The sequence below is a fragment of the Drosophila innubila genome, assembly GCF_004354385.1.
Source record: "Drosophila innubila isolate TH190305 chromosome 3L unlocalized genomic scaffold, UK_Dinn_1.0 0_D_3L, whole genome shotgun sequence".
NCBI lineage: Eukaryota > Metazoa > Arthropoda > Insecta > Diptera > Drosophilidae > Drosophila > Drosophila innubila.
This window is the reverse complement of record NW_022995376.1, coordinates 18,539,499-18,783,291: the sequence shown is the minus strand read 5'-3', so window position 1 is coordinate 18,783,291 and position 243,793 is coordinate 18,539,499. Positions and strand designations below refer to the sequence as shown.

The window sequence follows — 243,793 nt, the reverse complement described above, 5'->3', positions numbered from 1 at the left end:
ACTTGCACAAAATGTATAACTATTAAATTAAAATGCAAACAAACACTTAACATTTTTCTTATATCTTACAGAATAACTGTTAAAATTAATATTTAATTAGAAATTCAACACCACATTATTGCTGTTTCACATTTTGAATTTAAAAGCTGCGCGCAATATCTCACTTGACATTTTACAGCACTATTTGCTGTGCGGCGCAAGCTGGCTGCTATAAGACACGTTCGTTTTGTTATATAACGATCTGGCAGCATTGTCCGTACTGAAAATAAAGCTGCATGGTATGGAACTTTAACAATATGTCGTTGTGTTTAAATCGAAAATTTAAATTGCATAGCGATTGTTATTATTATATTTTATTAGATTGAATTATTTCAGCAAAAGTCTTATAATTATAAATTTAACGCTGCTGGCCTTAAACTGCAGGCTGATCAACTGAATAAATAAGTGCAATTTTGTTGGATTCCAAGTACCAAATTATAAGAATACGTGAGATACATTTCGGTTTTTATTCACGCAAACAAGCATTAATATCAAATTTATTTTCACTTGACTATTGGGGCAGAGATAATTGCAGTGGCAGCAGCTGGTTCTTGTTTCAGCCTCTGACTGAGTGATGGGCTAGCTGTCCAAAGAAATCAGCGCAAATTGGCATCAAAACAAATATTTGCCCGAGGTGGCAGCCAACAAAGCTCAGGCAGCCAAATGCCTAATGACAGGATGAACACTGTGATCCTCGGCAGCAGACATATTGGACACGACTGCGGGCTTCTTTTCACACCATCAACAGAGACAGAAAGATACGTGCCAAGCAGGGTGCAAAGTGGCACACCTCGTTGACTGTGTCAATTCTGGGAATGTCAGTTGCCTGACAGAGGTAACAGAGAGAGTGAGAGAGAGAGAGAGGAGAGTCTGACGAGGAGCCAAGCAATAAAATGTAGCACCAAATTAGCGCTTTATTGCATGTTTGTTTGTGAAGCGGATCCAACCGGAAAAGGGATCACATCAACGCCCTGCTGATTTTTGGCACCTAAGCGAATGCCGTTAAGTTCTTGTTAAGTCTGCCAATTATAGCCCAGGTATAAACCGAAAAAAAAATATATATAATAAACAACAGTTGCAATTTTCTCTTATAATCATATAATCTGTAAGCTTTTATTGACATTTCAAGCACCTGCAGAACGTGGTATTCAATTTTATATTTATCACAACTATTTACACATCGTTTTCCTTAGAGATTCGATAGCTCAGCTATCTTGTCCAGGTGTCAACCATTTATGGCTTGGCTATTTTGGCGCCACTAGCACCTTATCACATTTGTTCGGCATTTGGCGTACCAGAGTTCCAGGTACCAGGTTCCAGTTTCCAGTCACCAGTTTCCAGAGTCCGGTTGGGGGTAAGGCCAGCGTTAAGCATATGAAGCAGCTAAAGCAATTCGTTTAAGCCAACACATTGCGCAGGCATTGCGGCGTATAGACATTGGCAACTGAATCCCAGCCACAATCGGCCAGTTGATGTGTTCTCTGTGGATTCCAGTCCAGACCGCAGACAAACTCAGTGTGATGGGCATTTATCTCCTGTGCTGATTCCCCTCGCTCAAGATCCCAAATGCTAAACATAAGAAATAAGAAATGTAGAGCTCATCTTTTAAGTAGAATTTCACGTCGACTTACCGCGTTGTAAAATCATAATTGGCCGATGCCAGCACCGTCGCTGAATGTGGGGAACAGGCCAAACGCCTAACCGCAAATTCTCCCGAGTACAGCTCAAAGATGTGTGTCCGCATCTTGCGTAAGTCCCAGCCTCGGATTAGACCATCCGATCCTCCCGTCAGTAGGACATTGCGATCGAAATGACTCCAGTCACAGGATAAGGCTTCACTTGCATGTGCCTCGATGCTCATCAGGGGTTTACCTGTAAAATCAAGAGAATTCCATAAGTTCAAATGTCCATCGGTACTTACGCTGGCAAAGAGATTCGCAATCAGGGGCGAAAACTTTGCGCAATATATCAAATCATTGTGTCCCACAAACGTCGTGATGGAGTTCTGCCTGTTGCAATCCCACAGCTTGAGGGTACAGTCCCAACTGGCCGAGAGGAGTGTGTGATAATTCCACTTCTCGCCCCAATCCAGACTGTAGATCTCGTTCTTGTGTTCCTGCAGACAAATCAGCGGCTGTTTGGGCGTTTGCTCTGTCATCGCCGACTCCACATCCAATCCCGACCAGATCTGCAGCGAGCCATCGCCAGAGGCTGTTGCCGCAATATCGGCGGCATATGGACACCAGGCGACGTCGAACAACCCATCGGACCACTCCAGACGACATAGTTCTGTGAGATTTTGTGAATTGACATCATCCAGAGAGCTCTGGGCAAGCAGGAATAGAGAACCACCTCCAGCAAGACCGTACAATTGACTGAAAATTCAAATTAAATATATTTTAGTCATATATAAATTTTGTAGGCTAAAGTCAAGTGAGCGCCTAGCCCTAATAATGCTAAAAAAAAATACCCTGATACAATTTTTTCTTTCCTTTTCACGTATTTTAAATATTAATTAATTAGTTATATAATATTATTAATTATATTATTAAATTAATATTTATAATCCTAAGAAATACTCTGATAAATATTAATAAATTAATATTAATATTATTAATTATATTATTAAATTAATATTTATAATCCCAAGAAATACTCTGATAAACTTAATTTTCTAGTCGATACGTTTTTAGATGAAAATGTATAGTTATGCTATCTGACCTAGATTCTTAAAATTAGAGAAACCATCTTGATTGTCAGATTGTGAATAATTAATTTTTTTTTAAGTTTTATTATCTTAAAAAGATTGACAATATTCTTGGATTTAAAAACCTTCATTAAATCGATATAAAAAAAAAGGTTTAGAACCCGGTTTTTCTTCATCAATGTATTCTCACAAATATAGATTTTTAATCACACTTAAGATTGACTTGGCTATTGATACTGATTAGAATATATGCACATGTATGTCTTCTTCTGTCTGTCACATAAATTAGCACAAGGCTATAATGACCACTAAAGACGATATTAATAGACGTAGATTAAATTTAAAAGTCGGATTACAATTATATAGAAACTCACCTGGTAGCTAGCAGCATATGATTTGCCTCGAAAGGTGAAAAGCGCAGGCTATAGCCATGTCGGTCGGTTGTGGTGTGGGTCTGTGCCTCCATTGCAAATTATAAAGCTGAAAAATAAGAAGAAGAAAACTTTAAAATTCAACTTTCATAGTTTTTATGGAAGCGTTTAAGAAAATCGATATATTGACATTTAATCTGCAACACGTTGCTCCAGAAACTTGTTGGGCTTCCCCCGGGAAGTTTCTAACCACATGTAGAACTGCGTGAACTGAGCTAGGGGATGTGGTAATAGCTAATCAAACGCCTAATCCTCGACAGAGCGACCCATGGAAGCGACACAATAATTGACTGACCTCGCACGAGGTCGCGAACGCTACTTGACATTAGCCAATTTGGTCAAACAGTGTGGAAAATGCGGAATGGGAAAATGGATGGGAAAACACTGCGCAGAAAAACATTTATACAAGCAACTGCATAACGAGCAAATCCATTTAGTGGACGCAGAGAAACCCCACGGACAGGGCCAAGCCAAAGGTATATAAGCAGGTTGGACAGGTGAATCGTCTTGCATTTTCCGTTATCAACGAAGAGCTGTTAAACGTTCTTATAGAGCTCCGGGCGCGACAATAGAATTATAACTAGTATACCCAAGTGAAGCATCAGCTGTCAGGATGGTTGTCTCCGTGAAGGTCTTCAAGAAGGCCACTCCCAACGGAAAGGTTACCTTCTATTTGGGCCGTCGCGACTTTATTGATCATTTGGATTATATTGATCCCGTTGACGGCGTCATTGTTGTGGAGCCGGATTATCTTAAGAATCGTAAAGTATTTGGCCAATTGGCCACCACTTATCGCTATGGTCGCGAGGAGGACGAGGTCATGGGTGTTAAGTTCTCCAAGGAGCTGATACTCTCGCGGGAACAGATTGTGCCCATGACCAATTCGAATATGGAGATGACACCCATGCAGGAGAAACTGGTGCGCAAGCTGGGCGGCAATGCTCATCCCTTCACCTTCCACTTTCCACCCAACTCTCCCAGCTCCGTCACGCTGCAGCAGGAGGGCGATGATCTTGGCAAGCCTCTAGGGGTGGAGTACACCATTCGGGCCTATGTCGCTGACTCCGAGGATGATCGTCAGCACAAGCGCAGCATGGTCAGTCTGGTGATCAAGAAGTTGCAGTATGCTCCCTTGAATCGCGGCCAGCGTTTGCCCAGCTCGCTGGTCAGCAAGGGTTTCACCTTCTCGAACGGCAAGATCAGTCTGGAGGTTACGCTGGATCGGGAGATCTACTACCATGGCGAGAAGGTCGCTGCAACGGTGCAAGTGTCGAACAACTCGAAAAAGTCGGTAAAGAGCATCAAGTGCTTCATTGTGCAGCACACCGAGATCACCATGGTGAATGCACAGTTCAGCAAGCATGTGGCACAGCTGGAGACCAAGGAGGGTTGCCCCATTACACCGGGTGCCAATCTGACAAAGACTTTCTATCTCATTCCGCTGGCAGCCAACAACAAGGATCGTCATGGTGAGAGAGCAGCCGAAAAGGCTTATCTTGGATGAGCTGAGGATTAATCCCCATGTATTCCTTAGGTATTGCACTCGATGGTCATTTGAAGGATGAGGATTGCAATTTGGCTTCCTCGACCATGGTGCAGGAGGGCAAGTCCACAGGCGATGCTTGTGGTATTGTCATTTCTTACTCGGTTCGCATCAAGTTGAACTGCGGCACACTCGGAGGAGAAATGCAAACGGATGTGCCCTTCAAGCTATTGCAGCCGGCACCTGGTGAGTTTCATCTCCAATCCATAGTAGTCCAATTCTAAGGTAGTTGCTTCTCTTCCAAATCAGGCACCATTGAGAAGAAGCGTTCGAATGCCATGAAGAAGATGAAGTCCATTGAGCAGCATCGCAATGTCAAGGGTTACTACCAGGATGATGACGATAACATTGTATTCGAGGACTTTGCCAAGATGCGCATGAATAATGTTAACATGGCCGATTAATCGATCGAATCGATACCCAACCTTGGCAGAATTTAATCGAAACGTATCGAAAGCACTGAAAACTGATAAAAACTTTGTTGCAGCAGTCTCAAGTCTCATCGGGGGCAACCATCTTTGTATTATACTCGTAAAAAACGTAACCGTAATCTATAACGCGCTCTCTCCTGATCTAAACAAACTTTAGTAGATCTGGAGTTTATATCTATTATGTTGAAATGCTGTCCTTCTATTATGTAATTATAAATGTGTTATGAGAAACAAACTTACAGTGTTTATAATCCAAGTTAGATATAGGAATCTTTATTTTTGTTTTTTTCTGGTAAAGAGATCTCAGAGATTTCTTGGTAATGTTTGGAGTGTTGTTTAGGCTTTCAACTTCAGAAGTCGAATGAGCTGATGAAGTAAACAGCTCACCGAGGAAGACATGGATAGATATAGAAAGCAGCTTTAAGGGTTGCTCACAAGGGGGTTGCTAAGGAGTTCCCTTAATGCCATAGGACAACGAACAACCCCTAAAAACCTACAGGCAACAGGCAGCCTCAAATGTTTCAGCCAATCAGCGAAAAGTGTCTCTTCCGGTTGCTTCTAACGGTCATTTAAAGCTTATGAAAGTGCAAATATATTTTTGTATGCTAAATAGTTAAGCTTTGAACTTGACAGGCAGCAGTTGTTGTTGCTGACCTTGATAATGGCTAAGGCCAGCTGGCATGTCATCAGATCTCTGGGTATCTCAGCTCTATACAGGCAGAGCAAAGTTTATATAATACAACATACTCGTAATGGCCACAACTTCAGCTGGATCGTTGGAGCATTGCACAATTGAGGGACTGGGGCAGCATTCGATCGATTTCACACACCGCTGACTCCTGGGCAACAATACAATAACTTCCGGCATTGGCGTGGCCTGATCAAGCCAAGCCTCAAAATCCAAAAGCAACCTATAAATGCCAATGTTGTTGTCAAAATCCAGCCACAAATTTGACGAGCTTGCAACGTGATGGAGCTGCCAACGTACAACGGAAATTATTTGCATATTGCACTTGTAACTCTACTGCAACTGTTTTTGTTGCTGCCAGTGTTGCCAGTGCAATCCCAACATTACTATCCACATAGTCATCCACAGCGCCAGCTTTACTTTGATGCTCCGGCCAGGCTGCGTCGCTTTGAGTATGTGCCTGCCCCCTTTGTGGCAGGCTATGTGGCGCCTCCCGCCGCCCACTATCAACAGCAGGCGCCCAACTTTCAATTGATCAACTATCGTCCCAGCTATCAACCACTCGCCTTGGAGTATCAGCAACAACAGCCACCTGCACCACAGCCAGCACCACCGCTACCCTCCCTTTATCCGCAGCAGACTGTGCAGTATCAACAACGTGCCGCACCGCAAACTGAACTCGCCAAGTACCGTTATGAGGGCAACTATATTCCAATCCAGCACCGTGTGGCAGTTGCCCCTCAGTTGCCCCCGCGTCGGGTGGAGGAACAGCTCTATAATGTGCCGCCAGCTCTCTTCACCAGCGACGTGTTGCATGTGGTGCCTTCGCGTGCAGCACAACACCAGCAACTACAACACCAGCAACAACAGCAGCAACAGCAACAACAGGAGTTGCAGGCAGAGCGTCCTCGTCGCTTTGCAGCTAATCAGGATGCAACACAGGATGCTGTGGCCGCCGAGTCAAGATCAGAAAGTAATAGACCAACAAAGGAAACCAAATACTTTCAGTAAGCAGAGCTACCTGATTAATCACAGTGATATCACAGTCTATTATCATATATAGTCATACTCAGCATTCATTCTCTGGCAACTTATTCAAAGAATTCTCCTTAAACTAAGCGCTTGTTTATTTGTTAAGTCATATTTTCATTATGCAAAATATTCAGTGAAAATTCAGCTAATTAATTTCAGTAAAATATATCATACATTTTAATCCTACACATCTTCTTTACCTTCTTTACTCCCAATCTAAAATTTTAAATTTAGACTAATCAACAATTCACATATATAAGTCCCGCACTCAAAAATGCTTATACTTTAAGAAGTCGAGATACTTTGTGTATCCAAGCTTATTATTATCGTTATAACTAATATTCTCTTCAATTTAGTGACATTTTTATGAGATTTGATGGACCGAATACTCGCAGTCATGGTCATGTCTTAGAGCATCCGAAGGCGCAGGAACGACGTTTTGAATTGCAGCGTGGCACAAATCGTTACAAGGGCGAGGTGGGTTGACTATATTTACATGATTATGATCCTGCCCAGCAATTAAGACTCTCTTTTCTGCCAGGTGATCTGGACGGATCGTCGGGGAGGACACGGCGAGCATCGTTGGGATTTGGCGCAAGGAAAACTCTGAAGCAATCAAAACATTTGCATAATTTACTTACTTTAACCTACCTCTTACTCCTTCTCTGTCTCTCTCTCTCTCTCTCCCGTTTCTACTTAGCGTGTACATATAAAAAACGTGACTTTTCATAATTTTGGCATATTATTTATTTAAAGACAATGATTTAGCGTGAAATTTGAAAAGCCCTGCAAAAGATTTGCATAAGAAAGCGGAAAGCAATCTCATTCTTGTCGTAGGTCATCTGAGCCTGGGAATTCTTAAATAATTTTCTCACGGACCCATTCCAAAAAGTGGACAGTCCGGTTACACGACTTTAGGTGGCCCATCATCGACATAAGAGTTACTGGTCCATTGGAAAAAGGTCAACTCGGGTCTTGGCTGTCCTTTAGTCAAAAACTGGTTCTAGTCAATGACCCGAAATGTCCTGCAGTTACTTAGTTGCAACACAGACAGACAGATAGACAGACAGACAGAAAGACAGTCCATCAGACAGCAAATGCGGGTCATATGCAAATGTAAAGACAGTCCGGGCTAAAGGGGTTGATCATGTCAGATCTGAGATGCAACGGGCTTATCGGCTGCCGTTGTCGCTGTCTTGTAAGTCGGTGACCTCAAGGGTTGCACCTCATTTGCATAGACCGAAACACAGCCGTAAAGTGACACAAATGCCCCCTCCAGGCGAGTAATGTCCAGTTCTTATTTGTTATACTCGTATGGCATTTACACTATCCATATGAAACGCAGCTGACCAAGTCACATGTGACCAAGGCGAACTGAGGATCAACAGCAGATCAATATTGAGTTGAGAGCATATGTAAATGCGTCTGGTTTCTCGACAGGGCAATGCGGGTCTTCATCATATTCTCCTTCTCCTTCTCCTGCTACGGCTTCGGCTTTCTCAGTCGTTTGCTGTCCAGAACCGGTTCGTTCTTATGGCCGATAAGGTCATCATGGTTGGTTGTATCGTCGTTAGTGATAACCCTTGGCTCGCTTGGTTCTCACACTGTTTACTAATTTATGCAAGGACATTGCAAAAGGACACTGCGACTGCGATTGCGATTGATGTGGCGTGAGTTCCAGTTTCTTCCCGACACACAACCGGTTTGACCGGCCCAAAAGTTTTGCTTGGCGAGCATCTTGGGTGACCACGCGATCGTTTGTGAGAACTTCCACATTAGGTGGCCTTTGTCAGCACCCAACAACCAACAACTGGCCGAACGGGTTGTCATTCACTAGACTCTCTTTCTCTCGGTTTTGCCAATTGCCTAAGGGGTTAGGACATTGATTTATGCGCAAATAAATTTGTTTACTCGTAAACCGAGTGCACCTAATATGATAAAAATGGCCACGGAAACTTAGGATTGATGTGAAGAGAAAGGCGATTATAAGTTCCAGACAGAGCAGAACTCTATTTGATCATACTACCTGGGTGAGATAGAGATGCAAGGGAATAATCGATTTAGAATTGATTTGAAGCGTAATACCTGTCAGAATTTAAGTCAACAACAAGGAAATTTCAGTAGAAATCGGCAGATATAGGAATAAAATAGTCACAGAGACTTAGGACTGATTCTAGTTAATTAAGAAACCTGAAAGAGGAGAGTAACACTCAATGTCGTCTCTCTCTCTCTCCCCACAAAATCAAACTCATTTGTTTATAAATTTTTAATTAAATATTCTAAGCCAGAAAGTCATACAAAGAATTTCGGTCGCAATCATAATTTTTATACTACAAACTAAGGAAAGTCGTTAGTTTTAATGCCATGTACGAAATGATGAACGGAATGTACAAGCTTACATGGACTTGGCGGAACTTTCAAGAAGAAACGATGAGAATTTCTTGTATGATCTGTAAGCCTCCTGCTTACTGGTACTGATGGTACTGTGGCTGATGTTGTTGCTGCTGAGGCTGATGTTGGTACTGCTGCTTGGCCTGGCTATATTCCTGGGGTGCCTTGTGACCGCCGGCACGGAGCAGTTGCGTTGGTGGTGGTGGTGTGGGAATCTTAACCACAATATCGGTGGGTTCACGAATAACCTCGGCCTTGAAGCCCTCCTTGGGGTCGGCAGTATACTTAACTGTACGAATGAAACCATCCGAATCAACGACGGAGTAGCTACCCTTGATCACGGAACCATCTCGGACTTCCTTGCGATTTTGATAGTTGGTGAACTCGTCGTCTTTCACATCGAAGCCAAACTGATACGAAGAGTTTGCCTGAAATCAACATGAGAAACATGTGTGTACCAATTGCAACAGATATTTCGATTGCGATCATTTCAAATGCGTAGCACAGTCTGACCTAGTTTTGTTTCCACGCAAGCCGATTACATCATATTGCCTGATCCGAATGCGTGGGGTGTATCAGTCCCAGTCTCAGTCTCAGTACCCAGGCCCAATCCCAATTCACCCAAAAGCCTGAACACGCACAAGTGAAAGTAATTTAGACTTGCTTGCATATTTTTAATGGCTCGAGCACATGAAATTAAGGTGCAACTGCCGCCGATCGTTGAAGTGATCGCATGAATGAGACTTATGCAATTGGGCGGCGGTAGAAGCGACTCGAATTCCCGGGGAGATCTCTCCTCGCTTTTTGCACGTAATGGGCAATGAGGCCTGACCAGGTTCGTTTTTTTCAATTTTTTGGCCCCTCAGGTAATGCATAAATTATGCACAAGGTTGTTGTGAATAGCGAGGAAGTTACGATCGTCAGTTACTCTGGCAATCCCACAGTTCTAACTGGGTTAAGGTAAGGCTTAGATTTGGCCTGGGGCGTGACCAAGTCTGCAGCATTTGTTCTTTTGGCTGACGTGGCCCAAAAACCAATAAACTTTACTGCATTGCAACGTGCAGCTGAAAATTGGAAAGGCAATTGGTCAAGCTTGTTTGAGAGCCGGTTCTAATGCGTGCACTGTCCATTTGGTCTCGTATTGGGGTCTTATGGATACGAGTAGGTATATGGGTCGTATTTGAAAGTGATTGTAGCTTGAATCTACAAGCTCGTGACATGCAGCGTTACATTTAATAGGACCACTTTTGGATACTTGTGGGATGAGGGTGCTCATAAAGATAGCAATTCAATGATCCAGTTATTTTTGAAGCCATAAGTCTTTCACTTAATTGTATTGATTTAAAGGCAGTTGAAGTCTTTATGTGCAGAACTAGATCTATCTTATGTTATCTGATCTTTTCAAGGATTCATTCGACATTCTTTACAGATATATGTTCTATGATCCGTTTGCGTTTTTTATTAATACAAAACATGTCTCAATTTTGAGCTCAGACACATAAATTGAACTGTTTAAATTAATTATCCCAATCTTTTTTGATATTGATATTTTGAAGAATTCATCTGGCAAGATAAATAGATCTGAGCATCCTTTCATATATCTACATATTAGACACCAAAATTGACTAAATTCACAGATCAGTATAAGGTTCAACTGAAAAGATCATCTATCAAACGAATACAGATTTACCAGACACTTCTAAGATCTTCAGTCAATTTCCTTTTGGTAATGCTCCTTGAAATCAGCAACCCATTGACCCCCAATCAACTCTAATGAACCCGTCTTTTCCTTAAAGTTGTGAATTAATGTGCTGTCTATATAGTAATGGCCAACGGATAACGACAAGCTGCAGCTTCCGCATGCAAAGCCCATAAAACAAACTGTCGACAGACTGCAAGCCACATGCATGATACATGGTAGATACTTATGGTCATGGCTATTTGCCAACGTCAAGTAGTTGCTTTGGGGCTCTGCATTGGAAGGTGGTTAATGAACTCTATGTGAAAATCTCACTCACTCCCCCCGCCCCCTCTGCTGCATCCGTTGCATGCTTCAATTGTAATTATGCACTAGCAAGCTGGCAGCATTGTTTGCTGGTCACATCGCTGCTGGCTGGCGAAGCGAAAAGGAAAGTGTGCGAAAGCTGTGTGCGAGCTCGAACCCGTTATAGTCCACTTACATCATCGTATTGCTCCTCCTCCTCCGCCTGCTGTTGCTGCTGTTGCTGATGTGTCTGCAATTTGTGTTGTCCTTTGCCGAGCAGCGGCGAAGAGGACGCCTGGTAGGAGGGTTGAACGCGACGTGGCGGCGCTGGGGCAGCCTGAGGTTGAGGACGATAGACACTCTGCTGGGGCTGCGATTGGTACTGCAAAAAACAGAGCAAGACATGGGATTAATTGGGTATCAATTCAGTTACCTTCTTTTGGGGGGCATGCACCCACCTGTGGCTGTTGCAGATAATCTCTAACCGCCGGCGCCACATATCCCTGCTGCTGTTGCTGATGCTGGGCGCGTATTTGCTCCGACACTGTATCCTTCAGTCTGATCTGTTGTCCCGCATTCACATACTGCTGCGTCTGCTCGGAGTTCTGCTCGTAGATGGGCGTGCCGTCGGATGGTTGCTGCTGCTGTTGCTGTTGCAACTGCTGGTAATATTGACGCAAATAGGCGGGATCGACGCCCTGCTGCGCTTGAGCGACGCCACAGATCGCGACCGTGGCCACCACGAGCAAGAGTTGCATTGTTATACGAGTTGTTGGCGTTGCCTTTTTGCTATTGCGAGTCAATTACACTTCACTTCTTTTATTTTCGATTCGACAAAAAACGCGCACGTCCCACTCCAAGCCACAATTGTATCTGCGATTGCTGCCAGTCCAAATTGCACTTTTATATCGAATAGCGCGACGTTTGCTGAGCGCCAACTACCAACTAGTTGTGGGGGCCTCTCTGCCTCGGTGGCAGCAACTCTCTAACGGCCAAGTTAACGTTTGCTGGTAGCCTCTTTTTTGATTTACAACAGCTGTTGGCCCGTTGGCCGTTTGGAAGTTTGGCTGCAAGCTGTGAGCTGTTGGCTTTCGAGTAGTTGTCATTTCCGTTGCCATTATATCATGGGCAACATTGTCTCTTCCCTCAACCACTGCCTCCCCCGCCTTGCTACCCCTCATGTGTCTGTCTCTCAGCTGATTTTTCACCTCACCTCGACCTGTGTGTCATTGTTGTTTTAGTGAAAATTGTTGCTCCAGTTACAGTTGCCATCATTTACGTACAAAAACATTACGTGGCATTCAATGATTCTTTAAAAATGCAGTCAACAGTGCTCTCAAATGTTATTTAACATTGTTCTCATACACATTTGTAGTTAACTTGCTAGAAAATGTTAATAATTGAATATAGTAACATATGTTATTTCCTCGTACATTAGATCCTTTTTTCCGAATGAAACACTATGCTAAATAAAGTTAACAGAAGATGAAAAACTCTAATTATATGGTTGGTACACAGTAATAAAAAATGGCTATTATTTATATGAAATATAGGATATATTTTCAAAAGAAACAACACAACTTTTAAATGCTGAAATAAATTGGAAGAAAACAAAAATTAACTAAGCTAACAAGGTTTAAAGGCAGAATCAATTAAGAGTTCATGCAATGATCAAAATTGGTTAAGATTTTAAAAAGTTATGATACCTAAAAAATAAAAAAAAATTTTTTAAGGGTAATTTTTTATACCCGTTAATTTAAAAATAAGTAAAAGTGTATATTGTGTTAGTTGTTTTCATTGAGGAGTAAGTATGAATAAATAAGTATAAATTTAAACTCAAACTGTAGGCATTAATCCTTGCTGCTAACTTACATTTTGTAAACATTTCTCTGTAAATAGCAGCATATTAATTTTCGACTATTTTTAAAACTTTCACAAATTCCCCATTTAAAAATTAAGAGTTGATGTTTCAGTTTATTTAATTATAGTTAATGCAACAACACGCAATCGCAAAAATAATGTATATTTATTTTTTAATGCATTTTTGTTGGCTTTTACATATTACGAGTATGTTTTTACGCAATTTTTTGTGGGTTTCGCTTAGCTTCACTTGGCATTAGATCATCTGCTGCGCATCTGCATGATCTTTTAGCCAGGCTAATTAACATTAACGGAGTTCACATGCTTGAGGTCAATGCGATTGAAAGAGACTTCGCCCTATCGATATTTATTAAATTTAACCCGACAAGTGCAAAACGCTATTGTCTATAAGGTTTGACCCAAATCGTTAAATCACTGCAAAGTCGAATTCAAAAAACATTTCTATGCCGTTGTCGTCGCTTTGTTTTACAGCCCATACTCGAAAATGTATCTATAAATGTATCTGTATCTTTATCTGTATCTGTTGCGACCACGTTGCGGTTGAATAGCTTCAAGTATGCCAACGATCTTTGATGTGATTTGTTGGTACTCTGATTGCCAAATCTTTGCATTTAAGCCCTTTACACCAGATGCAAGTGCCTCAAGCTGTTGCCAAGCGATCGCACAACAACCACGCAGTCATTAAACCTCAATAAAGCAACGCACCCATAACACACCGTACACCCCTCGTAATGCCCACCCACAGCACATACACATACATTGATCAAATTCGATATTCGTCTCTGATGCGATTACTTAAGAGGCACATACTCGTATTGTATTGCATATTTGGCGATCTTTATCAATGTACTCGCTGGTCTGTTACGCCCCAAACTTACATTTAAGCAATTGTCATGGAAGATTTAAGTCTTGTGCTCCATTGATGTCACACATTTGAAAGAAGGTTGTTCGCCAAGGTCACCGGAATCTCTCCATCTCTATCTTAATAAAGCTATGCGATTTTTGACAGCCGTTGACCGTTTAATGGGGGCGTCTAGCGGATCACGGGTTACTTAGCCGTAAAGTGAAAGTATCTGTACATTATAGCATGTGTAACAAACAGTTGTTATGGTTGCTTTGCAGATTAAAGATTACATGCTCTACACGTACAGAGTACGAGTACACACAAGTGTTTTATTTTAATCAAATTATAGTCAAATAAATACCTGGGCTATGTTTGCATATAATTTCAATATAAATGCGTTTAATTACCGCCATGATTGATGGATTTGAAATGAAATTTGTATTTGCAGCGTCATGTTATGCAAAGTATTTTGGGGTTGGGCACGCACTACAGATCAAACAATTGAATGCAATCCCTAATTTGATAGTCATTATGCCGAAATTGAAATCTTTTATAAATTGATTCTTGCCATTGTCTTGTGAATTTCAGGAAAACTCTTTCATCGCCTCAACTTTGCTATTGTGTATTATAATTTTATTGTTTATTGCATTAAAAAATTAAAGTTTTTTTTTTTTTATTTTATACAATAGGATGACTAGAACCACTCTCTGTTAACAACTCGCATAGTCGCTGTTATCTTAAAATCAACATAAATGGTAAAATCTTCAACAAAAATTTTGTATGTTTTTGGAGACTATTGAAAACAATTAACTCAGCTATGACAGTTTTTTTTTTTAAATATATTAAATTTATTTCATCTCCAATCAATTTCTGAGCCGATTCGTAATATTTTAGGGTTTTGTTAGTTGCATATTTTGTCGTTCTTTATATAAATTATTCAATAAGTTAAACAGAATTTCATAAAAATCCACTAAATTGGTTAAGTAACTCTTAACTAGCAACTGATGTTATTGTTGGTATTCGCTGGCTGCTCGCTTCCTGCTGTTACTGTTGATGTTGTTGTTGTTGCTGCTGCTGTTGTTGTTGCTAATTTTTTAATAGTCAGTTGCACCAATAACGCTGTACATTAGACGATTGAAAGAGCCGCTCTGGCGAATGTTTTCATCGTGGGTGTTTACCACCTGTGGAGTAAACAAATCGATTAACATTGGCATTAACAGTGATATTTGTAAAGCTCTGTTACTAACATTGTACGGCGGCCGGGATACTGGCGCTGATACTGGTTTCTGTAAGAGTATATCGAGGAAAGTGTAGAGAAAAAATGCTTGCTTAGTAAATATATTTTTGTAAATTGCAACAATTTCGATATAGTCCATTTTTATCGCAAAACTTTAATGTTATGAGCGTGCTTCCTGTTAGTAGCCCATTATGTTAAAATGCTAAAATGCTTTAAAAATATTGCTGGTGATTTGGAAAATATACATAGAAATGGGATTAATGATGCTGTACGACTTGCAAATTCCATGACAAGTTATCAAAAACCAAATTAGTATTCACTTTGGCCTGTTAGTAATCATTACACTGCCTAACAGTACATTAAAATTCGACTTAAAGCGGCGCTTAACATTCTGATAGGCATAGCGTAGACATGGACACAAATTAAGGACACAAATATGCTGTGACTGTACTACAATTTTTGGTATGTTCGACTGTACGTGAGACGGCGATACATTTAGAGAGATAGAGAGTGCGATAAAGAGAAAGAGATAGAGCGCAAATGAACTTGACAATCGAGCGATCTTGTCTGATATTTAAGTACAAATCTCACATATAGTTTTGAGCTAAGTGTATTTTTTGTTTGTTTTTTTTTTTGATTTGATATCGATAACGTTTTGAGTTGACGATTTGACAGTTGACGCGATCTTACCTTTCCTGGAACCAATCTATTTGGTTGATAGACCTTAGTCTGCACAGGTATGGTTACTTCCTGTGGCGAAGATTGACCATAGCTGCTGTAGCCGCCCTCTTCTTGAATGGCTCTGTAGGTGTCGCTATTCCTTGGATCGTAAACAACAGTTTTCTTATAACTGTACGAGTCCGTGCATGTCGTTTTTATAATTATTTATCGAGATTTTTTTTGAGATCGTTGAAAGCGCCATAGTTTTGAATTATATGTCAAAATATTTTGATGTTATGAAATTTTAGAATCATTTTAAATTTAATTGTTTGGTTTTTTTGTTTTGGTTAAGTTAATTATACATTCATATATATTGTGTTAACATATATGAATATTTAGAGGTTTTTTTACATCGGTTGAGTAGCGTGAAACAGAGTAGTGAGAGAATAGAAAGAAAAAACAGGATGTGCACAAAATACGTTAGAATTATTTTGATTTTTGTTGTTATCTTCTAATCAAATAGGCATAGTGTCCTCATTGTCTTCGACCTCGACACTTTTCAAACAAGTTTAATATATAAAAAGTCAACAAATTACTTAAAATTAATTATTAAAAGTAATTTTTAACAAAACTGCATAACAAAATTTAAACATTAATAAAACTATTAATTTTAAAATATTATTAAAAATAAAGTGAGTATTTAGTTGGCTCAGTATAGCCAAGTTTTTTGTTAGTTTGGTCTTCATGTATTACAGTTAATAAGTATTTAGGTTGAGGTTGCATTAAAATAGGAACTTAATGTGTTGTCTTTGACACGTTTCAGGGGTAAAATTCAGCAAACGTCTTTTAAAGTTATGTTAATAATATAGGAACTTGTTAAAGGATTGTTTAAGGACTGGGTATCTTATCAGTGGGCGGGACAAGGGCTGGTATAATTTTCTAGTAAGAATTTTTGCTAATTTTGCTATTGCTTTATAAAAAAATATTGTGATCATTTATTTTTGTTGATAGAGCTGCTGCAGTTGTTGTTGACGGTGTTGACGTTGTTGCTCTGCAAGTTGTTCTTTTTGCTTTTGTTGCTCCAGTATTTTACGTTTTTGTTCCAGGAAAGATAGATCGATGAAAATTCTAACATTAATCGTGCAGCTATGTTCTAAACATTATGTCTATTATTGTATATTGGCTAGAGTTTTGTGTTGTAGGTATACTGGTAGATTGGTTTGGTGGTTTGTTAGGCATCTTATCCATATTATATCAAATTATTTCCACTGCTTCTTACAAGTAAAGGTACTTTGTATTATACGAATATCAAAATAAATATATGGAGGGGCTGCCCTAATTATTTCCATTACCTTTCAATTAAATTGCGCCACCCTTTCTTGGATCAACAAAAGCCCTTATAATTATAAATATAATATCTTGTTTCTAGAGTGATTCAGGAGTACACCTTGTCGCAAACCAGATCATTCGGAGTTTGTACTTGCGAGAGGAATAAATATGCTTATGTACATACATAAATATAATAGGAGCACATGCAAAGTGTACTGAGTATTGTGTCTTTATGTCTGTGGGCACACTGAGTATTTGTTACATCAAGTTTCGATTTGAGTTTAACAGATATTGGATTTGATATATATAGGATTTAGACTTTACACAGGTTACGATTGTTGTGGTAGGGTATTCAACAATTCAGTTAGGTTTGATTGACAGGCAGGATAACGGAAAACATATGGGAGTACATAATCGCATACACATGTTATGTACAGTGTACATATGGGAATATGGAAATTTGTATATTAAATTTTCATTCAAGTTTTCAATAAGCCTGCAATTTCTAGAGAAACCGAATGCTTCGTTTCTTTTTATACGATTTCCAAGTGATGCAAAAATCAATCAATCCATAAAAAAAAATTATATATAGATAGTATCAGGCTGTGCTCTAAATATGATTACTTTTACCCGTCAAGTTTTGTTGGCATAGGACGATGCAAAGGACTTTCCTTCAAGCGATAGCTATCGCTTGTGGCAAAGCTACAACAATATACATAGAATATATATATATACGAGTATATAAAAATATGTTTGTGGTGTATATAGAGAGAAGAGCATATAAGTATGTGTATGTGTATAAATTAACATTGAGCAAGTAGTAGACATACAACATCTATGGGCTCATTTGTCTTGTGTGTGGGGTGTGTGTGCCTTCCTTTAGTAAATTTGATATTCGATTTTGCCTAATGTTAGTGGATTAGGACTGCAGTTTAACTAAGAATCGATCCGCATGGAATTTGGACTACTCAAAATCATGTCTCGCTTTTTAATTAGTTTCAAGCTAAATAAACTAGGCGCACTTTAGAGCTGCATAAAAATTTGACAAAGAACTACGCAAATCAATATATTTTATTCAATTTTAAAATATCTCAATTTGTTTGTTAACAGCGAAATCCAAAAAATTTTTAAATTGTTAGTGTATTGTATCGGTACTAAGCATTTGATATTTTGTCAGTTCAATAGCATAAGGATATCCAAGTGAGTGGTAAACTTACGGAACTGTAGTTCTGATGGTGTCCTCAATGTTGTGGTTTGAGTACAGACCAATTGGCGAGTTGAATTGCTTGTGGAAAACCTAAAGTGATAAAGTAATTATGTTTATGGGAATTATACGCTCGTTCTTTTTAATACGTACTCTGCCAGTATCGGCATCCTGTCCAACAACCTTGTGCAACATGGTATCGGCCACGCGTTGCTTCATGATACTGTCATGGTAGTCGTGTCCGGGATGGGCGCGCACAGCAGGATTTGGGTAGTGTCTCAAGTAGGACTCTGTGGTGGGCGCATCCTTTTTCACTTTGGCACCGGGCAGCACCAGTGGAGTTGTTCGGTATGGCTATGAAACGAGCAAAATTTGTATGATTAGTCAAATTGTGGCTAATTTATGACTTTGTTTATGCCAAAAATCAATGTGCAAACATTTGGCAAGCTTACAAACTACGAGCAGTACAATCTAAATAAATAAAATAAAATTATGTACAAAGTCCGATGGGGCATTAACATTATACAAACATTAAAGCAACCGCAGCTTTCCAATGTTTCTAGAACATTTTCGTTATGCTTTATTTCACACAGACAGTAATCATTCAATGTATGTGTGTTTGAATATTGAATAAACTTTATTTACCAAAATTCCATCTCAGGCACGAGAGTGAGCGCGAACGTTTGTCTATATACTTTAAAAATATCTCAGCGTAGCAAGACTAATATTTTTAGACGCTTACGTAAGTGTTCTTGGCTTCGTCCAGCAATTTTCATTTGTTGCTTGCTGTTTTATTTTGGCCAACAAACGCTATCTGGCCACACGCAGTCGCACGAGCGCGTAAGTAATTTAATATTCGTTGCGACAATTTAAATTTGTGCGCCCACTTATCGAATGCAGCGCTGCGCAGAGTTGCCAGACTGCATTTCAGTCAGCTGATTGAGGCGCGCAGCTGACAAAGATTTCGCGCCTTTTGCTTACTTTTTGCTTTGCCACTAAGCCACACACACACCGTGCTTCATTTAAAACTCAAAACTAAAACAAATTAACAAAAACTTAAATTAAAAAGTGGTTTAACTAACGAAAAAAGCTGACTAATGGCCGCCGTTCGCCGTTCAACGCGCTTAAGCAGTATTAACAAGCCTGCAGCAGCGACGACGACAGCGCTGCCGCAGTCGCCGATGACCACAACGCCACGACGCTCAGAAGTTTGGCGTAGACGACAAACCAAGCAGCTAATTGAGAGTGACGACGAAGATAAGGATGACATTCTTAGTATAATTTTAGAGAATAACGAAAACAGCAACCTGTTGAATAAAATGGACAAGGTGAGCAGATGCAAAGTGGCCACTGCAACAACAAAACAACAACACGCAGAACAGCCAAAGACGCCACGCAGCAGTAAGCAACAGAAAACTGCAGCGAAACCAACAGTGGGATCTCTGAACAGCATGGCCAAACGGATTGAGGCCAACATACGTGCAGCCAAACTTATGGACGGTAGCAGCAGCTCGGAGGAGGATCATGACGATGATAATGCGGCACATGTGTCACCGCCAAAGCAGCGCAAGTTGCAGCCGCTGCCGCAGCATTTAATCAGTCCTACCAGGCTGCTAGACAGACTGAGCATAGACGAACGTGAGCAGCAGCAGGAAGAGCCCAAGGAGACGGAAACGAAGGTTAAACAAAAACAGGAGCCGAAGAAGAAGCAGGAGCCGAAGAAGAAGCAGGAACAGGAGCCTGAGCCTGAGCAGCCAGCACAGCCACCTTCGCCACCGAGGAACAAGTATCAAAATGCACGACGTGTACTGAACAGTGCAGAGACGCTAAATCTTCCCGGTCGGGAGCCACAGTTGCAAGAGCTGCGGGAATTCTTCACCAGCCATTTAGAGACTCAGACCTCTGGCAGTCTCTATGTGTCAGGTCAACCCGGAACAGGGAAAACCGCCTGTCTGTCCATGTTGCTGAGGGCGCCAGAGTTTGTCCAGCGCCTGCAACGTGTGTACATCAATTGTACGAGCATAGCCAGCGTGGGCGCTGTCTACAAAAAACTGTGCACGGAGCTGCAACTGAAGCCAACGGGACGCACAGAACGTGACCATCTGGAGGCTATACAAAGGCATCTGCGCAAAGCGAAGCGCATGTTGTTGCTAGTGCTGGACGAGATCGATCAGCTGAGCACAACGCGGCAAGAGGTTTTGTACACCATCTTTGAGTGGCCTGCGCTGCCTGGAGCTCGCATCCTGCTAGTTGGCATTGCCAATAGCTTGGATCTGACAGATCGAGCACTGATGCGACTGAATGCACGTTGCGAACTGAAACCAAGACTGATGCACTTTCCGCCCTACACTAAGCCACAAATCGTTGAGATATTCAAGTCCCGTCTGGCCGAGGCACAAGTCTTAGATGTCTTTCCGCCCGTCACACTGCAGCTGCTGGCGGCTAAAGTGAGCGCGGTGAGCGGAGATGTGCGACGTGCTCTAGATATTGGACGACGCGTGGTCGAGATTGCCGAGCAGCAGAAATGTGCAGGAGAAAAAGAATTTAACATGAAGGCGCTTGAATTGGATGGTCAAACAGCGCCAGCTGAGGGTAAGTTAATGCTCATTTAACTAAATGCAATCCTTGACCCCTTGTTCATTTATAGACACACTCAAGCCAGTTCAAGTCAGCCAAGTGGCAGCAGTGCTCAACAAGGTCTATGGCGCCTCACAGAATCTCGAGGAGGATATTGAGGCTGCTTTTCCGCTACAACAGAAGCTAATGTTGTGCTCATTGGTGCTAATGCTGCGTAACGAACGCAACAAGGACATCAGCGTGGGACGACTACATGAGGTTTACCGTCGAGTGTGCACCAAACGCAACATATTAGCCCTTGATCAGGCGGAATTTGCAGGCACTGTTGATCTCGTGGAGACGCGAGGAATCTTGCGTATTATGCGTAAGAAGGAGCCACGTCTCAATAAAGTACTGCTGCAGTGGGACGAGGAAGAAGTCCACGCGGCATTAAGCGACAAGCAGTTAATTGCTTCTATCTTGAGCGACACCGCCTGTCTGGCCAAGTGACAAACAAACCCAACAACTTGAATAATAATAACCTTTACAAAATTATTAGCTAAGTATAAATATTTTTGTGCTCTTTGGCTAATTGCGCATTTCTCACAATTTTTTGTTCACCTTGGCCATAGAACGAAACGGACGACGTACGTACAATATTTAGATATACGAAAATAAATTGAAAACGTTCATTTTTTGATGCTAAATTTAAATTTCGTGGCTGGCGCAAGTACAAAAATATGTTGAAATATCATTTGAGGGTCACTTTCGAAATATTTAATTGAATTTAATCTTTTTGATTTTTTTGTCCTATCATAAATTTTGAATATTGTTGCGTTCCAAAGTATCTTTTATATATTACAACAAATTATGACAACTAAATCATGTTAACTCTTATTAATAGCATATAGGTCCTAGGAACATTGTGTAAATGTAATACCTAATAAATTAAAGCATATCTATATTGTATGAAATTTGTAGCATAAGTTTATTTCTAAAAGTGACAACAATTGTTCACTTTCACTGCGCCACAGTATTTGAGACAATGCCAAAATGCTCCCACATGTCAAAACTAAGCGGAAATTTTTTCATTTCTTTTAAATTTAATTTCCCAAAATGCCTAATTATCGCCAGTGTTGCTTTCATTTTGAAATTAATTTCATTTATAATCATTTTGTATATTTGTTTTGTTGCCTTTTGCAAACTGTTGTTGTTGTTGCGTCTTGGCTATTCGCTCAGCGCTTTTTCTAAAAATACCCAACGAGGTGGTATGAATTACATTGAGCACCAAAAGAAAGAGCAATGAATATGTTTCAACAAAATCTATTCAAAAATGTTTTCTGCTTTCGACGCATATTGACGAAAAGCGAACAAATATTTTTTGAATAATAAGCTAAATAGCTGTTGTATATAAGAAGCAGACTTTGCGAGAGAGAAAAATGAGTGAGCAACACCTACATATATAAACTGATCTATATACCGTAAAAAAAAGAATGAAAAATAAATAACCTAATTGGTAAAACGTTTTCCAACTGTCGTTTGTCGCTCTGATTTGTATTTGAACTTGATTTTAGGCAAACAGTTTTGACATTAAAGGTGAAGTTCACTTTCACATTACAAAATATAAATAGAATTATCTAAATAATTATTTGTTAAGCATGGATTAAATCATCACGATTTGCAATTTTATTTAACCTTTTTATTTGTATCGAATATGCTTACTTGATATTGAATGCACTCATTGAGGTCTGGTTGCTCCTTGTAATAGACGGGGGATCCATTTTTGAACTGAACGTACTCCATTTTGAATTTATGTGTTTTGTGTATTTGTGGGATTTGAATTTAAACTCCTTTATGTGCAAAATTTAAACAGATTAGAAACGAAAGTATTACAGAAAAGCTCTTACGTAATAACGTAATGATATAAATCAATTTTAAATGTCACAATTAATGCTTCAATATTTATATTCTTCTTTTTTTTTGACTTTTGCTTAATATTTTCTTGTTATTATTATTATTTTTTTCTTGAATTGGGAAACTTGCTTTTATGGCACGTTTAATCAACGCTGCTATGCTAATTCTTCTTCTTCACCACTTTCGGAGATCGCTTCACTGGGATTCGGAGGGATGTGTTTCGTCTAGACTTCTTTCTAGTTGTTTATTTTTCAATATTCCGAACGCAACTGATTTGAAAATTTTCAAATGCTGGCGAATTATTGCTATTTCGGCTGCGCGGAATTCCAATCCGTCTATATAGGAGATCTATATATGAGTTGTTGATATCAATGTATGTATCTGTGTGGCCATATAGAACAACATCACATATGAGTACCAGTGCTGACGGTCAGAGGCCGTCCAAACCCACGCACACCACCACAAAAGTTTCCCTCATTCTCTCTCAATTTGTTAAACACGCTCGTATACTCGTACATAGTCTAAATGTTTTGTGCAAATGGATTATTTAGAGAGCGTAAAACCAAAAAATACAACAACTACTTACATATAAACTTGGACTTGGATGTTTCGATGTTGTCGTGAGAATTTTTCATTTTCGCCCACGCGCCTTTCACCAAAGACCGCCCCCAATCCCTCCTTATAACGACACTTATGTGTATCTGTATGAGTTTATCTCTGTGCTGTCAGTTTTTTGTCCTGCCTATTTGTTATACATATAGAATATACATTATATAAATCTCATATATATATATTTTAATTGCTCTTTTTGGAACGCTTTGAGTTTTTCTCGCTATTTTCATTTGTTCGCTTGTAAATTAGGTACAAAATAAAAAGCGCCGAGGTTATTGTTTTTGCCCGAATGCAAAAATATTAAATAGACATAAAGAATGCATGGAAGAACTTTCGACATTTTCCGAACAGCATTATTGATGTATTCAGTTAGCTTTGCTTGATTTGTGCTGACATTGAGAATTGAAAATGTCCAACTTACTTGTACAAACACTGACAGATTCTTTACTATATTAATAGAGCTAACATTGACACGATGTCAAAACCAATTGACACTGGAATAGGCATTGGGACAGGTGTAATTAACCTTCATAAGATAGGCACACACCCACATTCGAATCCCCAAATTCACATAAACAAAGGCAATGGGCGTCAAAGAACTCTCAAGCTCGACGGAAAAATCCAAGGAGCCCATAATTTACGTTTGAATATGTTTGTTTTTACCATTGTGAAGGTTGTTTATATAGCTCAGGCGTTTTTACAAAGTAACATCATTTGCTTAGAATTCTTTGAATGGGTTGATCCAAAAGTTATTCAATAATATAGTTCTATTTTGAGCAAATGCTTTAAAAATAAAATCTATTTACTTTTATGTATTTCCAATTTTAAAATATTCAAACAAAATTAAAACAAGTGATGATCCTATAGATGCTTAAAACTATTTTAATACCTTTCGAGAAGACAACTTTGGAAAATCGAAATATTAAAATGGTATTGTGTAAAAGGTGACAAATCATTCAAACAATAAATAAAAACATATCATAATCATATCATAAACTTTGGAAAATCGAAATATTAAAAGAGTGTTGTGTAAAAGGTGACAAATCATATCAAGCAATAAAAGAAACATATCATAGCCTTGATATATATTTTTGTGCTGCATTGACAAATAAAATGGCGACCTTGGCAAGTGGCAATTTGGTTGTCTTGATTCATTAGCAGCGTCATCAAGCGCAAGGTGTCAGGTAAGGGGAACTAGGCAAAGCACTTTCATTGGCATTGCCTGAAGATCACAAGGTAGCGTCCGACAACGCCCTCAGTAGCAGACAATATACATACAAACACATAGACAAATATGTATTTGTGAATAAGTAATTACACTCACAATTTACCTGCATGCAGGCAGCCAAAGTGGCCGAGAAAATATTTTTAAAAATGTTTTTGTGTATTTGCGTCGTTGTTGTGTTATTTTTTGAAGAGGGCATCATCATCTCTTCTTTGGGCTGCAAGAGCTGTTTGTGTTTTTGTTTATATTCTCGCAAGTTTTCCACCTGCAGACTGCGTCACAAGACTTTCCTGCTTAACGCCTACGCTTTCGCAGCTAATACTTATACTTATATAGAGTTATATTTAGATCGTGTAAACAGCAGAGCCTTGACCACAAAATATCTATCGTCTGATGTCAGCGGATGGCGCACAAAAAAATCTTTACAGAATCCATATCTATTTCATAACATAAACTATTGCCTACTTCTCGGCATAAGTTCATATTGTAAAATATTAATTTTCGTTGCATACCTTGTAGCGCAACAAGAATTGAGAATTATTCAATTATTTATTTAAAAGATATTTTAGTTAAAATTCAATAAATATTTAATTTTTTCAAATCTCACAAAATTCTTTTAGACATTTGAAAGCAATGTTTTCTTTTTTTTCGGGACACCAAAAATTGCTTTTGGGTTGCTTTAGCGCTGGTATAAAATTGTAGAAAAAACCTGATGGAGACTCCTTATTTAAGGATATTGAAAGATATGACAACAGCCAACGTGGAAAAGTAATCAAGCAGATCAAGTAATTCTCTTGACAAAATAAAAAATGGACACGGTTTTTTGCTGACGGTTTATAGAAAAAGGGATTCTTGTAAGATATATATATATATATTTTTTATTATAATAACAAATGTGTTTATTTTTCCTTCTTGCCAAAACAAATGCATGATACGCTGTATATTTATTGTATTTCATAAATGGACTGTATCACTCACCTGATTAATAATAGCTGCATATTCCTCGGCAACATCCTGTTGATGATCACGCGTCGCTTTTGGGGCAAAGACATCCGATGATGCCACATAACCGCCCGATGCATTTAGTTGCGGAAACACGGTTTGCGGCAAAGTGTCAACAGGCAACTGCAAGGCACGCTCAAAATGACTGGGTCCGGGTAGGAAAGGAGTGGGACCGCGATGCGGATGATGAGATGGCTCCGGACTGGCCGGCGGCAAGGTTGAATTGCAGCGCGAATTGCCCTCCTGGTTAACGCCCTGCGTATACGCGATATTGTTGTCCCTTTAATAGATAGCACATCTGTATTTTGCCATTCGCTTTTGTATGATAATGAGCTCACCTATGCACCACCAGTGAAATCTCGTTGCCAGCTCCGCGAAACAGCTGCTGAGCATCGGCGTGACTCAAGTCGCGTGCATCGTATTCGCCGATCTTGGCTATGATATCGCCACGCAACAGCTCCCCATACGATGGGCTGCCAAGTTGCACCTGTGGGCGAAGGTCGACAAAATGAAATGTTTGCTAAACTTTCGACAGGCCTAGGACTGCTGGCGACCTTGACATAGATGCACAGACACTTTTATTACAAGTATGAGTGGCCCATTCCCATTTTCTATTGTTTACATGCGTTGCTTCGTCTCTTGTTTGTTTTGCCTCACTTAGTTTTACTGGCGTCGCAGAAATTGCAAATCTTTGGCACCGTTGCAATTGCAACATTCTAATACGTATGTGTGCGTGTGCTAGATTCGCTATTATTACCCTACACTAACTAAGTAGGGTGTGCTAGATTGATTAGTTTGCTTAAGTGACCCATTGAAAGAAGGAGTCTTTCCATTGACAAATTGAGCTTCTATTTGCATGTTAGAGTATTTAGTTAGTCGCTTTCGTTCGACTATTGAACTCTTACTGTTTTGATTTGTGGCTTCTGTTTAGTTTGCCACAAAGTAGTGCAAAACACAAAGGCCAACACAGTTTGGCAAATTGCTGGCAAGATAATGGACAGTTCCCTGTCGCATCTGAGCGACAATTGTGATGAATGGGCGCGACATTAGCCACAAAGCGACGGGCGACAAGAAGGAAACTGTTGCCAAGCTCTTTGGCTCTTTAGCTGCAGATTCAGCTGCTCTAGTTACATAATGCAGCGTATGTGTTTAACAATCCAACATTACCCTGGTTATGATTAACGGTGTATCCAAATCGTTGCCACCAACCAAACGTATGCCCCATGGGGTGCCCTGACCATCACGCTGAAGCACCACAGCGAACTCATGTAACTTTGGGCTCATGTTTGAGAATTTTTATTAAAGTCACTTTGTTATAACAGCGTCTCAATTAAACATATTCAACAGGCTTTTTGTATACTGCTACAGTCTTTGCTTATTCCACTCTTCATTCGCGAATTTTCAATTGTTTATTGGCCAAGTTCTCAGCCCGAGGCGGAGGTAGCGCGTGCAGCGCAATTTTCGCGTATTATTCTATTCGATCGCAATGCTGCTCAAGTACTAATTTTAAAACACAATTTGTATTCCTTTTTGCAGCATCGGCAACGGATCGTGGTATACTACGAATACGAGTACACTGCGCTACAATCATGTAGTCAGCAACTGAGAATCATGAACTCAATCCAAATGCCAATAATTTTCATTATACACTTTCTCTTGAGCATTACAGTTTTTATATAGCTTTTATCTTGATTGTGGGAGTGAAATCTACACATTTGGTCAAGATATCTATTCAAAAATATGTACATTTCTCAATAAAATAATGTTGAAATTATAGACAGTGTATTAACTTACGAACTATAAACACTTGATCCAGTTGCATAGTCCAAATGACCATGAATTTAAACGCCACATGTCATCGTCTGGTGGCATAGAGTTTGATCATCTTTTCAGCCGCCGATTGACGACCAAGACGATGATTGTGGGGCATATGTTTTACAAAATTTTCATCAGTTTTATTAGTTTTTCTCTGCCTTTTGCAGCGAAGCAAATGAGAGGCTGTAATTAATTTATTTACTGGCACTCTTCAAATAGCCAGCAATGGCAACAATAACAGTCCCCCATTTTAAATAAACAAATCAAATGTTTGTGGCATTAGTCAATCAAATGTTCAACGCGTCGTATGCGCAATGTGCAGAGTATATCGGTCCGAAGAAGGCCTTGCCTGGGACATTTTCCCTTTACCAAACAGATGCTACCTTGGACTATTCCCAGTATGGAAATTTTAGCTTACAAAGTCGAGAAATCGGCAACAACGTCAAAAGAAATCGAGTCGCAATTGTTTGCTTTTGTTTTTGGCAACATTTTTATTTCTTACAACGGAAAAATCTTGTTCACTTCCCGTCGGTTTTCGTATTGCGGGCATTTGTCTATATACGTACTTTAATATACAATATATAAATTTATTTATTTGGTTTTCTATGGCGCAGGTTTGAAATGTTTTTCGTATTTGAACTTTTTCAACCTAAAAATCTGATTAAATGATGTAGAAATATTCAACAGTCTCCAATGTTTTAACCTATTTAGACACTGTCTGCTTAAATTAGATAAATCATTATTGCTTATTAATATTTCAAAGCTTGCAATTAATGAATATTTTCCAAAATATTGGCGCATCAATTTAGCCATTGCATTTTGGCAAATGCAGCAAATGCGATTACGTCAATAAATTTTGAAATACTTTTGCTGTTTGGGAATTTTAAAAGCCGCATAATGTTAAGTAAAACTGCAGCAGTGGCCAATTAATTAAATTGTGCCCGACAAATTTACGAGCCGCCAAGTGCAGAATGTTATTGAACTGATTTTTGATGTGGTGGCAGAGAGTATTGGGGCCATACCAGCGACGATTGACAAGCCATATGCATGACACAGTCTTCACTTACCCCACTGTACAGTTCGTCGGCAAAATGGACACGCTTCTTGATACCATTGCTGCTGCGACGTCTCTGCGTCAGTCGCGAAGGTGGCGATGGGGCCGAGGAAGTGGGCGTTGGGACACAATGTTGAGGTGCCACGGGATTCACATAACTAGGCACTTTCCAAAAAGCCGGTCGATTGTATGACGATCTGCTGGTCGTCATATCTGGCCAAAGACTAGAGTAAACAAATGGAATACGCTACGAAAACCATATAAACAATTCAAAGCGCTCTCTTTTCTATTTTGCAGCCGCACAGACGTCGTTGCGTCTGCTCACGTCAACGTGTATGAGTAATATAAATGGGTCGAAGCAACAAACAAAAAGAACAGCACGCACAAAAAGCGCACAGCAACATGTAAAATATGCGAATAGCGGGTGAATAGCAGAGAACCAATTGCATGCGGATTATGAATGAATCGCATGTGGTCATTGATTAAAAATAACAGCCATATTTGAACAATTTCAAATACAATCGCAGCTCACTTCAAGCGAGTCAAAAATTGCGCGCTGCTAACCTAGCGCCAGTGGCGGCGCTGCCGCACCTAATTGAAACTATTTGCAAACGCGCGCTATTTAAATTTGATTAGATTTTTAGCAATAATATCGTAAAACACTAACCATTTTGTGAAAATTTTTAATTTGAAATTAGATAAAAAGAAGCGAACTCTTTTGTGAGGACAGAGAGTTCTGTTTGTCTCAACAGGGGAAGTTGTGTAACAAAGTTTAATTTAATTAAATCTAGAAATACTAATAAATATTTTAAAAATTCTAGATAGCATATATATAATAAAAAAATGCAAATACTCAAAATTCCTTTTTTTTAATTTTACCTATTTATTTGGATTAAAAAAAAGTCGAGCCAGATCGAAAATTTTTAGTAGATGGGCAGCCCTCGCAGCAGCTGTGCCGTCTCGGCATTGGCAGACAACAAAGCAATAATAATACAAAGAGAGCGAGAGAAAGTGCATTTAAATTATTAATTACTCTATGGACGAAGTAAGGATTCATTGAAATCATGTCGATTTTTAAAGCCCGGTAAGTAATATATGTGTGCTTGGTAAAGCGAAAATAGTCAAGACAATGTTTCTTTTTGTTACCAACGCAGAGTAAAGGAATTCAAGGACATATTTGCACAGGATGTGATTGACCTTAAACAACTGCGTCGCCAGACGTTTAATGGTAAGCTGGATTTCCTTCCAAAAACAGCTCTTACAATAATTTACAATGTAATCCACAGGTGTGCCAGATGTGCTCAGCTTTCGTGCGCTGAGTTGGAAAATGTTGTTGGGCTATTTGGGACCAAAGCGCAGCAATTGGCAAACAACATTGGCAAAGAAACGTGCGCTTTATAAACAGTTCATTGTGGAGCTTGTGCTTCCGCCTGGACACAAAGAGAATGGCGAAGGAGATTGTGAAGGCGATAACGAATCGAGGGGCGTTGGCCTGCAAGATCATCCGCTCAGCGAGGGGCCGGAGAGTGCGTGGAATACATTCTTCAGTGACAACGAATTTCTACTGCAAATCGACAAAGATGTGAGACGTTTATGCCCAGACATATCATTCTTTCAACAGCCCACAGATTATCCCTGTGAGATTGTTGTGCACAGCAAAGGGGAGCAGGGAAGAAGGCTGCATGAACGTGTTGTTCCCTCTGTGCTCAGCTCGGCGAATGTGGAACGCAAGGGATTGGGTATGACAAAGGTGAGTCAGATGTGTCGGTTATAGGATTAAGAGCTCAAAAAAAATCACATTCCAATATGCAATCCATGTGGAATCTAACAGCAAGTAAGTTAGTGTAACATTCAATATTGTAATACTAATAGAATTTATGCAGATCAACTTGATTACAAAACGATCGGCAGAGAACTATGCCGCTATGGAAGAGGGCCAGGAAGCGCATTGGGAAGTTGTTCAACGAATCCTGTTCATCTATGCAAAGTTAAATCCTGGACAGGGTTATGTGCAGGGAATGAACGAAATTGTTGGCCCTATTTACTATGTTATGGCATCAGATCCTGATCTCTCAAGTCGTATGCATGCCGAGGCCGATTGTTTCTTTTGTTTCACCGCCCTAATGAGTGAAATACGCGACTTCTTCATAAAGACTCTGGACGACTCGGAAGGCGGCATAAAATGCATGATGTCCAAGCTATCAAATATGCTGAAATCAAAAGATATTAACATATACGATCACCTTAAGAGCCAGGAGTTACATCCGCAATACTATAGCTTTAGATGGATCAACCTGCTGCTCTCACAAGAATTTCCGCTGCCCGATGTGCTGCGTATATGGGATTCCGTCTTCTCGGATGAGCAGCGTTTTGATTTCCTCATTAAAATTTGCTGTTCAATGATATTGTGAGTATTAGCAATTCTTTAAAATTTTAATGATTACTATGTCATACTGCAGAATTCAACGAGAAGCAATACTGGAGAACGACTTTGCCTCTAATGTAAAGCTGCTACAAAACTATCCACCAATTGATATTAATGTTGTGCTAACTCATGCAGTCTCCTTGGAGTAGCAGCATCAGTTTATCGAATTTAAGCCCTGGCTTGCCTATCCTTAAGATGCGACACTTGAGAGTTCCATAGTCTGATAAGTAATCCGTAAAGCAATCAACGACATAATCCCAATGCCAAATCAATTAAAACGCACGTTATGTTAACTCAAAACTTTATTATCTGTATTTATACATATGCTTTTGATAACTTTTAATTTTATAAATATTTTTCATCAATAAACCAATGATTTTAAACGTTCTCTTATCCAAATCATAAAAATAATTGGGCACAAATTTAAAATTCATACGTCTGTCTCTTAAAACTTCATTTGCGATGTGTGGCATCGTCCAAAGATCGCTGAAGAAAACAAAAGTGTTTAACTATACCGACCTTCCTACTTGTTCAACTTTGGTGCAGTGTCCTTGCAAATCGTCTGTGCGATAAATTCTATTAGCGTGCGGGTCGGACGACCGGCCATTCCACGTCGCAGATACTCGTACTCGACACCCTCTGTTACCATTACATTGGTGGCATCCTTTAAAGCAAACACATAACCATCAGCCAATATAAATTCAAGCATGGGCGGCAAAAAATATACTTACAATATGCATCCACTGTCCACATGGCACAAACTCACGGAGGAAGGCAGCGGCCTTGCAGGGGCGTCCACCACGTCCAATGCCGTAGTTCTGGACATCACTGCGGCCTCCGGAGCGGACAGCCTTGCTGTAGTAGTTCCACAGAGGGAAACGCCACACGCGATCTCCAGTATGCATGCTGGCGTGCTTAATTTGCTGCCATAGGATCTCGGAATTCGTAAAGACACCACAGGCAGCCTCGTCCAAGGCCTGTCGCATGTATCCAGAGCAAGTGCCAATATCAATGATGCACTTCGGACAGAAGTTCTGTCCGTACAAGAGAGCATCGGCTAGGACGAGAACATCCTCGTGGTCGGTACACTGAACCTCAATGGTCTTTCCATTCATCGATTTGACCATATCGCCAGGACGGAAGGAGTTGCATCCCACAACATTCTCGCAAAGCGGGATTAGACCACGAATGTTGACCTACAGTGCAAATATAAATCATTTGTCATCGAAAATGCTGTTTTAGCTCACCGGTAATCTCAGTCCAGCCACGGCACGACAGGTGGCCACCACAACAGCGGCTCCGGTCATGTCACCACGCATATGGAAGAGCTCATCACGCTCCTTGAGGCACAAACCGCCAGCATCAAAGGTCACGCCCTGTCCCACAAGCACAATAGGGCGTTCCTCAGCGCAAGTTCCATAGTAGCTCAGCTCCAAGAAGATGGGCGGCTCACAGGAAGCCTTGCCAACTGCCAGGAAGGCATGCATGGACTGACTCTCAGCCCAACCCTCTACTTTGACCTCTACGTTGACACCGGATTTACACAGAACCTCCACGACATTTTGGGCAAATGCTGTGGGGGTCAGCAAGTTGGAAGGCATCTCCTGGAGCTGACGGGTCAAGTTCTGTGCGGCTGCTTTCTGCAATCCAATTCGCCAGCCTTCAATGTCGCAAATCTCATCCTTGGTGGCATATAAATCTATAGAGGGAACTGACATTCGTTTCTTAGGATCACGTAGTTCCTGGTAAACCCAGATGCCCAATGCTGCGCCTTCGGCTGCCGACTCCGCATGGCCACAGTTCTCGACTTCAATTCGATCCGTGTCGAGTTCGGCTAGGATTCTACAAGCATCGGCCACAGATCGACGTATAGCCTCCTTCTGCTCATCAAGGACCTCATAGGGATTGTAGCCCAGGCATTCCTTACCCAATCCAACCACAGCTACAGCCGAGTAATATGGCACACGTTCTGGCTCAATGGCGAAGAGTAATCGCGTTTCTCCTCGCTTGGGCATGGGCCCCGACATACGTAGAACCTCCAGCAACCGTCCATGTGTCTTCTGGACATTGTAGCGCCAGCCAGCCTGCGTTAGAATTCCTGCATCATTCTTGTCTTCCTCATCGGCATAGACTCCAATGATAAGACCACGCGAGGGAGGATCAGCACATATTTCCATTTGTTGAATTTGGAGCATCTGATTGATCATCTGCGAGTAATTCCTCTTTATCACCGGAACTCTCTGTTTCAGAGCCCGGCAAGCAAGTCGTCCCGTTAAACGCAGCATTTTTTTATTTTACAAATATCACATAAACTTTTTTCAAAAATAATAAAGAAAAAATAAAAAAATATGTATAGATATTTTTAAAGCACGAAATTATAAGATTTTTTTCCGGAATACTTAAAATTGTTGCGTGTTCTGTCGCCAAACGAATGAAATGAGACTGATAAATATTGTTAAACATACGTAGTTTGTAGTAGCGAGACCTTATATTCGAGTACTACTAGATCCAAAACATTTTTTAATCAGGGGTGTTTCAGAAATACAAACCAATTGAAAACCAGACAAAACTCAAATACGTTTTTTTGTTTAAATTTCTGGAACACTCCTCATTATTTCAAAATAAGTTGAAAAGTTTGAGTATTCCAAGCGAAAATACTCTGCCAAGAAATATCCAATGTATATACACTACCAATCATTGTTAAACGTATAGCTTTCAGAAGTGTAATATACGACATTATTTCCAATATACCAATCCAAGCCGAATTAGTCTTTCTGACTGGTCGGATGTCACTTTCCATTCACCAGAATTGCAAAAATCCGATTACAACTAGATTTGTAATACAAAATTTGAAATAAATAAAGGTACCACTTGCAGACGCTTAAAAGAAGCTATAAAAAACATTCTTTGACAAAAGTAAACTATTAACACATTTGATATAGAATTAATAAATTTTTTATTCAAAGTATTTCTATAAATTTATATAAATTTTATGTACATTTTTATCTCATAGAAAACAATTCTATTTTTATTTAACTAAACTTATTTTTATTTATTTAACGTATGATCGTAAAAACGAAAGTTATGTCTTCCACAAAAGATTTAGAACATAGCGGCATAAACGACGTATAACACGACATCAACCAGATTGGTTTTGATTAGGGTTTCTCTGGTTTCTCAATTTTATCTGATGGTCTATGGCAAATATGGTTGCTTGTCTTATTTTCCCATCTTGGGTGCAGTGTCCTTGCAGATGGTTTGGGCAATGAATTCGATCAATGTTCGGGTAGGACGTCCAGCCATTCCACGTCGTAAATATTCGAAATCAATGCCATTTGTTGTCATCACATTTGTTGCATCCTAAAGGGTTTCATTTAGTTTCTTAATTTAATGGTTTCAATAAATATACTTACAATATGCATCCACTGTCCACATGGCACAAACTCACGGAGGAAGGCAGCCGCCTTGCAGGGGCGTCCACCACGTCCAATGCCGTAGTTCTGGACATCACTGCGGCCTCCGGAGCGGACAGCCTTGCTGTAGTAGTTCCACAGAGGGAAACGCCACACGCGATCTCCAGTATGCATGCTGGCGTGCTTAATTTGCTGCCAGAGAATCTCGGAATTCGTAAAGACACCACAAGCAGCCTCATCCAAGGCCTGTCGCATGTATCCAGAGCAAGTGCCTATATCAATGATGCACTTGGGACAGAAGTTCTGTCCGTACAACAGAGCATCGGCTAGGACGAGAACATCCTCGTGGTCGGTACACTGAACCTCAATGGTTTTTCCATTCATCGATTTGACCATATCGCCAGGACGGAAGGAGTTGCATCCCACAACATTCTCGCAAAGCGGGATCAGACCACGGATGTTGACCTACAGTGTAAATATAAATCATTTGTCATCGAAAATGCTGTTTTAACTCACCGGTAATCTCAGTCCAGCCACGGCACGACAGGTGGCCACCACAACAGCGGCTCCGGTCATGTCACCACGCATGTGGTAGAGTTCCTTGCGCTTCTTTAAGCACAAACCACCAGCATCGAAGGTTATTCCTTGTCCGACCAGAACAATGGGGCGTTCCTCGGCACAAGTTCCATAGTAGCTCAGCTCTAAAAAGATGGGCGGCTCACAGGAAGCCTTGCCCACTGCCAGGAAGGCATGCATGGACTGACTCTCAGCCCAACCCTCTACTTTGACCTCTACGTTGACACCGGATTTACACAGAACCTCCACGACATTTTGGGCAAATGCTGTGGGGGTCAGCAGGTTGGAAGGCATCTCTTGGAGCTGACGGGTCAAGTTCTGTGCGGCTGCTTTCTGCAATCCAATTCGCCAGCCTTCAATGTCGCAGACCTCGTCCTTGACGGCATACAGATCTATGGAAGGAATCGAAATGCGAGTTTTGGGGTCACGCATTTCTTGGTAGGCCCAGATTCCTAGGGCAGCTCCTTCAGCAGCAGATTCAGCATGCCCGCAGTTTTCAACTTCAATACGGTCGGTGTCCAGTTCGGCCAGAATTTGGCAAGCCTTGGCTACCGAGCGACGGATGGCCTCCTTCTGTTCATCGAGAACCTCATAGGGATTGTAGCCCAGACATTCCTTGCCCAAGCCAACAACGGCCACAACGGAATAGTAGGGAACACGTTCCGGCTCAATGGCAAACAGGAGACGGGCCTCGCCACGTTTGGGCATTGGTCCCGACATACGCAGCACTTCGATCAGGCGGCCATTGGTCTTCTGGACATTGTAACGCCAGCCGGCGTGCGTCAGGATGCCCGCATCGTTTTTGTCCTCCTCATCTGCATAGACTCCGATAATCAGGCCACGTGATGGCTGGTCCGCACAGATGTCCATCTGCTGCAGCATCAACATCTGGTTGATGGCCTGTGAGGCAAACTTGCGACATAGTTGACGTTGACTTGTCACACGGAACACCACACGACGCGTTAGACCGAACATGGTTTCTGTCGTACTCTTCACGACTCAATCAACTCGAATATTTGCCAACTTAAATTTGTACTTGAATTTCACTTTGAATTTTTGGTTTGTATTAATTTGCTAAAAGAATTTTTATATTCTCGAAAAATATAATATACAATTTTTTGGATACTTTAAATTTTTCCGATGTTTACTTTACGACACATTTACGAGAACTGATGAACTTATAGCATTGGGTTCAGCACATGGGCCGGAGGTTGAGAAAAGCCTACTTGGGTTGTTTTTCATGGCCAACCTCTTGGAGATATTCAAATATGTTTTTCGAACCTAAATCAACTGAGTGTTGAGAGTGGAAAACTTATGTCGAGAACTTTTAGCTTCTCTATTCAATGATTTTAAAACATATTTTCATACTTCATACTTAAAACATGTTCCACCAATTTTCGAAAATTAATGGGGCTTATCGAAATTTTATTTTCATAATATTCTGTATGAAATAGTAAAACTTTATTAAGAATTTTTATGTAATTTGCGTTTATTATTATCATTAGATACGTAATTAGGTACAATGCTTTATATATATATTTATTTTAATATAATACTGTTTTAAATTTGAGGAAAACTACAGATTGATACGACCAACAATGAGCATTTATATTTTATATACATATAATATTAGATAAATATATTTTAATAGTTGTTTCATATTGTACAATGTACATGTGTAAATAACAGTAGCTTAAGTTTTATATTCTTTTTAACAAGCGTCTTGTATTTTAGAGTTTATATTACGAGTATAAATAAATGTCGAAAAAATATCGATCGTGGGTTTAGCTTGGGATATGTTTCTGATTCTATAGCATCAATTACTACATCATTTATTTTATCTTGCAGGTGGGGTGAGTTCTTCTTACGATTTATGTATGTCTTTGATAATAAAATATGTTTGAATTTGAATAAACTATTTAATATCTTCATATTACAACAAGTAGAGTTCTAATCAACAAAGAAACTAATTAACTTTAAAAGTGTGCAATATTCTAAGAACATCAAGAATAGGCACATTTTTGATTTTTTTTTTCCATGAATATCATATATGTATATGTATATTATATGTATGTATTTAGATAAAAGCTTTATTTACGTTGTCTGAGTTCTAAAGATCGTATTTTGGCACTTGTTTCTTAGAGCTCTCATAAAGCAATATAAGAGACTTTGGAAAACATAACTGAAGCGTCTCGTTCATGGATATCCTCAACAAACAATATTGATTTAACAAGTAATAATTTGCTAGTCAAGCGTGCTCGACTAGGAAATACCCTGTACCTAGAATAGAGGGACGGATAGGTAGACCAACTCGACTATTGATGTGATTAAGGATACTTTATAGGATCAGAGTTGTCTTCTACTGCATATTACTCATATCTTAGGTATAGAGTGAAAAGAGCGCAAACTCAACAAGAAAACATAGGAATGTCTAAGATTAGATACCCATGGTAATTAGCTACCCTTTGTAGAGATCCATCTTCGTTAAACAAATGTAGAAAAAATCGAGCCAGCTCATCAACCCCATTTAAAATATAACTACTTAGAGAATTCATTTAATGCGTTGTATATCGCATAACATATGGATAATACCAATTGCTAGGGTATTCAGGAGAGCGAGCTACAAAAAAGCTTAAGATTTCAATCACAATATTGTAGTAACGGTTACGGACATTCCCTCGGCATTCACAGATCTCTCGGTCGCGATTTGGACGCGGTTATTAAAACTCTCCACGCTGTTGACCTTGCTGAGACCCGGAATATCCTCATCATAGTCGGATGCGAGCTCCTCTTCCGCCAGGTAACTGCATTTAGGCGGCTGCTTTCGTTGAGGCTCATCCTCATCCATGTCTAGAGCATGTGGTGCGGCATGGAAATAGTGGGTCTTGGCTTTGGTGCACAGTTGACCCGCCAAGTAAATAACGCCATCATCCGTATCCTCATCATCGATGTGACGTACTCCATAGTTGCCATAGCCCGCCTCACATTGATAAGGATTCGACTTGACGTGGACGTTTCGACAGCTTCCGCCACAATTGTGATGACTCTCAGCTTGCCCGCCGTCGGCTCCATAGCAGTGACCTCGGTGGAGGTTGTGCGACTGACTATTCGAATGTGAATGCTGTTGTTGACCCACTCCAGCTACTCCGCTGCTAGTGTGGGCCACTGACTGCTATATATGGGAATTGGAACGCGCTATCGACAGCGAATAGGGACTTGAATCCTTGTGCAACTGCATCGTATCATAAATAGGAAACTCGCAGCAAAGGATAAACTTCAAAGCACCCGGCACCTCCTCGTAAACAGCCGGAGGAATGGGTATTAGGGGTGACGTTGACGCCTTGTACTTGCGGTACTCCACTTGACTGCAAAATAAAAGTTATATTTAATATGGCTATTATATTGGCTTATACTCAACTAACTTTTTGTACTTTTCATCCGAGCTGCGCTCTCGCATCGGGATTCCAGACAAGAATAGTATAATCAGCGTTGTGAAAATGGGGGAGGCAATCGCTATCCACTCCAGTCCTCGGATCACATTCAATGATATGACAAAAATGCCCCACCAAACGATGACCTCGCCAAAGTAATTGGGATGTCGTGAGAGACCCCAAAGGCCTGAAAAATCAGAAGAATTTGTAAATAAATATCTAAAAGTAAATTATGTAAATCTAAATTGAGTTTTACAATTTTGGTACAGAATCAAGTTAGAGGTCAAGTAACGATAGATTTAATATGCCGTAAGGAAATCGGTTCAGATTTAAAAAAAATTATGACAGTTTGAAGTTTTTGAAGAAGCGTTAAGAGCAAAGTATTGGAAAATCATGCAACTTAAATTTGGATTTAAAAGTAACAATTAAAATAAAATACATACAATTCGAAAGTTAAAAGTTTCAAAAATATATCGTTATTTTTAAGCTGAAATTAATGGCAGCACATTTCTCATATATTTTAAACACACCTTTATCAAATTTATAGCAAAACTTACCGTCATTACAAAACTTGCCATGATTTGCCGGGTCCTGGCGAAAGGAGAACTTTTGCAAATCCGCATAAGTCTCGGCCAGTAATCCAACAATAAACATGCCAGTGCCAGTGGAGTCCAAAGTGGTCATACCTTTGGTTGACTGCGGCAGCGAGTGACGTGAGTTGATAATTATAACTGGCAACGAGACGACATACACCCAAACGGCCTGCAATACATAGAGAGCGAATTTCATTTAAATTAAAGGTGGACAATCAAATCAAGGTGATAGAAGCTAAAACATCTATTTGTCCCTTGGCATTTAGCAGATGTCACTCAAGTGTGTCACGGTTTAATTGTTGCCTCTGTCCAGTCCCTTAGCTGTCGACATGTTTTGAATTATGCAAAATACCTTGGCAAATGTCAGACATTGGCAGATTCATTGATTATGAAACGTGATCAACATTGTTTGCAGATGACTGGCATACATAATGAGATTGTATTAATTTCACCCACGTGCAAACTCACCTGAAAGGTCCAGAACACAGCATAGCGAATGACATTCCTTCGTGTGTCCTCAAACTGCTTGTCCCGTCCCAACTTAATAATGCGATAGAGGAGGTAGCCTGTCAGCCTTACGCCCCAAAGGCAGACGAATACGGTGACCATCAGCTGTCGACTCTCGTAGGCCTTAGGAAGACATAGATGGAAATAGATGAGGTACAGGTAATATCTTAAGTGAAAGCTATTCATGCGAATATTAAAATACGACATGTTCAAATCTCCTGTGACTTTATTGTGGCTAATTGAATGTACACATTTCAATGAATATTTTATCCATTTATGCGCAATAAAGTTCAACCATCCGACTCTAAAGCTGTCTACATATTTATTTTTTCGGTTCACTGTTATTTACTGTGGTGCATTCCAAATAAACCTACGCAAGCTAATCTGGTAACTTGCTGCAACATGCATTTATACTGACTGCAATTCCCTAAGGTAAGGCAGAACACGACATTTTTATACCCGTAGCTTAAATAATAAGTTAAAGGGTATATTGTATTCGTTGGAATGCATCTCCGACCCTATAAAGTATAATACATTCTTGATTAGTATCAACAGTCGAATTTCATATTTTTGACTTGCCTCCCACATTTGATAATATAACACCTTTTTTTGGTCTAATTTATATATATACATACATATATCTATTTATATTATTTATTATCGTAGTAAATTGCAAGAAGATTAGGATAATAGAGTGGCAGTAATGGCTGATTTAAGTCGTTACAGCATGTAAGCGCCTAAAAGTATGTAACGGGTATTCTATAGTCGGTTCTTGACCATAGTCTTTCCCGCTTGTGTTTATTTAAATCTAGTATAACAAAAATGCAGTTGGCACTTTAAACGAGACGAAGTCAAATAATGTGTTTATTCAAATTGTATAACTATTTTAAATTAGCATAATTTATCAAGGGAGATATTTAACCACAGAGGTTTAACTACAGAGATTTTGAGCTTAAAATTAAATAGAGATGAAAGGATGTATCGAAACATTATTTCATTTCTTTATAATTTATTATAAATCGAAATATCCAATCTTGATCAGAAAAAAATTATTGGTGTTGGAAAATAGAAAAGAGAGATGAAAAAGAGTTGACCAAAGAAAAAAATGGAACATTTCGCAAATTGATTTTCTTTAATGTACCTGCAGAAAAACAACGAATGATAGATTGTCGCACTTACAAGAAGAGCCGTAAACAATTGGGCGGCCAATGTGACAAACAACTGGCTGAAGGGCCTTGGCCGTTGTCTGCCAGACAAGGTCATGCAGCTACAATACAACAACAAAGGAAACGAGAAAATGTGGGCCAATTGGGCGTATACTTTTGTTGTTCGCCATTAAGCTCTGTTACTGCAGTTTCTCCCTTTTTTCTCTCTCAGCCAACATGTGCGTGTGTGTGTGCATGAAATTCACTTTTCAATGTCAGCAACTTAAGCCGACCAGTCCCCACTGTCCACACACCGCACTACATGACCTGGACAACTGTCAGCTGCAGGTGGGATTTGTTGGGCCTCGCATTTAATAGTAAACAGCGTTTAATTTATAGTACATTTAGGAGCATTAAATATTTATTCACTTACCTTGGATGGCCGATCAACTTGTCCCAAAAAAAAGGTCAGCAACGCGATGACTATAAAATTAACGCCGCCGGCAAAGTCCGACAGTTTATCCATGTGCAGCATGGAGTTGAATACAAAGAACAACAACTGCATGCTGACAATCACAATGGCGCTAATTGCAAAATGATCCAGGCCCAAAATGTTAATAGCCATTGTAATGAAACCTAGGTCTATTTTTCCTTTAACAAACGACAGTCGATCAGTTCCAGCTTCTTTGAGATTTCAACACGTTTTTCGCTAACATAATTCTTCTCTTTTTCCGCTCAACAATTTATTGTTGCTTACATGTCGTGAAATGTCGCCAATCGTAACTGTTTCTGAAGTGATTTAACATTTTCTGACATTTATTTATTTAATATAATTTTATGTCGTTTCTGCAAGATAAAAAAACATAATGAAACTTTTTAACTGTTTTAACTTATGTGGTATAAAAAGTTAATTCTGCGCTTAAACCGTAGTGTAGCCTGTGTATGGAGATTAAGATTGATTGTGTTTGGGAAAGATTTATCGCTCCGGGTTGGATACCGCGCAGTTTAAATGAAGCAGTTCAAGTGCAGTGTGAATTTCGGGAAGGTTAGTGAAATTCATTTGTCTTATATCTTTATATATTTATTTAATTTATAATTTATAAAAAATTAAAGTTTAAAATTAACAACTAAAATAATATATTTAATTAAAAATGACAGAAAATATACAAAAAATGTATCAAGCTGTAAGGTCCGGGGACATTCTAATAATTTAAATGATCCTACATTCATTGCAAGGATTGGGAAACACGCAGAAAAACTCAATCAGATCAATAAGTATGAGTATAATTATTAGTATTGGTAAAAGTATTATTATAAATTTTGGTATAGACAGGGTAGAATGAAGTAATATACAATAAACTGAAGAAAAGCCTATTAAATTAAAGTTTTCATATGCAAAACACTGTCAATTGAAACAATAACCAAGAATAACTGTCTCTACATTTAATTACTGTTCGCTCTGCCCCAATAAGCGTGCTACATGCAGCAGTTGTGGTTGCGTGCAACGAGGCATTTGTTTTCGCATTCATTAAAATAACACCTGCGGCGAATTAAGGTCAACTTAAGACACTTTTAAACCAAAGAAGCCAACATGTTATACACCGTGACATTTAACATGTGTTTAGTTGTTTTGCTGCAGTATTGTGGCATGGTGTCCTGCCGCATATCTCCGCCGAAATTGTTTTTCCGACTTTTGGCGCCTTTCAAAGGTACTTTCGCATAGTTTGCTTTGGTGTCGTTGTCACCTCTTTGGCATCTGCATTAGTTGGCACCGCTCATGAACAAGAAAAACTTTTCAAGGATATTTTGACTTTCGACTTTTGCCAACATGTACTTAAAATGAATTAAATGTTTTCAAAGCATGTACCTTATTTATATGTAATTTGTATTTGTATTTATTGTTCTATATTTCTAACAAGTGTTTAAAGCGAAAGGAAAAATTTTACTTGGAATTTTGTAGCGCTTAAATTGTTGACAAATAAAATGGTTGTCACTTACAATCAATCTTATGAATTATTAATTGCAAAACCCATCAGGACTGTCCGAATTAAACTTTTGGAAGGATTTAAGTAATGAACCCGTGTTCTTTTCTAAAAGGTATTTTGGAGGAGGACCTTTTATGGTTTGGGCTGATTTCTAAGAATCTTCTTAACAGTGAGTGAGTCAGGACAAGGAGCTTAATAACTATAGATGATTTGGCATATATTGATATACGAATGTACAAAAAGATTGAAAAAGACAACAGAATAATTACTTTTTCGATATTCAGCGTTTCATTGAAAGAGCTAGTCACGTTATAAGCTACCCAAAATTGCTTTTCCGGCTTCAGGTATAAATTTGTGGAGAACCTCATATAGATACCTCACAATACAATTTGCACAGTTGAGTTGGAGGAAATAGACCGTTGTCCAGCTATGTTTGTGATAGTTATCAATGAGTATTTCTATTTGTATTGGCATCGTTTATAGGGACGACGCCAAGTTTACCATTCAGTTAGCTTCAATTGCAAGACAAACAAATATATACATACATACATACAAACATATGTGAGCCTGTGTAAATAATGTAACCGAAACTTTTCTTGCGTTGGCAGTTACATTGTTACTTCAAGTGATAAATAAATTGCAAAACCCACGCAGAGAAAAAGAAATGTTTTTTTTTCTTTGAGCTTTACTTTACTTCGCTCTGCCCTTAGACACCTGCTTAGCATTCTTACATATTGCTTGCTGAAGGTCCTTACACACACACGCACACACGTGTGACGGTCTCGCGTTTGAAAACACAAAGCGATTAAAATCCCTAGAAACATTTAAAAGACAACAAATGACCCACACTAATTAATGACAGCATTCACTGCCAAGCGACTATCTTTTATTAGTCGTTATTTTGTTAATTTTGTTAATAGCACGAAGGAAAACAAATGTTGTAATTTGGTAAAGAACCGTGCACATAACTGACGCCACGCACTTCTCCGGGTAAACTGAAGAGAGAAATCAAAAAAAGCATGGATAACAACAATTCAAGGTAGTACAATGCGCAGGTTCGCATTCAGGTGCTCTCTGACGTCATGCTGGCTTTGGCTTTGTTATTAAGGCTTAATTTTATGATGAGCTTTTTAATTATGCTTGTTGTTAATTAATAAATTACTTTATAATTAATTTTTGCTAGGAGTAAGTCCATTTCACAAAACTTCCTTCATTCAGTAAATATTCTTACAAACGGTGGAAACTAGGGCTGGCAAACATGGTTTTACAATAGTGCGGTAGATCAATGTTTTTCGTAGGTAAAAAACATGTAAATATTTTGTAAAAAAAATTCATTATTCATGAAGTGTTCTATTTGATTTATTCTTTTTAAATACTTTCGATTACTTTAACGTCAGCTTCGATGTTTTTGCAGCCCTAACGGCACTGACTGTGGTATGCCAGCAACATGCTGCGCAACACTTACAACAACATTACTTACTTAACAACATGCTGTCTACTGTTGTCAGCTTGGCTATATTATAGCTAGTTTTGTCTATTTTCAAAGCTCGACTGCTAGAAATATTTAAAAATTGCTATTTGCTGGAAATATGGCCACTTTAAATATATATTAAGCTATATTTTGCTATTATTATATCTGCTTAAACTTTGCATGAAAAACTATTTCCCACTAAAGTTGCCAACACTGTGCGTGAAGTTGGCAGCGGCCGCTAATTTCAAGAAGAAGCAAAGTTAAAGATTAAAATAATTAAGCGAAACATTGTTGTGGGCTGGCTCCTGCATCGGAGTTGCAGTCGTTGCGTAATTACGCGCACTTGTGTGCGTCTAAGGTTGGAATTGTCGTAGAATGGCGTTGGCGTTGCGCGTGGCATGTTTAGGTCAGGTTGGTGGCCGTTGGAGCAGGTGGCCGCAGGAGCACCCGCGACTGTTGCAACTCTGTGCCATCTCCAGTTCCAGTTGCAGTTCCAGCTGGAAAGCGAAGGGCAGGTAAAATGAAGCACATGACCGCTTTTAACAATCAAGCGGCATTAAAATCTCATTTCCCATTTACAAAAACAGTGTTATCATGCAGAAATCGAATTACACCACACAACACCCGAGACAACCACAACAACAAACACAGCCAACTCAACCAACTGAGCCAATTCCAACGAGTCCACCACAAATCAAGCGCAATGTGGCCTCTGAGATCACCAGCGTGGGCAAGGCCATCTACGATGCCAGGTGGGATGCCAAGCAGGGCAGAGCACAGTCGTTAACTGGACGCTCTGATGACACCATAAATCAGTCAGTGGGAACAAAGGAAAGTGTTGTCCAGGACAAGAAGGAACTGGAGACGGTCAAGTCGAAGCGGGATCAGATGCGGGACAACATGCAGGATTACATCTTTACGCGCTACTTTAACTATGTGAAGAACTACGACAAAGTGCTGGAGAAGAACTTCCCAAAGGCCATGCAGCTCTATCGAGTATTTTTCGATGGAGTCAAAGACTTCTTTGCGGACATGAAGCGGTTTCTTAAGGTTGCACGCATCGCCAACGATTCGCCACGAGGAATCCGGGCATTGAATCGCCAGGAGTTGGAGCTGTACATGCAAATGCCGCGGGACATGATGAAGGTAGCGCCGGCGTTGATTGGATGCTCGCTGCCCATGGTAGGATACGCATTCTTTCCACTCGTGTAAGTGTGACTCAAATTTGCTAATTCCAAATTCAATTGACAAATTGTACGTAATCCTGCTTAGGTTTTGGTATCCACGCATCTTTCTTACGCCGCATTTCTGGACGGAACAGCAGCGTAGTGAATTCCAGAGTTACTACATGAAGCGCAGGCTGCAGTGCAACAAGTCCGTGTTCCGTTGCCTGCAGGCCAAGTTAAAGTCCCTCAAGGGTCATCACAAACACGCCGAGTTCAAGAGCATTCTGGGCCAGTTGGGTAGCGGAACGCATCCCTCGGCAGAGGCTCTGATCGCCGTCAAGGATATATTCGCCGAGGGACCTTACTCACTGCTGGGCATGTCGCGCAAACACGTCGTATGTTCCACCAATTCCAGCTGAGATTTTTATTTAATTCTTGTGGTTTTCCCAGAAATGTCTAGTCAAATTGCATGGCCTTCAGAATAGCCTGTTCAAGCGACATCGTCTGCATGAGCACGCATTCCTGGTGCACTACATGGATCTGGCCATCACACGGGAAGGTGGTGTCCACAATTTGAGAACGGAGGCACTGCGTTACTCTTGCTATCTGCGCGGCCTCAATCCCGACGACTTAAGCAGGGAGGAGATGATCGAATGGCTGCGCACTTGGGTCAAGGTCTCCACGTCAATACAGGGCGAGCATATTACTCTGTTCTTGCATCTGCCGATTCTACTGGGCTACAATCATCCCCACAACTGGAAGACTATCTACTGCAAGACAGAAGAGGCCGCCTAAGCAAATTGGTGCTAGTTTACGTTTACAAATTTTAGTTTGAAACTGTTTTTGTTTTTAAAAAGCAAATAAAATTGTTAAATTCTCTTAACAATGTGTACAGTTATAAATGTCTATATATAGAACCCCGATTCATTATTCCACAGAAAGTAAACAACAGTGTTCATGTGTTTTTCCTAAAAATAACACTTCTTTTATTTGCTCCTTTTTTGTTTGGATGTTGGTTCAGGATCAAGCAGTTACTTTCGTTAATTGTTTATTGTTTACTTCTTGGCCGCAACCTTCTTGCCACCCTTGGCCTTCTCGGCACGCAGACGCTCGCGACGATCCTTCTTGAGGATACGTGGTGTGCCATCGGACTTGGTGCGCTTCTTCAGTGTGTTGAAGGCGATGGTCAGCAGCTTGTTGCGCTGACGCTTGGCATAACGCAGCTTGAAGCGGTCAAAGTCATTCAATTGCGAGCGCTGTAAAGGGAAATTAAGAAGTCTATTAGATAAACAAACTCAGACAATATTTAAAGAGTTAATATTGTTGTTTTCAGTTAAAAAAAGATAGCTTCATATATGTGTCAGTTGGCACTTCCTATCAAGAAGACAAATTATCATCATGTGCAACACTCCAGGGAGTGATGCAATTGTTTACTCCTAGTCTGATCCTTTGTGATCCTTATACACACCTTGCAAATGTTTTGTGCCTTGACGGACCAGGGGCTGACCTTCCACTGAGCCTTCAGGTCACTGTCCACCCAAGCCTTGCGCACAATGCGTGTGGGCGCCGTGTAGGGGAACTTGATGCGGTATTTGGTCAGATGCAGATTGTTCAATCTGTATTCCTGACGTGTAACACCAGTCAGAGGACCATCAACCAAAACCTGCAATTAGTAATTATGTTAATTGTCTTTCCCTTCAATAAATGATGGAACAACAAGATTTATGTTTTGTTTGTATGCAAATTGCTTTCAGTTGAGTTAAATTAGCTTCATTTATGTGTCAGTTGGCACTTCCTATCAAGAAGACAAATTATCATCATGTGCAACAGCCTCAAACCAACACACAAACTTGTTGCTCCTGTTAATCCGCCGTTTCCTTTTGGATGCACTTACTCTGTTTTGGTCAATGACATCGACAATAGCCACCAGGCGTCCCTTCAGGGGACCTGCGGAGGCCTTGGCAATACGACCAGTTTGTACGAATCTCTCGAAAGGCTGCAAGCAGAATAAGGTAAAAACTTGTATAAGAATTAATTCATCTAGATTCTAGACACTTTGTACGCATGGACAGCGTGTTAAGTTTCCTGCCGACTGCGCTGCTTATTACCACGTGAAATATTTTCAATGTATTTTATGCAGACATTTGTGCAGGTGTTTTGTTTTCTTCTATTGCCGACAACTCAACACGCTGGTCTCACATATTTTATGCCATATTTAATTCAGCACGCTCACTTTAAACCTTTTAATTTTCACATTTTTCATCCAAATGCGAAAAATACTTTGTGATCTCTTACCATGACGCTAACCGGAAAGAAAGAGAAGGAACGAAAATTTTTTGACAGTTCAGCGTCAACATGGCGAAAAGTCAATCTGACACAGGGTTGCAATTGTACAGTATCCCTGGTGTAGTTTTAACAGACCCTTTTGAGTTTAACAGTATTAATATGAGTTTATTGCGAAAATGAGTTTAATTTTAATCTTCAAGCAGATTATTGTTAAGCATAACAGATTAATTAAATTTTTAACGTTAATTGACGTCACAAAAATAAATTTTCTTAGATGTGTTAAAAAACGACAACCAATTTAAATGGAATTAACATTAATCAATTAACATTTGTGGTGATGCCATAATTTTAAAATTTACCATGATCTGGTAGCTCTGCTGTGGACCAAACTGATCTAATAATCAACGAACCAAGCCTGCCAGCCCGTTTTTTGTTGCGGCATGGTTATTAAAACAAGTTTGCAGCACTTCTACTGCTACTAAAAAGTTGGCAGCACTAAAACCAACGAAGGCAACTAAAATTAATATTTATTTACATTCTTTAAGCAAAATTAATATAATAAGAAGGGCGAACTGTTTAAAATGGTTTACATACACTTTCCAAATAACCTGACGGAGGAGGAGCAAATGCTGCAAGCGAAATATCAAAAATTGAAGAAAAAGGTTTGTAACCAGCAATGCCTCTTTGTTGACCTTTATTTACTTTAACTTTTCGAATTGTCTTATTTCATAAAGAAAAAGGCATTGCAAGCCCACAAAGCGCCAAAACAGGAGCCCGAGAGCGCCTTGACATTAAAGCGCCCAACAGACGCGCGTGATGCACGGGAAGTAGCACGCAAGCTAATCAAAAGTGGCGCCATTCCCGCAATACAAAAACAACAAACCAAACAGGACCAAACCTCATTTAAGCGTCCCAAGGGTCAAGAGCGTGCCAAGCGGTCCACATCGGAAACGAGCGTAGCTGCCTACCAACCCTTTTCATCGACACAAAACGATGTGGCGCAGGAGACAATAATCAGCGAAATAATAAAAGAAGAGCCACGCCGTCAGAATTTATATCAACACTTTGCAACGGAACGGGATCGCGAGGAGCGCGGGTTGACGGAAAAGGCGACGCTGGATACGGCACAACCGGAAAAACCGCGAGCTGGTAATACAATCTTCGTGTCGGGCAACAAGGTTACGGAAGAATTCCTTAAGAAAACGTTCAATGACTACGGCACCATTGTCAACGTTTCCATGGAAATTGAGAAGAGGTAAACTTGCTGATTTTAAGTGCAGATGCAGATAAATATCTTTTTTAATTATTTGTAATTGCTTACAGTCGTGGATTTGTTTCATTTGCAAAACCGGAATCTGCAGATCGTGCAATTGCCGAAATGCACGGCAAAAGCGTCAATGGCATCGTCCTCCAGGTTCAGTTGGCGCGTCGTCAGCCGCAAATTGAGCCCATTAACGATGCATCCTCCTCAGCAGTTTGGTCCTCCATCGGTAAACAATCGATTTGTTATTATTTTACAATTTCTGTTATAATATTCCGTTTAATTGCAGCGGCGAGTAAATCACAAAAAGGAAGTCACAAGGATCAGCGACAAATGGTTCAATATAATGAAGATTTCTTTATGTAAACAACTTAGCATAGTCACACCTGTAGTTAGATATATTACCTCATTTCCTTTCCAATTTGCACTTTATTGTCCACTCTTTCCACATTTTAAATATTGTAAGTTTATTTTTATTTCATATTCCCTTTTATAACAAAAACAGAAATCATCATAAATAGATTTTTGCTTTATTGAAAATACGCTTCTATAAGTATATATGTTATATAATGTACTTACATACGCTCACCATCTTGCAAAGTACTTGCATTTCAATTGAATTAAGTCTAATAAAAGAAAATTAAACGATTCCATCAATTCTTGTGAAGTTAAACAAATATATTGTACCTACTTTGGGTCTTAAATAAACAACAATCGGATCTCTTAACAATTGATTTTCTTCACTTTATCATTTTGTGTCAAAATTATTACGCGTATGCAATATAGAAAAATGAGCAAACATATTTGTAACATTATAATAAATTCATAAATAAGTAGACTGTGTGTCGATCGCCAACAAACTTGAGCCTTTTTGGGGCAAATAAATGATTTACACTTAGTTTAAGTACATATTTAATACAGAATCGTTGCTGCTGCTGTTCTTATTGTTGTAGGTAATGATGTACAAAAAAAATGATGTACTTTGGTTAGTTAGTACTAAGAGATATTGTTGGTATATTGATGACTGAACTGGGATTTGTTGTTCGATTGAATTGTTGTGACTCTGTGGATCTGTGACTAGTATCAATGGCAACTCCCCTTTAGCCTTCCGCCCACTTCATATCCTTCCTAAAGTATATATTTTGTGTGTTAGTTAGTATGTAGTTATATCATTAAGGTTAAGGCCTTTGGTTTCGAGCGGTCACTTCTGGCCGCTTTTAAATTCGTTTCATGCTCCAAAATGCAAAACTGCCCAAGCATCATTTGGCATCCCTCAAAAACTCATCAACTGATGTCCAAAGATTGGGGAGCTCTTTTCACGTTTGCCTGCCCTCATTGCCAGGCGGATTGAAGTAATCCCAGTGATGTGTGTGCACCTGGTGACCCGTCAACAAAAAGATGAGCACACCAAAGGTTATCAATATGAAGAGCATCATGAGTGCGGATATGTTTCTGGGCTGTTGAGCCGCCTCCAAGACAACATCGCCGCGCACAAAGTGCGTCAACTGATTGATTATGTTGACCAACTCCAGACTGCAAGCGGAGATGAACTGTCGACCAGCCTGCGCCACCGTCTTAGGCTGATCCTCATCATACTCTTCCAGCGGTTGTGTGGCGCTGCGCGTGCGTGATCGACGGGATCGAGAACGAGGACGTTCCACCAACTGCTCCTCAAGCTCTGAGTCGGAGTCGTGTTCCTGATGATGAAGCTGCTCCTGCACATGGCGACGTCGGCACTTGTGTGGTGCCTTCCGTTCCGAGGCGGGAGCTGCAGCCTCTGCCTGCTCAGCTTCGGCGCTGCGCTGCAAATTGTAAAAGGCCAGAGGTGCCAGGGATTGCAAGTACTCTACGCTAGGATACACAGCTGGTGGTGGTGGCAATGGCAGCATGCCGGCTTCTGTCTGAGTCTGTTCATCGAGATTGCTTTGACCCGTTGACTCGACGCCCTTGACCTGACGTGGTGGTTTGATGGGTGCCTCCACATCGTCAGCGGCGGGTTCACTGCTCGGTTGTCGGCTCGTCTGTGTCTCTGTGGTCAGCAGCGATGGACGCTGCTCCTTCACGCGCTCCACAATGTCATCAATGAATCCAGGCGGCAGCTCAATGTTTTGCACCACAAGTTGACCCGATTTGCAGGCCAATTCATCTGCACTTACTTGACCGCCGTGCAACTGGGAGACTTGGATCTGTCCAGCCTGCAGTGCATGTACTCGCAACCGCTCCACCTCCAACTCCGTGAGGAGACTGGGCAATTGGGGTGATGGTGATGGTGGGGATTGCAGGGATTGCACGGGCGTAACCTCACGTATGGTCTGCTCTGCAATGGTCAACGTGGTGCTGGTGGTTGGCTCCAGCACAGTAGTGGATTTGCGACGTGGTGGCGGTAGAGGAATCGGAACTTCCTCGTCCTCCTCTTCCTCTTCCTCCACTTCCTGGCTGTAGTCGGTAGCGGGTTCGGTGGGTAATGTAGCTACGAACTTAAAACTGACTTCGGCCTCAGTGGGTTCACTGGTGACGGCCTTGATTACGATGGGCTCCTCGACTTTAGTCTGTTGCTTCTCCAAGGGCAGTGTATGTTCATCCTCAGATGTAGGCTGCTCCACTTCAGATAGCGCCTGCTCCACTTCAGATGGCGTCTGCTCCACTTCGGATAGCGCTTGCTCTCCCTCGGATTGAGGCTGCTCAGCCTCCGAGAGTGTCTTCTCCTGGATTGGCTCTGTTTTTCTGTACTCAGCCAGCATTTTTTCCATTTCCTCTTGTAGTTCCTTTTCCAGGGCTTCATCCAGCTCCTGGTCGATGCGTTGCTGGTTCTCTTGTGTGTCTTCTTCTTCATCGTAGTGATCCGAGTACTTCTCACCAGCATCCTCATCCTCCTCATCGTATTCGCTGTCTCGCAATGTACGCTCCACTTCATCATCCTCCAGCTTGCTGTCATAGTCACTCTCCAGGTGAGCCTGTTGCAACTGTTCCACAGCTGCATCCAAGTCCGCTGAACTAGCTGCATAATCGCTTAGCGCAATCTCGCCGTGTTCCTCCTCCTCGCCAGCTGTTTCCACATCCGATTTGCTCTGCACGGAGCTATCTGAGAGCAGACCCTCACGTCGCAGTTCTTCTTCCTCGCGACGTAGTTCGTCATCCTCCAGATCCGCGGCGCTAATGGGACGCACAATAAGCGATGCTTGCACCATTTCATCGGCTTCTCCTGCACTGAGACTTGGCGTTGGGACGCGTCTCTCGATGATCACCGCTGAGGACGGCGTCTGTGGGCGACTCAGCGACTTGGAGCGATCCGCTTGAGAGGATGCACGTGAGCGTTCCGATAAGCTGCGTTGGTTTGCATCGCGGAAACGCTGCAATCCTCTGGCCAGCTGTTCATCCTCGCTAAGGACACGTGAGCCATCCACTTCATCCTGCTCTTGTGCCTGCACACTGCGCATCACATCTTCCAAGGTCATTTTACCGGTTGAGCCAGTGGATCGTCTAGGTTCAATGACCTTCATGTCCTCCGTTATCTCAAACTCCTCGCACACAAAATCATCTGGCAGGGGATCCGTTTGTGTGGACACCTCCACCTCGAACTCGCCCTGCTCACAACTGTCCGCCGTGGATGAACTGGCTATACGTTCGCTGTCCTCGTAGCTGTCCAAGGCGCTTCCGCCTCGTGTCGACCGCCTTTCGCGGGGTGGACGTGGCGGCGGCGGCAATGGTCGGAACTTCATCTTGTTGATGACTTCGCCGGACTGCAAATTGGAACGTGGAGAATCGGGTCGTTGTAGTGCTCCCGGCTCCTCGTAATCATCCTCCTCCGGTTGCTGGTGTCGATCTGGCATTGCGGCCGGCAATGTCGCGTAACTAGGGAATAGGGTTTAAGGTGCATTAGATACTTGGGCTTGGTCTTGGTCTGGGCAAGCGGCAAATAATTCTTGTACAAGAGGAATAAAAAGCTGTGCGTGTTTCAGGTTCAGGTTTTATTTGTGTGTGTGTGTATTGAATGTATATCAGGTATTTTGTTTAGTTAGCAGTAGTATCTGGGTCTTAACTTATGGCGTCTTAAGCCTACAACTTAACAACGAAAAGAAAAAACTTAACAAAAATGCATTCGAGACAGTTGAAAAGGTCGCAAATCAAAATCAAAATTGAAATCAAATCAAAATTACAATGCAAGCGACGCAGCGTTTGGCGATTCTTACTTTGACTTGAGTAGTATTGTGGTGGTTGGTATCTCCTCCAGACTGCCAACCGATCTGCGACGTGGCACCAGTGGTGAATCCTCACTGGGCGTATACTGTTCCGGCGGCGGCGGACGTGCCGGCGGCGGGGAACCCCGAGATCCCCGAATGCTGGGCAACGTCGCAAAACGTTCCCCAGGCGAGCGGGCGAATTTCTTGCGACGTGCCGGCGGTGTTGGCTTCGGTACCTGCTCCTTGCGCACCACGGCATAGCTAAATGATTGAAAGCAGAGCGCAACACTAAGCAACATTTAGCTGGAGAGACTGAATGCGACCCTCGACTCACCCATCACTTTCCAGCATATCGATGACAAACTTCTCCTTATCGTCTGCTCTCGGCACTGGTCTGTGTGCATCCAAGCTCAGCGATTCGGCACCACGTGAGGTGCGCTCATCCTCGGAACGCTGAGTGCGGGCCGAGGCTCCGTCCGTGAAGCTATCGGGCGTGGCTAGCGGTATATGATGATGATATTCGTGCTCAGTGCGATAAACAATTACCTGAAAAGAAACATGTATTATTATACCCGTTACTTAAAAAGTCAGTAAAAGGGTCGTTGGAATGTATGTAACAGGGAGAAGGAGGCATCTCCGACCCTATAAAGTACATATATTCTTTATCAGCATCAACAGCCCAGTCGATATAGCCATGTGTGTGTCTGTCCGTTTGTCTGTCCGTCTGTCTGTCTGTCCGTCCGTGTGAGCGCCTAGATCTCAGAGACTATAAGAGATAGAGATACCAAACTTCCACACACAGATTTCTATAAACCCTACGCAGGTGAAGTTTGTTTTAAATTTTTTTTATGATAACACTTTTTTTTTTTTGGTAATTAACGTTATCTATTAGTATTATCTATTATCCCACTGAATCGCATCAAGATCGGACAAGTAGAACGGCAGTTATGGCGATTTAATTTATTCCAAGTTATACAAGTAATTTCTTTAAAGTACTTTTATATATATTGAAATAAGTAAGGGGTATCCTATGTTCGGGATCTCGACGATAGCCTTTCTGACTTGTTTTTTTTATAGAATTAATTTAAAAGGGAAGATGAGCTAACGTGTCACGAAGCTAAAGTAGCTGAAGTTCATGTTTGTCCTATTATCACTAGTAATATCTAGGAGATATTGGTCATCTACTTACATCTTCCTGTGGCTGCAAAAAGGTGTTCGATACTGATCTACCACCAAAGCCATTTATGAACGAGTCCGCATCCTTTTCCACCGATGGCTCGTCGCGTGTGCGTTTCTTCTGGCGTCGTGGTGCCTGGGGGCGTGGCTGTGGGATTGGTACTTCAGACGCTGGGATACCGCTAGCTAGATTATTGAGTGCCTGTTGGGGCTCCGTGGGTTGCTCGTGCGTGGGAGGTCTGAGATAATCCTCATCATCGTCAAAGTACTGAATGCTGCTGCTGCCATCGGCAATGGGGATGTCCTGGCTACCCTCGATGGAGTACTTGCTCCGACTGCGAGCCTTGCGGAGTGGACGCTTTGGCAGAAAATCGCTGCCATTTTGGGACATGGACAGATCATCGCCATAATCACTGCGTTGAAACTCTTGTGAATCCTCAAAGTCTGGACGATAGTTGCGATGCAAACGCCGTGGTTTTGGTGGCGGTACATCATAATCGCCATACTCTTCGGGTTGTTCCTGCTCCCGTTGGACCTGACCAACGTGCTGCAGTGCGTTGGGTAGATCGTAGCCTTCCCTAATGGCATCGCTAATGTATTGACGCAACTGGATGTTGTCCTCGGATATGCCGCGTTTGCGTAAGAAGAACTCATCGTCATCGATCTGCTCCATTACGACCTTCTTGCCCGAGCTGGCCGTGGATTGAGCATCCTGCAAATCTTGGTATTTATAGTAACTTGCCTCTGCATCCAATTCGGCTTTACGCAGCAGTTTATTCTTCTGTATGTCTTTCTCCGTCCAACCTTCGGCATCGTGACTGTCTTCCGAACGTAGATCCGAGTCCTGGTGCACCATCGGACGACGCTTAAACTCCCTTGTTCTCTGACTGGAGATCTCATGTATGGCACGATTCTCTTCGTTGAATTCGGCAAACTGTTTGCTATCGGCGACACCTCCCAGAATTCCCATATCGGTTTGGGGCACAGCTTCGCTTGCTGTGTCCTCTTCCAGGTCATCCTTCATGCGTCGCTCCAGGGAGGATTCCCTATCGAAGCTTTCCAATTCGCTGCCGTAGCGTCTATAACGCGATCCTTCACTGTCATTATAACTGACATCGGAGAACTTATCTGCCCAGCGAGAGCGCACTGGACCAGGACCTCGATCACCCTGAGGTGAGCTCGTCGAGGTCTGAGATGGTTGCGTCTCCGTGCTGGGAATAACACTGAGACTCTGACGTTCCGTGCCTAACGAGGACTCCATGGGTGGGACAGGCTCCTCAACTGTCTTCTTCTTGCGAAAAGCCCTTGGATAAGTGCCAAAGTTGAACTCAAACTTCTTTTTCTGAGGAGCGGGAGGTGCATCCGCCGTTGTGGTTGGTGATTCCGGGGACACATCCTGCATCTCCGCTTCATTCTCCTTAAAGCTTTTGCTGCGTCGCAGCTTCAGCGTGGAGAACTTTTCTGGTAGCTTGAACTTTGACATGTCGGGCTTGCTAAACTTGGTAAACTCCGGTCGCTTGATATCCTTTAGCTTGGACATATCGGGACGCTTGATTTCGGGCATTTTAATCTTAGAGAATTCGGGTGCAAAGCGTCTGCGTTCTTTTGCCTTAGCTTTCGGACTTCCCGAGACGGGTTTGGGCTTCGGCTGGGTACGCAGCTTAGTGCGCAGTTTTCCCGCTTGATTGCGTAGGCCATCTTGCATCTTCCGAGTGCGATCTTGGGCAGAAGCCATGAAACTCTTCTTACGATTCTCCGGCTGTAGGGGTAGCTCCTCAAGAGCGCTCGAATCCACCTGGCTAGTATGTATTTCATAGTCTGTGCGAGATTCGGTACGTGGCGTTGTTCCAGCCGAGCTCAGTTCGAAATCAATGTCCATGGGTTGTGGCTGTGGCTGTTGCTGGAGGCTGCTGCCATTTTGGGCGGATACCGGCTGTGGTTCGATCTCGCGTGCCGGCGATACGCCCACGGGCTCATAGTCATGATCACTGCAAGGGAACAAGAGTAAAGTGTTATTAAGAAAGAAAGTCTCAAGCGATCTCTGACAGATAATGAGCTGATCTAATGTATAATGTTGTTTTGCTGTTGTTGCAAGCCAAGGTTAGAGAAGCCGTCACCCTACTATTCGTAGCTATTCGGAATGTCGGGAAAAATGTATGTTCGGGGGGATCGGCTGAGGCCGATTGTTTTGGGGGTAGCCATTGCTTACCGAGAGAAATATGTCCGCTCGAGGAAATCTCTGTGTTCGTTTTGCTTTTGGGTTAGGGGCGTATTGGACTCAAAATCCGCGAGGCGCGATTTACGCTCATCAAAATTAAAACTAACCGTCTTTGTCATGCGAGCCGGCGACCCAAAGAGCTGATCTTGGGACCCGGTCAAGTGGCTACTGCGATCATGCGACTGTGTGCGTGGCTCCCTAAACGCCGATTTCCCCTGCAAACCATATCGTTGCTCCGACGGCGCACGAAGAGGACGATACACTTGGCTGCCACTGTCCGAGATGTGTATAGGCACGGATATCAGGGGACGACTACCATGGCTAATAACCGAGGGATCCTTGCTCGAACTGCGAAACTCGGATTCGCTCTGCGACCAACCCGCACCAGGCATCTCAATCTCGCTGGAATAGAGATTTCGGTTGCCCGCCATGAAACTGACTCCGCCAATGCTACTGATAGTTCCTCTTGGCACTGCGGAAACGACCACAGGAGCAAATGCCTCACTGATATCCACTGAGACTCGCTCAGAGGCGGCAAAATCCTCCCTGCTGCTATACATCGTCTGTGCATGTGGTGGAGGTGCTGCTGGCTTCGCCGGACGAGCGCTGTACTGATCCATGTCATCCACTTTCAGGGAGAAGGTTTCAGTCACCCGCACGGAAAGCGGCTCCGCCTCTTGACGCTTCATAGCATTCGCTGTGCTGCTCACAATGGACATGGCCTGAGGCTTTCCCTTGGTGAACACGGAAAGGAGCTTGCTGGGTGAAGGAGATTTCTCCCGATAGGGTGAGGAAGATCTTTCCATTAAGGGAGAGGGTGTGCGAGAGTGTTGAGGCGTCGGTGACTTTTGTCGTGCCTCTTGACCCTTCGAGCTGAACATGTTCTTGAAACGCGAGGTGTAGGAACTCTTCACTTCAGGAGATGCTTCCTGCATGGTGATGTTGCCTACAATTGTGGCAGGCTGAGAGACGGTCATGGGCTGCCACTTGGTAGGACGTTCCGGGGAGAGCTGACGCTCGGGTGTGTGTTGTCGCTTAAGCATTTGAGAGGGGGAGGTTGTAGGGGGAAGTGTTTGACTTGGACTAGAAGGGCGGCTGGAGGGTAGCTGCAGTGTGGACATCGCTACAGGCGGCGCTGGCGGCGATTTGGGACGTCTAGCAGGTCTTGGACTACGACTGCGATGTTCCACCGCTTTTAGCTCCTCGCCATGCACGAGGGCATCGATGTCTATAACGGGTATATCGCTGACAATTTCAATCTTGGTCAGCTCGGCCACCTGCAGCGGCTTCGCACTCAGCTCGCTGGCAATCGAAGGCGGACGTCTTGTCTGCGTCTGTATATTATCCCTGATATTGACAATATTATGCTCCTGGGCAATCTGCTCCAGTTCTGCGACAGTCTCAGCCAAGGGATCTATGGGCGTAACCGTCGGCTGATAAGGACTTTGCAGTGGTTTCAAATCCGATTCATATAGCGAGGTGGGACGCACTGCATCGCCAGCAAAGCGTGAGACGTCAATTGGCTTATTCTGTGGCAGCGTATCACCAGGATGCTGATTCTCCTTGTTGGCCGAGCTGGGACGCATGTAATCCGGAGACAAAGGCGGTTTGGCATTGCGAAAGTCCTGATTCGATGGCGCTGGCGAAGGCTGATGTGGACTAAACTGTGGAGGAAGATCTCCCATGCCAGGGGTAGGCGTGGCTGCGATTAGATTCAGCTGTGGCGGTTGAAGCGAACCCGGCAGGATGCTCGCCTGAAACAGATCCGCATTAGAAGTTCGGCGACTGACGCTAGCCGAGCGTTGTCCACCTGCCGAGCGACCCATTGTTGTGGGTATGTTGATGTCGGCGCAGTAGAGATCCGTCTTGGAATTCCCTGCCGAGATGCGACGCAAGGAGGTGCCACTGCGCATGGACAAGTTGTCGCCAAACCGTCCAACGCTACCCGAGGACAACCCACCCATGGACAGCTGACGACGTCGACCGGCAACAAAGCCACCTTGACTGCCCAGCATTTCCGGCTCAGTGGCATCCGAGATGCTGCGTACGACCAGACCACGTGATTTCGCCGTTTGTTCCAGCTCCGGATAGCGTTCCATGAAACTCAGATCCACAGAGGGGGCCACATCAGCATGGCTAACCACCTCAAAGCTATGATTTGACATATCATCCTGCTGCAGATTGAAGGGATGAAACTGATCGTCACTGTGCTGTCCCTGACGGGAGCAAGGTCGCGAGTCCACGGGATTGACACGCTCCGGCAGCAGAGAGTCGCACTGAAAGAACTGACAGGCACAACGAACGTCCAGGGAGGCTCCACTCGCACTCTCGACCCGCGACACAAAGTGCTTCTTCTCCGCGGGCAACGCACCCACCGAGGCCGAGCGACGTGAATTGAGCATGGTCCGAAGATAATCGAATGAATCAAAATTAATCAGACGAGTGCCAGCAGCTGATGATGCCTATTTACTTGGCCCTGGTAATCCGTTATCCGTCTCCGACTGCCTCGTTGTTGTTATTATTTTTGTTGTTGTTGTTGTTGTTGTCTTTTCGCTTTTGTTCGTTTTAGTTTCGTTGTCGTTTTGTGGTTCGAGATCGTTGGCTATTTTTAAGCATCACCAAAGCAGCCGCCGCCGCTGCGATTGGACATTGAATTTTCTATTTATTATTTTTTTTTTCGCACAACTGAAAATTCTTCTAGAGCTTTTCCCTTTACTAGGGGCTGCATTCAGTTTTGCCCTCCAGCTAAGAGCTGCTGCTTAGTTTAAGCCAATTCAATTTAAACCTATCTTGCTATATATTGACTTAGTTCTGTCTTTATTTTTTTGAAATTAACTTTGAGACCGCCGTTTGTCGTAGCGCGAACGTGTCTACATCGTTGCGATTTTCGGCCAGGACTGAGAGCTTTTTCATTTTGCGCGACACAAATTTTACGAAATTTTTCGAAAGATGAAAATGTTGTTCTTTTAAAATTAGCAAAAGACACACATAAACACATGTACATGTATGTACATGTACAATGGCGACATGAATTAGTTTTGCATTTGTCTTGGTTTCCTTGTTGTTTCTATATATTCTGCATAGTCGAGATCCCAATTCTGCGCCAACGTTGACTGCGACTGCGACTGCGACGGCGACGGCAACTACGAAATCGCTGCTTGTTCATAATTGGGATCTGTTTAAAGCAGAGCAGGAGTAACAATTGCTTGGCCTGCACTTTGTGTTTCTATTTTGAGCAATGCGTCGCTGCCTGCCGGAAATCTTCTTGTCATTCGTTGACCTTTAAAGCGTTTCATTTCAGATCAGTTGAGTTCATGCCACAGTGGCAGCACTTAAACTAGACAACAAACGAATTTTGTTTTATATGCAAACACCATACCGAGCTAATTTTTGTACTTAAGCAAAGAATAAAGTCGTTTACTAATCATGACTTACGAGATTGATATACAATGTAAATAAAAATGTAATTATAATCGAGGCTGCAAACCGGGTCTGAGCCGTACCTCGTAGAACCGGTTCGGTTCGGGTTTTTTAATCAGCCTGAACCGGATCAAGAACCGAACCCTTGAAATTATTTACTTTACTAAGCCGAACCGCTTTCTAAAATATAAGGTTCGGTTCGTAAAAAATTAAGTACATAAATTGAGACTTTGGATTGAAAAAAGTCATATTTAAATGTGTTACATGTAGAGAAAAATTTATAGCAATAAAAATATTTTTTTGTATGAAATTGAACCAAGGTTCCAACCCAAACCCTGGGTTTAGGGGGTATATAAGCCAATTCGCGAACCGAACTGATGTCTTTCTCTATGGCTCGAACCGCCGAACCGAACTTTTAAAATTTTTTTTGAGGTTTGCAGCCTTGATTATAACTTTATAAATCGAATAATTTAACGTTAGTCTTCAGTTTAGAATTAGAATAAGAATTTTGAAGCAAGTAATAATTAAAATTATTTCTTTTGGTTTAATTTGAATTCTTTGTCAACTAGTGTAATTACACTACTTAGCTTAAAACTAAGTAAATGTAATAGCAAACATGACAGAATTTGTTTATTCTGTTATTTAAATTGTCTTTACTTAAAAGAATGAATTTTAAACTTGGCAGTAATTGTAATTCTACAATGTTTAATTTTTAAGCTATATATAAAGGAACAAGGATATAACTTTCCTTTGACGTTCACCAATGAATTCGTGAGTTACCAACACCGCATTGTATTAGAGGGACAATTACAGACGAGCACAGTTCCCATTTATGTAGGTCTTACCTTGGGTCTATATCATGTTAGATCACCTAAAGAGCCGTCTCCAGTTCAATACCCCTTCACCAATAATGGTTAGTGGCGCCTCTGCTGCGGCAGCAACAAAGCGTCCAAGTGGTGACTGTGTGCTTACTCTGAGTGCTTTTGTGTGTTGTGGTGTCTGTGTAGTGGTAATCTTGGTAGTATGGCTTTCGGTGCGTGTGACGGAAGGTGCGAGGACGCCGTCGCTTGCCGCCGGAACCCGCACCACGATCTCCCGGCAAGAGGGTTAGTAACAATTTCAAAAGCAAGTCAATTAGGTTAGGGTTTCTGCAAGACGGATGAGGCAACAGCCGCGTCAATCGGCAGCGTTGTTTTGTGCTGTATGTTAGTGTTATGCCTAGGATACTTTTAGATACTCTTCCCTTTACACTTACCTATCGCCTTTCGATTTGGCCGCATTCGAGGCTGCTTCCAGGACATCTTCGGGTAGTTCAATGTCCTCACGGTGTGGCTCGGCCTCATCTTCGACGTGAGAGAAGGTCACCTTCTTATCGGAGGGTGCAGGAGATGCTTCCTTTTTCAGTGCGGGTCGCAATTCGACAACCTCCACAGGCTCATCGCTTTCCTCAGCCAAGGGGGGCAACTGCGCCAGGCGCGCACGATCCTCATCCGAGGAAGTGGAGTCTATGGATGAAAGTGGAGCTAACAGTGCTCCCGATTTCTCTGCAGCTGCGGCAGCCACCTGATCCTCCTCGCTGCTGCCCATTCTGTCCAAAGGCACAGGTTTGGCAGCTTCAATATCATCCACGGTCAAATGATCTTGACGCGTTAACGATTTCTTGAGTGCATCAAGCTCCATAATGGGTTGGTCCAACGGAAGTTGAGGCTCACCCTGTCCGATCTCCTCGTAGACATGTTCACGACGCAGGCGAGGAGTTTTCTTGGGTGGAGATTCAAACTCGACCGACTGATCAGTCGACTTCTCGATCGACTTCTCGACCGACTCTTCTACAGTCTCTGCGACAGGCTCGGTGACTTCTAGAGTGGGTGCTTCAGTCTTGGTTTGTTCCACAGGCAACTCAATAATTTCATCCGGCTTTGGGACGCTCGCTGCACTTGTGCTGGGCAGCTCCTCTTGATCCTCTTCCTTGTTGCGCTTCCGGCAGGGTGACTCATCATACTCAACCAGCTCTAGAATATCATCTGAATCCTGCTTCTCTATAAAGTGCGCAATCTCGCCACGAGTCGATTTTGGCGAGGCCTTAAGCTTCATAATCTTTTGCTGCTCGCCCAGGACAATCTTATCTTCCTTCTTGAGCGTGATGCGTTTGATGTTCAAACGTTTCTTTTGGCGTTCCGCCAAGCTCTTAAGCTTCTTCATAATGTCGTAGCTTTTCTTGGGCTTCTTCTGGGGCTTCTCTGTGCTTGTGGTCGGGATTAATGGACCCGGAGGTGGGGCTAATTCGTGTAGGCTGTTTTGTCTGCTAGGATTGGCCGAGTTACCCGGCAGAGATTGTGCGTCGTCCTGAGTGCGTCCACTGCGCCTGCGTCTGATAAGATCACGGATGTGGGCCAACCGATTGGTTTTCCTTGGCTTAGCCCGTCCTCCGACTGCAAGTACCGAATCGGAGACGCAGGAAATGCACTCGCTTAGAGCGTCTTCGTTGTGTGGTTCGCGCTCTGATTCGCTGTCCGAATCCTCAGACTCCTCGCTGCTGTCGTCTGTGTGTGTTGGCACCTCGTCCTCCGACAGATCCTGTATATAGCGCTCAGTCTCTTTGACTAATACCTGTTCGTCGTAGCGCACCTTCTTCAATGACTTGGGTGACTCGGACTTGAAGCGAAGCTCCTGTGATTTACGCAGTAGGAGGACAATCTCCGGCTCCTCATCAGGTCCCAAGGGGCGCTTGTAAAGATGCGTCCAGGGATAGCCACCCTACCAAAAGAGAAATACATTTGTTTAAAGGGGTAGCCCAATAAAAAAATAAATAGATAAAGACATACCCGATCTTTGGCTCTTCTAAGATCCTCCCAGCGATAGGTTTGCAGAGGCACAGGTGGTCTATCCTGGCTGTTCTGGAGCAGATACTTCTTCAACGACTGGTAATACTCTCGTTTACAGTCCGCCGAGAGACGCTTGGCATCCGCATCCGAGTGAGTATTAAGGCGATCTTGCTCAATTTGTGGCAGGGAGTCAATGAACTCCTTGCGTTGTTGCTCCTCTGCCTCCGACTTGGGTGTGGGCACTTCAACCAATTTCAGTTCGTTGGCAGCGACTTTTGTTGTCTTTGGCTCTCCGGCCAGCTGCTCCAATACAATCTCCGGCTGTGGTTTGCTCTTGAGAATGCTGGTCAGCTCATTCAGTTGGGCATCCACCTGTTTGGAGAGCGAGTTCAGTTCCGAGAGTTCTCCCTTGAGCTGCTTGTCCTGCTCAACTTTGGACTGCTCTACATTTTTGCTAAGACTTTCGATAAGTTCGCGTTCAATGTCATTCACCAATTGCTCGGCGGTCTGACGCACTTCCTCCGCTACTTCTACTGTGACTGCTCCTGGTCCTGCCGTTGTCGTTGCCGTTGTCGTTGCCGTTGCCGTCTCGTCTACCTCGGCTATTTGATGCGATGGTGCGAGAGTTTCTATTGGTTGCTTCGTTTTGGCACCCGCCGGTTCCACTTCAATTACATGCGATGCTCCGTCAGCTTCAACTTTGGATGATCCTTGCTGCAATTCCTGATCAATGGGTGTTAGCTCATTAATGCCCACGCCGTCTTGCTCTGCATTGACGTCCTCGATCAGATGAGATTCCAAGTCCAGCAAATGTGATCCTCCTGGTGTGGTGGGCACGTGAGTCTGTGTAGGATTTGGCAGACTATTCCCAGGCTCGTTGTTATTCTCCAACTCAAGTTTCAGTCCTGCTTTGCTGCACTGCTTCTGCTTCTCCTGAGAGTCCTCGGTGATGCCGTTGATCAGTAGTATGGTCGGCTGCTCAGTGGGGCCAGTTCCAGCGCCAGGTAGCGACACTGCAAGTTGCAAATCACACACAAAAACATTAACTTACAATGCCAAGAGAACAGGTGCTAAAAATAACGAGACATTTTCGCAGAAAACAGACAACATTCGGCGACAATGACAATTACATAAGACGCGTCACAAACACAAAGAGAAATGTGAGAGAAATTTAAACAAAGTGCGACATTGTGAGAAAGCTAGAGAGATATGTGAGTAGCTGATAGTTTTCCGATATGAATTGCAAATGTTGCAAATGTATTGGTACGAGTAATTTCGAAAACGTTTCAGGTCGTTTTCGAAAGTATTTCAATTACGAAATCCGTAGTATTCCTTTTTCCTTGCGAATATTTACCACAATTGTTCAACCTGCAGTTTGTGAAAGTTTCGTTTTTAGTTCGTTTTCGTTTTACAAATTTTATATACAAATAAAATTTGATCGAACTTATATTTATTTAATATTATTTAAATTTTTTTTTTTTTGCACTATTTTGTCGAAATGTATTCAGAACTCGCGCGTTGTTCGCGTTGTCGAGCCGTGCACTGAAATTGTCCGGGGCCAACTGGCGTCAAGTGAAAAGCCCCAGAGAGACCCCAACCTAGCAGACAACTGAACAGTTTTTGATTTTCTCAACTCTTTGCTTGGGTTTCTAAAATACGAGTACATAACAATACTTAACAAATTTGCTTTTGAAAATGCTGCTCTTTGCCATAGTTTTTATTTTGCGCTCATTTCGAATTTGGCTTTTTGCCTGTTTCGCTTTTGCTTCACTTTGCTTTTGTTTTGGTTTTGGCCGCGTTAAAGAACTTGCTGCAGACAAAACAATTACAGCAGCAACTAGTATAACAACTGGAAAAATCAGCAACAAGACCTGCTCGTAAACAAATTTGTGTTTAATTTTTAAACTCACATTATAGTTAATTTAGCGCTGCGCTGCAAATACAAATAAAAACAAGTGTTCAACTTACTGACCATGCTCTACTTTCATATACCCTATGAGAACATTTTTTTAATTTCGAAAAACAAAAAGAATTTTGGTTTTATGATGGAAATCAAATATTATTGGCACTGATTCAAAAACTTTATTAATTTGTTTTTTTTTTTTTTGGTATGCAAAATATTTGCAATAAAACTCAAGAGTGGCTAGTTTTTTTTAATATATCTATTCGATTCATATCTACCCTACAAATCCCTAGGGTACTGAGTGCATTTGAAGTGCCTAATTTTGGCTGTCTAAGGAAATATCATGTTTGATTTTTTGTGCCTCAAAATACAAACAAATTAGACGGTTGATGCTCTTACTGCACTCGTCGTTACACTCTACGTGTATGTAATCGCGTCTGTTTGTAATTATGTCTAACGTAATCACGTAAAATTAGAGATCCACGAAATGAAATTGTTTCGTTACGCCTTTCGATTCTCTCTGTGCTTCTGCTTTTCTATGAATGGGGCCACACACAAGAGGCGATGAGTTGTGTTCATAAAGTACATATTTCTATATTGGGTGGTGGGCGCTACAGTGACGTATAGAGTGAGTAATTATTTCAAATGATTCGTTGCATATACAATATACTATAAATATGCTAATGATTTGTGGGCAATGATAGAAATTTAAGCAATTCTATGGCATCAGCTTTATTTTGCTTACAACAATTGTTAAGCTACCTTAAGTCAAGTAGCAATGATTTACTTCATATATCTATGATATCATAATTAAGAATATTCAAGAAAATTTTGCAATATTTCTAATAATATTTTGCATATAGTTAACTGCAATTTTCAATGGGTTTATGCTCTTTATAATATTTAATTTAAATTAATTTGTTATGTTGTTTGTCTGCCTATCAGTCAAATTTGTTCTTCTAGATAAATTTCTTGAGCATATGTCATATCAACAACCTGCATGAGAGTTAAATCTTTGCCCCTCCAAACATATCAGTTTGTTATTATTCGTTCTCTATAAATCCACAAATAAGTTTTCAACACAATTCGAGCGAAACTGACATGCTTGGCTTACATGGTCGTCACATACACTTATTTGCAGTTAAATAGATTGTTGACTTGCTTTTCTGTTAGAAAAACTTTTCAAGCATGAAAATTGACATTTTTCTCAGGGCAAAAACGAGTGATTCGTTCCCCTTGTTATACAGAAATCAACATGTAAATTCTAAAGACAAGTTCAAGAGTCAATTTAAAGCTGAAAAAGAGCCCAAAAAAGGCAAACGTTTAATTCGCGTGTAGTTCAACGTGTCGTATACGTAACACGTGCGCATAAAATAAACTCTAAAAATAGTCGAGTCGTTGTAATTACATTCGCAAACGCAAAGGGCAGCTGCCCAAATGATTGTCCAATTGATTGCGAGTTCTGAATTTTGCCGGAGCTTGTCACCAAATTGCGTAACATGCGAATGAATGAAAATGCCGGCTTTTCACTCACCATAATTGCCAATAACGCTGAGGAAAATGTAAACCATACTCAGCGTAAAGTTGCAAAGATGATTTAAGAAATTAACGGAATAAAAAACAAAACCAAATAAATTAAATTAAAAATAAAATAATAAATTTGTTAGGCGTTTCAGCGACCGCCTCTCGAGCTTCACATGTTCGACGTCTAATCGCGCTTGGAATACTACGGCAGAGAAAAAAAACTAAAAACTAATAACAAAACAAGCAATGCGACGATGTCGAACAACGACGAAGCAAACGACAACAGCGACGTTTGACGTTTTCATTAACATTGCTGCTTCTCTCAGTGATGCGCAAGTGATGGCAGAGCAGTTCCATTGGCCAGAAAGAGATGACGACCAGGCCAAGCCGAACGCACTTTGCATTTTGCATTTTGAGGCAATGTGACTGACGCTAGGGCACTTTCGCCACTGGTTGCATGTGCCGGTGAGCCAATATCCAAGGTCGTTTGGCTCAGCTCGTTAGGGGCGTCTTTATATTTAGAACCATTTAATCGGAACGCATAGGGCGCTATCAAGGCTTTAAATCGACTCGATTTATTTTATTTAAAATGCCAAAAACTCAAATAAGTTCTTCGAATTATTCATTTGCCTGTTAAAACGCTCTAATATTTATTATTCAACAGGAATTAAAGCAATGTGTAAGAGGCAGCGCGCAATTTTGTTCGTGTTCAGAAACTGGCACACATTGCGTATGCGTTATGTTGATTTTATGCCTGCTGTCCGAGCTGCTGCCCGGTGCGGCCCGGCGAACAAAATCTGTTTGTCTGTTTTCTTTTTTGCTTGTTTGAAAATAAATTTTGTGACACAATTGCAATTACAATTTGGTTGTTGTTCAACCGAGTCTCTAGTCTTTATTGTTCTCGAATGCCGCTTAATTATTGCAATTTTCGTTCGGGTTTTTGAGTGAAACTTGCACTTTGTATTTCAGCACAAGTTTCGTATAAACTTAGACAATTCTTAAATAATATTTTAGTACATTTTAATGGCCGCTTTATGTCTAAACAAATACAACAACGAATACTTGAACAATATGATGACCTTGACTGGACTTGTTGGCATTTTTAATTTATGTACCTATAAATATAGTTCAGGGCAACATTGCCAGCAAAGAACACACACATGCACAAATATATGTATGTGTGCATGTAAATTTGTAGATATGCATGTTCTCTTCTATTTACGTCAGATTTGACGATTAGTTCCAAACAAAAACAACAAGAGCACACGACGACAATTGACAGAAGACGACGACGACAAGAAAACGGAACAGAAGAGGAAACAGACGCAGTATGAAAATCAAAAATCAAACAAGCACAAAATATAACGTATACGCTCAGTATTCAACACATATGGTAGATGAAAATCACGACGAATACTAAAAGTAAAGGCAAAGGCAACTTTGGCCACAAGACAATAACACACACACACACACCGAAATGTGTATAAATAAAGTATGTGTATACATGTGAACAGATATAGATATATGTATGTATGTATATAATGCATTCAATGACAAGACAACGTAGCACATAAATACAGTTCTTTATGCCATGGAACATAAGCAGAAGATAATCTTCTCGCCGTGAAATGTTTGTAAACACACCACACGCATGTTGCCAGCAACATTTTGTGTATGAGTAGTTCATGAATGAATGTGAATAAACAGCGAGACAACAACATAGTCCAAATAATCCCAAAGATAAAGTAGAGTCTGTTCGATTACCAATCACAGGAGCCATGCAAACCAGAAATCGGGTTAAAGTTGTCATTGTTGGTACAGTTGTTGCTCCTCCTGATGCCGTTGTTCTGCTGCCTGTAATTAGGTCAATAGTTTTTGTTAACATTGGGCTCATGTGATGCTGCTGCCCTGTTGCAATTTGATGCTAATTGCAAATCAATCAAATGTCCATTAGTAAAGTCTTTTATTGATTGAACAAGTTCTCGTTTTCGGTTCCGTAACCGTACTTTATATACAGCCCACCTGAGTCATATTTCGTTGGATGCTAATCAATGGAGAGTTTGAACAGAGTGGCAAATTGATTAGAAGCATAACGTTGCCCCAAGATTTTAGCACATTCTGTTAGTGTTGAGAGCGTACTCTAACATAAATAACAGGAATGTGAATTTTAATATTTGTCGTCTCATTTGTATGAGTTAAAGAGTAAATTTCAGCATTATAATTAGAACTGCGAATTCCATATTAATTATACTTTAAAGAATATTTTTAGTTTGAGAAGAGTTTTTTAAATAAAAACAATAGGAATTTTGTATTTAAATTTCTTTATTTGGTGACCTGATATTACAGGAATAAGTAATAATAATGTGAATTTATATTCAGAATAAGAAGGCTTTTTACAATAATATTTTTAGTTGTTTTTAATCAGGAGAGTCAATTTTGCATTCAATCCTCCAGTTTTTAAAATTGTCAACGAATATATTGGAATATAGGAATTAGAAAGTTAAAATTCCAACAAGTTATACCCATATTAAAAATTCTTTCTGTAGCAATATTTATGGAAAGAAAATTTGAATATAAGTACTAAGAATATTAATCTGTACTCATATTTGAAATTCTTTGAAACGTATTTATAGTTTTGCATAATCAAATTGCACTTCTCTTTAATCTTTGAACTTTGGTTTATTGCGGCATATAAATAATATTAAATGCAATACTTTTCGATCTAATCAGTAATCAATATTATAAATAATTTAAAATGCAATACTTTTCGATCTAATCAGTAATCAGTAATCAATATTATTAAACAATCCAAGGAACTTTTTTGCTAATTATCAATGCAAATCTGATAGTTATAAGCTTATGAGTTATAAGCTTGTGGTTTTTATATTTCTTTAGCTTTCTTTAATGAATTGAAAAAGTGAGCATTGGTATTAAACGACTTCGCGAGGCTTTCCCTTGTCAGAAACGTCACAACCATAAATAGCTCAAATAGAATTGCGCAACTAAAACCAAAAAATTTCTATAGACATGCCGCTAATTGCGTCAAATCTTATCTCAAAGTCAAGCCAACAGATAGACGTTATTTGTACTGGCGATAAGATAAGAGTTACAGCCTGGTCATATGCTTTTTTGTGTTGGCTTATATGACGCTCTCAGCTGGTCTACGTGCCTTGCTTTTGGTCTGCCAGTGCAATTTGACATGGATCCGGATTCCACTCATACTAAAATCAACATACAGCTGTTTTTCTATCTTCTCAAGTGGCAATCAGAACGCTGCAGTTTTGTGAGGCTTTTCTCAAGTGAAAATGCTTTTTTATTAGCCCTGATTGTGGCAGACACAGGCTTTTCACTTTCGTTAGAGAATGGTGCAACCATAGATCACATTAATTTTCTAGCTCATTTGAATTTTGATTGATGTAACGGCAAAATTCAGCAACACCCAAGACAAAAAAAAATAAACACAGACAATAAAACCCGTTTGTCAGTTCCCATACGAGTCGAGACGATGCTGTCGTTCCCCCTTAACCTTCTAACACTTTAGCTGTGTCTAAACAGTTGCCAAGTTATTCATAAAAGCTAAAAACCTGAAAGGGAAATCATATTCAAGACACCACAGCATGCATTCTCTTTGTCAGCTATCGAAAACAAATTGCAGCTATAATAATAAACAATCTCTCAGCTGATAGTAGCGACTGCAACTAAGAATTTGAAAATCTTCTGAGCAGTCAAATAAGTTGAATATATTCATAGTTTAAACACACAGTAATCCATGGTTGTTTCAACATTCCCGCTGAATTTTTAACTAAGAACTCGATTGTACTTGTATATGCATAATCGACGCCAACTTTGATCTGAAATATTTTGGCCGCAATTCAAAATGAGAAGAAGATAGACCATTCACATTATAATTAGTAATATTTTAAATAAGTATCTAAGTGATACTTTTATTTAGTGCAGTTCTTCAGTACTTTTACTCGCCCACGCGGCGTATGCGCAATGTCTACACAAACTAATCATTCATTTTTGGCCAATTTTTAAGGCCGCTGCCTACCTTCGTCCCATGGATGATGTTGTGTTGGCTCTGAGGATGCGTTACGCGATTTGCGTCCTTTTTTGCCACGTTTACCGCATCCGCCGCCGCTATTGTTATTGTTGTTGCTGGACTCCATTTGTTGGCTGACTGTATATTAACTTGAGCTACAAAAGACACGCGCGTTGAAGTAAAATAAATATATATCATTTATCTATGTTTTATGTTCTCACAAACACACACACATTCATACATTCACACACACATGCGTTGAATGACGCACAGTCGCCACAAGTGACATTTGGCAAAAAGCTAACACACACACACACTCGTACACTCGCACACCCGCACAGTCTTAGCGTTTTAATTTTTTTTATTTTTTTTGTCGCTTTGATTACTTGGCGCGCTGAAATCACAGATATAGGTATATATATCTATATCTATCCACAATATATGTAGTATCTGCACACACAAAATAAATACGTTTATATATATATATATATTTAAATTTAAGATTTTCTCAAGTTATTTTTAATGCGGTGATTTAATTTTTTTGACACCAGCACAGACACTTTTATTTTACTTGCGTTTGACAAAAGGTTTTTTCAAAAAAACTTTTCAAGTTTTTACGTATACTTGCGTTTGACAAAAGGTTTTTTCAAAAAAACTTTTCAAGTTTTTACGTATACTTGATATGTTTGATTTGAATTATTATTATAGTTAATTTGCATTACGTGACACCGCGACATAATACTTTCAACGATTTTCAGTTAGTAACTAACTTTTTGCTTGTGATTTTATCGAGCTGCTGCTGCCGCCGTCAGCTGCTGCTGCTGCTGCTGCTGCTGCTGTTGCTGCTGCTGCTGTTGGTGCTTCAACTGTTGCTGTTGCTTGTCAACTGCTGTTTTGGCAGCTCCGTTGAAAAGTTGCCGGCGCTGTGTCGTTATTTTTTTAATATATATATATATTGGGTTCGTTTTGCGTTTGTAGTTGTAAAGTATTTAGAACTCAAATGAGTTGAAAACTGAATGAAAAGCGCGCACGGAAGTCCGACGCGTTCCGTCCATGCGTCGTCGTCGTCGTCGTGGTCGTCGATTGTCGTCGATCGTTTGCCGTGCCGAGCGCGACTAATGGCTAAATCACTAAATGGCTGAGTGGCGACTCTGGCGACACTGTCCGCTGTCTATAGAGGAGAGCTTTTACTTTTTGGACTGTCACTGCTGGGTCACACGCTCGTTGGATATTTTCATGCGAACGCTCGCTCGTCCGCTCGCTCAGTCTTCGCATTGTAATTGGCTTTTATTTCTATTTATTGTCCGAGTCGTGTGCGCATTTTGCCATTTTATTATTGCTTTTTTGGAAAAGAGCGCAAATGCATTTGTCTTATCACATTCAGCCTTTAACGTTATATATATATTTAGCCATTGTACGAGTATCTGCTGAGATGGAATCGCGTCTCATTTGGTTGGCTGCCAACTAAATGATTAATTAAAGCAGCCGTAAAAGTTTTGTGAACACAACTTCAACTAAAATATCTTCTTACATATGAAAGTTCATCATAAGTTTTTTATGCTTATAATGCGACTCGACAAGTTCAAGTCTGGAAAGTGCATGTTTTGCATGTCAGACATGTTTAAAGGAAGGAAAGGGGGATACAACCTGCCCCCTAAAGACAAAGTTCAATTGTCGGCACTACAGCAGCTCTGGGTGGAGGAAAACAGCCTGTGGTGCCTCATCAGCCTCCCATTGTGCTGAAGTGGTAGGTCAAGTTGTTGCTGCTGCTGCGGTTGCTACTGTGTTGCTTCTGTGATTGCTGCCGCTGTTCATCAAGTTCATTCCACTTGGCATTAAGGCAGCGCCAAAGAAACAATTTCAAGAATGCAGCGACTCGGCACTGACAGTGAGTTGTGGATCTGTTTATAGCTAGTCGGCATTTAAGTGCTTCTCTACATAGTTGTGTCTGCCAGGTCTGTGCCTACCAGCTAATTAATTGTTGTATACTATCTCAGGTTACGCATACGCCATGCATATCAATCATACGGCCCGTGGTACGAGGTGACCTTGGAAAAACTGCAGCCAAAGTCTAATAATTTCAATAAATTCTTCAACTATTATTCTAATAATAAATACATAATTAAGCTGCCAGGGAACATTGATATTTGACCTTTGATGATTGTGTGCGTGACTGTGTTTGTAGCGGGATGAGGGCGGAGTTATGAGTGCTGAGCCAGTAATTACAGCAACATGGCAACACATACAAAAGCGTGCTAGACAATAACAATAACAACAACAACAACAACACCAACAACAACATGTACAACAGCAACTGGATAACAATAGCTCCAGTTGAAGGAACATAACACATAAAAAAATCGAAACAACAACGAATATTGTTATCACGAGCAGAAGAGGGAATGTACCTACAATACGAACTGCGTCCTTATTAAAGTTGATTGACAGGATATAGACGAGGCAAGGAACGACTTATGCAGCAAAGTGGGAGGGGAACGGCAATGCTGGTGGCACTGTGCATGCCATTAATCGAACGCACACACGTGTGGCACGTTGGCAAACCTAATCATTACATTTATTACTCTATACACCCGTTAGGCGTTTATCGATTTGACTGCCGAATTGTCTAAAATGGTTTATGCATATTTTATAGACTCAGCTCACTTCTTATTGATTGTATGCTCCCAGTCGCTGCACAGTTGGGCGCACAATAAAATTGCATCAACATTTATGTACACTTCACAAGGGGGCAACCAACAGTATTTATAACAAAAAAAAAAACAATTTGTGGCAAGCAGCTGGCAATCCAAAAATCTTTTTCCACTTGTACATATCAACAAGGACACGCACACGCTCCGCGGGCAACGCGCAACGAATAGCGCCAACAACAGGACTGATTTGATGGGTCTGTCTGCCCTTTTTTAATTCCCATTACAGGAGCCCATGGCACTGACGCTGTTTTTGTTTATCGCTGCGCTGACTTCTCATACCATTTGTTGTTCTTGTTCTTGTTGTTGATGTCGGCATTTTTCGTCGTCAGGATGCGGACACCGCAACCCACTGCATTGCCACTCCAGCGGTTGACATTGTAGAGTCATGCGCAATGTCCAAGTGGTTGCTGTACTCGCTAGCTAACGGTTTTTTATTTTAAACGTATAAATTCATAATTTTTACGCTGAATGTTTCAAATTTAAATTCAACTTTCAATTCTGTGCAATTAATTCGATATTAGCGCCAATATGCTTATCGATATGTGTGTAACGGAAATTTTGATCGCGCCGGCGTTGCCACTAAGTCAACACCTGTTGCGCTTTCGGTGGGGCAATACAATTTAACAGCTGCTCGATCGAAAGTTAGGTAATTTGTATTCTTTGTCTTTAACTTTGAGATAGCAATGGCTTTTCGTTTTGTGGGTAAAACTTGCAGCAGTTTGCTGCAACGAAGTGCATGTGGCACAACAACTGCCGGAGTGCAATGTAGTCGCACTCTGGCGCATTATCCAATCAACGATGCCATGTTTGGCATGGACGAAGAACGCCAAAAGTTAAGAGAGATCGCCTTCAATTTCTTTCAAAAGGAACTTGCCCCACATGCTTACGAGATTGACAAGTTGGATAAGTTCAAGTGAGTATTTTTAAATGCTATGTCCGGTAAAGATTTAAATAAGATTTGAAATTATAACAGGGATTTGCGTTCGTTCTGGCGTAAAATGGGTGAACTGGGATTCCTTGGCATCACGGCGGAACCGGAATACGGCGGCACAGGTGGCAGTTACTTGGACCATTGCATAATTATGGAGGAGATTTCAAGGTGAAAGAACCTATGGAATAGAGATAAAAGTTCTAAAACTACTATTAATTATCTATGCATACATATAGAGCGGCTGGTGGCGTAGCACTTTCTTACGGCGCACATTCAAATCTGTGCATCAATCAGCTAACCAAGAACGGCACACCTGAGCAAAAGGCAAAGTATCTGCCCAAACTGTGCAGCGGCGAGCACGTGGGTGGATTGGCTATGTCAGAGCCTAGCGCTGGCTCCGATGTCGTCTCAATGAAGATGCGGGCGGAGCGTAAAGGAGATTACTATGTGCTTAATGGTTCGAAATTCTGGATTACCAATGGCTCCGATGCCCAAACCCTGATCGTGTATGCCAAAACGGGTGCCAGTGGTGTCCCTGATAGACACGGAATTACCGCCTTCATTATTGAAACCGATTGGGAGGGCTTCAGCGTGGCCCAAAAGCTAGATAAATTGGGCATGCGTGGCAGCAGCACTTGTGAGCTTGTCTTCCAGGACGTTAAAGTGCCCGCCAAGAATATTCTAGGCCAGGAGAACAAGGGTGTCTACGTCTTGATGTCAGGTTTGGACTACGAACGTCTGGTTCTGGCTGCCGGACCAGTGGGTCTCATGCAGGCAGCTTGTGATGTCGCATTTGACTACGCCCATCAGCGTAAACAAATGAATAGCCTGATTGGCGAGTTTCAGCTTATCCAGGGCAAGATGGCCGATATGTACACCACTCTGAGCGCTTGCCGCAGTTACCTGTACTCTGTAGCAAGATCCTGCGAGGCAGGAGTACGTAGCAGCAAAGACTGTGCCGGTGTCATATTGTACAACGCTGAAAAAGCAACCCAAGTGGCTTTGGATGCCATTCAAATCCTTGGCGGCAACGGCTACATCAATGATAATCCCACAGGACGCATTTTGCGTGATGCCAAACTGTATGAGATTGGTGCTGGAACTTCAGAGATTAGACGCTGGCTTATTGGACGCGAATTGAATAAGGAGTACAAGTAATCCACATTCTAATGGAAGAACGATCGTGGCAATATTATGATATGGATTTTGAACTATATTTACTCTCTAACAGACTATTTGTTGCATTTATTTTTTTAACGATCTTTTCGTAAAATATATATATATATATATACACTGTACTATGTTTAACTGATAGCTTTTCCCCCCAACTCAATTGATATTTAAATTTTTTAGCTCAATCCTTCCACAAACTTCCGACCAAGTTATAAATATTGTTAAGATATTGTTTTTATTAATTTACAAAAAAATACACAATTCATGAATGCAAATACGTATACACGACGATTCACTTATGTACTCGTATGTATATACAAAACGAAATCAGAAATTATGATTACATTGAAAGGGGAAATCCATAAAACAATGTTTACGTACAAAGATTATTTAAGAACTTAAATCTAAGTTATGTGAACAACAAAATGTTTATGCGCACTTAACTATGAATTGGCGCTGATTTAACTAAAAATGTCATTAACTTTTAGTTTATAGGTGCGCAGTAATAAATTGCATTGATCTAACAACAAATCGAATGAATCCAATTTGTAATTTATACGGTTTTGTGTTACGTTTAAAGGTTACGAATATTTTTTGTTGATTTGCTTAGGTTTCGTTTGATTAGTACAATGTTTAATTATGTATGTGTGTGTGTATGGCTTAATCGTGCATTAGGCGGCGATTCCGACGGATATTAATGTGAATAATATATTGGCAATAAATTGGCAGATAAACACATACACAAAACTAACAACAAATTACAAGATTACAATTAAAAACATAGAAAAAGAAAAGCAGAAATCGTAAGCGATTATTACGTTAAAGTTAGAGCGTGTGTGTATATAAGGTATGTGGGTAAATATATTTATATATATAGACATAGTTTTGCTAGTGGCTAATTATAATTAAATGTTAAATTATTACTATTAGTATGTATGTAAATGTTAAAAGCACATTTGGCAAACATCATCGTTTCGTTTCGATTACATTCTTAGCTCCAACTTATTCAAGGCGAAAACTGTGCTTCTCCGTCTTCGTCTCGGATCGCGATTCCGTTGTTGTTGTAAACGATTTGCGCTCCATGACGCGCTGTGTCATCGAGGTCAGACGCTCGGAGCCCTGTTGATCGACAATGCTCAACTTGCCGCCATCCGTGTTGAGAGTCATCTGTGAGAAGCTCGACTCCAGAGGCTGGGCGAGGGCCATTTCACTGCTGCTGATGTTGCTGCTGTTGTTGGCCGACTTGTCAAAGTTGCGCGTCTCGTATCTGCTGAAGAAAAAATTAGTTTGAGGAGAAAGTCTAGTAATAGCTTAGTGGGTTGACTTACCTAGATGTGTAACCCTCGTAGTTCTGGCCAGGATAGGCATTGCCTGCAGCTAGTTGCACTACACCGCCCTGGCCAAAGGTTTTCTCATGTAGATCCTTCACACACGCCTCCAGATTACGATTCACCGTGGGCTTCTGTGGTGGTGGCGGTGGAACAACAGGCGCGGATGTTGAGGAGTTTTGCGTTTTAGTGCTGGACGTTTCAAAGCTATGCTGGTAGTTGGTATTAGTGGGTGTTGTGGATGCGAAACCATTGCTGCCACCTGCACCACCTGCCACTGGACTGCCAGGATAGGGGCGTGGCACAGCATTGGCGGTTAATTTGGGATTAGAGCGAAAACTGTGGCCCGACGTTGCCGTTTGCATGTTAGAAATGGTAGTTGACAACGGCGGCGGTGGTGGTGGAAAATCTCCATTGACCTCATCTAATGGCGCATAATTGGCTGGCGGCGGTGAAACAGCGCCCGGATGATGGAAATGCTGTGGCTGCGGGCTGGCATAATTGTAATGATGCTTCTGCTGGCCACCACTGGCACCGGAGTAGTAGCTCGGTGAACTAGGCACATCACCCGACTGGGAGCCATAGTAAGCACCTCCGCGACCCAAAGTCTGTTAGGGTTAGCGTTAGAAAAAATAGAAGAAATTTTGTGGGTTAGACAAATTAGGGTTAGATCATTAGATCAGTTATAACTACAGTTACATCGAAACCGACACCGACACCAGGTGATAAATTCCGTCAGCTAATCAATGCCAATTTGTTGGTGCAGTCAAAAAATGCAACTAAAAACGAAATTGAGTAGAAAATCTGTTCATACATTGTTCTGGCTCTTGTTGAGCGTGCCATAGGCGTATTCCGTATCGCTTTCATCTGTGGTGAATCCCTGGGTATTCTTAGCATAACGTTGCGCCTGTCGCACATGCTTCAAACGTTGACGCGCCTCCTCCAATTCCTTCTCCTTGCGCAGGACAGCGGAGCGTGCATTAATCTCCTGCGCCATGCCATCCACCATCGATGTGTTGATCTTCAGTGAATGCTCCTCCTCGGCTTCTAGTCCTTGTTGAGCGGCATGTACCAGATTATCAGTGGACTTGATGACCGCATTACCAGCTGCCTGCAGGCGACGTCCAGCCTCCGAATTGGGATTCGATTTCACCTTGCAGGCAATCAGCAGTTGGGCTGTCGAGGCAGCCACCTGCTTGGCAGTGGAGATGAGCATCTCCTCAGTGCCAACACCACGCACCAGATTCTGTGCAGCTTCCACCAAACTATGTGTGGCTGCAGCCACAAGTCTTGCTGCCGAAATGAGACCCTCCGACCATTGGCCATCATCAGAGCTGGTCAGTGGTCGACGTGCCACCTTGCCCTGGTCAATTAACTCACGTTGAGCGGCATTTGCAGCCCGGACCAAAGCAGCTGAAGCAGCCATAATGCCCTTGGCAGCCTCCAAAATCATCTCATCGAACTTCATGTTCTCATCCAGCTCGATCTGTGTGAAAGATATTTAACAATTAGTAATTGCAAAGTAATTTGTTTGAATTAAATTGAGAAACAGCATAGCAAACACCATTTAATTTTAGTTTAGTTATTCGAAATTGATTTGATTTTTGGATTGTTTAGTAGAGTTTCAACAATCACAGTAATAATATGTTTGATTCCTGGGTGAACTTTTGAATGTAACAACCAAGAATATCAAACATATCTCACTGGAATCATTAGATGAGTAGGTAGTTGGTTGGTTGGGGTTGATTCGAATCTTTAATAGCTTACAAACTAAATGAGTTAAATATGTGACAACTGAGTGCGATTCGTGCAATTTCAAGTTGATTCATTTCGAGTTTAGTTAGTTTCATTTCACCATTCACATTCACCATTAAAAACAGATTACTTATACATATGTATTATTATATATCTGATCAGTTCTAACTAAACACACCTTAACATCAGCCTGACGACGTGGTCGTAACGATGCCAGCTTCTTGGCAGCCGCATCAATGGAAGCCGCCGCTCCCAACAGCTCGTTCTCAGCAATCACCGTGGGATCCTCGGGATCTATCCAGTCGGAGCCCTTCAACAAACGCGCCATAGCCACCAGATCCGTAACACATTTGGCCACACGACGCGATAAATGCATGCGATCATCTGCACTGCAATTGTGCAGAATGCCATTGAGTAGCTCCCTATAGGACTCCCCTACAGCGGTGCCTGCCTCCAAGGTGCGCACACGCAGCTCCTCTGTCTCGGCACAATTCCAGGCCACGGAGCGGCAGACAATCAACATGTCCGAGATGGCACGACGACCCAAATTGGCAGCGGCCACTATATCCGCCTGCAAATTGGAGGTGCCAGCGGCCACAGCCTTTGCGGTGGCAGCTGTAACGTTCATGGTGACACGGATCAGATCCTCGGGTCCCACCTGTTGGCTGCCAACGGGAGGAGGTGTCTGCATGGCCTGCAAAGAAGGAAAGATAATGTTAAAATCAATAAATACAAAATTCTTACTTTCGAAATGATGAAAAAATAATTACATTTTTATTTAAAATAATACAATAGCTATGTTTTCAATTAATATTATAAAAATATAAAAAACATTTATCCTTTTCCAGGTATCTCTGGAGTTTAAAAAAAAGAAGAATATTTTTCAACTCCTATCTCAAATTTGCGATCTCTGAAATTAACTTACGCGTATCTCCTGCGAAATGGCCTCCACAGTGGCTTCCATGGCACGTGTGCCACGTGTGTGCTCATCCTCCACAGCCTTGACGGTCTTCAACAGCGAGGAAACATTCAACACCATGACCTAAATTCAATTACAAAGTGTTTTGTATTTTTGGAAAGGGAGTAAAATGTTTGTGATTAATGCTTGATTTTTTTTTAATAGAAAGGATGATGATAAAGTATAGCTTAGCAGTAAAAACTACAAAACTACAGTGGCTACAAATTAAAAACTACAACTACATTTCGATGGCTTTGGCACTATTTACTTTATCCAATGTAACTTCTATAATAAATAAGGTATATAATTGAAACAAATCGGTGTACAACAATTTGCTGTCGATTACAATATGAATTTTATTCGAGAGAAATTGGACAAAGATAATGCATTCTAGACAACATTCATTAAAATGGGGAACTTGTAGATGTTATGGAGAGCAAATATAGATACGTATACATATATATATATATCGTATTTAAGCTTGTGTGATCCCGAAAAACACTACTAAAAAAAACCGTGGACTTTTGCAGTATGACAAAAATTTAAGTAATAAATACTATTTATTGGGAAGAGTTGGGATTTAATATCTGTATAATAATTTTATAATTTTAAAAAATTTGAATGCACATTTAGCGTTTTCTAATAACCCTTAACTGCTATAGAAGTTTGCTACACCAACGCATCCACAAGTTTTACAAAGTTTTCCTTAATTGAATTCAAAGTGTCATAATGTATTGAATTAATATTTTGATTATTTAGGTTTTTTTTTCTATGCATTGATTAATGTAATGTTAAATAAGAATTTCGTCAAAGTTTCCAAATAGCCCCCCTAATGACTCATGATTCCATTGCTGACTGAGGCTGTCGCTGCCGCTGCTGCCGTCGCTACTGCGGGGGGCGTTTGTCTGTGTGTGTTAGTTTCTGTATTGGCGCTGGCAGCCGATTGGCAAACGTCTTGAAGCGTCTGCTTTATGTTGTTGTTGTTGTTGTTGTTGAGATGTGGGTGTGCATGGTATTTTTGATTTTGAGAGTTTATCGAGTTCGACAAACGACAATGATATCGATTGATTGATTTTAATGCATGTTCATTTCGATAGGCAGTTTTGTTCGTTGCATAATTCCACAGCGAGCGCAGCGCATGAAGAGAGTGTGGAGAGCGTTTGTTTTTTGTACAATTTATGAGAGTATTTTTATTGTTTATATGTGTATGTGTGTGTATGGGAAGAGATAAGAGCAGAGACGTCGAACGCACACAAATTAGCAAAAACGAAAACGAAAATATACAAAAATTTATGGATTTTTTCTTTTTACAAATGTTGCTTATCTTCAGGAGGGTGGTTCAGTGATTTTGGGTGGTGGTGGATCGACAAAGAGAACGAGTGGGAGAGAGTGGGACAGCGGGCGCAGCGAATGCATGCAGAGCGGCGAATAGGGTGGGTGGATGATTGACCAAAGAGTTGGAGAGAGCTGACAAACTGTATGAATGTGTGTTTGGGGGCTGTTTATACAAAATGTACACATTTATATGCATTTGTGTGTGTGTGTGTTTTTGTGGGTTCGTTTATTTGTGTTGGTTAAACATTGAAAACATTAATAACATTTAAAACAAACATCAGCAGCAGCAACAGCAACGAGGAGAAGAGAGCAAGAGAGTGAGAGAGATGAAAATGAGCAACTGCAGCAGTCGAGATGAGTTTTTTGGGGCTCGTTTTTTGTGCAACAACAGCAACAGCAAAAGGGAAATTTTAAATCAGTTTTTTTTTTTCTTAAAAGTAAATATTAAATGAGTGCCAAAGCCATTTTACGATTATTGTATTTACGAAATGTTTCATAACGCCACAAACAACATTTATGTATGCGTATGAGTCTGGGTTTATTTTTTAAGTTGTTTTTAATAATAGATAAAATACACAAAAAAAATTAAGTAATAAAAAATATCCTAACTATTCTCTGTACTTTCGAAATTGGTTAAAAATATACAAAAGCTTTAATTAAAATGTTGCAAAACAGGCAGCATTACATTTTCATCGGGAAATTCATTTGCATAAATTATCCTCTATTATACTTCCTAATTTCCTATTTTGCTAATCTCAAAAAAGTAACCTCAACCACAATTAAGGTAAGTTACAATTTTGTGAGTGAGGTGGGAAAAAAAAATACCATAAATAAATGCCTAAAAATATTATACACTAAATTAAAAAGCCACAACAACGAAAGCTTCACAGCAAAAAGATTTTTGAGAGTGTATCAAAGAACTAAAGAGAGAGTTTAAGAGACGTAAGGAAAAAGTACAAGAATTTGAGACTTACCCTGGCACTCTCCTTAAGATCCTGCATGGAGGGATCATGGATGGGTTTGCCCGAGGCCAACTTGGTGCAATTGATCAAATCGCCCAGAGCAGAGGCCACATCCTTGACAGCGTTGATGACCATGACCTGTGAGTCAGGTTGCGAGGAGCCCAAGGAGCAGGCGCCACGTTTAACGGCCTCAGCAAGTTGAGCTAAGGATTAAAGAGAATATGGATGAGTATCTTGATAGAACATCTAAAGGGGTATATATCAATATCAAAAATATATAACCACATAGAATTGATTGATATATAAATATTTTATCAACAATTGCAATAAGCTAACCCTTAAGAATACTCACTTATGGTGGAGACGGCATTCTGTGCCGCATTCGCCAGCTGATCCTGTGTGCCGGCAGCTCCAGTTACCAGCACCTTGGTGTCCTCCACCAGAGCCTTGGCCGTCTGCAAGATGTGCTCTCGATGATCGGCAAAGCTGCCATCGCCATCGGAGTGAAGTGTGCCGGCGGTGGCAAACATAATGGTCGTGTCCAGATCTCCAATGATGCCGGATACGGTGTGGGCAGCATTAATGCAGGCCTGGGTGCCGCGAGAGCCAGCCTGGAGGGCGGCCAGCACTTGGGCCACCTTCTCGGATACATCGCGAGCATTGCGAGCAATCTCCTTCTGGGCACTGGCATCGTTGGGACTGGCGCCTCCAGCCGAGGACTGTATCATGGCACTGACAGAACGTCCCAAATCAATAACAGTGCTGCGAATGCGCATGGCAACATCTGGCGATGTGGTTGTGGTGCTCGCACCCACCGAATCCTGGGTGAGCTGCTGATAATGTTGGGTCATATCCACGGCCAGCTGAGGAAGAGCTGCGGGTTCAACGCTGCTCTTGGCATTGATCTCGTTGCCCAGACGGGCAATCTCCTTGGCGGTGGCCACCATCCTGGTCTGATAGCCCACAAACGTGTCCGAGTAGGAGGCGTTCAACAGAGATTGCCTCTTGTCGGTCAATCTGGTGATGGCACGATTCACTTGCTCCATGAGACCCGTGACGATGCCCGTCTCGGCATTGATCTTCTCCACGGTTTGCTGCAACTCCTGAATGGCCTCCCGAGTGCCATCGATGGACTCGTCGAGGCGTGGATGGGCGTGGGTGGCTCGGGGATTACCAGCTGAATCCTTGGCGGATTGCACCAATGTAATCGCACTCTCCACAACGGACTTGGTCTGATTGATCAACGACATCTGCTGCTGGCTGTGCACAATGTGGGTGCAGGCACCGATAGCACCATTCACCATGGGCACCACATACCGGGAGATCTCCCCCACAGTGTGTCCCAGTTGCTCGGCATTGTTCTTTCCCGCAACACGTATGGGTTCCAACTTGTCCAGAAGTTCCGCTGCAGAGTTCAATGTCTGCCCACTGAATCCATGTAGATTGTTATCCCGACGGCGGCTCAATCCCTGAGCATTGACGGCCAAGGCGCAGCTGTCCAACTCCCGGGTGCAGGTGCCCAGAGTGTGGAGCACCTGTTCACACTGTGCCTGTCCAGGCGCTTTGTCGCGTATGTTGTCCACCAGACGCTTCACGGACTCGGAAACTGGTGTGGAGTGCATGGAGAGCTGTTGCCAGACAGGCGGATTATCTGGTTGCAGGGCCAGAGATTTGGCAGCCTTGACCATCTCGACAACGCCATCGATGACGCCACGTCCAGCCTGAATCACGGGCTCCTGAGCCTTGCGGCCCTCGGCACTGATCTTGGCCGGAATGGATATGAATTCCGGACTGGAGGCATATTGACGCACTGCCTTAACGGCCTCCAGGAGCGGTTCAACGAGACGCTCCCGACTGCCACCAGTGGGATGCTCCTCAATAGCCTTAATATCCTGGACAAGATCCGAAGTGGCCGTCGCCACCTGCTTGGCCAGCACAATGAACTCATTCTTGGCCACGGGATTATTGGTATTCATGCTCGCCTGTCGACAGATGGAGCAGAGGTAACTCGTGTGCTTGGCAATCACCGTCAAGGCAGAGATCATCTGTGGTTTTCCCGACTGGGCACTGCTCACAATATCGCAATGCTGACGGATTCCCTGATAGGCCCACGTCAACTGCGCCTGATCGATAATTCCGGCACGTCCAGCGACACTGCTAGGATGTGAGACAGCAATCAGATACGCCGCCTGGGAGGAGCTCTCGATGAGTCCCTGTATGGAGTCATTAACGTTGTTCACCGACTGACTAAACTCCACGTGCTGCGATTGTTTCGCATTGTTGATCATCTCCGAGATGGCGTAACCCAAATTCCTCGACTTGGATGTCGCCTGCTCCACACAATCAAAGTATCCCTGCTCGTTCACCGGCTCATGGGGATAGTCCAACATGAGACGCAGTGCCTCAATGTTGCGCATGGCATTGTCGCATTCCTTTTGACCTGGTGCCGACTGTATGCTGGCATCCACCAACTGATTAATGCTCTCCGTGACACTTCTGGCGGCGGCATGCAACAGATTCTTTGCATTCGGCTGGCCAGGATCGGCAGCAATGGACTTGGCAGTGGACAGCAGCGAACACGACTGCGTGGACACATTCCGTAGGCACTCGATCATCTGGGAGCGCACAGGTTCATCGGTTTGGGTTTGTCCCGCCATCTGCATGCTCACCGACAACAGATCCCTGTAGTTGGCCGCAAAGTGTTGACTACTGTCCGCCAGCTGGGCAGGACTTGCATACGATTGCACAATCTGTCCACCAGCGCTGCTCAGTTGCTCCGCGACCTGTTTCAGCTCCGACTGCAGCTCGGCATAGGGACGATTGGACGGAGGGAACTCGCTGACCGACAAAATCTCGCTGAGATCGCTCACATTGCGCAATGCGGCGTCCACCTCACGCTGGCCGGGAATACAGTCCACAGTGCGTGACAAAGCGCCCGTTACATCTCGTCCAGCTTGGGTGAGAGCTTGAGGATCAGAGACGCCCTGGAGCGTGCGTTGGGCCTGCTCAATGAGCTGCGCCGAACTGGTCACCACATCATCCGCACAGTCAATGATCGCCGGGTTCTGTGTGGTCGCTGCCACGCCGTGCACGCTCTTGGTGAAGTCTCCCAAAGCCAATGCGGTGTCCCGTCCAGCGGCGCCTGCATAGCTGCGTTGGCCCTGCAGCACCGAGCTGAGCAACTGGCTCAAAGCGATGCCCACATTCTTGGCCGACTTGCGCAAATCATCGGCGGTATTTTCCACCGTGTCGCCGGGCAGCGGACGCAGTTGACCCGCCAAGGCCGCCTGGCGTGTATCGTCCAGCACATGGTGGAGTTTACGCACCGCTTCCAATGCGGATTCCAGCTCCTGACCGCCACAGGCATCACGTGCCCGCTGCGCCACCGAATGCAAAGCGGATACACTTTGGCCCAGATGCAGGGCACACTTGGAAAGCTGTGCCGCGGAGGGAATATCGGTGACAGTTGGCTGCAAGGCACGCGATGACTTGGACACTTGGAGAGCCGGTTCAATGAACTGTTCCGCCGCCTCGATAAGATTCAGCTGAGCATTTGCATCATCCGGCTGAGCACGCGTCGTTTTAAGAGAGGTGACCAATCGTGGAATCGTATCCGCCACACGTTTGCAATCCTGCAATAGCGACTCCTTCGTCTGATGATCCTGGCTGTGCTGCACCGCATTCTGGGCAGCCGAAATGCACTGAGTTGCCGCCGTGGCTGCCTGCTTGGAACAGAATTCCAAACGCTGGATGAGATCACGTTTCATGGCCGGTGTATTGGCTGCACTTGTGGTAATCTCACGCAGCTCCTCGGCAGCACGACGCAGTGCGTTCTGATTGTCCGAATCATGGGGATTGGAGGAGCACAGACGTGCCGCCTCCACCAACTTGGCGGTGGCATCGGCCAACTGCTTGGCGGCCGACAGCAGACGTCGCTGCATATCCGCATCCTCCTGCTGATCCGCCTCCCCCTTGATGCTCTGTATCAACTGGGCTGTCGTCTGTCCCAAGGTGCGGGCATGACGCACCATTTCCTGGGGATCATTGGTGGACACCAAGATGTCCGTGCCAATGATGACATTCTCAACGGGACTCAACTCTTGGCTGGTGCGATTCGCCTGCTCCCGTGTGCTCAGCTTAACGTGCTCCAGCATCTCCATTAGACTCTTGGAAACATCCCGAGCCGCAGCCACCAGATCTGCCTTTAATTTGGGATCATTGCTCGCCTCGTTGCACACCTCGCATAGGGAATTCACAGCTCTTGCCACATTCCTGGCCGCCGCCTCCAGTTGCTCCCGACAGGCGGCATTATGCAGAGTTGGAGCCACAACCTTGGCACAGGCCACGAGCTGACTGGTGGCCAGGGCACATTGGCTGGCAGCTCCAATGACGCGATTACGTGCCTGATCATCCTCACAGCTGGCGGCAATGTTCTTGGCCCGCAACACCAAAGCCGCCGTTGTATTGGCCACTGCCTTGGCCAAGGCCAACAACATATCATGCAGATCCCGATTCTCTGGTGCCTCCTCTTCGGCAATGGTGCTCAGCACATGGGAAGTGGCCTCGCCCACACGACTGGCTGCGTTGATGAGATGCTGTGGTGGTTCCTTGCTCTCCGGCTCAGCAGCCTTGAGAAGATCACTGAAGGCGTTGCACAAATTGCGAGCTGCCTCCAACAATTGATCGCCATTCGAATCGTTCTCCATGAGGGCGGCAATCAGACGCACCTCCTTGGTCACCTCGGGTATGGTTTGGGCAATTTGCGATACAGACGCTGAGATGGCTTCCGTATCCACTTCATCCGGCTGCGATGCTGTAATAATCTGAGCTGTGGCTGCACTCATGGTGGCAACATGTGAGCTGACCGCCTGCTTGGAGGTGTCCAGCGTATTCTCGCGCCACTCGATGGAGCGCATATCGTTGCCCAGCTCCTGAATGGGTGCCTGTCAAGAAATTAAAGATTAAGTAGAGAAATAATAGAGTTTCTCCGCATACAAGACTCACCTTGGTGCGCAGCTCTTCGTCAGCGCGTATCAAGACATCCTGGCCAGCTGATATATAGCCAAATAAAGCACGTTGCGGCTCCGTTAGATTCACAGAACTAATGTGTACCTCCTTAGTCTAAAGAGGAAAGAATTCCGTAATAATAAAAATAATTTAATACATTCCATGATGTACACGTACTTTGTGAAACTTGGCATGACCGTTTTCTAAATATTCAAGATTTTATGCAGCATGTTAAAAGTTGGACGAGAGTTTACGAGTTACAGTTAGTTGAAAGTGTGGTTATGTTTAGTTTAATTTTGAGGTTATGGTGCAATGGCAAATTAGATAAAAATCGCATGAAATGAAATTCGGATATGCGTAATGTTACTCTTAAGTAGAGTGGGGGGAGCGAAGGAGGGCGTGGTCAACTTACCGTGGGCGGTTGATGCGCATGATTCACCTGACCGACAAAAGCTCCATACTGCACGGTCTGTACCTCGTTCTGGGTAAAGGTGCGCTCACCTATGGTATTATCCACAAGGATCAAAGTAAAAATCAAAATTACCATAAGCAAATATGTAAATCAAAGAAAATACTAATAAAAATAAAGAAAATCTTAAAAAAAGAAACTGATTCAAGCTCCTAAATATAATATATTCCCAATACATATGTATGGGATTACCCACAAGATTCAATCATTGACTAAATGTCAAAATTAACGGAAAGAAAAAAATTTAAACAAATATATATTACAATATATTCACAAGCTTTCACTATATTTTTTATCCCCTTTATTTATTTAATTAAAATTTAAAATATATTTAGTAAAAAAGCTGAAGCTAAAGTGCATATATTTTTAAATAGAAACCATTAGACGTACCGTCATAGGGCCGCATAATTCCCGGATGCGCCAGACTCTCCAAGTTGAGCTTCTCCACGCGATTCGTTTCGTGTTGTAAAAAGGTTGCCCTGTAAATAATAGATCCATCATTAGAATTGTTATTGATTTGGCCAACTCTTGGTCAACTTACTTGGATGGCGCTACAGATTCCTCTACCATGGTGGAACCCTCATCACCCTCGATACCAAAGTGATCCTTGGTTTGTTTCTTTTTCAATATAATATCGATATAACCAGCAATAAGCTGCACAATTTGCTCAGCTTCAGTAGTCTGAACCGAATAATATTGATTCGCATAGTCGCCAAAGTCCAGGGTAAAAGTATTCGGGGAGGCGCCCCAACGACGCACAGTGGTCAATGGCCAGGAGATGAGAATCTCCTTGGTGCGTTCATCCAGGCGCAGCACAGAGTCTTTGGTAACGCCCAAGAGACGCGGCACCAGCTTGTTCTTGCCATTCATCTTCTCCTTTACGAGGAAGAATGTAACACCATAGGTGGGGAGTTCCCGTGCCGTCTTGGTGTAGAGAACTTTGGCATCTATTTCCGATAGATCCGCATGACGTCTGTGCTCTGCAAAGACCTTCTTCTCAATGCTCTTCACTCGCACATACGATGTAGGCAGAAAGTCCTTCAAGCTAAGGAAGGAAGAGAAAATATGATATTAAAATAGAGATGGTGCTTTTTTTTGAGGTTTTAATTTAGGAACTTACTCCAAAAATCCGGGCTTGTGCTTGGTCTCGTTGTGTGGTCCGAATTGTATGTGCACTTGAATGCCAGCGAACTCACAAGCTAAAAAAAAAAACATGGAAAAAACGCAAAAATTAACAAGAATGAATGAATATCCCAAGAAACAACAAAGTAATAATGACCCAGCTTATCGAGAATTTGGGTATAAAAATATAAACGAGAAGAAAGAAGTTAAAGCTTACCCTTATCCTGTGTAACAGGATGTGTGCCATCAAGGATAGCATCCCTGGCCTGCACATAGAGCAGATTCAGCTGCACGGGATCCCTAGAATCGATGTTTTGATCCGAAAAGAAGAAACGACGACGCAAGAGCACCGTCTCCGACTCATCGATACCCTGTTCACGCAATGTGCGTCCCACATCAACCCAATTCACTAGAGAATAAAGAGAACAAGAGAAATAAAGAAATAAAATAAAGAGTTTTTTATGGACATCGCCAGTTGCAACTCACTTTCATCATCGGTTTTGAGTTTCTTGCGCAAACTTTCCATTTTGGCATCGCGATCCTTTTCGGTGAACTTGCGCTTCAAGGTGAGAGTGCCAAACTTGTTGTCGGGCAGATTCTCATTCTGCGCCTCGTTATCCTCGCGCACCAATCCGTACTCCTCATGATTGGTGATGCCAATCTTCGTGCAGATGACCACCATCAGCTGGGAAACAGGCTGCGAGTCATCGACCAGGATGGTCTTTACAGCGCCATCCAACATGCGAACACGTAGAGTGCGAAGTTTGCGACGATATTCGAGCGTGTCCTGATTGTGCAGGATATAGTAGCCCAGTGTGCGTCCCGCCTCCAGCCAGACGCCCTGCTGATTCTGCTCATCCGAAATAAAGAGTCCATATTCGCTGGCTGCAAAATTGAGAAAAATGATGCCACTTAGCTCGAAAGGATTTCTCTCTTGCATAAGGATCCATTACTCACGTTGTCCCTGCACCGCTTCGGCAAATTTATCGCGTATGATTTTACACGCATCGAAGACTGTGGTATTTGGTTGGAATTGTATGGTCTTGGTAACTCGACCACCTTCCAGCTGTATGCGCAGCGACAGTGTGGACATTTTCTTTGTGTCGTCCTCGTCTCGGTCTAAGGCTGACTTTTTGTCCTCCTAGTCCCAATCGTTTGCTTAAACTTAGTGTATTACGTGTAGAAATTGTAAAAGGCACTGCAAATGGGAAAAGAGAGAGACAAAGAGAAAGTGAGACATTGAGAACAGGCGTTATAAACATGAAATAAATGGCCGCTCAAGTGTTATAAATAGCGCAGACCAAAACAAGTAAGTTAGCTATAGTCAAGTTGCCGACTATAAGATACCCTTAACTCAATTAATATATATCTAAGAATTTTCAACTTCAAAGGTATAAAAATTACAGCACTTTGAAAACTTAAAACAGTCATTACTATCGTTATATTTATTCAATTATACTGCGAGTAAATAGGATGATTGATAATAATAAAAGAGAATATTCACCATCAAAGGGAGCGTTCTATCTTAAAAATAGTGGGTGTAGTGGAGCAAAACAAATTTGATATATGAACAGAAGGATAGACGAACATAGCTAGACTGACTGTTGTTGCTGCTTAAGAATATGTATACTTTCAGAGCCTGAAGCATCTGCTTCTCTATGCCACGAATACAATATACCCTTGTACTAAACGAGTAATGGGTATAAGCAGCAGTAGAGCCCAAAAACCGTAACCAAAACCACCCCCGAAGCAAGAGATAGCCGCATCAGGGCAGGACGGGGCATGCCACACCGGGGCAGCCACCACCCAAATACCAGACAAACGACAAAGTCGCTTCGCTGCTGATGAAAATCTTCTATACACACACACACACACACGCACACACACATAAAGGGGGCACTTCAGTTTCCAAATCAAAGCCAGGCCATTGTAGCTTGGGGTGACTTCTCCCCCCGCCGCTCTTTCTCTGCTCTCCCTCTGCCGCTGCCCCAGTCGTTCTTGTCATTATGCCAAGCAGCGACGTCGACGTCGACTTCAACGTCGCCGTCAGCGTCGATGTTTTAGCTTATTGTTGTTGCTCTGTTTCTCTAGCTGCGCCATTTTATGCGACATTAATGCCTGGATTTTTAGCTAAATTCAGTTAATGCCTCACTGCCTCTCTCCCCCTTTCCATGCTGTAATTGATTTTCTGTCGTCCTGTACCATCTACACCCGGGGGCAGGCAAAGTGTGTCAGGCCTACCCCCAAACCCAGAACACTATAGCATTATTTGCTTATGTAAAAATCGATAATTTGCACAGCTTATGTTTTGCTTTTTTTCTTTTTGTTAACGCTGATGTGAAGCAACCGGAAACACTTGAAATTTCCGGCAAAAAACTGACTGTCATAAACGCCAGGAGCGTAGGAGTAAAGCACACACATATACACAGAGGCATACACACTTTTATACACACACACTCACTGTTTAAATTTACTTTTTGTCACTTGGCAGAACACCGCCTGCTCCATATGGCGGCTTGATTGGAAGAAGAGGCGACAACAACGTCGCTGGCGGAATTATTATGGAGCACTGTTTGTTGGAGATGCACGTCTGCTGGCCACGATATCTGGCACGTAACTGAAAAAGGTTAACTCAAAATTGGACCAGCCTAGGGGATGCTGTGACGCTGCTGCTGGCGTCGACGTCGCTGTCAACGTCGACGTCAACGTTTACCAGTGTTAACCGCATTTTTTTCTGTCTGTCTGCTGCTGCTACCGTTTTGGGGTGACACGCACACGCACACGCACACACACACACACAGACAGAGAGCGCGACGAAGAGCGAGTGAAAGCACAAGAGACAGTGAGAGCGGCGCCTGCGCAGTGCTTAAGAAAGTTTACTCAAAGGGTGCAGCCGCATTACAAAGAGAAAACAATTCAACCCTAGACTTCTCGCTCACTTGCACACGCTCTCGCGCTCTCTCTTTGGCCGTTGTAGAGTTTACACGCCCGGCAACGGCAACGACGACTGAATGGCGCCAGCCGGCAAAGTGTTCACGTTCTGCGCAGCTTAAACGGAGTAAAGTGGCAGGGAGCACAGGAGCGTAATCTGATCGGAGTTTGAAACTGCACTGCGCGAAAATCCCTCGAATGCGCTCCTGTGTCGCAACTAGAGTTTGCTGCGCAGCGCTTTCAAAAACAAAATCTCATTAGTTTTGGAATGTTGTAAAATGCATAAATGCTTATTAAAATTATGTAATAATTTCTTAACTACTTAGCCTCTTATTCTATTACATAAATTGTAAAACAATCAGTTAATAATAATATGAAAATTGGTTAAAAAAAATCAAATTTTTGGAAAAATATTACATTTTTGTTGTACCATTATTTATTTTCAATATTCTCCATTAAAAATATTACAATTTTCAACATGACAGACAACTTTTCCAATTCTTTCCATAAATTGTTGAAAAATTAGCTAATTTTTAAAAAATAAAATATCATTTGTTTTGCCGCTTTGCCGCATTTTTTTCTTTTTGCTTACTCTCATGTAATTCAATATTCTACATTAATTCAATTAACTGTATGGCAACGCAAGTCTCCCCCAATACATAACCTCTAGATAAACACACACACACACAGACACACTGAGAATGTCACAGAAAATGGGAATTTAAATGGGATTCAGGATGTGACAGGCAATGTAGATGGATTTCATAGAGCGCAAAGACAAACAGTTTCAATGAATGAATGAAGAGCATACTGTAAACAAATAGACACGCATACATACATATATATAGATATATGTACATAAATATGTAGCTGATTTAAGCTTGATGTGAAGCCACAATGGATCCGCATGGGGCGTCATCATATTGCATTACAGCTGCCGCCTAAGGTTTCAATTGATGACTCTGTCAGCTTTCAACATGCCTATAAATGCGGCGTTCAATAATGGCCAATAAAATACACAAAATACAAGAAAAAAAAATTAAATGCGAATGGCAAATAAAAATGGATCCACACCTTCTACAAAAATGGTTTCTCCCAATGCAAATGTAATTTGGAGTTGCAATTCTCAAAGAACAAGCCAAAGTTGTTGTTGTAGCTGGAGCGGCACGAGCTCTCACTAATTGGCAACCACTTTTCGCTCGGAAGTCACACTGTGCTGCTAATGGACGTAATTTACTGCCAGCCAAGTTTCTTATGGGTCTAACTAATTAATTGACTCTGCCAGTTCCTGCAAATGTGTGTGTGTGTGTGTGTCCCTGTACCTATGAGCGTATGTGTGTATATGTGTGAATGTAATTTACAGCTCAAGTAAAATTCGTGAAATTATCATAAATTTAGAAAGTATGAAAATCATTTAATAAAACATATTTTTTATTAAAAAGATTTTCTTAAAACAAATTATTTCTTTTTTAATTATTATTGATATTTTGAAAATATTGATAAACAAATTTTCTATATTTTTCAGCTGGTTTATCATTCAAATTGCCTTCAAAAAGTATGCTATACATATACAGGACAATAGGAATCCATGGAAACTAAATCAGATTACTGAATAATTAGATAAAAATAATCTGTTTAAAGATTAATTTATAAATTCATATTTAAAATAAAACTGTTAAATACTTAAAAATGTCTTTAAATTTCGTTTACTTACTCTTCGTATTTATTTTTAGACACGCGGATGAATTGTTTTTAAGATTACGTTAATTTAGTACGGTTTTTTTATTGTTTGTTATCGGTTTTTGTTCAGAAGTTTTTCAAAAGGCACATGGCTTTTACCTTATGCTTATAAAGGCACACTTGGAGCGGGTGTCGTGTGTTGAAATTTGTGTGTGTTGTGTGTGTGTGTGTGTTAAGTGTTGTTTTAAAATGTAGTGTTTGTTTTTTTGTTGTTTGGTGTCGACGTTGTCTTTGAAGGCGTACGGGGTGAAGGGATTTTAAAAATCGTTGACTACGACGGCAGCACGCGACGATCGGAAGCCAAAGCGTGTGGCAAAAGGCAACTTTTGGCGGCTGCACGTCGAGCTGAGGCACGTTTGTGGTGTTGAAACTGCGGCACGGAGCGCGTCCTGCCCGTTTTTGTACAAGAAATTGTACGGAACCGAAATGGCAATCAAAAAACGTAAAAAATACACTAACAATTTTGGATCAGATTATAGAACTACTTCTTTGAATTCTTTCTGTCGATTAAAAAGTATCTTAAAAACGCTCGTAATTAACAAATAACGTTTAAAATGTGCGTCTAAAGGCTAAAAAACGTGTCTTGTATATTGTATATACGGTGTATATAATATAAGTTAATATCGATAAAAACGCGTAGTATAATTTCTTTTTCTTTTTTTTTGTTTTTTTGGTAACAAATCTAATATCGGTCTGTTATCTAAGGCAAATTATTGGTTGTGAGCCTAAGGCTCCTAATTCCTACTTAGTTCTACTAACTGTGCAGTTAAAAGGCAATGTTTAAGTTAAGTTTTACATTTAAGGCACACGACGAAAAACGTAGCAAATAAAAGTCGCGAATTTGAATCGAGTTTATTATAATCGTATAATGATAAGGCACTTATTAACGAACTACTCTGAACTGAAAGGCACGTTTGGCAATAAATAAACCGCAAGAAAACTTAACAAATTCTTTAACTGATTAACACAAGGCACAAAACGGTGAAATAACACTTGAACTTGTATCGTTTGAAGTTGATGTTGCAAGTTTTGGATGATGTCAGCGCTGGCGTGTCCTGCCCGATCGGAGGCTAGGCCTAGAATGATGTGCTACGCCGGCGACACATCGTGCGCTTCTGATGCAAAACATCATTCATGCCACAAGTCGTAAGCATTATGAAAATCAAGTTGGCGTCACATCGACGACCCGCTGGATGCTGTGCGCGCATGCTCCATGCCACAAGCTACATGCCACATGCCACAGAAGCTGCGCTGCTGCCACACATTGGATTTGAAATGATGCGTGCAAAAGGGATGCGAGAAGTAGAGTGCGGCAGATCAACCCAGATGGGAAGGGGGGAGTGAAATGAAGAGGGTGCACAGCACTTTGGCTGGCTTGTTCTTTTTTTATTTTTTGGGCAACCCCGCAACATGGCATATCCACCACCAACTGTGCCACCCAATGGGTGGGCCATGACCACCAATGGCTGTCTCGTTTCGCTGCTTATGTACAACAACGTTGGTTGTTGTTGTTGTTATTTTAGCTGCTGCCGCTGCTGCTAAGTTGTATAAATTGAGCAAGTGACTTGTTGTTGTTTATTTCAAAAGTTAACAAAAACTTTGCTCAAATCTGGTTAGTGTTTGATGCTGCGGGAGATCGCAGCAAAGTTTTAATTAGCCAGCTTGAAAACTGATTAATTGTAGTAGCCAGATTAAGTATACGCCGCATTTGCAGCCTGCCCCTAAAAGTAGACTCTGCTTTAGATAGTGACTGCTGCATATAGTCACAAGTTAGCAGCTTGCAACCCCGCCCCAAAATTGCAAAACTAAAGCAAACTCAAGACAATCGCAGCCGCCATGAAAAAAACTCAACTGGCGCGACTTGCTGTCGCCAATGCCTCCATTTTGTCTGGCCACATAAACTGTGTGTGTGCGGGCGGGTGTGTGTTTGTGTGTGTGGGTGTGTGTGTGTGTTGGTTGGAGCGTGTGCGTAGGAGTCCTGTTCGCAAGGAATCTGCACAGTTTACAATTTGCTTGTCTCGTTTTCCCCACAGTCAGCATAAAGTAGAATTTTTAATACCCGCACCTAAACACAACTAGAGTATGCACAACTTGAGCAGAGGTATGCATTGCATGGACAAGTATTAAATTGATTTCTAACGAAACATTAAGTCAAGTATAGTAAGTTGACTTCCTACGGGTATATTCTAGTCGAGCTCTTCTGCAACTCAAGCCGTTCTCTTTTGTTTCTGATTGCTTTTCTTGCTCAATTCCTGCTCCTGGTCCTGTGTCTGTCTTGTGTGTGCGGATTGTCGCGGCAAGAGGATAACAAAATGTCATGAGGCTGCGCCAATGTGGAGCCTTTTTATGTAATTTCCAGCAATTTTTATTTGTCATGGCGACCAGAAGAAAAAATGTCCTCAAAGTCGTATAAATAGCCAGAGGCAAAGGCATAAAAATTACGAATCCACTTGCAAAACTAAAGGGTCTACTGATATAGCCTATATAAGGTCAATGTAAATAATAAAAAGTTCCAAGCATTCAAATTGCTGATTTATTCTGAAATACCACTTGACAACACGGTCAAAGAAATAATAATAATAAAAAAGTTAATTTCATAACGTCTCCCCTAGTTTTTATATAAAAATTGAATCGAGTTTCAATATAAATGTAATTAAATGCGAAAGATCAATTAAAAATTAGATGACTATGAGAAAATCCAATGCTGTTTCATAATTTTTGAAATATGCTCAACTTCCAGAAACTGTAGATCCTTTAGGAACAAAACTTCTACGTAAAATTAAGCTACGTTTCATAATAATTGATGAAATTGCAAGGCAATTAGGATCTAGATATGTTATGTAAAAGAAACTGAAGCTACATTTCAAAATTATTTTAGAAAATATTTGATACTTTCAACAGTAAATTACCATATTATAATAAAATTCTACTTTAAAATGTTTTTAAAATAGTTTTCTACAAGATTTTATATTCTGTATCAAAGTGTCTTTAAAATCTCAAATGCCTGACCACTTTCCTTTTAATTTAACAACCGTAGCGTATTCAGCAGTTAGTCAGCAGTTAATCAAACAGCATCTTAGGTAGTTTTACAACCCATTAAAAAATAAAAGAAAAATCGTAAACTTTTTTAAAGAACTTTAGAGTTCTTTTTATTTTATAGATCCATTTATAATGTTATGCAGTCATCAGCTGAGAATGTTCTTATAAGCAGTTTATTCAGTGATTTAAATTGATTGAATCATCTCTTTCAACAATTAATTTGAATAAATTTCCCAAATTTTCTCCAAGCAGAACATTTGTATAATTTTCACTCACCTCAATTCGCAGTAGCCGAAAACAGTGCCAGTTTTGTGAATCAGATGCAGTTGATTTTTGTTAGTAAATAAATTATTAATGCGTTTTAGAAAGTTTTCGTGCTAATTGTTGTCGTTGTTTGTGTTTACTTCGTTGTTGTAGTTTTGGTTGTTTTTGTTATTCTTCTTTATTTCTTCTTGTAGTTGTTGCGGTTGTCGTTTCAGTATTTGTTTAAGAAATCTGTAAATAAAAGTGAGTATAACTATGAGTACGAGTGTGAGTACTTCTTTTGTAATATACATAAATCTTTCAACAGTCGTGGCAAATGCAGCACTCGAAGCAGACACTTTGTGGCAGCTTCAACGAGGCTGCAACACACGCAATGCAACGCACTCAAAACTCAACGCATTTTTCCTGTTTTAATTTTCCATATTAGCAAGAAGAGAAGTTGCAGTTGCAGTTGATGTCTGGATACGAGAATCCATGCTGAATGCACATATATGGCAATTTGTTGGCATTGTGGTTAATGCCACCAAGAAGACAGCAACTACGGCAGCCGGAGTTGCCACAAATGTGCATAGATAGATGTTGAAGCTAAAGAATGTTGCACCAGACTTTTCCATTAGCGCAATCCGAATGCGAGTTTTGTTTATAAAAATCAATCAACACCCAAAAGCCCAAAAGCTGAACAAAAGCGTGTAACACGCTGCTGACCAAAATAGGCCGAGGCCAAGACAGAGCCAGGCCAACAAGGAGCTGTTGCAGCTGGCCAAGAATGCGGCTCCGACTGTGCTCCGACCATTAACAAGACAGCCAACAAATAAGAGAGTCAAGAAAGTAAGTTTATCCACAGCACGTCGAAGATTTGATACTCTCGCAAAGCCCTGCATTAAATATTTTATATCTTAAGAAATACAAGATTCTTTCATTTTCGAATGATCGTCCCAAATATATGATAATCCAGTTCGATTCATACCAAATTAGGTCAGAGTTTGTGACTCAATACCAAATGTATAATCTGCGAGTTTAGTTAAGATATCTTACGAAACAACAAAGTTTTTCATACTTAAGGTTAATTTTAACCGTAATAATTTGATATTGTGGTCAATATCATTACAGGTAACAAAAAAGTTATATCGACTCAACACAAATATATATAAAATAATTTATGGGGTATGCGTTACAACTTTCATACCGTCTGCAAGGGTATAAACAAAGGAGTATGAGTTGTGGCGCATTCTTTGGTTCGACAGGTGCAATAAGAGCAGCCCTCAAACAGAAGACAAGAGTGCCAGTATTATTGTTGTCGCGTGGGCGATGCTACGATCTGTGGCATGCAACGTTGGCGGCCACCTGAAAGCGAAAATGCGTCCAATTGAGAGGCTTGAACGTGGGCGGCGGAGGTGGCGTCGTTTTGGAGTGCAGCACTCGACAAGTTGTTTGGCTGGTCGACAATTTGGCCCGCTGATTGTAGGCCGATTGTTGTTTAAGCCCATCGCGACGGCGTTGTTCTTACGGCCCGATAACGGCACGTAGTTAAAGCGAACACAATCTGAGACCTTGGCACGATTCTCACAATCATCGGCACAGTTGTCGTCGTTTGTCTAGGCGCTGGGAGCACGTACGATCCGTGGGCAGGGTTTAACAAGATTGGATACCACTAAAGTACTCTGTGTATCTAAATATTTGATTTGCCAACTGACAAGCGACAAGTGACACTTTTAAAACTCACTTTGAGCGTAATTTAAAGCTTTTAAGCGGCTTTTCTATTAGTTAAGAGCATTGGAATATTAAAGAACTGAATTTATTTAAGCCTGTCATTTAATTATTATAATTTCTGTAACTTGGAATTATTTATCACATATTCAGTACAAATTCTTTTAGACATCTTCAATTCATTACCCTAAAGATCTCTAGAAGTTATACTCTGACAGATAAAATTATCTAAAACATTAATCCGGTTCAATTCCAGTTGAATATTTAAAAGTATATTTTTCTTTATTTAAAAATCTTCTAGCATATTTAATAAATCACCCACCATACAATAAATCACAAAAATAAAAAACAATCATAAAAAATACACGAAAAAACAATGCTATATGTGTTGAAAAATTAACAATGAGCTCAAGTTTGGATGGTGATTAAAACCCCAGAGATTTTAATTAAACCAAACCAACACGCAGCGCATAAAATCCAACGTAATATGTATCTATATAGATATATATCACAGATACACACACACATAGAGATACATACACTAAAAATAAACAAAATTGAGCAGAATTTTCAAGGTAAACAAAGCATAATTCGAAGAGCAGCATAAATCGAATGTAAGAGATTCAAATGGATTTTCCAAATTGAAGCGTAGGGCGCATCAATGAAAGAAAACAGCTCTGTTTTCTTCTGTTCCTCTCCCCGTCCACGCCCACTACTGTCACATTTTTCATGGCAGTTTGAAAATAGAACAGATAGAGAGAGGTGGGAGAAGAAGCAGCAGACGTGCCAAGATCAAAAAGTACTAAAAACACCGGCAAAGTCAACGTCAGTAAAAAGGTGCGATAGTCGATGAAAGATTCAGTGAATCTATGTGTAACACCAGAGGCAGATCTCGAGATCTCTCCGCCCTCAAATTATATACGAATATGTAGATTATATAGCCCGTCAGACGACGATTGCTTTGCTCTGTTGGGGTTGTGGGGTCTTTAATTTGATTTTTACGCGAATGAGTCATCGCACAATTTTTAGATATTTCGTTTTTGTGCATTTGTGAGCAAGTCAGTTTAGAGGTCCCAGCCAGATGGTCCGAGCATAGACACTGCCGTGGATTATTAGTTTCGCCCGAATGATGATGATTCGCAGCGTTTATATACAATTGATGTCAGCGGAAATTGTCGGGCAACTGACTGAATGCTTTGGCTGTAATTGTGTCCCAAAAAATCATTAGCCAAAATGTGTCATGATGTAGAAAACAAGGTTAAAGATGGTTAAGCAACAACCTGTTTGGGAAGAGATCGTTGAAATAGGAAAAACTCTTTGAAAAATAGAAATAATTCTTTTTTATATTATAGTACTTCAGAGTACGTTCTCTTCAAACATCTAAAAGTATTCTCATGTCAGGATAACGATATCTATCTTTCTAAAAATAATTCCTTAATATTTTTTCATCAAATTTTAATAAATTTATGTGTATAAATAAGAGTATGTCATTGATCTTTTTCATAGAGAAATATGTTACTACTCAGCACATCAAAGCACGTTTTTGTTGAAAGAAAGTTTTATATTCCCCAGACTCTTATCTTGCCTTATCGCATTTCTCTGATAACTTGAAGAAAACAAACGTACTTAGATTACCATTATACAATCATACTTCTTCTCTATTTACAGGTCAATCAACTCACGATCAGCAAATGATCGACAACTTACAATTAAAATTATTCTGTATACAGATAAGATTTCGCTGGAATTTCGAAATGCAAATTTTAAAGTAAAGTAGAGCAGTTCCGACTGCGAGAGATAAACACATCAACTGCTTAAGCAAATAAACGCAAGAGTTAAGATAGAGATGGAGCGAGAGAGTGTGTAAAAGAGAGAGAAAGAGAGAGAGAGAGGAGGAGTGTGGGCCCACCCAGCAGCGGGTCGGGTCAACTAGACAAACAGGGCCCATTCGAACTTTGGCTTAGAGCAGTTCATGGCATGGGAATGGCACTTTGGATGGAACCGCAGATAACCCCAGCTGTAATTTGAGTAAACAAGACGTCGACGTCGTCGCTGTCGTCACTCGGGCAACTCTCTTATGTCTGTCTTGCCACACAATGGGGCACAAATTTTGTATCACTATCAGCTCGACAGCGGCAACAATGAGCATCCATTGGCTTTGGCTTATTGATGGCAAAATCCAGATAAAAGATGCATTAAAAGTAACAAAATACACAATAAATAAACAACAAACAAAAAGCAAGCAAACAAACAAATCAAATCGAATGACGTTCAAAAGGGGGATGTAACCAATCCACTGAGTGTGCGTGTGTGCGAGTGTGTGTGTGTATGGTTGGATGAGTGGGTGTGTGTGTGTGTGGTTGAGTGGCTTGTAATTTTCAATTAGCCTGCATCAAGGTGGATGGCAACATAATGTGGACAAATTATGTCAACAGATAGACATCAGTTGGCTAATTAAACCCCATTCAGAGGAGTGTGTCATGTGTGTGTAAATCCTTTTTTCTGGAACTGATTATCTTTAATTAAGTCACACTTATGCTTTAAATGATATAAATACTCTTACAATAATATACAATGAAATCCTTGAGCTCACATTTCCCACGGCCAGGAAAATGGAAAAACTTGCCAAGACATTTGCCAAAGCAATTTTATGATTGGCTGCCAAGCACTTTAGTTGCCTGCTACTCCTTCTCCTACTTTCCCTACTTCTTCTCCTTCATATCCTCCTTCGTTGCTTGACGGCAAAAAAAAAAAATTAGGCTCCCGCCAGTCGGGCTCCAATGGATTTTCGCACAAGTGAGTGCCAAAAGAGACAAAATACACATCTCACTTATACATATGTGTGTAGCAATATATATACATATAGATATGTACATATTTTATATATAACTCTGGGGCGGCTCCCGTTGCCACGTTGACTTTGGCATGCGATTTGCGTAGTCGGACAGCACTTGAATGCCACATTGCATCCATAAACTAAATGAGAATAAGACGTAAAATGCGAAATACTTTTTACACTCTCCCACAGTACGACAGTCCGACTGACAAAGCCGTTCATTGATTAACGGCTGCACCCCATTCCATCCAAGGCCAGGCGAGAAAACTAGCGATAACTGCCAATGGACACGACACGCGATGGATGAGCATATCAGCTCACTTAGGGGAATGAAGATTCCATGGGTGCAGTAGGGTAGGGCATTTAAGGAGCACAATTTCCGTTATCATAGCCAACTTGAGTAGAGTTTAATTTGATTAGGATTGAACTTGCAGGAATGGAATTTGAATTAACTAAGATTAATATGAAAAGATGTATTTCAGCTATCATATTCAGGCAGCAAATACATATGCTTTAATAATGTAGAAAAATCTTTTACTTAGACTATTGTTTACTTAACAATCTAACGCTTCAAGTTTAACTTGAAAATTAATCTGCTTATTACGATTAAAATTCTGAATAAAATTTAAAATAGGCAATATAATTTTATCAGAATGAACCAAAGAGTATTAGAGGGAGTTATTTTAAATTAAATTTTATTTTATTGAAATTTTAGACGTTTAAGAATATTTTTATTTGATTATACCAAGTTCAGCAATATCTTTAAAGAATGCTAAAAGAAACAGCTGAATGACGAGAACATTTGACAATTGTTTCAAGAACTTATGATAATCTTCAAAGTCGAAGCACTTAAAATGTATCAAATTACTCGCATTTTTGCTGGAAACATTTCAGACTGCCCACTGTGAGCAGAATTTGCAGTAAATATGCGATTCGACAGACAGACAGACAGAGGAGGGAATAAGGAGTCTGCTATGCTATCTACATATCTGGTCAATCAAGTGAGTGACGTAATTAAGCAAAGGTTTTACGATTTATACGGTAGAAGTAAGGCCAGCCTTTCCCTCTTTTTTGGTATCGTCAAGATAAAAGCCTATAAACAAAACAAATATAAATAAATATATATATACATATTTGTGAGTAACTGTGAGTAAATAATCAAAATAAAATGCACAGCGCAAAACTCATTTTGCATAAATCTTTTCATTCATTCGTGCTTCTCCCCAACAAGGCGACAACTTGAGACATGAGAACTGGAAACGACTATGACGAAAGACAACGAGCGTTTTCTATATATAGATTTAAATGCATATGAACACATTAATAAATGAATAAAATGCATAATAATAATTATAATAATCCTTATCAGGAAGGAAGGAGCAATAGTCCACATGATTTCCATTTGGATGACTAAGCGGTTGAGTGTGCAAAATGGGCTGAAGAATCATGAAATGGGACTTGGAATTATAATTGGACTTGGACTTACAAACGGAATTGAAGTCAAAAAGGAAATGCTTGAAATTCCATTGAGGTCGCCCACTCGCATCGATTTTGCTTTGGTTTCAATTCTTTTTTAGTTCATTTCTGAATCTCGTGCAACAATAAGAAAGAGGCAGCCACCTCCACTTGCCACTTGAGTTCCGCGTAATTAAGAAACATTCCAAAACAATAAACTATATATAAATATGCATATGTATATGTATCCACGCGTATTATGGCAAAAGCCTATCGTACTCAATAGAAAAACTCAATTCTGATTCTGGTTATTGCTCAGAGTAAACTCGTATTTTTGGTTATTTTGCGATATTTTATACCTTTTAAAGTGCATGTAAAGTGTATAACAAATAAGAGTAAATGAAATTGAAATAGCAAAGTAAATAAGTAGGTTTAAGGGTATTATATACTCAATTATAAAGACATTGTTTAATCAACCTGAATTTAAGCATATTATACGTAATTTCTTACGTTTTTTCTTGAGTTATAATGAATAAAGCCAAGTATTAATATAGTTTATATAAAACAATAACATACTTCAGTCTAGAAATATCAGAAATCTTACTTTTTTCAATTTAAAAAAATATTTATGTTCCAAGAGCGATCTTCTTTTTAAAATATCCATTAATTTTAAAGGGATCTCTACATACGTAGTATCTCTAAGTCGAGCACTCTTTACTAGGGCAAATTACTTGTTTTTTTTTTTTTGGTATTTTGTATTTTGTGTTTGGGTTGTTGTTTCTCAAAGACTGAAACATGTGTGCGGCAGCAGTTTGAAAGGCGGCACAAGTATCAGTATCTGTATCTATGTAGAGAAATACACACACACACACACATATGCATATGTAAACATATATGTATGTTGTAGTTTGTGCACTGCACAAATGAAAATGCTGAGGCGTTAAAAAAATAGAGCACACAGTTGTTATTTTTGTACTTAATTGTTATTGCCTCGTCTACACTGTTGTTGTTTTTATTGTTGTTGCTGGGCATTTAGAGCACTGAATTTTGATATTGTACACACACTCTGCAGACTCAAAAAGTTACAAATTTCTTGCTTAATTTGTTTTAATTGAGCTTGAAAAATGAGGCAAACATTTGTTTGCTTTATTTTCAGCCTTATTTGTGCAGTCTGACAATTGACAACAGTTTTGGAAAATCTGTGAAAATGAATTCGAAATTAAGGCAATTTGGCATAAACTTGTATCAAATACAATAAAGAATATGTAATATGAAATGTATCTAAAATATAATCTGTGTAATTAAGTGGTAAAGAAAAGTTAAGCTGTATTACACATTTCAAGCGTGCCAAACTCCAACTAATTAAAATCACCACAAAATCGTAAAAAATAAGTACGATTTAACCGCGAAATCCATTCGAAAGTTGTGCGACAACTCATTTTGGGGAACTGGCAACTGGACTCGGAGAGGACTGGGGCAGGTGGGGAACAAGTGTAGTACCAAATGAATGGAAACTCAACTCGATTAATGAATGTATGCAAAAATATATCTAAATGCAACCGATTAAAACATATCCAAAATTGGGCGCAACAAACAACCGCCCACAAACACTTTACACTTTGAGTTGTCATTTGCATTTTTCTACTGAATGGAATTGTTATTTAGTGTGTGTGTGCGTATATCAAACATGAACGGATGCAAAAGCAACTACAACTACATTTACAGCTACAGCAACTACAACAACCATGATGACGACCACGTCCAAGTCCAAGACGCTAAGCCCACACAGCAACAAATTCGAGAGCGCGACAATTTGAGAGCGATGGCATGAAGTGAAAATGAGCTTTGATTTCTTTATGTGATTTGTTTATGTGGCTTGCATACCATAACCGAAGCTCTTAAATAAGGTCAAAAGCTTTGTGTGGAGAGAGGCAAGATAAAATACAGACCACAACAATAACAACAATACTATCAACGAGCATTGACATTTTTAAGAAAGATAATAGGGAATACAAAATACGCCCACAAAAAAAAAACCGCAGTGAAATTTGCCAAACGATCAAACAAAACAACGTGTGGACAACAACACAAAAACGTAAACTGCTGCGCCAACAGCGACGCAGACTGCGACGGCGACTGCGACTGCGACTGAGGCAGCAACTGGCTAATGGATTATGACAAAAAGCTCGAAATGAACGCACAGAGATTGAAATGCAAATAAAAAAATAACAAAAAAAAGCGAACGAACGAAATAAAAACAAAAAACAAATCAACTTACGAATAAAACAAATGTCGTCGCAAGTATCTTGCATATACATTCGTTTATTTTTTATGAAACACAAAGCGGTCAGATCAGTGGAGGCACTGGTGGGAGGCGGGTGAGGGGGAGGGGAAGAAGAAGAAAAAACAGAGATCCACAGTAGCAGTTGGCTGTGTAAACTAGCTGGCAGCGCAGCATACGAACCGTACACACGCACGCACACCAATACATACATACAGTTGTACAAATCATACGTAGTATACATATGTAGAAGAAATATAGAATGAAAAATAACACTAATAAAATAAAGTCAGGGGCAGAGCGCTACGTCAGCGGCAGCGCGCGCAAGCGATGAGGTAATTCTCTGGTTGTTTTTAACTTGATAGACAACACAAGAAAATACAAAACACTTTTACGGTGCTACAAATGTGACTATAAGACTAAAAACAAAAAGGACTCTAGTTTTTTGAACTTCTTTTTTGATTTGTTTTACTCGACACGTTGCGCAGGCGCTGAGCATACGGGCAGCGCGTGGGCGTCTCTGTTGTTTGGTTGCAACACGTCGAGATTGCACAATTAATTTGCTTATTTGTGCCTGACGTATGGCTTTTTTTTTTTTGTTTCTTTTATCCGTTAAAATAACGCCATATGTCACGCACTAATACACGCAAAGGTCGCAGCACACACATTCGCATATGTTCAAGAATATACGATAGCCAAAAATCGACGATAACTGCTGCAATACATATGTATTCTTCGTATATATATTTATATATACCTTTTGCTAAATTTTCTGGCGTTTTAAATTTATTTATTGCTTTTTGATATTTGAACTTGAATATCGCACATACAAACACACAAACACAAATATATGTACTCGTATATAGCTATCGATCTCGGCCACGGCACGAATCGGCACCGACGACGGTTAAAACTCAACTGAGGCGCGCCTACAGCAGCGCGCCGAACGCAAGCGGCTCAGAGAGCCAACCAACGCAGTCCCCAGAGAGCAGAGCACAAAAAGAAATGAGCGCCACTCACGGCACCTGCTGCGCTCATTTCGCTCTTTGGCGCTCGATCGCCATGGCAGGCAAATGTAAACAAAACGAAAACTGGGCAAATGGAGAGAGTGTGAGAGAGCGTAGAGAGTGTGAAATACAAGGTGATGGACCCATGCCAGTGGGTGCATAACGACAACAATAACAAGCACAACGAATGTCGTGATGACTAATTTCTGTAAGCGATGGGCAATTGTTGTTGTTGCTGCTCTTTTGTTTTACAAATTTATTGCAAGACGCAAAAAGAGGAAGCGACAAAGTGGAAGTGGAAGTTGAATGAATAGTCAGCCGGCCAAAAGTGTTAGTCACTTTCAAATTAGCTGGAAAAAGAGTAAATAAATAAAAGATTGTTTGTCCACACTGTGCTTAAACTTATTAGAACGCACTGTATACTGTTTGAAGGCAACAAAATTTGTCACACGTTGCAAGGCAATAAATTGAATTGAATAGTGAGTTGAGATCCAAGCACTTTCATACATTACGTATATATTTATGTAAATATGTATTTACTTAAATACGTACTGACAATAAAGTGTGTAAACAAATGAGACGCAAAACAAAAACGAGTTTCTTTAGCATTGATGCCTTAGTTTGGTGGATGAGATGCTACGATGATGATGAGTCGCCCTGGACGACGCCCCTTGTTTTTCAATTATGCTCAATTATTGACACAGTCATTAGGCAATTGATGGAGCGACTGACATAATGCTTGCTTGCCTCCTGCCGTTCTCTCAACAATTGAAAAAGTGAAATCTTTAAACCAGCGGGAGATGCACACGCGCTATCTCGGGATCCGATTTTAACTTTGCGTTCCCCTCGAACACTAAGCTAAGGGTTGCAATTGCAGTTAATTAAAGCAATTCGCATTGTCATCGGGCAGCAGGAACATCTTAATCAGTTGCTTCAGCCCTTGACGTTCCTGTTGACAGTCAAATGTACTACTGAAGACGTTGACTTATCTTATCGTCAGCTGCGCGTTATAATCGCACGGAAAGTACTTCGTTGGCTTTTCAATCAGTCGGCATACAGCCGATAAACAAGTCGAAAAAAAACAACAAGAACAATTGAAGCAACAATAATGTTGATACAATATGAGCTTCATTTGAGTTTGTCGCCTGGAAAGCAATAATTCAAAACAAAAATACATTGAATGTTTTATATATTTTTATCAAAACGTTTTGCAAACTTTAGCTTAAAAATTTTACCCGCATTTTACTGTACTACCAAAATTTATTAACAAGCGATTTGTATTCGTTATTATTTTTATTGCAGTTTCATTAGAAGCCCAGGGGACTAGATTTATATAAGGATAAGGTTCTTTTTCATTAAAATAAAAATAACTTGTGTGATTTTATGTATGTGAAAAGAATTCGCTAAAATGCTCTAAGACTTAAGAAATTAATAACAAAATGTCTGATCAATAGTTTAATAAATATGTATACAAAGTTAATTGTGACTAGTGCGTTAATTTATAAGGAAATTCTTTTAGCGTAGGGATATAAGGTAATTTAATTTAATTTAGAAACATTGTCAAATATTCTAGATTAATAATATGGAAAAATAACACATTGCCGATATTTGCACATTGCCGACAATGGAAAAATTATGTTGTATATTCTTCTCATTTTATAGAAAGGAATAATCTATGTAGTTTTCTAGGTCATGTTTGACAAATGTAAGTAAATATATGCAAATAAATATTTGTGTATTAAATTAACATGTTCGATTTTTCAAGCATTCGACGTTAAAGAAAAATGCAAATATCTGAAAACCATGCATGTAGAATTGCTTCTCTAAGCTTGATGGGCTGAAGCGGACTTTGAATTGTCAACATCTTTTATGTCTTGAAGAATTCAAATAATTGTGATCAAGGTTAAAGTCACGAGGCACTCTTGTTGTCAATGGGTTAAAGGACCTATGCCTACTTAGTGTTAATTGAATTACATACAGAAAATTTTATTGCTTCCGCCGCAAACTAGGGGACCGATAATGGGGCGTGTTGCAGCAAATAAAGTTGCACTTAATTAGCATAAAACGTACGCCAAACAAACAATAAACACTCAAGCATACACACAGACTTAAAACACACACGCGCACACACACACACTCACACAGCTGCAGGCGGCATGCGGGTGGCAATGACAGCGACAACTACAACAGATAGAAAACTCCAGCTGGTCGCTTTAACGCAAAAAATGGAGAGGCGGCGCCATCGAAACGGGTCAGAATTCGCGTGACCATCATAACAAATATATAAAGGGCACACTGGGCGCTGTTTAATGGAGCTGCCGCTGACCACCCCAAAAGAGGGAGCACCAGCAGCAGCAAAAACAACAACAACAACACAAGTTTGCAGCTGAATTTACACTTGCCTTGTTTTCATGCACAAAACACAAAAATTACAACTTATTGAATTGTACGCGACACTTGGATGGCTTAATTGTTATAAACTTACAGAATTGCGTAGAAAATCAGGTGCGAAGATAGTTAAAAACGTATAAATAAAATAACACAATAAAACAGGGCGATAGAATAAGTCGCGCTTATCGATAATTGCAGTGCAACACTGACGCTCTCGTGCATATATCGATATTACATATCGTTTCGATAAATGCGACTGCGATAGTTCGATAAATGCGCATGGCTGCTAGCGCAGGTGGGCGGTAGGCGCCAAATTTAATATTTGCTGCAATTTTAACTTAAATTGTTGAATAACCTAAAGGTATTTTACAATTGTAATATTTGGCAGCATTTGATACAACTTCATGATTAATGATACCAAAGACGCTTGTACGCACCCCCACATTTCTGTGTGATAAATTTGTCTGCCTTTCCTGACGATCAGCACTTCCGGCGTGAGTCTGTGCTTTTGGCCGCCGTTAAGAGTCAGCCAAAAACACCAAGCACATGTTCAACCCTAAGGAACAAATACATAGATGATAGCAATCTCTTCAGTGCCAAAACAAAAACTGAAATCTTGGCCAGCAAAAATACATGAAATAGAAATCATAAAAATAAGGAAAATTCATGACTTTGGCAAAAACTCAGTGGACCGCATATCGTGCGACAATCGTGGATGGGAAGGGGGACTTTACTAAGCGCTTAGTGTTGTTCATGTTGTTTTTCCTATTGGGGGTTGTAAGGCATCTCGCTGAAATAAAAATAAATTTAATGTTCCTGTTTTTCGACGGCGACGACGGCGAAAACTGAGACGACAATGTTACTGGGATTTTCCACCCATATCATATGCGTAATTTATGCTAGAAAACATCTCGAGCATAAACAGGAAGTAACCATGGTCCATGGTCCATCCAAGTCAAGTTGTAGTCGCGCTTCATGTAGGGCGCAAATTCAATTAATTTCAATCGAACGCCTGTCGTTTTGCGCATCCGGCATTGATGCCGATTCTGATCCCATCGAAGATTTTACAAATAGACAATCCCAGCGACCGTTCTCGCGCCCGCCCTATGCCTATAAATCTCGGGGCATGCATGCGTTCTGTTATGACTGGCCAACCCATCGACATGTGACTTGTAGCTGGAACTACTCGTACATATATCGTAGATATAACTAGTATTGAGGTCCTGCTGCGTCATTGCTTTGGTTCCGCTTGAATTTCTGACGGCGTACAAAAGATTTATGTCACTTTGTTGGCACAACTGCAAAGCCGAAAGCCTTTCCTTTTACCAGTACATATACATACGTATGTGGACTTCAAGTGACCCACTTGGGACTCACATTCGTTGCTGACCAACAACAGCACTAATTGAGCGATCTTCCGGTTGGCTAATGGGTTAAAAGTGCTCGAATTGAGCCCATATATCTTCTAGATTGCTGTGATAATTTCGGCATTTTATCAACCAAAATTTAAGGGTTTTTTCAGCTAGTAAAGATTTATTGGCATCTAATTGCACGCATGCATTTCAAGTTACTAAGCCATTTCTATAGCACTAGAGAGACTCATAAGAAAAGAAAATAAATTAATGAAATATCATATTACAAATGTTATGCTTGAAAATTAAATATGTTGAAGTATCTGGTTAATACTTCTTCAAAATTTGACTTTATAAGAACCCTACCTTTCTCGTTTCCACTTTAATTTTCTAAAAATTTTCTCTAAGTCGCTGCTTTTATTGTCAGTCTAAATTACTATTAAGTTTTTCAACAACCCATATAAGAAGTTTAAAATGGTTTGAATGACCTAGTCCAAGAATTCTTAACTTCTTCCTCACAGAATTTGCAATTGGGAAGTCCTTAATTTTGATACATCCTCTATTTTAGTATTATAAAGGAAATTTATTATAATATCTCGTTCGTTAAATAAATTTTTGTAGATTGTTTTTAGTTGTTGACTTCAACTTTATTAAAATTTATAAAATATCTTAGTTTAATATGATTTTTCTTAAAAAGTTCTTTTTGAATTTTTGAAAAACTGCCTGCTTTCTGATTCCTCATCTAATTTTGTACTGGCTTAGTTTCCCAACCCATAGAGTCCAGTTATATAGATTAGACCTGTTTTATTTGCAGCACTTGCCACAAACAAAGAATCCCAATCCCAGTCGCAATTGCCCGACCTCAACAGCCATTAGACCATGTCAGCGCATGCCACGGGCCGGATAAATAGACTGTTTAGTCATTAAACAATTTACGCAGCTATAAATTTACGCAATTTACTTATTGCGAACAGAGTTTGGCTAGAGTACACACGAACAGAATTCTGTGGCTTGCACTCTAAGCAGGGCAATAAAAAATACCCCTGCACCCATTAACACATCTGTCCAGATCCCGATACAAAGTGTAGAGGGAGAGGGGGGAGAGTGTGTCGACCGCCTGAGCGATTAACTTTTTGCATCCTTCACGCTTCGTTCACTCCAAAAATCCCAGCAGTCGCCTCATCAACATCATCATAGAGTTTGAGGAGGACAATCGCCCACGCTTCTCGCTTGTTTACTTGATTTTTTATTGCTCCAGAATACGTTCGGTTGTATTCGTAGATTTTAAGGCCTGCCGGCTCCCACAGCTGCGAAAAATTTTAATGAAATTGTCATCAATTAAAATTTGTTTCTTCCATGACCGTGATCCAGGCGACAGTGACATTGCATAAGTTTCGTGCTTGCTTTTCCCATTTCACATTTTCCATTTTACGACCCAGACGACGAATTCAGTCCAGCCAAGGGTTTAGGAGTTTAAGAGTTATGAAGTGCCCATCATAATGCGCATAACTGAATGCTCTCGTGCCTGGGATCGAGCTCAGCTATCATAATAATTTGTGGTGAAACCCCTGACGAAATTCACTTTCTAAAGGGGGTAAGAGAGGTTGCAAACGACTGTCAACAATTTGTAGTCGTTAGCTTGTTTTTCCAACGCCACTTAATGGCTTTTCATAACATTTTATTGTCTTCAATATAATAATTTTTTTATGCTCGTATGCAAATGCGTTCAGTTTTAGTGTTCAAAATTTGTCGCACAGTCTTTTTACTACATTTGGATATAGACGAGCAATGGATGAAGATACTTCTATGTATCTGATGCCATTCGAGGTTCCTTTATATGGGTTTTGCTATCTTTGTGTCATTTATCTATTCAGTCAGAGCAATTAAGCAAGCATTTAACATGTAACTACTTGCAACGCCCCAGAGAAACAACTCACATGTGGTTGGACATGGGAGGCAGAGCTCATTACCTTGTGGAAAGGAGAAGAAGAAAAGGAGGAGAGGCAGACAGACAGTTTCCAATTCGCTGACTTGTCGCACCCAGTCAAAATGCCCTCAACGATAAACGTCGCTGATAGCACAGCATTTATCAAGGAATAACAACTTGTAGGAACAACACGAGCAACACGAACAACAACAACAACAACTCAAGCTCAATTGAGTTTCAAATTGATGTCACCATTATCGGGAGCTGTCATCTAAAATTGTTAAGGGTCCAAGTTGAGATCCTGGGGGTTGTTCAACGAGTATGCTGGGAGGCTGGGCCTTTGTATCTATCGTATTTATTTTTAATTTTTTCATCATTTATCAGCGGGAGTTGTCCGAAACATTTTCACATGCCCGCAATTGCATATTTATGTAGATGCAATGTGCAATTTTAGTTTGCGCTACGATTTAAGTGCTCATAAATAAAAATCCAGTCAAGCAACCCCCTGACATGAAATGTGCCCCCGCCCCATCGATGTATAGACCAAACCCAGGCCCACCCCGGACGATGCTGCCGATGGCTGTCAAAAAGGCAACGGAAAGTTTGTAAACAAAACTAATGCCGACATGGGTGTTGATAAAGTTCTCCAAGTCGCCCGACATCCTCCATCCGCCAGACTCTTATTGAATTGCACTACACGCTTGATTGCCCGCTAAACGGATGTGAGAGCAAAGCAGGAGGATGGGAATGAGAATGAGAATTCCATGCAGTAGCGAGTGTGACATGTGGATTCGTCATACCAAAAAGCGCAAAATATTATCCAGAGTTCGAGTATTGTTCTGGTTTTTCGCAAAAATCACAAAGGGTGCTCGCCATGGTGGTTATTTGTAGTGTTCGGGGGGTTTTCCTATTTTGGCAGAAGTCAGTGATACTGTCACTTACTTATATCTAATGGGCTATCCTTTGTCATTCGCTAGCCTAAGCGAATTAATGGCATGCATGGGAAACTTAAGCATTTGCACAAACATTAAACATCTGACGTGGTTTCCCTATAACTCATTTAAAAGTATTCTAAATTTTCTAAAAAATATTTTGTTGTCAGGTCAAGGACCGCAAAAATGGGATATGAATGTAAATTTTAACTAAATTAAGCATTATGAAGGAAATATGTTACGGCAACATGAGTAAAGAGTAAATATTAAAAAAATTAAAAATGAAAGTTAAATTGATAATCCTTTGAACCAAGTAGCGTATTACCAAAATTTTAAAATAATCTTAATCTATGATTCGATAAATTGTATGTATCGTAGATCACAAGTTCTATTAAATCTAAATATTAAGGATCCTACTATTTTATTATATTCAATTTTGCCTTCTATTTTTTGTTGCAGTTTTGTAGTTTCTGAATATTGGATTTATATACATTTTTTTGAATAGCCCAGACTTTTTCAATGTTTTACCTTTTCAGTTTTATATTTAAATGTTAATCTTATTAATTATAATAATTTTTTTTTGTTAGGTTTGCTAAGCTAAAATCCTTTTTTAAATTTTATTTTATATTGTTATATTAAAACATATTATTTTATAACCGAATTAATTGCTCGAAAAATTAATTTACAATTAAAAATTTTATACAAAACATACATAATTTTAATGATATCCGAAAATCAAGGAACTACGAATGAAATGGTATTAAAAAAAAACAATATCAAAGTATATAAGCATTCTGCAATCATTAAGGTTATTAGTTAATTGCAAAAGCAAATTTTACCCAGTTGCCGATAATTGACAATGTATCTTTAAGCCAGATGGGCTGGTGGGGATCTTATGACAGTTATGGAAATTTATGATTCATTATCATGTATTTGTGGAACTGCTTTTCCAAGCCATATCCCGTTGCAATGTAATCCATTTGTTTACGCAACATTTGTCACGCTGCCTCAGCTTTTGTCGCCAAAGGATTCAGGATATGGATATGGAGGAGAATCACTCAGCATATCCATGTACGGAACAAACATCCACCCTGTAACATTGAAACATTACTTTGACTCGGATTTTATTTTTTTTTTCGCAAATGCTGGGCAAATGTTGCAAATTGTCGTCGCTGAATGTTAGGGATTTATGAATTTCATTTACTAATGGATTGTGGTAAGCGACAAATTCCACAGATGTGTAAATATGTGCCCCGGATTATTAAAGCCAAACTTCAAACTATGAATAATACTATGTTAGGAGGGAGAGATTTGCAAATAAGATACCCATAGTAGAGATTACTTATTTGGTTTGAATTGGTTTGAAATTCTGAAAAAGTGTCAACGGGAATGCATGAAAAAAATTTACAGCGAGGGCAAACAAATTATATTTTACAATTTTGATGCAGAATCAAATAGGAAATCAGCTAAGATTTGACAAAGGTATGCCGGTTTGAAGTTCTGAGAAAGTGGGAACGGGAAAATTTGAAAAATGGATAGTCAATAATAAAAGTTGAATTTTACAATTTTTATGCAGGATGAAAAAAGGCCAAACAATAATAAAATGGATACCGAAACTAACCGTTTCATAATAGGTACTGAAACATAAACAAAATAATTCTCTTTAAAAAACCGAAAACCGAAACGCTTGTACCAGTACGGTTGTGGTAAAGTTGCTAGGTCAAAGAATTGACCAACTTCCAACAGTTATAACTCAAACAAAACTGAACCGATTTTCAAGCGGAATGACATCTTGTTCATGGTTTTGCCTCTAAATTCAATCTGCATTCAAATATAATTTATTAAAAAAAAAGTTTATTTTGCTAGAATTCGATTTTGGTGGTAAGGGTACCCCCTTTGAAATTTGGAAAATTTTAAATTTTAAATCTCAAGTTTTTACTTTTAATCAACTCTTTATATCATAATTAGTATAGAACAACACTTTAAACTTGATTCCTAACCGATCGTCAAGCTGAATGTCATTTTGATCTAGTTTGGCCTCTTAATTTATTCTGTATAAAAGTTTTATTATATTCGTTCAAAAAGTTGTATTTCTCTAGATGTAGATATTTACTTCGATGTCATAATTATTATACAACGACACCTTAACATTTTAAAATACTTCAAAATTGATTTACGTTACGTACCGGTACTGATACCGAAACCGAAAGAAGAAAACTGAAAGAAAACCTTTTACCGAAAGAGTTTTTTCCGAACGTACCGGAACCGAAACCGTAACCTATATTGGTTTCGGTTTAATTTCTTGCTTTTAATATTAGGATTATGGATCGGAAAACGTAATGATTATTAGTTTTATTTTTAAAAGTTAGTAACATATTTCATGATTTTTAAGGATTTTTATCAATGATAATGATTATTTTTGAGTAGAAGAAATAAAAATCACATATAATTATCACTTCTGAAAATGCAAAGATTTCATGGAAACGATCATTGGGTGTTTTTCTCTTATCTTTCTTCCTTGTCGTTGATTTTTTAAATAAAAAAAAACGAAAATAATCATTATTTGTCATCTCTGTTATGGATGCTTTAAATCTTTCCCTAACAAGTTTTTTTTGTGAAAAATTAAAGACTTATTTTTTTTGTTTTAATCGCTGACTCGTAACTTTTTGTTTTTATTAGATTTTATCAAATAATGCAAATAACTTAAGGCCTTTAATTGTTATAGATGGTAGAAGGTCTGCAGAGGTTGTTCGGGAAGTTTCCCCCAAAACGTAGCCATTTTGTACGCCAGATGCCGATTGGCTGTTATAAGAACATAACAGCCATTCAACTCCCCCGGCTGTGGACAAGCATTTTACTGGTCCTGCGCAATGTCAGCGGTTTCATGTACATAATGTGAGATGGGGTTACATAAGCGGTGGCTCTATATACTTGCCAGCTTCCATCCAACCAGACTCGTACCCAAACCCGAGGCCTGAGTAAAAAATATTTATAGCTTTACCGCGACTGCTGTTGGCTTCTGTCCATTTATCTTTTGGCTGGGGTTTTTTGCTCGGTTGGGTAGAAATACCCCAAACCTCTTAATGCCCGTCCACAATACCCACCAATGGCAGTAACATTTTATGGACAAACTTTTGCTTCCCCTTCCTATGCTAGGTTGCAATGTCGCCGAACTGGCGCCATTTTTGTCGCATTGTCGAGGAGAAAACGATTTCTACTATTGTTCTCCAATACCCTTGAAGAAGGACATCTAAAGGTTAAAAAAAAGTTAAGCTATATACTTTTTCTTAAAACTATTCAAAGAATATTTTTAGAACATCTCAAAAATAAAACTCCGCTGATATATATTTTTATATTTCTTTTCTATAAATTGTTTTTAATTTTCATTTTAAACATTGAGACTGGAATGGAACATATAAAAAACACGCTTTTCCTTTGTATTATCATAAATAATTATTATATAATATTCAGTATAAAACGTCTATGCGAAGAAAACAAAAACTACACATAAGTGTGAGAAATTCTTCACATTAATTAAATTTCATGCTAATAATAAAGGCTGAAAAACTTTTTTAATGTGTCGCGTCTATTGTACAGCACATGAAATGGGAAAATTTTAAGTCTGGAAGATCTTGAAGCCAATTTTACTTTAAGACTCTGACGCTCTAGCTCAAATAACGTATAAAAAACATAAAGTAATTATTTGCTAAATTTACGGAATTCATTATGTACTCGTATTATTATTATTATTCTTGTTTCTCTTTTTTTGTTTCATTAGGTTTACATTTTATATAGTGAAATGCAGAGTTCGTAGTTCATATCTGTCCACTGATATGCACAGTATTGAGAGTAGACCGGAACTTTAGACTTGACTTATCAAATTGGGTTACAAACACAATGTGAAAGATGCTAACGAACTACAACTGCAAACATTTGTCTTCTGGCTTTTGTCATGTGGCTTATTACATTGTTCAAATTAATTGTTCAGTTTCATTACAGTTAAGTCACGTTCAATTTTGGGCACCTGACGCTTTGCAAATCTATTAGATCTACGTAAAATAACAATTATACAATATTGTAGAGCAAACTTTGCTGAAGTCTTAAGTATTTCATTTCAACTAATTTTAGTTGCCGCCTAGTCAGGTGTGTGTGTGTGTTGTGTGTGAGAATGTGTGTTGTTTACGTTGCTGATTGGTTGACTTAGCAGACTGCCTAGTAGAACTTTTTCGCTTGCGCCTCGCTGCGGTTTCTGCAAAGAGTTAATTATGGGAGTTATATAAAATAATTAACAGATAAATAAGACTATTATTTACTTGAATATATTGTAGATGAAGACAAGCAGCAGCTGCACAACGGTTACGCTTAGGAACAACGTGACACCTACACAACTGCCGGTGGGACAAGGAGCTGTCTGCGCCGAGCCTTGAGGCATACCCAATCTAAAAAGAACACAAAGGTTAAAATGGGTTAATTACAGACTGATGGCATAATTCGAAAAGACAACTAACCTCTGACCCACATGGGAGATACCCTGTTTGACCTGATTCATGCCATCCCGCATTTCCGTGATCAACGATTGAACATCGTAGCCCGTGGACTGAATTTGTGCTGTTGGCGCGTTCTTCTGATTTGTTTGTATGTTATCAGTACGCACATTGATATCGCCCGCCAGTTGGCGTATTTCACGTATGGTGCTAAGCAGAATGTTCTGATTAGCAATTAGCAAATCTACATCCTGCCTGGTAACACCAACTCCGCCTGCAAGCTGCTGGACCGGCGCACTGCCAGCCGCGGCAGGTGGAAGAGCTTGACCAGCACCAGTCGCACAGCCGCGGGAGACAAGTGATAGTGTGTTCTCTTGGCGGCCAATGATCTCGTCCACCTTTCGGGACAGTTCGCGCAGATGATCGCCTATCTGACTCTGACCCTGCCAGATTTGACGCAACTCGCGTTGATTCTCCGATTCGTAAAACTCTTCCCACTCTTCTTCGTCTTTGTGCTGTAATTAAATGCCAGAAATTAAAGCCTTTGAAATATGAACGTATTATCAGCAGCGTAGATAACACAATGTCTATCACAATTAAGTGTCAGCTTGGATTAGCTGCGATAACATGTGGCAACTGAAATATGTTAGTGTTATATTTACCGCTTCATCTGGATGTTCCTTTTTGTATTCCTGCTTTTGCTTCTCCAGTTTCTCCTGATACTCCTTGTATTCCTGTGTCAGCTTCTCCTGGTTGTCCGCCTTTGGTGGCTCCTGCACTTGACCCGCCGCATGCAGCGACGTGGTCAAGAAGTGGAACACATCGTGATCATCGGCCAAGCCACCAGTGGCAGCTGAAATACCAAAGTAACCATTTCTGGGCAATTGAACGCCATCGGCACGTAGACACATCTCGTAGTCATCGTTGTTGTTCGTCATGCCATTGTGGATGAGGACGGTCAGCACATTGTTGTAGTATTCGATGCGGGCACGAGTTGGGAACGGCTTGTTTCGGAAATCCCTGAGACAGCCACTGAGCAGCTGCGTCGTTCCATCGTTGGCATGATCATACTGCTTGGTGCCATCGTTCAGCACAGCACTAATGTAGGGATTATTGTGCTTGTTGTCGTTGTCGAACGAATCAAAGATGATGGCCAGACCGTTCCAACGGTCAGAGGAGCCAAATACGGGACCATTGTAGTCTCCCTTCTCGGTGGTGTACCAGAACGCCAGACCGTCGGCGCCAATGCGGCCACGTCCCGTTACGCGGAAGACAATCTCCACATCCCACCAGTCAAAGTTGGTCTGCGATTTTGTCCAGATGGCGCCCTTTTGTGAGCGCAACGAGGGCGCCACGCGTACACTTTCCGCACTGGCAATGGCATCTGAAATGGTGACAGCAACAGGTGGGATTTAGTTTGGCATTGATTTCAAATCAAATTAAACAAAGTGCCTGCGTGTACACTTTGCTTTGGCGTTGCGTTGTTCAAGTTTCGTCAATGCTGATGCTGGCCGCTTGCCATCTCGCTCGCACTCGTTGAGTCGCTTTGAGACGGCCAAAACAACTGACGTGGAGCTGCCCCCGTCTTTTACTTACTTCCCCCGTATTCCCAAAACGGTACGGTGCCATCTTTTTGAGCCAAATATGGCGGCTTAAACGAGTACTTATACTCAAACCGTCTATGCACGCCAATGGCACTTGGATTCACAGTGGCCGCCACATAGTTTTCTTTAATAATTATGCAGAAAATGGCCAGGAATTTGCAAATCGTTGGCAGCAGTAATTTCGACCCGGTCGCTTGCATCTTTCACAGTTTGACAGCGCGACTATTGTTGGCCTTTTCTACCAATAACATACCGAGGGTTGCCAAGTTGCCCGCTCAAATAAATAACAATAAATTATCGAAAACCTTATCGATTGCAACAGTGGGAAAGTTTACGCGCGCAGAAATAAAAGAGTCGTTTTTATGAATTTGTATGAAGTGGAAACATTTATTCTGATGTTCTAAATAGTGTTTATTTTTTACGGTAGGAAAAATTAACTAAAAATATGGCAAAAAATATGCATTACTAGAACCTGAAATTAATCAATAATTGTTTGTTCAGAATGAACTCAATCAGGCTCTAGTGCTTAAGACTTAATTTTATTATTATACTCGTATATTTTATTTCGTTTCAATTGCCTTTTGCTTGATATCACCAAAGTAGTTTTTTTTTTCAAAAAAGTTTTTTATATCATAGTCATAGTATGTGTATTATGTTGTGATTTAGTGTAGAGCTTAGGTCTAATTAAGTAGGTTTTACTGCCTCGTTAGCATATAGTGTGGGCATTACAACATATTGTTAGTTGCTGAGCTCATGTGGGTGATAATCGTCGTAATTAGCCTGTCTGTGAGAGTATTTCCTACGCTCGCACTATTTTACAAATGTTAGTTACTCAATTTCAATCACAATCACTTACGTTTAGTTGTGTGTGTGCGTGTGTGTAATTAGGTGTGCGTATTTTGATACGGCTTAAGCCTGTTATAAGTTTTAAAATATAAATTGCAATCTATCAAATATTTCCAAACTTTCATTTAAAAGATACGAAAAAACAATAATTAAATTAAATTACCTTTAAGGACAAATAGTAGGATCCTTAAAATTCAAGGACAAATAGTAAGAACCCCAATATTCGTCCTTGAAGGACAAGAATATTTTACATTTCCGTAATACACCACTTGGTTCAATTTAACTTTTATTTTTTTTAATGAAATAACGAAATAACTCGTATATGTCACTTTTGAAATAATAATACAAAATATTTCTTAATTTTCAATTTTATTATTATATTATTTAATAGGTATTATTTCGTAAATACCTATTAAAATAAAATCGTATCGCCAATTACGAGTTAAATAGGAAGTTTGGTACATTTCATGTTACTGTAACATATTTCCTTCAAAATGATTTATTTAGTTAAAACTAATTCTTAATTGTGGTCCTTGTCTTAAACAAAGAATAAAACACAAAATAGCTTCATGCAAAACATAAGTCTATGTGTATTATATATTTAAACCTGGTTTATTACAAAAAATCATAATTAAACGTAGGTGCAAAAAGGGAGGTAATATGAGCATGCCTTAATTAATCGTACTACGATATAATAATAAATTAAGTTTCATTAAATTTCGTAATCTTTGAATTGTAGTACAAACATGATGTTAAGTACTGCCAAAATAATATATGAGTGTGTTTATGTGTTTTACAAAAGCGTGCAGTAGGGTTTGAATTATTTTTTTTTGGGTTTTGTTGTTGATTAGTTTTATACTTTTTAGAATGTTATTTCTTAATCTGACGTGAAATAAACGTGCGCAACCTACAGACTACGAAATACAAAAAACTATTTGTATATAATTGTCGTTTATATACACGCTACAATATTAAATTGCAAATCGTAAATGTAAGATTGTTTTTCTTTAGTATATACGATAAGGCTTATGCCATAAATGTTTGCATTTTTAACTTATCTCTATCATTTTCATCAGTGCAAGGTTTCTTTCAATTCTGTTATTGTTTTCATTAATTGTTGAAGTTGTTGTTGTTGCTGTTGTTGTTATTGTTTTCATGTTTTTAAAGCAAATGCATCTCTTGCTTCTTTATGGTTTTTAAATTCATAATCACTTTATAGCTTATGCACATTGAACGCTTCTTACATTAGACATGTATGTGTAGGTGTATGTACCTGTGTATATTTAAATGAATCAAACCGATTCCAAAACGAAAGCAAATTGGGTTTGAAAGAATTAGGAACAATATCAATTTGCTGACAATTTGCTTCAGTGGCAGTTAACAAATGTGTATAAGTGTGTTTCATAAACTGTTTAACAAATGCGACTCTTATTGCGTGACTTGCGGTCTGGTTACTTGTATGTATGTTGGGTGTGATTGTGTGTGTGTGTGTGTGTGAGTCGGGTTGAGGTAAATTAATTAACATAACTTCTACAATTATACAAGATAAAAAACCTATTATCGAAAAAATACACATAATACGCTACAAGATTCTCTGCTGGACTCGTTCTCATCAGTTGATCCTCGTTTAGTGCACGTGCTGATGATGTACCGCACTGGGCGGCTTTGAGCCAAATGCGTTCATCAATTGTCCCTCATATAAGGCAATAAGCAGCATTATAATAACGCCACTGAACATTCCAATTATTTGCAACATGAACTGTGTAAGCGACTTGTGAGCAGCAGAAATCTCTGGCATCTGCAAATGATAACAAGTTTGTTATGAAATTAAATAAAATACTTAGTAACATCCAGAACTCACCATATCGACCAGCGCAATGTAGATAAAGAGACCTGCCGCCACAGCGAACATCCATTGAGCAACATCCTGAGACTGCCCAAATATAATGCCAAAGATCATTCCGATGAAACTGAGCACGCCCGTTAACAGATTGTAGTAGACAGCCGATTTGACCGACATGCCCGCCTTCATAAGAATGGCAAAGTCACCGAGTTCGTGCGGCAGTTCGTGACAAAAGACAGCCAGGGATGTGGAGAAACCACCGGCAATGTTCTCGGCGAATGCAGCTCCAATGGCCATGCCATCGGTGAAGTTATGCAGTCCATCGCCCATAATAATCATCCAGGCAACCGCGCTGAGCGTTTCGGGAGGCGAATGCACGTGTCCATGGCGATGGCTGTGTCCGTGATGGGAAGATTCATGCTCCCTCAAAATGACTGTGACATGATCATTCTTCTCCTTTCCTCCATTGGCTGATGTTGGGTTGCTATCCAGTTCTGTGGTCGCCGTATTGTTGCTATCCTGATGCTGTTGCTGATGATTATTATGGTTGTGGTGATGATTATTCATTTCTGCATAGTTATTATGAGAAGTGGAGAGCAACGATTGTGCTGCAGCTTCAGTTGAGCCTTCGTGTTCCATCTTGTCACAGCGCCGATTGCTGCACTCTCCGGAAGTTGCATCGCCACCAGCTCCAGCAGCTGCTGCTGCCGTTGCAGCCACAGCAGAAGGCGTCTCATCGGGCAAATGCATCCAAACATCCTGCTTATTGTTCATTGTGATCTCATCATAACAATATGGATACGAGCTGTACTTCTGCTTGCACATCCTGTCACCCGCCACAGAGTTGTTCACCGAGGAATCTGGATCACGCATGACTTTGGCGCGTGATGGCTTCTTTGGTTCCTTCTTCTCAACACTCTTGCGCCACTCCGAAATCATAGTCAGTGTGTGCTCCGTGACATAGAAGAAAAGGATACCGCCCAAACAGCCCAAGCCCTTCATGATCATTCCTTGCTCATCCTGTCCGGCCAGCGACTAAAAGATTGAAATATGTTAGTTATTAATTTAATTAATTTTTAGGCACAAGATTTAAAATGTACTTTTATTTCTAATATTTTTAGCCTGATTCATTAAATGATTATGTACATAGATATCATACTTACATGGGGCAACAAATGCAGCAGTGCATCTCCCGTCATTGTTCCCACAGCCAGCGACACCAGATACTGAATAATGTGCTTGTAATAGCGTGATCCCATAAATGGTATAATGGCCACGCCCACGAGGCCCAAGAGGCCACAGGCAAACACCGAAAAGAAGGCATACACCCAGACTGCAAAAAGTAAATGTAAGTCTCATATTGGATGCAAAGATAGATAATTAAGTACCATAAAAGATGTCATCCCTCTGCTGTAATTCGTAGGTGTCAATTTCGTCGAGAGTTGCTGGTTCGATGCAGCCACCGCTGCCGGTTGTCAGCTCGTGCAACAGAATAGGACAGAGGTGTAGCAAATCCTTATCGCTGAGTTCATAAGTTGCTTGTTTCTGTATCTCTGACGAGCTGTCTAGTGGTGCGCAGGAAATGTTTGTGCTGGAGGTATTGGGGAACAGCGTGCAATTGGTCAACAGCAGTGGCTGCTCAGCAGCATGTTCGCTGTGATGGCCAGGATGATGAGGTTGTACATGATGCACCAGCCGATCAGCTGCCACACACTGCAAGAAAAATGTTTTTTTAATATACAGAGTATATTCCGATTTGTAGTTTTTGTAAGACTCACGCTGCCATTGCTGCTGACAAGTTGCTGCAGTCCAAGCTGTTGGAGCATGCTCTGAAATCTGCTGACATTGAGCATATGATCCGGCATAAGCTGCTCCAGGTAGTACTGGGTGATCTGTGGGAGATGGGTATGTGAAGAGGCGCCATGCTCATGGTCGTGACCCGCATGGCGCTTTTGTCTCCTGTAAGGCGGACTTGTGCTGTAATTTTGGGTATCATCCTCATCGGCCAACTGCCTTTGATCGGTGGTTCTTTCACTGGAGGGACTCAGATTTCCATAAACTTGAGCATTAAGCTTCACCTCTGTGCGTTGCGTGGCCAGCAGGTCTGCGATGTGATCCTGGCAGTGTAACCGCTGGGCGCACAGCAGACACACCACACACACGGCCATTATGTGACGCGCCATTTTGCTTTCTTCACTGATCCTCTCCTGCTTTAGCTGCTCTCTCTTGTGTTTTGGCTTATTGTACGCTGTTGTGGGCCACTCTGCTCATTATATATTCAACAATTCGCGCGCTTTGTTAGATCTGCAATGGAACGAAAAGGCGAAACGGAATTAGCCAACTTTTGGACGGTTCAGTGAAGCGTGTTGGACGACTCTGTAAAACCCCCACACTCAATACGCATGTGCCGATCGCAATTACAAATTCGAGATTGCATAACTAAAATACAATACTTAAACAACAAACATTAACAACAACAGGCGGAAGTTCAAGTTCATTTGGCGGCCACTTGATGCCACCAAATACGGTCATAGTTTGCTTTTTGCCGACTCGGCCACTCAATTTTCAGTTGCCCCATAAAAGGTGAGTTTCAGTTGCATTTCTTGTTGGCAAGTTTTTAAAAAAAACGAAGTTTTTTTTTGGCTTAAGCAACAGTCAATCAATCAATTTAAAATAGATATGAAACGGTTCATAAACCAGTTTAATAATCGCTTTATATCGGATTTCAAATAAATGTAGGAGTTGTACAAACATTCTTAATATTTGGCTTTATTAGAACAATACCGCATTAAATAAATTTAAAACTGACAATAGTTGAAGTAATTGAGGAGATATGTTTACTAAACATTAAAATGTAAATAACTTGTCACATGAATAAACATTTATTAATTTTAGCTTACTAGCTATTTACTATTACATTAAAATTATAACTCCGCTTTTTATTAAAATTTTAAGTTAATTTTTTTAGTTTTGTAATACCATTTTTCTACAATATCGTTTATTTATATTTTTTACGGTTTCATACGCTTTTTTTAGTTTATTACATTTTTTAGTAGGATATAGAACTATAATATTGAAAAAGTAAATAAAGTAAATACTTTAATAAATAATTCCCATATTTATTTAATATTTAAAGTTAAACCCAACTTTTATTATTGTTATACAACAGTTAGTATCTTCACTAATTACATGCTACAAGTAAAAACCTAAGTTGTGTTTGATTTGTTGAACAACTCGCAGATTTGTTTCTAGAAGCAGTGTAAGAACTCGTTAAAAAGCTAATTACCATTGCAAAGATTACGTAAATGATACTAGGACTTGTATACAGTTGTTCAAGTAAATGTATTGACAAAGTATAACATTCTTATATTTATTTTAAAAATATGTAGTTAAACTTGATAATTTAATTTTTTTTAAAAATATTTTTCTTAAAATTGTATGCTAATTTTGTATTTTGTCAAAACAATTACTTGAGTACCTGTTTATATGCCTAGTTAGTCTGGGTGTATGCCAAAAGTTAACCACGACGTCACCAGTTGACGCTGCAACCGCAAATGGCGCGTGGCAAAAGTGAAAGACAACAATAATGTTCCCCTAAATCGCACTGAAAATTGCTTTGTTATTGCAATTGATAATATTGTTGTTATTGTTCTTGTTGTTGTTGCAATTGATTGTTACTGTTGTGATTTGAACAATTTTGCAATTGCGCACTGAATGAGCTACCGGGCAATTATTTTGAATTCCTCCTGCAACGAGCGGGCAAACCAATTATTGATAAAACTTTAGCCAAAATATTTACGACTAAAGAGACTAACTGGGGTTGAGGAGGGGAGGGGCAATAGTTTTGCGTGGTTTTCGCGTGGGTGGCAAATATTGAACAAGGTGCAAAAAACAAAAATAGGAGGTGGCTTCGCCTACGCATTTGCCAAGTTATCATCGACCTAATAAACGCAAATCGAAACGAAGCGAAACGTCATCGTTTGCCTCTCGTGGTGTTGCATAAAGTTGGGCGTGTGAAGGTCACACAGGAAGTGGGCGGTGCCTGCCATTGGCATTGCACTTTGGCATTGGCAAGGACACTGAGTACACCGCATAACACGCTTGAAGGTGAAAGGTTGATATAGTCACACAACTTGTTGCCAAGCTGACTTCAGTTATGCCTCAATCAAAGAACTTAATTATCTGGCAATAAAAATCAATCAAATTTCACCCAAAAATTTTTAAAAGTCGCCTTAAACATTTTTCTCACAGCAGACGATTTGATTTACTTTGATTTCGTTTTTTTTTTTTTTTTTTTTTTTTTTTGTAATTGTTCAATTTGCTGTTTCCAATCAAGTAGACAATAACTGAGTCAATTGGTCAAGTGCTGACCGCCAATCGTTTTGTCGTAATCAAGCCTCATTTAAATTCAGTTTGCATGATTTTCATGAAATCACACATAATAAAGCACTGAGCGAAAAACAGGCTAAACTAACAAGTCGGTTTGCCTTTGGTTATCAATTTTATCGAATATTCTTTGCAGGTTTTATCAGCATTAAATATTTTAGTTTCGGCTTGGCGCGCAAACACCACACGATTGAGTGGAACTTATGGAGATTTAGTCCAACACAAGCTGGCACTACTCGCATTACTCGCACCACTGAACCACCCACCAAAGTGTTAGACGTGCTCCGAACGCGCGTTATCCAGATACCTCAACAAAACTGAACAGCGCGCGTTGCTTTCAGCTGGTTTTATAGTCAAGTTTTTCGTATTACATTATTTTGTTGTCGATTATCGTATTGTGTGGGTCGCGTTTGTCGATCTGTTAAAAAAATAAAAGGTGTCGTCGCACCCAGTTCCGTGCGATTATCTTTCGACTATAGTATCGAAATTGGAACGGGGCGTGTTGCACTGGACCCTTGTGGCACCTTACATTACGATATCAATACTAAATGATGATTATAAAATTAATGTTATAGTTGCAATAAAAAGCAGAGTTCAAGTCGGAAATATTGAGTAATACAAAAAGCTTTCTACGATATTAATATGAGGATTATGCTCATCTTATAAATCGCAAGATTATCATGTCTTCAATTGTTCAGATTGGTCAGTTATGAAAGAATTGTAAGATCGTTAGTATGCATAGAATACATATAAAAGAGTCTTTTTGTTTACAATTATTTGTCGCAAAGAAAAAGAGAAACAGAGTTTTTTCACAACTCTTTATTATTTCAAGATAATTTATCATAAGTTTAGCCCACAGCTTTTTTCTGTTATCTGTTCTGATATTTCGTTTTATATCTACAAAAAATGGACCCCTTTACAAGGCTTATAGTTTGTTTAGATATACATACTTATGTTTGTCTGTGGGTTCAGTATACCAGTTTTCTAAATATCATAAAGATCTATGCTGATCGTGTTGTTGTGCTGACGAAATACCTAAATTTTGCACACGAAGGCAACCCGAACCCTCGACATTGGTGGCAATAAACCCCAGTGCTGACTCATGTGCTATTTTAACGTTGAATCTCCAATTTGAGCATTCTCCAAAACTGAAATTTCATACGTAAAGCCTCGACAGCGATAAGCAAATATATACATACACTCAAAATGGCTGCCGCTTTTTGGAATCGTTTCACATAAAAGTCGATGACACAACAAAATAGTTGGCCAGCGATAACAAAAAAAAAAATGTGGAGTTCAACATGAAATTTCAGTTAAGAGTTCTGTACACAAAAGCAAAGCCGAAACATGTGACGGGGAAGATGTGAATTTCTGGATATGAGAGAGATTTACAAGTTCATTTAACCGGTCAGTCAGTCACGTTCCCGTCTCTGGGCTATGGCTCTACCTATACCTCTACCTCTATCGTAGCTGTCCAATGGTGACCTTCTCATGTCCGTTGACGACGACGCTGTACTCATAGCAAGCAGTAAATTACGATGGTCTATAGTTTAATATGCTACTGCCGAACATACGCAAACCGATATACATACTTGTACAAACAGATTTACAGTGGTTCACAGTAGATATCTTACAGTGTCAAATTACCTGGAATTGTCAGCAGGTAGAAATGCGAGCAACGATCTTTGCAATTGAAAAACTTTTGTGTGTACGAAATTATCTATGCCCCACTGTATGCAGTATGTAATCGTACTAATAAACATAGTTAGTGATATTGAAGGGCTACATAAATTGAATCATGCTGTAATCGCCTTGCAATGTTTCACTTCCTCATTTTGAAAGAAGGAGGCGAGGACAGACTAAAGAGTAACAGATAAAATGTTTCATTTTGATTGCATGTCATGGAATAATTCAGTTCGTTGCATCCACAGTCACTTGCGTGGCCAATTAATTGTTTATAGCACTCGCAGCTGCGATGTGTTCTGATTATGATATATTGCCAACTCCATGACCATTGCCAATTGATAAAACTCAAACTCTTTAATTATACAAACCATAAATTTGTACCTTTATGTATTCTAAACAACTTGAAATAAAAGTAAAACACATGTTGATATATGTGTCGTTGGCGATAAGCACCGATACGTATGTATGTATACGTATTACGTATATGTATGTAGGTTATCTATAAGTATTTTTATGAGTCTATGCATTTTAATAAAACACCCACACAAGAAAGATTTGACCAAATTAGTGAAATAATCTATGATAAGATATACAAATAAATACCAATTTTTAGATACTTATACATGTTTTGTTTTTGTGCAATTAAACCAATATTTCTGTTGGCCTAAAAAGTGTGAACTATATTTTACAGCAAATTAAAAAGCATCGAATAAAACTTGTCTATACATATACATTTATGTATAGGCACACACATACAGTTAGTCCAGAAAATGTGTTGACAAATTAAAAATTCCAATGTTTGACTAATTTATTTTTAAAATTAGTCAAATTCGATTAAAGTTATAATAAAATAAATATCTATAGTTTATATATTTCTGTTGCTAGAGAATTAGTGTACATTTTTGATTTTGTCAAAACACTTTCTTGACCAAATGTATATGAAAATACACGCACACATTAGAGTGTCAAAATGAGGAAAAAGAATCCCATCGCACATGGACTGCGGCGAGCGCTATAAATACATGCATACATAAGTGATGAATGGAAGAGAGGAATGGGGCGACTGCACACACTCGTTGCTGTCATTGATGGTGCGAAAAGAGAATCACAACGAAACTAGCCAAAGAGCATAGCAAAAGTTAGTAGCAGGCCGCATATAAACAAGCATTCACACACACAGCCTACACACGATGTTCACAATCACACAAACACATTCATAAATATGTATGCTTGCAGAAAAATGCGGTCGTTTGCAGTATGGTTTATGAACTCACCTGTCTACAGTTAGTTATATCGCTATTAAAATTGATTTCAGTTCAAATGTATATATTCATCAATTTTATAATATATTTGAACTCGATTAGCGTAATTATCTACTACGCACAGAGCAGAGGGTATTTCCAATCATTTATAGATGATTTTCAAGTCGTTGGAGTGGGTGCAGCAGGCGCAACAATGTATTTAGCACTCTGACTGCGAGATAACGGCTAGTGTTGATTGCGCTACAATGATCTTCTTTTCACATAGAATTTAACATTTAAGACAGCTTTATAGCTTGCGGCGTCGGCGGCTGGGCGATAGATTGAATGAGAGGAAAATCCAGCACCAAAATAGCACCAACACGTTGTCGCGCACAATACCTCAGTGTACAGGCTAATTTATGGCGCTTCAAGAACACCAGCAATATATATAGTTAATTGAATGCCGATTCCCAAAATTGCACGCACGCTCCAACAATAATTCGCAATTATAAAAAAAATATAACTGCTTCTTCTTATATAATGCATTCACATGCCAAACGAAGCGTCGAGAGAAGCTGTTAACTTAAGTTAACAGTGGCAATCACAAAGTTGTACTCGAATGGGTATGTTAACTAAAATAACATTAACGTTAAAGACTGCCTGTTATGTTAAGCTAACAGTGGTGCATGGCGGGTGTTAACTGAAATAACAATCACTGTTGTCAACTAAGCTATTTTGTAGCTAGTTCTGGCTATTCTTAGCTAACTGGCTAATTAAATATATATTCAGCTATGTTTTAGTATTTATCCTAAAACGATGCAAAAGTACACGTAAAAATTATTTCTAGCCAGAGAAACAGCTATTTCTCCTCTACAACAACAATTGCTACAATGGCTTAAAAAATCAGAAAGCACTGTCTGGCAACATTCAAATAAAGGGCAATTTTAACCTGCCAGGTGGCAGCACCAGCCCAAGGCAAACAAAGACAAAACGCAAATTTCATATGTAAATTGAAGTAATCGAGTTGTACGTGCCCAAAATGAGCTCTTGGCGCGACAGTCTCACTAGCTTGCCAGGCGCTGTTGCGCAATTTGTCAATGACAGTGCATCAACGGCATCCAGCTATCTGCACTCGCAGTCGTGCACATCTGGATCCGAGGAGAGCGCTCCTCAGCACTCGGATTACAAGGCGTTGCCTATTCCCGCATCGCTGGTGAAGGAACAGTGGCGTCTAATCTTCACCTCGGATGCAAATATCCAAGACCTGCAGGCTGCCATTGCCCATTGCCGGGATTTGGTGCTGTTGAGCGATGAATGCAGCGAGGAGCGTCGATGGCTGGTGCGTCATTTAATCGACTTGCGATACTCGCTCCAGGAGCTGGAGGAAGCCCAGGCGCATGTTGGCGACGATGTGGTATTGATGAGTGCCATCAAATCTGTGGTTGGACACCACTTTGTGCCACATTATCCCAGCACACGCAATCGTTTGCAAGCAGCTGCTAAGCGTTATTATTGTGATTACTGTACGGGAATTATTTGGCGGGTTGTTCAGGCTGCCTACATATGTAGTGACTGCAGTTATCTGGTGCATCAAAAGTGCATCGACAGTGTACAGCGTGTATGTGCCCATGTCCTTGCCTCGGAACGTCAGTATCCCATCTCCGAAATCTGTCCAGAGATTGGACTTTCCGAGCAGCGCTACAAATGTGCCGAGTGCTCAACGTTGCTGAATTTCAGTAAGTACTGTGGATTATCCAACTTACAACCGACTCACATCACTTCGTTGCAGAGAACTCTTGGATTGAGCCCCGCCTGTGTGATTACCGAGGCCTTTACTACTGTCCATCATGCCACTGGAACGATAGCTTCATAGTTCCAGCCAGAATAGTACACAACTGGGATTTTACACCGCGCAGAGTGTCGCGCACTGGCCTGCAGGAGATTCAGCTGTTCCTAGACAAGCCACTCATTCGACTGGAGGAGGAAAATCCCAAGTTGTTTGTGTTTCTCGAGAAGCTATGCGCCGTCAAGAAATTAAGGCAGAACTTAGTGCACATGCGGCACTATCTGGCCGCCTGCAAGATCGCCGTGGAGCAGAAGATTGTGGACCAACAACTGGGCGGTCGCCGTCATTTGGCGCAGTCCAATGAGTTCTACTCACTTAGGGATCTCATTCAAGTTGAGTCGGGTGCCTTAGCCGATTTCCTGCAGAGTGTCTTCAGAGTCTTTGGCGCCCACATACGTGCCTGTGACATGTGCCTGGCTAAGGCCTATATCTGTGAGATTTGCAGCAACAACGAGGTCATCTTCCCCTTCGACGATGGTTGCATCAAATGCGATCAATGTAACTCGATTTACCATCGCGTCTGCTTGACCCGCAAGAACATGATCTGCCCCAAGTGCGTGCGAATCCAGGAGCGTCGATTGCAGCTGGATCGCTCGACGAGCAGGCAAACGGACAATGAAAATGCTAACAGTGCCAACGAATCCTCCGATGCAGTGCAGCCGACGGATACAACTACATAGTACAGCCGATCACTTTAAATTATCTTTGTTTTTAAACTCGTATCTGTGTAACATTGTTTTTAATATGTATATACATAAGACCGACTCGACTATTAAATACATTTTATTTATATAGTATATAGTATATGCTCCTGTCCTTGTAATCTCACTGCTCCTTTTTACCATACTTCTGGCGATTGTGAAACTTGCGTGGATTAATGCCATAGGCTTTGAGACGATCGTCAGTGATGCCATTTGGATTTGAATTGTTCGGCTTGCCTTTCCCTTTGAAGTCGCGTTTAGGACGTGATTCATTCGGATTTGAATTGTTCGGCTTGCCTTTCCCTTTGAAGTCGCGTTTAGGACGTGGTTTAAAGTCACCTCCTTCTCGTCGAGGTGTTTGGGATTTATTGCCTGCATTCTTAAAGGGATTCGCTCCTGAAGTGACTCCAACTGGACCCGGCTTCGGCATATTTTGTTTGTTAAATGGATTGGGTCCAGCTTCCTTTGGATTTGCAACATTTTTGTTGGGAAATTGCTTCTTGGCAAAAGGATTTTTGGTGTTTCCCTTTTCCGCTTCCTTTTTCGCAGGTGGCTGCACTTTCTCCACCTTTTTCTTCTTGGCCGGTGTCGGTGCATCTTTCAATGCTGAATCCTGCTGCTTTGTTGGCTTATCCGAATTTTCTGCATTATTTTTTTCCTCATTTCCGTTGGTTATCGTGACTGGAGCGCTTAATGTGGTGGAAGAAGATGCTGGAGCGCTTGATCCTGCTGCTGCAGCTGCTGCTTTGCGCTTTAGACGTTTCCTCTTGGACTTGGAGAGAGTCTCTGTGGAATTTTCGCCTGCCACCGGAACTGCAGCTTGTTCATTTACAGCCGGTTTTGTTTCGTTTGGTTCCTCTGTTTGCTCTTCGTCGTCAGAGCTGCAAATGAGTTAAGGAATTGAATTAAGACAATACTAGATTGGATATTCTGTCATTTACTTACGGATCACCGTACAGACTTTTGAAAATCTTGCGCTTGAGATCTTCGTTCTTCGCTTTCATTTTGTATAATCGCTGCTCCTTTTTCTCCACATATTCTGGACGGTTCTGTACAGCCTTCTTTAAGCTGGCCCACTGATTTAATTCCTTGTTTTTAGCCAGCAAGATCTGTAAGCAGATAGAAAACTTAGCTAACGAACTAGTAAAATGCTATTAAAGATTATTCACCTCCTCAATAGTTAGTCCAAAATCATTGGGCGTAGTCTCCACATATTTGAAGCGACATGGCTGATCCCCCACAATGTCCTCATAGTCCAGTTGATAATATTCATCAATATAGTCGCCATAGGTCTGCTCATCCTCGGGATCGAAGGCTGGCTTTTCTGCCTTTATCATTTCCATGAATCGATTGCGTCTTCCTTTGCGACCCTTCCGACTGCGCGTATTCTCAATCAGTTCCTGTTGCAGCTGCTGTTTGGATGAAGCTGGATCGTAGTCACAGTCCATGTTAAAATCATCGTCTTCGCAGTGTCCATCTTCATCGGCGTCATTGCTTTGACGTGGATCATAGTTGTCCCAGTCCTCAATGGCCAATTCTTCGATATCCGAGGGACACTCGGGCTTCTCCTCCCCTTCGTCCACATTGTAGTAATCATCGTTGAAAAGTTCCTGCATGCGTCGGTCATGTGCTTCAGGATCGAAATCCTCATCGAGCTCATCGTCTCTGAAGCCCAATTCATCGTTACCAGTGACGGCCTTTAGCTTGCGAATCTTTTCCTCTATTTCCTTCTTCCTCATATCCTTGATCAGATCCAGTTCCTTCATTTTCTGCTCCTTCTCATGCTGCTTGCGCTCCTTTACCTCCTTGCGTTTCTCCTTGCGTTTATCGTCAGAACGACGAATCGACTGCTCGATGGTTCGAGGATAACGCTTGATGAAATCCGCATCTGGCTCTTCGAAACGAAAGTTGTACTTCTGTTCGAACTCGGCTTGCTTCTCCAGCTCTTGTTCATCATCTGAGAGTGGCGCATTGTCACCTACGATTTCATCATAGGTAGGAATTTCGGATGCATCTGTATTAGCATATCCTTTATTTAGTATATAATCGCGTAGAAAGCTCTCGCCCTGGGTCAGCTTGCTGCTATTCCAGTACTGCTTGAGAGGAGCCAACTGCTGCTGTGCACTGGGCTCAATGCTTTCGTCTGCCTGCTTGCCGGCCAGCCACTTAGCAAAGTCAGCCTCCTCGGCGTCTGTTTGTGCCTTGGTTTTGGTGCGTTTCTTAAAGATGCCACCGAATTCTTCATCTTCCCCATCGTCCTCCTGCTCCATAACGTTCTTAAACTCTGCTTTCAGTCGCTGCTCCTCCTCCACTGCTGTAGGAGATTGGGCACGTTGAAATTCTTCCTCCGCCTCTTTCTCATCGTCAGAACTCTCAAATTTTCCATTGTGCTCCAGTATAACCTTTCGTTCATAGTCCTTTAATGTCACAGGCTTGGCCTTGCTGGGTTTCTTTTTTGGTGATCCTTCCTCCTCGCTGTCACTTTCATCGCCGTCGGCAGCGTCAAAGAATCGCGTCTCCTTGTCATAAATACGAGGATCTTTGCTTTTCAATGATGCTAGTGTTTTGAAAAACTCCTGATCAAATTTAACATCTACTTCCTCCTCTTCCGACGACTCGCTGTCACTGTCCAGCTCCGACTCCGACACGTCCAGACCACGGTCTTTATCTACAAAACAATTTATTAGCGAATCATTGAAATTTCTTTCCATAGGTTGAAGTGTGCTTACATTTCTGAAGCAACTCTTTTTTGCGCAAGCTATTGAACGACTTGGCATAGTCCTGGTTTGTGGATATCTGCAGATCATCCGCATCATCGTCAGAACCATCAAATAACTTGCTCATTATAAATTAATTGTTTCCCTTAATTGATAATGAAACAAACTACACGTGCGATGTCTAGTCAACACTAAAGTTGCCCAATCCAAAAAATGTCCGATCTGGCAAGTCGTACCATTTTAGTCCAATTGACCAGATACAGTGCTAACAACGTCCGAGAAATGAGCGGTGTTTACCCAACACTATTCAGCTGACAAAAACAACAAAGGGTGCTAATGCAGAGATAATAAATAATAGTTGTCAAAATAAAGAATAAATAACGTAACTGAAAACATTCCAAGAATATGACGGATACTGAGGAAGCCCAAGCAACTGCTTCAACATCAATTACCTCCACAACACCCACCGACAAGGATGCAACCAAAAGTAAGAAAAAGTTCATTACCCACCACCATCAATACAATTTAATTGCTTTTTTTGTTTTTAGTTTGCATTTTGTTAAATGCTACTGGTAATGTGCCCATAATAAAGAAACGTACGTGGACGGTGGATCCCAATAAAACTGTCAGTTGGATTCAAAAGTTTATACACAAATACCTAAAGCTGGACTCCAATGAACAAATTGTAAGTCGTCTCAAAATTTGTTTTCAGCAGTATTTTCATTTAGCTTTCCTTGCAGTTTCTATATGTAAACCAAACATTTGCACCTGCTCCAGATCAGATAATAAAAAACCTGTACGATTGCCATGGGACGAATGGTAAATTGGTTCTCTATTACTGCAAGAATCAGGCGTGGGGCTAAATCAATACGCATTGGACTACATCTAAGTATTTATTTGTCTACGTTAATGTTTATGTTATTTAATTGTATGGAGCTGACGCCGAAAACATAATAAATTTCACATTTTTATTTCCTCAATTCGAGGTTCTTAATTAAGTCTATTTGAAAACAAATAAATTGAAATCAAGAGTTTATTTTGGGCCATTTGATTAGTCGCCACGCAGAGCCTCCAGTTCATCGGCAGCCTCTTTGGATACTCTGTGATATTTAGCAACTGTTGGGCGGTAGTAATAGGCTTGATAATCGTTGCGCTCAGACATTTTGCGACGAACTTCATCCTCGAGTTGGCTATAAGCAACAAAGAACATTAAGTTTTAATTTAAATAGGTTATTTTGCAAATCTTACCGAATTTGCGCCTTCTCATTCTCCTCGAAAAGGTTGTGACACGCCTTCTCGTATTCCTGTTGCTGTGAGGTCAAAATGTACCGCGCAATAAACCTGGAAATTGGGTTCTGAAAGGACAAAAAAGATATGTATTATGTTTAGCCGACTCCATCGATTAATTTAACCGCACCTTCTCGTATTCCCAATGCTTGGGCTCGTAACCCTCGGGAATTTCAGAGAGCTGCGCAGGTCCCACGAAGATATTGGAGTAGAAGACCAGTGCTGTGATAGGTATGACGCCAATCATTACGTAAAAGTGCATCAGATCCTTGAACTTGTCCCATTGGAAGCGCGATGGCTTTATGGTCATGTGATGGTGTCCATGATCACCGCCCATTCGACGCAGTTGCTGCGCTAGAGCTGCAAAAGTTGTCAATAATAAAGAATTTATTATTGGTTGTGGTTGCGTAATGTGGGCTCTGTTTACAGTTTGTTTAAATAGTATCAGTTGCTCTTACCATTCCTGCAGGCAGGCGTTAACAGCACTGCACGATTCTTGGCAAATTGCGCAGCTGGCAGCAGCAAACGGCTCCAGCCAACCATTTTTTTTTTGTTAAATTTACGCTATTTACTGATTTATACCCAAAAAATAACGTGAACAGTCGGTCAGTTCAGGGCTGGAAAATGTTTTTTGTTTTGCCCCATCAAAATTTTCGATTACTTGTATCGATATTACAACTTCCAGCCCTGTACTGGCGCAACTACAGAGTTATTTCGATAATAAATTGAAATACAACTGGGTTTTAGCTAAAAAGTTTATGCAAATTTTAAAATACATTTTGATGAAAATTTAAAATTCGAATTCATAAAAAAATATATATAAATTTTAATGAATGTTTGAAGCTCGTCAACCCAAGGGGAGAGAAGTTAAAAATTTAATTAAATAAAATATCAAAAAATCGACAAAATACTAACAAAAATTCTGCAAAAATTTAAAAAATTCCAGCTTAAAAATATTTCAATTTAGTGCCATTTTCGTAGTTGCAATTAAACTTTTTTTTATTAAACAAGAACAAGTTGCCAGATCGGAAAATTCTGTAGGGTGGCAATACCGGTAAGCAGAAGCTAAACACAAAGTTTTTTCGTCTGGCATCAAAAAACGCAATTTGTTAATATAAAAAAAGAAACTGAAAGAGACATAGGTAATTTGATTAAAAAAATAAATGTTAATGAAAGTAATCTGCAAATAAGTATTAATATTAATAATTTGCAGACATCGTAGACTCTTAAAGAATATCAATTGCCGTTGTACAGACAACTGATAAAAAAAAGCTCATTGACAAAAATAAAGTAAATAATAGAATATGTGTGGTTGTGCTGTCAGAAAATGCGCAGTTCCTTAATAACAACTTTTTTCACTGCTGATATCGTTTTGTGCTTAATAAATTATTGTGTCTTGTGCGAGAAAACAAAGATTGCAAACTCATACTTCCTCTTTATGTACTAAGTATGTACATAATGTAACTGTCTTCTAATAGTACATACACAGATATGAGCTTTCGATAAATAATATAAAATGTTATAAATTAGTGAGTGGTAGTTCTACAAGAAATTCTAACTATTCTAAAGAGCAACTTTAAACGTTAGTCGATGTGTCAGTAACTTGTATGTGTATGTATGTATATATATGCAAATACTGTAGTTTGTTTTGGTGGTGGGCGTAGGCGTCGCCGCCATTCTCCCTCCTCTCTCTCTCTCTCTCTCTTATACTCTGCGCGTTGCGTGCTAGCTTTTAGTTTTTGGCCTGGCTTGACTTGAACTTTACCAATTGCCGTGTCCGATATAAGCAAGAAATAACCTATTGCCATTCAATAAGTAAATAAATCGTTGCTTAGCTCTATACTTGTTCTTGCTGTTGCTGTTGTGTCGCATAAGCGATAAAGTTGAATATGAATCAGCGTTGAACAAATCATAAAATAATGGAATAAATCAGGTGATAAAAGTTATGATTTAAATATTAAGAGGAAATAGCTAGCTGTAGCTACACAATGGTTAGCACTGTAGCAATAGAAGCAACAACGGCAAGCGATAAGAAGAGCAAGAAAACAAGCTTGTTTTTTTTTTGTCGTTTTGGGTGAACGTTGTCAAAGTCTCTAACAAAAGTGACGTCATCAATACCCAATTTTAGCTAATGTATTCAAAATGTAACTTTTGTTTCCTCTCCTTTCTTTCCAGTTGTTTTTATCAGCCTATTTGCACAGCGACAGCGACTCACTCGTCTCTAGGGCAATGGATGCCAATTCACGTTTTCCAACGCGATTACCAGGTAAGACCGGCTGTCTAACAGTTTGGCCGTTATTTTAGTGTAACTGCATTTAAATTTGTTTTTGTTTTTGTTTTGGGTTTCGTTTGCGTTGAATGCTTTTTGCGATCGCTTAAGAATTAAAAGTAACTGTAAACAATTATTGCCTTGCTTTAGACTAACTTTTAACAGCCCCCCTCACTTTGCTTATGATGGTATTCAAGTTGTGCTACTAACCCAATTCAAATATTATGCCTACTACCTTAGACGATTATCAACTTTATATAATTATGTATATATGTCTGTACATATATGGCTAATGAATGAGTAAAACAAATACATGCATAATCGGTAGCTGCTGTTGTTGCAATTGTTTGTTGTTTAACTTTTGTATATGTTGTGTGGCTTAGAAATAACAAAAAAAAAACAAAAAAACATTACTCTCTTTGTTCGCTCCATCTCTCTCTCTCTTCTCTTTATAAATCTCTTTGTAAATATGTAATTAATTGCATTCGATAAGAAACAATTACCTGTAAGCCCGATAACTCATCAAATTCTTTCTGATTCATGTTTATTCACTTACTCAATACACAAATCCGAACTAACTTGTTGCCTAAGGCCGTCAAAATACTTAAGTGAAAAGCATTATACTTGTAAGATTAACTTTTGAAATTTATATCATTCCCTAAGAAAACCTAAGAGATTAATACATTTTCATTTCTCTCACGCAATCCAAAATATTCGCATAATCAAGGCCCCGCCATAAGCTCGATTGTGGGTAATTCTGAGGAGCCGCTGCCAAGTTTATCCGATTTGCATGACTGCGAACCAAAGCTGGAGTTTGATGATACAGAGCTATTGACCCCAGCGCCCCAGGGTAAGAATTATAATAATTAACATACATACAATGAAAGTTAAACACTGACTAAACACTTGATTCACTTTATTCATAGAAGATGTTATGGTCGGTGATTTTGTTCTAGCCGATGGTAAGTGAAATGAAACTTGGTGGGTATCTGCTGGATAGGGAATAGTTTAAATGTTGCAACGTTCTTGCAGATTCCGAACTTGAGCACGAAGAAACCGTCAATCCCTTAGACGAAGATTTCGAGGACCAGCTGTGTGAGCAGTCCGAAAACTTTCAGGCGATCAAGAACACATGTGATTTCTTGGGCACAGATAAACAAGGACGTCCTATTATTGGCATTTACGCCTCGCGCTTTCCCGAAAAATCGCAGCTGGAAGGATTTGTGCGGTATGTTTAAAAGTAACTCTTTTTAAAGGTCACCAGCTAAACGGTTTTATGTTTTCATTTTGTAGACAAATCATCAAAGAGATTGAACCCTATGTGAAGAACGATTACATTTTCGTGTATTTTCATCAGGGACTTAAGGACGATAAGAAGCCGTCGGCGCAGTTCCTGTGGAACTCGTACAAAGAGCTGGATCGCGACTTTCGCAAGAATCTAAAGACTCTGTATGTGGTGCATCCGACGTGGTTCATCCGTGTCATCTGGAACTTCTTTAGCCCATTTATCAGCGACAAGTTTCGCAAAAAGCTAGTGTACATCTCCAGCCTCGATGAGCTGCGTCAGGCGCTGGGCCTGAACAAGCTCAAGCTGCCCGACACCATTTGTGACTTTGACGATAAACAGAATCCAAGTCGCAGTCGTGTACCGCAGGCAGCAAACCCCAATGGGCGGCCGACGATGCAGTTTGGCGTTTCCTTGAAATTCATCGTTATGCACAGTCCATGCCTCAACTCCATACCGCCCATTGTGCGCAAGTGCGTGGACTCGCTCTCCATCACGGGTGTCATTGATACAGAGGGCATCTTTCGTCGCTCCGGCAATCATGCTGAGATTATGGCTCTAAAGGACCGTGTCAATCGCGGTGAGGATGTGGATCTCAGTAGTGTCAATGTCCATGTGATTGCGGGCTTACTTAAGAGTTTCCTGCGGGATCTGACCGAACCGTTGCTAACCTTTGAGCTGTACGATGATGTGACCAAGTTTCTAGATTGGCCCAAGGAGGAGCGTTCCCGGAACGTCACCCAGCTGATACGCGAAAAACTGCCCGAAGAGAACTATGAGCTGTTCAAATATATAGTCGACTTTCTGGTGCGCGTCGTCGACTGTGCGGACCTAAATAAGATGACCTCCTCAAATCTGGCGATTGTCTTTGGTCCGAACTTCTTGTGGTCTGGCCGCAATAGCACTTCACTAGAGGAGATTGCACCTATCAATGCATTTGTCGACTTTGTGCTGCAAAATCACAAAGCCATTTATCTGATCGACGTTAACCAGCGTACTGTAAGCGTCGATTAGCGATCGCGATGACTCCACAATCAAGTCCGTAATTTGTAAATTGTTTCATTAAGTGTTAGCCTTAAGCCCGCTAAGTGAGCACAGTGAAAAGCGCAAGCGTTGTTTCGTGTATAAAGTGTACTAATCTTAAGTTGAAATTTTAATTTCTTTATTTAATCTTGTAACTGTGTGTAAGGTTCTACTCTCTGCGCCTATTTTAACTAACTCGTCACCTTTTTACTATATACTCTCTCCTTAAACTTCTTTAACTCATTTCCAGCAAGAATCTGTTAATTTACCAAAGAAATTTTTTTTACTTTGTTTTTTAAAAGAGATAACTGAGAAACGAATACGATATGATAACATGTTATTTATACAAAAAAAAAAACGCACATTCCAAACTAATACTATATGTAAGATGCTGCTGAATTCGCAAATGCGATCATCTGGCAGATCATCTATTGGATTTGTAGAGATTTCACAAACATGATAAGTGTAGATTATTGAATTTCCTTATAGTAATACAAATTTTATATAACAAAACGGTATTGTTAAAAAATAAAGTAAATGTTAATATCTCAATACTCAGAGCTTGTTTTCATTCTGCACAACTTGGTAATAAACAATGCAATTTTTAAGATTAAATATTACAGATTCGATTCGACCTCTCGCTGCCTTTTTGCGGCGCATTTTGTGTTTTTATTGGTGTCAAAACAAAAGAGTCCAAGATGGAATATTAAATAGTTCAAGAACGTTTACAAAGTAATTGATTTATGCGTTTAAATGTTGATGCTCTTTAGCTTGCGATTCAGGTCGTTGAACTTCATAATTTTACGCACAAAGAAATCACCGTAACGATGTGAGACCTTTGTGTCAGCAATGTGGATCATATCATCATCAATGTAGAAATCGAGCTACAAATTAAAATAAACCAATTAGTAATACTTCGAGTTAATGCTGTTTGCGTGTACAACTTACCTCAGAGCCAGACTTGAAGCTGCCCTCGAGGCCACTGGATCCCTTGCTCCAGACCAAATTGCGCATCTTGTGTTTAAAGCAGAGCAAACGAATAAGCAGCTTCGACACATCATCATCGCTTGCATTGGGATCGATGAAGGAGGCCAGTTTGGTCAACGGCAATGTGGTGTAGAGCTTCAGATACGAACGGGTGGTAGGCAGATCCTTTTGCTGGCGTACTTCATCCATGAAAACGAGCAACTGGTGCTCCATTGGGTCCTTGACGTAATCCTCCATGGGTGCATCGGCGGCTGGGGGGCAGGGGCTAACAAATCGTGGACATGCAAACACAAAGAATGACTTGAACACATCCAAATCACCGCACTGCATCTTAAACATGGCGTCATGGTAGTTCTTCTCGCGTAAAACTTGCTGAATGGACTCATCAATGCACTGAGGATGCAACACCAGGCAAATGGCCAGCAAGTGATACATCTGTTCGGCCTGTTTGTTGATTTGATCGTTCTGATAAGAGCGAGTGCTGTACAGCTGCTTGGTGCGCTGAATGTACAGCAGGATGTCTGAGAAGGTCCTAATGGCATCGGCGTAACGGCGCATCATCATGTAGGCGAATCCGACATAATACGACGTGGATATCTGGCAGGCGGGTATGTGCGAGTAGGCAGATTTTTTGTGGATCTCAATGGGTTCCAGCACCTTGATGGCCTGGTAGTAGTCTCCCAGCAGGGAGTGCACACGCAACAGACCGACCAGCGAGAAGTAGCCCAACATCTTGTAGAAGCCCAGTTTGCCAAAGTCACCGGCGACGGTTTGCGGGTCAACGCTCTGCGAGATGGCTTCCAGCTGCTTCTTGATGTTGGAGATGTCAACCAACGAATGCAACACGTTCAGAATGCACAGAATGCTCCAAACATTGCTGTGGTTCACACACAGCTGTTGAATTTCGTCCTGCGACTTGTCGGTCAAACGTGCACTACAATGAGATTACAGATTATATTTAATTTAATAATTTAATGACATCCTGCTTACCGATACTGCGCAAAGTTCTGGAACTGGTAGACAAATTCATCGACAAGCTCCCACAACCAGATGTCGGGCAGTTCAAGCATCACGGGATTCTGAGCCGAAATGATCAAATTGAAGAAATCGCAATAGTTGAAGAATGAGTTGATGCGCTGCTCCAGCTTGGGACCGCCAGGAATGCGGGCGTGGATGTGACGATAGTACAGCTCCTTGTAGAGTATCAGAAACACCTTATCGTTGTCTACAATGGCGCCAACCTCCTGCTCCTCCGGCCAGGCACTCTTATCAAAGTGGTGATCGCTGATCTGCGGGAATGTATTCTCATACATGTTCTGTATGTCATAGAGATTCCCCTCCTTGATTGCCTGGCAAAAGTTCATGAGAAAGAACTTGACATTCTCCGGCATGCGGTTGGCGTAGTAGTTACGCTCGTACTCCAAATCCAGTTGTGGATCACCGGTGTGCGCATAATCATCGTAAAAGTCCTGAAATATACGAATTATTTATACTTTTTTCTATTGTTGACGTTAGCGGGCACAACCGAAAGTTGGGTTATGTTTTTTCATATCTCTGACTTGCGATTTTAGACAATATTCGCGTCGCGGCATTGTAATTAAATTGCAAACACTCACCGTATTGCCAAAATCTTCACCGCCGTACATTTTTAATATTTATTATTCGTTTGCTTCACAGAAAAACCAAATTACTTTGCAACGTCTGACAAAACACGCCAACAATTTTTTCTGGCGTAGCAGAAAGGGTACTCAATCTTGTCGAATATTCCGATCTGGCAACTTGTTCTAATTGAGGCTGCCACCCTACAAAATTTTTCGATCTGGCAACTTGTTCTAATTTAATAAAAAAAAAATTTAGTTGCAACTACAAAAATTTGACTAAATATAAATTTTTCTTATTTTTGAAGCTAGAATTTTTTAAATTTTTGCAGAATTTTTGTTAGAATTTTTCTTGATTCTTTTATATTTTTTTTCATCAAAATGTTAATTAATTTCAAAGATATTTTTTTTTTAAAATTGCATAAACTTTTTGGCTAAAACACAGTTGTATTTCGATTTGTCTCGATTTTTGTTCGTTCATTTGAATCTGATTTATTCTACAATCACAATCAATGCAATAGGTGGCGCCACAACAGTTAAACAATTGCTGATTTTAAATTTTAGGTAATGATGACAAATGCAAATGCAATAAGTTTGTTAATAATTAAAAAATTGAGGAAAAATTTTAATTCGAAATAAGATAAAATGAAGGTGTTTATTTTAATGAAGAATTGAAGTTCGTCACTCCTCGGGGAGAGAAGTTACATATTTAATTCTAAAAAAAAAAATATCAAAGAATCGGCAAAATTCGAACAAAAATTCTACAAAATTAAAAAAATTCCATGTTCAATAATTAAGAAAAATTCAAAAATAGGTGAAATTTCTTGGGTGTAAAATGGTATAAGTTGCCAGATCGGGAAATTTTTGAAGGGTGGCACCTCACACCAGTGCTGCCAAGTGTTTAGGGTGAACAATAGCTGTTTCTGGCTGAAATAGCAATTTTGAAATTTTTCTATCAAACTGAAAACAGCCAGATCTAGCTATAAAATAGCTTAGTTGACAACAGTGCTCTCGCCGAGTGAGACAGACGTGCTGTGTGTGTCATCGAAACGGGCAGAGTTAATTATTTTTTGTAATAATCAAACGTGAGGCGCTCTAGAAACTTGTGCGAGTGTCGGGAATAGTATAGGCGTTTCTAACAATAATAAAAGTGAAGTTGAATTAAATAAATAAGCATCAATTAAAGTGTTATTTGATCAAGTCGTTCACGTTGACGACGCCAGTGCTGCGGGGTTGGCAAAACAAGTTGCCCCTTCCTACTGGCCAAGACTTTTGGCTGCACCATTTTAATAAGTGCATTTGACTGTGAAATAGATCTGTGAAACGCCACATTGAATTGAATATAAATGTGTCTTTAAGTCAATACTGATTGGTGATTTGTTCAAACAAAAGCCAAAATGAGGCAGGCAATTAGAACGACGACCACTTCAACAATTTCCATTTGCTGCTGCTTCTTACTGCTAAGCAGCAACAGCGTGGGAATCGCACAAGCAGGTAATATGAATTCAAAAAATAAATATCACACTTATAGATTTTTAAGAATATTGCACAGAAAATAAGAGTTTTAGTTGCATAAAAATGTGAATTGTATTAAGCCAAGTTTAGGGCGTGTTCCCCAACGCTGAAGACTCGTCATTTTCATTTTCTTTTTTGTTTGTGCTTCGCTTATAACTCTCTGCTTCTGTCTGTGTCTCTCATTCTCTGTAAATGTGACGATCGCGCTCGCTGTTTCCTAAAACTCGTCTCTCGCGCTCACGAGATCCAAACACTGCTTACGAATAGCGCTGGCAAAACAAAACCAGCAAACAACGCCTTTTTTCTCGTTGTTTCGTTTTCTCGTTTTTTGAACTTATTGGAGTAAATTTAAATGGAAAATTGAAATTGGTTGTTGCCGGCATTTTTCACTGCGGCAACTGAAATGCGCATGCGGGGAAAAATGCATAACCAAACTAAACATAAAAAAAATGAAAAACGCATTTTACACGTGTCTTCTCCATATGTCAACTAAATAAGCAAATATTTTGAAATGTTCCGTTTGGTTCTAATGAATTATACGCTGGCAACAATAAACAATTAAAGTTCATATGCAAACATTTTATGACTAAAAATAAACAATTCCCCAAAATTTTCATCGCTTTTCATGCCATTGAGAGTCGGACGGACATACAGACGGACAGACAGACAGACAGCCGCAGACTCTTTGCTAATTTATTTCCATGCTTATAATTATTTCTCGGCCAAGGCGCGAATCATCCACACTTCACATTTCAGTGGGCCAAAAGGCGGAAATTACTTTTCAAAATCGGTCACGTCATATTTATTTCATTGAGAACATTAGCCAGATTTTTTATTATGGTACATTGTATGTATGTAGTTCATGCGTGTCTCTTATTACGATAAATGTGATTGCCAAGTATAATAATAAAAACTTTTGAATTGCGTGTAATTTGGCGATTATGTAAAAAGGTAAAATGCTTTTCTTCGACTTAGTTGAGATATCAGAAACTAGTTCAAATTTCTAGCTCTACCTCTATTGATTATTTTTCAAAAAATGTCTTGCGTGTTTCAGTTGTTTACTTAATGCCCCTTCCAAGTGCTTGTCACAGGTCTCCTAGTTGGGTTGGGCGTACTTCTGTATATAAGGATAGATGTGTGCGTATGTCAGGTATATGTATATCAAGATTGACTTTTGCTAATCTGCTACATTGTTTTCCCCAAGGCACTGCTTTTTTATTTCAACCGTTGCCTGAACTTTGAGTCAAACTCAAAGTGCACATGAACTCTGATAGCAGAAGAGTATTACTAAGGGTTGTTTTTATTGCTGTGGCGCTGTGTTTACATAGGAACTGCACCCACAAAGACGACAAAGACACCAACTCGTCGCCAGCTTGGGGGCGGGTTGTCTGAGACAGACAGACTGACAATTGTCGACGCAAGGATTTCCGTGCTCTGTTATCACGCCTGCTCGCCGACTAAGTGGGCACTTTTCCCCCCCTCCACCCTCCATTGCAGGCAAGCGCATAATGTCATGGCGACCAAATATTTACACAAACAAAAGATAAGGCTAGACAACAAATTGCACTGCAATAAATAAATGCAGTGTTTACCCTTTCGTTCGCTTATTTATTTATTGCTCGTAAAAATAAGCCATAAAACGCCACATGACCGCTTGCCGGCCAAGGACCCAAATATGAAATGCCACTCAAAAATTATAATTGAAATTATGTACGAAACTCAAATGTATTGGCTGTTGTCCAAACGTACTACTTTTCTTCTTTTTTTGTTTTGGAATTTATTCAATTTCATTTATTTACGCTTGTGACAGTTCTTATACAGTTAGTCAAGTAATTGTTCTGACAAAACTAAAAACTCACATTCTTTATTTTGCAAACAAAGCATTTTCATTTTATTTGCTTATTTGATTTTATTATAGTTGCTTAAGCTAATTTAAATAAAGTGCGAATGTGATTTATTTCTTTGGCAAAACAAATACTTGACCAACTGTATGTATATTTGTGGCCAAATAACTAGGTCAGACACGCAATATTTACTTGTTCCCTGTCTGATTTGTATCTTTCTTTTTGCAGATTCCTTTAGCGATTACTTTTCCGACTATGAATGCAACCAACCGCTGATGGAGCGTGCCGTTTTAACGGCCACTTCGTCATTGACCCAACGTGGCCCAGAGAATGCGCGTTTAAATGGTAAGTCCAAGTTGTAGTTGTTTCTGTTTGTTACAGTTTTCGTTGATTTCTTTTCGCATTTGTCTTTTAAACTGTTATTTGTTATGAGTTGATTAGTTTACGCTTTAGTTTTTAGTTAGCCGCCATATTTTTAAAACAAATTGTTAGCGAGTTGACAACTCTACTCGCTGCACAGACTGCTAACTCGTCGCAGATATGTCGCCGCTTGCCGCTGAATGACAGGTGGAAGAAGAAGCAGCAAATTAGCAAATTAGTTTATTGAGCGAAAACAGTCGAAATGTTTAGCAATTTTATAGAATAAAATAGATCGCACTGAGATCATATTTGCACCGGCAATCCAATGAACAAACATATCTGCACACGTTGGGCATTCGATTTGAGCACATGGACGCCGACGCTGCCGCAGCTGACGCATGCCGTCTCTGTCATCCAGCCGGAGGAGCGGACACGTCTCATGAAGTTTCACTTCATCGACGACTTTCTGTCCTCGTTAATTGGCCGCCTACTAATGCGCAAATTTGTGAGCACGTGCAGCGGCGAACCCTATCATCAAGTGCACTTTGAGCGAGATGCACGCGGCAAGCCCTATTGGGTGCAGCAGGGTCAGGGAGAGGGACAGAAGTTAAAGGGGACAACAAACGCACTCAGCTTCAATGTATCACATCAGGGAAGTCTGGTGTTGCTGGCGGGCATAAGGGGTAACAAAGATGACCCCGAATTTGGCATTGGCACGGATGTCATGAAAATCGAGTACAATGGAGGCAAATCTCTGGCCGAGTTCTTTCGCCTAATGCAGAGCAAGTTCTCGCCACAGGAATGGAGCTACATTGGCAGGCCACAGCACAATGAGGGCGCTCAGCTGAAAGCATTTATGCGCCACTGGTGCCTTAAGGAGGCGTACGTCAAGGAGCTGGGCGTGGGCATAACTGTGGATCTGCAGAAAATCAGCTTCGCCGTGGACACAACTCATCCGTTGGAGGAAGCCGTCTCGCCGCTCTGCGCCACAACGCTACGCTGCAATGGCACACCCATGACCCAATGGCATTTCGAGGAGCATTTACTTTCACACAAGTACTGTGCTGCCATCGCATTTCGCAATTGTCTGCCCCACGACAATGCCAAGTTTGAATTTGTGCGTTTCGAGGATCTGATTGAACAGAGCAAAGCCTCCGCTGAACAGCCAGATGTGGTGGCATATTGCAAGCAGGCGCTACTCAAGCCACAGAAGCGACATTCTTAGAAATTAGCATAAATTTTGATTCTGAAATAAATGTAAATAGATATTTGATAACTTACTTTTGCCACATAATGTAGCTCCAATGTCGACAGCTGTTAGCATGTTCCCAGTCTCTATTTGCTTGCTAAAAATAACAAAACAAAAGAAAGCAACGTAAGCCGGAAATATGATTAAAAGGCAATAAAACTAAATGTAGGCGCTCGTGGCCCGCTTGTAATGGACTCCAGACATGGGCTAGACAACTTTGTTTGTTAAATATATGCGCAAACAGGAGGGTAGCAACTTGGTAGTTAGGTTCAGATTGTTTTGTTGTTTTTCTTGCCTTTCCTTCTTTTTTTTTTTTTTTTTTTTTTTGGGGTACTTCCGAATTGTTTACCAAAGTTTTGTCGATGGAATCTTTGATGTGGCATTGAACCCAACTCGAGCGCAATACAGTTCATATAATCCCCGACGATGCAGGATATACACAATTCACACAGTCTTTGGTCACACCGGGCCCATTAGGGAAACAAAAGCAGAATCCCGACTGTGGCAATTGTTTATGCTCAGTCCGCCTGCCATGTCCATTTAGTGTTAACACCAGCACTTGGGCTCACCCTTGTTCTAAAGCGATGATTCCCACTGCAAATGCAGTTGCGAATTTTGCTTGAATGACTGAGGAGGGGTTGATCTCACCCCTTGCCTACATATGTGGAGGACCTTTTGCTTGTAAGGGTCTCGAACCCAGACCACTTGCAGCTGTCAAGCGAAATAGCCTTAAATTATATCCTCTTAATTGGCAGGCAGGCAGGCAGACAGAGCAATAAAAGGATGCCCAACATTTGTCTATAGCTAATCGACATGCCATTTGAGTTTACAATTTTATTTTGGTTTTATTTTGATTTTCGATTTTTAAATTATCATTATTGTTGGACAACTTAAGCTGGCACCTCTTGGTCAGCCAAGAACTCGGACTTTGATCAGCGTCTGATTATTGATTTGGGTCTGGTGAAGAATGTCACGCACATTGCGCTGCAAGGACGCCCGCACAGCAATGAATATGTGACCGAATATACCATTAGTTATGGCATCACAGATCTCGAGTTTGCCGACTATAAAGAACCGGGCGGCAACACAAAGGTAAGCGGAGAAGCAACCCACCACAACTCACAACTCTAATCCAATTCATGACTAAATATGTGTGTATATATATGTGTGGAACTGGTGGTGACGGTGGTGGCATGACACATTTAAGTCTGTTTATGAGCTGGGGCTAAAACAGCTGCAAAAATCTACAGATTTTCATTAACATTTTATATTTTATTTGCATTTCGGCTTGAGTTTTATTTACTTTCCTTTTTTTTATTTCTTAAATTATTTTGTTTTTTGTTTTTTGCATGTTTATATTTGCATGGTTTTAAAAAAACCTATTTTATGCTTGTACTTTGTTGTTTTCTAACGCACATTGCCCTTTTAATAAGCGCTTTCTCTTCTAATCACCTGAATTTTAACCCATAATTGCACCCGGTGCAGGTAACTCCGCTTGGACGCCCGTCGAGAATACGTATAACCATTTTTTAACACTCGATCTGGGCGAGGCGGTCATGGTGCGTAAGATCGCCACCATGGGACGCATGCACACCGATGAGTTCGTGACGGAGTACATTGTCCAGTATTCCGATGATGGCGAATATTGGCGCTCGTATGTTAATCCCACGAGTGAGCCGCAGGTACTGTGTGACTAACTCTAGATTTAAGTTCAAAAAGATAAACTAAACTCAAGTAAACTAATAATTAAACTAAGCTAAATGCACATTCGCACATTCTATTTGATTACGATATGCTAATATGAGATTTTTAACTACATCCTCAGATGTTCAAGGGCAACTCGGATGGCAATTCCATACATTATAATGTATTCGAGGTGCCCATTATTGCACAATGGGTGCGGATTAATCCCACTCGCTGGCATGATCGCATCTCCATGCGTGTCGAGCTCTACGGCTGTGAATACAGTAAGTAAACTATAATAATAATCAATTAATTTATTTGAAGTCGACAAAACTATTTTAATTAATATTTCGGAAGAATAAGCATACTTAAATAAATCATAAATTTCAATTTCAAATGAGATTAAGAATTGACAAATTAATTTTTTTTAAATATCGAAATTCCGGTTAAAATTTAAAATTTGTAAAAATTTGTTAAGTAAATGATGATAAAATTGGGAAATTAAACAATTGATTTTTTTTTTTTTTTAATATAAATATTGAAATTTAATTTTGACCGAAAAATACAATTTATTTGTAAGGCTATGTTATTAATGAAATTATTTTGATTTGTCAGCAGCTAAACAAGCAATTCCAACAATTATTATTTTATTTCACATATTTAAATCTATCATCTTTTATAGTATCGGAGAATCTCTACTTCAATGGCACTGGTCTGGTGCGTTATGATCTTCGTCGTGAGCCAATTGCCTCATCCCGGGAATCAATACGTTTCCGCTTCAAGACCGCCTTTGCCAATGGCGCCATGATGTACTCCCGTGGCACTCAAGGCGATTACTATGCCCTGCAGCTGAAGGATAACAAAATGGTGCTGAATCTGGATCTGGGATCGGGCATTATGACATCGTTGTCGGTGGGCAGTCTGCTGGACGACAATGTGTGGCACGATGTTGTCATCTCTCGAAATAAGCGTGACATTATTTTCTCTGTGGATCGTGTTATTGTACGTGGACGTATTCAGGGAGAGTTTAGTCGATTGAATCTGAATCGAGAGCTGTATTTGGGTGGAGTACCCAACGTGCAGGAGGGTCTCATTGTCCAACAGAACTTTTCGGGTTGCCTGGAGAATATTTATTTGAACTCGACCAACTTTATACGCACTATGAAGGACAGCTACGATCTGGGAGAGGCTTATGTGTACACTAAGGTGAACACCATATATGCGTGTCCATCGCCTCCAATTTATCCTGTTACCTTCACGACACGTCGATCGTTTGTAAAGTTGAAGGGTTATGAAAACTCGCAACGTTTGAATGTCTCCTTCTATTTCCGCACCTACGAGGAGAGCGGTGTGATGGTGCATCATGACTTCTACTCTGGCGGGTTTATCAAAGTATTCTTGGAGTTTGGCAAAGTCAAGATCGATCTGGTGGCCAAGGACAAGCCACGCATCATTCTAGACAATTATGAGGAGCAGTTCAATGATGGCAAATGGCATTCGTTTGTGCTTTCCATTGAGCGCAATCGGCTCATTGTCAACATCGATCAGCGGCCAATGACAACGACCAAGAATCTACAGATATCTACAGGACTTTTGTACTACATCGCCGGTGGCAAGGATAAGAACGGTTTTGTGGGCTGCATGCGTTTGATCTCTGTGGATGGAAACTACAAGTTGCCTCAGGATTGGGTGCAGGGCGAGGAAGTCTGTTGTGGTGATGAGGTGGTTGTCGATGCCTGCCAGATGATCGATCGCTGTAATCCGAATCCCTGCCAACACAAGGGTGTGTGCCATCAGAACAGCATGGAGTTCTTCTGCGATTGTGCGCACACAGGTTATGCGGGCGCTGTGTGTCACACCTGTAAGTTGCCAATAAATCATTGTATTGAAAAAAAAAATTAATTGTTCTATTCCTTTTTTGCAGCCAACAATCCTTTATCCTGCCAGGCCCTGAAGAATGTGCAGCACGTGCAGCAGCGTGTTAATCTGAATATCGATGTGGATGGCAGTGGTCCATTGGAGCCTTTTCCAGTTACCTGCGAGTTTTACTGTGAGTGTACTTTTATCATACACTATTTCCATAATTAAATCTCATTCAAATTTTATACAGCTGATGGACGTGTCATAACCATGTTGAGTCACAGCCAGGAGCACACAACGACGGTTGATGGCTTCCAAGAGCCGGGTTCCTTTGAGCAGTCCATCATGTATGATGCCAACCAGCTGCAGATCGAAGCTCTGCTCAATCGCTCTCATAGCTGCTGGCAGCGTCTAAGCTACTCCTGCCGTTCCTCGCGTCTCTTCAACTCTCCCTGTAAATATTCATAGCATGTGCTGATTTTCTTTGGTCAATAATATTCTGTTTTCCTATTAGCTGAAGCTGGTAACTTCCGTCCCTTCTCGTGGTGGATTTCGCGCAACAATCAACCTATGGATTATTGGGCAGGTGCTTTGCCCGGTTCGCGTAAATGCGAGTGTGGAATCTTGGGCAAATGTCACGATCCGACCAAGTGGTGTAATTGTGACTCCAATTCCCTGGAGTGGATGGAGGATGGCGGTGATATACGTGAAAAGGAGCATCTGCCAGTGCGTGCCGTTAAATTTGGTGACACTGGAACGCCGCTGGACGAGAAGCAAGGTCGCTACACGCTTGGACCCATGCGCTGCGAGGGAGACGATCTCTTTAGCAATGTGGTTACGTTCCGTATAGCCGATGCCTCAATTAATTTGCCTCCCTTTGACATGGGACACTCGGGTGATATCTATTTGGAGTTCCGCACCACACAGGAGAATGCCGTACTGTTCCATGCCACTGGACCCACGGATTATATCAAGTTGAGCTTGAATGGCGGCAACAAACTGCAGTTCCAGTATCAAGCAGGCAGCGGTCCGCTGGGAGTTAATGTGGGCACCAGCTATCATCTGAATGACAACAACTGGCATACGGTGAGCGTCGAGCGTAACCGAAAGGAAGCGCGTCTGGTTGTTGATGGCTCCATAAAGGCGGAAGTGCGCGAACCACCAGGCCCAGTACGTGCTCTTCATCTCACCTCGGATTTAGTCATTGGTGCCACAACCGAGTACCGCGATGGCTACGTCGGCTGCATCCGTGCGCTGTTACTCAATGGCAAAATGGTGGATCTGAAGCAGTATTCAATGCGTGGTTTGTATGGCATCAGCACCGGCTGTGTAGGACGCTGTGAGTCAAGTCCTTGCCTCAACAACGGCACCTGTATTGAGCGCTACGATGGTTACAGCTGCGACTGCCGTTGGAGCGCCTTCAAAGGGCCCATTTGTGCAGATGGTAAGTTAAGTTTTTCTCTACTTTTAAATATTTTTGCTTATGCCTTGTCGTCTTGCAGAGATTGGCGTCAATTTGCGTTCCAGTTCTATTATACGCTACGAGTTTGAAGGCTCCTTCCGCTCCACAATTGCTGAGAACATACGCGTGGGCTTTACAACGACCATACCTAAGGGTTTCCTGCTGGGATTCTCTTCGAATTTAACTGGCGAATATCTGACTATACAAATCTCAAATTCAGGTGCGTTTACAAAAATTTTAATGTTAGTAGAATATTTTAAATAAATCCATAACTTTGCCGTATTTAGGTCACTTGCGTTGCGTCTTTGATTTTGGCTTTGAGCGTCAGGAAATCATATTCCCTAAGAAGCATTTTGGTCTTGGTCAATATCACGATGTGCGATTTATGCGCAAGAATAGTGGATCAACGGTGGTGCTGCAAGTGGATAACTACGAGCCTGTGGAGTATAACTTTGATATTAAGGCCTCGGCGGATGCGCAGTTTAATAACATTCAATACATGTACATTGGCAAGAACGTTTCGATGACTGACGGTTTTGTTGGTTGTGTGTCGCGTGTGCAATTCGATGATATTTATCCTCTCAAGCTGATGTTCCAACAGAATCCTCCCAATAATATCAAGTCCCTGGGCAGTAAGTGTGGTGTTGATATTACAGCTAAATTTATTTACTACATTTGAATATAATTCTTAGCTCAATTGACCGAAGACTTTTGCGGCGTTGAGCCGGTAACGCATCCACCCATTGAAATTGAGACCAGGCCACCGCCATTAGTGGATGAGGAGAAGCTACGCAAGGCTTACAATGAAGTGAATTCTGTGCTGCTCGCACGTAAGTTACTACTTTGACATAAAAACAAAGATTGTGCTCTAATTTCTTGCCTTTTTATTGCAGTCTTGCTTGTCATACTTTTCCTGTTGCTCTTACTAATGTTCTTCCTGATTGGTCGCTATCTGCACCGACATAAAGGCGATTATTTGACGCATGAAGATCATGGCGCCGACGGAGCTGATGACCCCGATGATGCTGTGCTCCATTCGACCACAGGTCACCAGGTCAGGAAGCGTACAGAGATTTTCATCTAAGTTCAAACATCACAAGATCCGCAATTCTGTTGAAAATCAATTGCCTTAAACAAACAAACAACAGCAACTCACAAAGGAGTCATTGGACTTATTCAAAAATATGTACACACACAATCAAACAAATTAGAATATGAATATGATATGATAATATATTATCAAGGCTTTTTCCAAACACTGCCAATTATATTGGGCAAGTTTAATGCTTCAAATTTGGTTAACAATTGGTTGCTATTTACATACTTACCTTATCATATTTTACCGTTTTAATTTTGTTGTTTAATGGCATTCTATTTTATTTTACTTTTGTACTTCGAACTTTGAAATCTCAATAGTCATCCAAAACCGTCCATTTTTGTTTAGTTGACTTTTATACATATTTTGTTTACCAAATTAAGTTAAGTCCCCGTCAACCAGCCAATTACATTTATGTACTGTACAATTTTACATAAATACATAGACATTCCATTATATTTAATACGAACTTTTTCTCTCTATATACTTATAATGTAAATCATTTCAAATGTCTTCTAATTTACAAAAAGATAAAAACGAAACAAGTGAATCATTTTGTAGTAAAACGAAATGCTAAGTTTTAAACATTTAGTAACAAAATGAAAACGAATTGTATTTTTGGAAAATGCAATTGCATATTTGAAATATACTTTAACATATGTATATATGGAAAGAACTATTATATACACTGTGTGTTTACACAGACACTGACATAATAAAGAATTTTCAAATTTCAATAAAATTAATTATAAATACAAAAAAAAAGTGGAAATCTTTTATGAACTTACCAGGTGGTTTGTTATCTATTGAAACTACTTGATGATAATTTTTTTCAGTCTCTTAATGTTTATTTAATATAATGTTGTATACTAAAAATATATGTATATGTATGTATATCATTTTGTGTGTGTGTATACATAGTATTTATAGGCTATTCCATATTTCATATTATCGCATGTATTTCTGTATAACAATATCGTTTAACGCTAGTTTTGATTACTACGGGGTTGTTTTATTATTATTATTATTATTCGTTTAATTTAGTAAAATTTAATTATTTTTTTTTCTACTACGGTACTGGAATATTTCGGTTCGTGTCTGTGTATAATAATACTATATTATCCAACAACAGTCTAAATTGCATCTAACGCTAAGATAGAATAACACTGGGTGGGTTACAAAATATGCAATACTTGGCAAAAAGTTGATGTGGAGGTCATTATTTAAAATGTATTCATTATTTCATTATGCCTTGTCATAGCTTATGCTAATTATTCGTTCATTCGTTGTACTTATTTTAATTATCTGTAAGTTTCGATATTCGATTTAATTTTTACTGATATTACTGATCGATTAGCTGCACCCAGCCAGCGTTCGTTCGAATAGATATGGTATAAGATCTTCTATTTGTGCCTAGAGCAATTGTGTAAGGGATATTTATATGGATATGTTTCAACAGAGCATCGGTCAACGTTTCTAAATGGAAGCCAACAGTTTGCCGCATTGATTATGTACTTTGATTAGTATTAGTTGATACTACTTAGTATATGCCTCGATATTCTATTTTTTTGCGCTTGAACAAACGCATTTGCTCCAAAGAAAAACTATCACAAATCGTCAATTGCAAACAAGAATAGAGATTACTATAAGCATATAAGGGCGTGGTTGCGCCCGCCCACTTACTGACAAGAAGTGCAGCATATTGTCCACAGTCCATCCCGGCCAAGCCATCCTCTAGTTATGCACATTGCTGTTCGCCAGCATGCGATAATGATTCAACAGCATCAGGGCAGCGTCCTGAGCGGGTTTTATCTTGCCATGCACCTCCTCATAGGCGCCCAGCAGAATTCGTTCTCACAAAATCGTGCAGAGCACAAACATCAACGATACCAAGCACAACATGGCCACAATGTCCCTGTGCAACTTGCGATCTCGGTAAAATGGACGCGTCGAGAAGCTCTCACTTCGTGCCTTACGCAGCAGCCAAAGCGGTATGAAGAGGTGCAGTAAGTCCGGCAGCATAAAGCCAATATCTCGCACCACCTGATGCGCTGCCCCCTCACCACGCACCACATTCATGAAGAACTGATCGAAGCTGCCGGCGAGAATGTGCAGCAAAGCGATACCAACAATGCAAAAAACTTTCTTCGGCTTCACGACGTTCGTCGTGTTGGCCAGGTGCATCACTAGCACCGTGGAGAACAGCTCTGTGATCTGCAAGTAGAATAGGATTTTTACAATTTGAATTAAATTTTCTTTCGTCAAGTTACTGATGGAAAATTCAAAAATATAAATGAAATATTGAACACTTTTAAATTTACAACTCCACATTTTGAATGAAATTTAAAGTAATATAGGATATCGTAAAAAGTATTTAATTTCACATTTATGCCATTAAGTTGCAGCTTTAAAGAAATCTTCTGAAATAAATTAACTACAAATGATTTGCCTTAATATTTGTTGAGCTTTCACAACCATTTGAAATGGGAATTGGCATTGAAAGTACTTGATCCAATGGCCAATTGATGTGGCTCATTAACGTGCCGCAAGCTTGAAGTTGCCGTTTTATATTTTTCAAACCGCTTCAAACTTGTTCCTTGGGCATTTAACATATTTTACACGGCCAACGGCAGTGCATGACTTATCCTTATATCTATCTAGAGTACTCGGACTTGTACACGTAATTCAGCGTCTGGTGGGCGTTCCCTGAGTTCCGGCACAAGTTTAGAAGTGGTGCACGTGTAGAACGGATGAAGGAACAGGAAAGTTGAGCTCAACACGAACACGGCGCATATTGTGGAAGTTTTGAGTATCGGCATTTTGAGCAGAACTTTGCTAATAAATTATGAATAGCCGGTGTCCATGCACACACACACACACACACATACACATGAATGACCTGGACTTGGACTCGGACACGGACTTGGGTGAAGAGCTAAGCTAGCTTACCGTGAAGAACAGTTGGTGATTCCATTGATTGTAGTAGTCGTCGTTGTAATAGTTGATGTACGCCCACCAGGCGTAATAGTGCGAGAAAATCGAAAGCAGGAAGAGGAGCAACATTGAGTATCGCACACGTTGTTGCAGGATTAGGGCGATGAGACGCTTGATGCACTCATAGAGTGCAATAACGGCAAAGACCGTGAGTATCCACATCTTGAAGCTATTGGGCGTGGCATTGAAGTACATGTGCTTGTAGGCAGCCACTCCCGACTCGTAGGGGCCCTTGAATACTGTGTCCCAGCAGGAGCATGTACAGAAATGACGGTCCACATAACGTGCATAGTTCTCCCAAAAATACCACAAAATGACTATGTGAGCCGGCGGTATCAATGCGGGCGCCAATGAGCCACAGGCGGTGGGCAGCCAGGTCACATCAAACATCATTCTGTTGTCGAAGGCCAAAGTAGTACTGCTCAACTTTAGGGTGTATTTGAGTTGTGTGTGACTTGACGGGCTGCCTGGCGGTCTCCTGCGATTGCTGTAAGCCTTATTAGTCCATGACCCTTAACTGCTTAAACTGAAACCAAAAAATGTAAAATACCTTCTTTAATATATTTTCAGAACAGGCATTTCTTTGATTCAAAAATTGAGAAGAGGGAGAAGAATGTGATGCGGATTCAGACTAAGAATCCGCAAATAAGGGAAAAACTGACATAAACAGAAATTAATATAATTGGTCTATAATATTTTTCATTAATTTTAAAATGATTAAGCATTTATTTTATGGGAATTTTAGTTTTATTTAATGTGGATATCAATTAAAAGCAGCCTCGAAACAGGGATTGAGAGATTCACTGGAACTAAAAGCAATTTACTGCAAACAATGACTATTAGTGTTTTAAAAATTTGTTAAATAGTGTAATAGATAAAGAGATAAATTTCTGACTTTCTCCAACCGATACAAACTTGAAATGTATTTTGCTATTTATTGAATTGTTTTCGTTAAATTATTGCCGTTTACTTGGCAAACATTTGTTCTACTTATGAAAATAAATAGCAGACCCGCAATCAGCACATTTCAATTGTTGAAATATGGTCTCGCTTTGTAACTTTGTATACGAGTACGAGTATAAATAAACATACCCAATGGAGAGCCCATTTGGTACATTGCATCACAGAACTTTTTGAGAACTTAATGCAATTCACGAGTACTCATAGGTAACTGAGAGGCCGACAGAGTTGTCACTGGGCGCAGGGACTGGTTGAAGAAAGAACCAATTATAAATTCATACGCTGGCAAAATGGCAGAGCAGAGATGCAACCAGCATGCATTCCGATGTCGATCCTCCTTCTGAAACAGCTGCCAAAAAAAAAAAGCAAAACTCTCGGTCATTAGTGCCTCACAATGTGAATAGTGGACGATGCCAAATGCAAGCTGCAAGCTGCAACTGCAACAGCATTGTCGAAAGGGTGCGGGCAACAATTTGAGGCAAGAATATGAGCGAAAAAAGTGTTACCCCAGTCCCTCTGCCTCTGCTCCTCGGCCGTAGAGTCGGACGGGCGTCAGTTTAATTAATGCCGATGCCGCTATATCTGAATCTGCAGCTGCCAGTGAAAAAGTATTTCGATTTGTTTTCCTGTTGTTTCTGTTATTGCGCCACAGTACGAATATACTTGTAATAAAAACAAAAAAAGCAAAGCAAAGCAAAAATAAAAACAAACGCAACGTGCACATTGACGTCATGGTTCTTCAATGAAAAGATTTTTTTGGGTGTTTAAATTATGGAATGCGAAAGGGAGAAAACCAAAGAACCGAACCGAAAATTAACATTTTCCAAATTGAGAACGAACTTTTTGTTATGCATGAAAGTGAAACGGCAGTAAAATCTAATTTAAATTTGCGAAATACATATTTTAATGTGAATTTCGATTGCATTGTCTGTGCCTATACAAATCATACTCATTTGATCACTTACCGCATTCGTATGACTTTGATTTGACTTTGATTTGACTTTGGCTTTAGTATAAGAAGTATAAGAAACCGCAACATTAACGAGTACATTACTTTTGTCTGATTGTGCGGTAAATGGTTAATGAATCATGAAAGGGTATCCCGTAGATTTCACATAGAAAACTTGGGAAACACATCAGTCGTATTATTTCCAGCTGAAATTACATTGATATGGGGATGAAAATATAATGTAACTATAAATTTCATTTGACTAAAGATTGAATGTGCAGAGATGGAATTTTTGTCATAGAAATTAATTAAAATGTTACGGAGAAGAGAAGACAGAGAGTATACCTTTAATAAAGCTTTTGAAAATCTAAGAGAATTCAAGAGTTTGTTGAAGTGTAGTCACAGAAATTTATACTTTCTGTACTTACAGATTTATTTAACTAAACTGTATCGTAGACTCCCTTCATTCTTATCAATATATCTAATTTCAAGAGTTCAGAGGATATTACCCTCTCGCCCTTTTGTTTGTCATGTCATTAAATTAAACTTTGCGCTACTTTGCAAAATGCATATAAAATCAAATGTCTGAGCTGTGCAGCTTGAGCATTAGGACAGACCTCCAATCTCTCTCACACAAGCACAATTTCTCTAAAGGCTGCATGTAAACAAACACCTCCAGCACCAGTAAAAGCAACAGCAGCAGCAAAAGCAACAACAGCAAGAACAACAATAATAATAATTATACTCGTGCCAGTAAAACCGTCAACAGTCAACGCGCTCATCACTTGACTTGCATTGTAGAGAGCAGAGCAGGCAACGTGCCACAACGACAGCAGCAACAACAACGGCAACAGCAACGATGGCAACGTGTCGTATGTGTAATGTGAGGGTGACACTCACTATATGCAACCCGCTGGGCTTGTTAATGTCTGGGTGTGTCTAGGCAGTCGCTGTTTGCCATTGAGTTCTGTTCTTTGCATGCTCATTTGTGTCTCCTTCAATTGTCGTTGCCAGCGCCCGTTGTTGTTGTTATTGTTGTTGTTGTTACTTGGAGTGCGACAGACGCTTTGTCTAGGCGCCAGCGGCTTTTTGTTGTTGTTGTTGCTGCCACTGTTTACAGTCAAGCCATAAAAGTGTTTGTGATTTACATATGCAACATTTAAGAGCCGGCGTTAAAGTTGCTTCGATATGCAAGAATATTACGCATACGCAGCGTGTGCGTTTGTTGCTATCAAATTCATTGAATGATGAGCTTAAGGCACGACATAGAGCTTTATATGTGACCTTTCACCCGCATAGCGAGCATGCACAGTTATATGTGTTTATATATTGAGATAAATCGCTGGCAATGACATTTTGCCACTGCCTATGCATGACGTTTGTTTGGTCAATATTTATTTTGGCTTCCATCACAATATGGTGAATCGACAAACACACACACACACAGTTACATCTACAGGCACACACAAGCACACTCAGTCAACATTCAACTATTAGGTTCAAATGGAATACAATTGTAGCGCTGTCATGTCTGTGTTGTTGATTGCAAATTGCTTTCAGCTGCTTCGACCGAAGGGAGCGCTGCATCCTCGCACAGTTGCGCACAAGTACAATGAACCAAGCCGAGACAGAGACGCAGATGGAGACGCTAACGGAGCCGGTTAAACGTCTGTACACAAAGTACATACAGCAAAGCAAAGAACACAAAATACGGGTACAGGCATTGAAAAATCGACATGAAATTATGTCGTCTAAAAAAAAATACTGAGTTGGGCTAAAATCAACTACACCCACAAATATTCACAAACTCCCACGCACACACCCACACACGTGGGAGTTGGTTTTACAGCTCAAACTTTGAATGGGATGCTGCCATAATATATACACACACCGAGAGACCCTTAAACACTCACATATCATTCCCTTTATGGCGCCGGCTCACGTTCTCTTTTTTCGCACTATTGCTGTAACATTATTTTTTATAACTTGCACAATGGTGTTGAGAAAAAAATTAATTATTTTATATTTAATGACAGGCAACGATGCACTTTAATTTGCTGTCAAAAAATCCTGGTTGGAACAACAACCGCGGGCGCGTCGTGAAAAAGCCGACTGAAATTTGTGTTATGCTGGCTGCGTGTAAATTCTGCTCTTGACTTGAACACGATGCTTCGGCGGCAGCAGCAGCGATAGCGATAGCGACAGCAGCGGCAACGAACCCATCGGCATTGCTAACGCCGGCGCCGGCGTCGTTGTCGTTGTCTGGCCAATGATTTCTAACAACAAAATACTGGGACGCAGCTCTCAGCTGTTGACACCCTCACTTCCGCCTATATATATATACATATATATATCTATACTCTCTCTTTGTACGCTCTCTGAAAAATACTGGGAAATTTTCGGTTAAAAGGGAAATGCATGCGGTGCCTTTCGTAGCAGTAGCATAACGTATACGCACTGTTGCTGCCGGTCAGACAACGGCCAATGCATTGACAGCAGTTCTGGCTTTCCCTTACTCTCACATCAACATAAAAATAGAGTATTTACATATGTACGTATATGTTTTTCTTTTTATCGAGTCTTTTTACAACTATTTTCTTGCTTCTCTGTGCACCTGTTGAGTCTGCTTCAATGGGGTTGATTTGTATACAAACAGTCAGCATGGTAATTAGATTCACTGGGGATTTATTAAGAGTTATTTTTAATAAATTATTTTATTTGATTGTAGTTTTGACAACAAATAACCTTTTACTAAATGAAGATGCTTTATGTCGATCTGTAAATAAAACACGCAAAGGGACATTTTTATTTAATATATATATATTCTTAAAATGTTTACAACAATACAATACAATTTACATTGCTAGTATAAATACAAATTAGCTTAAACAAAGTTAAACGCAAACTTAAATGATAATCGCAATGTTACAAATTTTGTCACAATGCATTTTAAATATGTTAATTAAGTTTTTCTTTTTCCGTTTCTTGTTTTTTGTCTCTGTTTCAGTTTGATTCACTGTTTGCTTGGGCTGTGCATTGTTTTGGGGACACTGTGTCCTATTTGCCATAAGTATATACCTCTTTATTCACTCTATTGTTCTCTATGACAAATTTACACTTTGCTTACAGAAGCAAATATTTACACTCTCTGTATCTCCATGGTAATGTTTTTTTTCCTGCTAATAGCTTAGCTTTTCTGGTTATTTTAAACAATATAGAAAATTATATAAATCGTAGTAGTTAATGTAGTTTTCTCTTTTAATTAAATATATATATTTTTAAAACAACTTATGTGGAACCTCATTGAGGGTATTTAGACATCGACTTATATCTAATATTATTTTACATTTGTAATTAGAATTTTTCCAGGTCTCTTTTAGCATTTTTTACTATTGTTCTATTGTTCTGACTGTTAAAATTTTTCTTGAGCAAAGTTATGCATACATATATTTTTATACAGGAATACTTATATGTATTTGTGTTTATATAAGTTTTATTGGCAATTTGACATTTATTTACAGATAATTAAGAGCACAAAACACTTAAAGAGTATAAATTCGTATTATATTTCCACTTACAATGATTAATTATTTTTTGGCATAGCTTTTAGCCTTATAATATATTTTTTGTTTTGTTTGTAAGGTACAAGTACTCATTGGGCCTGGTTAATTCCCCTTTCATTCAACAGCGCTTAACACAGACAAAAATATACGAAAGAATTACAACAATATTGACAAAAAAAAAGTATGATAATTTGTCTATCACAAATATAAATATATATGTATGTAAATATTAAATTTAATATGCAATTATAGCAGTTATACATCTAAATTACAATAATTTATTTGGTTATACAAACTTTGATTTATTTGTCATTTTAGTTTGATTTGATACATTTTCTTACTAATTCACAGAAATGTCAATAAGCTTATCATTTCAATTATGAATTTATTGACTCGGAATTATGCGAATTCAATGTAACTCAAATACGATTAGGTATTTATTCATACTCGTTCATTTGCCCTCAAGTGTTTGTATTATTGTGTGATTATTTTGATTTTCCCTGAAATTACGTATTATATCATATTACGTATCCACAAGATACACTTCTGTTTGTACCAATGTTGCAACTCTTTTGACATGCCACATACTAACTAGATGACTTAAGCTAGACTTAGAAGCTTCTATTTTGGGGTATGAGTATTATAAGTATTCCCTTGACATTAACAAATACATCGTAAGCTCATTTCACTTGTATTCTATCACGACTTGACCACCTCTTCACATTTATATATATACATACAAAAGCAGCACATACATAAGTGTATACACAATCAGGTAATAAGTATTTATATTTACCTATACATATATTACATTCAGCTTTTATTATCTTCAAGTAGGAAAAACGCCGCAGGACATTAACAATAATAATCGCGACAACATCAAATGGTAGACATGACAATGGTTAAGTATTTCATTTCGTTCTATTTTATAATTGAAATGCTCAGCGGGAAGCGAAATATGTCTGAATACCACAGCATTTGTAGAAATTTCTACAAATGTAATTGGTACAATTCCTCGCAGTTACTTAACTCAGATATGTTTAAAGATTTCTTTGCTTAATGGTTGAAACAAAGCAAACATCGAGAGCTAAGTAAATTATTATTATATATTTATATTTATAGCTTATAGTTATTTAAATGGGAACTTAACTTTCTAGACGTGTATATTGATATATCTATTTTAATATTCACAATTATACAAAAAATAATATTAAGCTCTATACTTGAATTTTAGCTGTAGCTCTTTTAAATATTATCACGATCCCACGCTGTTTCCCTAATGCTTAAGTAGATAACTTTCGTTTGCAAAAGTAACCTTAAAACTTACTCTGTTCCATGTTTGTGCCATTGAAATTATTTATCTCGGCGACAACAATAATTTCCTCATTCTCTTCGGTTTCCTCGGGCACCATCATCAGATTGTTGTTCAGGACGTAAGGATCATTGCGGGTTTCACACTCCCCCGACGAGGGTCGCAGACGGTGCGTGAAGGAGGATCGGGATCGTGTCATGTAGGACGAGCGAGTGGTGGACACACGTCGAAGTGCACCACGTCCATAGAAGAGCATTCGAACCTCGATACGAAATCTTGGATGCGTGGCGGCATACAGATAGGGGTCCACACAAGCAGCCGTCTTGCAGAAGAGCGCTGGAATCATGGAGCCCAGTGGCGTAATGTGTTGCTCCAGGCCAAAGACACCCATCATGGCCACAATGGCATAGGGAGACCAGGCGATGAACCACAAACCAATTATGGCAGCAACAATACACGTCAGCTTCTGCTCGGTCTTGGCCTTGTCCTTGTTGGACTGTATACGATTGGCCATAAATACCACCTTGAGTATGTAGAAGTAGGAGTAGACAATCGAAGTAAGTGGCACACAATAGGCGGCCACAAAGAACAATGCCATAAAGATGCGTGCCGGCGTCTCCTTATTCAGATAATCAAAGCTACAGGTCGTCAGATAACCCTCGGGCACATAGACTGACAATCCGACATCCAGCGCAGGCATCACAGCAAACAAAAAACTATAGCACCAGATGAGAAAGATAATCAGATAGGATCGCAGTCGTGAATAGCGCCTGAGTGGTTGCAGTGGATGCACCACCACATTATACCGATCCAGAGCTATAGCTGTGAGTGTTCCAATGGCGCAGGTGCCACTAAGTCCACCCACAAATCCATAAATCCGACAGGCTGCAGAAGCGAGAGAACTGTTAAAAAACTAATAGTAATTCTTCATGACACTTACCTGTATCCCCAAGTGCCGGACCCTCTTTGATGTTATTGTAAATGGCAATCGGGCATTTGATCAGCATCAGGAAATCGCAAATCGCCAGATTCATGACCAATATATTTGCCGGCGTTCGCAACGATTTGCGACTGCCAAACATAAAGATCACAAATGCATTACCAATACAGCCCACAACGGAGATCAGACAGTACAGTCCCGCCATGATGTAGAAGGTGCTTGTGTTCGGTGGCTCAAACTGCAGCCAGAATGGATTTACTTTGGCTATATAGCTCAGATCATATTTGTCGCGATAGTGTATATACCCGGGATACGAACTGTAATTAAATTAAAAATTTTTGAAAATTACAAATACACAGCTCCTAACCTATGAAGTATATAGTATATATATTAGAGTGCATCGATTTGTATGAGCCAAAAAAAATTGACGAATGGTAACCCAAGGTCGGAATCTATGGTCAATTACAATTTTCATTAAGAAACCATAATTATAAAATGCATTTCTAGTTTCCGCTTTTGAGTTGAAAAACGTGTATTTTTGATATTTTTAGCAGGAACTATTAGCATATCTTTAGTATTTTTGGTCCTATCCTGACAAGATTGGTATAAAACTCGTGTTAGGACTAGGACTTTCAAATACAAAGACAAAAGACAAAAACTTAAAACATTATTTTTGTCCTTGCTTAGTTTTTTTAAATAATATTTTATATTTGGAACCTGTTATGCATTAATAAATATTAACAGATACTGTCATTAAAATGTATACTGTATCCTGCTCTTAATATAATTATGTAACATTTCAATCAGAAGTTATTTAAGACACCATTATTTTATATAGAATTTGGGTTTTTTTTTGGCCGGTCGAAGGATATTTCGTAGTCAAATACTCCTGATTGAATTTTTCGACCAAATTCACTGTTCTTAATTTGAGACAAAGAACGGCTGTATCTATTTCTGCACTTTGCCAAATCCGAGAGCAACACTTCAAATTGAAAAATTAAGGAAATTGAATCCCAGAACCCATTTACAGTGCTCATACACAGATTCACACTCACCTCAAGTCTGTGCCATTGTCATTCACTTGATGCGGATGCTTGTCATGGACTTTGGCTACGCTTGCAGTGGCAGCAGCTGCTGTTGATGCTGTTGCAGCCACCGCCGCCGCAGCGGCAACTGTTGTTGTGGCGGCAGCAGCAGCAGCGAGAGTTGCATTTTCCGCTGCTCCAGAGCCACGGCTGGCCAGTACCTCGGAGATAGCACTGGTTATCCATAGACTGCCCTCGTTAGTTGTCAATGTGGGCAATGACGACATGATGGTCTCCATGCTGTGCTTGCTCCAGACTCTTTACTAAATTTACGACCGTCGAAATGACTCAACTATTGTTGCTGCAACTGAATGTTGTCTGTGCCACGTGACATGCACGGAGAGTTGACTTTTGCAGAGATTTTTCTGCTTTATTTATTCACTTGTCATTAGCTCAATTACAGCAATTGGTAATGCTGTCCAGCGACCTGGACACCGGCATGTTGACTCTACAGTTGGCTTCCATTAATCCCATCCAATTGTCCTAAAATAACATAAATAAAAGTGCAATTTGGCGTAATTGATCTTTTCTATTATTGCATTAATTATTAAAATAAACTTAAAACTAAGGACTTTAGATTTAAGGACAAACTGTAATTGAGTTTAAAGTCAATTTAGTTAAAGAGTTTCGTTTTTTTTATTTTATTATTTCTTGAAACCAAGAGATCTTTAAATCAAATTTAGCACAGAAATTTGTATAATTCCAGCTAAGTGATTTCATTAAAGTGAAGCACATTTTCGTTAGGATGTTGCAGGATTTCTGAGGCGCACTTAACACTTAATCAAACTTTCTGCTTTATCTTACATAAACGAAAGCATAACTTTTTATGGTCTAGCCACCAGGTGAGAAACGAATAGAAAAACTTTATCTAAAGCAACGTGAAAATAATAACATTGTCGTACAACTGGGCCAGAAATAGATGAGGCAAAATGTAAATCTACAATTTTATTAAGCAAAAATACAATGCAATTTTCATTGAACTATTTAATAAAAATGACAGAAATTCCATGCATTTTAATCAACAGAAGTTGTTATTTCGTAAAAAAAAATGACTGACTTTAAATAAAAAATTAAAATCGTATAAATTAAATGCTCGACTAGGATATATCCTGCAATTAAAATGTTATATATATCTTTTGGCTTTTTATCCTCTTTCTTAAGCTCTTTGTATGTCTCTATTTTTATGTCTTTGTCACTATACTCCGTTTTATTTTCAATGGGTATTAAATAATAAAATCAATATTTAATACGATTTTTAATACTTAATTGCAAAACAAATAAAAAGACACTCTGCAAATAAAACGAAATAACAATGAATATTTATTTATAGTATACATATGTTATAATCATGGAAATGCGTAATTGTAATGTTATTATTAATGACATTGTACATTAATTGAGCTTGACCATTCAGAAAATTTGGACACTTAACAATAAACAAAATGTGTCACACTTCTCAAAATCATCTAAACAAAGTGCTTTATTAGAAAATATTAGTATACAAATTTAATAATGACATTTTGAGAAGTGAGACTATTGAAAGCAACTGCAGATGTCTTTAGAAACATGCTCTAAATTAAATTTGTCATCAAGAGTACAGAACTTTACACACTGCTGTTGGAAGCTTCTCTAATTTGAAATGCCATTAAAATTTAAGACGATTTACAAGCGCTTACTTGGTTTAATTTATTTATTAATAGACGAGTTTATGCAGATATTCAAATGCGATTGCAGACGCCCTTCTAAGACATTGTTGTTGCAGTTGCTTTGTTAATTTTTACAAGCTGGATTTGATTGCTCAGCTTAAAAGCAAACGGAAATCGAAATCAGTGTTCGACCTTGTAGTGGGCATACTTAATAGTCCATTTCATTTATCACCTGCTGTACTGACCATGTCACATGAATCGGGATTTTCTGCTGTGATTATTTAAATCGTCAGCGCAGCAAACGTTTTAATTAAATCTACTTAAATGCTTATTAAATAACTTAAAGCCGGACCGCATCCGTGAGAATCATTATACGGCCGTAAGTGCTTCTGAATGCAAACATAAACACAAACACAAATAAAAACACAAACTGAGAACCTTAAACTTCAACAGCAACTCAAACATAAGCAGCACTTGCAAGTTGTTGGCACTGAAAGATAACTTCTTGCCAGGAGCATCGGCTGCCAAGAAAACTTTCTTGAGGAAAAGCAACAGCTGTAGAGACGTTGTAGACGTTGTAGATGCAACAACTGCTTCAACTAGAAGGGGAAACACAAAGTGGCCCAGGGGCTTTTTCTCTCAAATGTCTTCTTATTATATTTATTTACAACTTAAGAGGCGCCTTTCTTTGTTACTGCATTTTGAGGTATTGTAGATTTTTGTGAATGGTGCTCGTTTTGTTTATTTGTCAACTATACAACTCCAATATATGTACATATAATTGGCACTAATTGGCCATTGCCAATTTGTCAATGGCCAAAGCCCGTCGGCATGCGACAAATGCTCTTTGGTCTTTGCTCTTTGTTCTGTCATCAATTCAAGGGTACCTACCATAAACACATTTAGTTGGAATTCAACAGATTTTTGGTCCTTTTGTGCCATGCAAAACGTTTTCTCTTCATTGTTATTGGCTCTGTGACAATTTATGGGCCAATTAATCATTGCCATGTGAATGGCATTTCAACTTATTTAGTGTTAGATGGACAAACTATTTGCATTTTATATTATATATTTATAGACTGAAAAGATTTAAAGCGCATTAGAGTTTGACTTTATATATGTAATGCTTTAGAGCTTGAAGTTCCAGTTGCGATAAATTATTTTAAAAGATTTAAAGCGTATAAAAACTGAATTCACTTTAATTAAAGGAATAACACAATGTTTATAAAATTAATTAAATTTTAAGTGTAGCTTTCAGTTATTGTTTTTCGAATTCTTAATTAAATTAGCAGCCATTGTTAGTTTCTTTGTGAGATTCTTTGCCAATTGTCAACAATGACAATGGCCGGTGCTGAGTGTGAATTTTCCTTTCTTATCCTGCTCATCTATTGGCACTCTGAAATTCTCCTTGCAATTGCCTTTCACACTGGCGTGACCCTTTAAGGACATTTGCATTTCAACCGAATTGTAGAGAACACTTTTATTTGCCATTGCGAACTGAATCACGTTTTGGTTGTTACATCTTCTGATTTGTAAGAACTTCTTTCTTAGACCAATTCGAATGCAATGTAATCGCATAAGTTACGAGTGCATTTCTAAAATATTACATCATGCGCATCATCTGTCATCTAAATGCATTCGTGTACAATTCAAAGCAATTTGCTTTGGCTATTTTTTAAGCCATATACGAGTGTGTTCTACTTGTTAACACTAATAGCCGAAGAGATGCTTTCTCCTTCAGCAGCTGCACTTACAATTAAATTACACAACGAAATCTGCACTATCTAACCGCGGGCATACGACAGAGATAGAAGATGGAAAGGGGGTCCCGAAACAATTTACTGCACTTGCACTTCACTGGGCGAAAATGAAACGGAATTGAATAAAGTGTGAGGCAGCGGAAATTACAAAAATGCACGCCTAAAAGCATGCAACAATTATTTGTTTAAATATCGCTTCAATTTCATTTCGTTGTCTGTCGTTGATGTTTTTTCAACGTTTTCATTTTTAATTTTTTTCTGATCACGTTTCATACAATGTTCGCTGTCCATATTGTTTTTAAATAGACCACAAAAAGCGAATATTGATAGAAAGATTTTTAAATGCAAAAAGTTAAATTGCAATTGTTATTATTGTGGATATTAAGTTCATTTCGGACAAAGTACAATAAATTGAGCTGCATTAACTTGATGACTCTATTGGATCCCAGCATATAAAGAACAACGCTTAACAAATATGTTAGATAGTAAGGAAAGAAAATTTGATAAATGACTACAGCCATATTAATTGGGTTATTGATGCTGATCAAGGATATATCGAACCTTATTTGCATAAATGAAGCAAGTGAAATTTTTCCGAAATTGTGTTCAAAAATACCAACACCCAATTACGTGTATAATGTAAGTGACAGAACACATACGATTCTTAACACACGGTAATTCAAAAGAACTGTCTCTTGTAAAATTTGTTTTTTGTGGCTTGCGTAATTTTTCAATAGGGATAGATATGTATGTTATCGACTGTATAGATTTCTTAGAATCAAATATGACTGTCTGTTATATTATTCATGAGCAAATAATATGGTTTTTATAGGTTACATAGCTTCTCGAAAAATAAGCTACAGGAGTGAAATATGAACATCTATTTATGGAGGTATGCTGTGTAATATACATATTTCTATAAATTTTTAAAAAAGTCAGCACAAAGATAAAGTAGTTAATCATTCGTTATTGGTGCAAAACATAACAAATGAATGTTTTGCTTAAACTCTTTCTCATTTTGTTGTGGACAAATTTTTTTTGAGAAAAATTTCGTTAATTGCAAAAAATATGTAACGCTTTTACTTTCGGCACAAGCTAACAAATTCTGCTTGGAAAAACTCGTTGATTAACTAGAGAGAACCACTGGAACGACAGACAGGCGAAACAACACTTAGACAGAACGACAGACAGAGCAGTGTTAGGCTTTGTTTTCATCAAAAATTCTGGGAACTTTACATTTTTTGCCATCCATTTGCTAGTTGTCAACAAGTTATTTGATGACTTTAATAAAAAATACTTTTTGTTAAGTACGGGGTCTAACCAGAACTCGAGCATGATGATGTTAAAGAAGGGAAAAAAGTCGAGATGTACCATTTTATGGATAAGTGCACAAATGTATTCATAAGTAATTTGAAGTGAACATTATGATTCTTAAATCGAATTTTTCACTACATAGCAGACTCCGACAGACAGACGACTAGTCGCAAGTTCATGACGATAAGTCGATGTGTGTTTGGGCGTAGTGTGTGTGTGTGTGAGCGTGTGTGTGTGTTGGAGCGTGTGTGTGTGTGTGTGTGCTTATCCGTGTGTGCATTCAGTTGTGCTGAGCTAAGGCCAATGTTGGCTGCTTGCATGTAATATGCCACTTTTTCGCTAGGCAACAGGCTGCCCCCCATTACCCCTCGCAATTCCCTGAACTCTGGGATTTACTGTATTGATTTATGCTCGCGCTGGTTTTCATTTCACTATTTCTCACTTATGTGCGGCAATTTATACCGCATTGCAACCACGCCCAGAGAGGCGCGCCCGTTGACATAAATGCAATGTTTTTGTAGTCCACTCAAACGTGTGGGAACTGTGGCTCAAGGCTGCGGCCATCAACCAGGCTCTTACCGAGCAAAGGCCGAAATGAAAACTATTGAAAGATATCTGCAGAAGAGCACGAAAAAAAGGTGGAGCACTTGCCATGTCAGCCTATTCAATTTGCTGGGCCTTAACGCTAGTTTACCGGCTCTTTAAGTTACCAACTATGAATGCATTACTATTTCATCCCCAGTGTAGATGTCGCAGCTCAAGTATCATCCGTCGCCACATATGGACGATGTTGGACAAGTATGTGCCCACTGAACTGTACTGGGGGCTATGCTCCAGGCCGTACCGGAGAGGTTTCAGTTGTCAGTGAGCTGCTTGAAGGCCAACAGCTTGAGGGCAGCTCAGGTCTGTCTGTCCCATGTCTGTTCAGGCAGCCGGCCGGCCACTTGATGCAGTCCGCCTGACTGATGCAAGGACTTGTTTACAAGAACTTGATAAATGCTACAAAGCTCAGCGTCCACTCAGGTGTGTCAGACAAACAAAGGCAGCAGAAAGAAGAGAAGCTGTTGTCCCCGTCACAAATCGCTACTTTCCGTTTATTATTCTAACAATTCCGGACACGTTGATTCTTCTGCACAATTTAAGCTGCTTAGTTTAACAACAAATCATTATATGTTCCTTTTTTACATCCAATCCGTTAACTAAAAAAAGAATATAAATTCTATTGCTGCCATTTATCGAACTTGTAGTTACAAAAAGGTCTCTGATTGGCAATACAAGCCCAATTTCAAATACTTGTCAACAAAACTGAATCAAAGCAAAGTTATTCAATCAAGAAACTCAGCTACAAAAGCAACAGATTTTTTATATTTCAATGCTCGACAGTTAAGGTTTATTTCTTGACATTGGTCAATTACTATTCATGTATGTACATATACTAGACTTTTATTTGTTTTTTTTTTCTTCTGCTTTTTGATTTTCTGTAAACATGTCCATAAATTGGTTACAATCAAACCTTTTTGCTGAGCTGCAGAAGTAACAAAGTTATGATAAAGAGAATCGTTTTGGCAAATAAAGTACTTGTAAATTTTTACAGAGTTTGGAATTTTATAAAAAAAATTGAAACTATTTTTCAATACCAATAAATAACGTCAGAAATCACGTCAGCAATATACTAAAATTATGTTTCGAAGTGAACAGTTTCATCATAAAATTAAATTTGTAGATTGTTTATTATATTAAAACTATTTTAAGAAAAAAATATGGTAAATAAAAATTAAAATGCAATAAAAATGTAATTATTAAATTTCTTATAAAAATTATTAAATCCTTTTCTTTTCAAAGTTTAAAAGTGTTTCGTATATGGGTCAAAGATTGACATCTCAACCACAAATTAAATACTTTGAAAAGTTGCTCCCTTCCCTTTAAATCTTAGTTATGTTTTTTTCTTGTTTACTGGACAACTTTGTTTTGAAAATATTTACCTGTGAGACTTGATTGGCAGCAAATACTCCGCTTAAGCTTTCCTAAATTGTATTTTGACTGCGGCAAATGCAAAAGTTGCCCTTAAACTAAAACTTTGTCAAGTGTCGCCAATGAGACGCAAGACCTTCTTATTTGTAGTTATTACGAGCTGAATCCGTGAATTATTTCTGCAAAATGTAATGCGTATTTATAAGTTTCCTTGTGATTTATTTGATTTATTTGTTAAACGGTATCGACACGAGACTCGGCGGCGTATACGTAATATCAATTAATATTCCGGGGATTTGTTTGCTTTGACACGTCGAGGCGCCAAAAAGTTGTGTTCACAGCATCTGTCACATACACCGACTGTAACTGTCTGAAGGTTCGCGTACGACTGAGGCAAAGGACACAACTGCCAGCATTTTTATCAATGAAAATTGTTGCTTAGCATTTTGGGATGCTGCAGAGGCATGCAGCCTGCTGCTTGCTGCTGCAAAAAGCTCTCTTACTTTTGCTTCCTTATGTTGCAGAGAGAACCGATGCTCTTAAATGCCACAGCACAGACGCTGGCTTGTTAATGACTCTGTTATGATATTATTGGTTTTATGTTCTTTCTTTCGGAATCCATTAAAAGTGACTTTTGCTCTGCACACTTTACTGTGTCCACTTCAGCTTGAACAAATGTCAGAAGAGGCTGGTTTTATAAGCTGAACTATGTAGTTGTGGTATGTAGCTGTTAAGAGTCGTCTGCTGGTTAAGCAGGACATGCCTAAATAGTTAGTTCTATTTCATTTGCGCTCAATTTCACCGAGAACGTGTCATCCTTAGCCGCAATTATGTGAATTGTATCCTGCACTTTACATTCCCGAGTTTACCGCATATTACGCGAACTTGTTATTTAAATCGTCCATTTGCGCATATTTTGAATTATTTGTTGCAACTACAATGTTCACGTCTATTCGCATATGAGTTTTGTGTGGCTCTGGTTTTTTATTTTCACATCGAAACAATTCATTCAATAGGCGGAAATTGAGCAAAGCAAGCCGCACTCATTGACTGCTGCACTTTAATTAAAAGCAAACATATCATAAATAAAATTGCTAGACAATGATATACCCTTTAGTCTATTACAGTTTTCAAATTTTACCCGCAACGTTTCAGTTAATTGATTTACTTAAAATTGGGTGGTTAATTTATGCCTTTTTTTTAATGGGTTGCTTACAAGCTACGCAATAAGGGGGATTTTTTAGCTAGAAGTAGACTTAATATACCCACTTTAATCTTACAGTTTTATAAATGCCAAACGGGTCTAATTATTATTGATGCAGTTGTGTTTTGCTCTTTGAACACTGCTCACAGTCGGCGAGGAAATAGAAAGTTGGCAAAAATTAATGTGATTTCAAATCATAGCAAATATGGCATAATTTTGATTAATGCAATTTACTTATTTATTTAAAGTCAAAAAAGGCACAAACAAAATATGATATACCGCGAACATAATTTAATAAAATGTTGAATTGAATTAAAAACTTAAAATATATGAAATATATTTCAATTCTAATAAAAGTTAAATGTTTTTTTATTTGTAATTTGTATTTTTATATTTTGCACTCTCTGCGTTTTCAACTGTTGCCGCAGACTTTGTTGTTTGGCCAGCCGAAAATTAAAAGTCTTGCCTTGTGGAACTTAAAAAAGAAGGCGACAATTTCTTATACACAAATATAAATACACACGAATTATGTTGTAATTTTTTCTGGCTTTAGCGTTGAGTTCAAAGCGCGAGCAGAAAGCACTTACTCTTCACCTTGCCATTACCCGCAAAGTAATTAGTGACTTGAGCAACATGAAGAGAGCTGTCAAGCTGTGCTACCTGGTCACAATACGTGTATTATCGCAGATAAATGTAAGTGCTTTTTTGCTAGTATTTTCAGAAGATTTCTTAAAGGCAAATCGCAGACAATCATACAACTGTCTGAACTGTTTGGAAGTTGGCTTACTGTGGATAATGCCTAACACATACATCTACTTAAACAGCTATGCAAATAAATCAGTTTGAAGTCAACCAAAATCACAAAAAAATAGCGTAAAGTTTCCATTGCCAAATCATCTTCAGAGAGGGACAGCAACACAATATTTATGAGTCATTAAAACTAATGACGTCATACTTTCGCGTTATCTATCAATTTTAAAACTTATCGAAAGCTAGTACATCAAAACATTCACTTTATAAGTTTGTTAACTTTTCATTGAGTTAGGTTTCTGCAACAGCAACTTCATATTATCGAACAATGTGCAACAAATAACTTGTAATTAGATTGCATATTCATTGGCGCTATAATTGACCTTAAGCTACTTGACTTATTCACTTTTATTACCAAAATTATAGCACAGGGGGATTTCTGCCATACATGTAACAACACAGTTAAATGAGCAGTTAATTATAGTGGAATTTTTCGTTATTACTTTAAAGCAAGTGCCAATGACTTTGTTCGTTCTCAATTGCTATGCAATTCAAAGATAAATACAGTGCAATCAGTCTAAGTATCCCTCAGATACAAATGGTTTACGAAGATAAGAACGTGTTTAATTATAAGTAAGTAGTATTAGTATCCGCAAGATTCTAATAGAGTGTGATTGACCTTATAGATAAACATACAATGTACTGTGAGCTAAAATTTCTTGGTTTTCAATTTGTGTTTTAGGCTTTGTTCATTACAATGGGTACAAACAGTATTCACTTAAGCAACTCTCATTTTCAACACGCATACGCATTACTTATTCAAAAGTTGTCAACGTAGAAAAATAACTGATTGAAATAGAGATGTGTTAAATATTGATACGCTGTGATGCTTAGGAAGTATTTTTATAAAATAAAAGTTTTAATTATTTATTTAATTATTCATTTTTTATTATATCCTGATGCTACAAGCTAAAGCTTATTAATTATGGCACTAGTCACTATTAGTTATATTATGTTTTACAAATAATTTTACTAACTATACATTACATTTTTGCAATTTATTCATTATTTTTTGTTTAAATTCTCTAATGATCCTAAAATGTTTTCTTAAATTAATCAAATACTTTTATTTTAAGTTATAGTTCAGTAAAATATTTAAAAGGTTATTCTCATGGGTAGTTTGCGTGACTTGAAAGGCGCAGTTTTTGCAGCTCTAGTAAATTTCTACATACTGCTGACCATTGACAACTTTGTTTAAATTGTATATTCCATAATGCCGTCGGGGAACAGAGGCCAATGTCGCTGTCGTTGTCGATGTCATTTCATAAATAGTAAGGGCCCGATTTGAGTTTCAATTCAATTAAATTTTAGTCGATAGCGAACCACAAAAACAGCAACTGTCAACCACCTTTGGCAAAATTGATATAAGTCTCAACGACATACGGGAATATGCCGCAGTTGAGCGACCGCATTTAGCGGGTGAACAGCGACAGACAGACAATCCAACAGATTTTTAAAGTGGTCGTTAGTTCCTCAACTAATTGGTTATTGCTACGTATTTAGTTTCATTGGAAAGTGTGATCTGTGGAGTGTTTTATATGTGCAACATGTGGAGCCTTGAATCTGTGACATTGATTTTGGCTTGTGGTGAGCAACAATTAAGAATTAAGTTGCTTGGAAACGTTCTTAAAGTGATAAGTGATGAGATAAGATACTTGTATATTTTTTTATTAGCTAAAACACATTGTTTATTACCAGTGTACAAATTGCATAGTGTATTTTGATTGCTTTAAAGATGTTTTTATTAGTTTTAAAGCTGTATTTACTCGTTGTGAAAGTAATATAGATATTTTTGTTCAAATGGAATTCTTTAAAGTATCTTCATAACGCTTTATTTTAAATAGGTAATAATTAAAAATACCACATCGATAAAATAAATTACATGAAGATTGTGTAAAAAATCAACCTTTATAGATTTTCTTTGTCAAGTTTTAATCATTTGTCCTTGATGTGGCACACGTCTAATTAACACAGGTTAATTATCTTTCTGTAAAATCAAAATCACGTCCACAACATGTCTGACCCAAACCTTTCCACAAATCAGACGTCGACTCGCTGTCCACGTTGAAGTTAACGATTTAAATACGATATACAAATAGGTCAGCTGATTGTTAGTTTGATTTCTTTTGATTACTCATCATTATCAGCAAAGTACGTCTCCGTCACGTCCCGTGGCATTAGTTGGAAATGTCCAGTCACTCGTGTAATATAATATATAGATAATTGTATTGGTATTTACAGCACACGGCTAACCGGAAACTCGTCTTTTATTTGTGTCTGTAAAGCGTTGGTAACAACAGTTAATTTATTATAGAAATAAAAACTACAAAACATCTAGCTTGTTATCCAATTACAAAATTTGTCTAATTTTCTAATTTACAATACAATGGTTAACAAATTACCTGAATTCAAACAGAGAAGAGTATATTGCGTGCCTAGTCTATGTAGAATTAGCTAAACTGTTTGTTTCTTTGTATATCCTGTAGTAATTTAATTTGATCGATCAGTTTGTCTGTATAAGCTGCTTAATTTTGTAAGCTGAATGTTCTTATACAAATATTTAAAATGCACGTTCAGTTTTTCATACTTCTCTCTCTATTGAAAATCGACAATAACAAATAATAAATAATGGCATTTCTTTTAAAATCATATATCTTCAAATATACATATTAATTAATTAAATTGTGAACTTTATCACAGAAAAATATGAAAAAGTGAAAAAACAAAATTCGTAGAATATCTCCTAGTCTAACACTCTTGAGGGTTATAAAATTGGGATTGTCATATATTAGACGCGCTTAATTTAAAATTATTATAATTTACGGCATTAGCACGTGAGTAAATAAGTGCAACTTTTTTTTATTCAGAGATAATTTTAAAAAAAGTTGACTTTGGGAATACATATTCGATTGATCGATCTTTGATAAGTTACTTGCTTTTTTATTTGTCATTGCTGAACATTTAAAAATTTACTCCTAATGACAAACTGCAATGCTAGAAAACACATTTTCAATTGCCAATAAATTATTTCTTAGGTGGAAAATACGTTACAGAAAAATATGTATGCTAATTACGGGTTGCTTTAACAAATAGGTATTTTGGGCAGGTTATTGCCTGACAAGACAACTGACAACATTGTTGTATAGATAAATAGATATGTCTCTTATTTAAAGCAGTTCATGAAAAGTCACGGCGTAATTATAGATGTAAACAGTTATGAACTTTACACGTTAATTGTTATATAATCAATGTGTAATTAATGCTAATTGAATGCACATTAAAGCCTGACCTATGATACATGTTCAAACCACATGAATGGGTAAAGAAAGTGAGGGTAATTATCAATTAGAGACAATAAAATCAACAGACGACAAGCGACAAATTGATACCAGACACGACGAAATGAATACAATAAATATTTAGACAAGCTATCAAGGGTAACAGACACCTATTTTTAGTCGCCCCTGTGATACCAAAAATAGTCAGCAAATTAATCGGAGAGCGTAGACAAATATTTGTTGGTAGGGTTTGGTCGATATCACCGTCACCGATTGTCCGAGCAATTAGCAAGTTTAATGAATGCGCGTCAACAAATTTTGATGGATTTAATTTGTATTTCTCTTCTGACAGTTGTCGCAGTTTCTGGCCAAGATTTTGGCTATGGAGGCAAGCACGGACCGGAACATTGGGCCGATGATTACAAGCGCTGCAGTGGCAAGTACCAGAGTCCCATTAACATTGATGAGCTGAAAGTGGAGAAAAAGGATTATCCCGATCTTGAGTACTACAACTTTGATTCCATACCCAAAGCCGTACACATAACCAACAATGGACACACTGTGCTGGTCACCATGAGCTTTGCGAAGGGCAAGGAGCCACGTGTGAGGGGTGGTCCATTGGAAACGAAGGCTTTCTATCAATTTGAGCAGTTTCACTTTCATTGGGGTGAGAATGATTCAGTTGGAAGTGAGGATACGATCAACAATCAAGCATATCCGGCGGAAATGCATGTCGTCGTTCGTAGTCTGGACTATCCGGACTTTGAGAGCGCTTTGGGTCAGGATCATGGTATTGCCGTGTTGGCTTATTTCTTCAACGTAATTTTATTAATTAAAACCGAAGTGAATATGCAATAATTATTGTGTCAATAGATCAGAAACATCGGGAGTGCCAGTTATTCGGAATTCACGAGGTTGTTGCCGTCTATAAGCCGGAAAGGGAAGTCCATTGACTTGGAAACTCCACTGCCCTTGATGAGTTATGTCTCCAAGGATCCGGTTAATTACTACAGCTACGTTGGATCGTTGACAACGCCACCCTGTGCCGAGGAAGTGGTCTGGATTGATTTTCACGAGCCCATATCCATATCGGAGAACCAGGTGAGTTCATTCCCTACCTTAAATAAGTAAATGTAAATATATGGTAAATTAATATTATTCACAGTTGGAACAATTTCGTTTACTGACCGAAAATGATGACCACTTGAAGAACAATTTCCGGCCAACTCAACCACTTAACAATCGCACGGTTTACCAGAGGGTTCCCATTCCCTTTGATCATGCCAAGAGTCAATGGGGCGAAACGCCCCTGGAACGAAATACGAGCTCCACAATAAAAAGGGGATTGACTCTTCTGCTAGGCAGCCTTCTGGTGTTGTTTAAGCGAAATATTTTACTGGATTTTAATTAGAGGCCATGACCCAGACCGCATCGCGATTTGTTTTGTGTTAAATGCATTGCTCGCATGCTCAAAATTTTAATTAAGCCTTGTAATTTACCCAACTGAACCTGCACACGGGCATTGTTTGCTTGTTTGTCGCTGTGAGGACGTGAGTCGGGACTTGACCCAATAAGAAGTGCGAGTAATAACTACTTTAAGCATTATATTTAAATGTGGCACTTTATACATAATGTATGTTGCACATGGCACCTGATTCTGATTAAAAGCTCATAAATGTAAGAGTTGATGAGATGATGATGATGTTTGTGCCTTAAGCATATTTAATTTAAAGTCATCACTGAATTTCCACTCATTAAGTTCGTGTTACTGCACCTTGTGATTTATAAGATAAGTAGAGTATATTTCTTGATATGTTTGACTATCAATAAATAAATATAAGCCAGTGCGTCTTTATCTACAAGAAAATTAAGCGCAGTTCTTTGTTTAATAATAATTTACAGCTTCGATTGAGGTTAGGTAAGTGACTAAGTATATATGTGAGCAAAAGTTATGATATCAAGAATTCAAGGTACAAAGTTTAAGTAATCACACAATGCGTAGAAGGCTGCTGAGAAGGTTATAATAAAGTTGAGTGAGTATAGTATAGAAATATTTTAATACTCTGAGCCCATGACTTTAATGTGTCCGAAAAAAGTTTGATAAACTTTATAGATCAACAGAAAAAAGCTCCTTTAACTAGAGTTGCTTGTTGAACTCTAAGCAGCTGTTCTGTCTTTACCCTTTCGCAGTTAGATATACCTTACTCATATAAAGTGTTTAAAGTACGCACGAACATTATTAATTAATTCATACAATTTAAAACAACTTTTCAGAACGCTTTTGAATAATTTGAAGTTAAATTTTAGCTTTTATCAAGAAAGCTGATCTGTCACAGATCAGTAGAAAGCTATCAACTTCTCTTACTCTGATAAAAAAAATTTACTTTATGCGGTCGAACACGCCTTTTTTGTAATGGTTTTCACACATATTGACAAGTACAGAGAGTATAAAAAATATTGATAGTTGAGGTGACAATGCTTAAAAAGCTCAAAGCTCAATGCACATTAGAATGAGAATGAATTTAACAGATAAAGCTTAACAGTGAGTTGTTTAAAATGTCTAGTATTTAAAAGTATCACTTGTGCGTAAAGTATCTGATTTATAAATATACAAGGGCATAGGTAGCTTTAAGCGAAGGGGGGCTCCAAAATATTTTTTTTTATAATATCACCACAAATCTTGGCACAAACCTCTAAAGTTTTAAAAAATACTTTCAATTACATCAATAAATACAAATTTTTAATTAATCTCTCGAAAATATTTTTATTACTTGATAGCATTGCTTGCATAGTTTCAGAAACATCACCTTTTGGGTTGCTTTAAGAGATTTGTAGAACACACATTCCTATAAGCAATATAATATATTTTTTTTTTTTTGAGACAAAACGGTTGTTAAATTCGATAGCTACGAAAAATTCTAAGAAGATTGCCCAATAAACCATCGGTCTAAAATTAAAGTAGAGCTTTTGAAAGAAAATACAAATACGCCCTTGTTTTAAATATATTTATCTAAATTTGGTATCTGCTGTTTTTCCCCTCAGGAATTGACACTACGATGATGTGGGGATTTAGGTTGCACTACAATTTAAGCCAACTGCAAATTGTAACATTCGTGCAGCTTTGGCCAATTGATATAAGTCTTGACAACGTACGGACCAAACGGTAGTTGTGCGACCGCAGTTGACGGATTAGCACTAATAGATTGAAATTGGCTGGAATCGTGTAGTTTTTCTTTGGAACTTACGGGTGTAAAGTTTCAGTTTAAGTCATTAACGGAAAGTGTTCAGTTGGCAAAATGTGGAGTCTTACATTTGGTGGCATCAAACAAATTGCATTTTGTGCTACTGTGACATTTATCTTAAATCGTGGTAAGCAGCTTTTCAATATGATATTATTTATCAAAGGTTAAAATTATTTTTAAGAGCAGTCACAAGACCAAATACTTTGTTTATAATTAGCAAACAAAGGCCATTTATTTGCTTAACTTATTTTGTAAATTTGTGTACTCTTAATAAAAGGTCCGTAGAATCGTGCAACAGTTAATTAAATTGACTTTTTAAAAAATTTTAATTGATAAATTATGAAATTATAACTTATTTTCGTTACAAGTATGATTATCTTTTCTGAAGTGTTAAATTCGACAAACTTCAACATTAAATGAATCACAAAATTTTTCTAGCTTAGAGGCTGATAAAAGAGATTATACAAGTAAAGTTAAGATCGGAATGGATTCCAAAAATCAACATAAATATTTGTTAATTAACAGCAGATGAGACTTGTATTTAAATCAGCTTAGAAAAGTGAAATTCTATAGTCATAAGTACATAATCAACAGATAACTACGAAACTTACACGTTTATTGTTACTTAATCAATGCTAATTGAACGAATAATTGCTAATGACATCTGATACCAATCATAACAAAGGGAACTGTTGCCCACAGACGTCAATTAACTACTCGTAACAGACATTGACAGCACAGACTGCTGACTAAATTAAACTACTCAGAAATGCACTTCTATTATTTTTTAGTTGTCGTTGTCTCTGCCCAGGACTTTGGCTATGAAGGTCAGCACGGCCCGCAACATTGGGCCGAAGATTTCAAGCGCTGTAGTGGCAAGTTCCAGAGCCCTATTAATATTGATGAGTTAAGTGTCGTGGAGAAGGAATTCCCTGACCTCGAATATAATAACATCGACGTCATCCCCAAAAGGGTACACATGGGAAACAATGGTCACACTGTGGTGGTCAAGATGAAGTTTGAGAAGGGCAGGGAACCGAGCATGATGGGCGGTCCATTGGAACGCAAATCGCAATATCAATTCGAGCAGTTTCACTTTCATTGGGGTCAGAATGACACAGTTGGAAGTGAGGATTTGGTCAACAATCATGCCTATCCTGCGGAGCTGCATGTGGTAATGAGGAGTCTAGACTTTAAGGACTTTCAAAGTGCTTTGGGTCAGGATCATGGTGTTGCTGTGTTGGCGTTCTTTTTTTCGGTAACAAAGAGTCAAAATTAATATATGAAAAGTACAAACATTGTATCTTTAGATTGACGAAGAGGATAATCCAAATTATGAAGAATTTGTTAAGAGTCTATCGATCATTAGTGGAAAGGGCATGTGGATTACCTTGCAGAATCTGCTGCCCCTAAGTAAATTTCTTTCATGGGACTTAGTAAGCTATTATAGCTACGTAGGTTCCTTGACAACACCTCCTTGTGCAGAGAAAGTGGTATGGATAGATTTTCAAATCGCCATACCCATATCAGAAAAACAGGTAAGATACAAAAATAAATACAAAAAATATAGATACAAAATAAAATAAATAATATATATATATTTTGACAGATAAATCACTTTCGGGAACTTACGCTTCACGATTACCATTTGAGGAATAATTTCCGACCACCTCAACCGATCAACGATCGTATTATTTATGAGAATGTTCCTAGGAAGTTTGTTCAACTTGGCTACAGTGCTATTCCCTTTGTAAATGCCGATAATGCAGCTGAAAAATGCAGTAAAGGCGGAGGCATAGTCCTCATATTGGTCTGCTATGTAATTAATTCATTATTTACATGCACGAAATTTTAATTATATTGAACTACCAAACTTTGCTTACCCGATTGCGACGGAGTGAGACTTTGAATCTCGATTTGGGTGTTAGCCAATGCGGAATACATAATAAACAAGTGTTTAGGATCTCTAAATAACCTCGAATGCTATAATTTGATTTACTGGTAAAACTAAGCTCTAATTAAAATTTAATTAATCAATAAGTATTTATTATGCGATTGCACCTAGCGATTTGTAATCTTATCCTCCATAAATATGAATTGAATATTTCTGTAACTATTAATTAATTAAAGAGATTGAGATAAACTGTTATCGAATACTTGGAACTGTGTAAATGTTTTCTACTGCAAGAAAAAAAAATAATGTGTGGAATATTGTTTTTTGCATTTTGTTCATTACCCAAATAATTTTAATCAATTTTTTTTACGATAAAAAAATTACTCAAACAATTTAATAACACATTTAAATATAGAATCTTTGCAATGAATCAGCAGCATTTATAATTATCCGTGAATAATAAACTTGAAAGGGTTTCCAATTACTTTGTAGTTATCAGCAGCAATATCAAAATAAAAAGCATTATAATTAGCTTAAGTATCCATCAGATACTGATCCAAGTATTCTCCAGATACCGATGGCAGGCAGAGATAGGGTCACGTTTTCTCTAACCTAGAGTCGCGTTAATGTATCTGATTAATAAAAACTTTGATTAGTGGTGTAGATAAGCAGGCAAAATACCCTTAGCTGAACTTTTAAAGATTTCCAGCTGGTCCTTCGAATTGAAGCATGATATCGAATATTTGATGGGATGCTTCCGATATTTTCGGCAATGATCAGCTGTTTTTTTTTGGGTCAATGAGGAGTAATTAAGATCGATATATAATGGCTTTAACTAATTAAAAAAACCAGCACGTAAAATACTACTCTGTAACTATATATTTGTGTGAATAATTTCTCCGCTGGGACTGTAAGCTTTGTGTAAAAATAAGGCTGTGATTGGAGTTTCCAGGCAACATTTAGTTGAATGACAAATTGTCACTACTTTGTCGGATTGAATTTAAGTTGAGCTATCGCTCTTGGCGAGTTAACACGGGTCCAAATAAAGTGAATAACTTACGAAATGTGGAACCTTCGATTGCAAAGTGCAATAATTTTTGCTTGTGGTAAGTATCAATTCAATATAACTATTGTTGACCAAAGCTTAAATACAATAAGATCATTATTGACAAAGAAATAAAGCTTACCATTGTTTTTTATTATTTGCATTCATTGTCATAGTTCTCATTGTCTCTGGAAACGATTTTGGGTATGATGGCCAACAAGGACCGCAACATTGGGCAGATGATTACAAGCGTTGCAGTGGCAAGCATCAGAGTCCTATTAATATTGATAAGCTGCACGTCGCAGAGATATCATACCCTGAAATTAAGTACTTCAATTTCGATGCAAAGCCCAAAGCCGTACACATGAAAAACAATGGACACACTGTCCTGGTCACAATGAGCTTTGAGCCGGGCAAGGAGCCTCGAGTATCGGGCGGTCCATTGAATACTTCAAATGGTAAGGACTTTCAATTCGAGCAGTTTCACTTTCATTGGGGTGAGAATGATACTGTGGGGAGTGAGGATATGATAAACAATCATCGGTATCCCGCTGAAATGCATGTGGTAATGCGTAATCTGGATTACATAGACTTTCAAAGCGCATTAGGTCAGGAACTTGGTATTGCCGTATTGGCTTTCTTTTTTAAGGTAACAAGTTAAAGCATAACTAAAGCTCATACTAAACCACTCAATCATTAGGTTAATAAAAAATTGCATAATCCTCATTATGGAGAGTTCGTGGAGATGCTATCGTTAATAGACAGGAAGGGCAGTTCTACGGAATTGGAGCTACCGCTGCCACTAATGAAGTTTCTCTCAGCGAGCTCGATGAACTATTACACTTATGTAGGTTCATTGACAACGCCACCTTGCGCTGAGAGAATTATCTGGATAGATTACCAGGACCCCATAGATTTATCGGAGTACCAGGTAAATATATACATATATATATGCATCACATGATATACATTTATAAGAATTACGTTCATCTTACAGTTGAATCTCTTTCGGAAACTGACGGCCAATAATGAGCATATGAGGAATAATTTCCGTCCAATTCAACCTCTAAACGATCGAGTAATTTACAAGAACCTCGTCAACGATGATATGATTGAAAAAAGCTGGATTTCGCCACACAATGGAGCTGGTTTTACAGATACTGGGAGTGGGGCTATCCTACTAGGCTGCAGTCTGGTCATGCTGCTCAGGGGCAATATTTTTGCTGCTTTTAATTAGAATTGATTGGCTGATACCACGTTTCAGTCCGCATAGGAATTTGTTTGCGCTAAAAACATTGCCTGCATGCTCCAAATTTTAATTAAGTCTTTTATTTTACTTACTCGTCGCACACTGGAATTGTTTGTTTATTTGTCGCAGGTTGCGAGCGCATGCTGCAATTAAAGGCTGGGTCCAAAGTATGGCTATTAAATACTTCAGGAATTACAAATTGATGTCATTGAACATATTCTGCATAGTTAGAAATCTTCAACTTTAATCAATCAACTTTAGTTAATTGTATATCTTAATATGTGTATATTGTAGTAGCTTTACTTGCTTTTCAATAAACAAATAAGAAACAGTTTCTTACTATATTCGTGGTCAAGCGACTTGAAAGTGAAGGAAGAGCCATTAAATGAAGCCCTTTACATTTACCTTTAATACCTACAGAGAAAAAGCTTTAATTTAAATGAACGGTGCTTGGATTTGTAACTAATGTAACTAATTTTATTTTGCTTTACTTAGTTTTTACAGGTTTTTAATAATTTATTTTGTTTTATCATTATCATCGAATTGTGTATATGCTTTTGTTTTTGTGTGAAATATATATACTATTTTATATATTTAGCAGATGCATATATAGCTGCATGTGATTTTTATTTTTATGTTGTATATGTATATATAAATATGTACGCCTGGTTTTTCCCTTTACAATCTTACATCTTAACCGATAACTTTGCCAAATGATGTGGCTCATGTTGTTTGTTTGTGTGCTTGGTTTTCAGCTTTTTTTGTTTCTTGTTAAATATGCTCGCAAAATTCTACAATAAACGCTGTATGTTTATATTTATATATAATAATGTGTATATGTATAAGATCAATATACTATAATTCAATGTGTATTATTCATCAAAAAGTAAAATAAAAAATTGTATTAAAAAATATGTAATTTTTTTTATAGTATAATGCACGCTTTTATATTATATTCTCGCAGTGTGTATGTGTTTGCTTTTATTGGCCTTATATTTAATATAAACCTTTTCATTGAAATATAGATTTATGTATTATTTATAATGCATGCATCTCATATTATAAAATGTATTGTGTATAAATTACTAATAATATAAATTAAGCACTCGAAAAACTGCAGCTGCTACAAATGCATGGGCTGCTCTCTCCCTTTATATATAGTACATGGATTGCATTTGGGGGCTTCTAGAATATTTTCTGCTTTTGTTGATTTGAAAACCGCATTTATAATTCACATATATAAATTTATTACTATGCTCTTATTTTTTTGTTCTTTGTGTTTTTTTTTTTTTGTTACTAAGCACTTTATACAAACAAGTTTTTGTTGCTTTGATTTCTTCGATAATATTATATAATACTCTATTTATAGCAAAAATAATAAATTAATGAGTAATAAGTAAGCAAAGCGAGAAAGCCAACACAAGAAAATGGACTGAAATGAAGCTCTGAACCGAAAATCAATTCATGTTAAGCAGCAAGAGTACTATCATTACAAAATATATATATTTTTATAGTTAAATTGGGGCTGGAAGTATTATAACTATAAATTACATGTACAATAACTCAGAATACGCTGAGATGTCAAATTAGTTGCTGTTTTAGTTGTAGTTGCAGTTTAGTTAGCGACATTTAAGAACTCGAACTAGCCCATTATAAATTCAATATATTGGCTTTGTTTTGTCTGCAAAAGGCGCATTGTTCTATCTTCCGGATTTTGGAAGTGTTAGCATAAAATTCTACGGCATATACATATATATATACTAAAGATTCTTGCAATATTTAGCAAGTGTGTGTGTGTGTATTTTGGTTTTGCTCCGTTATTTCTGCTAATTGCAAGTGTGTCTAGTTAATTTGATTTGAATCGAGCTTAGTACTTAGTCATAGATGTTAGATGAAAGTGGTGCTGCAATCTGAAAAGTTTTTGCACATTATGCAGTTGAAAACCTTAAAAATTTGTGTGCTAAGTTTTTTTTTTTTGTTCCATTTGCCTTAATCAATTCTCGTAAGCTTAAACGATAATTAACACGTTTTCTTTTTGTTTACATTGTTAACACTATACACTAGAAAGACGATACTTAAAATATTGCGACCATCATGTTTTGTTTGCTTGTTTCGTTTCATTTAGTTTTGTTAGTTTGTTTTTCATTGCTCCTTCTTTGCATACGTCCTTTTGTTTTGATTCCATGTCAGTAAGAGGGGGTTTAGCTGCAGAGTTTTGATTTCCAGATTTGCCAGGCTCAATTAACGCAGCTGATTTCTGTATCACAATAGAAAAGCAATAAAGATAATGAGAAAATTGACATGAGGATTGCATGTGTAATGATTGTGCAGTGCAGGATGTGGATGCTATGCATACATAAATGATAAATGACAAAAGAATACTAACTTTTTACATTTAAACTGGACAAAGCGTTGCACAACTTAAAGTTGCTAGTTACATACACGTTCTATTGTTGACGTTTTAATTAATATGCACTTATTTAGTTGGTTTAATGGTTGTTTTTTTGTTTCTGTTGCAGTTGTAGTTGTGTTGTTGGAGTTGAAAAGCAAAATTTAAACGTTTGAACACAAAAATCACACAAAGTATTTTCCTCACGGCCATTTGACGCCGTGATGAGTATTTTCTTTGTTCAGTTGCTTGGGATTCTACAATTGCTGCCTGCCTGCCTGTCTGTCTGTCTGCCTCTCTTAAGCACTCTCTAGTCCACTTATCTGGGCCGTTGTCTGGGAAGAAAAAGTGGGCGTGTGATACAGATACAAAACGAAAACGAATACGAAAAAACAATAAACGCAACAAAACAAAAGTCACAAAGTCAAAATACAGATGCGAGCAAATGAGCCAGATGATGTGACTGATGACTGTTGTTTAATTGGCCAAGAATGATAACAAACGATGACAATTTAGAAGATACTCACCTAAAGTATTGATCGTGCAGCGATTGACGTTGAAATTCGGCGGCCTGTAAATACTGTATATATGTAATTAATCAGTTAGGAAATTTATTAGGGATTTGGGAAACCTGTAGCTGATCCGCATACGACATACGCAGCAAAACATCCGAGTGCGGCTCCCTAGGTATAAGCATATTTGGGCGTGGATATTGTCCAACATTCGCTGCATTGGGATTCGAGAAATACAATGAAAGAGAAGGAGAGCAGGAAATATATATATAGGTCAGTATTGTTTGTGGGCAATTCAACGCAATGGCTATACAAACTCACGTGGCAGTTGGAAACCGGCCTCCGGTGGTTGCGGCTGTGGATGCAAAGGCAAATGTAAATGAGTATGAGAGTGTGCATGATATTCTCTCGTCAATCGTATCTGAAAATTATTGAATATCGTAGATAGTTTCAAAAGAGCCAGTGGTGCCTTGAGGATTATGGAGCCAGCTTGCGCCAAGCGACATTTTGTAAGTGGAAAATGCGGAAAATGTAAAGTAGTGGATAAATGCGTGTTAGAATGACGAAACGAACGAGCACCGACTGATGGCTTACAATGGGGTTAGATACGCCTCCAATTAAGATCAATCAATCAATGATGGAGGAGTAGGAGTGTTAGCACACGTGCTTGGACATGGACACATGATAGACTCATTTAAGCTTATATTTTTGTTTGTTGGTTAATTGAGCTGACAAGTGGACAAGTGATTTGTGCAGATGCTTGAATTTGTTTTGTTGTTTTGAACATTGGTTTTTCCAAATACGATTGATTTTGTGAATATGAGTGGACATTCGAGTTGGTGTACAATGAGAAGATGTCATGCGATATACGAACCATATGCTCGCCCGGATCCATGCCCACATGATGTGGCGGCGGTATGCCCAAACGTTCCCGTTCCATTTGTGAAATCGCCGGGTTCGCATACAGCGGGAACTGCGAGGGATGTATGCCACTGCAAGAAGACAAGTAAAGACAGTATGTAGTGTTTTTTCTCATAGATTATGCGGATTATAAGGCTTACCGTCTGTAATATTCCATCCAATGCGGATCCAGTCGCGATTGACTCGCTGCGGCCGCTTGTGCGTTTTTGATCTCCTCCAATTCTCTGTAATTAGTTTAAATTGGCAATTTGAGCAACAGTTTATAAAGTGTGTAAGGAGAAATGGATTTCTTTTGTCGAGGAGTTGGTTACGGGCAGGCAATTAAGAAGCGAGTTAATTTTAAAACTAAAGCGTGCGCATAATAAAGCAAAAAAAAAAAGAAGGGAAAAATCAATTGCTGTTTGTTAGTTGGCAAAGGATATCGGATATCAGTATGAGTTTGGGTGGTGTGTGCTGAGATGAGGATTTGTCAGGCTTTGTACTAGGTACTGTACCTCTCTCTGCTATACATGGGGCCCATTGGATGATGATAAGGAACCATCTGCTCAACAGGACTGAAATCGAAATGGAAATTATTACAATACAAACGCCGATAATTAAAGACTCGAAAACACTACTACGACTACGACTACAAATTAAATACATAATCGTAGACTCGCAACAACACTGAGAAATATATATATGCTCGTATTTGGAGAATTGATCACTCACCTGAAGGCGACATGTGGACGCGCATATTCCGACAGCTGACGCAATGCGGGCGTATCAGCATATGGAGGCTTTAGCTCAGCCTTCATCTTTGCCTGCTGTGCAGCTTGTTGTGCGGCAGCCTGCTGTTGTTGTTGTTGCTGCTGCTGCTGTTGTTGTTGCTGCTGGTGGACAGAGAAATATTTGTTTTTTTTTTAAATTCGAATATCGCATCTCAAATAGAATTCCGCTGCTCACCTGTCTTCGCTCACGCTCCTTTTCGGCCAGCTTGCGATCACGTTCCTCACGTTTGCGTGCCAGCTTGGAGTCCGTAACGGGCTTGAAGATCAAATCCGTACGCGTGCACGAGTTGTAATCACCACGATCGATGTGGCGCACAAAGCTGAAAAGATAACGAAATTAGAATAACTCTGGATTCTTAATTTAATGTTCCAGTGGAGTAGCTTACATGGCCGACTGCGAGCGATGGCATTCGGTATCGTCGGGCTTCGCCTCGGGGCTGGGACCGCGCGGTATATTGTGTGTGGGGCTGGGAATCTCTGGTTCCGGATCCGGCTCAATGTCAATGGGCACTAAAAGTATTAACAATGATTGATAATAGTAAAATATATTTTTTGACAAAAAATTTATTATAAAAGTTTATCCAGACTTAGGAAATCCCCAATCAATTATGGAATATTTAAGATTTTCCCAGCCAAATATAGAATATCAAATATTTTTCCATTGTTCTAGAATCTAGATATTTACATGGCTCTGTTGGATGATGCGCACTGCCCATTCCAGCGGAGTTGGCCGAGTGCGCGTGCGCACGCAGTGCATCCATGTGGGAAGTCGGCTTTAAACCATGAGGCTGTCCATCTTGCGGTGCAAATGGTGAGGGATGCGGCGGCGGCGGATATCCAGGTATATGGGAGCCTGGATATGCACCAGGCGGTAGTCCAGTGGGCGTACCCGGCCCGCCCATGCCGACACCCATGCTTCCAGGTCCTTGTGGCGTCTTTGGCGTCGGTGGCTTGTTCTGTGGCGGGCCTCCTTGCTGCTGCTGTTGTTGTTGTTGCTGCTGCTGCTGCTGTGTTTGTTGTTGCTGCTGCGGTGCCTTGTGTTGTTGCTGCTGCTGCTGTTGTTGCTGTTGTTGTTGATGTTGCTGCTGTTGATGTTGTTGTTGAGCAGCTGCTGCTGCTGCTGCAACCGCCGCATGTTGCTTCTCAGCTGCCACGGCTGCGGCAGCGGCGGCATTCTGTTCATCCTGGCGCGATTGCGGCGGCGGACCAGGCAGACCAGCATGATGAGCGGCCATCACAGCAGCCGGATCGAGGGGCCCGGCGGGAGGAGGTGGCTTCATGTAGGCGGGGAAGCTTGGTCCATAGGGCGCATAGCCATAAGGTGAGTTGAAGGGATTGTGATGATGCGGCGAGTAAAACACCGAGGGGTGCAGCAACGGATGCGGATATGGTGACTGGCCGGGATGGACGCCAATCTGTGGGATGCCTCCGCCTGGCGCAATCAGTGGCAACGGCAGGGGCATCTGTGGATGACGTATAACTGGCGGCGATGCACCAGGTCGCAGATGAGGAGGCGGCGAAGTACCCAATCCCCGTTGTCCCGGCTGCGGAGCATACATTTTGCTCAGCGGGCTGGCCATCAACCCGGAGGCACTCGACACTGGCGGCGGCGTCATGTGCGGTGACTGTTGGCGCATCAGCGCATGTCGATCCCGTTCGGCGACCGCCGCCGCAGCAGCCGACAACGCCGAGGATGAGGGATGATGACTCAGCGGGGATTGCGGCACAGGATGCAGCGGACTCTGCCGGCTTAGGCTGCCCACGCTAGAGGCTGGCGAGGCAGCACGATGGGCAGCGGCAGCGGCTGCAGCTGCTGCGGCAGAGGAGTTGTTCGGCGTGCTGCTGTTGCTGTTGTTGCCACCAGGGCCAGATTGAGCGGCACCGCTCGAGAGTTGCACGCTGGGACTGGCGCGACTGAAGGCTGACGATGGCACCGTGTTGGGTGTGGTGGTCAGCGCCATGCTCGTCGAGATGGCCGCCGAATGAGGCGTTGATGGCGCTGAAGAGGCATGTGGATGTGACAGATGGCTGGGCGGTGTGCGACGACTTAGCGCCGACTCCGGCAAGCCACCCAATCCTCCAGGACCCGCCAATAGCGCAATGGGGCCACCGCCATGACTCAGACCCGCTATCGAATGCGACAGCAGATGATGGCCAGGATGCGCCAGCGCTGCGTGTGCCGGATGACCTGGCGGCAGATGCGCCAGATGCGGATGTATGGGCATCGGGTGGCCAATGAGACCAGATGGATGCGCCAGACCGGGTAGCGGCGATGTGCGATGCGTGTGCGGTGACTGATGCATTGGTCCTGGGCCCTGTCCTGGCCCCGAGTTGATTCCACTGTTGCCCCCCGACGGTGCCGTCGACGTGTGCGATGACGGCGGTTCCCGCGATGTCGGCGGCTCGTGGAGGCTGCGCGGCGGCTGTTGTTGCTGTGCCGGCGACGGCGTGCGCACTGTGCCCGCTGGACCAGGTCCAGGCTGCTGCTGCTGTGCGTGCGATGGCGCCAAGGGATGTCCGTGGCTGTGGGGTGGCGGCGGACCCGGCGCCTGCAGCGACATCGGCATGGGGGCATGGGGGTGCATTGATGGCGGCAGATCCGGATGCGGTCGGTGCAATGACTGCAGCGATTGCAGATGCGGATGCTGGTGTGGATGCATATGCGGATGCATGACATGCGAGGGCGCCATGGTTGACAACGTGGGCGCACCCAACGAGACGGCAACTGGCATCGAGGAGGCGATGGATATATGTGGACCTCCCGGACCAGGTGGCAATCCATGCTGTAAGCTCGGTGGCCCTTGACCCGGCACTGAGCTGCCCACCGGCTGATGCAGCGACGTGGGCGGCTGTGGACCTGGACCAGAGCCGGCACCAGAGTTTGGTAGCGGTCCGTGTCCATGGGGGGAGATGAGATTTTGTGGATGCATGCCGGGGGGAAGGCCACCGCCCGCTGGCGAAGGCATGTGCGGTGAGGGATGTGGCGACTGGAATTGCTGCGGCTGCGAAGATGGCGGCTGCGAGTTGCTGTTGCTATTGCTGCCCTGGCTATCCTGGCCGGGCGTCGAGCGCGCTGACGCATCAATGGGACTCTCCGGAGGAGGACCGTATGGCGAGGCTTTAATTAAATTCTCGCCGCCAGCAGCGGAAACGGGCGGCATTGGATACTTGAGATCCTGTGGTTGTGGTGGCCCATATTTGGCAGCCAATGGATCACCGTACTTGAGCATGAGGCCGGCAGGCTCAAAGGGTCGTCCCAGCGGCGGCGTCTGCACATCGTGCTGATAATGTGGCTTGGGCATGGCAATCGTTGGCGGCGGCGTCGCGCCCGGCGGCTGCTGATCCAGCGGCGGGCCAGGCTGACCTGGTGGCGCATATTTGTGCGGTGGCCCTGGTCCATCCAACGGCGAGCCAATGCTGTGCGGCAGATGGGCAAAGCCCGGCTTAACATCGGGTATCTTGAGGGCCTCCTGGTAGCCAGGTTTAGGTGGCGCCAGCTCAACGGGATATTTGCCCTGCTGCTCGATCATGTACTTCATGTCGTACTTGCCCACGGCCGCCGCTGCTGCCGCCGCTGCTTGCATCTCCTGGCTGTACTTGAGTGCGTCCAGCGGCGGTGGCACTGGATACTTGAGTTCCTGTGGCGCAAACTTGCCACTGGCCTCGAACTTGACGGCGGCCTCGTTGTACTTCATTTCCATATCGCCAGGATACTTTTGAGGCGGTGCAGTCGGCCCAGCACTGCCCGGATCGCTGTGCAGCTGTGGAGGCGGCTGTGGTGGAGCCTGACCAGGTGGACCATACTTCAGTTGTCCCTCAATTAGGTAGCCAGCGGGCGGCTGCGTTGGCGGACCATGTTGCAGATGCTGCAGATGCAACGGCTCGGCGCCCATTCCATCAGCGGAGCTGTGATGCAGTCCAACCATTTGGGAATTGGGAGGAGGCGCTGAACTCGTAGGTGGCAAGCCACTGGCATTGATCTTATGATCCTCATTTTTGATTTCAATTTTAACCTTGAGATCCTGGGGCTCGTTGCTGTTTTGATTGCATGTGGCATCCATGGAGTCCTCCATGGGTTCCTTCTTGATGTAAACGGGCTCCTGCAGGGGCACAGAGGCAGCGGACACAGGTGGCACAATTGGCAATTGCTGTTGTTGTTGTTGCTGCTGTTGTTGTTGCTGTTGCATCTGCTGTTGTTGTTGTTGCTGTTGCAACTGCTGTTGTTGCAACTGCTGCTGTTGCTGTTGGGGTAACGTCTCCTGTTTGATGCTAACCAGCTTCTTGAGCAGCTCGGGATCGCGTGCTGCCACCTCGTTCTCACATATGTCCATCTTCTCAATGGCCTCCTTGCGATCACGATCCACAGATGCATTGAGCGCCTCCACAGTCGCAATTGTGGGCACTTTCATTGCAATTGGCGGCGCAACGGTCACCACTGCGGGTGGCGCCTCCAATGAACTGGTCTCCTTCATCAGACCATCCACATGGGTGGGCTTCAGGCTGAGCGGTTGAATGTTGCTCGGTGCCTGAATGTTGGTCTCCTCATCCATGTTCTTGATGGCGTCTTTGCTGTCTTCTGCGCAGGGTGCTTCTGTTTTGATTGACTTTTCGTTAAGCTCCGATTTGGTGTCCAAATCTCCCGACAACGTCACTGCGTTTATCTCCTCCTTGCAGTTGATCTCCTTGCTGTCCTTGCTGGACTGCTGCTCCGCGGTGCGTCCATCCGTATCCGTCGTATTGGATTCACCATCGTCCAGGACCGAGTCGGGACGACTGTCAGAGTTCATGCTCTCGACGGGACTGTCGGGACGCTTGCGCTGTTTCTCCTTGATGTTGTCCTCGTTGCTGTTGTTGGTCTGCTCACTGCTGCTGTTCGTCTCCGTCTCCGTGCGCTTCTTCTTGTTTGGCGTATCTTGTTTACCGCCCTTGCGCTTATTACTCGATCCCTCGGCCACGCTCTTCGTTGGCGTCTTGGGACTGTCGCTAGTTCCAGCTGCGGCAGCAGCTGCAGCCACTTCCGGTGTCTCGGTGCCACGTTTGGGCCGCTTACCATTGGCCACCGAATTGTTGGCATTGCCCGCTGATGTCGAGGATTGATCCTTGGAGGAGCTGTTGGCAGAGGCGTTCACGGAGGCAGCAGCAGCGGAGCCTCCGCCGCCACCGGTTGCATTGGCGCTGCTGCTGTTGTTGTTGTTATTCTGTTGTTTGTTTCTTGTCCTCATCCTAGAGGGTGATTCATCCCTTTTGTTGGTCAGACTCGAATCACTGTCACACTCGCTGGCGTCGTCCTCGGTTAGAGAACTGTTCTCCTCCTTGGAGACAGCGGGCGATGAGCGACTCGCCGTCTCTGCAGCCGACGCCGCCGCCGTCGCCGTCGTCGCAGCTTGTGGTTCCGGAGTGTCCTCCTTTTTGGGAGGTGTATTATTGGCGCGCGTAACACGATTGCGACGCAACGCGCTCTGTCTGCGTCGACGATGCGGACGATTATTGTTAGCGCCGGGCGTCTTTTTCCACAGGTAGTAGAACTCGACCAGCTCCGGTGTATCCTTGTGCGGCAACAGGTCCTTATGGATCCTGAAGAAATTTTTGCCAAATTGGCGAAGACCCTTGATGAACTTTTTCGTTTCGTCCTCGGTCCACTTTTTATCAATGCCCTTCGAAACGGGGCACTTTACGAGCGCTTGTAGAGCTTTGCCTGGATCGTAGCCAGAATCGTGAAGCTACAAATAAAATCGAAGGAGAACAAGAGGAGATATTAGAAAAGAATAAAGAGAGTATATGGGATCATATGAGGATGCGCTGATAAGTCATTGGTCTAGAAGTAGACAACTTTTTTAAATGGAAATTAATTTATTTATGAAAATAATCTTTTTTTATTCATTTCATTTAATCTTCCATTTCTTCAACTTCTTTACGTATCTCAAATAATAAAACTAGTTGAGGTGCTCAAAACATTTAACATAATAAATGTCTTTAAATTACTCGTTGATCTATTAGAATGTCTTTCCATTTTGAATTCCTGACTTTTCTGTGCAGTGTACAAGCTGTGATGTCTTAATTTTATTATAATTTAAGACTCGAATTTCTGAAATAGGCCAATGTCTTATCAGACCACCCTCGTAATCAGTAATTACCACGTCGAGTGCGTTAATTGTTGTGTCGTCGCGACTGGCAGCCAAACAACCGTCTTCTAGTCCGCCATCACACATTCCTTGAAATGCAGCCATGGAGCGTGCCGCACGCAGAAACATTAACAAGTCGCCATCGGCCACAACGCCTGGACTCCATCTTGTTTCCTCTAGTTCACGTTCATCGGTTTCCTTGTCAACGGGGAAGCTTGAGATTGGATTATAATCGGGCAGTTTTGCCTTCAGTCACAGGACAAGACAAGACAGAAGAAGTTGCGGTATTAGTTGATAAAAAAAACACACACGCCAAAAAAAAAAAACAACAACAACATCGCATCAACACTTTTTTTTTTTTTTTTTGGATTAGTTACATCACACACACAGACACAAGACATACTCTACAACACATACACAAACATCAAGCCATACAAAATGTTGTACGAGTTACGTATGTGTAGTTTGTCTGGTGTCATACGATATACACACAACTTAGGAACTAATGCATGAAATGTATGAACAATATATTAATGTTAGGTGTACATGTACATATGTATGTATGTGTGTGTGTGTTTTCTATCTTGGAGCGGGATCGGGATAATAGCCTGCTTGTGGAGAGCTTTGGTCATGTAAACGAATTGACCTCAAGCCCTTCAAATTGGCCAAGGAATTGCAACGGATTAAGTTAAGGAATTAAATTGGGTTGACTTCGGGAAGAGTCAGGAATGATCTGTATACTCTACTCATTAGTTACACAAATGATGGAAAGCCAATTTTTGTATACGATAAGTACTATGTACAATACTATTATTTACAGTTGTTAGTTATTTAATTAACAAACTACAAATCAAAGTTACAAAAAGTTGCCCGTTTAAAAAGAAGATATTAAGATATTTTGGGTACTATTAACTTTATATCCGATCTATATACAAAATTACAAATTTTTAAATGTAAGTTTTTATTAAAAAAAATGATAATACACCAAAAATAATTTAAAGTATTTTTGCATTTTTCATACACAAAATTCAGTGTTGTTTTGATGATTTTGGTATATTCTAATTTTAGTCAAAAAATTTAACATTACAATAAAAGTTGTAAATAAGAGTTATTTTAAGAATTTAAGGTAACAAATAAAATTAAATTATTATTACATAATTGTATTTTTCATATTTGAGAAATTGCTATTTAGCTGAGGTACAGACAACTGTAAAAAGTAGGTCTCAACTCAAGGGCAACTTATAATACATTTAGAGCACTTTTATTTACTCAATTGAGGTGAAGTAAATGTGGCTCTGGAGGAGGAAAGGAAGGGGTGAGGTGGGGTTTGGGATTACAATTAGAATTTGCAACATTACGATTACAATACAAAAGAAAAAACGTTTTTTGCATTTTTTGATTTGGTTACCGTGAGCTGAATTTCTGAATTGTGAGAGTTATGTACGTACATAGACATCGTTTACCTGGTGGCCGGGACCCACTCGTATTTCTCCTTGAGTGGAGGCCGCCATCACCCTTTAAAAACACGCTTCCGGTCCAGTGTTAAGCCTTTTTATGCCCGCTATGATATGAAATTTCAACTGCAAAAAGAAGAAAACACACACATCAACGATTGTTGGGTGAAAGGTCGATCAACATTCGATAACAAAAAAATAAAAATAATAATGGAAGCTCACAAGAGAAACACATAATAATCATAATACATTACAATAAAAGCGTTGAAGTTGATATGAACATGCAAAAAATAAATAGTCCATAAAAATATAATGTCATGTAATGTGTAAAGGACGAAGGGATCGACAAGAGGGCAGGAAAATGAAGCACTGGAGTTTTCACCCGGCCATTTAATCGCTAACATCCATACAATATATACATATGTTATAATGCGCTTGCCAGGCAAAAAGACATAGCGATAGAAAGAGAGAGGAAGAGAGAGAGGCAGGGAAAATTCAGTTTGTGTGTTGTTTTCTTTCTTTTCTTCTGCGGCTGCCTCTCAAGTGTGCGTGCAGCTGTAAACAGATTTTCCGCTCAAGTAACTCGACGAATAACTGTAACGATGCGGTGCGGGGCAGAAGGACAGCGGGACAGACAGGCAGCAGGGGAATTATCATTAAATTTGCCTACGAATCAATATCAGTGGCAATACAACAATGACAACTACACACAAGCACACATTTACACGCACTCACGCACACACACTCAATCGAATGCCGGCGGTTGCGGTTGTGTGGCAACGGCACACAAATTATGGCAATTAAAATCAATTAATTAAATGCAGCAGGCAGCGCTGCCAGGGCAAATAAAAAGCATTACGACTCGGCTCGGCTCGACTCGGCTTTGCCCAGGCGCAAAATGCGAGAAAAAAAAATAAAAAAGGAAAATATTGTCGACAGATTTACACTCAATAAGGCACGACACGCCGCCTAAATGACTGACGACGACGACGAGGCGTCGGGGGTCCCGGCGGACGATTGGACAAACGGACTACGGACACGAGTGTACGGACTGCTTGCGCTGCACAGTGGTTAACAAGCTATGCTATGCTAACAAAAGAAAGGCAGAAAAAAAAGTTATCCTACATCATATTTCTGGACAGTTGATTAATTTTTTAAAATTGTCATAATAAATAAAAATTAATTTTAAATGACTTAAATTTAAAAACATTCAAATTACAAGACAAATATATCAAGTGAATATTTTTATATTTAAAAATATATTATTTTCAAAATATAAAGCATACCCAGAGCTTAAAATACTTTTCACTTGTCTTTTTACTTTTTTTTTCCCCCATATAATTCCCATCTCCAACTGCTGCCGTACATTTAACATACTTTACAGTGCTTGAGAAACACAAGACTTTTGTTAAGCTGTAATTAACCAATTGACTTTTGTCCACTGTGCAACGGTCGGCTGCATTGGGGCTCAACACTTATCAGCGACATCAGCAGCAACACCGAGTTAGTTGGCTTGTTTGGTTGGCCAACTGGCGGACTAGCTGCCTTGTTGGTCGGTTGGTTGACTGGCTGGCTGGTTGGCTGGCATACTCAACTGCTGCCTTGGCTGGCTTGGTTAGCAACTTTTTTTATGGGGGAAGTCGTGAGTGGAAAAATTTCATATAAACAGAAGGTAAGCTCCGACCTCTCTCTCCTGGTCGTAGGGCACACGCGAATGGCCCAAGTGGCTGCTGCTTCTGCTGGCGCTTTGGGGAAAATTGTGTAATAACTGCGAGCAATGTGCTAAGCTGTGTGCACTCTTCCTCTCTCTCTCTCTCTCTCTCTCTCTCTCTCTCTTGCTGTCTACAACGACCCCTCGCGGTTTGGCCAAATGCTGTTGTTGTTGTTGTTGCTGCTGCTGCTTCTGTTGCTGCTTCTGCGGTGGCTGTTATAAAACAAATGTACTACAAAAAGCACCGTTGTAACGCACAAAAGCCATAAAATCTAAAAAGGCAAAATGAAAGGCTCGAAAATTTTTGCCACCACCGAAAAAGTGATGGCCCTGCCGTCTACGGGATACAGTCCTCCTCCCGGTATGAAAGTGTGTGTGTGTGTATTAATAGCCGTATCATAATGCCCTGTGCTGAGGTTGCGGCACACAACAACAACAATGGGCAACAAGCACAGCGGCTGCAACAACAGTTCACAGTAAAAGACCACAAATTATGGCAGCAACAGCAGCAGCAGCAGCAGCAAACGATGATGGGGCGTTGGTTGCTGTTACAGTTGTTGTTCTTGTTGTTGTTGTTGCTGTTGTTGTTGTTATTGGCCTTTACATCGTCGTGGGTACGTGACTGACTGTTGGCCAGTTTCGAGTGCTTTTGGTCTCGCTTGTGAGTCAGCAGCAGCAGCCAAATGTGGCTGGATGAAACAAAGTCTATGGTTGGTCAGTGGTTGAGTGTGTTGAGTCTGGAACTGGCTCTTACCAGGGTTAACAAAATTTAAGGCCAATAACGCTGTCAATTTCAAACGGCGCGTTCCCTCGATTAATGTCAACACGCGCTTTATCAACTTACAAAATACACGCACATAAAAGATAGAGAGTGAGAAAGAGATATATAAAGAAGGATAAGAGAGACAGATAAACAACTCAGTTGAGTTTCCTACTTTGTAATGGGGGTAACTGAGGGGGAGTCAGGGATCAAGGGAGGGCCTGATGGTGCCGCAAATTGTTTTCTAAACAGCCCATAAACATAAAAAGAAACAAAACGAGAAATGTAAATGAAAATAAAACTTAGCAAGCAAGAGGAAATCCAATAAACAATTTGTATCATGAGTAGCGGAAAATTGTGTGTACGCACGCGGCTAAACGACGACGACAACGACGGCGACGGCGACGTCGACGACGAACACACGTTCCCTCGAGTGTGTTTGTGTAGTATCTGTGTGTGAGCGTAATTTTGAAATGGAAAAGCTGGCGGTTGTGGGGTCTGTCTTCTCTGTGCGTGTGCGTGTGTGTGTGTGTGTGGTTCGTTAGTTGGGTGGCTCTGGCATTCATTGGGGATTGTGTTTGTGCTTGTATTTAGCTTGTTTTTCTCTCTGCAATCATCGCTTGCCAATAAGCTGACTAATTGACTGACAAATAGCCTACAACAACAACGAACGTCAGCAGCAGCAGCTACATTGAGAAATGCGGCGTTAATAAGAGCAGCAGACAACTTAAAATGCCTCTGACGTCGCGACGTCTCATCGCTTCACACAACTGTACATTAGGGTGGTTATTAACTGCATGTTAATAATCTACTTGGAACAGAGCCCAGAGTCAAGTCAGGTTAGCAATTGGCTGTTAGGGATCATGTAGAGCACATTCCGTCCGCTTCCGACGAATACTAAATGCACTTAACTGCACAAATATGCAAATACAGATTACAATTTAATATTCAAATGTAGTAAAATTTAAAATCTATTCAATGAACAACTAAATGTCGAAAAGCTATAAATTTCAAACAAAAGTTTGACAGTAATTTCATGCAAAATATTAAAGAAAACACAAAAATATCAATATTGCTATTCGAAAAAGTCCTTGCAAAATTAGATCACTATATTCAGATTCTAATGTGTGTACTATTGTTTACTTTGTTGCTAAAGGTCAACGTTAAGTTTGTTATTTATGGAGTGCAGTGCAATTAAGCTTTTACAACCCTCAATTACTAATTGCATAGAATTATTTCAAAGTCATTTCATACAAATACAATTTATTAATGAGTATTTTTGCATATTTGCAATCCTGTTTTACTTGTAGATAATTTGATAATAATATTGAACTACAATATTTCTTCATAAAAATTAATCATTTTATTTATGAAAATCACTCCATATTCAATCTATTACAGTGATTGTTTGCATATTTCTTAAGCAACGCATCTCAGTGTCAAATGCTTTCTACCTTATTGTTATTAATTGAAATTGTTTTAAATCTCTCAAATATTTATCTCTAATTAATTTTGACGTTTTGTTAGATACAAATTTGTTTTCCAAAAAAATAAACAAATATCCTAAACCCAGAATTTTATTCATAATATTTTCTATACCCTCCCTTTTAAAATAGCTTCGTAATAGACTCAACTGCTGAGTAAGTAGATAAAGAGCTCAATAGACTGGAATGTCTGACCAGTGTATCTGTGTCTGTGTGTGAGTGTGAGTGTATGTGTCAAGTGCGGAAACCCCATTAAATGTTTGTAGGCACCTGAAAGTGCCTCGAGGCCGGTCAACGGCACACACATACACACATACTCGTACATATATATGTATGTATTTCTGTTTGTTGTGAAAGCCAAATATTCACAACAAATCAAAGCAGACGTCCGAAAAGTCAAAAAACGTATGAAGCAAGCAGAGCAAACGTAGGACGAGTAACAGAAGGAGATGGAGGTGAAAGAGGTGGCAGTTATACAGCTTTGAAGCACTCAACTTGCTGTGGCGTGCGTTTAACCCCATGCTAACAAAAATAAATAACCAACAAATTTCTCTTTTCTTTGGGGCCACATGGAAATCAGTGTGTGTGTGTGTGTGTGTGTGTGGTGTGTGTGGGGAGCAACTGATTTTTCGAGTGCAGGCAGCTTACAGTTGTTATGCCCATTACTCAACATCAACAAGAACATTATGCCACATTCCCTCCATTCATACATAGCGATCCCTCCTCAAAACAAAAAGAAAAAAATAAAACTACTCCCATACACTTCTCTTCATTCAACCGAACGATTGAGCATCTATTCAGTGACTGCTGCGGCGCTCCAAAAAGCCAAACCGAAAACCAAATAAACGACCCACGACGACTCTACGACTTCGTCGCTGTCTTCCCCCCCTTGCTCTGTTTAACCTGGTGTGCATCACATTTGGGGCTGCTCGTCGTCGTCGTCTCTCGATGCCGAACTTCGCTTCGTCCGTCGTCGTTGATGCCGCTGTCGTTTCGTCTCCATTGCCATCGTCATCGTCATCGTTGTTGTCGTTTATACGATTTGTTGGATTTGCTGCTCATGAAGTTGTTAAACAGATTGTCGGTGTAGATACCTTCATCATTCTCTGCATGTCTGTCTGTCGCTTTGTCTCTCTGTCCGTCAGTCCGTCGGTCCGTATGTCTTTCTGTCTGTCTGTTGGCCTGCCTCTCACAGTTCCATCCACATTCATCGCAGAGCCAGTCAGCCAGTCATATAGCCAATTCCCTTCTCTCCTCTCTTATATTTCTCTCTCTCTCTCTCTCTTTTTCTATCTTCACTGCTTATCTGACAGTGTGTGTGTGTGTGTGTGTGCTTGGTTGTGTGCGTGTGCTTGTGCGATTAGTTTTATGTAATTTTATCGAGTATTTTAAGGATTTTGCGGCTTATCCGCGCTTCATTTGGAAATTGTTTCGTGTTACTTATGTCGCCCCGTTTGCCCAAAACGGAAGTGAAGTGAAGTGAAAGAAAAGGGAAGGTTATAGAAGAATAAGGGCATGTAAAAAGAGACCGCTTGCTCTTTCTTAGCTCTTGTACTCGTTCTCGTTCTCGTTCTTCTTGTTTTTGTTGAGTCTCTTTTCAAGTGTTTATGGCATTGTTTGTTTGTATGGCAACCGAGTGTCAGAGAATTTATGTCTGGCACTGTGTCTGTCTGCGTGTCTTTTGAATATTGTAAATGAGCGTTTTGCATGTGAATTTCTTGTTGTTTTTGGTTTTGTTTTGTTGCTGTCGCTCTCTATATTATAATCTTGTAATCGAATAACACAAAACAATGGTAAAGATTTATGCACTCATATTATTGTTGAAGCACGATTTTATGCACATTATACATGTATATACAATACTCGTTCATTGATTTTACACCGATTAACTTGCGCTTAATTATTTGGCTTTATTAGTACATATATAAATTTAATAAGCGCTTTGTGTGTTAATTATCTTATCGCTAATGGAGAAGCACACAGCTAGAATTGTTTGATATACGAGTACGAGTGTGAGAGGTGTGCACACACACACACACACACTAATTTTTTGAGAGTTTTTTTTCCCTCTAAGTGATAAAAGCTATAAATGAACTTTGCTTCTCTATATGGGGGCAGTTTGACTTAGAAACAGATTTATGAGATATAGCATTTATTATTTTAATATCGTACAAAGATAATATTTTAGTTTAAGGTGAAAGAATAAACCTTTTATAGTTTTCTAATCAATTTATATTTATAGATTAAAATATTATGTTTTAATTACCATGTTTATATAATTACCTAGCATACGTATATACATATATGTATTTTGTATCTTCAAGTGTGAATGTGTTCACATTTCTAATCGCTGCCAATAAATCGACACTCGAATCCAAGTGTCTCGCTTTTTTCAATCAGATAAGCGGCAATTATAAATTAAAAGCCCACCAAACAGATTAATAAAACGTAAACTTTAACAGCGCATTATAAATAAGCCAAATGACTAATAATAAAATATGAAAGCGCACAAAACCGACATCAAAGCACAGAACCATACAACCACTCACTGTTCAACCCCCACTAACCCCACACATTCAATTTATTTATTATCAACATCATCATTGGCATTCAAAAGGCCAACAGATAGAAAGCCACATCAGTGGGTGTGGGTGAATTCCTCAACAGTTCTTTCATTTCTTCTTCTTCTTCTGCTCACATTTTTTTTTTTTTTTGACCTCAAGTTTCCGCTCTCGAAGGCAATTTTCGCTTTTCAAGTCGGCTGTCAGTTTATTGTTTTTTATTAAATGCATTATTAGCACGTTATTTATTAATTAAACACTTCAGGTTTTATTTCCGCCATAACAGGTACTCCTGCACTCTCCGTTGTCTGCTCTTCTACCTTCTCTCACTCACCGAACTGTGCGGGTGGCGTTGAGAGATAAGCGCAAGTTGGAAATGGGGCTAGTGGTTTTATGCCCTGAGCGATAAGCTGGGAGGCGCATTAACAAATTTCCAAGGAACTAACTCCCAATTTCAAATACTTGTCTCTACTATCTACTACTGAGAATGTGGTACACACATATTTCGTGGAAAGCAGGAGACAGCCAGATTAAAGTGTCCCTCGGTTCTTGGCAACACACATAATTTGCACTCAACTTGAGTTGAAACGTAATAAGTACATTATAATGAGCAAGTAACAAACTTGTGGAAAACTTCACAAATTGACACTTCAGTTTGAGATGAGATAAAGTTATTAATGCTTTAAAAATGATTTCATATGCTAGAGAACTAAAGATTACCAAAAGAAACCTAATCTCTTTTAAAAGTGACAAAACTTTTACAATCCTTATAAGTTTATTGTTTTTTGAATTTTTTTGCCTAATCATTTAGTTCCCTTCTATTTTACAGGAAAAGCCTTTGGATTTAATAGTCGTAAAACTTAATTCATTCTCATGAACATTATTACTTTATTATTAATATTAATCGCTCGACAAAATAGTTGAGAAGCAATTGAGCTTTATTGAATAAAGAGCAACGTAAATAGATTAATATGCATTTTTTATTATAGTTAAGTTAACATGAAGTTATCGACCATTCAGCAATTAATCAGCGACAGTGAATAAACTAATTGACAGCTTGTAGATGTTACGGTCTGACAGCTCTACGACTTGAGCACTTGAACAACATCATGCAACAACTTTTAACAACTTGAATGTACAACAGGGTACAGGTATATGAAAGTATGTATATATGCATATGCATGTGCATGTGTGTGTGCATTCAATTCACCGTTGTGAACTGCTATCACAGCTGAGTGAACTTGAGCTACTGACTCAGTAACTGATTTCTGTCTTTGATCTGAATTTATTCTAGGGTTACCACACACGTCTAAGTTAATATTATTGTGTTGATGATGACACCAAACATTTCAATATTACAAACTGATATGTAAGTGTTTGTGTGTGCACCTAAAGTACTTTACCTAATTAGTTTATGATGCTATGGCGAGTGAAGTAACCCCGGCAATTTGCTTGTCTATCACAGCAGGAATCCCCCAAATACATAGAAATATACTGTGTACAGTAAGTGAAGTAAATGTTTTGACAAAATGGAAAAAAAACAATTTTTTTTAATAGGGATCACAAATAAGACTTATTTTTTTATATAGATTTTTAAAAAATTGTTTAATTAAAAAAAAGAGATCTGATGATTTTAAAATAACATTTTCATTTAATTATTTTTTCATAATAATTTGTTGATGCAAAAATAAAAGTAATAAATAATTTGTATAATTTAAATAAATCTGATTTTTAATTTCAGATTAACTCTTCAATTGAATTCTATTATTTTCCCAGAGCATTTGCATTTAAATATAATGAAAATAATAAAAAAAAAAAAAAACAAGAAGAATTTTCTATCTAAAAAATATTAATTTTAAATTCTAATGGTTATAAGCAACAATATTGGAGTATTATAAAATACGAAATATGAATATGAATTGAGTATTTTGACAAAACAATTCCTTGATTAACTGTATATGGGTTGCTTAATAGTTTTAGCCCCTGAACCGAAATGAAGAAGAGGAAGAAGGACCCTTTCACAGCGCATTACGAGAAGATGACACATGAGCCGGCGGGCAAGCCTCGTGTTTGTATTTGTGTGTGTGTTAAGCAAACAAATAATTAAATACATGCCTAGTTTAACAGCTGTTTCAGAGCGGCAACTCACCATGAATCCAATATAAATATGTGTGCGTGCCTTCCCAGCGAGCAACTCGAAACCGGGTGGCTTGTGGCTCCCACTTCGGGTATTCCCGGGTACCGTTGACGCTGACGCTGACGGTGCCGGTTCCCGTTCCCGTTGCGTGTGTGTGAGCGAGTTGGCGATATCAACTGATGCTGGCTAGGCGTTAACTGAGACGCAATCCCTTTTTCTTGTCGCTATTGTTGTTGTTGTTGCTCCTGCTGCTTGGTTGATGCACAGAGACGCGTTGTGGCGGATGGGGGAAAGGGGATTAGGCAGCCGGAAATGTATATTTTGGTTAATTTGCACAAGCACAGCTGGAAACGAAGAGATGACGTAGGTGAGAGCCGAAATGTTGATTATGATGAAGAAGATGGGGAAGAAGCAGCCGAAGCTGAAGCAGCAGATTAACGAAACAGCAAAAAAAACAAATGCAAAATTACTTGTAAGAAAAAAAAGGCGCGAGCTACACGACAACAACAACAACAACAATAAACATTTTTTCAGCCAACGTCAGCGAAAAAGCAACAAAGCAAACTCAAAGCAAAAGCAGCAGCCGCAGCAGCATTAGCGGGCGGACGGACGGACAGTCTGCGGCTTTGGCATACAGAGGGTGGACGCAGCAGCTGCGTTGGTGGTGGGTGACGACGCTTGCTGCGCTTTGCGATTCCTTTTCAGCAAAATTTGTTGAGCCTTTGGAAACGTTGCCGACTTTTGTCGCAGTTGCCGTCGTTGTCGTTCTTGTTGTTGTCGTTGTATTGTTCTACCCCAAAATGTTCATAATAGAAAATCCCCCCGCTACTCTAAGCTCACATCGTCTGCGTCTTTGCTTCTTCTTCTCCTCTTTCTTGCCCGCTTTTGGCTTTTTCACTTTGCTTTGTGTGCAAACAGTTGCAGCGCCGACGCCAACTAAAACGACGTCGTCGTTGACGGCAATTGTGACTGCGACTGCGACAGCGACGCTTTCATACGTTTTTCACTAATAAATTTTAATGATTTCTACGCTGCGCATTACGACGACGTTAAATGACAGCGGCGTCGACTGCGACAGCGACTCGGACGCTTCAAATGAAATTAGTGACACACTTAAATAATAATTAATTTTTGCACACTTGTTGTAGTTGTTGTTGCTTACATTTAGAGAGACTTGTAAATATTTCATTCGTCGTCGTCGATGTTGTTGTTTTTTTATTTATATTTTTTTATTGTTGGTGCTGTTGTCGTTGTGTGTGCGCGTTAAACTTGTCAGTGGCTACCAATCCAACAATACGTTTTTTTAATGCTCTTCTGTTTTGTCTTCTTCTTTTTTGCATACACTTTGCGCACACACACACACGCACACGCTCGCAATACACATGCACAAGCACTTACACGCGCATACAAACATACACACACATACACTCACGCACTCACTTCGCTTGCTTGCTTTGCGTTTTTTATTGCTGCCGAGAGTTTAGAAATATTTTCGCTGTCTTCTAAACACAATTTGTGTACACTTCCACACGCGTATTCCAGCAACACAAACTTCTTAAAGTTGTACACTATAATTTTACTTAATTTTATTAGCACAAATGCGTGTTTTTTCAGTTCTTAATGGTACAACAAAATTTCTCCGCGTATAGCAGAAGCCACCATTTTGCGCAGTGCTGCCACCTGACAGAAAAAAGTTGCCATTTATTTTAACGTTGCCAGACCTAGAAATGTGAGCTAGATCATTCTGCATATATGTTCCCATTTTCAGATATTTTGTCAAAATTTTGATATTTATTTTAGAATTAAATTTGTAACTTCTTCCCCCGAGAGGTAACGAACCTTCATTGAATCACTTACCTATATTTTATCTACTTTATTGTTCAAATTAGTGAATTTAACTCTCGCGCTGTTTCCGTGATCTTCCAAGCAAATGCTGCCACACTTGAATCCCAGAAAATGTAGCCCGGGTCCTAGAAAAGGTCAATTCTCCATATCCAGATCCAATTGCAGTCTGAAAATGAGGAAAGTCCGGCAGCACCCTCGATAGCTATCGATAAAATGTTACAAATACGGTATGACGTAAGGTTAATACGTTACGTAAGGAATGACGACGACAAAATTTGAAAACGGCGCGTAATTTTAATTATTTGTAATTTTTTTTTTTTTAATAATTGGGAATAGGAGAAGTTGTGTAACAAATTTTATTTTTAATTATTTGAACTAAAATATTCGACAGAATTCTAACAAAAAATCTGCTTAAACTTAAAAAATTCTAGCTTTAAAATTTAATAAATGTTAAAAATAAAAATAATGCGCTGGCAAGTTTGGAAATCAGCTGTGCCGTTTCAACACTGACTGCCAAGCTGCCAGCACTGATAAAAATTGCATTTTTAAAAAATGCAAAGAACTTAATAAAAGATAAATTATTTGATGAAAATTAAAATTTAGAAATTAGAGCAAATTAAGGTTAATATTTTAATAAAGGTTCGAAGTTCGACAGCACCTCGGGAAGAGAAGTTGGAAAATTTAATTCTCAAATTATATCGAAAAATCAAGAAAATTTTAAAAAAATTATGCAAAAATTTAAAAAATTCTAGAAAATAAGAAATAAAAAATCCGAAATTAAGTACAAATATGATAAAAACCCAATTTCGGAAATGTACTTGTTTTTTTAAGTACAAAAAATCAAGCCAGATCGGGAAATTCTTCAGGGTGGCAGCCTTTGAGCCGGGTGGCAGTCGTCGCTCGCGTTGCTGGTGGCTGCAAAACTGTAGTAGTTTTGTTCTATTGTTTGGATCGCTCGCGTCTTGTGTTGCTGCTAATTAAAACACGATTGTAGCGAATCAGAGTTACGCATTAATCGTGTGAGAAACAGCTTTGACAATCAACGCTTCTGCATTTATAATTGATACAACTGGTAAAATGACAGATTGCTCTAGCGAAGTTGTGGATCAACCGCCAGGTAATTCAATTTTGTTTACCCTTCCATTTCCCATTCCATTTGCATATCGAAATTCACTATATGCCGGCAATTCCAAAACTAAATTTTATTTGAATCGCGATTGTGCGTGTGTATATATTTGCTATTTCCCTTTCGCGGTCGCCTTGGCAGTTCTTGTTATGTATTCTGATTTCGCTGGGCAGGAATCACAATATCGACAGTTTATATGTTTCCCACACTTTGTTGTCGTTTTGGCCCGGGGCCTTGTTTTGTTTTGTTTTCCTTTTTCCCCGCCTCTTTTATTAAAAATAATATTTGTTCATGGTCAAGTTTAAGCCAATTTTCAAAATACATATATGTATGTAAGTACCTCATGTGGCAGTCGGACTTACAGCTGACAGTCTCTGTCATGTCCGGGGTGGGGGTTGGTGGGTGGTAGGAGTGGAAAGGCGCCCCCTTTCTGTTCAATTAAATCACAAGGCCGAAACATTTTCTGTTCGCTTATCAGGCCTAGTTTGACTCCTCCTTATCAAGTTGGCCAAAACACTAAATCAAAATATTGTTAACAAGAATTAAAAAGAAAACAACCTAGTCTTATAACGAATAATTAATACCCTTGCCCACTTGTTTAAGAAATAAAGCAAATTGAATATTTTACATTTTAATAACACATTTATATTCATAATTTGAGACAATTAAATAAAAATTCTGTAAATTGAAAAAACTGAAAAGTTTAATTAGTAAGCCATGTAGCTATGTAATTATGATGAAACTAGTATGTTGTAATAAAACAGGTATAATAATTTAATTTAAAAATAATAAATTGCAATCACCTCATCTCTACAAAGTATCAATATTGACAGTTGAAATCGCCTTTCTAATTGAAATTTTAATATAATCTTCCTACTTTTATATATTATATAGTATAATATGTAGATTTCTAGATGTATTATATATTAACACAACTTTATTATGCTATTTTTTATATTTAATTTTTTTTCTATTTTTACGTCTTAACTGGACTTTAAAATTTCGCCTCAGATTAGTTTCCATTTCTATTTGAATTCTATTATTATTTTCATTATTTATGGCAGTAATGAATTGTAGGTAATAAACCATAAAAACAACAACAAAAATCAGCTGCTGCAATTATCAATTTAACAATTTGTCATCGTCGTGAGAATTAGAAACCGTCATAGATTACTTAAGAACCTGTTATACAGACATGTGAGCATTTATATATGTATCTGCTAGGCAAGTTAGCAATCTGATTAGGCCAATTATCACTTCCATTTGCCACCTGAGACGCCGTTGAGTTTTTTAATTAAATTGCACAATGCAATGCTGTCAACAAATGTTTTATTGTTGCTCAACCAAAGAAATCTACATATATACATATAGATATTTGCATACTGTCATTTGCTGTTGTTGTCTATTAATAGTTGCATGTTTTTATTGTTGTTGTTGTTGTCCCCTTTACATTGTCCGTCGCGAGAGAGTTCTCCTCCCTGTCCCTCCCCCTTTTAGCGCCCTCTATAGCACCATATGTAACTGACATCGGTTTCCGAGGGTGTTTAATTGGCAGATGTCCCGCAACACCTCGACAATTGTTTTGATTTCAAACATTTGCAATTTTACTATGCATTTTGTGAATATATCTATGGGTCGATCATGCGACCTCTATTCGAGGCCACCTTTTTAGGTCGCATACAAAAAATATTAAGTGTTTACTGTATACCAAATGTTTCTATTGCCCAAAATAAAATGACATCACAGCAAGACGAAAATACGAAGAGAGTATGTAGAACACGCTAGACAATTCCACTTAAAAGCACTTAAGTACAGTGGAGACTCGATCTACAAAAATGCTTTGACAATGTTATGAATGCACATATTTGTTTTTTATTTTTAAAAATAGTTAATCTCAAGGCATCTAATCTTGTTAAACTTTTTTTAAGAAATCATAACCAATTATAATACAAATTTAAATAAAAATAACCAAGAAAATAATTTTTTTTTAAGGGAAAAGAAAGTGTAGAAAAAATGACATCCCAAAAATATATTGTGTAGTATTTACATAAAAATAAGAAGTCATGGAGACTTAAATAAAATAAAATATAAGTTTGTTTTTGTATTGTATTGCTTTCATTCATCTGGGTGACAATCCTGTAACTAGAATATAATGCGCGTACAGCCCACAGTTTACTTTTAATTATAGTAAATTCTTAATAAGTGTTGTAGTCGCATGCATTTAAGTAAAATTCTATTCAATTCGTGCCCAACTGTTGCTGTTTATTTATTGTCGGGGAATATTGAAATAAGCCCGAACAACCAAATCAACTACGTGCTCAAATGCCCCCCTGAGGAATTGTTAGCGAACAATCTATTTCTCGTTGCAATGAAATATAGTATCAGATGAACAACATGTGACTGGTCCGAGACATCGTACGTCATAGTGGGGGATGATAGCAGAGCGTAACGAGCTGTCAAAAAAGAAGGCTTCACTGTACGTGTAGATACTTAGACTGTCCCAGAAACGTTAGATGTTAATTAATATTCATATATAATAGAGAGACCCATAACAAAACAATTGAAATTTGTATAAACAGACAATGTCAATCAATTGATCGACCAAATGAAGACAAAGAGAGAGAGATAGATAGTGCAAGGGAGATAGCGCCATATCACAGTCAAAAAATTTGAGCCCTCTTCTTAGTTAATTGCTCAATAATAATGATCTTTTCTGGGCTTCCATTTATCATTCGATCAGCACTGATTGAGAGTCACACAGAGCGTGACTTTCAATAGAATTTCTGTTTATAAAAACTGAATAAAAAAAAAAAAAACGAAAATAATAATAAACTCTCCCCTGGGCGACACTTGAGCTTCGCTTGGGCAAATTAAATGCGCAATCCACTGCAAGCAGAAGGTCTAAAGGGGGGAAAGTGGGGTAGGGGTCGTCTTTATATATATTTTCCATTGTTACAACGTTGTTGCCTGTTTTCTGTGCCATTTTACATTGAGTCAAGTCGCGTTTAAGCAGATTTAGCTGGATTACAATAAATTGTTTGCATACACAAGATTTTTCAGGGTCTGAAAATCGCTTCAATTTTACATTAGGCAGCAGAAAAAAAAATATTGTTGATGTAAAAATATTTCCACTCGACCGACTGTCGCAATGCGAGTTTTTCCTAGTAAACTGTAGTACAAAAATTAAAGTCACATTAAACGTAAATAAATCTCAATCTGCTTATGACGTATTTGCTGAGCGGGCGAACAGCCAAAAGAATTGTTGGCGCAGACATTCTACATTCTGCGGAAGAAGAGACAACACAGCAGAATGAATATCGATATAAATAAATATAAATAATTGTTATTTTTTTTTTAGAAAAACAAATATTTTGTATATACATACATACATATTTATGTAGTACGTGCTTTTATGCGGCGCAGTTTTACAATCAACAAAAGCGTCAATCTTTTAGAAACTATTCTTATTTTAGTTATTAAATTTGTTTATAATACACCATGAATTTGATTTAAATCCCATATCAAAGAAAATTATCTTGAAAATATCTTATTATTAAGATCATCTGAATATTCGAATATATAAATCTAACTTTTAATCTCATTTAATGTTTCATTTAATCGTCTTATCTATTTTCTTTTTACCATAAATCGTTTCTTTAATGTTAAATATGAATTCATAAAACTATTATTGCATAAACAATTCAATTGTGAATCTGCTGAAATACTATTTCGACATTCTGCAACAAGAGTTTTCCCTCATTTGTTATTGGTCATCGTTTTCGTATTGCCAACACTAAAACTTCTATTTATAGCCAGGTTTTTTGGGGGCCATGAATTCCGCGTCTGACGAGTGATCATTGCTTTCCATACTAAATAGCACATATATATGTCCATTTGACAATCGACTTCCCTTTCTTGAGATCTTTACGACGACGTATAATGAAAACCAATGAACTCGTGAATATGGCGCGAAATTCTGTTTTTATTCGATTTCATAACAAAGTAACAAAGTTTGCTAATTGGATTGTAAAACAAACCGTTTTATTGGAGTGTATTAGTCCCGTGCTAACAATTAGCGAGCTGTAAATGTGGTTGCTAATTTTGATTAGTGTATTTATAGCACTAGTTGTAGAACATCTTGAGATTCCATTGAAAAAAGTTCGTCTGTTTGCATGTTGATTTCAATTGAAAATGTCAACAACCCATTCATAATTTTGTATATTTTTCTTTTAATATGAATGGAATTCCCTCTGTTTTAATCAACGACAAATCACAAGCCCTGAGTGCACGTTCTGGTCCCAATTGACCCAATTTTAATGCAATTTAAGCCGTAAGCAGCCTGGCGAACAGTAGCAAGCCACGTTGGCCTTTGCTGCCAAGTAAACGAAGTTAAATCTGAGTACAGAACGGACGACTGTACCCTCACTTTTCCCACTTTTCTCGCAGTGGACGCGTTTAATTACACGCTTACACGCAATTTCCTCAGCGACATCATCATCATCTTCCACCTCCTCCTTATCATCATCATAATCATCATCCTTGTCGTCGTCGACTTTGTTATTGTGGAAGTTTACTTAATTGCCGACCACAACGGCAACTGTTTGCCCCGCCGTGTCTTGTGTTTGTTTGCTTACACGTATTTATATATTGGGCCCGGCAAGCGTATATGCATGTGTACGAGAGGAGGGGTACAATATAATACTCGTAATGCTATTTTTTGCGGCTTACCTGCCATTGATTTAGCCACTAATTCTAATTAATGATGTTTACCATTGACAAATATGCAAATTACATACATAGTCGCCACATGTTGGAAGTTGCAACCAGTTGCCTCTCCACACGCATTGTTTGTGCGCACATGTTCTACACTGGTCAACAAAATATGGATAGTTTTTATTTCAACTAAATAAAATATTCCACTAAATTTTTGGTTTAAAGAATAGTAGTAGGAACATTCAAGAATTTAATAAATATTTTATTTTATTTTATTAAATTAAACAAATTGTTTATATTTATTTGGGCAACAAAAATTTAAATATTAAATGTTAATTACAAGTCGACATAGTGTTAATTTTTACTGAGCATATAGATTTAGTTTCTGTATTACAATGATGTTTACAATGTTGTGCATTTGCTGATTATCCTATAATAGGGCTTACTTAATATTCGCTACTATAACATTAAAAATCTTATCCATTCCCATCCGCTTAATTGAATTGTCATGTTGTCTAGTGTAATTGTCTGCTGAGTGAATGTGATTTGTCAAAATTAAACGTGCGTCTTGATTCGATATTGTGTATCTTATGAATAAGCACATGCAATATATAGCTAATCTGTAATTTCCATTTCAATCCCCCAGATCATCATGTGCATTTTGATGCCGCGACACTGAAGACTGATGACTTTGGCTCGGATAGCTGTGTGACGTATCAGAGGTCAGGAGATACAATTGCGATCAGTTTGGGATTTCTGCAGATTAATCACAGATATCTGATTGATCTCAATCTGCCGGTGACGTTGTTCGGCAACAAAGGAACGCCGGATTGTAAATTTGAGCCGGTTGTGAGTGCCACACCGAATCTGCATTGCAGAATTACGGAGTTCACCGGGACCAAGCACGATGAGCACGACTTCTATGAGATGAAGATCGAGTTTTTTGCGTACAAGGAGAAACTGTTGCGGGAAATGCTGCACATCGTGAACTCGAACAATGCCAAGGAGCTGCTGAATCTGGTGATTGCGGCACGTGTCCTGGGAAAGGGCAAGGGAACGCCCATGTTGCGCACCGGCATCCATTGCATAGGCGTCGAGCGGGATGACGATGAGTCAGAGTCCTCCGATTTCTCATTCGACAAGCCTTAAGACGGTCCGGACTTAGTTTTGGTTTCTTAGTTATGTGCAGTTATTTGCATAGTATTTAAGTCAAAATATTATTCATAATATATAATGTTAACTTATACCCATGTACACGTACTCCAATCAATCTATGTATTTGTCATCCATAGAGCCTTCATTTTTGGTTACCTGCCTTCCGCATCAGCGTGTATCTAAACTGTAAGCAGAGTCATTCGAAAATTTATTCATTTATTTGTTTGTTAAGTTGTAGCTTAATTTAGTTGTGAAATGCAAATTAAAGCAGAGTCATGGCCAATTTCTACATTGATTGTATATTCGAATCAAATTGTCAATTCTTCGTATTGATTTCAGTTTTGTTTGTTGACGGTCCTTGTATTAACATTATTATGTAGTAGTATTAACTCAGTGGTGTGGTGAGTTACCCCGTTTTCCCTTTCCTGACATCAACTTGAGATACATTGTTCAACAGATAGATAGAAGTTATAATTATATAATTTTTACTTGCTTTCCTGGCAAACCAACTACATTTAAATACATTTAAATTCGCATTTCTGTTGACCAAAAATTAAAGTACTCCTTAGAAAACAATGCTCAATCTAACACTCTGAAAACTTTGACCAATTTGCAGGCCTTTTTATAATGATTATATAGTATATAATGGTGTATAGAACTTATACTCATACACACAGATCAATTAACAAGTGAATCAATATTTAATCGATTTAAGGTGCTCTACTTTAAATAAATGAAATGTTTATAACAATTATTAATATACATGTTAGCATTAAAGAGTTGCAACCAAATATTTACTATGGGCATTTGTTTAACAAATTATGAAAAGCAATTTTTAAAAATATATAAATGTTTATATTTGAAATGTATTATATGCTATAAAACACTTCTTGAACAATTTATTGTATATTTAATTATATAACACACTTCTTGAACAATTTATTGTATATTTAATTATAGTCAATCGATTTCGATGTTGTCTAGTATTCAAGTAGGCCAAAACAACTCATTCAATAAATTTTCGTTAAGAGACACAAATTGAAACTGTATTCTTTATCACACACAAAATAACATAATACATTAAGCCGTCTACATATTTAATACAATGAAAAGGTCTGCTTGTAAGCGCAAAATTGGTCGACAGGATAGTGAAAAGAAGTTGGAACAAGATGCGAAACGCTTGCGGATGGAGTTCAAGTGGCCGGTGCGTCTGTTGGATCTGCCACTTGGGCCATTGCATCTGATCTTTTCCAAAGTGCCCTTAGAGAAGCAGAAATTATTGCGAAACGTCTCTAAGGAGATGAGAGATGAGCATAATGACTTTATTCTGCATAATTACAAAGCCTTTAACTGTAAACTAAGCAAGATTGAGGAACACGACAATGTGGATCATAATGTTTTAAGGGTGAGTGAAATATTTTACTTGAGTGTCCATTAATCGATACTTTCATTTGTTGCACACAGGTCGTGGAGGATGCAACCATCTATCTTGTGAATTCTGGTTATGTTGCTGACATTATGAACAATCTGCCGCACTTCTTTCAAGACCCTGAAAACATTAATGTTGAGAATATGCAGAAGCTTCTTCACAGGTGCTATCATCAAATCGAATGGTCGCCTAGGGAGAGGCCCAGTGGTGTCGCAGGTCGTATATTATTGCACCGCCGTCGTTCGGTCTATATGGTGACGCTATTGAATCTCTTAAGAGTGAGTGCTCTCTTGTAATATCCACATCTCTTGCAATAACAACTGACGATCTGCTCTCCAGCAATTTCACGGTTATCGTAAGGTTGGATCGCGCATGAATCTTTTGCATTGGCAGCTGCACATCGAGCTGAAGGGTGTCCATATCACTGCGAATAATGAAAGAAATCCAAAAATTAATGAGGCAGATAAGCTCATTGATTTAATGACCCTCATCGCTGAACTCTTGGTAAACGACATGTCCGAATCTGGACCCGGGTAATTGTTTTTATCTATTGTTATCCATCAATTCATTTAATTAATTTTCCAAAGTTTATGTATTAGTTTTAGTCGATATATGGATATTGGCAACAGCACCTATAATTATGGCTTAAAAAGACGGCAATTGGGGCGTGGATCACGACTTGATCTGAAATTCACTATCCTGGCTCCTTTGGCGTTGCGAAATCTAATGGAAGACGTTCTAGCTGGAAAAATTGACAAATCAACAGCAATAAAATGCCCCCTGTTTGATTCATTTAGTATTCAATTGGATTTAAAAAACTTTGGAGTCAATTGGATAAACGACAATACCTGGCAAATCTGTATTTTGCCTTTGATTTAGTATTACTTGGTCAGATTCGAATCTCTTTATTAGTTTATATATATTTTATATCATGGTTGTATAAATTTGTATATAAATTTTGTACCTGCATTTGAATCTGTTTTAAAGTTGTGTTCAGTGAGAGAACGAGAGAGAGAGAGAGTCGGTTGCATTACATTACTCAATTGAATTCGCCTCGTTTGCTCTGCTTGCATTCTCATGCATTGACGGCGAATTCGCTTTTGTGGCAAGCTTTGAAGCTCTGTCGACAGGCAAACGTTGACTTCATTCAGTTTTCAGCCTCGACGATAACAACATGATCACTCTAAAGGAAAATACATTTCTCGTCGTCACGGTCAATGTTGTCGTTATGACTTTTTGCATTGTGGTTATTTGTGTTACGCTTTTGTGAAACTTGCAATTTGTGGGTACTTAAATACATAAATCGTTAAATATATCTTGAGATATATTGATAACTAATCATTCGTTTTCGTTTCTGACTTTTTTATTTCAGGTTTCAGGGAAAACCGCGCTGTTACCACAATTTCAATATGGATTTCGGTTGATTGCACTCAGTATTTAATTATCAATATCAAATTGTTGCTATTACCTGTGTAAATGCTCGACTTTCTCGGAAATGTAAACAAACCACACCAATAAAATGTCCAACTGAATTAACTTGAGTACGATATGGTTTATTGCTTTTGAATATGCACCTTATTCAGTCAAAGTGAGTGTACTATGAGTAAGTCATGTCATTGTAATGCAGACTGGTTGACTAGCAGTTACCCTGCACTTGCAAAGCCATGATTTGTTAATGATAATAGGCGACAACTATTATAGTTGCTTATAAAAATAAAATTTCTATTCTTTTGCTCAGTTTTTTAAATAACTTCTTTGTTTATCAAGCGATCTTGAGGTTAGATAGCAACTTATGAAAGCAACCCACATAACAACTTACAAACTACTTAGTTTATATTCTAAGAAACAGATGAATCGTCTGTCATCTGAGAACAGTTGCCGCTGTAGTTTATAATTTGAAACATTTCTTTGCAGAAAGTCATCATGCTCTTCGTTTTTTATTTCCTATGAATACAGGGTATATTCAATAGCCAGAAACATTGTCGTACTGCGAATATGCAGCTTGTTAATTAAAAGTGAAAAGTGAAATCAAGTAGAATAAATAAACAATATGATTTCCTATGCTTGATTTTTCTTCTAAGAACTGATGCACAGATACTCTTACACAGCACTAGTTATAAATTAAAAATTACATTATATTCTGAAATAATATTCAGACATAAAGATAAGACAGATAGGAATATTTATTGCCTTTGCCTAAGATGAGTTATAAATTAAGTAATAAAGAGATTACGTACCTATGAGTTGTACTTAAAAAAATAACTGAGCTTCAGATCGTTGAACAATCTCGTTGTCATTGTTCTTAGCGGATTAAGTGCCCTGTTCTTGCATTGTTTCTTTTTTTAATAAACATTGTAGAATGCTTATAAAAACGGATCGTTAATCTGTCTTTATTGGCATCAACAATTAAATTCGTTTGTGAAAATATTTTGATATAATGTTATACAATTTCGAATTGGATAAATGTGATCTCAACGGAGTCGAATAAATGTGTCCCTGACACTGCCGCTTGCCATTGTCATTGCCATATTTTCAGGAGCGTCCATTACAGCCGAAACAACGTCGACATTGGCGTTATAAATGATAATTAAAATGCATCAATTCATTGAGAGCTGCTGTTGCTGCCTCTGCTACAACAATGAGGGCAATAACAACCATTTAATAAATATGTTCAATCAATGTGCTGACCTGCAACAACAACAGCAACAATAACAATAACAACAACAATGACAACGACAACGAGAGAAACAACTTGGCGCGTAAAAATATTTGCTTAATTAAAGTAATTATGGTTTCATATATCATGTGCGAAATGTCCTGGACTGGACCTTCGTAATTACCTTTTGTAATAAATTAAACATTTATTTTAAAATGTTATTAAGCACCGCTCTCGTTTGCTCACTCACTCATTCACTCACTCACTGTCTCACTCTTTCTCACTGGTTCGTTGCAAACTTCACAAAGTTAAAGCATACTTTTTGGGGATGTCTCTGTAGCCGGATATTTGTTTAGCAGAAAACTGGGCTGACAACATCACGAGCACAACATAAAACGAATGAAAAATATATAGAAAAAGACAAAAGCAACAGACGATTACGAATGTGACAAGAGAATCCAACACCAAAATGAATAATGTAAATACGCCAAGTGTACAAAGTTTTAATTGTTATCATGTTTTGTCTGTGCGTTGTTACTCTATGTTGTTGTATGTGTGTAAATGTGTGTGTGTGTGACTACGTTTGGCATGCACTTATAGCCAAGATGTATCCATTTACGCCTGGCTAAGTTTTACGTTGCGTATACGACACATTGCCATTCAACTCGGAGCGTGTCTCTCTTACTATTGTGTATGCTGTGGTGTGCGGTGTGTGTGTGTATGTGTGTGTGGGGGGTATTTGACAAAGTTTTTCATCTTCCATACTGAATGCCTTTAAGCTGCACTCTTACTTTGCCGTTGCCGAATTACGTCTATGTAAATAAAGAGTACTTAAAGTAATGTGTTTTTGTTGCATGTTTTATAAATGCTTAAAGTCAGTTTTAGCATTTGCAAATAAAACATCTTTATTTGTCATCTAGTTACACTTTTAAAGTCACTTCATTTGCATAACTATTGAAACATATTTATTTTCATTTTCGCATATTTTTCATGATACACAGTGTGTATCTATTTTTTGATTTTGCATAAGAATATCTAACTGACTTTTGCATAGCTTTCAAGCATGCAAATCCAAAATTTGTGGCTTTCTCAGTATTTATTTGGCACAAATTTTAAGTGATTTATGCTTACCGCAATTGCCTCTCAGTCCTCCTTTTACCCCCTCTCTCTCTCTCCAACGAGCTAAAAATCATATGCATAAACCACTGAATATACTGAAATACGTATACGCATAGATGGCCACAAGGTAGTTGGGTGGCTGCGGAAGGGAAGGGGAATAGAGATGAGCACACACACGCACACTCTGATACGCATTTTGCATATTTATTTGGCAGTACTTTACTTATGCTACATTTGGAGCAAGAAGCTCAAGCAATTTTGTTTGCCAAACCCGAAACTCAAACTTAAACTCAAACTCGAAATCAAATGCAATCCGAGTGTCCGCCGTGTCCGTTCAGTTTTGTGGCACTAAGTTGCAGCACACACAGGCTATAGATTTCTGTGTACATACATAGTGTATAGTATCTGTATCTGTATCTGTTCAGTTTGCTTGCATGTGTGCACTTATTTATTTGATAATAATTTTAGGGGTTCTCTCGAAAAACAAACTAATTTTGCCTGGCACTTGCTGGGACTTTGGTCTGCAACTCTTTTGTCTAAATAAATAATCAAAATGTCATAACAAGTTGCTTTAAGGACTCGGTTCAGTGTGTGGCATGTATTTTGTATGAGTCAGAAATATCTGCATACACTTGCATATCTCTCTCTGTCTGCTGTCTCTTTCTTTGGGTAGCTATATGTTTATGCAAATGACATTTGGCCTGTCCCGATGCATCAGTGCAATATAAATATTTTACATAGATTTTACATAGCTGATTGAAGTCGTGCGCATATGCTAAACCCATAGCCATAGACTGGGCCAAAGACCGGGCCAAAGACTGCGCCATAGACGGTACTGTGTCTTAGCCTGCCCACAAATTATCCAGCCTGAGAATCGCACGAAATCAAATCAAATCAAATCAAATCAATTCGAAAGTGCTCTCGCAGGTCCTGCAGCATCCTTATAGGTATGCTAATGTTACACTTGCGCGAAGACATTTGCATATGATGCAACATAAGCCTAATTGAAGCAGCACAGCAGATGGCAAGACAGCAGCCCCCTCTTCCCTGCCTTTTCCCACACTTTTACCAGCAAATTGTTGTTCTCTACAACGATTAATACCTAATTTACAACATGGCCTATTAAAAATGTTCCTCTTACCATTATTTATGATTATTTGTTTATTGCTTACGACTCCCTTTACCTGACAGCATTATCACCCTTACTCACACACATGCACACACACACACACATGCATTGACAATACACCCGCACAAAATGGCCGAAAAGCACCGCCAGCAGCTTTTGGCTGCAATTTTGTGGCATTTGCTTGGCGATAAAGTAATAGCTGCTATTTGGGTTTATGGCGCGAACTGGTCGCACACACACACCCACACACACACCCACACACATGTATACGCGAAAAGATATGTGTGTTGTTTTGTTTCATGTTTAGAGTTGAGTTGCGGCATATTCTGAACTGGTTCAAAATCCAACTTGGCACTTAATTTTAATACAAATTGAACTTTATTTTATAAGTAAAAAAATACTTTTTTATATCAAGTGATATTTCTATTTATTTAAGTGAATAATAAAATCAGATCAAAGGCTGAAATTAATGTAAGGGAAGCTTATGGTACAGAAGAATGGTTATTTATTTTGATATTCAATTAATATTTGTGGATTTTATGAGCTGATTTAAGAACCGAATTTCTACTTAATTTGTATACTTAAACTATATTTAAATGATTTTACTATAAATAGATTAGAAAATCTATTGAATATTAAATACAGTTTTCAGAAACAAAAGATCAAAATTTATAAAAATATTTGAAGAGGTATTTCATAAACCAATTTGCAAATAATTACAACTATACCTTAGCTTGATAAATGTGGTTAAAAGTAGATCAGAAACTACCAATTTATATGAAAAACAGCTCAAGTTTTCAGAGTACAATGATTATGATATTAAATGCGCTCAGATGCTTTCGATTAGCAACAAATGAACCTGAAAACTGGGAACTCACAGGGCCAACACAACAGCCTGAAGTCGGCAACAGCTTTTTGGTGGTCTGCCGAAGCAGAAGCTGCAGTTAAAACCAAAGGCGAAGCCAAAGCCAAAGCCAGAACTGAAGGTGAAGGTGCAACTGGAGGATCAGGTGAAAGGAGTGGGAGAGGGGCGGCGTCATTTAGTCTGCGGTTAGATGCACGTACGTTTTACAGGCTCTTCCTTCATAATATCTACGTACGAGTATATGTAAGTATGTATGTTTTTGCATTTTTTTCCATTTTATTTTTCGCGCATTTCGCGCTCATTTTTTTGTGCCGTGTTTCGCTAACGTTCGCTTGTTGCGGTTGCTGCACGTCCGTACGTGTTTATGGCGCGCATATCCGCAAATATGCAATCAGACTATAATCTACTTAATGTCTTTTTCCAGCAACCACAACAACAAGCCAAACAAGTATGAATTGGATAGCGGAGAGAGTGCGACTAGCTAATACCCTGCTGCCACTCTTATTTAGGGTATATTAACACATTTTGTATAGATGAATGCATTGTAATTTATTTACAAATGAGTTTAATTTGGAATTATATTATTTCTTTCAACAAGCATATGAACCCAATGGCATGTTTAACTTATAATACCCTTTCTCTGCATTTTAGCTTCAACTCTTTCCATGGTTTTGGCCATTGGCATTGGGGTTATTATATAAAAAACTCTTCACAATAATTAGACAGTTAATTAACTACAAAAAAAGCAAATAGAAATGTAGCCTTTTTTGTTCAAATCAATGTGATAAATGATCCCAAAAGTGCATAATCGTTATGAAGCGGTTATATAATTAAAACCTCATTATATTTTTCATAAGCGTACGTTATTGTTTAAGGCATTTTAATTAATTGAAAACGTGAAAATGTGTTAGGTACATTAATTTTAAAAATTGAATGCTACAAAAGTAAAAAATAAACATAGATGAGATTTTATTTATTTTTTTAAATTATTATTAAATGTATAACAAAGAAAAGCCAACTCAAAATATTTAAATTATTGTAATAATTTGTATATATTGAAATTCTTAAATCATTTGTAATTTAAATCAAAACTCCTATTTTATTTTTAAATTAAAATTATGTGTTTGATGTGTTTTCAAGTGTGTAAAGCAGTGCAACTGCTTGTCTAACCGCACATGCACTGCTTGCAACACATGAGCTCGCTCAGCATTTATGAGTGACAACTTCTCTTGATCTTCACTTTAATAGGCCGACGATGCCATCAACTGTCTGTTGTGTATTTTCAGATACAGGGTATAAAAAAGCGCAGGATAAATGAATTAATGCAGTTCGACATTTTTTTAGTCGAGGCCTAAGGGGGACGTTTGTCTTTATGTCTGCACTCTGGCGGTGCCTTGAAACGACACGGACGTGGACACGGCCATGGACATGGACACGGACACGAACACGGACACGGCACATTAACGAAAATTAGGCAGTCATTTTGTGCGCATTCCGTATGAATTTCTGAAAAAGTGCGTGTTTTTCTTTTGGTTGTTGCCTACTTTTCAGGGCGGCAGCGAAGCGCGCAATGCTTTGAAGTTGTAGCAGCACATTTTGGCTTTTAGCTAATTTTAAAGACAACTAACAACAGACGATGGAGCTGCCACAGCAATGACACCAACAAAGAGTTTGCAACAAAGCGTGGCAAGAGTGAAAAGAGAGAAAAAAGACGCTGCAAAAATATTTTGTCTGTAGACAACATTAGATATTGTTTTTGAGCTGCAGACATGGCGTTTTAGTTTTTAGCAGTTGTTCTGTTGTCCTGCTGACAACGACAATTGTTGTTGTTGTTGCTGTTGTTGTTGGCGTGGCTCACAATGCGACCATAAAAAGCCCGCGCCTCCAAGTCGAAGTGCGGCTGCAACAAAAGGCGCCCGCACAGCAGAACAATTGAAACAATAAACCGGCTTTAAGAGAAACTCAGAACTGGAGAAACTATGGTATAATCGTGCGAACTGTAGAGAAGAGAAACATTGGAGTTGCAATTGGAGCGGGAATTGTTAAAAGTCAGTTTGCTGCTGTTGATAAAGCAACAATACTATTTGGATTGGACTTAAACTTTAAACACAATCGACTTTGAAATTGCAGTTGCTATTTTCATCGATAGATATCAAAGTGAATCCATTCTCACTATTTTTATTGAATTTTTACTGAATCTAAACTTTCCTTACTATAATTAATTGCCTAAATTGTATTCTTTTCTTTTTATGTTTAGTTGATATAAATTTAAAGCAAAACAAACCTTATCATTATCGATAGTTATGAAAATGCATTGGAAAGCGACAAATTCCGTTAGCTGTATTTTATATAAATAATTTTTATTTAATTAAAGTTGTAGACAAAATCGATATTTACCGAAATAGATTTTTAATTGCTATTTATAAAGAAAATCAAAGTGCCAATTGCAGTTGCAACTATTCGATAGTTATCGAAGTAGATTTTTTATTTGCAATGAATTATAAACAAAATCGGAATTTCAATTGCAGTTGCAAGCGTTGGTAATCGATAGCTATCGGTATGAGTAGACCCCTCATTGAGCGCTGAAAAGACACTTGACGGTGGCATCGGTGATATCAATGGGTAGCTTGTAGTATCCATCTCGTCGCAGAGCTCGCTCCTCGTCATCGGCCACTCCATAGATATCCTCGATCGGTTGCATAATCTCCGACTCGTTGGGCAGCAGAAGCTTCCTGGCATCCTTGCGGAACACGGCCACCGCCTTGACCATGCTGTGATGAGATCTCGCAAAGTGATGGAAGTTGAGACTCTTCCGCTTGGCCGCCATCTTGCCCTGGATGCGATCGAGTCGAGCAATGAGCCGCAACAATATGAATCGGGAGAAGCGATCCTTGATCTCGAGCAGGGTTAACTCCGTGTCGCGTTGCCCCAAAGGATGCATATAGGCGCCAATGATGAGGCCCACAAAGATGACGTTGATGACGAGTATCGTGAGCAGGAAGCAGAGTTGAACGAAATCAATGTCCGTGACGTGGCATGCCTCACTGAGTTGCTTCCAGGACATGAGATCATAGTTGTGCACCTTCCACTCATAGTGCAAATAGGCCGTTAGCAATGCCACAAAGCAGCTGCAAATGGAGATGAGTGGATAATTCTGGTAGAAGAACTCACTGAATAAAGCTCGCAGGTTGCGCAATAGATTCATTTCTCTGCTCCTGTTATGTTATATGGCGGCTATTGTCGGATGTTCGGAATGATCCGATTTTGTTCTTCTCTTTTGATAACTCCTTAATTTTGAGCTAAATATTCCGAAATGAGTTGTGCAGCTTGAGCTACTGAGCATAAAACTGACTCGAGTGCGAGTTCGAGCGTGTTGTAAATAGAAGAGCTGAAGTGAAGTGGATTGTCCCCTGCAACCTTGTGGATGCTATTCACTTGCTTGCAACACGCACACGCAACGTGTTTGAGCCATCAGTCGCAGGCAGCACACAACGCCCACAACTGCAACCGCAACATTATTTGCAACCGGAACTCTCAACTCAAGCTTGCGCTCAAACATGTTTCAGTTGCACTGCTTGTCGTCAACATCTTCCACTATGTCCACACTCTATACTGCTTCCTCCACTCCCGCTTCTTTCCACTGCATCGCTCAATCTCTGGCCAAGTTTCAAGTTGCAAGTCTAACGATAATTTCAGCAATCGCGACAACTTTTGCCAGCGATTTTGAGACACTGATAAGGCAGAATGTGCAAAAAGCGTTGCATACTCCTCTCCAGGAGCAGGGGGCCCATTTTCGCTGTTTTATCTGCCTCTCATTATTGTCGTCTTTTGCTTTTTCTTGTCCAACTCTTTTGTGGCACAGCGAAGTGCATGCAAAACTGCATTTTGTAGACAAGCCGAAAACCAAAAAAAAAAAAAAAGACTAGCAACTCCAGCCAAAACGGAAATATTCAAAAATTGTTGTTGTCGTTGTGGGTGGCAAGGTGGGCTGGGGGTTGGTATGTTAGTCTGCTGCGCGCTAATAAAAACGTAAAATTTAATGGTTACGGAAGGCACTAAAAAACAGGCTCACCAAAAACGAAGCTAAAGTCGCGCGGCGACCACCCACCCAAAAAGAATAAAAATAAAACGGTAGCACAGTCTTGGCCTGGCCGAAACTGGCAGTCAAGTTGGGGCGATAACCAAGCAACGAACCACAACCGCACATAGAGCAGGGCGAACTGTAACTACGCCAACACCAACACCAACACCAACACCAACACCAACACCAACACCAACACCAACAACAACAACACGAACGCCAACGCCAACCGCTTGCCACAACGGCCACCGTGGCCCACTCTACTAACGGGGCCAAAACGGGCCCAAACGACGTCGATGTAGACGCAGTGGAGCGCCCATCCGTGCACGTCAAACGCAGACAACTTGAAAAATGTAGAGACAGCGCCGCAGTAGTTGAAACACGCCAAAAAATATGCAAAAGTAAAATAAAACAGACGCATTTGCCCCGTTACCAAAGGACAGACGGACAGACAGACGGACAGACAGACAGGCAGACAGACGGAGAAACGATTGGACAAACCGACCGAATGCTCGACAACGTTCGACATTTGACGTTATAGGTTTTTGGGTTCTGTTGTTTGGCAGCAACAGCAGCGCATTGCACAATATTTCTCAACCACCCCTCGCCCTCGCTTCTCCCTTGCTTGTCCCTCATCTTCTCCTACTCGCCTTCATTGCTGTATCTTTTATTTATTTTTTTTCTTCCTGCTTTTTTGAAGTTTTTTTTCTGCACAGCCGTTGTCCACTTGACTGCAACAGTAAGCAAAAGGCCTACAATTTATGGGGCAGCTGGGCAATGAGATACCCTTTTTCTTATAGTTCTTAAAATTTGCAGCAATTAATATGTCAAAATTAAGTATACACTTGAAATAAAAATTGCTCTTAAGGTATGAATAATTAAAATAGAACGCATTTGTATTAATATGATGCCAAATTTTAAAAATCAATTGAAAAAAAAGACAACAAGGATTTCAGTTAAGTTAAATGAAAGCCGTATTTTAAATGAAAAAGTAAAAATATTAAAGTATTATTATTACGCTAAAGTTTTTGTGTAAACGATAGAATTAAACAATATTTACAAAGCTATCGTATATTTTTATTAAATTTTGACACTCTTTATTCCATTATTCTAGTAAATAATAAATAAACATAAATTTATGTTGCTTTCACAGTTTTCAGCAAATGTACATTTCTAATAATTTAACAAATTTAAAAAAAGTTAACAAAAATTGCAATAACTTTTTAGCGGAAAGAGGGTATTAGTTTGTGTTATTTACATATGCTGGAACTTGAGAATAACTTCAACAAGTCGCAGGTTAACTTTTCTAGTGTGACAATTCAAGCAGTTTAATGAACATGGCATACCCTGTGCAAAGCAAGCAAGCAAGCAGTTGAGCTGCAGCAGCTGCCGGAGTTGAGGCGGCTGGAGTTGGAAAGTCAGTTGTCGCAATGGCTGACAAAGTTATGTGGCCTGAATCCAGAGGTGTCTGTCGCTGCAAATGGGCTAACAGCTAACGGCTAACACTGTCAGAGAAAGAGAGCGAGAGATAAAGAAAGAGAGAGAAAGACAGAGAGAGAGCTAACCCAATGGACAGCAATTTGCGCCACTAAACGAACTGACAAAGCGACCATAGATGTGGGCAGGGTCATGACTGCGTGTGTGTGTGCGTGTGTGAGTGTGCGTGTGTGAGTGTGCGTGAAACTCCTTGTCTGCAGCTGTAATTAGGTTTGTCCGCTTTGCCAAAGCGTCGACCGCGCGCTCAAACAAAGTCAGCAAGCAGTTACATTTACAGTTGCAGCTGCCCACGCATTCCACACAGTCCACGCAGTCCATGCAGTCCACACTGTTGTCCAGACTGCTACGTCAGCCCGAAAGTATGCTGTAAATAATTCACAAATGGGCTGCTTTATTGCGTTATTGCGTATTTGACAGTGGGCCTCGTTGTCGATTTCGTTGTCGTTTCGGTGTCGGTTTCGGTTTCAAGTTCGGCTTTGCGTCGATGCGGAAATGTTTTGCCTTGTTTACATCGCAGTGCATAAATTTGCAATTGCACGCACACGAATGCAACGAGGCGTGAGGGTTGGCAAATGGACAGTGGGAGGAAGTGAAGAGAGCGGACTCTGCTGCTTATTGTGCGCCATATATTGACTCTATAGCTGTGCGCCTCAAATTAGTACAGAGCCGAAAAATCTGCATTGGACGACCAACAAAGTCGAACAACAAATTTTGTAGCTAACAGCATTTTCAAGTTTTATCGTTACGTGTCTGTCGCTGTCGCTGTCGATGTGTGTGTGTCAGTGTGTGAGTGTGTGTGTGTGCTTGTGTGTGTGTGTGTGTGTGTGTGTGAGGTGGGAGCCATCATTGTGTCCTTGGCCCAGCCAGAAAGGGAACTATTTGAGGGCTGGGCTGTCTGACTGCAATGCACACGCACCCAAAATCCAAACCCAAACCCAAACCGAAAACCAGAGCCAGGACCCAGATCCGAGCTGCGAGCTGCGAGCTTCGAGCCCGGACGCGGTACAAGTGTAGCCTTGTCTATTTAGCTGGCTGCATACAAAATGCACATAAATTGTCATGTTGCCTCCTCCATGAAGCGCCACGGCCATGTTGCCGGAGCATATTTATATTGATTTTCGCGCCCGAGCTTGGCTTTGGCACTGGCACTGGCCCTGGTACTGGTACTGGTACAGGAGTTGGTGCTGGAATTGGGATTGGGACTGGCAATGGCACTGGGACCGTCAGTTGGTTGTTATGTACTTTGGCTTTTCAATTTTGGTGCGCTCGAGACTCGTTTCCTCATATTATTTCAGCTTTATATTGTTGTTGTTGCTGCTGTTGTTGTTGCTGTAGCACAGTGTTTGTGGGTGCACAATAAATTGAGCCGAAATTGCATCAGCGAAATTAACAGTTTCGCGTGCGTTAATAGACTTTTGCATTGGGCAACGCATACCGCAGCTCTCTCTCTCTCTTTCTCTCTCTCTCTTTCTCTCTCTTTCACTCTCTCTCGCTCTTGCTGTTTATGCCTGCGGGTCACGAAGGGACCATTGCTGGCGTTGATAGTCATCAATGGCCATGTGCTCGTTATGTTGCATCTAATGCATTTAGAGCAAATGCCAATAAATGCATATTTGATAGCGTACGCCGTACACTGTACGCCGTACAAACATAATCTTTGCCAATTTTTTCATGATTTCTACCACAATTTATTGAAAATGATTTTTTAATATTTAACAACAATTAACAATATTTTATACTGCTTAAATGAAGTCTATATGTTTAAACTACATTTTTATTTAAAAATAAGACAACTTTAAGAGGTTGCTTAAAATTCGAAAAGAAGAGCTCTTTAAATCAAGTTATTTTTTTATATATTTCCGAATTTTCGACATATTTGAAAGTGTCGGGAGACAAAACTTTTTTATAGGTGAACTCGCAATAAAAACATTATGCCTATCAGAGATTGAAAAAGATGTTTTGGGTAAATGCGACATTTTAGTTATTTTTATAGATTCGATGAAAGTCTACTGGACATCAGTCTAAGTACCTATAAATATTTTTATTTGTCTATATCAATTTTTAGTGCCTTTAATTAGAACTGTTTTTAGCAATGCAGCCGAAACATTTTAAAGAGTATTTCGCTGTTTATAATTTTTATTTATAACTTTTTCAATACGCGAAAGTAATATTTTATTACCTTTAATTACAACAATTTTTAGCAAGGCAGCCAAATGAATATTAAAGAGGATTTAGCTGTTAATACTTATTAAAAACTGTCTATCTTCTACTTCTATATCTTTAACAAATAGAAGACACTACTATTGTACTTCCTCAGAGATCACTGAAGTATAAGCTATTAATGGTAAGTTTGTTAGGGACAATGCTTTGTTTTGCAGATGACATTGCCATAGATATGTCAAGAGAGAACTGGTAAATTGCATGAGTACTCGTAATACTCGTAAATTGTTATTTTGGTTGCTGGCTCATTAGGCTGCTTTAGTTAGCTGCAGTTTTCCCGTTTACCACATTTCCCCCTGCTGTACCCTGTTCTGCTGCTTAGCACTTTGGGAGTGCGACATTTGCATGGGCAATTAATCTGGGGGCGGGGCATTGAAATGGCCAAGTTGGAAAGTGCAACTGCAGCGGGTGCGGAACTTTTAGAACTGAAATTTTAATGTTGCCATGCTCTAACAATAAGCAAACCACTTACTTAGTCACAGCAATGGCTAATTTGGTTCTCTGACTTTGCAGCGCTACTTCAAATATGCAAAATTTGTAATAATCTCGGAAAAGGAGCTGAAGCTGAAGCCGGAGTCGGAGCCGGAGTCGGAGCCGTAGCTGGTGAAGCTCACGCAATCGGCAACGTGTCGCATTTGTAGTTAGACATAATTGTTAATTACCCGAAACCATTACCACATTAAAGGCCATAAAATGCAACACTAATTGCTTTACGCCAGGACACAAACCGTTTCCCGTTTCCCGTAACCCGTAGCCCATAATACTCCTCTATCAACTCCGTTGCTCTGCTTCACTTCTTCAGCACTCAGTTTCCCTCGATTCAACATTTTCTATTTGATTATGCAGCCAGAACGCTGCGGGTGTGTTAGTGTATGTGTGTCAGTGTATGTGTAATGCTCACATGTAACGTAATATGAAAGCAACAATAGTTTTGCCTTTGGACAGTGTCGAGGGGGTTCAAAGGGGGACTCTGGTTGCAGAATGATGATGCCATGGAGAACTGGCAAACAATCGCAATCATACAGAGCGGGGAAGTCGAGTTGCAGTACGTCATGTGATTAATATTTCAAAATTACAGTGACATGCAAAGTGTCAACTCATTTTGAGGCATTTGCAGCCACGCCTCCATTCACAGCGCACTTTCAACACTTGCAACAATGAAGAAAAATGGCGAAAACGTTTTGTAACAATTCACTTCAGTCAACGATAAAGCAACAACAACAAGAACAACTCAAACACCTTCAACAACAACTATAACATTGTTTATTGTATGTTACGTTATAAGGCCAGAGGTAGGCGTCAAAATCGTGAATTAAATGAAATATTTATTAGCCAAGGCTTCGAGTCACGCGGACGCAGCACGCGATACAATTGAAATTACCCAGAAAAAATATATATATAGAGAGAGAGAGAGAGGGAGAGAGAGAGAGGAGTGCATGTGTTGGGTGCTTGGCATTTATTTAATTATTGTAACATCATCTAGATACGACTATAATTGTAATCACAGAGCAACAGCAAAAAAACATAATAAAGGACACGGCTTAAGCTACAATAAAAAAGAAGAAGAAGAAGAAGCGGTAGCTGAAAGATGACAACAACAATAGCCACAACAACAATGCGAGAAGCAGCTTCATCAATGACAAACGAGGGTCGTTCATCGATTATGCTGCCTGACTTACATAATTGCATTTGCTGCTGGCGAAGAATAAGCGACAAGGATGTTACAATCTATGGATATCCGACGAGTGGGGACAAGAACTAGACCAACGCTTTTTTCCCCATGAAATTAATTAAATTTTCATTCATTTATACTTAAGCTTTTGCACTGCAATAGTTTGCGCTGTCTTTCCAACAACTATTGAAGTTTTTAAATGTAATTATAAATATATCGAAGCCGGATTTTTTTTCAAGCAGTTTTAAACATCTACTATCTTTCTCAAGTACCCTTGTCGGCTCCCTTTCGTAAGAAAAGTTTTGCGTTCGAAGAAAATCATTGTTTAATTTATATTCTTTTCATTATAATTTACTATCTTTAATTGTCATTAAGAACATTTAATGCATCATATAAAAGATATTGAGACACCCATTGCTAATGTTTTTAGAATTTTAGAAATACACCACTTAGTTAAAAGGATATTTATTTTCAAAATTATTTGTAACTAGGGGCATGGCTTAAATTTGAAACAAACTTGATCTGCATGAGGTTAATAGAAATCTGTGTGCTAAATTTGGTAACTCTATCTCTTTTTATCTCTGAGATCCTTTTGTTTATACAGACGAGCAGACATATTCTCCCTGTTACATACATTCCAACGAACACAATATACCCATTTACTTATTTTTTAAGTAACAGGTATAAAAATTAAGATCATAATGTTAGGGTGAATTTTTTTAAATATTAACATAAATAGTTAAAAAAAAAAAATCAATAAAATCTTTGAAATACCGAATGCTGTTCCGAAAAACCTTAAATACGTTGTCTTAAGACATTTTAAACTTGCTGATGAATACTCTTTCAGTCTTTGTCGCATATTGAACATAGGGAAAGAGTAAATAAATTGAAAAGCTTTTTAATTGATTGCTCTTCTTAAGGTTCATTCTACTACGAGTATTCGGCATTTGATTTTGCGCTTGTTTTGGGCTAAATTTGCCTGATTTATGTAGTCGAGACTAATCTCATGCAGCTTCGAGTGGGCATTATGGGTTCAGTTCGGTTCTTGGTGCTGTAGCAATTAACACGATTCGACGCGCACACAAAGACAGAGACAGCTTCCAAAGGGAAAGAGAAAGAGAGAGAATGAAGAGAAATGAAATCACAATCCTTTAGCATTTTCCATTTTCCAGTTTGAGGCTAAAATATTGGCCAAGCGATTTGACATATTGCCAACAAAGGAACTCATTATCTGTGCATTAAATGGAACAGGATCCCGTCCGGGGGCTCAGGCCTGTGTGTCACGCTTATAAAACACATTTATCATAACTAATCCTTTGGGGTTTTTGGCTGCCACGTCGCACCGTCGTTTTGGCCACACAGCCTCTGATTTTGCCACTGCCACTCTCGCTGCCACAACCGCCGCCGATAACACTTTGAATAATAAATAAATACAAGCAACACCAAACATTTTTTGGCAACAGCAAAAGGCAAACGAAAATGGATTTGGAGCTGAAGTTAGAAGTGGGCATAGACGAAGGTCTTTAATGCAAACGATTATCATATAAGTAATATACAAATAAATTGCACCCCTTTACAAAAACTAAACCAAAAAAAGCAAACAAATAAGAAAGATTGAAAGCAGCTGAATCTCTTTTGGCTTGGCAGCCTTCTGATCAAATTGGGCGGCTTCTAGACCTCATAGACTTAGGTTTGTTCCCGGTTCCAGCTGGCAAATGCCCAGCGTATTTATTTGGAGGCTCTGCATTTAAATAGCCAGAGAGACACTTGCCACCGATTGACTAGCGTTGTTGCCATTTGGCAGCCTTTAAATAAATTGGCAACTCACACTCCAAGGCAAAGACAGGCAGCAAAGTTCCGGCCGTGTTGTTGGCCCGGCCTCGCTTGGCCTGTTAGCCATTAAAGCCAATTGCCCACAAAATCATGCCCGATATCATAATTGCTCTTTGTGGCTTTCGTTGTTGTTGTTGTAGTTGTTGTTGTTGCTTCGTTGTGGCTGCGGCTGTTGGCCAGTTGTTCTTGTTGCTCTTATTGTAGTTGTTGTTGTTGTTGTTATTTAGTCAGCGACAACGTTGGCCAACGCTCTCACAAAGTGGCCCTCAGGCTGGGCTCATGTTAAATATGGTCATATTCTGTTAGCCAATAGTAAATTAGGGTATATTAGCGTAAGCTTCAGGAGTTTGTCGAGATTTTTGGTATTAAGATTAACTTTATTTCTGTTAAAACTTTCATGAACTTTCAAAGCTTCGATAAAAATGTTATGAATGCTATAATAATTAAATGTAATTGTTGCATAATATTAAATACAATAATTAAATGCTTGTATTAACAGACACATTAGTTTCGCTGGTAGCTTTCAACAACAGTAATGTATTGCGAAATATGGCAATAATTACAACAAAAATAATTATCTAGTTATAGCTCTCTACTAACTATTATAATATAGCTTACGATATACTGTTAAGTTTGAAATACCTGCACAATAAAACTTCTACTACTTCTTATTACTACTAACTATTAAGATACTTATGTATATAATTGTGTATAATAATTATTAGAAGAAAAATACATAGTAATATTTTAAGAGTAAGACACAGCAATTATCTTTTATTTACAGATCTTGAGTTCATGGATTAAAAAAGAGCTTGAATTCGCTTAAAGCTTTTCTAAACTAACTTAACTTGAATATAAGCGGACTAATAACAATTTATACTTGTTGTTAATTGAGTATTTTTTACAGGATATCTCATAAATAGAATGGTGGTTTTCTATAAATTTTTTTTTATTTATTTATGCAAAGCAACAAACAAGCGACACTAGAAGAGAACATGAGATGGGGAATGTGAGGGCGAGTGGGAGTGGTAGTGATGTATGAAGAGGGGAAAGGGAGGGGGAGTGGCAAATCGCAGCTGCTATAAATTTAAACACTTGTTGTATGTAGTTGTAGCCAAAGTTGTTGCTCCACAATTTATTAGAAACACTTTGTGGCTGTTTCGGTTTTTGCATGCGTGGTTCTTTCAGCCAGCCGACAACAACAACAACAACTGAGCCATAAACGTCTCATGGTCGCTTGCAACGCATTTTTATTGAATTTGTGTGGCAATGAATTATTGTGCGGCATGTTGTCAAAGCGAGCGCAACAAGAGATTCAAACAGAGTCGTTGATGCTGCAACGAGTATCTGCATTGAAGACATGGCTATAACACTCTTGCCACTTGACTCTGCGCCAACTTAATTAACTCTACGATCTGAAGAGAGGTGGAGAGGAACTGGAGGGGGGGGGACTAGCGGCATTTTCAATGCTAATGAAACGTCCGTAAATTTCATTGTTTATCTAAGGCTGTAAGATGGCATGTGGCTCTGGCTTGTGGCCAACTGGACAGTTAACGGACTGCAAAATGCCTCTGGCTTGACTTGGCCGAACTAATGAAAGGCAGAGAGAGAGAGAGAGAGAGAGAGAGAGCTATTGGACTTTAGCAGGTTGTCATTCTGCATGTGAGTTATGGGCGTGTTCCATATGGCATACGATGAGGATGAGGACAAAATGGAGAATGGTTGCAAGTCATTGGCGGCTGCTATGATGACTTTTAAACTTTCTATTAAACTATAGCAACGATGATAGATGAATAATAAAAGCGCAAAATACATAATAAAAAAGTTTGGCGTCATCGACGACAACGGCTGTGACTTTCTCTCTTCCTCTCTTTCTCACTGTTTCTCTGAGTGAAACTTTAACGGCAAATGTCAGCCAATGCCAAGCCGAGATCCTTCTCTCAAACCCGAGGCCAAATGCGGAATGGAGTCTGAGAAAGAAATCAGCAAAACGTAGTCATATTTGCTCAGCATACGCTATTGGAGTCGGGAGACGGGAGTCGGAGGACGGGAGAAGGGAGTTGGAGCATTTGGTTGCCCAGGGTGCTGCAGACGACGACGAAGACCGATGCTGCTGCATTTGCGGTGAGTGCGTGATTCGCATAAGTTAGTCCCCCTCCGCCCATTTTCCACTCCGAGCTGTTTTTTCCCAGTTTCCGGCCAGCAAAATTCAAGATACAGCCGGAAGAGCAGGCCGTCTAAAGCATTGGCCTCGACTACAGATTGATGAGTTGTTGAAAAATTGCAAATTGCTAACTTAAACAACAGTTTTGCTCCGAGATAAAACCTCCGCTTGAAATACGCCCCGGAATTCACAACATTTGTGCACATAAAGCGAGTGACTAACGATATGAGTGCGGGTATTTTTTCCAGTTAAGCTCAATGTAAACATTGACATGTTAACACACAGAGATACCTGGCTATGGAAGCTGACTTCAAGCCCAAATTTCTCGATCATCATTGCCGTAAAGGTTAAATCCATTTTAACAATAAAAGTTCAAAATGCACATATTGGATTAAATTTTCACTTACTGAGTATCAATATAGGTTATATAATGTATCTACATCTACCAAAATCTTTATTTTGCAGTCTGAATGAATAAGATTAATCCAAAAAGTAATCCAACAAACAAACAACAAACAATTTACATATGTGTAAAAATATTCTCAAGAAAAACCCTATTTGAATAGAATTTCTTGCCATAAGCTTTTCAATTAATCCAATTGATTAATATTTAATCCTTAAAAATCTCAACGAAACTTGCAAAATAACCGAATTTTTTAATATACTTCTATATTATCTAGTTATAAATCAATCGAATTGTAATAATCCATGAATTAACTAATTTACTTTTAAATAAAATTGCTTGATTTCTTTTTAAATTGCAGACTGCATAGTTATTCCTTATTATAAGTAGACAAATTCGGCTGCTTCTAAATTCTTCAGCTTGCTTGTTAATTTGGATTAATTAATGTTTCAGCAATAAATCTCTAAATTAAACTTGAGCATACAAGCAATAAAATCATTTACGTATATATAATAAAATCAAAGAAGGATTCCAGGCTGATAGCAGCTAAATACTTATCAGTTTATTTTCATGAAGCATCTTTAAATAAAAGATAGTTTAGCATAAAAACGTTTAGTTTTATTTATGCACTTTGATTGCCACTTTTGATGAATTCTCAGTAAATGCCCCTTGCATATGCATTATTTTTAGGAGGAAATAAAAAATGATTAAACATTTGAGTTGAGAAATGGTTATTGGAAAAGTTGATAGGGCAACAGTTGATGCGAGTTACGTTCTCAGTTATCCAGGCGATAAATGCCACATAGCAAAAGCCAGAGAAACCGATTGAGAGAGTTAGTGACAGAAAGAGAGAGGCAGAGAGACAGTGAAAGAGAGAGAGAGAGAGAGAGAGTGAGAGAGACGCTGCTGTCATAGCTGAAATTGTGAAAGTTTTCAACTCATGATGGACTTGGTGAACGAGCGTTGTTTCAACGGCGAGTTGACGAAGCATCTGGCCAGATTATATCACGGTATCTATGTGTACGTGTCGGTGTTTGCAGTCGCCTTTGGCATACTCCTCTATGGGATCCGACAACGCATTTACCGATTGCCCGTGAGCTGGGACAGAATCGCTTGGCTCTATGCACTGGCCAGTCTGGTGGCCCTGATGTTGTCCTTGGCATGCTACTATAGCTTTTTGGCCTGTCGCAATCTGGCCACCCAGCATCGTATCCAATGTCTGATGAAAACACGCTCAGCGATTCTCAACAATTTTCAACAAATGCAACAAATGAAAGCAGATCAGAAGCAGCAACAATTTGAGCTGGAATCAACTGAATGGTTTCAATAGTTTCATTTCCGATTTTAATTAGCTTAACTATAGTTGATTATGAAGATGCTGATGATGATAATAATACATAATAATGATGATGTGATATGAGGGAATATGCAAATCGTTTAATCAAAATGTAAATGCAAATACAAAAATTAAAATGTGCCCATAAAAATGTTACACCCTGCAAAATGTTGAAACGAGAAAAAAAGAGCAAGCAGACATTTTGTAAATATTATTACAACATTTTTTGCCATTTATTTATACTATTTTTCGTGTGTTTGTGTGTGTGTGTGTGTGTGTGTTTGCATGGGGGTCGGTTTGTATTTTATTATTTTTGCTGGCTGCATGATAATAAATTTGCATTTAAATCACCGTCACCGCCACCGCCACCGCCACCGCCACCGCCATTGCAGACACACCAGACAACTGGCCCGCTTGTCCTGGTTTTTTCGAGGGGAGTTGCGGTCCACTTTTTGGGGCAAGCGAAACAAAAGGCCCTACGAGCTGTGTTGCATATATGTGTATGTACGAGTACACACAACATTATTAACCACAAAGTGTCACATGATTTTATTTGGCTCGTTTCCGTGCACTTCACCTGCAGCTTTTTGCACACTGCAATTGTCCTGGCGACTTTTGCTCACTTTTATTTTGGGCAGAGAGACTTCTGTCTTTTGATTTTCAATGCTGATAAGCGCTAAAAGGACATTCAAAAATAAAATAGCTGCAAGTAGCACTTGTCTAGCGACTTGTGACTTGCGACTTGAACTGGGAACGAACTTGGAACTGGGAGTCCTTGGGCTTTGGGTCTGGGATTGCAACTCCTTAATCGCAGTTAGCATTGCAATGCAGTGCAGTTAACAAAGTGCAACGGGGGGATTGCAATGGCAATCGCCATAAAGAGCTGCTGACCCGACGCTGCCATCGTCGAGGGCAAAATTGAAGTGCAAATAAAAGCTGTGCAATTTTTGTTGTTGTTGTTGTTGTTCTTGTTGTTATGGTTGTTGGGTGTGGGCTGAGGGGACCAAAGGACATCGCATATTTCAACAAATTTTTTACTGCACTTTTAGCGTTTGCTGCACGGCTGAGTTTTCCTCTTTGCTGGATTTTTGCCACCGCTCCGCTGCCGAAATGTCAGTGAAACAAGCAAACGGAAACACTCGAAAAGTATTTTGTTTGTTATGCTAAAATTTAATGGCACAGGAAGTCGTATTAAAGACCAGCAGAGTGCATGCCAACAACAAGAAGTAATAATAAAAATAAATAATAATATAAAAATTTCGATCAAGGCAGCAGCAGGAGTCGCTGCAGTTGCAGTTGCAGTAACAAATTCATTTTATATTATTCTACATATTTTCATTTATTTTACGATTGATTGATTATTGGAACACGATTGAAAAAATTTGATATTTCTGTAGCTGTTATTCTTGCTGCGATTTTTTTTTTTGTTTATATATATATACATAAATACAATGCGATTCAGTCGTAAATGCCAATGTTGATTTTATGCAAATTCGCGATGACCAAACGCAACATACAAAAAAAAAAAAAAAAAAATAACACAAAATGAGAGTGAATAAATTTAATATTATTGTTGAACTTTAATTATCTGCCATTTATTGTCATACTCTGGCGTAATAAAGTCGCAGTGCGTTTGGCGACACAATAAAATTCTATAGAGTCTTTTTTTACAGGCTCTCAACTGGCAAGAAGATGAAATAATTCTGATAATGTTGCAGTACGCGTTTTATAAGATCGTTGGGGAAACATTGTAATCGCTGATGTTGGTTTTTAACATTACCTTAGTTTAAAACAAAGCAGGAAATAGAAAATATGAATGCTTAATTTATGCATAGTGTAGCTATAAGCTGTTGTTCATATTGTACAATTATATAATGTTTGCTTGAACTAATGACATATGGCATTGATTTTGTTCAATATATCAATATAAAGAAGGCATTTTCCGTGCACTTGTCACATCTGCAAAAGTCAGAATCTCAGTGTCTCTCTATCTCTCTCTCTCTCTCTTTGTTTTTATCTTCATCTTTATCAAGTCCGCATTCTGCTGAGCTATTTACTCTCAGTACAGACAGTGAGTGCAATATGGTGCTGCAGCAATTTGACACATTGAAATCGGAAAGTCAGCAACACACAAGACGCAGAAAGCAGCCTTCATCCAGGCAAGACAATGCCTCCAAAAATGGCAACGTTGATAGCTGTGTGGCATGTGTGGCAGCTCCCCGATGGATGCCTGGTCGCGTACTGCTGAGCGACACTGTGCGAAATTGAGTCGCAAACGCATGTGAATGCGCAAACTGGCAAACTGACAACTGGCAACTGGCAGCGGTCTCCTGTGGCATTGCTATTGTTGTTGCAACTGTTGGGGCAGCATTCAAAATACGTGTATTTCACACATACATAACATACATATATGTATGTATGTGAGAGTGAATATGTGTGTACAGCATGTCAAGAGTGTTAGGCAAAAGGCTCCTCCATTTATTTGGGCACGTGCTACTCGTCATTTAAGAGTTTTGTCTGCACTTTCGCTGCTGGAATTTTAAAATATTTTATACCAAATGCCAAATGCCGGCGTGGCTTTTACTTTTCACCCTTTTTTCAATCGTACTATATGTGGCCACATTACGACTGTTGCTATTGCTGATTATTATTGCTGATGCCAAACACCTCTACAGTGTGTGTTCTATTATATAAATATATTCATTTAAATATCTTTACTAAACAGTTTATTGATTGTCAGCCCATTTAAAATATTATATCAAATCAGGAAGCATTGCAGTTGTTTTAATTTGGATAAATAGCACCCAGATATTATTTAAATGGCACATAAATACAATGTAAGAGAAATTACGAGATACTTTAAAACCGTTTTTCATACGAAATTTCAATTCAATCACTGTTTGGTTTCTAATTAGAATCTGCATTTAAATTTTGTTTACTTAAATAATTAATTTTATTTCGTGTATATTTGAAATGTAGACAAAATCTTGAAAGTCGCTTAACTTTCTTAAAACTTAATAGATTTCCATTCGTAATCATAAATTGGTTATCGTTTGACTTAAGTCAATGAACATAGTAACTAGATAATTTTCATTTGAGTTTATTAATATTTATACGTTAGTTTTCGATTATTACACCCTTGGTTTCATATTTACTTAAGTATATCCTTCAGAAACATATTCATTTCTTTTGAAATGTCCATATAGATAGATGTACTTAATCATTATTTATTTGTTTTGTAAATTTGCAGTTTTAAATTTGAGATGCTCCGTAGAAACAAAGTGCAGAAAGTAGGAAATATCGAATTAGATAAATGAAAGTAGGAAATCCGTATGGAATAACTAAAATATATTTGAATATATTGTATAATATATATTTATGGGCTTACATTTGTGGTGTGTGTGTGTGTGTGTGGCAGCATTTCATTTGGGGCACGTGCTGATCGTCATTTAAGAGCTTTGTCTACACTTTCGTTGTTGGAATTTTAAAATGTTGTTGTGCCAAAATGCCAAATGCCTGCGTGCCTTTTACTTTTCACCCTCGGCAAGCGTCTCATGTGTGTAAAATTGTGTGCGAGTGTGTGTGTGTGTGTGTGTGTGGCCACAATATGACTGTTGCTGCTGTTGGTGCTGCCGGCTGCTAACAAAGTGCCCAAGTGGAATGCAACATTGTTGCTTCCACGCAGCATTCAAATGCGGCGGCATTTTCATTTTCGTTTTTTCTTCTCTCTCTCTCTCTCTTTCACTCTCTACCCCTCTCTCTGTGTCTCTCTTAATTTTCTTGCGTTGTTTTTGTTGATTTTTTTGGATGCTGAGTTGGTTGCCTTCCTCTCTCTGGGCATCATTTCCACTGACTGCGTTTCATTTCATTTCTGGTTGTTGTTGTGTCTTTTGCTTCAGCAGTAATTTGGTATGCCTTTTGTTGCCTTTCTGTCTCTTTGTCTCTCTGTCTCTCTGTCTGTCTGTCTTCTCAGTCAGCCTATATGCCACACTGCCTGACTGTTTGTCTCTCCATCTGTCTATCTATCTGCCTGCCAGTTTGTCTGTTCCGCAAAATAGTTTTTTTTCTTGTGCGCTTTTAATTTGAATTACAAATTGTATTCAAGTGCAACAAAATTTAATCAAATTGCTGGCGCATATATTCGTATTCAGCTTAAAGACAACACAGGCAAAGCCTTATGCCTGAATACGCGTGCAAATAAATGCCGCCAGGCTATATAGCATACTCCTTCTGCTCCCTTAGCCTCCTTTACCCTCCCTTACCTCCCATACCTCCCTTACCCTCCTTTGGTTACGCCTCTCAGCGCTTTAACACTTGATACCAGTTGAAATTTAATTGACTGTGTTCGCTACACACACATACTTACATATATTTACATACTGTGTGTGTGTGTGTGTTGACTTGTTCGCTGCCCATTATAGCCAGTGTCGAGCCGTGGCACATACGCTGACATCGTTGTTGATGCTGCAATTACCAAAGGTCCTGATCGAGTTGCAGTTGCAGCTGCAGCTGCGGGCAAATGAGTTGTAAATAGTTGACGCCCCGGCCAAATCGTTTAAATTGCTATATAATGATAGTCATAGGTTGCACAACCATACACACATACACAGTTGTATGTGCTTTGTTGCCGGAAGATATAAAAGTATCGCCTAAAATGCGGCAACGAAAGCGTAGAGCAAATGCCGCCGCTCAAGTGCGCATACGACACGTTGTACACACGGCTGCAAGCGTTCGTCTCAGTGGTTGTAGTTGTACCACATACAGCCACACACACACACACACACACACACACACAAACACACACATACTCATACTAGCGCTCGTTACGTTAACGATAACAAGTGTCGCGCAAACAAAGGCAGTTTGGTAAATGGGCAAGTGAGGAGGAGAAAGGGAGACAGCACTGTACAGTGTACAGCATTGAGGGGGTTGCTGCCATGTTTGAGCGACTGCGAAAGGACATCGAACAAGTTGGCAGCTCGTGCTCGAGTCCTGCTCGAGGTCCTGCGCTGCTCACGGACTCCACGCTCAACGCGCAGTTGGCTGCCGTCCTGCGACGACAGCGGTAGTTGTGTGCGCTTCACTGGCCTCCAGTTCCCAGTTACCATACAGTGACTCTGAATTGTGTTCTCCTGCTACTACTACTACTACTACTACTACTACTACTATTACTGCCACTACTATTACTGCTGCTGCTTCTTCAGTTCAATTCAGTGTGTTGTGAGTGCAGTGTTAACCCAAAATAAGAGAAACAACAAAAACTTGTAGAAGAAACTTTCAAAACGAAAAACGTTCAAGTTTTAGAAAATGGAAAATAACAGACTCGTTTTGTGAACGGTTACGCCCAGGCGTAGAGAGTGGCTGGGACAAAGTCAAGACATACGCATACACCCACACACCCATACACCCACACACACACAAATTCATTCAGTTTGTGTTGTGTGTTGTGCCTGCAATTGACTTGTTTTGTTCTTAAACTGTTTTTATTCCTCTTTAATATTTTTCCTTCCCTTTCTTTCCATTTATTGTTGTTGTTGTTGTTGTCATTTTTCTTGATTTTATTATTGTTGTTGCGCCATTTTCTTTTAGCTTTTGAGCGCGTGTGGACATTATGCGGCCGAGAAAACACTGCTTACAATTTGTACTCCCACACACACTCCAATCTTTTGCCATATGTTGCTAGACACTCTGGGTGTGTGTGTGCGTGTGAGTGTGCGTGGGTGTGGGTGTGTGTGTGTGTATGGCAGTCAAAACTTTGCCGTTGGCTTTTAAAAAAAAAAAAAACACTTTGCCTGCAAATGAAATGCCCATTGTGCTGTTGTTGTTGTTGCTGAACTTTTGCTGTTTTATTATTGAAAATCAAGTGGGCCACAAATAAGTTGGAGAACTACGAACATACTGAATATATTCTTTGGTAAGTATGCGAAAGTGGCTTACAAGCATGTCGTTAATTAAGCCACCTTCTCGATTTAATTGATATGTACATAAATTTATATGCTATTTCTCATTGTGTGTGCGTAATTAAAGAGCAGCTCAACTACCTGTCCAGTTACCCGTCCGTCTGTCTGTCTGTCTGTCAGCCTGACTGTCTGTCTGTCAACTGCATTGCAATTATAATAAATCAACTCAATAAGTCCGCTGCTGACAGCTATGCAAATGCAGTTTACACACACTCATACACACACAAAACACACACACACAAACACCTTTTGTGATCTATAGTTGCGAAGTAAGCACCTGACACTTTTCGCAAACATTTGCGGTCGAGCATTTAAATTAATTATGTTGCCAGAGCCCAATTTGCAACAATACACATACAGCAAGTCAAGTAATTATTTTAACAGAATAAACAAATTTACATGTTGGTTTTTTTAATTACTTAAAAACAATAGATGTTAATATAAATTGTTTTTATCAACTCTAATATCAAAAAAAATTACAAATTTCAAGAAATTAAATATTTTTGACAAATAAAGTATGTAAATTTATTTTTATTGTATATTTTTAGTATAATGAAGTATGTAAATCTCCTTTTTATAGTATATTTTTAGAATATAATTTTTTTATATTTTATATTTTTTATATATATTTTCAACTGCAAAAGTGTGCTAAAAATATGGCAAAGTCTTTTTAGTTAATTGCCAAATGAAACTCGCATTTTGATAACATAAATTCTGGCCAAGTTGCTTTAGTAAGAGACAAAAAGAGAGAGAGTACCTTGTGTGCGACGGCATTTCAAGTTGGCCTAAAGCTGTCAGCCTGCCAAACATTTTGGCCAGACAAATGGCTGAAATCTGCAACAGTCAGAGGCCCGTTAACATACGCTGTCAACTGTCTCCCAATTCTCAATTCTCGGCTAACAACTCTGAGCATTTCCAGCGACTCGTTCAGATAGACAAAATGCTGTTGCAGCTGTTGAAAATCAAGAGAAACTGCAGATTGAATTACGTGCACCCATGTGGCAAGCTAATGGGAAGGAGGTGAAGGGGTAGGAGGAGGAGGAGGAGGAGAGTGTGGTAAGCTCAAATGGGAATGTGAAAAGTGGCATAGGTGCGGCGCTGTCTGTCAGTGGCTCCACACCCCACACCCCACACAAGTCGAGGACGAGAGCCAGGACTCTAGACCAAACACCCACACAAATACCAACATCACCTGACATTGTTTGCACTGCGGATTTGCATTGTGGTTAGTTGGCGGTGCAACGTCTAAGGCGTGTGTGTCTGTGTCTGTGTGTGTGAGTGTGTGTTTGTGCTGCCAGCAGTCAGCCATTTTGTGTGCACTGTCAGCGCAGTCCAGAGCAGGCAAGCAACTAAAATAAATGTTTTCTATAATCAAATGGTAATGCAGTCAACCAACCCACAGACTAAGGCCAAGTCAGACTTTGACTTGAAGTTGAAATGAAAATTGGAGTCAGAGTCGGAGTCGGAGTCTGAGCCTAATATCCGCTACGTACCCAAGAGCGCAGCCAAGCGTCCACATCAGGCCACAAAGGCAGCACAGACAGACTCACTTTTGGCCAAGTTAGTCAATGGGGTTGGCAGCGTCTGCTTGTTTGAAGTAATTACATTGTTCGCAGGCATCGTAAAGTGGAGTGAAAGGCGTTAAAGTGTTAAGTTGCTTGTTAATTTTTTCTATGCTGCCGTTTCAACTATGTTGCCAGCAACCAGCAACCAGCAACCAGCTACCTTGCCACACTGCCAACAACAACAACAACTAGAACAACTGAGTCTCTGGTTGCCTTGTTTCTTTTGTTGTGGCTTAGAGTCGCGTCTGATTAATGAAGCGTAGCTACGTAGCTGGATTAAGCGACTTGGCTGCTGTTGCTGCCACAGCTTCTGCTGCTGCTCCTTGTAATTAAGTTGAGTGTAGTATAAATAACTGTATTTGCTCAGCCAGAGTCC

The 243,793-nt window shown here is 39.7% G+C and overlaps 36 protein-coding genes and 1 long non-coding RNA gene across 78 annotated transcripts; 19 read left to right on the top strand and 18 right to left on the bottom strand.

Moving 5' to 3' along the window:
* The first annotated feature begins 402 nt into the window (after positions 1 to 402).
* Positions 403 to 898, top strand: LOC117786991. The gene is made up of 2 exons (XR_004617657.1): positions 403 to 486; positions 563 to 898. It is a non-coding gene; the product is annotated as an uncharacterized LOC117786991 (long non-coding RNA).
* Positions 899 to 1,120: 222 nt separating this feature from the next.
* Positions 1,121 to 3,212, bottom strand: LOC117786990 (peroxisomal targeting signal 2 receptor). The gene is made up of 3 exons (XM_034625425.1): positions 3,121 to 3,212; positions 1,671 to 2,414; positions 1,121 to 1,608 (listed from the first exon to the last, which is right to left on the bottom strand). Exons 1-3 carry the CDS (start codon positions 3,210 to 3,212, stop codon positions 1,437 to 1,439), a joined length of 1,008 nt encoding a protein of 335 aa, XP_034481316.1. The 3' UTR covers positions 1,121 to 1,436.
* Positions 3,213 to 3,732: 520 nt separating this feature from the next.
* Positions 3,733 to 5,386, top strand: LOC117786989 (phosrestin-1). Its single transcript, XM_034625424.1, has 3 exons — positions 3,733 to 4,646; positions 4,712 to 4,906; positions 4,970 to 5,386. Exons 1-3 carry the CDS (start codon positions 3,791 to 3,793, stop codon positions 5,122 to 5,124), a joined length of 1,206 nt encoding a protein of 401 aa, XP_034481315.1. The 5' UTR covers positions 3,733 to 3,790; the 3' UTR covers positions 5,125 to 5,386.
* A 735-nt stretch (positions 5,387 to 6,121) lies between these two features.
* Positions 6,122 to 7,600, top strand: LOC117788477 (alpha/beta-gliadin A-IV). Its single transcript, XM_034627260.1, has 3 exons — positions 6,122 to 6,846; positions 7,228 to 7,348; positions 7,413 to 7,600. The coding sequence occupies exons 1-3, from the start codon at positions 6,122 to 6,124 to the stop codon at positions 7,479 to 7,481; spliced, it is 915 nt and encodes a 304-aa protein (XP_034483151.1). The 3' UTR covers positions 7,482 to 7,600.
* A 1,522-nt stretch (positions 7,601 to 9,122) lies between these two features.
* On the bottom strand, positions 9,123 to 12,387 carry LOC117787972 (cuticle protein 8). Its single transcript, XM_034626615.1, has 3 exons — positions 11,705 to 12,387; positions 11,443 to 11,628; positions 9,123 to 9,690 (listed from the first exon to the last, which is right to left on the bottom strand). The coding sequence occupies exons 1-3, from the start codon at positions 12,002 to 12,004 to the stop codon at positions 9,337 to 9,339; spliced, it is 840 nt and encodes a 279-aa protein (XP_034482506.1). The 5' UTR covers positions 12,005 to 12,387; the 3' UTR covers positions 9,123 to 9,336.
* A 2,200-nt stretch (positions 12,388 to 14,587) lies between these two features.
* On the bottom strand, positions 14,588 to 28,805 carry LOC117786232 (LIM domain-binding protein 3). Of its 13 annotated transcripts, none has more exons than XM_034624344.1 (9): positions 28,593 to 28,805; positions 26,049 to 26,197; positions 25,687 to 25,990; positions 18,555 to 18,755; positions 18,415 to 18,494; positions 17,828 to 17,899; positions 15,899 to 16,058; positions 15,219 to 15,257; positions 14,588 to 15,152 (listed from the first exon to the last, which is right to left on the bottom strand). In XM_034624344.1, the coding sequence occupies exons 1-9, from the start codon at positions 28,788 to 28,790 to the stop codon at positions 15,066 to 15,068; spliced, it is 1,290 nt and encodes a 429-aa protein (XP_034480235.1). In that variant the 5' UTR covers positions 28,791 to 28,805; the 3' UTR covers positions 14,588 to 15,065. The 13 variants fall into 13 exon arrangements, with proteins under 13 accessions (XP_034480235.1, XP_034480237.1, XP_034480240.1 ...); XM_034624346.1 differs by lacking the exon at positions 28,593 to 28,805 and adding an exon at positions 26,878 to 27,163; XM_034624349.1 differs by lacking the exon at positions 15,899 to 16,058.
* On the top strand, positions 19,397 to 21,664 carry LOC117786231 (cell division control protein 6 homolog). The gene is made up of 2 exons (XM_034624343.1): positions 19,397 to 20,993; positions 21,049 to 21,664. The coding sequence occupies exons 1-2, from the start codon at positions 19,499 to 19,501 to the stop codon at positions 21,465 to 21,467; spliced, it is 1,914 nt and encodes a 637-aa protein (XP_034480234.1). The 5' UTR covers positions 19,397 to 19,498; the 3' UTR covers positions 21,468 to 21,664.
* A 740-nt stretch (positions 28,806 to 29,545) lies between the features above and the next one.
* On the top strand, positions 29,546 to 31,397 carry LOC117787767 (TBC1 domain family member 13). 2 transcript variants are annotated; one of them, XM_034626373.1, is made up of 6 exons: positions 29,546 to 29,663; positions 29,734 to 29,807; positions 29,866 to 30,329; positions 30,411 to 30,413; positions 30,463 to 30,986; positions 31,039 to 31,397. In XM_034626373.1, exons 1-6 carry the CDS (start codon positions 29,644 to 29,646, stop codon positions 31,151 to 31,153), a joined length of 1,200 nt encoding a protein of 399 aa, XP_034482264.1. In that variant the 5' UTR covers positions 29,546 to 29,643; the 3' UTR covers positions 31,154 to 31,397. The 2 variants fall into 2 exon arrangements, with proteins under 2 accessions (XP_034482264.1, XP_034482265.1); XM_034626374.1 differs by lacking the exon at positions 30,411 to 30,413.
* On the bottom strand, positions 31,292 to 33,461 carry LOC117787766 (cytosol aminopeptidase-like). The gene is made up of 3 exons (XM_034626372.1): positions 32,252 to 33,461; positions 31,736 to 32,200; positions 31,292 to 31,668 (listed from the first exon to the last, which is right to left on the bottom strand). Exons 1-3 carry the CDS (start codon positions 33,287 to 33,289, stop codon positions 31,528 to 31,530), a joined length of 1,644 nt encoding a protein of 547 aa, XP_034482263.1. The 5' UTR covers positions 33,290 to 33,461; the 3' UTR covers positions 31,292 to 31,527.
* Positions 33,462 to 34,038: 577 nt separating this feature from the next.
* LOC117788286 (cytosol aminopeptidase-like) lies at positions 34,039 to 36,161 on the bottom strand. The gene is made up of 3 exons (XM_034627004.1): positions 34,934 to 36,161; positions 34,418 to 34,882; positions 34,039 to 34,364 (listed from the first exon to the last, which is right to left on the bottom strand). Exons 1-3 carry the CDS (start codon positions 35,966 to 35,968, stop codon positions 34,224 to 34,226), a joined length of 1,641 nt encoding a protein of 546 aa, XP_034482895.1. The 5' UTR covers positions 35,969 to 36,161; the 3' UTR covers positions 34,039 to 34,223.
* An 886-nt stretch (positions 36,162 to 37,047) lies between these two features.
* Positions 37,048 to 41,421, bottom strand: LOC117787535. Its single transcript, XM_034626081.1, has 5 exons — positions 41,103 to 41,421; positions 39,486 to 39,647; positions 38,982 to 39,186; positions 38,416 to 38,611; positions 37,048 to 38,358 (listed from the first exon to the last, which is right to left on the bottom strand). Exons 1-5 carry the CDS (start codon positions 41,292 to 41,294, stop codon positions 38,166 to 38,168), a joined length of 948 nt encoding a protein of 315 aa, XP_034481972.1. The 5' UTR covers positions 41,295 to 41,421; the 3' UTR covers positions 37,048 to 38,165.
* Positions 41,422 to 44,364: 2,943 nt separating this feature from the next.
* On the top strand, positions 44,365 to 46,171 carry LOC117789130 (LETM1 domain-containing protein 1). The gene is made up of 4 exons (XM_034628190.1): positions 44,365 to 44,640; positions 44,713 to 45,333; positions 45,398 to 45,686; positions 45,742 to 46,171. Exons 1-4 carry the CDS (start codon positions 44,501 to 44,503, stop codon positions 46,084 to 46,086), a joined length of 1,395 nt encoding a protein of 464 aa, XP_034484081.1. The 5' UTR covers positions 44,365 to 44,500; the 3' UTR covers positions 46,087 to 46,171.
* A 74-nt stretch (positions 46,172 to 46,245) lies between these two features.
* LOC117789133 (60S ribosomal protein L14) lies at positions 46,246 to 47,569 on the bottom strand. Its single transcript, XM_034628192.1, has 4 exons — positions 47,525 to 47,569; positions 47,186 to 47,287; positions 46,760 to 46,954; positions 46,246 to 46,547 (listed from the first exon to the last, which is right to left on the bottom strand). The coding sequence occupies exons 1-4, from the start codon at positions 47,552 to 47,554 to the stop codon at positions 46,347 to 46,349; spliced, it is 528 nt and encodes a 175-aa protein (XP_034484083.1). The 5' UTR covers positions 47,555 to 47,569; the 3' UTR covers positions 46,246 to 46,346.
* A 494-nt stretch (positions 47,570 to 48,063) lies between these two features.
* Positions 48,064 to 49,745, top strand: LOC117789132 (negative elongation factor E). Its single transcript, XM_034628191.1, has 4 exons — positions 48,064 to 48,239; positions 48,312 to 48,832; positions 48,901 to 49,067; positions 49,128 to 49,745. Exons 1-4 carry the CDS (start codon positions 48,159 to 48,161, stop codon positions 49,202 to 49,204), a joined length of 846 nt encoding a protein of 281 aa, XP_034484082.1. The 5' UTR covers positions 48,064 to 48,158; the 3' UTR covers positions 49,205 to 49,745.
* Positions 49,496 to 71,266, bottom strand: LOC117789129 (titin). Of its 8 annotated transcripts, XM_034628184.1 has the most exons (9): positions 70,898 to 71,266; positions 70,137 to 70,282; positions 67,850 to 67,939; positions 62,659 to 63,671; positions 61,089 to 62,590; positions 54,209 to 56,183; positions 53,354 to 53,565; positions 53,029 to 53,280; positions 49,496 to 52,690 (listed from the first exon to the last, which is right to left on the bottom strand). In XM_034628184.1, the coding sequence occupies exons 2-9, from the start codon at positions 70,252 to 70,254 to the stop codon at positions 50,155 to 50,157; spliced, it is 7,698 nt and encodes a 2,565-aa protein (XP_034484075.1). In that variant the 5' UTR covers positions 70,255 to 70,282; positions 70,898 to 71,266; the 3' UTR covers positions 49,496 to 50,154. The 8 variants fall into 8 exon arrangements, 7 of the variants coding, with proteins under 7 accessions (XP_034484075.1, XP_034484074.1, XP_034484078.1 ...); XM_034628183.1 differs by lacking the exon at positions 70,898 to 71,266 and having other exon boundaries at positions 70,137 to 70,455; XM_034628187.1 differs by lacking the exons at positions 53,029 to 53,280; positions 70,898 to 71,266 and having other exon boundaries at positions 70,137 to 70,455.
* A 2,217-nt stretch (positions 71,267 to 73,483) lies between these two features.
* On the top strand, positions 73,484 to 75,527 carry LOC117788299 (isovaleryl-CoA dehydrogenase, mitochondrial). The gene is made up of 3 exons (XM_034627030.1): positions 73,484 to 73,751; positions 73,812 to 73,937; positions 74,006 to 75,527. Exons 1-3 carry the CDS (start codon positions 73,522 to 73,524, stop codon positions 74,925 to 74,927), a joined length of 1,278 nt encoding a protein of 425 aa, XP_034482921.1. The 5' UTR covers positions 73,484 to 73,521; the 3' UTR covers positions 74,928 to 75,527.
* Positions 75,161 to 107,753, bottom strand: LOC117788298 (talin-2). 5 transcript variants are annotated; one of them, XM_034627025.1, is made up of 17 exons: positions 107,624 to 107,753; positions 95,865 to 96,083; positions 88,836 to 89,076; positions 88,365 to 88,763; positions 88,096 to 88,287; positions 87,877 to 87,955; positions 87,298 to 87,801; positions 87,147 to 87,235; positions 86,700 to 86,788; positions 86,285 to 86,401; positions 81,633 to 86,223; positions 81,293 to 81,483; positions 78,951 to 79,067; positions 78,204 to 78,719; positions 77,085 to 77,756; positions 76,271 to 76,878; positions 75,161 to 76,212 (listed from the first exon to the last, which is right to left on the bottom strand). In XM_034627025.1, the coding sequence occupies exons 3-17, from the start codon at positions 88,969 to 88,971 to the stop codon at positions 75,945 to 75,947; spliced, it is 8,568 nt and encodes a 2,855-aa protein (XP_034482916.1). In that variant the 5' UTR covers positions 88,972 to 89,076; positions 95,865 to 96,083; positions 107,624 to 107,753; the 3' UTR covers positions 75,161 to 75,944. The 5 variants fall into 5 exon arrangements, with proteins under 5 accessions (XP_034482916.1, XP_034482918.1, XP_034482917.1 ...); XM_034627027.1 differs by having other exon boundaries at positions 75,161 to 76,209; XM_034627026.1 differs by lacking the exon at positions 107,624 to 107,753 and adding an exon at positions 104,889 to 105,081.
* Positions 107,754 to 115,415: 7,662 nt separating this feature from the next.
* LOC117789174 (protein ERGIC-53) lies at positions 115,416 to 118,053 on the bottom strand. The gene is made up of 5 exons (XM_034628249.1): positions 117,821 to 118,053; positions 116,887 to 117,608; positions 116,249 to 116,739; positions 116,054 to 116,179; positions 115,416 to 115,989 (listed from the first exon to the last, which is right to left on the bottom strand). The coding sequence occupies exons 1-5, from the start codon at positions 118,026 to 118,028 to the stop codon at positions 115,953 to 115,955; spliced, it is 1,584 nt and encodes a 527-aa protein (XP_034484140.1). The 5' UTR covers positions 118,029 to 118,053; the 3' UTR covers positions 115,416 to 115,952.
* Positions 118,054 to 119,244: 1,191 nt separating this feature from the next.
* Positions 119,245 to 128,363, bottom strand: LOC117789172 (zinc transporter foi). 4 transcript variants are annotated; one of them, XM_034628247.1, is made up of 6 exons: positions 127,864 to 128,363; positions 122,296 to 122,821; positions 121,906 to 122,230; positions 121,681 to 121,850; positions 120,536 to 121,552; positions 119,245 to 120,472 (listed from the first exon to the last, which is right to left on the bottom strand). In XM_034628247.1, exons 2-6 carry the CDS (start codon positions 122,698 to 122,700, stop codon positions 120,302 to 120,304), a joined length of 2,088 nt encoding a protein of 695 aa, XP_034484138.1. In that variant the 5' UTR covers positions 122,701 to 122,821; positions 127,864 to 128,363; the 3' UTR covers positions 119,245 to 120,301. The 4 variants fall into 4 exon arrangements, with proteins under 4 accessions (XP_034484138.1, XP_034484136.1, XP_034484137.1 ...); XM_034628245.1 differs by lacking the exon at positions 127,864 to 128,363 and adding an exon at positions 125,170 to 125,245; XM_034628246.1 differs by lacking the exon at positions 127,864 to 128,363 and adding an exon at positions 124,993 to 125,242.
* A 420-nt stretch (positions 128,364 to 128,783) lies between these two features.
* On the top strand, positions 128,784 to 130,419 carry LOC117786374 (differentially expressed in FDCP 8 homolog). The gene is made up of 2 exons (XM_034624586.1): positions 128,784 to 129,566; positions 129,620 to 130,419. The coding sequence occupies exons 1-2, from the start codon at positions 128,870 to 128,872 to the stop codon at positions 130,354 to 130,356; spliced, it is 1,434 nt and encodes a 477-aa protein (XP_034480477.1). The 5' UTR covers positions 128,784 to 128,869; the 3' UTR covers positions 130,357 to 130,419.
* Positions 130,357 to 133,332, bottom strand: LOC117786373 (protein KRI1 homolog). The gene is made up of 4 exons (XM_034624585.1): positions 133,107 to 133,332; positions 131,547 to 133,045; positions 131,323 to 131,486; positions 130,357 to 131,258 (listed from the first exon to the last, which is right to left on the bottom strand). Exons 1-4 carry the CDS (start codon positions 133,219 to 133,221, stop codon positions 130,502 to 130,504), a joined length of 2,535 nt encoding a protein of 844 aa, XP_034480476.1. The 5' UTR covers positions 133,222 to 133,332; the 3' UTR covers positions 130,357 to 130,501.
* Positions 133,333 to 133,396: 64 nt separating this feature from the next.
* LOC117786371 (autophagy protein 12-like) lies at positions 133,397 to 134,104 on the top strand. The gene is made up of 3 exons (XM_034624584.1): positions 133,397 to 133,581; positions 133,643 to 133,779; positions 133,835 to 134,104. Exons 1-3 carry the CDS (start codon positions 133,500 to 133,502, stop codon positions 133,955 to 133,957), a joined length of 342 nt encoding a protein of 113 aa, XP_034480475.1. The 5' UTR covers positions 133,397 to 133,499; the 3' UTR covers positions 133,958 to 134,104.
* Positions 134,051 to 134,924, bottom strand: LOC117786370 (NADH dehydrogenase [ubiquinone] 1 beta subcomplex subunit 5, mitochondrial). The gene is made up of 4 exons (XM_034624583.1): positions 134,840 to 134,924; positions 134,512 to 134,741; positions 134,343 to 134,449; positions 134,051 to 134,284 (listed from the first exon to the last, which is right to left on the bottom strand). Exons 1-4 carry the CDS (start codon positions 134,922 to 134,924, stop codon positions 134,146 to 134,148), a joined length of 561 nt encoding a protein of 186 aa, XP_034480474.1. The 3' UTR covers positions 134,051 to 134,145.
* A 468-nt stretch (positions 134,925 to 135,392) lies between these two features.
* On the top strand, positions 135,393 to 139,512 carry LOC117786266 (rho GTPase-activating protein 68F). Of its 4 annotated transcripts, none has more exons than XM_034624427.1 (6): positions 135,393 to 135,435; positions 136,557 to 136,647; positions 137,378 to 137,500; positions 137,577 to 137,612; positions 137,683 to 137,878; positions 137,944 to 139,512. In XM_034624427.1, exons 2-6 carry the CDS (start codon positions 136,611 to 136,613, stop codon positions 138,947 to 138,949), a joined length of 1,398 nt encoding a protein of 465 aa, XP_034480318.1. In that variant the 5' UTR covers positions 135,393 to 135,435; positions 136,557 to 136,610; the 3' UTR covers positions 138,950 to 139,512. The 4 variants fall into 4 exon arrangements, with proteins under 4 accessions (XP_034480318.1, XP_034480317.1, XP_034480319.1 ...); XM_034624426.1 differs by having other exon boundaries at positions 135,397 to 135,523; XM_034624428.1 differs by lacking the exon at positions 135,393 to 135,435 and adding an exon at positions 135,735 to 135,828.
* A 75-nt stretch (positions 139,513 to 139,587) lies between these two features.
* On the bottom strand, positions 139,588 to 141,713 carry LOC117786265 (eukaryotic translation initiation factor 3 subunit L). Its single transcript, XM_034624424.1, has 4 exons — positions 141,562 to 141,713; positions 140,936 to 141,414; positions 139,907 to 140,879; positions 139,588 to 139,842 (listed from the first exon to the last, which is right to left on the bottom strand). The coding sequence occupies exons 1-4, from the start codon at positions 141,589 to 141,591 to the stop codon at positions 139,708 to 139,710; spliced, it is 1,617 nt and encodes a 538-aa protein (XP_034480315.1). The 5' UTR covers positions 141,592 to 141,713; the 3' UTR covers positions 139,588 to 139,707.
* Positions 141,714 to 142,585: 872 nt separating this feature from the next.
* Positions 142,586 to 153,349, top strand: LOC117789155 (neurexin-4). 3 transcript variants are annotated; one of them, XM_034628218.1, is made up of 12 exons: positions 142,586 to 143,037; positions 145,131 to 145,247; positions 147,997 to 148,193; positions 148,337 to 148,478; positions 148,877 to 150,055; positions 150,119 to 150,244; positions 150,305 to 150,508; positions 150,569 to 151,498; positions 151,557 to 151,736; positions 151,804 to 152,148; positions 152,209 to 152,346; positions 152,410 to 153,349. In XM_034628218.1, the coding sequence occupies exons 1-12, from the start codon at positions 142,941 to 142,943 to the stop codon at positions 152,598 to 152,600; spliced, it is 3,846 nt and encodes a 1,281-aa protein (XP_034484109.1). In that variant the 5' UTR covers positions 142,586 to 142,940; the 3' UTR covers positions 152,601 to 153,349. The 3 variants fall into 3 exon arrangements, with proteins under 3 accessions (XP_034484109.1, XP_034484107.1, XP_034484110.1); XM_034628216.1 differs by lacking the exon at positions 147,997 to 148,193 and adding an exon at positions 147,407 to 147,603; XM_034628219.1 differs by lacking the exons at positions 142,586 to 143,037; positions 145,131 to 145,247 and adding an exon at positions 147,374 to 147,603.
* On the top strand, positions 145,451 to 146,542 carry LOC117789158 (L-aminoadipate-semialdehyde dehydrogenase-phosphopantetheinyl transferase). The gene has a single exon (XM_034628222.1). It carries the CDS (start codon positions 145,588 to 145,590, stop codon positions 146,485 to 146,487), a length of 900 nt encoding a protein of 299 aa, XP_034484113.1. The 5' UTR covers positions 145,451 to 145,587; the 3' UTR covers positions 146,488 to 146,542.
* A 297-nt stretch (positions 153,350 to 153,646) lies between the features above and the next one.
* LOC117789159 lies at positions 153,647 to 159,776 on the bottom strand. The gene is made up of 3 exons (XM_034628223.1): positions 159,429 to 159,776; positions 155,562 to 156,132; positions 153,647 to 154,826 (listed from the first exon to the last, which is right to left on the bottom strand). Exons 2-3 carry the CDS (start codon positions 155,997 to 155,999, stop codon positions 154,467 to 154,469), a joined length of 798 nt encoding a protein of 265 aa, XP_034484114.1. The 5' UTR covers positions 156,000 to 156,132; positions 159,429 to 159,776; the 3' UTR covers positions 153,647 to 154,466.
* A 2,618-nt stretch (positions 159,777 to 162,394) lies between these two features.
* LOC117789156 (opsin, ultraviolet-sensitive) lies at positions 162,395 to 164,654 on the bottom strand. The gene is made up of 3 exons (XM_034628220.1): positions 164,386 to 164,654; positions 163,331 to 163,656; positions 162,395 to 163,275 (listed from the first exon to the last, which is right to left on the bottom strand). The coding sequence occupies exons 1-3, from the start codon at positions 164,652 to 164,654 to the stop codon at positions 162,395 to 162,397; spliced, it is 1,476 nt and encodes a 491-aa protein (XP_034484111.1).
* A 9,865-nt stretch (positions 164,655 to 174,519) lies between these two features.
* On the top strand, positions 174,520 to 178,260 carry LOC117789157 (carbonic anhydrase 2-like). The gene is made up of 4 exons (XM_034628221.1): positions 174,520 to 174,707; positions 176,751 to 177,217; positions 177,272 to 177,499; positions 177,564 to 178,260. Exons 1-4 carry the CDS (start codon positions 174,659 to 174,661, stop codon positions 177,807 to 177,809), a joined length of 990 nt encoding a protein of 329 aa, XP_034484112.1. The 5' UTR covers positions 174,520 to 174,658; the 3' UTR covers positions 177,810 to 178,260.
* Positions 178,261 to 179,571: 1,311 nt separating this feature from the next.
* LOC117787458 (carbonic anhydrase 1-like) lies at positions 179,572 to 181,761 on the top strand. The gene is made up of 4 exons (XM_034625996.1): positions 179,572 to 179,767; positions 180,432 to 180,898; positions 180,951 to 181,178; positions 181,250 to 181,761. Exons 1-4 carry the CDS (start codon positions 179,695 to 179,697, stop codon positions 181,493 to 181,495), a joined length of 1,014 nt encoding a protein of 337 aa, XP_034481887.1. The 5' UTR covers positions 179,572 to 179,694; the 3' UTR covers positions 181,496 to 181,761.
* Positions 181,762 to 182,447: 686 nt separating this feature from the next.
* LOC117787659 (carbonic anhydrase 2-like) lies at positions 182,448 to 184,286 on the top strand. The gene is made up of 4 exons (XM_034626237.1): positions 182,448 to 182,640; positions 182,756 to 183,228; positions 183,280 to 183,510; positions 183,577 to 184,286. The coding sequence occupies exons 1-4, from the start codon at positions 182,598 to 182,600 to the stop codon at positions 183,814 to 183,816; spliced, it is 987 nt and encodes a 328-aa protein (XP_034482128.1). The 5' UTR covers positions 182,448 to 182,597; the 3' UTR covers positions 183,817 to 184,286.
* Positions 184,287 to 185,107: 821 nt separating this feature from the next.
* Positions 185,108 to 206,328, bottom strand: LOC117788822 (arginine-glutamic acid dipeptide repeats protein). 8 transcript variants are annotated; one of them, XM_034627697.1, is made up of 15 exons: positions 205,812 to 206,328; positions 204,662 to 204,993; positions 195,991 to 196,122; positions 194,555 to 194,788; positions 189,106 to 194,140; positions 188,807 to 188,930; positions 188,596 to 188,740; positions 188,362 to 188,522; positions 188,145 to 188,204; positions 187,791 to 187,874; positions 187,604 to 187,721; positions 187,051 to 187,150; positions 186,849 to 186,943; positions 186,745 to 186,797; positions 185,108 to 186,085 (listed from the first exon to the last, which is right to left on the bottom strand). In XM_034627697.1, exons 3-15 carry the CDS (start codon positions 196,051 to 196,053, stop codon positions 186,070 to 186,072), a joined length of 6,288 nt encoding a protein of 2,095 aa, XP_034483588.1. In that variant the 5' UTR covers positions 196,054 to 196,122; positions 204,662 to 204,993; positions 205,812 to 206,328; the 3' UTR covers positions 185,108 to 186,069. The 8 variants fall into 8 exon arrangements, with proteins under 8 accessions (XP_034483588.1, XP_034483591.1, XP_034483587.1 ...); XM_034627700.1 differs by having other exon boundaries at positions 186,745 to 186,788; XM_034627696.1 differs by lacking the exon at positions 185,108 to 186,085 and adding an exon at positions 186,454 to 186,552.
* Positions 206,329 to 207,416: 1,088 nt separating this feature from the next.
* LOC117788824 (UPF0687 protein C20orf27 homolog) lies at positions 207,417 to 214,526 on the top strand. Its single transcript, XM_034627708.1, has 2 exons — positions 207,417 to 207,611; positions 212,980 to 214,526. Exons 1-2 carry the CDS (start codon positions 207,572 to 207,574, stop codon positions 213,480 to 213,482), a joined length of 543 nt encoding a protein of 180 aa, XP_034483599.1. The 5' UTR covers positions 207,417 to 207,571; the 3' UTR covers positions 213,483 to 214,526.
* A 53-nt stretch (positions 214,527 to 214,579) lies between these two features.
* On the top strand, positions 214,580 to 215,892 carry LOC117788823. 3 transcript variants are annotated; one of them, XM_034627707.1, is made up of 4 exons: positions 214,580 to 214,893; positions 214,953 to 215,195; positions 215,257 to 215,450; positions 215,523 to 215,892. In XM_034627707.1, the coding sequence occupies exons 1-4, from the start codon at positions 214,594 to 214,596 to the stop codon at positions 215,794 to 215,796; spliced, it is 1,011 nt and encodes a 336-aa protein (XP_034483598.1). In that variant the 5' UTR covers positions 214,580 to 214,593; the 3' UTR covers positions 215,797 to 215,892. The 3 variants fall into 3 exon arrangements, with proteins under 3 accessions (XP_034483598.1, XP_034483597.1, XP_034483596.1); XM_034627706.1 differs by having other exon boundaries at positions 215,517 to 215,892; XM_034627705.1 differs by having other exon boundaries at positions 215,505 to 215,892.
* Positions 215,893 to 223,130: 7,238 nt separating this feature from the next.
* On the bottom strand, positions 223,131 to 224,023 carry LOC117787617. The gene has a single exon (XM_034626187.1). The coding sequence runs from the start codon at positions 223,889 to 223,891 to the stop codon at positions 223,259 to 223,261; it is 633 nt and encodes a 210-aa protein (XP_034482078.1). The 5' UTR covers positions 223,892 to 224,023; the 3' UTR covers positions 223,131 to 223,258.
* Positions 224,024 to 235,429: 11,406 nt separating this feature from the next.
* LOC117788205 lies at positions 235,430 to 236,031 on the top strand. Its single transcript, XM_034626900.1, has one exon. It carries the CDS (start codon positions 235,497 to 235,499, stop codon positions 235,884 to 235,886), a length of 390 nt encoding a protein of 129 aa, XP_034482791.1. The 5' UTR covers positions 235,430 to 235,496; the 3' UTR covers positions 235,887 to 236,031.
* The last annotated feature ends 7,762 nt before the right edge of the window (positions 236,032 to 243,793 follow it).

Bases quoted from the DNA above. Each gene is read 5' to 3' on its own strand.
- LOC117786990 (XM_034625425.1), bottom strand. From the start codon at position 3,212: ATGGAGGCACAGACCCACACCACAACCGACCGACATGGCTATAGCCTG. The intron at 2,415-3,120 runs GTGAGTTTCTAT...TTGAATTTTCAG, and splicing joins CATATGCTGCTAGCTACCAG to TCAATTGTACGGTCTTGCTG. The intron at 1,609-1,670 runs GTAAGTCGACGT...TCTTATGTTTAG, and splicing joins AATTATGATTTTACAACGCG to CATTTGGGATCTTGAGCGAG.
- LOC117786989 (XM_034625424.1), top strand. From the start codon at position 3,791: ATGGTTGTCTCCGTGAAGGTCTTCAAGAAGGCCACTCCCAACGGAAAG. The intron at 4,647-4,711 runs GTGAGAGAGCAG...TGTATTCCTTAG, and splicing joins CAACAACAAGGATCGTCATG to GTATTGCACTCGATGGTCAT. The intron at 4,907-4,969 runs GTGAGTTTCATC...CTTCCAAATCAG, and splicing joins GCTATTGCAGCCGGCACCTG to GCACCATTGAGAAGAAGCGT.
- LOC117788477 (XM_034627260.1), top strand. From the start codon at position 6,122: ATGGAGCTGCCAACGTACAACGGAAATTATTTGCATATTGCACTTGTA. The intron at 6,847-7,227 runs GTAAGCAGAGCT...TCTTCAATTTAG, and splicing joins AAGGAAACCAAATACTTTCA to TGACATTTTTATGAGATTTG. The intron at 7,349-7,412 runs GTGGGTTGACTA...CTTTTCTGCCAG, and splicing joins CAAATCGTTACAAGGGCGAG to GTGATCTGGACGGATCGTCG.
- LOC117787972 (XM_034626615.1), bottom strand. From the start codon at position 12,004: ATGCAACTCTTGCTCGTGGTGGCCACGGTCGCGATCTGTGGCGTCGCT. The intron at 11,629-11,704 runs GTGGGTGCATGC...TGTTTTTTGCAG, and splicing joins ATTATCTGCAACAGCCACAG to TACCAATCGCAGCCCCAGCA. The intron at 9,691-11,442 runs GTAAGTGGACTA...TGTTGATTTCAG, and splicing joins AGGAGGAGCAATACGATGAT to GCAAACTCTTCGTATCAGTT.
- LOC117786231 (XM_034624343.1), top strand. From the start codon at position 19,499: ATGGCCGCCGTTCGCCGTTCAACGCGCTTAAGCAGTATTAACAAGCCT. The intron at 20,994-21,048 runs GTAAGTTAATGC...GTTCATTTATAG, and splicing joins TCAAACAGCGCCAGCTGAGG to ACACACTCAAGCCAGTTCAA.
- LOC117786232 (XM_034624344.1), bottom strand. From the start codon at position 28,790: ATGACGACCAGCAGATCGTCATACAATCGACCGGCTTTTTGGAAAGTG. The intron at 17,900-18,414 runs GTAAGTTTACCA...ATATTGTTGTAG, and splicing joins ACCATCAGAACTACAGTTCC to CTTTGCCACAAGCGATAGCT. The intron at 15,153-15,218 runs GTTAGTAACAGA...TTTACTCCACAG, and splicing joins TATCCCGGCCGCCGTACAAT to GTGGTAAACACCCACGATGA.
- LOC117787767 (XM_034626373.1), top strand. From the start codon at position 29,644: ATGTCGATTTTTAAAGCCCG. The intron at 29,664-29,733 runs GTAAGTAATATA...TTACCAACGCAG, and splicing joins ATGTCGATTTTTAAAGCCCG to AGTAAAGGAATTCAAGGACA. The intron at 30,987-31,038 runs GTGAGTATTAGC...GTCATACTGCAG, and splicing joins ATTTGCTGTTCAATGATATT to AATTCAACGAGAAGCAATAC.
- LOC117787766 (XM_034626372.1), bottom strand. From the start codon at position 33,289: ATGCTGCGTTTAACGGGACGACTTGCTTGCCGGGCTCTGAAACAGAGA. The intron at 32,201-32,251 runs GTGAGCTAAAAC...TTTGCACTGTAG, and splicing joins TGGCTGGACTGAGATTACCG to GTCAACATTCGTGGTCTAAT. The intron at 31,669-31,735 runs GTAAGTATATTT...TTTGCTTTAAAG, and splicing joins GTGGACAGTGGATGCATATT to GATGCCACCAATGTAATGGT.
- LOC117788286 (XM_034627004.1), bottom strand. From the start codon at position 35,968: ATGTTCGGTCTAACGCGTCGTGTGGTGTTCCGTGTGACAAGTCAACGT. The intron at 34,883-34,933 runs GTGAGTTAAAAC...TTTACACTGTAG, and splicing joins TGGCTGGACTGAGATTACCG to GTCAACATCCGTGGTCTGAT. The intron at 34,365-34,417 runs GTAAGTATATTT...GAAACCCTTTAG, and splicing joins GTGGACAGTGGATGCATATT to GATGCAACAAATGTGATGAC.
- LOC117787535 (XM_034626081.1), bottom strand. From the start codon at position 41,294: ATGGCTATTAACATTTTGGGCCTGGATCATTTTGCAATTAGCGCCATT. The intron at 39,187-39,485 runs GTGAGTTTGCAC...TATGTATTGCAG, and splicing joins CTGTGTTCTGGACCTTTCAG to GCCGTTTGGGTGTATGTCGT. The intron at 38,359-38,415 runs GTTAGTTGAGTA...TTTATTTTGCAG, and splicing joins TCGGATGAAAAGTACAAAAA to TCAAGTGGAGTACCGCAAGT.
- LOC117789130 (XM_034628190.1), top strand. From the start codon at position 44,501: ATGGCGTTGGCGTTGCGCGTGGCATGTTTAGGTCAGGTTGGTGGCCGT. The intron at 44,641-44,712 runs GTAAAATGAAGC...TTACAAAAACAG, and splicing joins AGCTGGAAAGCGAAGGGCAG to TGTTATCATGCAGAAATCGA. The intron at 45,687-45,741 runs GTATGTTCCACC...TGGTTTTCCCAG, and splicing joins GCATGTCGCGCAAACACGTC to AAATGTCTAGTCAAATTGCA.
- LOC117789133 (XM_034628192.1), bottom strand. From the start codon at position 47,554: ATGAAAAATGTGAAAATTAAAAGGTTTAAA. The intron at 46,955-47,185 runs GTAAGTGCATCC...TACTAATTGCAG, and splicing joins ATGTCATTGACCAAAACAGA to GTTTTGGTTGATGGTCCTCT. The intron at 46,548-46,759 runs GTGTGTATAAGG...TTCCCTTTACAG, and splicing joins AGGCACAAAACATTTGCAAG to CGCTCGCAATTGAATGACTT.
- LOC117789132 (XM_034628191.1), top strand. From the start codon at position 48,159: ATGGTTTACATACACTTTCCAAATAACCTGACGGAGGAGGAGCAAATG. The intron at 48,240-48,311 runs GTTTGTAACCAG...TATTTCATAAAG, and splicing joins ATCAAAAATTGAAGAAAAAG to AAAAAGGCATTGCAAGCCCA. The intron at 48,833-48,900 runs GTAAACTTGCTG...AATTGCTTACAG, and splicing joins TCCATGGAAATTGAGAAGAG to TCGTGGATTTGTTTCATTTG.
- LOC117789129 (XM_034628184.1), bottom strand. From the start codon at position 70,254: ATGGAGTCCAGCAACAACAATAACAATAGCGGCGGCGGATGCGGTAAA. The intron at 63,672-67,849 runs GTAATCGAACAG...TGCAACTTGCAG, and splicing joins TTGCATGGCTCCTGTGATTG to TGTCGCTACCTGGCGCTGGA. The intron at 53,566-54,208 runs GTAAGTAGATGA...GTTTCTTTTCAG, and splicing joins TTTTGCAGCCACAGGAAGAT to GTAATTGTTTATCGCACTGA.
- LOC117788299 (XM_034627030.1), top strand. From the start codon at position 73,522: ATGGCTTTTCGTTTTGTGGGTAAAACTTGCAGCAGTTTGCTGCAACGA. The intron at 73,752-73,811 runs GTGAGTATTTTT...AAATTATAACAG, and splicing joins GACAAGTTGGATAAGTTCAA to GGATTTGCGTTCGTTCTGGC. The intron at 73,938-74,005 runs GTGAAAGAACCT...GCATACATATAG, and splicing joins ATTATGGAGGAGATTTCAAG to AGCGGCTGGTGGCGTAGCAC.
- LOC117788298 (XM_034627025.1), bottom strand. From the start codon at position 88,971: ATGTCCACACTGTCGCTGCGCATACAGCTGGAAGGTGGTCGAGTTACC. The intron at 88,764-88,835 runs GTGAGTAATGGA...TCAATTTTGCAG, and splicing joins CGAAGCGGTGCAGGGACAAC to CCAGCGAATATGGACTCTTT. The intron at 81,484-81,632 runs GTGAGTATTCTT...TTTAATCCTTAG, and splicing joins GAATGCCGTCTCCACCATAA to CTCAACTTGCTGAGGCCGTT.
- LOC117789174 (XM_034628249.1), bottom strand. From the start codon at position 118,028: ATGCAAGCGACCGGGTCGAAATTACTGCTGCCAACGATTTGCAAATTC. The intron at 117,609-117,820 runs GTAAGTAAAAGA...TCACCATTTCAG, and splicing joins GTTTTGGGAATACGGGGGAA to ATGCCATTGCCAGTGCGGAA. The intron at 116,740-116,886 runs GTAAATATAACA...ATTTAATTACAG, and splicing joins AGGAACATCCAGATGAAGCG to CACAAAGACGAAGAAGAGTG.
- LOC117789172 (XM_034628247.1), bottom strand. From the start codon at position 122,700: ATGGCGCGTCACATAATGGCCGTGTGTGTGGTGTGTCTGCTGTGCGCC. The intron at 121,553-121,680 runs GTAAGTATGATA...TCAATCTTTTAG, and splicing joins TGCTGCATTTGTTGCCCCAT to TCGCTGGCCGGACAGGATGA. The intron at 120,473-120,535 runs GTGAGTTCTGGA...TATCATTTGCAG, and splicing joins ACATTGCGCTGGTCGATATG to ATGCCAGAGATTTCTGCTGC.
- LOC117786374 (XM_034624586.1), top strand. From the start codon at position 128,870: ATGAGCTCTTGGCGCGACAGTCTCACTAGCTTGCCAGGCGCTGTTGCG. The intron at 129,567-129,619 runs GTAAGTACTGTG...ACTTCGTTGCAG, and splicing joins CTCAACGTTGCTGAATTTCA to AGAACTCTTGGATTGAGCCC.
- LOC117786373 (XM_034624585.1), bottom strand. From the start codon at position 133,221: ATGAGCAAGTTATTTGATGGTTCTGACGATGATGCGGATGATCTGCAG. The intron at 131,487-131,546 runs GTGAATAATCTT...ATCTGCTTACAG, and splicing joins TTGGACTAACTATTGAGGAG to ATCTTGCTGGCTAAAAACAA. The intron at 131,259-131,322 runs GTAAGTAAATGA...ACTCATTTGCAG, and splicing joins AAAAGTCTGTACGGTGATCC to CTCTGACGACGAAGAGCAAA.
- LOC117786371 (XM_034624584.1), top strand. From the start codon at position 133,500: ATGACGGATACTGAGGAAGCCCAAGCAACTGCTTCAACATCAATTACC. The intron at 133,582-133,642 runs GTAAGAAAAAGT...TTTTGTTTTTAG, and splicing joins CGACAAGGATGCAACCAAAA to TTTGCATTTTGTTAAATGCT. The intron at 133,780-133,834 runs GTAAGTCGTCTC...CTTTCCTTGCAG, and splicing joins TGGACTCCAATGAACAAATT to TTTCTATATGTAAACCAAAC.
- LOC117786370 (XM_034624583.1), bottom strand. From the start codon at position 134,924: ATGGTTGGCTGGAGCCGTTTGCTGCTGCCAGCTGCGCAATTTGCCAAG. The intron at 134,742-134,839 runs GTAAGAGCAACT...CAACTTTTGCAG, and splicing joins AACGCCTGCCTGCAGGAATG to CTCTAGCGCAGCAACTGCGT. The intron at 134,285-134,342 runs GTAAGATTTGCA...TGTTGCTTATAG, and splicing joins AATGAGAAGGCGCAAATTCG to CCAACTCGAGGATGAAGTTC.
- LOC117786266 (XM_034624427.1), top strand. From the start codon at position 136,611: ATGGATGCCAATTCACGTTTTCCAACGCGATTACCAG. The intron at 136,648-137,377 runs GTAAGACCGGCT...CGCATAATCAAG, and splicing joins TTTTCCAACGCGATTACCAG to GCCCCGCCATAAGCTCGATT. The intron at 137,613-137,682 runs GTAAGTGAAATG...ACGTTCTTGCAG, and splicing joins TGATTTTGTTCTAGCCGATG to ATTCCGAACTTGAGCACGAA.
- LOC117786265 (XM_034624424.1), bottom strand. From the start codon at position 141,591: ATGTACGGCGGTGAAGATTTTGGCAATACG. The intron at 141,415-141,561 runs GTGAGTGTTTGC...CGTATATTTCAG, and splicing joins GTGAAGATTTTGGCAATACG to GACTTTTACGATGATTATGC. The intron at 139,843-139,906 runs GTAAGTTGTACA...TTTAATTTGTAG, and splicing joins GCTTCAAGTCTGGCTCTGAG to CTCGATTTCTACATTGATGA.
- LOC117789155 (XM_034628218.1), top strand. From the start codon at position 142,941: ATGAGGCAGGCAATTAGAACGACGACCACTTCAACAATTTCCATTTGC. The intron at 145,248-147,996 runs GTAAGTCCAAGT...CACCCGGTGCAG, and splicing joins AGAGAATGCGCGTTTAAATG to GTAACTCCGCTTGGACGCCC. The intron at 148,194-148,336 runs GTACTGTGTGAC...CTACATCCTCAG, and splicing joins ATCCCACGAGTGAGCCGCAG to ATGTTCAAGGGCAACTCGGA.
- LOC117789158 (XM_034628222.1), top strand. From the start codon at position 145,588: ATGAACAAACATATCTGCACACGTTGGGCATTCGATTTGAGCACATGG.
- LOC117789159 (XM_034628223.1), bottom strand. From the start codon at position 155,999: ATGATGTTTGATGTGACCTGGCTGCCCACCGCCTGTGGCTCATTGGCG. The intron at 154,827-155,561 runs GTAAGCTAGCTT...TTCTACTTGCAG, and splicing joins ATCACCAACTGTTCTTCACG to ATCACAGAGCTGTTCTCCAC.
- LOC117789156 (XM_034628220.1), bottom strand. From the start codon at position 164,654: ATGGAGACCATCATGTCGTCATTGCCCACATTGACAACTAACGAGGGC. The intron at 163,657-164,385 runs GTGAGTGTGAAT...AAATTTTTAATT, and splicing joins GACAATGGCACAGACTTGAG to TAATTACAGTTCGTATCCCG. The intron at 163,276-163,330 runs GTAAGTGTCATG...TCGCTTCTGCAG, and splicing joins TCCGGCACTTGGGGATACAG to CCTGTCGGATTTATGGATTT.
- LOC117789157 (XM_034628221.1), top strand. From the start codon at position 174,659: ATGTGCAACATGTGGAGCCTTGAATCTGTGACATTGATTTTGGCTTGT. The intron at 174,708-176,750 runs GTGAGCAACAAT...CTCTTCTGACAG, and splicing joins GACATTGATTTTGGCTTGTG to TTGTCGCAGTTTCTGGCCAA. The intron at 177,500-177,563 runs GTGAGTTCATTC...TATTATTCACAG, and splicing joins TATCCATATCGGAGAACCAG to TTGGAACAATTTCGTTTACT.
- LOC117787458 (XM_034625996.1), top strand. From the start codon at position 179,695: ATGTGGAGTCTTACATTTGGTGGCATCAAACAAATTGCATTTTGTGCT. The intron at 179,768-180,431 runs GTAAGCAGCTTT...ATTATTTTTTAG, and splicing joins GACATTTATCTTAAATCGTG to TTGTCGTTGTCTCTGCCCAG. The intron at 180,899-180,950 runs GTAACAAAGAGT...TTGTATCTTTAG, and splicing joins TGTTGGCGTTCTTTTTTTCG to ATTGACGAAGAGGATAATCC.
- LOC117787659 (XM_034626237.1), top strand. From the start codon at position 182,598: ATGTGGAACCTTCGATTGCAAAGTGCAATAATTTTTGCTTGTG. The intron at 183,229-183,279 runs GTAACAAGTTAA...CTCAATCATTAG, and splicing joins TATTGGCTTTCTTTTTTAAG to GTTAATAAAAAATTGCATAA. The intron at 183,511-183,576 runs GTAAATATATAC...TTCATCTTACAG, and splicing joins TAGATTTATCGGAGTACCAG to TTGAATCTCTTTCGGAAACT.
- LOC117788822 (XM_034627697.1), bottom strand. From the start codon at position 196,053: ATGGCGGCCTCCACTCAAGGAGAAATACGAGTGGGTCCCGGCCACCAG. The intron at 194,141-194,554 runs GTAATTACTGAT...TTTTATTTGTAG, and splicing joins CAATTAACGCACTCGACGTG to CTTCACGATTCTGGCTACGA. The intron at 186,944-187,050 runs GTGAGTTTGTAT...ATCCCAATGCAG, and splicing joins GGCCGGTTTCCAACTGCCAC to CGAATGTTGGACAATATCCA.
- LOC117788824 (XM_034627708.1), top strand. From the start codon at position 207,572: ATGACAGATTGCTCTAGCGAAGTTGTGGATCAACCGCCAG. The intron at 207,612-212,979 runs GTAATTCAATTT...TCAATCCCCCAG, and splicing joins AGTTGTGGATCAACCGCCAG to ATCATCATGTGCATTTTGAT.
- LOC117788823 (XM_034627705.1), top strand. From the start codon at position 214,594: ATGAAAAGGTCTGCTTGTAAGCGCAAAATTGGTCGACAGGATAGTGAA. The intron at 214,894-214,952 runs GTGAGTGAAATA...TGTTGCACACAG, and splicing joins TGGATCATAATGTTTTAAGG to GTCGTGGAGGATGCAACCAT. The intron at 215,451-215,504 runs GTAATTGTTTTT...AATTTTCCAAAG, and splicing joins ATGTCCGAATCTGGACCCGG to TTTATGTATTAGTTTTAGTC.
- LOC117787617 (XM_034626187.1), bottom strand. From the start codon at position 223,891: ATGAATCTATTGCGCAACCTGCGAGCTTTATTCAGTGAGTTCTTCTAC.
- LOC117788205 (XM_034626900.1), top strand. From the start codon at position 235,497: ATGATGGACTTGGTGAACGAGCGTTGTTTCAACGGCGAGTTGACGAAG.